General features: G+C 46.2%; 2 protein-coding genes across 2 annotated transcripts in view; one reads left to right on the top strand and one right to left on the bottom strand.

Moving 5' to 3' along the window:
* The first annotated feature begins 48,646 nt into the window (after positions 1-48,646).
* COL11A2 (collagen type XI alpha 2 chain) lies at positions 48,647-190,008 on the top strand. The gene is made up of 67 exons (XM_083160208.1): positions 48,647-48,775; positions 62,104-62,221; positions 124,701-124,868; positions 124,964-125,174; positions 125,557-125,719; positions 128,333-128,464; positions 130,543-130,656; positions 136,621-136,767; positions 137,231-137,419; positions 138,500-138,559; positions 139,181-139,222; positions 141,369-141,431; positions 141,520-141,594; positions 141,947-142,033; positions 142,122-142,178; positions 143,498-143,551; positions 144,461-144,514; positions 144,700-144,753; positions 144,838-144,891; positions 148,110-148,163; positions 148,260-148,304; positions 150,728-150,781; positions 150,867-150,911; positions 151,028-151,126; positions 151,211-151,264; positions 153,723-153,767; positions 156,091-156,144; positions 156,376-156,420; positions 156,540-156,593; positions 157,452-157,559; positions 157,649-157,702; positions 157,791-157,844; positions 158,142-158,186; positions 158,298-158,351; positions 160,274-160,318; positions 160,894-160,947; positions 162,323-162,376; positions 162,519-162,572; positions 162,842-162,949; positions 163,115-163,204; positions 165,224-165,277; positions 165,620-165,727; positions 169,792-169,899; positions 170,456-170,509; positions 172,303-172,356; positions 173,298-173,405; positions 174,709-174,762; positions 174,851-174,904; positions 175,600-175,653; positions 175,839-175,892; positions 175,984-176,091; positions 176,623-176,676; positions 177,669-177,722; positions 179,518-179,571; positions 180,985-181,038; positions 181,171-181,278; positions 182,817-182,870; positions 182,961-183,014; positions 183,891-183,998; positions 184,104-184,157; positions 184,783-184,818; positions 185,944-185,997; positions 186,496-186,745; positions 187,547-187,659; positions 187,742-187,810; positions 188,116-188,349; positions 189,131-190,008. Exons 4-67 carry the CDS (start codon positions 124,990-124,992, stop codon positions 189,275-189,277), a joined length of 5,106 nt encoding a protein of 1,701 aa, XP_083016334.1. The 5' UTR covers positions 48,647-48,775; positions 62,104-62,221; positions 124,701-124,868; positions 124,964-124,989; the 3' UTR covers positions 189,278-190,008.
* Positions 190,009-263,465: 73,457 nt separating this feature from the next.
* The window catches only part of LOC146036286 (SMH class II histocompatibility antigen, beta-1 chain), a 96,365-nt gene continuing 71,472 nt past the window's right edge, over positions 263,466-288,358 (bottom strand). Inside the window, exons 2-5 of the mRNA XM_083160207.1 lie at positions 285,949-286,233; positions 270,728-270,841; positions 269,580-269,612; positions 263,466-267,016 (exon numbers count right to left, since the gene is read on the bottom strand). Coding sequence (XP_083016333.1) covers positions 267,000-267,016; positions 269,580-269,612; positions 270,728-270,841; positions 285,949-286,207 — 423 coding nt within the window. The 5' untranslated portion in view covers positions 286,208-286,233 and the 3' untranslated portion in view covers positions 263,466-266,999. The remainder of the gene's footprint in view (positions 267,017-269,579; positions 269,613-270,727; positions 270,842-285,948; positions 286,234-288,358) is intronic.

Below are 288,358 nucleotides of genomic sequence, written 5' to 3'. Positions count from 1 at the left end.
AATGAAAAAAAAAATTTTTTCATTTTCACTGCCCAGTTGTACCACAATTGGTGAAACCCCCGGGGGGTTTGAAATGTACACTATACCCCTAGATGAATTCCCTGAAGGGTGTAGTTTGCAAAATGGGGTCACTTGTGGGGGGGTTCCTAACTTTTAGCATTTTATGGTGCCTAGAAACCTACATGGTGCCTAAAAAATAATCTCATAAAAAGGAGGCTCCAAAATCAAGTAGGTGCTCCTTCTATTATGAAGCCTGTGGTTTGGTCAACGTGCACACTAGGGCCACATATAGGATATTTATGAAAACAAAAGAATTGGGGGAATCAATTTTTAGTCACATTTCTCTAGTAAAATGTACTGTGTTCCTTAGAAAAATGTATTAAAATTGCAAATCTGCAAAAAAAATGAAATTTTGAAATTTCACCTACACTTTGTTTTAATTCCTGTGAAACACCTAAAGGGTTAACAAACTTCCAAAATGCTGTTTTGAATACTGTGAGGGGTGCAGTTTTTGAAATGGCATCATTTATGGGGGTGTCTCACATACAAGTCCCTCAAAGTCACATCAGAACTGAACTGGTCCCTAAAAAAATCAGTGTTTGAAATTTTCTTGAAAATTTGAGAATTTGCTATTCATATTGTAAGCCTCCTAGTGTCCAAAAAAATGAAAATGAGGTTGAAATAATGATGGCAACATAAAGTATACATATGGTCTATGTTAGTTATTAACTATTTTGAGTGGTAAGATTATTTGTCTCACAAGCAGAAAATTTAACATTTTGCAAATCGCAAAATTTTCCATTTTTTTCCGACATTTTGGTATTTTTCACAAAAAAACACAGACTGTATCGACGAAAATTTACCACTAACTTGAAGTACAATGTGTCACGAAAAAACAATCTCAAAATCACTGGGATAAGTAAAAGCAAAAAAAAGTTATCCCCACTTAAGTGATACATGTCAGATTTGAAAAAAAGGGCTGTCAGGAACGCAAAAACTGGCTCTGTCAGGAAGGGGTTAATGTAGGGAAGAGCATCAAAGCATTGCCGTTCTCTGGGATCAGTTTTCTTATGCCCCCTCACATAAGGAAATGCACCTTATGTCCTTATTGCAGTGGTTCCCAAACTGTGTGCCTAGGCACCCTGGGGTGCCTCAGGACACTTGCAGGGGTGCCTTGGGTTGGTGGACCAAGATCAATTCATATTATTTATGGACAATGTACCAGGCAAAACCAGTGCTGGTGGCTGCCAATCATAATATATGTGGACAAACAGAAGCAAATCCTGTCCCTCACCAGATAACTGTGACATAGGGGGTTATTCTGGTTGGTGCGGTGGGACCGTACGCGGTCGGATCGGTTTTTTTTTCATCTGCGCATGCATAGCTTTCGCAATGCGCATGTGCGGCGACCTCACACCGCTCACGGACGGGTCTCTCCGTGCGAAAAAACCTGTCCGCAAGAGCACGGTCATTGTGGGCGGCATGTGGGCGGTTTTATGGGAGCGGCCGGAATTATGAGGAAAACTGGCGTAAACATGGGCGTACACGGGGGTGTGCACACAAAATGCACGGTGCCACAACTGCCTCGATCGGAAAACGCGTCGTGCATTTTGGCACAAAAACAGGCGGATGCCAAAGAGTGCTCAAGACCACCCCTAGAGATACCGCATGACAGCGGAAGCCTGGGTCTGCTAATTAACACTGATGACTAGTCAAACACATACACCTGAATGTAATAAGCAATGCTGCAGCCTATTAAGTCCAAACCATTATTTCACTACCTGCAAGCCACACACAGCCCTCAAACACATTGGAAGCTTATCTTTCTTCTCAACATGTAAATGTTGGTTTAATTGTAGGTAAGATTCATTCTAAGACCTGCTTATATATGTCAAGGTAGTTAGTTTATAACCATCTACACCCATTCAGAAAGTGTTTTTGTATACTTTAAAAAGCAGGACACTCAATTCACAGAAGTCGACGTGTCAACTTTTTCACTGTAGCACAAACATACCAGTTTTTTATTAGTAAAAAGACACATAAACCACGTCTGAGAGCAACAAGGATGTTTTTGGACTCAATTTCTACTTGCAATGGTGGAGCAATGTCCTAAGGCCATGGCCACTATTTTGCACACAATCTTTATATTTTTGGCCAACAACATACATTATGCACTCATATCTGCTATGAACTTCCGTCCGTGCACTGTGGCGTACGCTCAGATATATGGAAGGTGTTGGTGTGGAAACGGACAAGATCCGTCCGTACACGGTTGCGTACGCTCTGATGTACGCCAGGTATCGGTGGCTAAGAGGGAGATCCGTCCGTACACGGTGGCGTACTCTCAAGTGTGCACCACTCCCCATTGTCGGTGTTTGTGACCGTCCGTGTGCGGCTGTTCTGTGGGCGGACTTACGCTCACCGCGAGCGTACAGGAAACGCACGGTGTGACGGACCGTACGCACGTTTCACCGATCTGATCAGAATAAGGCCCATATAAACACAATGCACTTAATTTAATATTTTTTTTCTGAATTTGTCGATAAGAAGCATTTGGCCTCGGGGTGCCTTGAAAATATTTTGATGCTCTAGGGTGCCGTGATTCAAAAAAGTTTGGGAACCACTGCCTTATTGGAAAAATAAGGAGGGGGAAATCTCTTTCTGGCACAGGGCACCACAAACTCTAGTTACGGCACTGGTTGTGAATAATGCATGTACTGGATAGCAATCTGCAGATGCACAGGGAAGCAGAGGATGTTTGCAAATGCTTCAGTCTGGAGACGGTTAGAAGTGTAGAACTGCACAGGAAAACTGCACCCTCCAAGGTATTTTTTATATTTAGGCCTGGAAAAACCTACAATAGATAGGTATATTTAAAGATATGGGTTTTTTTTTGTGGCAGACCTTGCATAAGGACACCTGTGTACCAATTTCAGCCACAAGAGGGCAGAGTAATCACATGGATTGACATTACAGCAGTGGACAGACAAGGAATGAACATATAATGTATACAGTCTAAATAGAGATCTATAGGGTGACATTTAATGAGATGCGATTTTTAGTAAGGTTTCAAAATCACACCTTATCTCATTTTTCAAAATCGCATTTTTTTTAGCTAGAATTCAACTATTTAATGAGATGAGAATTTGCAGCAAACAATGTGATTTAGTCATGAGAATGTGAGATTTTGTGGACATGTGCGAATTTTTTTTTTTTGGGGGGGGGAAATGGTGTCGGGTCCCCCCTCCTGAGCATAACCAGCCCCGGTTTCAAAGAGCCGGTCCTGGTTTAAAATAATCACAGGGCAAACTGAATAGGGGGTCCCCTGGATTGTTTAAAACCGGCACCAGGCTCAAGGGCCGGTCCTGGTTCCAAAAATACAGGGGACAAAATAATTAGGAGTCCCCATTTCAAGAACCAGTACCTGGCCCAACCAGCCAGCAGGGTAATGCCACAGCTGGGGGAAGACTTTTTATACATGTCCCCCCGGCCAAAGCATTTACCCCCTGACTGGTCAGCATGGGCAGGAATCCTGGGGAAGTGGGGACCCCCCTCCCAATGAAGGGTTTCACCTCTCCAGACTTTACCTGCCCAGGCTGAACCTCGGGGCTGTCCCCGATGCCCTTTGGGCTGATAAATGTTTAAAAATAGAAATAACTATTGTGTATTGCCCAGGCTGACCAGTCAGGGGGTGAATGTATAAATGGCCGGGGGGACTTGTATAAAAAGTCTTCCCCCGACTGTGGCATTACCCTGCTGGCTGGCTTGAAATGGGGACCCCTAATCCTTTTGTCCCCCGTATTTTGGGAACCAGGACCGGCCCTTGAGCCTGGTGCTGGTTTTAAAAAATCCAGGGGACCCCTATTCAGTTTGCCCTGTGATTTTTTTGAAACCAGGACCAGCTCTTTGAGCCTGGGGCTTTGTTATGCTCAGGAGGGGGACCCCACGCCGGTTTCATTTTTTTTAGTTTAAGCAATTTTTTGGACAGAGCATGCACAGATTCAACTGGTCTGTGCATGGTCTGTCAAAATCTGGTCTGTTTGTGTGTCAATTTTTGGTAACGTTTTCCTGAAATCACAGCCCATTAAATTAGCAAATTTGCGGCTGATGTGTGATTTTCTAGTGCAATTCACATCTCATTGTTGCCGATTTCGGAAAAAGGTGCGAATTTGGCCACCCATAAAGTAAGTGTGTGTGTGTGTGTGCTTGCAGTAAAAGTATGGCAAGTTACAATAATATTTAATATGGGATCCTTAAGTGCCAATAGGAACTTTCTCAAGATAATTAAAATGTCTCCCAAGTTTACTGAATGGAATTATACCTAAACAAAAAAAAAAAAAAAGTGAAACCTAAAATAATCTGTAATGTCAACTAGCCCCCCCCCCCCCCCCCTACACTAAATTAACTGATAATAAATAGTGGAGATTTGGTTCATGATTGATCAATGCATTTAAGCCTGCAGCCCCTTCACGGGACCCCACTTTTCTGCAGGTCCTAACACTATCGCTCAAAATGGCTACAATACACATAGCTATCACATCAATGTTTGATTCCAGGCATGCTATCTGGTCTGAAACTCACAGCACACTTTGCTTTTATAGGTGAGCAGCTACCAACACACTTGTCACTAATCATCTAGGGAAATGGTTAACATAAGCTATGCACTATAGGTTAAAACAGGGTGCATGAGAGAATGTGACCACAATAAGACTAATTTAAAAAATGTATCTAATAAACAATATATACACTAAACATCGGCACTCACCTTTCCTAGTTTTGGTGTGCCCTATGGCTTGTGACCACATTGTTTAAACAGACATTGTAGGGGCTCTGCACACACCTGGAATCAAGCATTGTTGTGATAGCTATGTGTATTGTAGCCAGTTTGAGCAATAGTGTTAGGACCTGCAGAAAAGTAGGGTCCCGTGAAGGGGGATCAATTCATGAACCAAATCTCCACTATTTTTATTATCAGTTAAATCACATTAGCTATCACATCAATGCTTGATTCCAGGTGTGCAGAGCCCCTACAATGTCTGTTTAAACAATGTGGTCACAAGCCATAGGGCACCCCAAAACTAGGAAAGGTGAGTGCCGATGTTTAGTGTGTATATTGTTTATATATATATATATATATATATATATATATACATATAATTTGCTCCTATTGAGCACACTTCCCAGCAGGGCAGATATATTATATTATAACACGTCCTCATTACCGAGGCGAAGCAGGAAGGGACACCGACAAAATGTATGATCATGTCTGCCAAAGTGGGAAAACTCCCCCCTCCTAAGCAGACAGCGCATCGGTGGTCCCCCCACAACCCAGTGGTGCTCCTGGCTGCAGCCTGATCAGCCTATTGGTTATTCAGGCCCTGCGTGTAGACCTGGTAATTATTAATAATAAAGGTGTTTCCTGGAATGGGTCATATTGGGAGGAATGCTGGGCATAAAATATACAGCTGCCCCCCATCATTACAGGGTCCCAGTGTCCTTGGTAGCAGTAGTCCCCATCATTGCAGGGTCCCAGTGTCCTTGGTATCAGTAGTCCCCCATCATTACAGGGTCCCAGTGTCCTTGGTAGCAGTAGTCCCCATCATTGCAGGGTCCCAGTGTCCTTGGTATCAGTAGTCCCCCATCATTGCAGGGTCCCAGCGTCCTTGGTAGCAGTAGTCCCCCATCATTGCAGAGTCCCTGCGTCCTTGGTAGCAGAAGTCCCCTCATCATTGCAGGGTCCCAGCGTCCTTGGTAGCAGTAGTGCCCCATCATTGCAAGGTCCCAGTGTCCTTGGTATCAGTAGTCCCCCATCATTGCAGGGTCCCAGTGTCCTTGGTATCAGTAGTCCCCCATCATTGCAGGGTCCTAGCGTCTTTGGTAGCAGTAGTCCCCATCATTGCATGGTCCCAGCGTCCTTGGTATCAGTAGTCCCCCATCATTGCAGGGTCCTAGCGTCTTTGGTAGCAGTAGTCCCCATCATTGCATGGCCCCAATGTCCTTGGTATCACTAAACCCCCATCATTGCAGGGTCCCAGTGTCCTTGGTATCAGTAGTCCCCCATCATTGCAGGGTTCCAGCGTCCTTGGTAGCAGTAGTCCCCCATCATTGCAGGGTCCCAGCGTCATTTGTAGCAGTAGTCCCCCATCATTGCAGGGTTCCAGCGTCCTTGGTAGCAGTAGTCCCCATCATTGAAGGGTCCCAGTGTCCTTGGTATCAATAGTCCCCCATCATTGCAGGGTCCCAGTGTCCTTGGTATCAGTAGTCCCCCATCATTGCAGGGTTTCAGCGTCCTTGGTAGCAGTAGTCCTTCATCATTGCAGGGTCCCTGTGTCCTTGGTAGCAGTAGTCCCCATCATTGCAGGGTTCCAGCGTCCTTGGTAGCAGTAGTCCCTCAATATTGCTGGATCCCTGTGTCCTTGGTATCTGTAGCCCCCATCATTGCAGGGTCCCAGTGTCCTTGGTAGCAGTAGTCCCCCATCATTGCAGGGTCCCAGTGTCCTTGGTAGCAATAGTCCCCCATCATTGCAGGGTTTCAGCGTCCTTGGTAGCAGTAGTCCTTCATCATTGCAGGGTCCCAGCGTCCTTGGTATCAGTAGTCCCCCATCATTGCAGGGTTCCAGCGTCCTTGGTAGCAATAGTCCCTCATCATTACAGGGTCCCAGCGTCCTTGGTATCTGTAGCCCCCCATCATTGCAGGGTCCCTGTGTCCTTGGTATCAGTAGTCCCCATCATTGCAGGGTCCCAGTGTCCTTGGTAGCAGTAGTCCCCCATCATTGCAGGGTCCCAGTGTCCTTGGTAGCAGTAGTCCCCCATCATTGCAGGGTCCCTGTGTCCTTGGTAGCAGTAGTCCCCCATCATTGCAGGATCCCAGCGTCATTTGTAGCAGTAGTCCCTCATCATTGCAGGGTCCCAGCATCCTTGGTAGCAGTAGTCCCCCATCATTGCAGGATCCCAGCGTCATTTGTAGCAGTAGTCCCCATCATTGCAGGGTCCCAGTGTCCTTGGTAGCAGTAGTCCCCCATCATTGCAGGGTCCCAGTGTCCTTAGTATCAGTAGTCCCCCATCATTGCAGGGTTCCAGCGTCCTTGGTAGCAGTAGTCCCCCATCATTGCAGGGTTCCAGCGTCCTTGGTAGCAGTAGTCCCCATCATTGCAGGGTCCCAGTGTCCTTGGTAGCAGTAGTCCCCCATCATTGCAGGGTCCCAGTGTCCTTAGTATCAGTAGTCCCCCATCATTGCAGGGTTCCAGCGTCCTTGGTAGCAATAGTCCCCCATCATTGCAGGGTTCCAGCGTCCTTGGTAGCAGTAGTCCCCATCATTGCAGGGTCCCAGTGTCCTTCGTAGCAGTAGTCCCCCATCATTGCAGGGTCCCAGCGTCCTTGGTATCCGTAGTCCCCCATCATAGCAGGGTCCTAGCGTCTTTGGTAGCAGTAGTCCCCATCATTGCATGGTCCCAGTGTCCTTGGTATCAGTAGTCCCCCATCATTGCAGGGTCCCAGTGTCCTTGGTATCAGTAGTCCCCCATCATTGCAGGGTCCCAGCATCCTTGGTATCAGTAGTCCCCCATCATTGCAGGGTTCCAGTGTCCTTGGTAGCAATAGTCCCCCATCATTGCAGGGTTCCAGCGTCCTTGGTAGCAGTAGTCCCCATCATTGCAGGGTCCCAGTGTCCTTGGTAGCAGTAGTCCCCCATCATTGCAGGGTCCCAGCGTCCTTGGTATCCGTAGTCCCCCATCATTGCAGGGTCCTAGCGTCTTTGGTAGCAGTAGTCCCCATCATTGCATGGTCCCAGTGTCCTTGGTATCAGTAGTCCCCCATCATTGCAGGGTCCCAGTGTCCTTGGTATCAGTAGTCCCCCATCATTGCAGAGTCCCAGCGTCCTTGGTATCAGTAGTCCCCCATCATTGCAGTAGTCCCCCATCATTGCAGGGCATACAGTAGTTGCCTACCCTGCTGCATTCTGCAGGAGACTCCCTGAAATAACAGCAATCTCCCTCTCTCCCTAATTAGTCTAGCAACCTCCCTCATGTCACCTAGTCCAGCAGCAGCAGCGTGGCCACAACCCTGTAAATACATTTGCAATGGAATCTGCTGCGCTATATAAGAAACTGTAAATAAATAAATACATGTGCAGGGGGTGCGGGCTGTGTGCCGGCATGCAGGGGGTGCGGGCTGTGTGCCGGCGTGCAGGGGGTGCGGGCTGCGTGCCGTGGTGCGGGCTGTGTGCCGGCGTGCAGGGGGTGCGGGCTGCGTGCCAGCGTGCAGGGGATGTGGGCTGTGTGCCGGCGTGCAGGGAGTGCGGGCTGTGTGCCGGTGTGCAGGGGTGCGGACTGTGTGCAGGGGGTGCGGGCTGTGTGCAGGGGGTGCGGGCTGTGTGACTGAGCAACATGTGCTGGGCAGGAGCCTGTCCTTGCGATGCGCTTAGCCGGAAGCTGGGGGGGTCTGCGCATGTGCGGTTAGCGCTGACCCCCCCTGCCCGCACGGCCCCGGCAGCAGTGCAATCCGGTAGCCCATAGGCTACAATAGGCTATTGCCATCTCAGAATGGCGATAGCCCAGGGGTGCGAAGCCTGTGGGATCAGAGATTCCTGCTGCGGCCCCCCTTTGGTACATTCGGGGAATATTTAATATTTGCGGCTAACACCCAAAAAAGGGTCTTTTGGGGGATTTAGCCCCAAATATTGTTTGAAAAATGTGTCCCTTAGTCCAATAAACCCCTTTTTTCCCCAAGCCTCCTTCTCCATTGGGTATGAGGAACCTTGAATGTCTGCACTGTGGAACTAAGGTGGCACCGCCACACTTGTGGGTCTGGAAAGTGGGTATTAGTGGCAGTGTGGAGTTGGTGGGAGCTGTAGGTTAAAGTGTTTTGCAAGACTGTGACAAGCTGTGGGGTAGATGTATGAAGCAGTGATACGGGAGAAGTGAGCCAGAGGAGGTGTAAATCTCTATCGGAGATTCAGAGGCTGATTCACTCAAGACTGTACTGGGACACTGCTGTAGATGAATGAAGCATCGATAAGGGAGAAGTGGCCCATGGCAACCAATCAGCTGCTCTGTACAGTTTTATATTATTCAAATTATAGATGTCACTTCAGTGCTGATTGGTTGCCATGGGCCACTTCTCCCTTATCGATGCTTCATTCATCTACAGCAGTGTCCCAGTACAGTCTTGAGTGAATCAGCCTCTGAATCTCTGATAGAGATTTACACCTCCCCTCCTCCCCGTACACTGGAATGGTCCTAAAGTACATTGCAATCTTTGCGTTCTTTCTCTGCGTTTGTAGCCTCTTCGCCCCCCCCCCCCCTCGTTATCCTGCCTTCTGAATTTCCTTCCCCGCCTCTTTTTCCATAACAATAATATCTTTCCCATTTTGTCCCCCTTGAGCCGAACGTTCCCTGTATCTGACTCTGGCCGCTGTTATTCCCAGTATACGCTGGAGCGGTCTCACACTGACAATATCTCTCTCTCGCTCAGATTCGTTCTTTCACCCCCCCTCTCTCGTTACACTAATCCCCTCCCCTCCTCTCCGGCTCCACTTTATTCCCCCATACTTCTCATTCCTGCTTTTCCTGCTTCCTCCTCCCCAGGGTCCTGTGTCCGCTCCTGAGGATGTCTTACTCGTGCCCTCCCTCCCTCTTAAACATTATACTAATAAGGTTACTTTAAAAGAGAGAGAGAGAGGGAGAGAGATTCAATAACAACCTAAATATGAAAGAAATGTGTTCATGCGGCCTTGCTGTTATTCCAGCTCTGAAGTTTTACCTAAACAGCCAGCGCAGGGCGCAGGGACGAGTTCTGAATCCCCTCTCTGTGTCCTCGTGCTTTTTATATCTCACCAGACTCAGAAAAAAAAAGGGAATTTTAAATTTTTTTCCCTGGTTCTGTGAATAGCTCCTTGTTCTTTGTGCTACAGAGAGGCAGCGAGAGAGAGGGAGAGAGAGAGGGAGAGAGGGAGAGTGTCTCTCACCTCCTGCTCCTATTACCCCTTCGAGACCCTGCCGTTCTGCACAGCAGAAGTCCACTGCTGGGGAGCGACCCCCGGCCTCCAATGTCACGATGCTTTCTATAAAGCGGTGCGGCCTGGGACACGCACGTACCGCTCTCTCCGAATCGTCCGGGAGGGAGGGCGGAAACAAACTTTGCTTTTATACAGATCACAGTCTTAATGGTTGCGATGCTAATGGGGGAGGGTATAGCGTTAGTCTCCTTCTAGAAAGATTTGTCTTATCTTGGGTATGGGTCATCGTGTCGACCACAGAACGTCGACATGACTTAGGACGATACATCAAATAGGTTGACATGGCTTTGATTGACAGGGTTGGAAGGTCAACACAAGTATTAGCCTAACAATGTCTAGGAGGACAGTCCAGTTTACCGCGTCCCCACATGAAAAATGTCGACCTGCATTAGGTCGACACGACAAAAGGTCCACACAAGCAAACAGTTGACAGGCAAAAGGTCGACATGATAAAGGTCAACATTTTTCACTTTTATTTTTTCATAAAGGGTCTTGTTCATTTTTTACTATCCCAGTGGGCGTGGAGGGGGGTGATATAACAGTGCGCTCGACACCGTGCCTGAAGCATGGCGATCGCAGCGAGCACTATACATGTTATAGTGCGTCGTCATTTTGCTACTAGGGGACAATTTATTAACATTATTTTTACTAAAACCGTCAGCGCTGTAGTGATCCCCGGGGTAGGTGAGTAAGATCAGTGGTGTGGCGCGGGGGTGCGGCACGTGAGGGGGTCACCGGGATAGGGAGAGTGGTGCCGGCGATCCACGTCGGCAGCGGCGTCCCCCGTGTGACACATGATGGGTATTATTTACGAGACCCATCGCAGGGACAGAGCTTTCTCCCATCCTCGCATTACATGATTTGCCAATATTATCACCTCTGTATCCTGCGGATGGTGATAAATCGCCTCCATGGCAATAACAAATGTTTTTTTTTATCGATAACTAGTTTTCTCCTTTGTTTTGCGATGTGTAACGTACCGGTCTTGTGCCCCCTCTATTGTAACAGTTGGGGTCTGCTAAGTGAAAGTTCTGAGACTGGGATCTGTGCTGAATATTGTGACTGGGCACTGGAAGGAAGGGGGGAGATGGAGAAAGTCTGTAAGTAAGAAGGGGGCACTGTGTGTGTGCTCCACATGACTAAGAATCCTAAATATTTAGCAGTCTCTTGGGTCAGTATCGCTCTCTTCAGCCCTCTATAAGCCCTTGTCTCCGGTGCTGCACTCTCTCTCCCTCACTACTTCTCCTACTCTGCCTCCATCCTCGTTCTACGTCTCCTCCTCTCCTGCATTTCCAGGATGTACCGCAAGGTGTTTAGAAACGTACCGCCCTTAAATATCGGACGGCACCAAAACTTCTGTATAACTCTGTGGGGGAAATTTACTAAGATGTGTATTCTACTTCCCATGTGATGTTGCTATAGGCAACCAATCAGATCCTGTCTACTATCTTCTAGAGCAGTGGTTCTCAACCTTGATCCTCAGGACACCCCCAACAGTGCACGTTTTTCCAGGTCTCCTCACAGAATCGCAGGTGAAATAATTAGCTTTTAAAATGTGTCCGTGACATAGGTGCCGATTTATGTTTTTGCTGGTGGGTGCTCAAGCCAAAAATATAGAGGAGTGGCTTCATGGGGAAGGGATTTGGCCACAAAATAATACCAATTTATATTACGGAGCACAGTTGTCTCCAATATTCAAATATGGCAACAGAGTTCCACATCCATAAATGCCCCCACAGTGCAGGTACATAAATGCCCCCACAGTGCAGATACATAAATGCCTCCACAGTGCAGGTACATAAATGCCCCCACAGTGCAGGTACATAAATGCCCCCACAGTGCAGGTACATAAATGCCCCCACAGTGCAGGTACATAAATGCCCCCACAGTGCAGGTACGTAAATGCCCCCACAGTGCAGGTACGTAAATGCCCCCACAGTTCAGGTACGTAAATGCCCCCACAGTGCAGGTACGTAAATGCCTCCACAGTGCAGGTACGTAAATGCCCCCACAGTGCAGGTACATAAATGCCCCCACAGTGCAGGTACATACAGTAGGAGCAAGTTTTATCTTTGCTCCTTTGGGCAGGGCTAGCCATGGCTAATCTATTGTTCTCAACTGCAATACAATACGTATTGCAGCTGAGAACAATAGAATAGCCATGGCTAGCCATGGCCAAAGGAGCAAAGATGAAACTTGCTCCTACTGTAAATGCCCCCACAGTGCAGGTACATAAATGCCCCCACAGTGCAGGTACATAAATGCCCCCACAGTGCAGGTACATAAATGCCCCCACAGTTCAGGTACATAAATGCCCCCACAGTGCAGATACATAAATGCCTCCACAGTGCAGGTACATAAATGCCCCCACAGTGCAGGTACATAAATGCCCCCACAGTGCAGGTACATAAATGCCCCCACAGTGCAGATACATACATGCCCCCACAGTTCAGGTACATAAATGCCCCCACAGTGCAGGTACATAAATGCCCCCACAGTGCAGATACATACATGCCCCCACAGTGCAGGTACATAAATGCCCCCACAGTGCAGGTACATAAATGCCCCCACAGTGCAGGTACATAAATGCCCCCACAGTGCAGGTACATACATGCCCCCACAGTTCAGGTACATAAATGCCCCCACAGTTCAGGTACATAAATGCCCCCACAGTGCAGGTACATAAATGCCCCCACAGTGCAGGTACATAAATGCCCCCACAGTGCAGGTGCATAAATGCCCCCACAGTGCAGATGCATAAATGCCTCCACAGTGCAGGTGCATAAATGCCCCCACAGTGCAGGTACATACATGCCCCCACAGTTCAGGTACATAAATGCCCCCACAGTGCAGGTACATACATGCCCCCACAGTTCAGGTACATAAATGCCCCCACAGTGCAGGTACATAAATGCCCCCACAGTTCAGGTACATAAATGCCCCCACAGTGCAGGTACATACATGCCCCCACAGTTCAGGTACATAAATGCCCCCACAGTGCAGATACATAAATGCCTCCACAGTGCAGGTACTCTGTGGACAGAATACCCTCTTCCCGGCATACTGTTTCCCAGGTGGCAGGTCCGGCGATGTGGGTGCTGCAGCCACAAATTAGCAAGTTAATATGGCGACCCAGCAGCAGGACTTGGGCCTGTGAGTGCTCATCAATTTCCGTGGGTGCTCGGGCCCTTGAGCACCCACAGAATCGGCACCTATGGTCAGTGAATAATGAATGCACCTGTGCACCTGCCGGGTGACCTGGAAACCGTGCACTGTTGGGGGGTACTAGAGGATCAGGGTTGAGAACCACTCAATTCTGATAGGTTGCCATAGCAACATCACATGTGAAGTAGAATACACATCTTAGTAAATCACCAGCTTCTGTCATGTCGATGGCTGTGCAAGATAAATGGCAGTTAGGGGACATTCGGCTGTTGCAAAGCGAGCGGTACTGAATCAGACCATTTATCTCTCTCCAAGTTTTGATAAATTCCCTCTAAAGGCTGTTTTAGACAACTTCATCACTTTGGGCCTTATTCTAGTTCATTCTTTCTGACAAAATCCTTCTTAGATGGACAAAACCATGTGCACTGCAGGTGGGGCAGATGTAACATGTGCAAAGAGAATTAGATTTGGGTGAGTGATTTTGTTTCTGTGCAGGGTAAATACTGGCTGCTTTATTTTTACACTGCAATATAGATCTCACTTTGAATTAAAACCCCACCCAAATCTAATTCTCTCTGCACAGGTTACATCTGCCCCACCTGCAGTGCACATGGTTTTGTCCATCTAAGAAGGATTTTGTCAGAAAGAATGAACTAGAATAACCCCCTTTATCTCTCTCAAACGCTTGAAATATTTCCCACGTAGTGCAGGACATCTCACAATTATCTGTCTGCCTATCGTTTTAGCCAAAGAATAGGGGACTATGTAAAAACCGGACCCGGACCCGGACATTAAAATCTGCAGTCCGGAGCTTGTGGTGTCCGGTCCGGGGGGTGTCTTGTCAGAGGGGGTCCCTGTGATAGCTATCATCAGGGACATGGGGAAGGGGAGATTACAGCCTCCCCGTGTGGTCCGGACCGTCCAGTTTTGGCTACATGCCATACAGGGAGGCTTTATTCTCCCCATCCTCCACTCCCTGGTGACAGACAGCCCCCCCCCCCCCCCCCCGGACAGGACACCCCCGGACAGAACACCCCCCGGACCGGACGCAACAAGCTCCGGACTGCAGATTTTGATGTCTGGTCCGGCGGTCCGGGGTCTTGTCCTGGTCCGGTTTTTACCCGTAACGTCACTACTTTATCTCTCTCCAATGCATAATAAATGTCAGCCATAGCGCAGTACTGTACATCTCACAATGATCTGTCTGCGTATCGTTTCTGGTTGAGGAATACTGTAGGCTTATTTCATACGATAGAGTCTTGTCACCTCCCCCCCCCCCCCCCCTCCATCTCTACATATAGCAGTAGCGCACGCAGGGGGGGTTTCTGAGTACCCAGAAACCCCCCAGGAGTCTAAGGGCCCTTGGCTGAAAGCTGAGGGTCCCCTCTTTCCATGGGTACAAGAATTTAAAAAATCGGCCCTTGGGAACCGGAGATATCTGACGTCAAAGCAGTGGTCCCCATCCAAGCCTGTTAATTGCTCTTCCCAGTCAGATATTTCAGGTTCTGTCTGACTTAGACTTTTTCTAAGGGTATATTCCAAAAGCTAGGAATCTCCCCCTTTGACGGATACTAGCAGCTTGTCTCTACTGTTCCCAAAATCAGAGATATCAGCCTTCCAGCAGCTGGTTACTGCTCCAGCTCCACACACCTGGTATGTAGTTTTATATACTCGTTGGCAGATTGCTCTGCCTCCTGAACTCTGATCCCCTCATCCCCAACACCATTTGGTAGGTGGGATTCTCTAGTTTTTAATTCCATTAAAATCTTAGAAATCTATATCTGGAAACTGGAGATATCTGCAGTCAAGCAAGCTGTCCTCCCACCAGAAAATTATGAATAATAAGCCCACTCCACTATACACCCCTCCTCTGCTTATTAAACATCCTCTACCACCCTGGAAGTTATGTATCAGGGCCCCTTCATTCAGCCCAATGCCCCCTTCTTCCACCTCATCTCTCACCATCTGTGCAGTAAAGGGGTAATTAGTGTAAATTACTGATCCAGGCCCTACATGCTGAGCGGTTGATATAATACCACCCGCAGGACATCAAAGCTTCCCCCACCCCTACCACTGGAGGATCGGTAGGTGCCCCAATACATTGCTATGCCCAGGGGTCTACACTGCTGTTGACGCCCCTATATGTATGTATGTATATATGTGTGTGTGTGTGTGTGTGTGTGTGCATATATATATATATATATTTTTTTTTTTTTGTTATTATAATTATTATTATTATTTATATACATTTGGTCTATCTATAATACTTATCGGCATATACTGGGTCACCTAAGTGTTCATCTCCGTGCTTTGCTCCGCCCCTCTGGAAACCCCCTTCTGAAAATCCTGCGTTTGCCACTGTATAGACATATACATAGCGCTAGTCAGCCTGCAGAAGACCCGCGCGCTGCACTTCCACCAGATAGCCAACACTTGTGTATTCATAGAACCCAGCGAGGAACAAGGGCCTTATAGAGAGAGATCTACTTCGGGAGACTTATGTAAATACACAAGCCGTACGCGTACTGTAATATCAGACCATAGATCACTGTTCCACATTCCATAATTACACTTCATTATTTATTATTGTTTCCGTGTCAGTGTAAGTCCTAGCTGCGGATAACAATGTCTCCTATGTGAATGAGCCTTCTGTGACCCCCCCTCATTAGTGTCAATGCCCATATTTAGGACTTTCCAGCTTACAGAATTATTGCGACTGATGTAACATAGAAGTCAAATACATAAAACTTAATGCGCCCGATTCTGGTTCACTCGCAAGAGCAAATTCTCTCTCTAAAGGACAAAACCGTGTGCACTGCAGGTGGGGCAGATGTAACATGTGCAGAAAGCGTTAGATTTGGGTGAGTTATTTTGTTTCTGTGCAGGGTAAATACTGGCTGCTTTATTTTTACACTAAAATATAGATATCAGTTTGAAGTGAAACCCCACCAAAATGTAACTCTCTGCACAGGTTACATCTGCCCCACCTGCAGTGCAGCATGGTTTTGTCCATTAGAGAGAGAATTTGCTGTTGAGAGTGAACCAGAATCAGGCCCAATATACGGTGTCACTGAAGAAAAAGAAATTGGGGGAGATTTGTTAAACCTCCTACAGATCTAAAGTGGAGGTGTTGGCTGCTGCTACCAATCAGATTCTTGCTGTCATTAATCTTATACACTATATAAAATGGTACCTGAAAGCTGATTGGTTGCAGGTTTCTGTTACCGGCGGCTACAGTGAAGAGACGTCTCATTCAATATCCCCCACTTTAATAGTTTTTCATTATTTAAACAGGGTACAGTCAAAAGGTCAACCACTATCAGTGGCAAGGTCGACGCATGAAAAAAGGCTGACATGTATTAGGTCGACATGCCCAAAAGGTTGACACAAGCAAAAGGTCGACATGCATTTTTCACATTGTGACGGGGCCTCGCTGCGTTCGGCACACTGATATATTCTCCCTCTATGCCCACTGGGATGGTAACGTATGAACAAGTCAGTAAAAAAACGGTGTCACGTCGACCTTTTTCATGTGTCCACCTTTTGACTGTCGACCTAATGATCACATGTCATTTAAATATACACAGCTGTCAGTGGTTCCATCACTGCTATCTGTTGTGTCTTCAGGGCTGTGGGGTGTAGAAGCAGCAGCAGCAGCCTTGCAGTAGCCTCCGCAGAGTAAGCAATGGCTTGTGGGCGCCGACGCCTGTTTTATGCAGATACCATGAGGTCTGGACTGGAATCTGTTGAAAATGTCCCTTGAAAAATGGCCGCCACCTAGGAGGAAACAGATGCTAGAGATCCTACTGGACCTCTAGCATCTGTCAGGGTACCACAGCGGGCATAGTGTTACCCAGAGGTGCCGTGCTGCGTGACACCCCTGGCAACAAGCCTGAAACACCTGGCAACGGACATGAAATCCTGGGCATCTAATCCCTGGCAACGAGCAAGAAACCCCTGCCAATGAGCATGAAATGCCAGACAACAAGCCTGAAACACCTGGCAACGAACATGGGTACTTGTTTCCTAGCAAGGCGCCAGCGATTTTAATTGTATCCATCGGGTCCTAAAAAATGTAACATGTGCAGAGAGAGTTAGTTATTTTGTTTCTGTGCAGGGTAAATACTGGCTGCTTTATTTTTACACTGCAATTTAGATTTAAATTTCAATACACCCCACTCAAATCTAACTCTCTCTGCACGTTACATCTGCCCCACCTGCAGTGCACATGGTTTTGCCCATTTTCCAAATAAATTTGTACTGCGATCAGATCTGAATAAGGGCCCAAATGATTGACATGCATTATTAGGACAGCTGGTACAAAAGGTTGAAAGAAAATGTCAACAGCAGCGGCTAAGGTCAACAGTCTAAAAAGGTTGAAAAGGTTGACATGACAATGGTCAACACACTTTTTTGAAAGTTTTTCGGTGTGTTTGGTAATCTTCTTGAAAATGGCATTCCTCAAGGTTCTGCGCTGGGGCCAATATATTTAATATATTTATTAATTACCTAGGCAATGTTCTAATGAACAAATTGTCCATTTTTGCAGATTACATTAAACTGTGGAAGGTAATAAAATGAGATGAGGATGAGGCCTCTCTGCAGAGTGACGGACATAGACAGGAGGATTGGGCTGCACAATGGAAGATGAGGTGTAATATTGATGAATGTAATGGACCAGAAACAAACATGAAATCTATCAATTAAGTCGGGCAAATGTAGGGGAATTGGTAATAGAGAAGGATTTGGGGGTTCGACAGTAGCCTCAGCCACAGTGCTCAATGTCAAGGATCAGCAGCAAAGGCCAATAAGGTATTAGCATGCATAACAGGGGGCATAGAGGTGAGGGAAGACAGTGTGACCTGCCATTGTATAAATCATTGGTGCGGCCTCATCTAGAATACAGTGTACAGTTCTGGGCACCACTCCAGCCAGGTTAGGGATGTTACATTGGGCTATGAGGAAAGGCTAGCCAGGTTAGGTATGGTTACATTGGGCTACGAGGAAAGGCTAGCCAGGATAGGTGTGGTTACATTGGGCTATGCAGAAAGGCTAGCCAGGTTAGGTGTGGTTACACTGGGCTATGAGGAAAGGCTAGCCAGTATAGGTGTGGTTACATTGGGCTATGAGGAAAGGCTAGCCAGGTTAGGTATGGTTGCATTGGGTTATGAGGAAAGGCTAGCCAGGTTAGGGATGTGAAATTGTGTTATGAGGAGAGGCTAGCCAGGTTAGGTATGGTGACATTGGGCTATGAGGAAAGGCTAGCCAGGTTAGGTATGGTTACATTGGGGTATGAGGAAAGGCTAGCCAGGTTAGGGATGGTTTCATTGGGTTATGGGGAAAGGCTAGCCAGGTTAGGGATGGTTACATTGGGCTATGAGGAAAGGCTAGCCAAGTTAGGGATGGTTACATTGAGTTATGAGGAAAGGCTAGCCAGGTTAGGTATGGTGACATTGGGCTATGAGGAAAGGCTAGCCAGGTTAGGGATGTTTCATTGGGTTATGAGGAAAGGCTAGCCAGGTCAGGGATGGTTACATTGGGCTATGAGGAAAGACTAGACAGGTTAGGTATGGTTACATTGGGCTATGAGGAAAGGCTAGCCAGGTTAGGTACGGTTACATTGGGCTATGAGGAAAGGCTAGCCAGGATAGGTGTGGTTACATTGGGCTATGAGGAAAGGCTAGCCAGGTTAAGTATGGTTACATTGGGCTATGAGGAAAGGCTAGCCAGGTTAGGTATGGTTACATTGGGCTACGAGGAAAGGCTAGGCAGGTTAGGTACGGTTACATTGAGTTATGAGGAAAGGCTAGCCAGGTTAGGTATGGTTACATTGGGTTATGAGGAAAGGCTAGCCAGGTTAGGGATGGTTACATTGGGCTGTGAGGAAAGGCTAGCTAGGTTAGGTACGGTTACATTGAGTTATGAGGAAAGGCTAGACAGGTTAGGTATGGTTACATTGGGCTATGAGGAAAGGCTAGCCAGGCTAGGGATGGTTACATTGGGCTATGCAGAAAGGCTAGCCATGTTAAGTAAGGTTACATTGGGTTATGAGGAAAGGCTAGCCATGTTAAGTATGGTTACACTGAGTTATGAGGAAAGGCTAGACAGGTTAGGTATGGTTACATTGAGTTATGAAGAAAGGCTAGCCAGGTTAGGGATGTGACATTGTGTTATGAGGAGAGGCTAGCCAGGTTAGATATGGTTTCATTGGGTTATGAAGAGAAGCTAGCCAGGTTAGGTGTGATTACATTAGGCTATGAGTAAAGGCTAGCCAGGATTAGGATGGTTACATTGGATTATAAGGAAAGGCTAGCCAGGTTAGGTATGGTGACATTGGGCTATGAGGAAAGGCTAGCCAGGTTAGGTATGGTTGGGGTATGAGGAAAGGCTAGCCAGGTTAGGGATGATTTCATTGGGTTATGGGGAAAGGCTAGCCAGGTTAGGGATGGTTACATTGGGCTATGAGGAAAGGCTAGCCAAGTTAGGGATGGTTACATTGAGTTATGAGGAAAGGCTAGCCACGTTAGGTATGGTGACATTGAGCTATGAGGAAAGGCTAGCCAGGTTAGGGATGGTTTCATTGGATTATGAGGAAAGGCTAGCCAGGTCAGGGATGGTTACATTGGGCTATGAGGAAAGACTAGACAGGTTAGGTATGGTTACATTGGGCTATGAGGAAAGGTTAGCCAGGCTAGGGATGGTAACATTGAGTTATGAGGAAAGGCTAACCAGGTTAGGTATGGTTACATTGGGCTATGAGGAAAGGCTAGCCAGGTTAGGTCTGGTTACATTGGGCTATGAGGAAAGGCTAGCTAGGTTAGGTGTGGTTACATTGGGTTATGAGGAAAGGCTAGCCAGGTTAGGTATGGTGACATTGAGCTATGAGGAAAGGCTAGCCAGGCTAGGTATGGTTACATTGGGCTATGAAGAAAGGCTAGCCAGGCTAGGGATGGTTACATTGGGTTATAAGAAAAGGCCAGCCATGTTAAGTATGGTTACCTTGGGTTATGAGGAAAGGTTAGGGATGTGACATTGTGTTATGAGGAGAGGCTAGCCAGGTTAGATATGGTTTTATTGGGTTATGAAGAGAGGCTAGCCAGGATTAGGATGGTTACATTGGATTATAAGGAAAGGCTAGCCAGGTTAGGTATGGTTACATTGGGGTATGAGGAAAGGCTAGCCAGGTTAGGAATGGTCACATTGAGTAATGAGGAAAGGTAAGCCAGGTTAGGTATGATCACATTGAGTAATGAGGAAAGGCTATTCAGGCTAGGTATGGTTATATTTGGTTATGAGGAAAGGCTAGCCAGGTTAGGGATGGTTACATTGAGTTATGAGAAAAGGCTAGCCAGGTTAGGTATAGTTACATTGGGCTATGAGGAAAGGCTAGCCAGGCTAGGGATGGTTACATTGAGTTATGAGGAAAGGCTAACCAGGTTAGGTATGGTTACATTGGGCTATGAGGAAAGGCTAGGAAGTATGGTTACATTGAGTTATGAGGAAAGGCTAGCCAGGTTAGGTCTGGTTACATTGGGCTATGAGGAAAGGCTAGCTAGGTAAGGTGTGGTTACATTGGGTTATGAGGAAAGGCTAGCCAGGTTAGGTATGGTGACATTGGGCTATGAGGAAAGGCTAGCCAGGCTAGGGATGGTTACATTGGGCTATGAAGAAAGGCTAGCCAGGCTAGGGATGGTTACATTGGGTTATAAGAAAAGGCTAGCCATGTTAAGTATGGTTACATTGGGTTATGAGGAAAGGCTAGCCAGGTTAGATATGGTTTTATTGGGTTATGAAGAGAGGCTAGCCAGGATTAGGATGGTTACATTGGATTATAAGGAAAGGCTAGCCAGGTTAGGTATGGTTACATTGGGGTATGAGGAAAGGCTAGCCAGGTTAGGTATGGTCACATTGAGTAATGAGGAAAGGTAAGCCAGGTTAGGTATGATCACATTGAGTAATGAGGAAAGGTAAGCCAGGTTAGGTATGATCACATTGAGTAATGAGGAAAGGCTAGTCAGGCTAGGTATGGTTATATTTGGTTATGAGGAAAGGCTAGCCAGGTTAGGGATGGTCACAATGGGTTATAACAGGGGTAGGCAATTATTTCAGCTGGGGGGGCACTTAACACTTCCAGTAAATATTCGAGGGACACACTGTGGCAATAAGGACCTAATAAAGAATTAAAACAAAACAAAAAATAAACAATAATAAAACAAATAAAAAATAGCAAAATAAAAAGTATATAATTAAAAATAATAATAAAATAAATATAATTAAGAAAACAAAACAGAAAGAAAAGGGGCAGAGAATAAAGAAGATGCACATGTAATGAAAACTCTGTAATGATAAAACCGTTTACAGCTCTTCCTTGAAGAGTTTCGTAGTCCATGGATAATCTAACATTGGACCTTATTCTGGTTGCGACGGCCAAACGTACGTACGTTCCATATCAGCGTACGTTCCCTGTACGCGGCCGGTGAGCGAAAGTCCACCCACAAAACAGCCGCATACGGACAGACACTAACACCGACAAAGGGGAGTGGCGTACACTTGAGCGTACGCCAACGTACACGGACTGATCACCGCTTAGACTCCAACAACTAGCGTACAACAGAGCGTACGCCACCGTTTACGGCCGTCTCTCGTCCGTCTTCCCACCGACTTCTTGTGGCTATCTGAGCGTACGCCACCGTGCACGGACGGGTCTCTATTGTTTTCAATGGAAAACTCAGCGTATGTCACCGCTCGTGAGAGTGAGCGTACGTCCGTGCACGCTGGCATACCCTTCACATTTTACATCCAGAGTGTAGTAAAATCCAATTCATAGCAGATCAGAAAGTGGTACAGTTATGTATTTTGGGTACTATACAAAGATTGTGTGCAAAATAGTGGCCATGGGCTGAAAACATTGCTGAAACATCCTTTGTAGCTGTTAGATGTGGTTTATGTATTTGTATCATAAATACAAAACATATGTTTGTATTAGAGTGAACACGTTGACACATGTCGACTTGTGTAGATTGAGTGTGCTGCTGTGTAAAGTATATGAAAACACGTAGTGATTGTGTAAAAATGTTTTACAAATACCTACCTTAGCATATATAAGCTGGTCTTAAAATGATTCTTACCTTAAATTAAACCCACCTTTACATGTAGAGAAGTGTATAAAGATATGCTTCCAATGTGTTTGAGTGCTGTGTGTGGCTTGCAGGTAGTGAAATAATGGTTTTGACTTAATAGGCTGCTGCATTGCTTATTACATTCAGGTGTATGTGTTTGAGTAGTAATCAGCGTTAATTAGCAGACCCAGGCGTCCGCTCTCATACGGTATCTCTAGGGGTGGTCTGGAGGTGGCGGTTGGCGGCCGCCTGTTTTGTGTCCGAAATGAACGGTGCTTTCGCCGATCGAGCGGTAGTAGCACCGTACATTTTTGTGCACACCCCCGTGTACGCCCAGTTTCCCTCATTATTTCGGCCGCTCCCCTCAACACGCCCCTATGCCGCCCACAATGACCGTACTCTTGCGGACAGGTTTTTTCGCACGGAAAGACCCGTCATTCAGCGTTGTGGAGTCGTCGCGCCTGCGCATTGCGGAAGGTACGCATGCGCAGATAAAAAAAACCCCCGGAACATACGCTTACGGCCCAGCCGCCCGAACCAGAATAAACCCCACTGTTCCTACCTCTGTGGATCTGTTGGCTACGTGGGTAACTTCGGAAGAGGGCAAGGTGTTGAAGCCGCTTCTCCCTCCACGCTGCCAGGTAAGCTTCGGCATTTGCGGGCGCCCACTGATGATGTCACTCCGCTCGTTCTTCTTGTTTCAGTGGCGGCTGCCCTGTCTTCAAAGCAGGATAGTAGAGTGCGGGAGAGGTACCAGTTGCAGCTTCAACGCACATGAGGAGGGTTACATTGGACTATGAGGAAAGGCTAGCCGGTTTAGGCATGGTTACAGTGGACTATGAGGAAAGGCTAGCCAGGTTAGGCACGGTTACACTGGGCTATGAGGAAAGACTAGTCAGGTTAGGCACGGTTACCCTGGGCTATGAGTAAAGGCTAGCCAGGTCAGGCATGGTTACACTGGGCTATGAGGAAAGGCTAGCCAGGATAGGCATGGTTACACTGGGCTATGAGGAAAGACTAGCCAGGTTAGGCACGGTTACACTGGGCTATGAGGAGAGGCTAGCCAGGTTAGGTGTGGTTACACTGGGCTATGAGGAAAGGCTAGCCAGGTTAGGTGTGGTTACACTGGGCTATGAGGAAAGACTAGCCAGGTTAGGTACGGTTACACTGGGCTATGAGGAAAGGCTAGCCAGGTTAGGTACGGTTACACTGGGCTATGAGGAAAGGCTAGCCAGGTTAGGTACGGTTACACTGGGCTATGAGGAAAGGCTAGCCAGGATAGGCACGGTTACACTGGGCTATGAGGAAAGGCTAGCCAGGTTAGGTGTGGTTACACTGGGCTATGAGAAAAGGCTAGCCAGGTTAAGCACGGTTACACTGGGCTATGAGGAAAGGCTAGCCAGGATAGGCACGGTTACACTGGGCTATGAGGAAAGGCTAGCTAGGATAGGCACAGTTACACTGGGCTATGAGGAAAGGCTTGCCAGGTTAGGTGTGGTTACACTGGGCTATGAGGAAAGGCTAGCCAGGTTAGGCACGGTTACACTGGGCTATGAGGAAAGGCTAGCCAGGTTAGGTATTGTTACATTGGGCTATGAGGAAAGGCTAGCCAGGTTAGGCACGGTTACACTGGGCTATGAGGAAAGGCTAGCCAGGATAGACACGGTTACACTGGGCTATGAGGAAAGGCTAGCCAGGTTAAGTACGGTTACACTGGGCTATGAGGAAAGGCTAGCCAGGTTAGGTGTGGTTACACTGGGCTATGAGGAAAGGCTAGCCAGGTTAGGTGTGGTTACACTGGCCTATGAGGAAAGGCTAGCCAGGTTAGGTGTGGTTACACTGGGCTATGAGGAAAGGCTAGCCAGGTTAGGTACGGTTACACTGGGCTATGAGGAAAGGCTAGCCAGGTTAGGTATGGTTACACTGGGCTATGAGGAAAGGCTAGCAAGGTTAGGTACGGTTACACTGGGCTATGAGGAAAGGCTAGCCAGGTTAGGTGTGGTTACACTGGGCTATGAGGAAAGGCTAGCCAGGTTAGGTACGGTTACACTGGGCTATGAGGAGAGGCTAGCCAGGTTAGGTACGGTTACACTGGGCTATGAGGAGAGGCTAGCCAGGTTAGGGATGGTTACATCAGAATCAGAATCATCTTTATTGGCCAGGTATACTTGCGTATGCTTGGAATTTTTTGTGGTAACAGTGCAGCATCAATCAGGGAACACAAAGGGGGTGGGAAGAGAGGCATAAACATACATCACATACATTTCACATGTATCTAGAAAAGTTCGAGTTAGTATTTGGTATGTTCAATACGGTTTAGTTGGTGGACAGCTATTGGGAAGAAGCCTTTTGTAGTTCTTGTCGTCTTTGCTGGGATGGACCTAAAACGTCTGCCTGACGGAAGGGGTTCAAACAGGTTGTGGCCAGGGTGTAGCTTGTCCGCCAAGATCTTTCCTGCACGCTTATTGACCCTGGCTAGGTATAGTTCTTGGACAGTGGGGAGCTCCGCCCCAATGATCTTTTCTGCCATCCTCACCACTCTTTGCAACTTTTGTCTGTCATTCTCGTTTGCTCCTCCGAACCAGATTGTGATCGAGGAGCAAAGGACAGACTCTACTATGGCAGTGTAGAAGATGAGCAGCAGCTCCTGCGGGATGTTGAATTTCTTGAGTTGCCTCAGGAAGAACAACCGCTGCTGAGCCTTCTTGACAGTTGTAATGATGTTGGGACCCCATTTGAGGTCGCAGGAAATCTTTGTTCCTAGGAATTTGAAGGAGTCGACCCTTGACACTAATTTGTCAGATATTATGAGTGGGTGCATGGCATTTGGTTTTCTTCTGAAGTCCACCACCATCTCCACTGTTTTGAGGGGGTTGAGGTCAAGGTTGTTTCCGCTACACCATTTAGTTAGCCGATCCACCTCCCGTCTGTATGCCGACTCGTTTCCATCCATGATTAGGCCGATAACCGTTGTGTCGTCTGCAAATTTTATAATTTTTACTGACTGTTCTGCTGAGGTGCAGTCGTTTGTGTAGAGGGAGAAGAGCAGGGGGGAGAGGACACATCCTTAAGGGGCACCGGTGCTAATTGTGCATGTGTTTGAAATGAATGCGCCTGCTTTCACCGCCTGTTTCCTTTCAGTCAGGAAGTCAGTGATCAAGGAGCATGTAGGTTCTGGGACTCCTAGTGAATGGAGTTTTGGCTCCAGGATGTGAGGGATGATAGTGTTGAATGCTGAGCTGAAATCAACAAATAGTATCCTTGCATAGGTGCCTGGACTGTCCAGGTGCTGTAGAATGTGGTGCAGCCCTAGGTTGACTGCATCCTCAACACTTCTGTTTGCTCGGTAGGCAAACTGCAGGGGGTCAAGGTGAGCATTTGTAACAACTCTCAGGTGGTTCAGCACCATACGTTCAAGCACTTTCATGACCACCGATGTTAGTGCAATCGGCCTGTAGTCATTGAGGTCTTTCGCAGTTGAGCTCTTGGGAACCGGGACGATAATTGAGGCTTTGAAGCAGGTGGGGACCTTGCACATTTCTAGTGAAGTGTTGAAAATCCTGGTAAAGATAGGGGCGAGCTGTGTTGCACAGGTCTTGAGGGCAGATGGAGACACTCCATCTGGGCCTCCAGCTTTCCTAGGGTTGACCCTCTTGAACATTCCTTCTACCTCTGTTTGGTCCACCTGGAGAGTCTGGGGGTGGCAGTTTTGGAAGGAGGGTGGGCAAGCCATTTTGCCCCGGTCAGGGGTAGGACTGATGCAGGTAGCTTCCTTCTCGAACCTGCAGTAGAAATCGTTCAGCTCGTTCACTAGTTTCTGGTGCATGGTGGAGGGGGTTCGAGAGATCTTGTAGTTGGTTATAGCTTGCATGCCTCTCCAAGCTGACGCGGGGTCGTTGGTTGACAGGTTGTTCGCCAGCTTGTCTGAGAATCTTTTTTTTGCCAGCTTGATTTCCCGTGTTAGGGAGTTCCTGGCCTGTTTGTACATTGGGTTATACAATATAATTAATGGTTATAATCCTGAATATCTTTTTGAGCCGACATGTGCCGACACTAGGGTATGGGGGGAGAATAGAATAGTGCCCGAAGCATGGTGAGCACCATGAGTCCATGTCGACATTCGGGACAAAAAACTAAAACACCCATGACTCTCGACCTTTCCAATGTTCACCTAATGCTTGACCCAGTCGTCCTAAAGCCATGTAGACATTTTTATGTGTCGACTTAAGGCCTGTCAGTGGTTGACCGATCAGCCATATATGGGGACAAACAGAGTGGGAGTCCTCCATATTTTTAAAAGCAGCAGCGGGCCCAAACAGCCAGAAGGCTAATACCACAGCAGGGGGACACTTTTGATATAAGTTCCCCCTGCCAAAGCATTAACCCCTGACTGGTAAGCCCGGTCCTGGCCCCTGGGGAGTGGAGACCACCCCAATAAAGGGCACCCCCTCCAGGTCACCCCCTGAACTGGCTGAAGCCCGGGGCTGTCCCTGGTGCCCCTGGGTGGGGAGTACCGGTCTGAAAGCCATACTGAGTAAAAATAGATTAAGAAACTATTGGGTTAAGCTGTGGAAATACAAGTCCCGGCTGCCTTCCCTGCATGCAGGAACTTGGAGAACCACAAGTCCCAGCATGTGGGGCATTAAAGGGCTCGCTGGTACTTATAGTTCTACAATTTAACCAATAGTCAAATAACACACACAGACACAAAGAAAATTCAAACTTTAATACTACATACATACTAAATTAATTCATACATACTTACCTATAGGTTCAAACGTAGGCCCATCCTCTTCTCCATGGAGAATCCATAGGTGTACATGTGGAAATAAATTATCACCATCCAATCCAGTGTCGATCGCTTCCTCTTCTGTGCATGTAGGCATCCAGGGGTTAAAAAAAACTGGGCCCTCCCCAGTGGCAAACGCAGGATTTTCAGAAGGGGGTTTCCAGAGGGGCGGAGCAAAGCACGGAGATGGACACTTAGGTGACCCAGTATATGCCGGGTCAGTTAAAGTATTATAGATAGACCAAATGTACATAAATAATATTAATAATAAAAAAAATATATATATATATATATATATACATACATACATACATACATACATACAGGGGCGTCAACAGCAGTGTAGACCCCTGCGCATAGCAATGTATTGGGGCCCCTGTCAGGAATGTGCTATGAAGCCCCATCACCCATCTACTGGTAGTGTCCTAGCATAATTATTAAAAGATCTATGTATCAGAATCAGAATCAACTTTATTGGCCATGTGTGCTTGTGCACATTAGGAATTTTTTGTGGATCGTATTACATAACAAGAATACAATAAAACCACTAACAGCACACATTATGTATAACTGACTGACGTACCTGGCATTGTCCTGGTTTAAGCCTTTGAGTTATTAAATTATCAATGAGTTGGATATAACGTTTATCATTTATAAATAATTGGCAGCTCTTCCAACACACCCATGGGGTGGCTGCTGAGTGTCGTTTTTTTTTGTTGTTGGGGTTTCGCCAGTAGCCCTATTCCCCAGTTTTCCTTCAGGTGTAAAAGTTTCCATACACGTTACAATTATTGAATACAGTATTTGTGATACTTACATGGTGCAATATTGTAAAGATGGTTATGTATTTGTGGGATTGTCGGCGCGGCACCCTCCTGGTTGCCAATACCGACATCGCTGTGGCCAACTGCCTGCCATGCCCGCGGTGAGTCCCTGCTGAGGCGTGTGAGGTCTCTGGGGGGACGACTCGGGGGCTTGGCTGTGGTGTTGGTGGATGGCTCATGGATGTCCGTGACGGGGCAGCGTGCGCGGCAGAGTGAGAGACTCCGTGTATGCCCTCCCGTGGCGGGTACTCCGTGCGCTGTCCTACGGCAGTGTTAGGTAGCGGCGTCCATTACCATGACTACCGTGGGTTGAGGCGCGTTGCTATGGCCGTGACGTAGATGGGTGTGAGCCAGATACGTCACTGCTGGGCGCGCGTGTCATCTGCGGTGGGCTGGGAGTGGACTCTGCAGGTAATGAGGTGAGTGTGGCGCCAAATGTTCCTTTTTAAACGCTGTATGATGCATGTATACTTTGTACTATTTGCATTCTCCTGAGAAAGGGGTGTATGCCCCGAAACGGCCCGTCGAGGCAAATAAACAAAGTTTGTTTTTTCATCAAGAAGCTGCAGTGCCGTGTCTGTTCTTGGATTCTCCTGGGACCCTGCTTTGTATATATATACATACATACACATACATACATACATACATACAGGGGCGTCAACAGCAGTGTAGACCCCTGCGCATAGCAATGTATTGGGGCCCCTACCGATCCTCCAGCGGTAGGGGTGGGGGAAGCTTTGATGTCCGGCGGGTGTTAGGGGGTATTATATCAACAGCTCAGCATGTAGGGCCTGGATCAGTAATTTCCACTAATTACCCCTTTACTGCACAGATGGTGGGAGATGGGGTGGGAGAAGGGGTCATTGGGCTGAATGAAGGGGTCCTGATACATAACTTCCAGGGTGGTAGAGGATGTTTAATATGCAGAGGAGGGGTGTATAGTGGAGTGGGCTTATTATTCATAATTTTCTGGTGGGAGGACAGCTTGCTTGACTGCAGATATCTCCAGTTCCTGGAAATAGATTGCTTAAATTTGAATGGAATTATAAACTAGAGAATCCCACCTACCAAATGGTAGTGGGGACTAGGGGGTCAGAGTTCAGGGGGCAGAGCAATCTGCCAACGAATATATAAAACAACATACCAGGTGTGTGGAGCTGGAGCAGTAACCAGCTGCTGGAAGGGTGATATCTCTAGTTCTGGGAACAGTAGAGACAAGCTACTAGTGTCCATCAAAGAGGGAGAATCCCAGATTTTGGAATATATCATCAGAAAAACTCTATGTCAGACAGAACCTGAAATATCTGACTGGAAATTAATTAACAGGCTTGGATGGGGACCACTGTTTTGAAGTCAGATATCTCCGGTTCCCAAGGGCCGATTTTTACAATTCTTATACCCATGGAAAGAGGGGACCCTCAGCTTTCAGCTGAGGGCCCGTAGACTCCTGGGGGGGGTTCTGGGTACTCAGAAACCCCCCCTGCGTGCGCTACTGCTCCCTTAGCCAATCAGCAGTGGGCTCCAGGGGAGCTCTGCGGCTGATTGGCTCTTTGCGGCTCCATAGAGCCCACAAATATAAGTCAGTCTCCACTGGAAAAATCATCCGATGGTCTCCAGTCATCAAATTAACTCTCCTGCTGCGGGCACATGTCTGGGGGTGTGCCTTAGAAACATAGAATGTTTTCCTTTGAAGAAAATTTCCCTCCTGTACTATGTTAAAACCCTTGATATATTTGAAGATTTCTATCATGTCCCCCCTTTCCCTTCTCTGCTCCAAACTATACATGTTAAGATCTTTTAGTCTTTCCTGGTACGTTTTGTGATGTAGGCCATGCACCATTTTAGTTGCTCTTCTTTGTACACTCTCCAATGTTTTTATATCCTTCTGAAGATATGGCCTCCAGAACTGGACACAGTATTCCAGATGAGGCCGTACCAATGATCTTCCTATGTAACACATCCCCTCTCATGGTTTGGAGAGGAAACGGTGGCAGGAGGGGGGGGGGGGGGGGGGGAATTATTTGCCGGGGCGGCATCACAGGGACTTGGTTAGCCAGATTTGTCCTAGTTCTGAATCACAGAGGTAAAATAACCACATGTGTACAGTGTGTTCTGTGTTTGACTAAATAAAATCCCATATAGAAATGTGTAAGGGTAATCAGAGCCCCTCTATATCCGCAGGGACCAGGTCTGAGCCTACATGATGGATCCTCCGGTTCTGTGCCAATCTCTCAGGAAGAACTTCCACATTGCTAGTGGTGGCAGCCAGGCTATCGGTGGTATGTGTCATTCCCAGGGAAGAGTCTGCCACAGCCAGAGAAAGAGCCGCCAGGAATCTTGTGCAAGCTGCCAGAGGAACAGACGGAGTCCAGGCCATGCCTAGAATAACAGCCATTACAGCTCCGGGAGCTGGGAGCGTCCAGTGTCTGCTGCTTGTCCTGTCTCGTTGCCATTGTTCCAGGTTTTTGCTACTGCTGCTACCTCATCCGTATTGTCTTTTCGTAGCCGAAAGTCAATCGAGGTCAATCCGTGTCTTTGATGTTTAAAGGGTTCCCTGTGATTCAAGAACTGTCAGAAAGTTTCGGTACTTCTTTACTTTCACGGCGCCACTAGAAATCGCGGGCATCGCGGCCATTGAATGCACTAAAAATCGGGTGCGACGCGATGCCCGCGATTTCCCATAGGGACCAATGTTAAATTTCTCAATTGACCCGATTTTACTGTTGAATGCCTCAATTGACTCGATTTTTCCATAGGAAACAATGTTAAATGTCCCACAGAGGCCAAATAGCCACCCTGAAGTGTGAAATGGCCCCCACAATTGTTAACGCCACCCCACGATCAACGTCAACCCGAAGCGTGGCGAGCGCAGCGAGCCCGCGAGGGGCGGCGGTACGCGTCCTACGACCTTTTCCTACCCCCACTATCCACGTCGGCGTGGAGTTGAGAATAGAATAGTGTGGCAAGCGCAGCGAGCCACCGAGCCCAAAGCGTGGCTAGCGGACGCGGATACCTTCACAGGTAAACGCGTCCCTTCACAGGTATCCTCGTCCCCTCGCGGGGCTCGCTGCGCTCGCCACGCTTCGGGCTCGGTGGCTCGCTGCGCTCGCCACACTATTCTATTCTCAACTCCACGCCGACGTGGATAGTGGGGGTATGAAAAGGTCGTTGGACGCGTACCGCTGCGCTCGCCACGCTTCGGGTTGACGTTGAACGTGGGGTGGCGTTAACAATTGTGGGGGCCATTTCACACTTCAGGGTGGCTATTTGGCCTCTGTGGGCCATTTAACATTGTTTCCTATGGAAAAATCGTGTCAATTGAGGCATTCAACAGTAAAATCGGATCAATTGAGAAATTTAACATTGTTCCCTATGGGAAATCGCGGGCATCGCGTCACACCCGATTTTTTAGTGCATTCAATGCCCGCGATGACCGCGATATCCTATCTGTCCTATTTAGTGGCGCCGTGAAAGTAAAGAAGTACCAAAGTTTCTGCTACATGTGTGAGTAACCGGCCTAGTACTGCGCTACACCACGCCCAGAGACATTCATGGTCATCTGGTCACCTAGGTTACAGCAAAGATATTTCCTCCCATTGCTGTGTCTACCCCTCCCCTTCACCACTTACCATTGCATTTACCGGAGCTTATTGTCCAAGGACTACACCCCCTTTTACATTGCACTTATCTATAGAGGGGAAGGATTTATTTGAGTACATTGACCAATTACCCCTAGACCTAAGGGGGTGATTCAGCATGGCTGGGAATGGGCTGAATTCGGCCCCGTTCTGATGGTGGGGGGGTCTGCAGATGTGCGTATTTGCACATGTGCAGACTCCTATGTGAACGCCTTCAGCGAGTTTCACACTGGCCGGGGCCTTCACTCACTGATGGGCAGGGGACGGGCAGGGGGAGGTCGCTGGGTCCAGAAAAACAGTGGGCGCACCCATAGAAACACTGGGTGGGGCTGTCATATATGTGTCATATATATGTCAGATATGACGGATCTGACTGATATGACCGATGTGACCGATCTGACTGATGTGACTGATCTGACCGATCTGACTGATCTGACCGATCTGACTGATCTGACCGATCTGACCGATCTGACCGATCTGACCGATATGACCGATCTGACTGATCTGACTGATATGACCGATGTGACCGATCTGACCGATCTGACTGATCTGACTGATCTGACCGATATGACCGATCTGACTGATATGACCGATCTGACTGATCTGACTGATATGTCCGATCTGTCCGATCTGACTGATCTGACTGATCTGACTGATCTGACCGATCTGACTGATCTGACCGATCTAACTGATCTGACCGATCTGACCGATGTGACCGATCTGACCGATCTGACCGATCTGACCGATCTGACCGATCTGACCGATCTGACTGATCTGACTGATCTGACCGATATGACCGATCTGACTGATATGACCGATGTGACCGATCTGACTGATCTGACTGATCTGACTGATCTGACCGATATGACCGATATGACCGATCTGACTGATATGACCGATCTGACTGATCTGACTGATCTGACTGATATGTCCGATCTGTCCGATCTGTCCGATCTGACTGATCTGACTGATCTGAATGATGTGACTGATCCATGCAGGCTGCAGCCAAATACGCCTGGAAAATAAGGAGTATTTTCCAGTTGTATTTCTGCTGAATTACCGACCAAATTCCAGCAGTACGGCGGTGATTTATTAATAAAGACGATTACGGCTGATCCCGTGTGCGAAGGGGTACAACCAGGATCAGCCAAAAATATGAATAGAGAATACAGCACATTTCCAGGTTTGTATTTACGGTGCTGTGATGGCCCTGACGTCAGTGTCCCACCGTCCCAATGCCCGGACAATGCCTGTGTTTTTGCTGGCTTTGTGCGCATGTGCGGTTAACCGATAATCGGTCAGACAGTAAATTTTAAGACCAAGCACCCTATAGTACAGCCCCCCTAGCACCCTATAGTACAGCCATCAGATAAATTGTATGGTACAAGTGTGTGCAGTAGATAATTGCATGCGATTTGTCACGGGTTGATACATTGCATGCAAGTACAGAATCTGATGTGCAGGACTCCCAGGGAAATCTGATGCAATTTCCAGCATCAGATAAATTGCCCTAGTGTATGGTCACCTTAAGATTGAGCATAATTTTTGTTGGCCCACCTTCCACGACCAGGTGACCTCATCAGGAGGGCCTCTAACATTCATATGGTTCAAGAGGGGGTTAAAGTGTGTGTGTGTGTGGGGGGGGGGGGGACTGAGTTCCACCACCTCTAATGTTAGGGGGAACAAGTTCCCTCTCCACCACAACCCTGCTCAGTAAATCAAATAGCAAAGCCCAGCAGCTTCCTTTTCTTGCATGGCATATGTGATGTCAGGCCATCACAAGGTGCTATTGCTGTGGGCATTATGTGTAAGGAGCACTACTATGTGGATGAATGTGAATCAGGGGCACTACATGTGGTGTAATGTGAATGATATTTTTCTACTGTGTGTAGTAATTTAAATTGGGGGTTACTATTGTGTACCACTGTCCCTGTTCGCCTAGAGGGGTGGGGAAATCAGTGTCAGTGTCATCACCTCTCCAGGGCCACTTTAAGCCCTGGATTCATGTCCAGAGCACGGGATCCCCTCAAGCTAGCACAACCCAACTGCTCCAAGACATCACACCAAATAGAAGCAGCAGTGTAAACTACAAGAGTCAAATAATATTGAAGACTACACTGACATTGTCATTTACAGCAACTGCCCAGATTCAATGTCACCATTATTTCCTACACTCCAGACGCTGCCTGTCCTACATGTCATGTGGATTCCTCTGACTAAGGCTGTCTCCGTCCTCAGTAATGAAGCATTTTATGGGGCTTAGTCAGCTGTACATGAGATACTTTGTATTCTCTCATCCACAGAACGTATTATTAGTAACCTAGTCTTACATTTGTAAATAGCATCTTAAATGCTGCTTTCAGTAACCTGGTCTACAACATGTGATAGTGCAAGTCATCGGATGTCACCATTTGTGTGACCAATTTTATTTCTCCCTCTGGAGGGACTGGGGATTTCTCATGGTGCATTGTGGGTTACTATAGAACCGTTACAGACATCGTGGAGATTGCGCTCTGCGGCGACATCACTGCGTGTAAATAGCACAGCGCCGATCACGTCTCTTACACGCTAGATGGAATACACACAATAGGAGATGGTTTAAAAATAGTATTGGGTGTAATCCGAGGCAGCGCCCAGCCAGACAGCATCTGCAAATCCTAATAAAATCCTAGAACGCTGTAAAAGAAGGGGGATGGATGTACCAGAAAGGAACATATTTATAAAACTCCGTATGCCATTGCGTGGAGCACAGCTTTAATAAGGGGAAAAGTTTGGGCCATCTGTCTTAAGAAGAGACAGCCCCTAACTGTCACACTACAGACTGTACTTAAAAATGACAGTTGGGAGCTGGTTGGTTGATACTTTGGGGTCTCTTTCCTAAGCCCTGGAAAAAGATAAAGGATATGTGGTCATTAGGGTAGACAATGTCTGATTGGCTGGTTGTTTATCACTCTCCTCTTTATCACTTTTTGAAGCTTGATACATCTGGCCCCAAGGCTTAGTACACAGACCCGGCTTTCCCAATCTTGGCCCTCAAGGCACACTAACAGTGCAGATTAGTGGCATTAGAGGTTGGGAATGCCTGTTATAGGCCCTTTAGAGATGTAGTGGTTTGTGGCCCTTTAGAGATGTAGTGGTTCTGCGCTCCTATCCCGGCTGCCTATCCGTTGTCACTAAGGTCACCCTCTGACCTTATGGTTAGTGAAATGGGTACGAAGTAGGTGTGACAAAAGAATGTAGGCGCCAATGGATATTAAAGTTGACAAAAATTTAATTAGACTTAAAAAACATGAGATATAAAACATTTAAAATGGTGGAATAAAAGATCTTCTTACCCCTTAGGGTATTTGGAGCCAGCAAGGATGGAATAAGACAGGATGCAGTCCGGAATGTGCACCCTGATTGTGGCTCCAAATACCTATGCACCGGGGATGGGTCCTGGGTCAAGTTTGTCTGATACCAGTCACTGCCGACGCGTTTCGAGCATCTAGGTGCTCTTCTTCCTGGGTGCCCATCGGCAGTGACTGGTATCCCACAAACTTGACCCAGGACCCATCCCCGGTGCATGTGGGTGAGCTCCACCCACATGCTATTCTTCCAACATACTTCTCTATGGACTTAAGAGATGTAAGGAGACAACTAAGGACTGCATGTAACACTGCTGCCTTTCCTTACCCGAGGAGCGGGAGATCAATGCCGGACCGGCACTGGTGATCACTCCTGGGCAGGGCTGATTTCACACCGGTGCCTGCAGTCACATTCAACTTTTAGCCAGCTATCTCCATAGCAAGTCTTTTACATGTGAATATACTCAGAAATACATTTTAAAATATACTCTGCACATATGATTTTATACATTGCCGATTGATTGCTGTAACATTTTTATATATGTTTAGCGAAAATATATATTTTGTGATATATGTGCCTTGATTGGTTATTGGACATCATTTAGACCCGATCGCTGGTCTGCGAATTCCAAGCCCGAACGATTATCAAATGAATGCACATGTACACGGGGCCCCTGCGGAGAAATCCAGCATCTTATTTTCTTTGTGGGCCGTCCCCAAGGTGTTTGACAGGTGGCCAACATTTGGGGCCGGCCCCAGGCCTTTTCATGGGAGTGTCAGGAAATAATCCAGGTGTAAACATCAGTTTTCAGGGAGGGCTCTGAAGTCAGCTCCGCCCCCGATCTGCCTGTTCCACCTCGGTAATCTGGCATTTTCCCCTAACAATTGTTGTAACTGGTGGAGCGGATTATGATCCATAACCACAGTAAAATCCTTCCCATATAGACACGGTTGCAGTCCACACTATTGCCATGCATTATGTTTCTATAGTGGAGTAAGCCACTTATTCATCCACCAATTTCTGACAGAGATATATGATGGGTTGCTCTTTACTATCCTTCACCATTTGGCTTAGCACAGCCCCCAACCAGAGTCCTGGTGCATTGGTCTGCATCGAGAAGCAGCTAGTACTGGGGCCTAGATCAATATTGTCTATAACATGGTAGAATATGTTTTACAGTCAGGAGTCCATACTATCTATGTATAGAATAACAGTTTGGTCAGGTTAGTTAGGGGTTTGGCAATAATAATGAGGGATGAACTTCTGGTAATGTCCAGCGATCACAGGAATGATTGTACTTGCTTCTGATTAAAGGATTTGTGCTATTGTGATATGGCAGTGATTTTCAACCTTTTTGCGGCACACTAAATAAGATTTGAAAATTGCCAAGGCACACCATGAGATCCCCACAGGGCAAAACACATTGGCCCCCACAGGAAAAAAAACAACCTATTGGCCTCCATATAAAAAAAAATCACACTGGTCCCCACAGGTAACAAACATAAAATACATTGGCCCTTTACATGAAAAGAAGAGACCAGTAAATAACAGTTGAACTGGTGGTGGCTGTAATCTGGTTTGGGCATCTCTAGCTCTGCGGGCACACTTGAGAACAGCTCAAGGCACAATAGTGTACCACGGCACAGTGGTTGAAAAGCACTGTGAAATGGCCTCTATTTTGGCTGCCTTAGGCCCAATTTATCCCCCCATCCTGATGTCCCAGGTATTGTTCCTTTGCCATCCCCATTTATTGGCACAGATAGTCAGTCCGGCCTGTGTTATACATCATCTGTTACATGAACAAGGGTTTCACTCTAGGTCTGACTGAAAATGACAAAATAGTCTTGATTTTCTTCTAACAGGGTATCTTCCACTCTCTGGAAAGTAGCAGGAGCAGGGCCCGTGGCCATACATTCATACATGGCCCGTGGCCATACATTCAAACAGGCCCAATTGAGTGGTGAAGGTTGACCGTTCTTGTGTCTGTTTGATAAAGGGTATTTGCCAATACCATTTGCTCAAGTCTAGGATGAACATAGACTGAGCTGCCCTAATCAGCTTAGGAACTCGTGCGTAGGGTAAGCATGCATCATGGTCACCTCATTAAGCCTTCAAGAGTCCTGGTGGTACTTTCATTCACCAACACTACTTCAGCTGCGCAGGGACTCTATGGCACGATAACTCCTAAGGCCAACATTTTGTCAGTCTCTTTTCTCACTTGGTTCAGGGCAGAAGGCGTCATCCTTTATGCCAACTGCCTGATGGGCCTCACCTTTCCAGTGTCTACATGGTGAGTGGTCAGGTGAGTACAGTCTGGCCTTAAGGTGAACTGGACTCAATCACTTTCTTATACCCTCTACTTCTCCTGCTTTTGGAATGAATCTGTTGTCCCAACTTTACCATTGATCTCTTAAGTGGCTTCTAACAGATCTGGCAGGAGATCTAATGCTGGGTTCTCCATAGGCAGGCAGCATATTACCATCACCTTTATTTCAATCTTCATACTAGCTTAATTAGCTACATAGGTAGCCAACCTGTAGATAGGAGTTGCTGCAGGGTCTCCTCCCAGTTCCTCACATCAAACTGGATATATGTTTGAGGGCACCATTAAATCTCTCACAAAATCCATTTCTTTGTTAGTGATAGGGGGTGGTATGAGATGAAAAGGTCTAACCTTTAGTCTTCCCATAGAGTCTGCTGGAGCTCTTGTGATTTGTGTCCCCTAACCAGGTCCAAAATGTAGGCCATATGCTCTGCATCTATAGAGGGCAGAGGTACAGCCACAAGATCTCTGGTAGCAAAATGCACCAGGGCCAGGATAAACTTCTTCCCTGAGACTAGGGATGGTTAATGGGTCCACTTGGTCAGTAGTGACTTGAGCGAATAGTTCCTGGATGACTGGAAATAGATGGAAATGTGCTTTCAGTGGTGGCTTCCCTATCCATTGATTGGTGCTACAGTAGGCATTATACCGCTTTACATTCTGTGAAACCTAGGGACAGAAAGTGTTATGGGCTGTGTTTGAAAAATTACAGGTAGGAGCTGATTGGTTGGAGGTTTATCACTCTCCATTTTATAATTTTTCAAGGCTTACGATTCTGTAGTTACCTGGAACTTGACCATCAGAGGTCCCTTCCCAGTCTTTTACACCCCTCACTGTCTAGTATGCTTCCAGTGCTTTCCCAGTCAGATTAAGACCCAGGTATATGGACCAATCCTCCTCTTCTATATCAGGGACACCCATCAGATTCTTTAATACCTGTATGTGAGTGTGAGTGTCACAATATCCATCTCCGTTTAGACTAGAATATCTTGTTTGCAGCTTTGTTTGCTTCTCCACCCAGATGACTTCCTGTTCTTCCCTTGCCATGGCATTCTGAATTCAGAATACTGCCTGGATCATTCCAGCTCTCTCTTGGGGGAGTGGCTCTGTACCCTGATGCTCCCAGCCAATCATGTAGCACAGCTTCTGTGCATTTAGTCCGAGACTAATTTTTTGGTAACCAAACATAGATTTTAGCCCTGTGGATATTGTTGGTGGAGGTACAATGTGTGACACAAACAAAAGTTTAGGGCATGGCCACAAAAGTTTAGGGCATGGCCACATAATACTATGAATTTGCATTACACCACACAGTAGTGCCTCTTAGACACACCAAGCCAACTAGAGCCCCTAAGACACACTGGGCCAGATAGAGCCCTTCAACACACTGCACCATCTATAGCCCCATAGACACACTGCATCAACTAGAGCCCCTTAGACACACTGCGCCAGCTAGAGACACGTAGAGACACTGCGCCAACTAGAGCCCCTTAGACACACTGCACCATTACACATTGTACATTACACATATTATTCCACACAACAAGATGCCCATTACACATTATTCCACACACAATGATGCCCATTACATATTATGCCACATAAGTGCCGCTTGCTTACATGCTCAATGCCAGAGGCTTCATGGCAAAGAGTGGTGGGCTGCCCGGCTGTAATTAGAGCTGGTCAGTGGCTACTTGAAATATCTCGCTGGCTTGCGAGACAATCAGAGCTCGTGGTCCAGCACTCAATCAGGAGTAGCAGTGGTGGCTCCTGATTGGCCGCCAGACCGTGAGCTCCTATTGACTTGGCTTGTCCCCGTTACCGCTTGAATGGAGAATGGTTGGGTAGTGTATCTGGCGCTTCATTCAGACCTTTTCACTAGGCTGCAAAGGTAAACACTGCCCTGCCAAATGCTCGCAATGGGATGTGTATGCTAACATGGTTTTTTTTTAACATTCGATGGTCGATCTATTGATTTTTCACCCGTTAGCTAATAGAAGTCAGTCTAGACTGACTTTTATTATGGCCGCAACTCGTCAAATTCAGGGTGGGCGCTAACATCATGTGATGTCAGCCACCTGTCCCAAGCGGGCATCTGCAGGGATATGAATGGCCCGGCGAGTGTGACACTTGCCGATGCTGTTCGCCCTCGGGGTTAGCACATGCGAATATGTGCAAATCCCAACCATCGTAGACTGGGCCTAATTCGGCCCGCTACGAGCAGGTCTGAATCAGACCCTTAGTGACAGTCCAGGCCAATTATTATGAGTTAGAAACTCTTCTAAATTATTAGTTATTTTGTTTAAAACTAATCTTCTATTTGTCTTTTTTAAATAAAATAAGATAAGATCAGTGCAATTTTCTTAATTTGAACAATCATTAAATTTCCCATCTATCTTTTTATTAGCATTTCACATTGATACGAGCTATCATATAGGTTTCTTGATGAAGTTGATGCATTTTTGCAAAATAGCGCCACCTAGTTGCCTAATTATGATGAAAAGTTACAGATTACCCTGCATACAGTTATCATGCAATGACCTTGAGTAACGTATCTGTTGGACATGGGTCTAGCTTCGCTTTATTCAGCGTATACTGGTGTCACAGTGACTGTCTTTGTACTGTCCCTTTAAGGATCAGGAACGTAGCTGAAGAAGATAAATGTGTCTGCGTTACAGTGAGCAGCGTTGAAATGGGCTTTCACATGGCTGTCTGGTACAGGATGCTTTGGTTATAGCGGGCCTGTCATCACTGCACAAAACCACAATATGAAAGAGCTAAACGTGCCGGGACGCAGAGATTAACTACTTGTGTGCCTGGTGCATTCCTCGGTGTGTACCCTGGTCCTGCTTCGTGGAACTGCTCCGTATGCTAGGAGTGTGTGGCTGTAGGTAGTGAATCAGAGTCACACGCTGCTGCGACCACTTTACCCTTTTCCGTACTTGCGCCTGCGACTATACCCTAATGCTAGAATTAACCCTTCTCCTGGTGTACGCGCATTACTGAATATACAAAGACTGGGATGCCCACTTAGATCCTCTATAGGTGCTGTAGGTGGATGTAGATGCCACCACATGGTGGTGATTATTACACAACAGATTACTAGCGCCTAGTAAGGGCCCAATTCAGACCCTTTCGCAGGGCTGCAAAATCGCAGCCCCACCTATTATGAAAAGACAGCGGTAGGCTGTGTGCATGGGCGGGGTCCCTTTGCGGATGGACCATTGCGAAGGCCAACCTTTGCTGGCCACTTACAAGGTGATTGACAGGAGCCAGGCGATTGGGGGTATAATGCCGGTGTTTTACGCCCATTGGCCCCCACCACTCTCTATGAATTTATGCAGTGTGACTGAGGACAACATCTATTTACAGGAGGAATGTCCAGCACCTTACAGAGCGCTGGGCATACCACCACAGTGATGAACGCAGACCCAGCATTTCCCATGGGGACACACTACTAGGCACATCCATATAGTGCATTGCTGGAAATAAAAAAAACCTTTATTATCACTTTACTTGCATGAGAGTTACCGGTGGCAATAGCAGGGAGGCCTATTCCCCTAGGATCTTTGTGGTGCACAGAGCACTGGGGTCCAGGGGCCACACACAGGGGCGACAAGTCAGCCAGGTACCGGTAAAATGGCGGAGGTGTGACCAACAGATGGGGCCTCTGTGAGGGAGCGTAGTCACGCCCCCTTTAAAAAAAAGAAACAAGAGGGAGAGAAAGAGGACAGGCTGCCACTCTCTCTCTCCCCAGCTCAGCACATGGCATTAAGCAGTGTGTGGTAAGCTGGAGAGAGAGGCTGTGCTGCGGTGGCAGCCTGTCATCTCTCTCCCGACTGCCCGACTCCCTGCAATGGGAGGGGAGAGGGGGGTAAAAAGTATCCGCCCCGGTAAAAAGTATCCGACCCCTAAACCCCCCCCCCTTCTTGACGTCACTGGTCACACACACTGCACCCATGTTTTCAATGCTTACTCTCCGTAGTCCAGCAACGGTGGCAACATAGCTGCAGAGAAGAAAAACTGTACAAAAATCACTGGTAAAATGGCCACCGGGCTACCACTGGGAAAATGGCCACCTCCTGGACAGTACTAGGCTCTCCTATTGCCCCAAGTGCCCAGAGTCTATTGCCGTGTGCTAGAAAGGAGCGGGCCCTGAAGGAAATGTTCCATGTAACAGGCCGTGTTCAGAATCCCCTGTGTGGTATATATCTCATACTCCTGTGCCGGTGGCCCCTATTTATACAGACATTAGTGCTGAATAATATAAGCTATCTATAGGCACAGGATCAGACAGTACTAATTTATGTGGTTTATAGAATGACTGCCTGAGCCAGACTCTGTAATTCAGTGACCGCATCGCTTCTTAACATGAATATGATGTTATTACGGGGGAGGGAACCACAAGTAGAGAATCCGCATTTTATTGTCAGATTTACTTCTGCTTTGATGTGTTTCTCTGACATAATGACCTGAGGGAGGTGACAGTGACGGCGGTGACGGCTGGTAGTGGGGATAATTTGTCCACAGGACAGAGACTTCCTCCAATCACAGAAAGCTGCTGCCTCTTCCTCCAAAACAACTGTACGACATGGTAACACAACGCAGGAGCTTGCACCCTGTCCTGTAATTTAAGATGCTCAGAATAGCATAAACCCCAGGATTCCAGGAGGACGACGCTGGACCATAATTACCAGGAGATGGACCTGTGGCTTCCACTAGTGCTGCATAATAGCAGTGTTATATATGGTTCCAAACCGGAAGCTTGTGTGTGTGTGTGTGTGTGTGTGTGTGTGTGTGTGTGTGTGTGTGTATATATATATATATATATATATATATAATATACAGAAAATGATTCAAAGGTCGGCGCCGATTCAGACGTGGTCCATATTCAGGATCTTCCAATGATTCTGCAAATTCAGAAAGAAACCCTTAAAGAACCATAAGGGTTTCTACCAGTGACCCCTTTAGCAGTGCGGACACGGGCCAAAATAGCCGGGGAAGGAGACATTGCAGGAGGGGAGTTCAGTGGAGACGTATCCAGGGCTCGCAAGCCACCAATCAACAAGAAGTAATATTTCATCTTTCATCCACTCCTCTAACAAAAATTTAAACAGATGTTTTACGGAGAGGCCTAACGTTTGTACCAACAACCCGCAATTGATCCATTCCTGTGGAAAACTGAAACCTATAAACTCAATAGACAACTCAAATTACAAGAGTTCTATGGGGTTAATGACAGAATTGCATCGGGTGATCATTTACCTCCAGAATTATTGAAATTGGCACCCAGGTCAAAGTTTGGTCCTCCATCAACAACCGCATCCATTAAGTCGTTTGTGAGATTTGTGGAATCTTCTATTGATCCATTGGACGATATGATTACCTCACGACGTTCTAATCTCAATAAAGATGAATTCGCTGCACTTAAATCACTTGGCGCCAGGCGTGATATAGTAACTCGAGCTGCCGACAAAGGCTTGGAACAGCCCCCTGGCAGATCCATCATCTCTGCCAGGGGGTCTATTTTTCAGCCTGTTTCAGCATATTTAGCTATACATATTTACAACCTGTATGCAAGGATCACCCTATACCCTTAAAGATACTACAGCACTGGCTTTGAATTCTATTTCTGAGATTCCTCCTGATCGTTTGCTGTGTAGCATAGATGTTAATGCTCTATACACCAGCATACCCCATGAGGAGGGGATAGCTGCTACTCCTCATTTGATCACTGGTAACCCGACGTACAATGGCCCTGAGGTGGGCTTTTTTGTGACCTTCTAGAGATGATTCTCACTAGAAAATATTTTTATTATGACGGACAATTCTATTTACAATTAACGGGGTGTGCGATGGGGTCCTCACTGGCCCCATCGTATGCTAATGCTTATATGATGGCGTTTGAGAAGAACATATTTTTCGCAGATAAAATGGTTAGTGACAACATTGTATATTACGCCAGATATATCAATGATATGATTTTGATTGGAGGGGCACAGAGGAGGTGCACCATGGGGTCATTGAACATCAATACACCAGTGATAGCCTAATTAAGCTCACCTGTACTCATTCCGATAGCTCCAACGATTTTTTTGGATGTCCGTATTTCCTTAACCGATGGTTGTCTCAGCACTCCTCTATTTGTTAAACCTACGGACAGAAACATGCTTCTGTCCCCAGCCAGCTTTCATCCCTCTTCTGTGGCCAAAGGGTTACCTTATTCCCAAATGCTGCGGGTTAGGCGTATGTGCAGCAATAATGATGAGCTCCTTAGACAACGTGATGATATGATCGATACATTTTTTGTGAGAGTATACGATCATCAGGAATTGGGAGCCACCAAAAATAAAGTTTTTGCTATACCCAGATCTAAAACTTTGAGGAATAAAAACAGAAACAAGAAAAAGAACGACAATCGTATATTTTGGCCCAATAGGTTTAATACTGGAAGCAGGCTTGCTCATACGGCAGTACAATCATATTGGCCAATCATTTCATCCGACAAGGATTTGCTGTGTCTATCTAACAAAAAAAATTATTCCAGGGGCCGTAATCTTCGCGACTTCCTGGTCCATAACGATGTTACTAGTTTTGAAAAGCAATGTCACCACTTTTTTAGGTACTCCCAAAATTGGGTTTGTAAAATGTACAGGATGCATATGTGGACAGGTGACTGCATCAAACATCCGTTTAATAACAAGTTTTTTTGCACCAAACATAGGTTAACCTGTTTGACTAAATTTGTCATATACGTAATAGTTTGCCCTTGCGGCAAGTATTACGTTGGCAAAACTGATGGTTCTTTTAAAGTATGCATGGCGCAACACAGGCAAGCCATTCGGGCGGTGCTCAAGGGCAGCAGTGAACAGCCCGTGGCACGGCATTATGCCGTAATGGGGCATTCACCTACTGCCTTAAAGCGCATCATTGTAGATCATATACCGCCACTGAGTAGAGGTGGGAACAGGTCAAGAATGTTAGTACAGCGGGAGGTGCAATGGATTAGATGCATTGAGTCTGGTTGGTCTGAAAACTGAAACGTTATACTAATGTAACTGTGTGGAGTCAGTTACATGGATAGGATGAAGCGAGTGCCGCCCATCTGTTTTATTTTTGGATGGCATCACATAAGGTGAACTTTTAGGAATTTTTTGTGTAGCCCTATCTGACTCATGATAGTACATTGCTGCCGGACCCAGGCTGGTCAATAACAAAGCAGGAAAACTCGGAGGTGGTACAGCCGGAGGAGAGAGAGGACCCTTTCCTCTTCCCTCATATTGTCTCTCATCTTCTCCTATAGTGCTGTCACCATTCTGCTGGGGGTCTGAAGCCCCAGCGAGTGATAACTAGAAGAGACTGGGGAGAAGGATGGCATGCCTTCCTACAATGGATTTCTTTAGGTCTAGGTTTCCACAGTAGCTCATGTATGCTTTGATCCATTGTGTTGGACAGGGGGAGATGCTTACTGTACCTCCTGATTTTGTGCATTCACCAGTATGGTGGACTGGGTGAAAGGCCCTAATTTACCAAACATGTATATAACACATCTTACTTTGACAGGAAAGGCGGCCCCTCTCAGATCAGAGCCTCATAGCAGCTGCACCCCCTGCACCTATGGTACTTAAGGAAGGTGGGCCCCTCTCAGCTCTACAGTAGCGCAGGAAGGGGGGGGGGGGTTCTGAGTACCCAGAAAACCCCCCAGGAGTCTAAGGACCCTAGGCTGAAAGCTGAAAATTTCCATGGGTACAAGAATTTTAAAAATCGGCCCTTGGGAACCAGAGATATCTGACTTCAAAATAGGGGTCCTCATCCAAGCCTGTTAATTGCTCTTCCCTGTCAGATATTTCAGGTTCTGTCTGACTTAGAGTTTCTAAGGTTATTTTCCAAAAGCTGGGACTATCCCCCTTTGATTGACACTAGTAGCTTGTCTCTACTGTTCCCAGAACCAGAGATATCAGCCTTCGAGCAGCTGGTTACTGCTCCAGCTCCACACACCTGGTATGTAGTTTTATATCCTTGTTGGCTGATTGCTCTGCCTCCTGAACTCTGATTCCCTAATAGCATTTGTTAAGTGGGATTCTCTAGTTTTTAATTCCATTAAAATCTAAGAAATCTATTTCCAGGAACTGGAGATATCTGCAGTCAAGCAAGCTGTCCTCCCCCCAGAAAATTATGAATAATAAGCCCACTTCACTATACACCCCTCCTCTGCATATTAAACATCCTGTACAGCCCTGGAAGTTATGTATCAAGGCCCCTTCATTCAGCCCAATGCCCCTTCTCCCACCCCATCTCCCACCATCTGTGCAGTAAAGGGGTAATTAGTGGAAATTACTGATCCAGGCCCTACATGCTGAGCGATTGATTTAATAACCCCTACCACCCACGGGACATCAAAGCTTCCCCCACCCCTACCGCTGGAGGTAGGGGCCCCAATACATTTCTATGCCCAGGGGTCTACGCTGCTGTTATATATATATATATATATATATATATATATATATATATGTGTGTGTGTGTGTGTGTGTGTGTGTGTGTATATATATATATATATATATATATAATTATTATTTATATACATTTGGTCTATCTATAATACTTTAACTGACTCGGCATATACTGGGTCACCTAAGTGTCCATCTCCGTGCTTTGCTCCGCCCCTCTGGAAACCCCCTTCTGAAAATCCTGCGTTTGCCCCTGCTCTAGGCCCCCTTAGCATCTGCCCCCCTATACCTATGGTAGTTACGCCCTTGCTGATCTCTCTTTCCCCCACTCTCAACCCTCCATCTCTCTCTCTTTATCCTCAGTCTCCCTCTAACTTTCTCTTTCTCCTCCTCCCTTTCTCTTCATCTCTCATGTTCCCTCTCTCTTCTCCCTCTATCCACCCCTTTCTCTCCCCCTTTCTCTCTCCCTATCTCTCTGCTTCTACCCATTACCCACTGCCTCTCCCCGTCACCCTCTACATCACATGCTACCGCCTTCTCCTTGCGTCACCTAAATTCTCCCCCTGTCACCCATTCCAGGCATAACCTACTGCGTCTTCCTGTAACCATCAGACTCTCCATGTCACCCACTGCCTCTCCCTCTCAACCACTGCCTCTCCATCTCATACTATCTTTCCCAGTCACCCACTGCATCACCCACTGCTTCTACCTGTATCACTCCATCAACTTCTCTCTCCTGTCACCTCTGCCTCTCCAAGGCATCATCCTTGTTGGGAGGCCAAGCAGTCTCCAATTATTCACAGTGTTCAAATCTCCTGAACTGTTCATAAGAGTTCTTCATCTTATTTCTTCGCAATTCCTCTGGTGAATATCACATGAGAAAGCACTACATACGTTCATCCACTTTTAACCCCACTCTCTAGATCAGAAGACCAATCCTCCAACCCCGCGGGGCCGACATTGCATGATTGTGTGCACGATGTATACAAATCTGCATTCAATCCATCATACAATCCCCCAAGATTGTATGTTTGGGTACCATGTCTTTCAGGTGTATGGTGGCCTTAGAGTGGGATTAACCCCTTCAGTGGTAGTTTTTTTTTTTTTAGGGAGCGCTCCCCACTGGGTGAGTTTTTTCTGGGGAGCGCTCCCTAAAAAACCCCCACCGCTCTGTCCCCAGATCCGGGCAGCGCCGCTGAACTGTGCATCAGCCGCTGCCCGGCCCTGTGCCCCGTCCTTTAATGTGGCAGCCAGGCTTGTCATAAGCCGGTGCCGCAGTCTGTAATACAACGGCTGGGGGGTGGCGGGGTGAGGCGGAGGCGCGGCGGAGGAGAGGGAGCTGAGTTCAGCAATTAACTCAGCAGCACTGCCTGGCGCTAATCACTGGCAATCCAGAGAATTTTCCGTGCTTGCCAGTCTTGGCATTAAGGCATAGCCAGGAAAATTCTCGGGATTACCAGCGAAGGGGTTAAAGGTGGCCATACATCAGAAAGACTGGTCTTACAATCATGATTGTGTCTAATTTCCCCTCAAATTCCCGGCAGTCCTTGGTAGTTTCTGGACACACAATGTACTCACAATCTGTCATACAATCCGTCATACAATCCATCTGCTGCATGATTGTATGATTGAAGCTTTATTTAAATAGGGGGCTGGATCAAAAGGATAGATGTACCAAAATCCATTTTTTTATTTTTTATTTTTACAGGTTGCCAGCAACTACCAATCTGAACACATTTGCTGTGTTATGATGTTATTAAATAGCCCGAATGCAGCAATCCTCTGAAAACTGTTTTCAGAGTGGTGACAGAATTGTGCAAAAGGACATCCAGCACTCTCTTCCGCCGCCCGCCCGCCTGCCACTTGGATACCTCTGTAGCTCCCAGCGTATTCACTGCCATGGGCCCCACGGAAGCTGCACCGCTCTTCTCTGCTAGTCAGGGAGGGAGTGTCACATGACTCTGGTTGTATGAGCCATCTAAAGCCAGATTGCATGTGCTTAGAAACACATGCAATCTGCTCCCAATCCCAACTGATCTGACATGCAGCACATCAGATCAGAGGACCAATCCTCCAATCTCCCGGGCCGGCATTGTATGATTGTGTGCACACAATCTGCGTGGTCTTCCTCTGCGGTGCCTTCTCCTCCGATCCCATACTTGCCTACTTTTGATTTCACCTCTCCGGGAGAAGCCCAGAGAGGCAACACATCAGGGGGGCGGGGGCAGGGCTGACATCACTTGGCCCCGCCCCCAATGGTGAAAACCGCTGTGATCTGTAGGCCGCGGTGAGGGGGCGGGGCTTAAATGACACGAAATGCAGCGATCGCGTCATTTAAGCCCCGCTCCCTCACCGCGGACCCACGATTTATGGAAATTAAACCAGCGGGCAAAGGGGGAGCGGGGGCTATCACTAGAAAGCGGGAGACTTGCCAACCTTCCCGGGGGGCCGGGAGAAGGACCCGATTTTCGGGTGGCTCCCGGCCATTCCGGGAGGGTAGGCAAGCCTGTCCTATCCTCTGTCGTCCACTGCAGTTCCCCTGGGTCTCCTTAGGCCAGGCATGTCCAAACTGTGGCACTCCAGCTGTTGTGAAACTACACATCCCAGCATGCCTTGCCATAGTTTTAGCATTCCCTTATAGCCAACCTGTGGCAAGGCATCATGGGACGTGTGGTTTCACAACAGCTGGAGGACCATAGTTTGGACATGCCTGCCTTAGGCTGTTCTATCCTGAGGTCTGCTGGTGCTCTAGTCAGTCCTCCGCCCTGGCACTGCTGCCTCCCTTCTACAAAGGCTCCACATCAGGTGATCTGTACAGGCAGGCACTGCTGCAGGCAGCTCTCCCTCTCAGGACAGGGGTCCTAAAAATAAGTAGAGTAGGGCAAATTATTTGGGTGGCTAGTGTGATGGAGTTGTAGACAGTACACTGTTTGCTTATCCATACATATAAAAGGCTAAATACGCCTCAGCTTTTGAGGTGAAGTACCACCAGTGACCACTGGAGGCCACTCAATGGACCAAATTACTCCTTAACAGAAAGTGAAACCAACATAATGATGTTTTAAACTTCCTGGATATGGAGTGAGCTGCGAGGACAGTGATTGGAGGTAGGAACAAATAGGGGCTAATTAGTATTCAGCAATAAAATGCTGGGACAAGGGACATTACTTATTATAGAAGAGCACTGTGTAATTTAAACCACAAGACTAGACTATGCTGTTATGACAGTGTGGCAGATGTATTAAGCCTGGTGAAGAGATAAAGTGGTGATAAAATGGAAGGAGATATCGCATCAGCCAATCAACTATGTTTAAAAAAATGACATTTGGGAGTTGATTGGCTGGTGGTTATCTCCTTCCATTTGAACTCCACTTTATCTATTCACCACCAGGCTTAATATCTCTGCCCCATTATTGATAGTAATGGAATCCTAATTAAGACTCACTTGCTTACTGGGAGGTTTCGAAAAGTGGGTCACCCTCCCAGCCCCCCAAAAAGGCAGTCAAGTACCCTGCATCCTCCCTGAACCACCTTTAATGCTAAAATTGTGTCATTTAGCAGCTAGTACCACCGTCCCATCTCAGGAGACCCACAAATTGCAGCATTTGGCTGGAAAGAGGGTGGGGCTTAATGACATCAGCATCTGTCCTGCCCCCCCCCCCCCCCCGAACTGCACATCAGTGTCTGCTCGCCTGGCTTCACCCTGAGAGGAAACCTAAATAGTAGGTAATTATGCATTAAGGTTTACGTCATTCTAGAAGTGTTTGTGAAGGGAAGAGTTAGCACCAGTGGCGGTTCTTACCTATGGGTAAGCCCCCCCCCCCAGGTAATATCTGCCACTGTAGTGAAGCTACAGTAGATGCAATCTGTGAGACTGCACTGGCTTCACTGTGACTGGCAGTGACTTCCTATTGGAAGTCTGACCTGCCAACCACCAAGGCAGTCCCATTGCCTCCCTCCGGGACGCCTCTCTATGGGCTGCTGAGCAGCAGCCCATAAAATCCGAGGTCTACGCATGCGCAGTGCCTACGTCGGTACTGCTCTCGCGCTTGTCCCGATGTCTGTCATCTGTATTGTACATGTGCTGGGACCATGATTTCCCTTCTATTTGCTGTTGCCATAGCAGCCAATGGAAGCTGGCTGCATACAGACGTTGGTACTGCGCATGCGCCAGTCCTGGCGCCTGTCATCCCTAATACAGGAGCCAGGAATGCTATAGAAATGTAGTTGAAGATTAAGACGCTGTGGAAAGTCATGGCTGACCAAGAAATAACCCAAACTACAAAGAGGTGGAGAGGACACATGGGAAGCCCTGAAAACAACCTATGAATATAGCGTCTTAAGGCCCATACACACTGGGCAATTTTGAGCTGAAAGCAGCTCACTTTTACAGTCTGAGCTGATTTCAGCTCAAAAGCCGCCCAAAGTGTTTAGCCGGGTGAGCAGTAGTGAGTGCTGATCAGTGGCGGATCTAGACTTCTCTTCTATGGGGGGCGGTTTACTGTTTAAACTTGACCCTCCCCCTCCAGTCCTCCCATTTTAAGACTCCCCCCCCAAATAATAATAATAATAATAATAATAAAAAAATCAATAATAAATGTAAAAGAAAAAAAACCTGCATGGGAGTTCTGCGTTGCAAACACACCGTATGTGCAGCCGGACACACCATCAGCCGGACAATGCACACACACAAGGGAGCTCCAGGCTGTGGCTGCTCCTGCTCATCAGGGGACTTCATCCTGAAACCAGGCACACAACGGGCACACACCCACCGTGTGCCCGCCGGGCAGTGCAGCAGACACAGCCCACCCCACACTGTCTGTGAGCAATCAGGGTGGCAAACCACCTAATTTACAGCCCACCAGCCAATAGGATGGCCGGATGGGGAGAGAAAGCCCCGCTATATCAGCTACTGGATGAGAGAGGCGGCGTCATCATCTCCCCATCATCACTACAATCATTACTTAGTAGGTGCGGGTGCAGATGCGGCCAGCAGCAGTGAGGAGTATACCCCTCGCCCCCCGCAGTGATTCCACTGGCCATGGGGGGGACGGACCGGCGGTAATCTGTTAGTGTGAGCCATATTCCGCCCAGTGATTTTCTGCATCATTGCTGTGCATACACGCTGGGCATACAGCAGGCGCGCATTTTACAGGACTAAACTAAATGAATGTAGGGATAGGAATACATTGATGACAATGTCCATCACCCAGCACTTGGCATCCGACTGAATCAAAGTAAACAATGAAGCAATGCTTTGTTGATGTTGCAAAATCTGACCCCAGAATTCCATTTTCTGGTAGTGGCATAGGGGTCAAATGCCACTGTATTAACTATGGACATCCAGCAATTAAATCCTGCTACTCTTTTCCTTTGCTAGTCGTTCGCATGGTGATTGACAGGAAGCTGGCTTTTGGGGGTGGTAACTAGCTGTTTAATGGGAGTGCCAAGAAAACCATGACTGAAGAAACGCAGGTGGGCCTAGGGAAAACTCAGGCGTGCCCAAGCTTGTGTGATGTCAGTGGCATTCATCCTACAGGCGTTAGCGGGAACCCTGGAAACAGTACACAGCCAGCAGCCAGACACAGAGGGACCCGATTCCTGACCGCACACTACTCCTCCGCTACCGGAGACAGTACACAGCCAGCGGCCAGACACAGAGGGACCCGATTCCTGACCGCACACTACTCCTCCGCTACCGGAGACAGTACACAGCCAGCGGCCAGACACAGAGAGACCTGATTCCTGACCGCACACTGCTCCTCCACTCCTGGAGACAGTACACAGCCAGCGGCCAGACACAGAGGGACCCGATTCCTGACCGCACACTACTCCTCCGCTACCGGAGACAGTACACAGCCAGCAGCCAGACACAGAGGGACCCGATTCCTGACCGCACACTACTCCTCCGCTACCGGAGACAGTACACAGCCAGCGGCCAGACAAAGAGGGACCCGATTCCTGACCGCACACTACTCCTCCGCTACCGGAGACAGCACACAGCCAGCGGGAAGATACAGAGGGACCCGATTCCTGACCGCTCACTACTCCTCCACTACCGGAGACAGTACACAGCCAGCGGGAAGATACAGAGGGACCCGATTCCTGACCGCACACTACTCCTCCGCTACCGGAGACAGTACACAGCCAGCAGCCAGACACAGAAGGACCCGATTCCTGACAGCACACTACCAGAGACAGTACACAGCCAGCGGCCAGACACAGAGGGACCCGATTCCTGACCGCACACTACTCCTCCGCTACCGGAGACAGTACACAGCCAGCGGCCAGACACAGAGAGACCTGATTCCTGACCGCACACTGCTCCTCCACTCCTGGAGACAGTACACAGCCAGCGGCCAGACACAGAGGGACCCGATTCCTGACCGCACACTACTCCTCCGCTACCTGAGACAGTACACAGCCAGCGGCCAGACACAGAGAGACCTGATTCCTGACCGCACACTGCTCCTCCACTACCGGAGACAGTACACAGCCAGCAGCCAGACACTGAGGGGCCCGATTCCTGACCGCACACTACTCCTCTGCTACCGGAGACAGTACACAGCCAGCGGTCAGACACAGAGGGACCCAATTCCTGACCGCACACTACTCCTCCACTACCAGAGACAGTACACAGCCAGCGGCCAGACACAGAGAGACCCCATTCCTGACAGCACACTACTCCTCTGCTACCGGAGACAGTACACAGTCAGCGGTCAGACACAGAGGGACCCGATTCCTGACCACACACTACTCCTCCGCTACCAGAGACAGTACACAGCCAGCTGCCAGACACAGAGGGACCCGATTCCTGACCGCACACTACTCCTCCACTACCGGAGACAGTACACAGCCAGCGGCCAGACACAGAGGGACCCGATTCCTGACCGCACAATACTCCTCCGCTAACGGAGACAGTACACAGCCAGCGGCCAGACACAGAGGGACCCGATTCCTGACCGCACACTACTCCTCCGCTACCGGAGACAGTACACAGCCAGCAGCCAGACACAGAGGGACCCAATTCCTGACCGCACACTACTCCTCCGCTACCGGAGACAGTACACAGCCAGCGGCCAGACACAGAGGGACCCGATTCCTGACCGCACACTACTCCTCCGCTACCGGAGACAGTACACAGCCAGCGGCCAGACACAGAGGGACCCGATTCCTGACCGCACACTACTCCTCCGCTACTGGAGACAGTACACAGCCAGCAGCCAGACACAGAGGGACCCGATTCCTGACCGCACACTACTCCTCCCCTACTGGAGAAAGTACACAGTAAGCGGCCGGACACAGAGGGACCTGATTCCTGACCGCACACTACTCCTCGACTACTGGAGACAGCACACAGCCAGAGGCCAGACACAGAGGGGCCCGATTCCTGACCGCACACTACTCCTCCGCTACCGGAGACAGTACACAGCCAGCAGCCAGACACAGAGGGACCCGATTCCTGACCGCACACTACTCCTCCCCTACTGGAGACAGTACACAGTAAGCGGCCGGACACAGAGGGACCCGATTCCTGACCACACACTACTCCTCCGCTACCGGAGACAGTACACAGCCAGCGGCCAGACACAGAGGGACCCGATTCCTGACCGCACACTACTCCTCCGCTACAGGAGACAGTACACAGCCAGCAGCCAGACACAGAGGGACCCGATTCCTGACCGCACACTACTCCTCCCCTACTGGAGACAGTACACAATAAGCGGCCGGACACAGAGGGACCCGATTCCTGACCGCACACTACTCCTCCACCACCGGAGACAGTACACAGCCAGAGGCCAGACACAGAGGGACCCGAATTCCTGACCGCACACTACTCCTCCACTACCAGAGACAGTACACAGCCAGTGACCAGACACAGAGAGACCCCATTCCTGACCGCACACTACTCCTCTGCTACCGGAGACAGTACACAGCCAGCGGTCAGACACAGAGGGACCCGATTCCTGACCACACACTACTCCTCCGCTACCGGAGACAGTACACAGCCAGCAGCCAGACACAGAGGGACCCGATTCCTGACCGCACACTACTCCTCCGCTACCGGAGACAGTACACAGCCAGCGGCCAGACACAGAGGGACCCGATTCCTGACCGCACACTACTCCTCCGCTACCGGAGACAGTACACAGCCAGCGGCCAGACACAGAGGGACCCGATTCCTGACCGCACACTACTCCTCCGCTACCGGAGACAGTACACAGCCAGCAGCCAGACACAGAGGGACCCGATTCCTGACTGCACACTACTCCTCCGCTACCGGAGACAGTACACAGCCAGCGGCCAGACACAGAGGGACCCGATTCCTGACCGCACACTACTCCTCCGCTACCGGAGACAGTACACAGCCAGCAGCCAGACACAGAGGGACCCGATTCCTGACCGCACACTACTCCTCCCCTACTGGAGAAAGTACACAGTAAGCGGACGGACACAGAGAGACCTGATTCCTGACCGCACACTACTCCTCGACTACTGGAGACAGCACACAGCCAGAGGCCAGACACAGAGGGGCCCGATTCCTGACCGCACACTACTCCTCCGCTACCGGAGACAGTACACAGCCAGCAGCCAGACACAGAGGGACCCGATTCCTGACCGCACACTACTCCTCCACTACTGGAGACAGTACACAGTAAGCGGCCGGACACAGAGGGACCCGATTCCTGACCACACACTACTCCTCCGCTACCGGAGACAGTACACAGCCAGCGGCCAGACACAGAGGGACCCGATTCCTGACCGCACACTACTCCTCCGCTACCGGAGACAGTACACAGCCAGCAGTCAGACACAGAGGGACCCGATTCCTGACCGCGCACTACTCCTCCCCTACCGGAGACAGTACACAATAAGCGGCCGGACACAGAGGGACCCGATTCCTGACCGCACATTACTCCTCCACCACCGGAGACAGTACACAGCCAGCGGCCAGACACAGAGGGACCCGAATTCCTGACCGCACACTACTCCTCTGCTACCGGAGACAGTACACAGCCAGAGGCCAGACATAGAGGGACCCGATTCCTGACCACACACTACTCCTCCGCTACCGGAGACAGCACACAGCCAGCAGCCAGACACAGAGGGACCCGATTCCTGACCGCACACTACTCCTCCACTACTGGAGACAGCACACAGCCAGCGGCCAGACACAGAGCTACCCGATTCCTGACCACACACTACTCCTCCGCTACCGGAGACAGTACACAGCCAGCGGCCAGACACAGAGGGACCCGATTCCTGACCGCACACTACTCCTCCGCTACCGGAGACAGTACACAGCCAGACACAGAGGGACCCGATTCCTGACCGCACACTTCTCCTCCCCTACTGGAGACAGTACACAATAAGCGGCCGGACACAGAGGGACCCGATTCCTGACCGCACATTACTCCTCCACCACCGGAGACAGTACACAGCCAGCGGCCAGACACAGAGGGACCCGAATTCCTGACCGCACACTACTCCTCTGCTACCGGAGACAGTACACAGCCAGAGGCCAGACATAGAGGGACCCGATTCCTGACCACACACTACTCCTCCGCTACCGGAGACAGCACACAGCCAGCAGCCAGACACAGAGGGACCCGATTCCTGACCGCACACTACTCCTCCACTACTGGAGACAGCACACAGCCAGCGGCCAGACACAGAGCTACCCGATTCCTGACCACACACTACTCCTCCGCTACCGGAGACAGTACACAGCCAGCGGCCAGACACAGAGGGACCCGATTCCTGACCGCACACTACTCCTCCACTACCGGAGACAGTACACAGCCAGCGGCCAGACACAGAGGGGCACGATTCCTGACCGCACACTACTCCTCCGCTACCGGAGACAGTACACAGCCAGAGGCCAGACACAGAGGGACCAGATTCCTGACCGCACCCTACTCCTCCACTACCGGAGACGGGACACAGCCAGCGGCTAGACACAGAGGGACCAGATTCCTGACCGCACCCTACTCCTCCGCTACCAGAGACAGTACACAGCCAGCGGCCAGACACAGAGGGACCAGATTCCTGACCGCACCCTACTCCTCCGCTACCAGAGACAGTACACAGCCAGCGGCCAGACACAGAGGGACCCGATTCCTGACCGCACACTACTCCTCCGCTACCGGAGACAGTACACAGCCAGCAGCCAGACACAGAGGGACCCAATTCCTGACCGCACACTACTCCTCCGCTACCGGAGACAGTACACAGCCAGCGGCCAGACACAGAGGGACCCGATTCCTGACCGCACACTACTCCTCCGCTACCGGAGACAGTACACAGCCAGCGGCCAGACACAGAGGGACCCGATTCCTGACCGCACACTACTCCTCCGCTACTGGAGACAGTACACAGCCAGCAGCCAGACACAGAGGGACCCGATTCCTGACCGCACACTACTCCTCCGCTACCGGAGACAGTACACAGCCAGCGGCCAGACACAGAGGGACCCGATTCCTGACCGCACACTACTCCTCGACTACTGGAGACAGCACACAGCCAGAGGCCAGACACAGAGGGGCCCGATTCCTGACCGCACACTACTCCTCGACTACTGGAGACAGCACACAGCCAGAGGCCAGACACAGAGGGGCCCGATTCCTGACCGCACACTACTCCTCCGCTACCGGAGACAGTACACAGCCAGCAGCCAGACACAGAGGGACCCGATTCCTGACCGCACACTACTCCTCCCCTACTGGAGACAGTACACAGTAAGCGGCCGGACACAGAGGGACCCGATTCCTGACCACACACTACTCCTCCCCTACTGGAGACAGTACACAGCCAGCGGCCAGACACAGAGGGACCCGATTCCTGACCGCACACTACTCCTCCGCTACAGGAGACAGTACACAGCCAGCAGCCAGACACAGAGGGACCCGATTCCTGACCGCACACTACTCCTCCCCTACTGGAGACAGTACACAATAAGCGGCCGGACACAGAGGGACCCGATTCCTGACCGCACACTACTCCTCCACCACCGGAGACAGTACACAGCCAGAGGCCAGACACAGAGGGACCCGAATTCCTGACCGCACACTACTCCTCCACTACCAGAGACAGTACACAGCCAGCGGCCAGACACAGAGAGACCCCATTCCTGACCGCACACTACTCCTCTGCTACCGGAGACAGTACACAGCCAGCGGTCAGACACAGAGGGACCCGATTCCTGACCACACACTACTCCTCCGCTACCGGAGACAGTACACAGCCAGCAGCCAGACACAGAGGGACCCGATTCCTGACCGCACACTACTCCTCCGCTACCGGAGACAGTACACAGCCAGCGGCCAGACACAGAGGGACCCGATTCCTGAACGCACACTACTCCTCCGCTACCGGAGACAGTACACAGCCAGCGGCCAGACACAGAGGGACCCGATTCCTGACCGCACACTACTCCTCCGCTACCGGAGACAGTACACAGCCAGCAGCCAGACACAGAGGGACCCGATTCCTGACTGCACACTACTCCTCCGCTACCGGAGACAGTACACAGCCAGCGGCCAGACACAGAGGGACCCGATTCCTGACCGCACACTACTCCTCCGCTACCGGAGACAGTACACAGCCAGCAGCCAGACACAGAGGGACCCGATTCCTGACCGCACACTACTCCTCCCCTACTGGAGAAAGTACACAGTAAGCGGACGGACACAGAGAGACCTGATTCCTGACCGCACACTACTCCTCGACTACTGGAGACAGCACACAGCCAGAGGCCAGACACAGAGGGGCCCGATTCCTGACCGCACACTACTCCTCCGCTACCGGAGACAGTACACAGCCAGCAGCCAGACACAGAGGGACCCGATTCCTGACCGCACACTACTCCTCCCCTACTGGAGACAGTACACAGTAAGCGGCCGGACACAGAGGGACCCGATTCCTGACCACACACTACTCCTCCGCTACCGGAGACAGTACACAGCCAGCGGCCAGACACAGAGGGACCCGATTCCTGACCGCACACTACTCCTCCGCTACCGGAGACAGTACACAGCCAGCAGTCAGACACAGAGGGACCCGATTCCTGACCGCGCACTACTCCTCCCCTACCGGAGACAGTACACAATAAGCGGCCGGACACAGAGGGACCCGATTCCTGACCGCACATTACTCCTCCACCACCGGAGACAGTACACAGCCAGCGGCCAGACACAGAGGGACCCGAATTCCTGACCGCACACTACTCTTCTGCTACCGGAGACAGTACACAGCCAGAGGCCAGACATAGAGGGACCCGATTCCTGACCACACACTACTCCTCCGCTACCGGAGACAGCACACAGCCAGCAGCCAGACACAGAGGGACCCGATTCCTGACCGCACACTACTCCTCCACTACTGGAGACAGCACACAGCCAGCGGCCAGACACAGAGCTACCCGATTCCTGACCACACACTACTCCTCCGCTACCGGAGACAGTACACAGCCAGCGGCCAGACACAGAGGGACCCGATTCCTGACCGCACACTACTCCTCCGCTACCGGAGACAGTACACAGCCAGACACAGAGGGACCCGATTCCTGACCGCACACTTCTCCTCCCCTACTGGAGACAGTACACAATAAGCGGCCGGACACAGAGGGACCCGATTCCTGACCGCACATTACTCCTCCACCACCGGAGACAGTACACAGCCAGCGGCCAGACACAGAGGGACCCGAATTCCTGACCGCACACTACTCCTCCACTACTGGAGACAGCACACAGCCAGCGGCCAGACACAGAGCTACCCGATTCCTGACCACACACTACTCCTCCGCTACCGGAGACAGTACACAGCCAGCGGCCAGACACAGAGGGACCCGATTCCTGACCGCACACTACTCCTCCACTACCGGAGACAGTACACAGCCAGCGGCCAGACACAGAGGGGCACGATTCCTGACCGCACACTACTCCTCTGCTACCGGAGACAGTACACAGCCAGAGGCCAGACACAGAGGGACCAGATTCCTGACCGCACCCTACTCCTCCACTACCGGAGACGGGACACAGCCAGCGGCTAGACACAGAGGGACCAGATTCCTGACCGCACCCTACTCCTCCGCTACCAGAGACAGTACACAGCCAGCGGCCAGACACAGAGGGACCAGATTCCTGACCGCACCCTACTCCTCCGCTACCAGAGACAGTACACAGCCAGCGGCCAGACACAGAGGGACCCGATTCCTGACCACACACTACTCCTCCGCTACCGGAGACAGTACACAGCCAGCGGCCAGACACAGAGGGACCCGATTCCTGACCACACCCTACTCCTCCGCTACCAGAGACAGTACACAGCCAGCGGCCAGACACAGAGGGACCCGATTCCTGACCACACACTACTCCTCCACTACCAGAGACAGTACACAGCCAGCGGCCAGACACAGAGGGACCCGATTCCTGACCGCACACTACTCCTCCACTACCAGAGACAGTACACAGCCAGCAGCCAGACACAGAGGGACCCGATTCCTGACCGCACACTACTCCTCCACTACTGGAGACAGCACACAGCCAGCGGCCAGACACAGAGCTACCCGATTCCTGACCACACACTACTCCTCCGCTACCAGAGACAGTACACAGCCAGCGGCCAGACACAGAGGGACCCGATTCCTGACCGCACACTACTCCTCCACTACCGGAGACAGTACACAGCCAGCGGCCAGACACAGAGGGGCACGATTCCTGACCGCACACTACTCCTCTGCTACCGGAGACAGTACACAGCCAGAGGCCAGACACAGAGGGACCAGATTCCTGACCGCACCCTACTCCTCCACTACCGGAGACGGGACACAGCCAGCGGCTAGACACAGAGGGACCAGATTCCTGACCGCACCCTACTCCTCCGCTACCAGAGACAGTACACAGCCAGCGGCCAGACACAGAGGGACCAGATTCCTGACCGCACCCTACTCCTCCGCTACCAGAGACAGTACACAGCCAGCGGCCAGACACAGAGGGACCCGATTCCTGACCACACACTACTCCTCCGCTAACGGAGACAGTACACAGCCAGCGGCCAGACACAGAGGGACCCGATTCCTGACCACACACTACTCCTCTGCTACCGGAGACAGTACACAGCCAGCGGCCAGACACAGAGGGACCAGATTCCTGACTGCACCCTACTCCTCCGCTACCAGAGACAGTACACAGCCAGCGGCCAGACACAGAGGGACCCGATTCCTGACCGCACACTACTCCTCCGCTACCGGAGACAGCACACAGCCAGCGGCCAGACAAAGAGGGACCAGATTCCTGACTGCACCCTACTCCTCCACTACTCTTTAATATAAGGCTATGCATGAGGTCACACATACCACTCAATTCCACTCCACTCATAAGTACTGTAGATATTTCAAATTAAGAGGAGGGGTACTCATAAATGAAAAGCCTAATCAAAGGGCACAGGGGAGAAAAAAGGTTGGGAACCGCTGCTTTAGCAGATTAGTGGAAGCCGTGGACTTAAAGCCCCCATACACCAGAATGAGATTGTTCCTAAGCGTACAATCTTGAGGGGCTGTAAGAATGATTGTATGCAGATTGTGTGCACATCGTGTGCACACAATCGTGCAATGCTCGGTCCCGCGGGTCAAATGGTTGGTCCTCTATTCAGAACTGCTGCACGTCTGATCAGTCGTGATTGTGACCAGAATGCATGTGCTTTTAATCACATGCATTTGGTCGATCGACAGGTCCACCACCTTCCCTGCACTCCTCAGCCCACCGCCACCTTTTCGTGCACTCCTCCACCTCAGAGGAGACAGACGCTAGAGATCACATTTGACCTCTAGCGTCTGACAGGGAGCACATCGCTATGTGCTCCTGGCACTTTCGGGTAATGCTGCATCTCTGTGCTCGCTGTCAGATGCTAGAGGTCAAATATTACCTCTAGCGTCTGTCTCCTCTGAGGCTCCAAGACCCTTTGGCAACGAGCATTAACCCCTGGCAATGAGCATTAAACCCTAGCAATTAGCATTAACCTTTGGAAATGAGCACTGACCCCTTTGCAACGAGCATTAAACCCTGGCAATGAGCATTAACCCCTGGCAATGAGCATTACCCTTAGGTAAAGAGCACTGACCCCTTGGCAATGAGCATTAACCCTTGGCAACAAGCACTGACCCCTTGGCAATGAGCATTAACTTTTGGAAATGAGCACTGACCCCTTGGCAACGAGCATTAAACCCAGGCAATGAGCATTAACCCCTGGCAATGAGCATTAACCTTAGGTAATGAGCACTGACCCCTTGGCAACGAGCACTGACCCCTTGTCAATTAACATTAATGCCTGGCAATGAGCATTAACCCTTGGAAACAAGCACTGACCCCGTTGCAATGAGCATTAGGTTGTATGCAGCATCTGTATTGTAAAATGGATTGTGTGCACATTGTGTGACCAAAAAATAACAATTCTGCCAGAGTGTTGAAGGGAAATTTGTACACAATCATGATTGTGAGCTTGTCTTTTGGATCTACTTTTACTCAGATGGAAAAAACTGTTTGATGGATCGTTTTTTTGCGAATGGATCTGCAAATTCATCTCTATTAGTGATGGGGAGCAAAGGGAAAAATGTTTAATAATGACATGTACAATTAGGGCCAATCCCGGGGCATTTTTTCAATCTCAGAATTGGGATAAAAAAATGCTCAATCCCAGGGATTGGCATCCGTAATTTACAAAAAACTCCCCACCCCCAAAGCCGCTGCGCCGCACCGCACATCACTTACCAGTGCGGCGGCTGGAGCGGAGCAGGAGGCAGGGGTGTACGGCTTAGCTGGGATGCCTCTGAAAGCGGGCGGCCTGGTGCGCGATGCTCAAGGGGATGGCGGAAGTGGGTGGACGGCAGTGATGCGGCCTGCACAACATGACCTCTGACCGCCACGCTGCGCAGAGCCGCAGGCCGGGCATCGGGAACAGCCGGGCAGTGTTTGAGCAGGTGCTCAGATGCTGCCCAGCATTAGACTGCGCATGCATAGTCTAATCCTGAAATCCGGAAATGGATACTCCAATACCGGGATTGAAATCCCGGCAGTTTTGGGGCCAAATACCTATATGGGGGTAAATGACCTATTTTTATGATTTAAGTATATTTTGGATTTTTAAGGTTGGAAATAGTTTTAAATATGTGTATTTGTTGCACATGTGCTGTATTTGAGTACTTACTATTGATTTACAATTGCCGAATACAACTCACCCAAAAAAACTAGCTGATTCTCATTGCCTATTCTCTACTGTGTTAGAAACTATTGTGTTGAAATGCTATATTCCTTTTTGTGCTGCAGTCTCCTGTCATACAGTATGTACAGTGATCATTCTTTTCATCAGGCAGTAACCTGCCCTTACCAACGTTCTCCTATTCCCCTTTATTATATCTACTTGATTGTTCTATTTACAGAGGCTGCCGGATTATGTCACATTACTGTGTGTATGGGTCTTTCCTCTCTGCTACAGTCTGAAGTGGGCATCAACTGCGGAGACATTGCCAAAGAGGAAGGAAGATCCCCTGGTGTAAGGTACCCTCTACACCTATCCTATCTGTGCCCACTACAACCGCTAGGGTACCATACTTGAACCCTGTGCCACTACCTATATATTGCAGGATTCCGGTCTGTCTGTTCTCATCCACCATTTAAGTGATGTTTAGCTGCCATAGTTACCCTAAAAAAGTTTGTGATTGTCGAGCGGGGCATTTAAACAAGTGGTGGCTGTTATACCTGGTGCATTCGCAGGTGCACCTGAACTCCGCCAGTTGGACTGAGCCTGGGCAGGACGCACTCTCCCTGAGATAATGACCCCTGCTCTGGACACAGACTACCATTTGCAGCTCATATATACGTGTCAATATGTGGGCCTGGCAAACACACAAAAAAAACCTCATTAATTGCAAATATTAGTTTCGGACTGTCCTGATAAATACAATTATAGGCTGGGGATTGTCTTTGGGGGGGAGAACGTAGATCCTTGTTATGTCTACAGGAGGAATAGTGAGGAATTTCACACAGTGCTGTGCTGCCAAGGGAGGGAGAGGGCCGGGGTAAGGTGTGCATTACAGCTATGGATGGAGGGGACCCAGCCGGGGAGAGGGCCGGGGTAAGGTGTGCATTACAGCTATGGATGGAGGGGACCCAGGCAGGGAGAGCGCCGGGGTAAGGTGTGCATTACAGCTATGGATGGAGGGGACCCAGCCGGGGAGAGGGCCGGGGTAAGGTGTGCATTACAGCCATGGATGGAGGGGACCCAGACGGGGAGAGGGCCGGGGTAAGGTGTGCATTACAGCCATGGATGGAGGGGACCCAGCCGGGGAGAGGGCCGGGGTAAGGTGTGCATTACAGCCATGGATGGAGGGGACCCAGACGGGGAGAGGGCCGGGGTAAGGTGTGCATTACAGCCATGGATGGAGGGGACCCAGGGGGGGCTGGAAAAGAAGTGAAGGAGAATGGGGGATAAATGGAAGCAAAGGGGGAATAGAAGAGACTGTCCGATGGGAGGAGAGGGGAGAGACAGAGAAAAGTGACAGCTGAGAGAGAGAGAGGTGTGATGGGGATTGGAATGGTGGATGCAGATTTTCTGGACACCTGGGAGAGGGAAATGGATATTATGAATTAGTGACAATCAGAGAATGTAAGAGCGGAGGTCCATATGTGACAGTGGGTGTGTTTAATGGAAGGGAGCTCACACAGGGTCTCACCTCAGTCACCCCCCTCTCCTCCTCCCCTCCCAGCGCTGGGCAGCCCTCCCCTCTCCTCCCCAGGCTGCCTGCACATGGTGTAAGTAGAGAGTTTTCAGCAGTAGCTGCAGCCTGTCCTCTGCTCTCCTGTCCTGTCCTGTCCTGCTCCCTGTGTACCTCGCTCCTGCTGATCCTGCGGGCCTCCTCCTCTTCCCCTCCCTTCCCCGTACCTGGGCATCATGCCCCAGCCTCAGCGGCAGCCCAGGAGATGCAGGGTCCCCGGGGTGCCCCCTCTCTGCAGCCTGGCGCTGCTTCTCTTCTGGCAGCTGGTGAGGATCCAGGCAGCAGGTAAGACTGGCATGCTTCATGCCATTTTGGGGGACAGGCAGTGTCGGGGAGACCATTGGGCGGTAGGGTGCGGGAATGCTTAGGGAACTGCCAGTTTAGGCATAATGCAAAAAGTTTGAGCGCCCAGTTGGGTGCAGAATTGTGCATGCTGAACTGTTACCTTAATGGAGTCTTTCTGCTCATTGATCACCTATGGGCACTCTGGAGTGGTCATTGACTCCTCGCTGTGCCCACTGCACAGTGCCCACAGCTGAACCTCATAGAGATGGAGATGATTTGGACCTGGGACCTGACGTGACTTTGGAATATTTTGGAAGACAAAAAATGTGCTGTCAAAATACTCCACAGTGACAGAGAACTGCCTGGCATGACACAGAGCCGTCCCAGGCAGACAGGGAGCTGGGATGTCACGTCATATGAATGAAGTGACAGTTCTGCAACCGAAACCTGGTAATAGAATCGAGGAGAAGCTCTGTGGTAGAACGTGTAAAAATAGCAGGTGCAACGTGAGAGGAGACTGTCACAGTAGTGGTTTTATTCTTGTATAGTGTAACGTAGTGCCCAGGACGTCCCTATACCTGCCGAGGGGTACGTCACTGCTCTTATAGGTGCTGTCATATTCTCTGACAAAGTGCTTTTGGGAAAGACAGAACAGTTAATGGTGGGGAGCGGATGGGTTCCATAGCGGCTGGTGTCCCATGGGTGTAAAGTCCTGAAAGGGTGATGTACAAAACCAGTAGGTGCAGATGTCCCTGGGAACAGCACCCAAAGGAGACGGTGCTCACCAGGATGCCACGGGGTCCCTCAGTCTCCCGCAGGTCACCACACTCACCCTTAGGATATTTAGGGATGTATGCTGGATTATAGGACAAGCAGGAACCACCTGCTGTGGTTGTAGCACATTCCTGTTGGTTTTGGTTTGGATGCTGTCCGCTCTTTGCCTGCATGGTGTATACTTAGCTGCATTTATATATAAACTCGCCGCTACTGTATCTTCCTATTGTGGCTTCTGACATTTTTAACCGGTTCCTTGTCCCAAAGGTGTTTTTGGATTCTGCAAATGCTATTAACAAGTATTGCTAATGACATATTGCCTGACGTGTACCCCAGGGATCAGATTTGTGTGTCAGGTATACAAGTATGTGTAGTGCCATAGTACGGGGGTCTAGGGTGTGTATATTGCCAGACTATTTGTGTAGGGGATAAAAGGACCCGTCACGTCAAACCATCTGCTACTGTAATTGGTGATGTCATTGTCATCTGCACATGTCACCGTGGACTCTGAGGTGACACCTAACATTCCACACGCACACACAGAATGCTGCACGGATACAGTGTGCACGTGATGTGTCACTACCTTGTATTCCCACTATGAAATGTGTAACTGGGTATAGACACAGGATAGCGCAGGCATACCTCCCACCCCTGCCCCAGCCCTGTGCACAGTGTATGTATAGATGCAGTGTTTGTGCTGTGTGCGGTGTGCAGGGGAAGCAGGCACACAGGGAGCCCAGGTGGAGGTTACAATTAGGGATGTGAGCTATGGCCCCCTGTACCACCCTCAGCGAGGCTCATAGCTCAGAGCAACTGGTGCATGCAAGAGGCAGGTCTGCTAGACATATTACCACGCTGGCCACTGCAGTTTGACCCTTAGGATTGGCGATGGGGGGCCATAACCTTTCAATAAAGGGGGTGGGGTGATAATGCTGCAACAGATGGGCGTGTACAACCCACAGGTAAACCCACCTTCATAAACACCTTGAAGGGGCTGTTAGTCCAGGGGTTAGCAGAATAGCATTTTCTTATTGTAAGGGGTTAACCATTCCCCAAATCTTTCATCATAGAAGGGGGTTAACAATCCCAAAGTACCTCCCACAAAAGCAACTTGTCACGTCTTAGAATCTTAGGGGTAAATTTACCAAGATGGGAGTTCTACTGAAGATGGGACGTTGCCAATAGCAACCAATTATATTCTACTTTTTTAAGCACCTTCTAGGAGATGATAGAATCTGATTGGTAGATTTAAGTTAAGATTAACAGGAAAGGGTTCAAAAAAGGTTTAATTAATGAATTAGGTTTTTATTTTATTCGAGCTGAATTTTTTTTTAACAGTTCATTTCTTTAGTGATGTTATTATATTGGTTTTAGTTAATTACTATACATGATATATTCCAATGTATATTTCTTATCAAATATATGTCTTTATTATAACAGATATATAAAAAAAATAAAATAATTCATTTGGGCAAAGTATTTTATTGAAATTTATGGGTCAAAAATTGCTTTTCTGGACTTTTCCCCTGACGTCTCCTCTCCAAGACGAACATTAAGGACATTTGATTGTTTAACCAGCCAGAATATTCTTTTTCTCTCTCTTTCTTTCTTCTTGTCGGTTTGTTTTTAATGAGCTCAGCACTGGCTGATGGAACAAGAACACTTTTTTATAGAGGGCTCAGAAATTTCCATGAAGGAAGACTGAGATTTGAGTAGCGGGAATCTATAAAAAAGGTGTTGGCGAGCGAAGGCAGCGAAGGAGACTTCTCGTCTTGCCCTGGAATCTGCAGGAATTGTTCATTAACCGGCAGAAGTTGACTGAGAACCCAAACCCACATAAAATATCGCCATTTCCCTGAGTAAAGGGACAGTCTGTGTGTTGGAGGCAGAGAGGTTATGCATCAGGACAAAGGTCCTCTATAAGGGAATGCTGCAAGTCAGTGACTACAGTTGGGAAGGGAAATCTCCAGGAATACAAGTGACTGGGCCCTGGATGTAGGGAACAAGAGTGGTCCAAACCACAACCTTGCTAAGTGATGCTGTAACAGTGTTGAAGTCATTAGTCTTGGGCAAGAGCCAAGATGAGGGAACATTTGAGTCTGGTTCCAGAACCTAGATAAGCAGAGGTCAGTCTAGGACAGGGTATCACTAGATGTCAAAGTGCCACCCAGGACTGCCTAAGGGTGACTTTGGTGAATAGGAGAGGTGGTAGAGATTTCTCTAAGTATCAGTCCATACTGATTTAGGTCTCCGTTTCTCATAACATTTGTCAAATAAAAACATATAAACAGTTCTCAGTAATCCATGCACTCCCGGTGCTCCCTGGGCCCCAGGAAAGAGCCCAGGTTTCATAATGGATGATCCAGGCCTCCTAAGAATAGGAGGCCTCCACAGATCTTCTTGAAGAGCATTTACAAGGTATATGGACCATTCCATATAGGTGTCTGCTCTATGTGGATGATGTTGGGTTTGTTTCAAGGAATTTTTAAAAAAAACTTTTTTTCCTAAAAATATTTCTGTACATGGAATAAACTATTTTGGGGTTTCAAAGTTTCCAGCTATTGGAAATTGCTTCTGATCAACCAGAAAGGATGTGATGTCTCCGTGTTGCCAGGGTGGGGTAGACAGATTTACTGTGTCTAACTTCTGGTCTCTGTCCCTTGTGCGATTTCACAGTGTTCTAGTGAATGCGCCCTTCTGTCCTCATTCCTCTACCTGCTCTGTCAGTGCCAGGGGAGGAGGAGGCCCGCTGAATAGTTTGGAAGAGGTGTCAGCTATGTCAGTGAGAGACAGCAGGGGTGCTGAGAGCGGAGGATGAAAGCCGAGCCTGTTAGGAGTCAGTGAGGAATCTGGGCGCTCTTGTTGCACGAGAGAGAGAGAGAGAGAGAGAGAAGGAGCAATGTGTCAATCACCAGTGTCCTACACTACAGAGTAACCCACAGTACCCACCACCCTGTAGACTGCTGTTATTACACAGAACTGTACTATAGGGGGCGATCTGTACATGCTGAAATAGGAGGAGTTCAATATATACATTGACTGTCAATCTCTCTGCAAATTGTGATCTGTGTCTCAGAGCTGCCACCACCATAACTCATGCTAAGTGCGAATCAGACGTGCGCAGACTTACACCATCAGCCGCTTGTATGCGCCATCGCTACTACCTGCACCTCTGAATCAGGCCTGTAGTATGGTGTAATAATTATAGGGACAGATTGCTCTAATATATGGTATAATAGAAGGAGTGACTGTATAGGTGTATATTATATGGATGTATAGGACACGATTGGGTGGCAGCATTTGCTGGACAGACCCGGCTGGGTGGTTGGAAGAGATAGTTTTGGGTGGATTTTGATTTGGACCTGATTTAATGCTGAGAGGAATAGATAAGAAGGAACCATTGTGTCCTGCCCACACTCTGTCAAACCTCTGCCCACCTCTAGCCAAAGCCATGCTTATTTCTGTGGAGCAGCACCCATTTCCAGCAGGCCAGGTTCCAACTGTTGGGAGGTATGGTTATTTGGTGTCATAGGAGTTGTCATAGATTTATCAGGCATAATGGAGTAATAGGGAGGGGCATAATAGAGTTAAAAGGAGGGGCTTAATGGAGTTATAGGGAGCGGTATAATAGAGTCACAGGGAGGGGCATAATATAGTTATAGGGAGGGGCATATGGAGTCATAGGGAGGGGCATAATGGAGTTATAGAGAGGGGTATTATGGAGTTATAGGGAGGGGCATAATGGAGTCACAGGGAGGGGCATAATGGAGTTATAGGGAGGAGCATTTTGGAGCCATAGGGAGGGGTATATTGAGTCCTATAATGAGGGGTATAATGAGCCCTAATTGAGTCATAGGGAGGGGTATAATTGAGTCATAGGGAGGGGTATAATGGAGCCATATGGAGTTATATGAGGCATTGTAGGATTAAGTTATAATAAATAAGCAGAGGAGTTATGGAGGTTTATGAAGCAATATGGAGAGGAAATATATAGTGGTTACAGGAAGAGTTATATGTGCTTGTGTAGATCTAAGTGGTTTAGGTAAAGGTCATATGGAGTGATTGCAGGAGCTTTTTTATTCATAAGCAGGAGTTGAGTAGTTGTTGAAGCGATAGGGAATGACAGAAGTTGAAAGGGCTGACTATGTAGAACAGAGGTGTCACAAGGGGGTGCGGGCAACTTCTGTGTGTCACCCAGGGAGTGACACCAAAATGCCGGCTCCTCCGCAGTGACAGGAGCTGGGTGCTGCAATGTGACATTAATGTGAGCACTTGGCTTCTGTCACTGAGAAGGAGCCGGCAGTTCTGGAATAATATCCAAGGAAACTCACACGCCCACGGACAGGTATGGGTTCTTCTGCATCCAAATACGCAATGCACAGGTGGCCATATTCAGATGGACATTCTAGGCAGTGACTGATGGTGTGACTGATGGTGTGACTGATGGTGTGACTGATGGTGTGACTATGATAATGGATTGGGAGTGTGGCACTGGACAGTGATGTCACAGTCAGCGTCAACACTGCCAAGAGGAGAACAAGCTGCCACATGGGACGAGTGATATAAAATGTTGACACTGTATCAATATGAGACCATTAATTGGCCTTAAGCTTAATTGGGCTGGTGGCTTCACCGGGAATGCTGAAAATGCTTAAAATGCATTTTGCATAAATGGGCGTGTTTACCGTTAACGGCAAATCAGACACAGGCAGATTTATCAAAGAAATAAAGTATGACCAATCAGTCTCCACTGTCATTTTTCAAACACAGCCTGTAACAGGCTGATTGGTTTATTCATTGTCACTATAGGGCCCATTTATCAAGCAATATTTGCGGCTAAATCCCCGAAAACACACACGTTTTCGGGGGTTAACCGCAAATATTAAGTATCACCTAAATGTATCACAGGGGACCACAGCAGGAATCTCCGATCCCTGCTGCGATCCCCCCCTGCAGCGCCACCGGCCGCATCCCCCATAGGTTTCTATGGGGGATGCGAAGCTGCCCGATGTATCAACATCGGGCAGCCCGGCATCGCAGCCCTGGGCTATCGCCATTCTAATGTGGCGATAGCCCGTTGTAGTCTATGGCTACATATCGCACTGCCCGAGCGGCAGCGCGGTCAGCGGGGTCGCGCGTGCGGGGGGGGGGGGTCAGCGCATAACCGCCCTGTCCCTGCGCCCTGGCAGATAATACATTTGGGCGAAATGATTGCATTTTACAATGCGATCCTGAGCGGTAATATTCCGCCCAGATGTGGCCCCTATATGACCAGTTACACATGGGGAAATACTAAATTCCTCATATTTCATGTATAGGGCCATTTCTCATTAGGGGCTTGATATGGCCTTATATTCAGCAACTCTAGGTTTTTGGAGTGTATGGCCCGCTTTATAGCGGTGGGAGCATCGTGCGCAGTTTCCCGAACATCGGAAAATGTGCATATGCGGCCCCTGCTAAATTGGCCCCTATATGTGACAAAAAAAGCCATCTTCAAATGCAGCTGGTTCTCGGAGCCCCTATGAGAAGGAATTAGGGAAACAAAGAGGGATCCAAGAGGATCCCTCTCCTACGTCCATATAATCTGTCCAGCGGCGCTACTGGTATGTCACACCTGCGCAGAAGCCGTAACGGGGTGTGAAGTAACGCTTTCCTGACTGTGGGGACAGCTGCTTTTTGGGACAGCTGCTCAGGGGATAAGACGTACCCCTCACTGGAACTTGCGGCAAGTTGGATACTACATCATCCTGGGCTCTTCATCCGCCCGGCGATAGACAGACCCCTCAGTGTGATGTTATATACTGCAATTGGAAGAGCCACATATGAGTTATAGGTGTAGCAGTTATAACCAGCAGTGGGACTAATAGAAACTGACGGCTGTAGCATTGGGAGGCATTAGACATTCCTAGCAATAATAGCTGAGGTCAGGAACACATGATGTCTGTGTTTTTATTTCACTTTATGACAGACTGTTTGTAACCCGATAGATTGCTCTGCTCTTTAAATTAATGGGGGAGATGTGCAATGCGAAACGTCACTTAGGAAATGGCTGTGGGTGTGATCTGGGCTCAGAGGTTCCTTTCACACAAAAACATAATGTGGAGATTATACTCCGTGGTGGCTCTCCTGCGGGATTCGCCCGCAGAGACTTAATGCAAGACGCCTGTTCCCCGCATTCCCATATATACAGTACATAAAGTACCTCAGATTTGGCCAAACCACCCTCAGTACCCAGGCTTCTCCTCACAGCCCTGCCTGTGCTGTGAGCTGAGAGCTAGAGTAGGTGACAAGATGGAGGCAGCCTTTTTGTGTGATGAACCAACATTTCTCAGAACCGACAGATAGAGAATTCGCCCATAGCAACCAGTGAGCTTCTAGCTATCATATGTCAGGTAGATACTATAAAATGATAGCTGCCATGACATTGAAAGCCCCCATCTTGTGAGGCTACCCAATATTTATAATGAGACGGTAACCTATGATGTAAAAAAGATCTAGTGGCCATGCCCACAAAATGGCCGCCGCACTGTTGTCTTGATCTTTAGACAGGATTCATCTTGCTCACCTCACTTTTAATTTTATATATTTGTAATTTGCATATTGTTTTAAAGATCAAAGCCTAGAGAGAGAAAGTGGAGAGATCAAGTGCCAACTTCTTACAGATTTTGGGCCAGATGCACTAAGCTTCAAAAGTGATAAAATGGTGATAAAGTGATAAAATGGAGAGTGATAGCCAATAACAATTCTTTGACAGCCAGCCAATCACAGACTGTGTTTGAGAAATGTCAGGCAGGAACTGATTGGTTAGTTGTTTTTCACTTTCCACTTGATCACTTTTGAATCTAAGTGCATCTGGCCCTATGACAGAAGCTGATTGGTCGATACTTTATCTCTGTCCGTTTTATCTCTTGCAAAGATTCGGTACATCTCCCCCAGAATCAAGTAGGGCTTACATGAATCGTGTATCATATGATACAGAGTCTATTAATGTAAACAGATCTGTGATTTCATTTGCCCCCTACTGAACCTTTTATCTATTCTCAAAAACAATAGGTGGGCCAAAAGGTGTGGACACCAGTCTCAGTGGTGTATTTATAATGGGTGCAGTTTGTGTGGTGCACACGGGCCCCCAAGTACCAGGAGGGCCCACTGCCCACATCACACATGCTGCAGAAATCGCCGGAAAAATGGACTCAGACTCTGTAGCAGGCCTGCCGGCAGAGAAGAGGGGTCCTAGGTGGTGATGGCTGCACACAGGCCTCCCCTTCTTAAAACGCCCCAGACCAGACTTACTTGTAAATTAGTGCACAGATAGGTTTCACTACCAGTGTGAACCCTGCATAGGATCTCTAGCACTTAGCTGTGCTCAGATGGTGGGGACACAGGCCACTATAGTACTCACTTGATGCAAGCAATGTGATTCAAAATGGCTCCACTGTGGTTCACTGCTGCACGATAATGGAGACTGGCTACATAGGGCTCACAGGTATTTTCACAACTGCAGCCCCCCAATTACTCTCATTCCTTTCTGGCGACACTGGCCTGTTTACCTGCCAATCATGTCTGTCCTACAATAATACCTGAAATCCTGTGGGACCAGATAGAAACGTGGGAGTGCCGTCAGTGGAATGCTATTCCCTGACCGGGGAGAAGTCTGAATGCGTCAAAAAGCAATTCACAGACCAATTCCGTGTCACATAACCGCACATGCTAAAACCATATGGATCTCATTCCGGAGACACACACGGCTACTGTTTTCCTTAGAATTTTCCACACACTGGCATTCAATGGCGTCTGGCCCCATAGACAGATGTTTCAGGAAGGGATCTTTAATAAATTAGCGACAGGAATGTGGCACAGAACAATGCTGGTTTTAACAGTAAATAATTATAAGCGTTCGGGGGTCCCTGGCTGTCCCCACCCTTGATCCCCTTAAACGGCCTCTTTGAAATGGAAATATATTGAATTTTCTTAGCCTAAGTTACTGTGAGCGTTAAGGGCATCCTCTGTCTGAGGCTGAGGGAAATGTTTTCACAGAGAGGCCATTGTGTGACTGGAGGTACAGTGCTCCCTTCTCCTGTTTATGGAACAGCTTCAGTTTGGGTGAAGCTGGGGGCCTGCAGCGAAGGGAGCGAGGGAGGTAAATATTTGGTTTGGTTTTAGAAAGTATGTGTCAGAAGTCAGAAGACGGTCCTCAGAATTTGCCCTGTCTCTACCTAATAGTGTGAGTTATTCATTGAGTGTGATTGACCAGATGCCCTTAATACACACTGAGGGGGTGATGCAGAGGTGGACGCGAGCCCCTCTGTCCATACCTGGCCCCTATTTATCATTTTAGAGGAGATGTATCAATTATTTGAGAACGATAACCTGGAGTAGTTGCCCATAGCAACTGATAAGCTTCATGAGGGAAATATACTAAGTTGGAAGTTCCATTCCACATGGGATATTGCTATGGGCAACCAGTCAGATACTGGGCCAGATGCACTAAGCTTCAAAAGTGATAAAATGGAGAGTGATAACCAACCAATCAGCTCCTACCTGACATTCTTCAAACACAGTCTGTGACATGGCAGGCAGGAGCTGATTGGTTGGCTGTTTATCACTCTCCATTTTAGCACTTTTGAAGCTTAGTGCATCTGGTCCAGTATCTATTATGTTCTAGAAGGTGCTAAATAAACAAAAAGTCGATTCTCATTGGTTGCCCACAGCAACATCCCATATGAAATTAGTCTCCCATCTTAGTAAATTCCCCCATCATGCCTTTTCTTATTTATAAAACAGTTAGAACTGACTGGTTGCTAGGGGCAACCTCTCTACTTTATCTCCTTCCAAGGGTTGGTACATTTCCCTCTTTATTAGTCACCTTTACTACTAATACTTTATAAGCAGCCCCATAAGCCTGTGTCACATGTCAGTCAGCAACACACACTGTCACTCTTTTCCCAGAGTGCATTGCGCCTGATGCGATGGGTGGCTGGGCGTCATGGTTACAATCTGTGACAATTGGCACTGGAAGGCTATTGGCCATACTCATTACTACTGCTACGTCCACCGCTCGGCGGGGCGGTGCTTACCTGTTCGCTGAACAGGTCTGAATCAGGCCCCAAGTACCCTACCAACCAACCAGTGATAACTGTCATTTTTACAAGCTGGGTTTGAAAGAAATAGTTAAGAGCTGAGCCGTTGATACTTTATCCCTCTCCGCTTTATCTCTCCGAAAAGGTCAGAGCCACTTGAGTAGACACTTTAGTAAATAGACACTTATGAATTGGGATTCCTGTATTTAGAATTAGGGGGTGCGAGCTTGGTGCATGTGGGCGGGGACTAGCGATCGGCTGAGGGTTACGGTTAGGATTAATCCGCCATACAGTTGGCCTCGGTGGACGTGATGAAAGCGTAGCGACAACAGTTCATGTTACTTTTCAAACACAAAGAAATCTTTATTTGATGCTTATAAAAACGGAATTGTGGCTGCGTGTGAGTATAGCAAATCCTCTCGTGTCCAATCAATGACTCCTGTTATTAGGTATATTTATCATATAAATATGGGGTTATTACAGGCAGGAACTGCAGCTATGGGCACTGTATATCACCGGGTTATACATTCTCTATGCCACCCACCTGGACTCCGGTAATGATATTCCCATGGTAAATCTAATGTAATGTGTTCAGTCTTACCAAGCAATATGTGTATGAGATTTATAATCTCACCTTGGATGGGGTTACCCGTATAAGAGACCTTTTATATTATATCCAGTCTAATGCTGTACTAGAGTCTTCTGCGTATGCGCAGGTCTCCTGGAAAATGGCGCGGGGGACAATTTCCCTGGGCTTTCCCAACTGAACACCTTGCATCCATTATAGATACGCCGCTGCAGCTTTGGCTTCCTACACTATTATCATACTTTTCATACATCCAGCGGGGTTATGGGTCATAGGGTCGACAGCACAAAAGTTGACATGCATTGCGTCGACCACTAAAAGTCATGTCTGGAGGTCAACATGGGGTTAGGTCGACAGGGTAATTAGGTTGACACATGCATTAGGTTTGAAATGTCTAAGGTCCACAATCAAAAGGACGACATGGGGTTTTTGACTTTTTTTGGCCCGAATGTCGACATGGACATTGTAACGTAGCACCGCGTCCCAATCGCATGGCTCGCTGCGCTCACCATGCTTCGGGCACACTATTTTATTCCCCCTCCACGCCCTAGTGCAGTGGTTCTCAAACTTTTTTGAATCACGGCACCTCAGAGCATCAAAATATTTTCAAGGCACCCCTAGGCCAAATGCGTCTTATCGAGAAATTCAGAAAAAAAAAAATTAAATTATGTGCATTGTGTTTATATGTCACAGTTATGTGGTGAGGGACAGGATTTGCTTCACATATATTATGATTGGCAGCCACCAGCACTGGTTTTGCCTGGTACATTGACCATAAATAGTATGAATTGATACTGGTCCACCAACCCAAGGCACCCCTGCAAGTGCCCTGAGGCACCCCAGGGTGCCTAGGCACACAGTTTGGGAACCACTGCCCTAGTGGATGGTAGGACATGAAATACCGCCTGTCGGCATATGGCTCAAAAAAAGTTGAAAAACTCCATGTCGACCTTTTGACTGTTGACCTTGGCTATGTCAACCTAATGCATGTTTCGACCTAATGACCCTGTTGACTTAACTTCATGTTGAACTTCAGACATGTTGACCTTGATGCATGTTGACTTTAGAGCTGTCTACCTAACGACCGTATACCATCCTTTGAGGGAGCAGCAAGAGAGAGTGGGCGGCGCTTTCTGATGTCATTCATGGCATTGTGCAGACATGTTGAACTCTTGCTCCTCCCCCTTCCAGGAGATCTTGGATGAGGGCTGCTGGGATGCTGACTGGGTGACAGGTCCAGGGTGACAGTGTGGGGGATGTGATGGTGTAATTTGCTTTATAATGGTGTTGTCTCATTCTGCAAATGGGCACATTTTGTGGCATCGCACACTGGGGGTTTAATGATGCAAATTGCTTCGCCACGCCCCTTATCTCGTCCAAAATGGCTGCTTGTGGTTGGGCCACCATAGAAGGGTGACCTGACCTGATTGGCCGATGACAAGTGCCCACAGAATGTGCAAAGCACTAGGGGAGTCCCAGTTATTCTGGCTCCTCTGCTCTATAGTCATTTTGAGTTGGCCATTTATGGTAATCCGTACTCCAACCTACCGGAATGGCTGGTAGGCTCCTGGAAATCAGGTCCGCCTCCTGGTCCCCCGGAAAGGTGGACATGTCCCCCGCAACAGCAGAAGCCTCCCAAAACCCCCGGTGGGGGGTCCGTGGGGACAAGATGACACAAATGCGTCATTGTAGCCCCACCCCTTACTATGCAATGCCTGTAATACCGGCATTAACCAGCGGGGGGCATAGCCACGATGATGTATATGCAATGGCCACGCCCCTTGTGTGTTTATACTAATAGCCCTGCCTCCAGCTCCACCCCCTTTTGCGGCACATCCACCGGCCCTGCCCCCTACCTCCTAGAGCTGGCCACCCTCTCCCAGAGGGTAGTCGGCCACCCTGTGGTAAGCACACACAGGACACTGTGTGGCACAGTGTCCCCTCGCGTGGCTTGCTATGCTTGCCATGCTTCAGGCACGGTACCTCGCTGCGCTCGGCACACTATTTTATTCTCCCACCACGCCCTAGTGGATGGTAGGGCATGAAATACCGCCTGTCGGCACATGTCGGCTCCCATGTTGACCTTTTGTCTGGCAACCTTGCCCATGTCGATCTAATGCTTGTGTCGACCTAATGACCCCGTCGACCTAACCCATGTCGACCTTCGGTCATGTCGACCTTCCTGCATGTCCACCTTCAGTCATGTCGACCTTCATGCATGTCGACTTGGTGGTTTCGATCTAATGCTTGTAGACCCAGTGACCGTATCCCCTGTCCTCTATGGTCTGTATCAGCGTCAGGCCTGGATGCGTCACGCCAGACGCAAAACAAACGTGCTCTAGGTGAGTCCAGGTCTCTGCACCCAAATACTATCACTAATGAATGAATGTTTATCCGAGTTATTACTGGCTGCTGCTATTATTTACTGACACTTGGCAGCCATGACTCTGTCTGTTCTTTCCTTCCAAGCCAGAGAATTTTTATTATACTTATTATTTTTCCGTCTTCTTTCCGTGCGTTCATTTTCTGCCTCTGATGTGAGTTTTCTGTCCTCTGACAGTCAGCGGTCCCTCTGCCTCGTATAATACACTGCACCCCCCCCCCCCCCACCACCACCTTCCTCAGGTTAAATGTAAGCCTCTCTGGTAATCCTAACACTGCCTAATACTACTACTGTCCCACAGCGCGACTAATACTTTCTGCTGACCATACACAGTCTTTGGCCTCTATGAGGTGAAGTACTACCACTGACCAGTAGAGGCCCCTCGATGGACCAAATGACTCCTTTGGGTGCTATGCTAACAGAAAGTGAAAGCATTTTTTGCAGGGACACTGATCTGTTTCATTCTTGCTGGATATGGAGAGAGGGAGCTCTGAATACAGAGGTTGGAGGTAGGAGCAGATAGGACCTGGTGGTGGAGAGTTGTGGATTAAAAAGGGTCACAGCTTAAAGTGAACGTAAAAACGGTCACAGCTCAAAGTTAAAGTAAAACTGTCACAGCTCAAAGTGAAAGTACATTGCAGATGCCGTCATTGTGACAGGCTTTTAACTAAGGTTGACACCGGAGCATACAGGGCCCCAATTAGTGTAATGTGTCCCCTTGCATGGCTCACTGCGCTCCCCATTTATTGTTCCTAATTGGAGTGCACATGGATGGTAAAGCATCACAAGGTGCAGAAAAATGGAAAAATCATGAAAAACTCACGTAGATGGCGTAACTAGAAAATGAGCACCCCTGCCAGAAAATGTCAGAAACCCCCCAACCTCGTCTCACCCCTCCACTTGTCTGCGGTACCGGTGCTAGAAAAATGACCCTCACAAAATGTCCGCCCCCTTAAAGCAGACAATTTTCATGGATGCTAGAGGAGGCCGCCTTCTCTAGCATCCTCAATAACTGTCTGCTGTAAGGGGGTGGCCATTTTGTGAAGGACATTTTTCATTAGCAGCTGGAGGAGCACCGGGCCGCAAACAAGTAGTCCCAGCAGCGGTGCAGTGATAGCCACTGCAGACCTCTGGCGCCCACACTTATGCAGCAACTTCGTGCCACTGCGGGGTCTATGTGGCTATTGTTACCCCACTGGATACCCGCATTCCAATTTATCCTATTCCTTCCTCTGCAGCCAGCCCGGAGCTGTGTCCGTGAGAGCAGAACGTGCTACTTCTACCCCCTCTTCTTCGGATCTTTCCATCTGTTTTGGGTTTTCTCTCAGTGAGAGTGATTTTCCAGAAGTGGCTGTTTATGCAGCCAGTGACGGACGTGTGTATATATTGTGCGGACTGTATATATATCTATTATTACTGTCATTTGAGCTGCCACTTGTTCGGAGTCTCTATTTATCTCACCCTGTCTAATCTGAAGTGCTGAAGGCACAGCAGAAATACTGCACGTGTCTGTGTATAGCCTGTATATGTGCTATAGAATACAGGGGTCTATGTACTAAGCCTTGGAGAGTGATAAGGTGGAATGAGATAAAGTACCAACCATTCAGCTCCTACTGTAACTGCCAATTTTCAATCGCAGTCTGTAACATGGCAGGTAGGAGCTGATTGGCGGGTTATTTCTAAAACTTTATCTCTCTCCAGTGCTTAGTAAATAGACCTTACAGATGCATAATAGTACTCTGTACCTTCTTCAGGGCTGTAACTGGGGGGAATCCTTCATACCCATGATGGATAATAGTGCTCTGCCCCTTGGGTGCTGGATGATGGCCCAACAGTCGGGATTCCGAAGGTCAGTATCCCAACATCAGAATCCTGACTGTTCAAATGCCTGACAGACAGGATCCTGACTGACAGGGGCTATTCGCCCTCTTGAGTTTCCAGGACCCCACAGAGGGAGAATATAACCTGTAGTGAGCCTGCAAGGTTGGATGTTAGTGCTCTGCCCTTCTTACCCATGATGGATGTTAGTGCTCTGCTCCTTCTTACCCATGATGGATGTTAGTGCTCTGCTCCTTCTTACCCATAATGGATGTTAGTGCTCTGCTCCTTCTAACCCATGATGGATGTTAGTGCTCTGTAACGTTTTATCCATGATGGATGTTAGTGCTCTGCTCCTTCTTACCCATAATGGATGTTAGTGCTCTGCTCCTTCTTACCCATAATGGATGTTAGTGCTCTGCTCCTTCTTACCCATGATGGATGTTAGTGCTCTGCTCCTTCTTACCCATGATGGATGTTAGTGCTCTGCTCCTTCTTACCCATAATGGATGTTAGTGCTCTGCTCCTTCTAACCCATGATGGATGTTAGTGCTCTGTAACGTTTTATCCATGATGGATGTTAGTGCTCTGCTCCTTCTTACCCATAATGGATGTTAGTGCTCTGCTCCTTCTTACCCATAATGGATGTTAGTGCTCTGCTCCTTCTTACCCATGATGGATGTTAGTGCTCTGCTCCTTCTTACCCATGATGGATATTAGTGCTTTGCTCCTTTTTACCCATGATGGATATTAGTGCTCTGCTCCTTCTCACTCATGTTAGATGTTAGTGCTCTGTCCATTCTTACCCAGGATGGATATTAATTATCTGTTCCTTCTTATCCATGATGAATGTTAGTGCTCTGTATCTTCTTACCTATGATGGATATTAGTTCTCTGCACCTTCTTACCCATGATGAATATTAGTGCCTTGTCCCTTCTTACCCGTGATGGATATTAGTGCTCTGCACCTTCTTACCCATGATGGATATTAGTGTTCTACACCTTCTTACCCATGATGGATGTTAGTGCTTTGTCCCTTCTTACCCATGATGAATATTAGTGCTCTGCTCCTGCTTTCCCATGTTGGGTGTTAGTGCACTGTAACTTTTTACCCATGATGGATATTAGTGCTCAGCCCCTTCCTACCCATTATGGATGTTAGTGCTCTGTATCTTCTTACCCATGAGGGATGTTAGTACTCTGCTCCTTCTTACCCATGATGGATGTTAATGCTCTCTAACTTCTTACCCATGATGGATGTTAGTGCTCTGTCCCTTCTTACCCATTATGGATATTAGTGCTGTATACCTTGTTACCCATGATGGATGTTAGTGCTCTGCTCCTTCTTACCCATGATGGATGTTAGTGCTCTGTATCTTCTTACCCATGATGGATGTTAGTACTCTGCTCCTTCTTACCCATGATGGATGTTAATGCTCTGTAACTTCTTACCCAGGAAGGATGTTAGTGCTCTGCTCATTCTTACCCATGATGGATGTTAGTGCTCTGTCCCTTCTTACCCATTATGGATATTAGTGCTGTATACCTTGTTACCCATGATGGATGTTAGTGCTCTGTATCTTATTACCCATGATGGATGTTATTGCTATGCTCCTTCTTACCCAGGGCTGGGCAATTGCGGCCCTCTAGATGCTGATGAACTACACATCCCAGGATGCTTTGCATTAGTTTTGCTATGTGGCCATGCTGAAACTGATGCAAGGCATGCTGGGATGTGTAGTTCATCAACATCTGGAGGGCCGCAATTGCCCAGCCCTGTTCTTACCCATGATGGATGTTAGTGCTCTATACCTTGTTACCCATGGTGGATGTTAGTGCTCTATATCTTGTTACCCATGATGGATGTTAGTGCTCTATACCTTGTTACCCATGATGGATGTTAGTGCTCTATACCTTGTTACCCATGGTGGATGTTAGTGCTCTATATCTTGTTACGCATGGTGGATATTAGTGCTCTATACCTTGTTACCCATGTGGATATTAGTGCTCTATACCTTGTTACCCATGTGGATGTTAGTGCTCTATATCTTGTTACCCATGATGGATGTTAGTGCTCTATACCTTGTAACCCATGGTAGATATTAGTGCTCTATACCTTGTTACCCATGTGGATGTTAGTGCTCTATACCTTGTTACCCATGATGGATGTTAGTGCTCTATACCTTGTAACCCATGGTGGATGTTAGTGCTCTATATCTTGTTACGCATGGTGGATATTAGTGCTCTATACCTTGTTACCCATGTGGATATTAGTGGTATATTGTCATCTTCTTAGAAACAAAGTGGGTATCATTTTCCACTTTCCAAAAATATCATGGTATGTCGACAATGACACAAAAACCTGAAAAAGACACCTCAACCCTTTTCCATTTTGGCCTTTCCCATGTGGACACTTTGCTTGCGTTGACATTTTGACCATGTCAACCTTTTTGAGACGTAAACCTATTGCCTGTCGACCAATAGTGGGCGACCTATTGATTGTTGACCAAACCATCCCCACCCCAATATGACTTAGCTTGTCCATTATGGTTCCCTCTGCGTATAGTCCTGAGCAGTAATTGGGAACAGTATAAGTGTCCCACCTACTGCTCTGACTTTGCAGCTCCTGCTGGGGATCCCCCCTCATTGCTTCCTCCCAGACACTTTTTCAATTACAGTCTAGTTGTGTCTCGCTGTGCCCGGCACATCCCCGGATCATTTGCTGCTGTACTCATTCCAAATGAGAACCAAATGGTGACTGAGACATAACGCCCTAAGTTTCCCTCCTGTCCCATAAACCCAGACAGACTCCTGCCCGGCGCTCACAGTTTCCCACTGACGTACAGACTCCCTGTAAACAGCAGCAGGTGTCACGCAGAGGAGAGGGAGGAGAGACGGATGGTGCCGGTCTACAGAATGGGGACTGAATGCATTAATCATTATAAAATGCCGCACCCTCCCAGTATATACATTACACAGATCACATATGCTGAATACTAGAACAAAGTGCCACCATACTGTAGGCAGGGCCGTCTTTCCCATTGGGCTTAATGGGCAGTTGCCCAGGGGCCCGAGGATAGTAGGGGCCCACCACAATGGAGAAGATGGCACTGTCCTAGGGAAAGGCGGCAGGCGGTGTGTAGCGGGGATCCTGGCAGCGGGCGAAGTGTGCAGGGGACCCGGGCAGCGGGCGGCGTGTGCAGGAGACCCGGGCAGCGGGCGGCGTGTGCAGGGGACCCGGGCAGCAGCGTGTGGCAGGGTCCGTCCAGGAAGCGGAGACCTTGATGTAGTGCTGTCTGCCGCCGGCCAGGAAGCGCTGCTGTTCTGATTTTGAAAAGACTGGCCATATGCTGATTGGCCGGAAGCTCAGCCAATCAGCGCCCAGCCATTCTTTCCAAAATCTGCAGCGCTTCCCGCACGGCGGCAAAAAGCACTACATCAAGGTCTGAGTTGCCACTTCCTGGACGGACCTTTCCACCCACCGCTGCCCGGATCCCCGCCACCCGCTGCTGCTGCACATAGGTGAGGGGAGGGGGGTTGGGAGGGGAGGGGGGTTGTGAGGGGAGGGGGGCCCTCAAATAATTTTGCCCAGGGGCCATTATATTCTTAAAACGGCCCTGACTGTAGGGTATGTAGGTTGTTTGCATACCTACCAAGTACCAACATGACCCATACCAGGAGGGGCACATTGCTCTGCTTCTGGACTTTTCTCTTAAGGCGTACAAGGGATTATGTTGGTTGCCTTGTGTTGTTACCTTTACCTTAATGCCTAGAAATAATTCACGCGGACACCTTATCTAAAAATAAGACTCAGACAACCATGGCATAAGTTTAAAATGGTCAAGTTATTTATTTAGGTGGTATGACCCTTGTTAGTCTATCAAAGGGATGGCCAAGACAGCACTTGAGACCAGCACCAGTCAGAGGTGTATGCCAATGGCAGCGACTGCATCGCTCCAATCTAACAAACACACCCCTTACGTAAGGTACAGCCTGCACCGTGACGGCTCCCCGCCCCCTCTAAGGTAGGGCGCGGACACCTCAAGGAAGTGCCCACCGTCCCCGCTCAATTCGGGACTCGCCCACCGTCCTGGCAAGGGGGGGTTATGACCACCTGACACCTCACCCGACTGCTGGTCGAGAGCGCCTTCTCGCCGATTTTTAAACTAAAATTAAATTTACCAAATGTTTGGACAGCCCGAAGGCAATGAGCACCAGAGAGAAGAAGAAAAAAGAAGGGAAGGGAGGGTGGGGATCCGGATTCCAAGAGGTAGTTCCTGCCCCAGAGCTGGACCCTAAATACCCTGCTTAAGCTGCCTCCCCTTTTGGTGCTGATTGGCCCAGCTACCCCACATGCTAACCTGCCTGTGAATCATCACACTGCTCTGTGCTGCATTGCATCTGCAGTTAACCCCCAAATCCCCGGGCTCTTAACTACACTCTGGCCTATGCTGCCCTCGTTTTTCCTAATTAGCGTTTCTCTTAACCATATTTTTATTCCATCCAAGCAACTAGGCGGATGGTTGGAGGAAAGTTGGTCTGATGTGTGGCCAGCATTAGTACATCTGGCCCAATGTATGATTGCCATCACCTGTTTTCAACAGGTTTTCTAATAAGGAAGGTGTTTTACCACAGGTGATGGCAATCATACATTAAGAGGGAAGTCCAGGAGCAGAACATTGTGTCCCTCCTGCAGAGGATCATGTTGGGAGGTATGTGTTTGAGATAGCAAGGGTTACAGGGACTAAGTAAAAACCTGACCCGGACAATCACCCGGAACGCCGGACCGGACATCAAAGTCTGCATTCCGGAGCTTGTAGTGCATACCCTCCAACATGACCCATTGCATTCGGTACACAATGCTCTGCTCCTGGACTTCCCTGGTAATGTATGATTGCCATCACCTGAGTTGAATCACCCTTCTCATCGATTACCTAGTTCCACACAAGTGATGGCAATCATACATTACCAGTGAGGTTCAGGAGCAGAGCATTGTGTATCGAATGCAATGGGTCATGTTGGAGGGTATGGTAGTGTCTGGGGGGGATGCCTGTGATAGCTCACCAGGGACTTGGGGCAGGGGAAATTACAGCCTCCCCGTGTGGTCCGGACCGTTCCGGCCCATACAGGGAGGCTTTATTCTCCCCCTCCTCCTCTCCCTGGTGACAGACGTCACAGCACCCCCACCGGACAGGACACCCCCGGACCAGACAGTACAAGCTCCAGAATGCAGACTTTGATGTCCGGTCCGGCATCCGGTTTTTACCCATACCCGGGTTACTTTCAGGGGGTTGTGGTATATTGGGTCAACAATGTCTAGGGTGACCATTAGTGGCAACAGTGACTAGGTTGATACCTAAAAATGGTTGACACATCAGAGGTCGACATTGATAGCATGTCAACACAGGCTTAAGGTGGACATGGTCATGGTTCTTGGTGTATATGTCGACATAGACACCATATAGGTGTACCGCATCCCCTTGTGTGGATGGGGTCTGAATTAGGCCCATGGTCGGGCCCCCAGGTGTCGCATATTCACACAGTACTGTCTAGCAAGAACAATAATTTATTTATTACCAGGTATTTGTATAGCGCACACATATTCCGCAGCGCTGTACGGAGAATATCAGTCCCTGCCCCAGTATAGTCCCTACCACATGTCCACGCACACACAGACATTCTAGGGTGTCCAGCATATGGTCAATGGCACTGATTGGACTGCAATTATACTTCTATGGTTTATGAATGTGTGGTCACCTAGGGATAGATCTATGTGCTGCTGCTGCTGCTGCACATAGCAACCAATCAGATTCTGTCATCATTGTATTGGTGCAAGAGAGAAGTGATTGCTGGTTGCCACTTTCCATTTTGAAATTTTTATTAAATGTAACCCCAAGACAAACACTGACAGGCAAAGACTTCACAAAGAGGGTGCAGGCCGCACCCAAGTGTCACCCTTCCAGGGGGTGACACCAAAGTGCCAGCTCCTCCACAGTGACAGGAGTCAGGTGCTGCAGTTTGACATTATCCTGCAGCACCTGATCCTGTCAATAAGAAGGAGCAGGCACTGCATTTATTAGTCCCCATGGCAGCCCAGCATCTCCTGGGATGATGTAATTTGGGGCTTCCTGCTAGACCACACCCCCCATAGTGACTGCAGCTACGCCCCTTTTTGTGAGCCACGCCCATTTCTCAGCTGCACATGAAGGTATAAAACCATTTTCTGTACCCTTGGGCTGCCAGTTACACAGATGACGGACAGTATATGCACCTTTCTCCTGGGACTTACATACACATAATAAAACAGAGCTTAAAAGTAACACAAGAGGTATATCTGAGTGATGGCCATAGAAGCCATTCTGTGATTACTTTATGTACTGTATACAGTGGCATAAAGACCACTGGGGTAGTCTATGTGGCACTGGCTGCTTAGGAACCCAGCAGCAGTGGGGAGGGGGCAATGCTGGTGGAGGGATGTTTAGTTCAGCATTTACCTGCAGCAGAGTCTCAGTCTGTGTGTGGGCTTCCTACTCCATGAATGGGAAGAGGAAATTCCTCTTGACCTCAGGCAGCGGTCAGTCTCCTAGGATTACAAGTATCTGTTGTCTGCCTGGGCCGTCTTGTGGGGCCTGTATATAGAGTGTAGAAGAAAGATGTGTGTGTGTCCTATCTGCGCACTATTGTATTCTATGGTAAACACTAATAGTGTCTCATTGGCTCCATAGTGGTCTCATCTTCTGTTTAGTCTGTCCTCCCACCACTGGTGGTCTCAGCCTAGCCCGTGAGTCTCCCACACATTCCAGGAGAGCAGTATCTATGTCCAGTTCACATCTGTATGTCCACATTTAGCTTATGGGAACTGGTATGTAAAACCAGGGGGGGCGAAGGGTGGGACATAGCAGGTCCACAGGGAAATGTGGAAAGAGAACAAGTGTCGCTTCCAAGTCCAACCAACTAAGATTAGAGACACTCTCTATGGAATGGACATCGATAAATCCATCATCGATGGTCTCAACTGATGGTGCCAATCGGTGGTTTACATTGATGGGATGAAGCCATTGCTAAAAATTAAAAACCATCAATGTTAGAGTATGTAACACAGTGGGTTGCCCTATTAGGCGTTAGCTAGCCAATCTAGGATGGGATTGGACTTTTCCGGTCACGTTAGGGGTGGAGCCAAGCTCCATGGTCCCTGCATCGTAGGTTTAAAAAAATCACCAGGCTTTCTACCATCGATGGAGGAGAATGTTGGGGGCGGGGGGGTCCAACATGGAGATCCTACGTGCGGCAGAAATAATCTCTTGGTCCGATCCGATGTTCATGGGACTGCGTATTGCATTGGATCGGACATCAGACACATGCTATTTGGGACGATTTCAACCAATTTCTCAGACCAATCCACCAGAATTGGGTGAATTTGGGACCAAATCGTATAGTGTATGGGGGCCCTCTGCACATGCTTCATCTGCCCCACCTGTAGTGCAGCATGGTTTTGGCCATTTTGGGAACAAATTTGTCCTACAATCAAGTCTGGCCACACACTACTCCTCCGCTACTCCTTAATATAAGGACACACATAACGCTCACTTCCACTCCACTCATAAGTACTGTGGATATTTCACATTGAGAGGAGGGGGAACCCAGAAATGAAAAGCTTAGTCAAGGGGTACGGGAGAGAAAAAAGGTTGTGAACCGCTGGCTAATACCCCTTTCAGACATAACAGCAAATCAGGGGTGAAGCAGTTTTACCCGGTAATTTGTGTAGTCTGAAAGGGTCTACCCGAGTCTTAAGTCCTGGGTCACCAACCCTGCTTTCTACCAGGGTCGTCATCCCAGGATTTGTGACCCGGGTAGACCCTTTCACACTACATAAATAACCCGTGTTTTCAGTTTCAGTTTTTAACCCAGTCATTTTCTGCTACTGTATGTGTGAAAGGGGGTCAGACTGCACCCGGTAAAATGCACTCAAAATATATCCCCCAATGGTGCCTGTGTTGTGTGGAAATGCCAAGTCTCCTTTTATTTAATTGCCCCATTTCCTCCAGATACATTTTGCTCCTTAAAATATTTTGTTTTCTGCCACATTTTGTAACAGGATGGGCTGAGTATATTGTTATTTACTCATGAACGTCCAATGAGGATAACCATCCGTGACTGCACAATGCGTATCCCAGCATGCAGCAGCGGCAGCTAATCTCACAAAGATGTTCTTAAGTAGACAGGAAATACAGTATCCAGTTAGTGGGAAAGGGGGCGGGAGCCAGGACGGGGGGGGCATATATGCTGCATGTACAGAGGTCACAGGGCATCCGTATCCCATATCCTTCAGCCAATACTTATGCCTTAGTTTATTACCATAACCTTATAATAACAATAACTAGCTTCAACCAGTCAAAGGTCGCTGGGTGGAACATTTGACTCATTTTCACCCCTTTAGCACTCAAATTTTCCAAAAAATACTGGCTTAGTGGGTGGCGCAAAATAACTGTCACAGTTTCCAGACCGCATGGTTTAGGTCACCAGTCAGGTGCACAAAGCGAGTTCACCAACTGTCACATTTTCCAGAGCACAATAGTGATACAAATGGGGCCGCTCTCATTGTGGCTGCCGGCGCGCCATCTGCAGGTTTCTGATGGATGGCGATCCGGCGGATGGGGTGTGGACGTACGAGCATCTCACACATCCATTGCCGAGAATGGTGCACGCGAGCACCTAGACGTGTGTGCGCCCTACTCTGGTGGAGGGCACAGGATGGCAGACGGCGGTACGGGACGTGGACGTGTGAGCATCTCACACATCCATTGCCGAGAATGGGGCACGCGAGCACCTAGACGTGTGTGCGCCCTACTCTGGCGGAGGGCACAGGATGGCAGACGGCGGTAGTCGCGATGGGAGCCTCTCAGATGAGAGCGGCCCCATCTGTACATGGAAGGCAGACGTTTTGTCACGTAACTCCAATTACAACACCAATATCATTCTGCAGATGACTTTGATATATGATGTGCCCTGCTCAGGTAATTGGGTAAATGATGTTCCCTGCAAAAAGACTTGGCACAATGGCACACTGTGCCCAGCAGTAAGGCGTATGATGTAATAGACGGCGACTTGCGGGCATTAGGGAGATACCAGTGAGTCTGCCTGATGTTTTGTGGCAGTTGTTTAAACCAGTGGTTCTCAACCCTGGCCAGAGAGAGTTAGATTTGGGTGAGTTATTTTGCTCAGTGACCATATCCCCGGCGATAATGGCTGAAATCGTCCCGTGTGTATGGGGCTTAATAGGTGTCTATTTGGTATTAGGTCGACACCACTAAAGTCGACATGCATTGGGTAGACCACTGAAGGCTGACATGGGCCAAGGTCGACACCTGAAAAGATTGACTTGGGCTTAGGTCAACAGGTCATTAGGTTGACACAAGCAAAGGTCGACATGAGGTTTTTCACTTTTTATGACGCGACAGGCGGTATTTCATGCCCTACCATCCACTAGGGTGTGGCGGGAGACTAAAATAGTGTGCCTCGCATGGCAGGGAGCCTTGCAAGAGGATGCGGTGCACCGATACGCAGGGCCGCCGAGAGGTATGCCGGGCCCCGGTAAAATGTCGGGGGTGTGGCCTAATCACGGGAGGCGTGGCCACCTCCCGCGATTAGGCCAAGCCCTCAAAATGTTTCAGAGGGTGTGTGAAAAAACACTCTAAAGTCGAAGGGGGAGTGTTATTGTCCCCCCCCCCCCCCCCCTTCAGCCGCAGCAGCAGCAGCACACACACCTACAGCACCTGTGCTAACAGCAGGCTCAGCATTAGCTCTCACACTGTCACGGAGACGCTCATGCTGAGCCTGCTGTCAGCACAGCACATGCTGTAGAGATGTGTGCTGCTTCTACTGCCCGGGAGGGACGGAGAGGGAAGGGGGGGGGGGGGGGGGGCGGAGGGGGGGCACCAGGGCCCTTGCGGGGTCCCTCCTGCAAGCCCGGGCCCGGGTAATTAATACCCCCTCCCTCTCAGCAGCACTGAGTTGACATTCGGGACAAAAAAGTGAAAAACCCCATGTCGACCTTTTGATTGTGGACCTTGCCCATGTTGACCTAATGCCTGTGTTAACCTAATGACCTGTCGACCTAAGCCCATGTCGACTTTTTCAGGTGTTGACCTTGGCCCAAGTTGACCTTCAGTAGTTGACCCAATGCATGTTGACCTTAGTGCTGTCAACCCAATGACCCATACCCGTCTATTTAATCATCTCTGGAGTGAGATAAAGTACCAGCCAATCAGCTCCTGACATTTTTCAAGCGCAGCCTGTAACACTTGGTACTTTATCTCTCTCTCTCTATCTCGCTGTTCCACAGCAGCTGTCTATCCTCTGTAGGCAGAGCCCAGGCTTACTGTGTCTCTGGATAGCAGGGAATGCTGGGATTTGTGCTTCACTAACATCTGACATCTGATTGGTAGATTTGCTGGGATTTCTAGTCCTACAGCAGCTGCCGATGGACTTGAGTCTGATCACAGGTAGACTAAAGCACTGGCTGATAGGGAGTGCTGGGACCAGGGGCAGAACTCTGGGAGGCAATGGAGTCATCTGCCGCCGGGCTCCTGCTCCCAAGGGGCACCTCTCCTCCCCTGCTAGTTTCAAAAACTAATAAAACAGTTAATTGAAAGCCATTGATATCCCTTCTGTAACTGATTTCTGAAATATATATGTGTTCTTTCTCTCTCTCTCTCTCTCCCAATATATATGTGTGTGTGTATAAAACACATATATTTCAGAACAGACACATACACTATTATATTATATAAGGTTGGGGGGGGGGGGGGGGGCACCAATATATATTTTGCCTCCGGGCAACTGTGACAAACTTACGCCACTGGCTGGGACTTGTGGTTCCATAAGAGTTGATGCCTCGGTATATAATATATATAAGGGCAGATGGTTAGTGAGGAGCAGGGAGGTTATGAGTAGACGTCTGTACATTGGAGGGAAGAGGAGAGAGACAGTGTTGGTGCCAGGTACATGGCTGGCACAGTCTGTGTGCATCCATCCTCCCTCTCCCCCATCCCTCTCTTCCTCTCCTCCTTTCCCTCTGTCTCTTGCTCCCACTTGGATTGAGGTATGTGGAGGGTAATGAGTTTTCCTCTCTGGCTCCTGGTTGGAAGTCCTGCAGACTGTGAAGGAGTCGTGTTACTGGAGTCTGCCATTCACATCAGCTCCCTTCATTATGCTGCCCCCTCCTCCTTCCCCAGCTCCCTTCTCTCCCTCCCGGTGTCTGTGTGCCCCTATTCCCCAGCTCTATCCCTCCCTATCTCTATATACCCCTCATACCCCAGCTCCGTCTATCCCTCTCTTTTTATACCCCCTCATACCCCAGCTCTGTCTATCCCTCTCTTTATATACCCCTCTATGCCCCAGCTCCGTCTATCCCTGTCTGTATATACCCCACCTATGCCCCAGCTCCGTCTATCCCTCTCTCTATATACCCCTCTATTCCCCAGCTCCGTCTATCCCTGTCTCTATATACCCCTCTATGCCCCAGCTCCATCTATCCCTGTCTCTATATACCCCTCTATGCCCCAGCTCCATCTATCCCTCTCTCTATATACCCCTCATTCCCCAGCTCCATCTATCCCTGTCTCTATATACCCCTCATACCCCAGCTCCGTCTATCCCTCTCTCTATATACCCCTCATTCCCCAGCTCCATCTATCCCTGTCTCTATATACCCCTCATTCCCTAGCTCCATCTATCCCTGTGTCTATATACCCCTCATTCCCCAGCTCCGTCTATCCCTCTCTCTATATACCCCTCATTCCCCAGCTCCATCTATCCCTGTCTCTATATACCCCTCATAACCCCAGCTCCGTCTATCCCTCTCTCTATATACCCCTCATTCCCCAGCTCCATCTATCCCTGTCTCTATATACCCCTCATTCCCTAGCTCCATCTATCCCTGTGTCTATATACCCCTCATTCCCCAGCTCCGTCTATCCCTCTCTCTATATACCCCTCTATGCCCCAGCTCTGTCTATCCCTGTCTCTATATACCCCTCTATTCCCCAGCTCCATCTATCCCTATCTCTATATACCCCACCTATGCCCCAGCTCCGTCTATCCCTCTCTCTATATACCCCTCTATTCCCCAGCTCCATCTATCCCTCTCTCTATATACCCCTCTATGCCCCAGCTCCATCTATCCCTGTCTCTATATACCCCTCTATGCCCCAGCTCCATCTATCCCTCTCTCTATATACCCCTCATTCCCTAGCTCCATCTATCCCTGTCTCTATATACCCCTCATACCCCAGCTCCGTCTGTCCCTCTATCTATATACCCCTCATTCCCCAGCTCCATCTATCCCTGTCTCTATATACCCCTCATTCCCTAGCTCAATCTATCCCTGTGTCTATATACCCCTCATTCCCCAGCTCCGTCTATCCCTCTCTCTATATACCCCACCTATGCCCCAGCTCCGTCTATCCCTGTCTCTATACCCCTCATTCCCAAACTCCATCTATCCCTGTCTCTATATACCCCTCTATTCCCCAGCTCCGTCTATCCCTGTCTCTATATACCCCTCTATTCCCCAGCTCCATCTATCCCTCTCTCTATATACCCCTCTATTCCCCAGCTCCATCTATCCCTGTCTCTATATACCCCTCATTCCCCAGCTCCATCTATCCCAGTCTCTATATACCCCTCTATTCCCCAGCTCCATCTATCCCTCTCTCTATATACCCCTCTATTCCCCAGCTCCTTCTATCCCTCTCTCTATATACCCCTCTATTCCCCAGCTCCTTCTATCCCTCTCTCTATATACCCCTCTATGCCCCAGCTCCGTCTATCCCTCTCTCTATATACCCCTCATTCCCCAGCTCCATCTATCCCTCTCTCTATATACCCCTCTATTCCCCAGCTCCTTCTATCCCTCTCTCTATATACCCCTCTATTCCCCAGCTCCTTCTATCCCTCTCTCTATATACCCCTCTATGCCCCAGCTCCGTCTATCCCTCTCTCTATATACCCCTCATTCCCCAGCTCCATCTATCCCTCTCTCTATATACCCCTCTATTCCCCAGTTCCCTTCATTATGCTGCCCCCTCCCTCCTTCCCCCTCTCTCTGGGACTATACTGTGCTCTGCCAATGTCCCTGGAGCTGTACCCCCTCTCTCTGGCACTGTACCGCTCTCTCTGGAGCTGTACCCCCTCTCTCTGGCACTGTACCCCTCTCTCTGGGGCTGTACCCCTCTCTGGCACTGTACCCCTCTCTGGCACTGTACCCTGCTCTCTGGCACTGTACCCCTCTCTCTGGGGCTGTACCCCTCTCTCTGGGGCTGTACCCCTCTCTGGCACTGTACCCCTCTCTCTGGGGCTGTACCCCTCTCTGGCACTGTACCCCGCTCTCTGGCACTGTACCCCTCTCTGGCACTGTACCCCGCTCTCTGGGGCTGTACCCCTCTCTGGCACTGTACCCCTCTCTCTGGGGCTGTACCCCCCTCTCTGGGGCTGTACCCCTCTCTCTGCCACTGTACCCCTCTCTCTGGGGCTGTACCCCCCTCTCTGGCACTGTACCCCTCTCTCTGGGGCTGTACCCCCCTCTCTGGCACTGTACCCCTCTCTCTGGCACTGTACCCCACTCTCTGGCACTGTACCCCTCTCTGGCACTGTACCCCACTCTCTGGCACTGTACCCCGCTCTCTGGCACTGTACCCCTCTCTCTGGCACTGTACCCCGCTCTCTGGCACTGTACCCCTCTCTGGGGCTGTACCCCCTCTCTCTGGGGCTGTACCCCTCTCTGGCACTGTACCCCCCTCTCTGGGGCTGTACCCCTCTCTGGCACTGTACCCCTCTCTGGGGCTGTACCTCCTCTCTCTGGGGCTGTACCCCTCTCTGGCACTGTACCCCCCCCCTGGCACTGTACCCCCCCCCTCTCTGGCACTGTACCCCGCTCTCTGGGGCTGTACCCACCTCTTTGGCACTGTACCCCCCCCCCCCTCTCTGGCACTGTACCCCGCTCCCTGGGGCTGTAGTACCCCCCTCTCTGGCACTGTACCCCACTCTCTGGGGCAGTACCCCCCCTCTCTGGCACTGTACCCCTCTCTCTGGCACTGTACCCCGCTCTCCGGAGCGTTATGGAGATGTATAATGTAGGTATATGGCTGATCAGTAAGCTATGAAGGGTTCGGGTCATACGGTCGACACTATGAGGGTCTACATACATTAGGTCAACCACTATATTGTCGGCAGGGCTTCGGTCGACACACAAAATAGGTCAACATGGCTAAGGTCGACAGGGTCGGGAGGTCACACAGGCATTGGACGACAATGGGAGGGTCGACAGTCAAAAGGTCGACATGAGTTTTTCAAGTTTTTACCAAAACAGGCGGCATGTCATGCCCTACCATCCACTAGGGGGCGGTGGGAGAATATACCAGTGTGCTGGCTGTAGCATGGCGAGCGCAGCGAGGGGATCCGGCGGTGCACTTATGATTTGTGTCCATGTCGACTTACTTTACATATTTTTAACGAAAAAAAAAAATGAAAAGGTACTTGTTTCCTATCTGGGCGCCCACTAAGTTAATTGCGCACCATGCTATTCTCCGTAGAGAAATCGGATCGCATCGCATCGTACACATACACGATATTGAACGATGCGATGCGATGCGATGCGATCCGATTCGATTTTCCATAGGAAACAATGTTAAATGGCTCAATTTAGCCAAATTATCATAGGAACAATAGTAAATGGGCCAAAAACACCCCTGAACATTGAAATGTCCCCCCAAAAGTAGTTGACGCCACCCCGCCATCAACGTGAACCCGAAGCGTGGCGAGCGCAGCGAGCCCGCGAGGGGCGGCGGTACGCGTCCTCCGACCTTTTCATGCCCTACTATCCACGTCGGCGTGGAGTGAGAATAGAATAGTGTGGCGAGCGCAGCGAGCCACCGAGCCCGAAGCGTGGCGAGCGCAGCGAGCCCCGCGAGGGGACGCGGATACCTTCACAGGTAAACGCGTCCCTTCGCGGGCTTCCCAGGTGTCCGCGTCGCCCACGAGGGGACGCGTATAACTGTGAAGGTATCCGCGTCCCCTCGCGGGGCTCGCTGCGCTCGCCACGCTTCGGGCTCGGTGGCTCGCTGCGCTCGCCACACTATTCTATTCTCACTCCACGCCGACGTGGATAGTAGGGCATGAAAAGGTCGGAGGACGCGTACCGCCGCCCCTCGCGGGCTCGCTGCGCTCGCCACGCTTCGGGTTCACGTTGATGGCGGGGTGGCGTAAACTACTTTTGGGGGGACATTTCAATGTTCAGGGGTGTTTTTGGCCCATTTACTATTGTTCCTATGAGAATTTGGCTAAATTGAGCCATTTCACATTGTTTCCTATGGGAAATCGAATCGGATCGCATCGCATCGCATCGTTCAATATCGTGTGTGTGTACGATGCGATGCAATCCGATTTCATTACGGTGCCGTACGTAGAAAACCTGGGCGCCCAGATAGGAAACAAGTACCAATGAAAAACTTATGTCGACCTTTTAACTGTTGACCTTCCTATTGTCAAGCTAATGCCTGTGTCGGCCTTCCGACCCTGCCGACCTTAGCCATGTCGACCTATTTTGTGTGTCGACCGAAGCCTTTAGTGGTCGACCTAATGTATGTCGACATTCATAGTGTCGACCGTATGACCCGTACCCTTCGTACTTTCCTGATCAGCCATAAAACTACATTAAACATCTCCGTAATGTGTATTCTATAAGTGACACCGCGCTGTAATATAGCCACGCCCCCTCTCACACAGTAGCCACACCCCTCTCACACAGTAGCCACGCCCCCTCTCACATTAGCACAGTGGTTCCCAGAACTTCCGCTCAAGGGTATCGGCACTTATGTCACAGCCCCCCTGGGCCACACGTTTATCATTCAGGTATTTAGAAACAGATGTAATTCATACAATGTGTTTATCAGTGAGATACGGCCACTTTCCATCTGATTCTGAGCTTCTGGAACATACAGCGGACGATTATCGATACACTGCGCATGTGTAAGGTTTACCGGGGGGCCATCTGCTTCCCTCCTCCATCTTACCCCTCCTCCAGGCTGATGCGGCCACTGGGGGGGGGGGCTGCGGCCTCGTACTTTCCCCGGGGGCCTCAGCCACATCATTGCCGTGGGCTGCAGTCGCATCCTCCGTCCTCCTGACCTCACCGCCTGCCGCTCTCACTGGCGCTCCTCCTCACACTTTCTCTGCTTCCCCTTCTTCTCCGGGGGGCCGGGGATGGGAGCTGGGAGCTCCATGATGACGATGATCCATTTACGATGGGTTTTGGACATTTTTATAGGACTGTGAATAGATTTGTAGCGGTACACGTCCATACGCACAGCGAACACATTCATTCACAAGGTGGGATTTCACTCTAGCGAGACAGTGGCTTAACTGAACGCTGGCTGCTGCAAATTTGGCGGCTGTGCATTCAGACCTGAATCAGGCCCTTAGTGGCTCCCAGGAACCTCGGCAGCCCTGCACTCAGCAGCTTGTGCAGGGGAGAGAGGCTGCAGCATGGTGACAGCTAAGAACATACTTGTCTACTTTTATTTCCACCTCTCTGGGAGAAGCCCAGAGATGCAACATGTCGGGGGGGGGGGGGAACAAGGATGACATCACTCGGCCCCGCCCAAATGCTTCAAAACGCCGTGATTTGTGGGCCGTGGAGAGGGGGTGGGGACAAGGCTGACATCACTTGGCATTGCGGCTTAAATGGCGCAAAATTTACATTTTCTAATGCTGACTTTTGTCATATATATCAACCATTTGGGGTTGACCTAGACCGGTGGTTCCCAAACTGTGTGCCGTGGCACCCTGGGGTTTCTCGGGACACTTGCAGGGGTGCATTGGATTGGTGGTCCAGATCCAATTCAAATTATGGTCAATTAATTAGGCAAATCCAGAGATGTTGGCTGCCAGTATTGTCCCTCACCACATAACTGAACCTAAGGATGACATATAAACACAATTTTGTGAAAGGAAGTTTTGGCCTGGGGTGCCGTGAAAATAATTCTGATAGGGCACGTGATTCAAAACTGTTTGGGAACCCCTGACCTAGACCTGTTCTACCACACCCACGTGAGGCCAAGGATATAGGGGCACATTTATCAATAAGCGGAATATTACCGCCCAGGATCGCATTGTAAAATGCGATATTAGCGCTGGGATGGATCATCCCCTGCTCACAGGCACAGGGCCCTTCCCTCCGATGCGCTCAGCTGGAAGCCGGGGTGTCTGCATATGCAGGTTAGCACTGCCCCCCCCCCACTAACCGCACTGCCCCAGCGGCAGTGCGGTGTGTAGCCCGTAGGCTACAATGGGCCATCGCCATCTCAGAATGGCGGTAGCCTGAGGATGCGATGCTGCCTGATGTTGATACAGCGCCCAGCTTCTCATCCCCCATAGAAACTTATGGGGATGCGGCCGGCAGCGGTGCAGGAGGGATCACAGCAGGGTTCAGTGATTCCTGCTGCGGTCCGTCCTACATACATTCCAGTGATACTTAATGTTTGCGGCTAACCCCTTAAAATGGGTGTTTTTGGGGATTTAGCCGTAAATATATTATGATAAATGGTCCCATAATATGCATTCATATACAGATGGTGTATTGGTTATTTGTCAGTGGGTCAATAGATAGACCAATATCGCTGGGATTGGTGCTGTGCAGCGGGACATACAATGTATATATACTCTGTATATATAACATACTCAGGGGACGGTCTGCAGGATACAGCGCTGTATATACACAGACACAGGGGAGGGTGTGTGAGGGACAGCTCTGTATATGTGCACAGATGGGTACAGGGAGGGGCGTACTCAGGGCTCTGCTCAATGGATAGAACAGACGGCTCTGGCATTTTGACTGTGAAATATTTCCAGTTGCCAATTTCCATTCTCTCAGCCCCATCGCTTCCAGACACCTGTGAGCCCCCGAAGTCTCTGTGTGCTGGGGAGAAACGCTACTGTGTCTCTGCAATCATACTTATATTTATCATGTGTCTATATACAGTATCATGTGTATATGTATAATGGGTATATGTATCATGTGTATATTGTATGTATCATGTGTATATGTATCATACGTATATGTATCATGTGTATCTGTATCATGTGTATATGTATCATGTGTCTATATACAGTATCCTGTGTATATGTATCATGTGTATATGTATCCTGTGTATAAGTATCATGTGTATATGTATCATGTGTATATGTATCATGTGTCTATATACAGTATCCTGTGTATATGTATCATGTGTATATGTATCATGTGTCTATATACAGTATCCTGTGTATATGTATCATGTGTATATGTATCCTGTGTATAAGTATCATGTGTATCTGTATCATGTGTATATGTATCATGTGTCTATATACAGTATCCTGTGTATATGTATCATGTGTATATGTATCCTGTGTATAAGTATCATGTGTATATGTATCATGTGTATATGTATCATGTGTCTATATACAGTATCCTGTGTATATGTATCATGTGTATATGTATCATGTGTCTATATACAGTATCCTGTGTATATGTATCATGTGTATTTTGTATGTATCATGTGCATATGTATCATGTGTCTATATAAAGTACCATGTGTATATGTATCTTAATCATGTGTATATGTATCATGTGTCACTCTATATACAGTATCATGTGTATATGTATCATGTTTATATGTATCATGTGTATATTATGTATCATGTGTCTATATATAGTACTGTATCATGTGTATATCATATTTGCCTACTTTTGAAAACTAATTTCAGGGAGATTATAGTTGGCACGAGAATTTTGCACAGCGCCCCATTGAGGGGGCGTGTCAGACACCACCCAAAGGGCATGTCTAGTTCCATATAAGGAGAGACTGTGAAAAGAGATTGTGAATGTGGCACCTAGAAGCGTAGGTGTGTACTGCTACATTTGAGAGAAATCTTTTAAAATTACTTAGATCCAAAAGTAGATGAGCCCCAAAGCAGTTAGTAAGAGCTACTGGGAAATGGTGCTGATAATTCAATGTAAATATCTGTCTCTATTTCTGTTTTTACCCCAAAAATGTAACAGTGTAATGTGGGAAAGGTGAAATGAGGGAGATTGGTAGACCAATGAGGGAGAGAGGGAGATTGCTTCTATTTCAGTGAGTCTCCTGCAGAATGCAGGAGGGTAGGCAAGTATGGTGTATATGTATCATATGTATATGTATCATGTGTCACTCTATATACAGTATCATGTGTATATGTATCATGTGTCACTCTATATACAGTATCATGTGTATATGTATCATACGTATATGTATCATGTGTATATGTATCATGTGTAAATGTATCATGTGTATATTATGTATCATGTGTCTATATATAGTACTGTATCATGTGTATATGTATCATATGTATATGTATCATGTGTGTCTCTTTGTAAGGCTTTGCAACTGTCTTTTTACAGATCTCTGTGTCTTTCTGCAAATCACTGGCGGATGTACTAACACTGAGTACACATTATACACTATACAATTTGCTCCGTTAGTGATATTTAACAGTATCATCTAAGCTGTCAGATCTACCGCACACATGCTGATGTCTCTCCCGCTGAACATGCAGTCGCTGATGATATAGTCAGAGATTGCGCTGGGGTGTCGTTAATGACCTGCAGGAGCTTACACACTACGCAATATATCGTCAACGATATCGTTACCGTGAATATCTTATATGACGTATTGTCTAGTGTGTACGCACTTAATGCCTTGGGGAGAGATAAAGTACCAGCCAGTCAGTTTTACAAATGCAGCCTGTACCATGGCAGTTAGAAGCTGATTGTCTGGTACTTGGGGCCTGATTCAGACCCAATTGCAGGGCTGCAATTTCGCAGCATGCCATGGTACTCTGAGCCAGTAACATTGCTGCAATGGTGGAGGCACCTGATGCAGCTCTTAGCTGTGGGACACATTGCTCTCTTCCCTTTTGTCCACATGATGTCACTTTGGGCCGCGATGCACCATCCATGATAAAGTGACAACATAACATTCCATGTGACTGGTGTATGGACCTGGCTCTGCTCTCAGATAGTCGCTGTCTCTGCACCACATGCAGTTCTGCTTCTCGGATACCTATCCATACTAAGCCACACATTGCCTCACAAGCAGGGGCAGATTTAGGGATGAGGGCGCCCCTAGGCACAACAATAATGTTTACTAAGTAGGACAGTTTATAGGGGCAGTATCTGCATGTCCTATCCATTTACACTCTATTTAAGATGGAATATAGTACAGTACAGTGGATATTTTGCAGTTATTGGTACATTTTGGGCTGACCGTACTATCACAGGCATCCAAGTGCCGCCCCCAAACATGTGCCGCCCCTAGGCCGGTGCCTCACGTGCCTAATGGGAAATTCAGCTCTGCTCACAAGTAAACCCTTGGGCCTACATTAAGACTAATGGTGGTCTGCAAGCCAATCTTGTAGTCTAGCACAGGCTCTCTGACTGCACCACATTCCTCCTCTTGGACTTATTGGCAGTTCAGCTCATTTGTTCCATGAGAGGATCTCTGCAATACTGTATCCCGCCACCTTTCCAGCAAGTACATGCTTATCGCCATATGGATTTCATGCATTTTTGGATATAAGTTTATTTTATTATTGGCAGAGGCAGATCTGTGCTGGGGCCCCCTCCCCTCCTCTGTAGCCAGAAGACTGTGCCATAATCTACTGTGCATGAGTTCCCTACTGTGCATGAGATCCCTACTGTGTATGAAATCGCTACTGTGCATGAGATCCCTACTGTGCATGAGTTCCCTACTGTGTATGAGTTCCCTACTGTGCATGAGTTCCCTACTGTGCATGAGATCCCTACTGTGTATGAGATCGCTACTGTGCATGAGATCCCTACTGTGTATGAGTTCCCTACTGTGTATGAGTTCCCTACTGTGCATGAGTTCCCTACTGTGCATGAGATCCCTACTGTGTATGAGATCGCTACTGTGCATGAGATCCCTACTGTGCATAAGTTCCCTACTGTGTATGAGTTCCCTACTGTGCATGAGATCGCTACTGTGCATGAGATCCCTACTGTGCATGAGTTCCCTACTGTGCATGAGTTCCCTACTGTGTATGAGATCCCTACTGTGTATGAGTTCCCTACTGTGCATGAATTCCCTACTGTGTATGAGTTCCCTACTGGGCATGAGTTCCCTACTGTGCATGAGTTCCCTACTGTGCATGAGTTCCCTACTGTGCATGAGTTCCCTACTGTGTATGAGTTCCCTACTGTGTATGAGTTCCCTACTGTGCATGAATTCCCTACTGTGCATGAGTTCCCTACTGTGCATGAGATCCCTACTGTGCATGAGATCCCTACTGTGCATGAGCTCCCTACTGTGCATGAGTTCCCTACTGTGCGTGAGATCCCTACTGTGCGTGAGTTCCCTACTGTGCATGAGTTCCCTACTGTGTATGAGTTCCCTACTGTGCATGAGTTCCCTACTGTGCATGAGATCCCTACTGTGCATGAGTTCCCTACTGTGCGTGAGTTCCCTACTGTGCGTGAGATCCCTACTGTGCGTGAGATCCCTACTGTGCGTGAGTTCCCTACTGTGCGTGAGTTCCCTACTGTGCATGAGTTCCCTACTGTGCATGAGTTCCCTACTGTGTATGAGTTCCCTACTGTGCATGAGTTCCCTACTGTGCATGAGTTCCCTACTGTGCATGAGATCCCTACTGTGCATGAGTTCCCTACTGTGCATGAGATCTCTACTGTGTATGAGATCCCTACTGTGCGTGAGTTCCCTACTGTGCGTGAGTTCTCTACTGTGCGTGAGTTCCCTACTGTGCGTGAGTTCCCTACTGTGCGAGAGTTCCCTACTGTGCATGAGTTCCCTACTGTGCATGAGATCCCTACTGTGCATGAGTTCCCTACTGTGCATGAGTTCCCTACTGTGCATGAGATCCCTACTGTGCATGAGATCCCTACTGTGCATGAATTCCCTACTGTGTATGAGTTCCCTACTGTGCACGAGTTCCCTACTGTGCACGAGTTCCCTACTGTGTATGAGTTCCCTACTGTGTATGAGATCCCTACTGTGCATGAGTTCCCTACTGTGCGTGAGTTCCCTACTGTGCGTGAGTTCCCTACTGTGCATGAGTTCCCTACTGTGCATGAGTTCCCTACTGTGTATGAGTTCCCTACTGGGCATGAGTTCCCTACTGTGTATGAGTTCCCTACTGTGCATGAGTTCTCTACTGTGCATGAGTTCCCTACTGTGCGTGAGTTCCCTACTGTGCGTGAGTTCCCTACTGTGCATGAGTTCCCTACTGTGCATGAGTTCCCTACTGTGCATGAGTTCCCTACTGTGTATGAGTTCCCTACTGTGCATGAGTTCCCTACTGTGCATGAGATCCCTACTGTGCATGAGTTCCCTACTGTGCATGAGTTCCCTACTATGCATGAGTTCCCTACTGTGCATGAGATCCCTACTGTGCGTGAGTTCCCTACTGTGCGTGAGTTCCCTACTGTGTGTGAGATCCCTACTGTGTATGAGTTCTCTACTGTGTATGAGTTCTCTACTGTGCATGAGATCCCTACTGTGCCTGTGTCATATGCTAAGAAGATGGCTGCGCGCCATTTGTCTGGTGGTTTTACAAATCTGCGGCTGCTGATGCTGGACTCTGGAAACTAATGGGATACTGTCACTAGGTCTACAAGCATTAGGTCGACACCACTAGGTCGACATGCATTAATGTCGACATGACTGAAGGTCAACATGGGTTAGGTCGACATGGGGTTTTTCATATCTTTTTTTGAGCCGACATGTGCCGACGGGCGGTGTTTCATGCCCTACCATCCACTAGGGCGTGGTGGGAGAATAAAATAGTTTGCCGAGCGTAGTCAACTGTGTCGAAATTCGGGACAAATCAAAAGTGAAAACCCCAGTCGACCTTTTGACTGTTGACCTTACCCTTGACCTTCTCCATATTGACTTAATGCTTGTGTCGACCTAATGACCTGCGACCTAACCCATGTTGACCTTCAATCATGTCGACCTTCCTGCGTGTCGACCGTCGTAATATCGACATTAATGCATGTTGACCTAATGATTGTCGACCTAGTTGCTGTCTACCCAATGATCCATACCCAAACTAATATAGAAGAGGTGTGGGCCCCACTGGACGCAGGGGCCCATGTTTACTAAACACACTGTACCCAATATATATATATATATATATATATATATATATATATATATATATATATATATATATGTGCAAGTTTAGCCGGCACTCAGCTCCAATGCTCTGTTACTGGCCCCGTGCCTTCAGTAACCGGCGCAGCCTCAGCTGACCGGACAATACATTCACCAACTGGACTGCGGCACTTGGGACTTGCTACAGGAAAATAACCACACGTAGCCTCTCAGGCAGGGCCGGATTTGTGCCTAGGCCTGTGAGGCACCGGCCTCAGGGCGGCACCAATTAAGGGCGGCAGGCAGGCTGACATTCTGTTAAATAGGAGCATGGCAGAGCGGGTGAGCAGCGGCGAGTGACGAGCGCCGCTGGCGCAGACATGAATTATCAAATGTAGGCGGCAGTACCGCTCGTTACCTGCCACTGCGCACCCACTCTGCCATGCACATTACATCACCGCTTAGCAGCTGGGTCCGACGGTCCCCCTGCGTGTCCAGAAATGGCTTAGGCTCACTGCTGCCGGCACCCGCCCATTGGCTATTCCACACACACAGTCTATTGGCTGCTGTGTATCCAGCAGCTGAGCGGTGCGCATATCCTCCCTGCACTCAGTCAGTCACAGTGTGAGAAAGACTGACGGAGACACTGTGCTGCTAATCACTGGACTAATATGTGCCTCCCTCCATCTGGGTCCTCCATACAGTGAGCAGTCCAGAGTGCTTAAAAAAATATTGAGGTGGGCTACAGTTAAATTTTTATGAAATATATAAATAACAATGTATATACATATATGATTACATTAAAATAGGGGGGGGGGGGGACGACAAAAATGTTGTGCCTAGGGGCGGCCTGACCCCTAAATTCGCCCCTGCTCTCAGGGACGTTTACATGTAAGCTGTTTTTTGATAAAAGCCGTCCTGCGGCTGAAACGTCCCTGAGAGGCTACGTGTGGTTATTTTCCTGTAGCAAGTCCCAAGTGCCGCAGTCCAGTTGGTGAATATATATATATATATATATATATCCAGGGGCGGATCCAGGATAAAATGACAGGGGGGGCACCATGATAAAAAAGGGTTTGGGTGGGGGAGGGGCGGTGTTAGTGGTGCCAGTGTACATGCTAAGAGAGCGGCAGGAAAGGGTGGGAATGGAATTAAAAATAGGCCCTGGCATTTAAAGTATGCAGGGCCCACCATGGCGACAAAAGTGAATGATGTAGTTGTGCGCGCGCCAAAGGCGCGCTCCAGAAAAGGGTGTGGCCACTCAACAGGGGGCGTGTCAACACCATATACAACTTCTACACATTATGCAACAAAATACTAGACCCCATTATACTTGCCCCTTACACATGATGCCAAATGGAATGAGCCAAAATTGACATCATGCCACATGGATTGAGCCAAAATTCAAATAATGCCACATGGATTGTGTCAAAATTCACATAATGCCACATGGATTGAGCCAAAATTTACATAATAACACACACGGATTGAGCCAAAATTCACATAATGCCAAATGGATTGTGTCAAAATTCACATAATGCCACACGGATTGAGCCAAATGCATAAAATGCCATACGGATTGTGTCAAAATTCACATAATAACACACACGGATTGAGCCAAAATTCACATAAAGCCACACGGATTGAGCCAAAAATCACATAATGCCACATGGATTGAGCCAAAATTCACATAATGCCACACGGATTGAGCCAGAATTCACATAATGCCACACAGATTAAGCCAAAATTCCCAATACACTTCATAAACAGGGACATTGTCCACCAAAGGCGCGCATTAAACATTTACACCATAATGTCCATTACACGTTAAGTTACACGCCATTATGTCCATTATGTATTATGCCAAACACCATAATGCCTATTAAAAATTATGCTACATAAGTGCTGCTTCTCTACAAGCTCATTGCCAAGGGTTCCATGCTCATTGCCAGAGGTTCCATGCTCGTTGCCATGTGGGATTACATGCTCATTGCCAAGGGGGAATACATGCTCGTGGTAAATGGGGGACAGCCGCCGCCAGGCAGAAGTGATAGCCACTGACAGTGGCAGAGCCTGGCTGTATTCAGAGCACTGCAGGTCCCGGCTATTTGAAATAATACCCCTTTCACACCAGAAAATGCATTCCCAGGTTGGCCCCTTTTACACCAGCCTAGTCCCTGCATTTTCTGGTGTGAGGGGGAGAGAAAACCACCCCTCCCCCCTTTAACCAGTTATCTCATTTAACCGGCTATATCTTCGGAACCAACTGACCCATTTACATGAGACAAGTATCATATTGAAGAACTTTTGAGTGGGCTTTGAATGATTTTGGTCCAGTGAAACTGGAACGTTTGGTTCCAGAGTAATCTGCCCTCAAAATCATGAACAGCCATGAAATTACATTTCAAAAATAAAAAAATCGGATTACACGCAATATCTCTGGAACCGATTGACCGATTTGTACCAGCCTGGTATCATATTGAAGGCCCAGCGATTTGGAAGTGAATGCTATCAACCACAAGCTTCTGTGATGCCAGAACGGGAACTGGCAGCCGTCGGAACCGGGTGGGGGTCGGAATTGACGGGTCCCATATTATCCTATGGGGAAAAAACGTTACAGGTTTGCCAGGCGATATCTCTGGTTCCCAGGAGGCTAGAGACACAGGGAAGGGCTCGTTGGAAAGCCCTGGTCCTCAGCTACAAAATAAATGACAGGGGGGGCACGTGCCCGGGTGCCCCCCCCCTGAATCCGCCACTGTATATATATAGACAATGTCCGGCGGCACTCAGGAACTTGAAAGAAGGACACAGCCTCAGGCTTAAGAGCGCCTGAGGCTGTGTCCTTCTTTCAAGTTCCTGAGTGCCGCCGGACATTGTCTATTTGTGGGGACCGAGTGCTCCTAATTGCGGAGGGCAACAGGACCAGGATTGTGTTTATAGCGAGTGCCATTATCCATTTGGACTATATATATATATATATATATATATATATATATATATATATATATATATATATTTTGTGTGGGTGTCCGGCACTCCCCGCTCTTATCACACAATGCTGCTGCCCGGGTGCCTTCCCAGTGGTATGGTGTCCACAAATATCCTCTTCAAAAAACGGCGTCACTCCGGGGCTTTACTTGTAGCAATCAGGTGAAGTTTATTACTTCCACGGTCTACGCCATTTCGGGTGTTTAACCCTTCGTCAGGACCATAGGAAATCACAACAAAATAGTGTAATATATATATATATGTAGATTGTGGCTCATTCTCAAGATGGCCCTTTCTGTATGAACGTTGAATACTTACAGTGCTTTGCACTTTTTTGCATGCCTTTTATTGGTGTAAATTGTATATTTTATATTTGTTGTATTATATATTATTTATATTTTACTATTAAGTGATGTATTGCTACTACAGTATTTGTCTGTATGAATATTGTTGTGCATTGTTGGTAACATATCCCCATTACTATTAGTAATGTTGTTATTCACAGCTCTAGCATTTTCTGGCATTTTCTATACGTTGAATCTCTTTATCATGCTACAGACACGCCCACATCTGGCTAGCCACTCCCACTTCATATACCAGGAACGCTCCCCGTAATCTCCTCTCTCTGCATCCACATTTGCTCAGTGACTCCTGGTGGTAACCATCGGGCACGCATGCACTGTATTCCTGCATCACTGGCTTTCTGTAGTGATTTTACTACTAAGATGGGAGTTCTATTGAAAATGGGATGTTGCTATGGGCAACCAATCAGTTTATATCTATTATCTTTTAGAAGGTGATAAATAAATAAGAAATAGATTTGGAATGGTTGCTATGGGCGACATTCCATCCCATCAATAGAACTTCCATCTTAGTAAATAAACTCCTATGTGTCTCGACAGTGCACTGCAAAAGTGTTTCTCTCTGCTGTACAGCACTGCTATGTGCCTCTCTACATGTCACTGCAATAATCATTCTCTGCTGTACATCACTGCTATGTGCCTCTCTACATGTCACTGCAATAATCATTCTCTGCTGTACAGCACTGCTATGTGTCTCTACAGTGCACTGCAACAATCATTCTCTGCTGTACATCACTGCTATGTGTCTCTACAGTGCACTGCAACAATCATTCTCTGCTGCACATCACTGCTATGTGTCTCTACAGTGCACTGCAACAATCATTCTCTGCTGTACATCACTGCTATGTGTCTCTACAGTGCACTGCAACAATCATTCTCTGCTGTACATCACTGTTATGTGCCTCTACAGCGCACTGCAACAATCATTCTCTGCTGTACATCACTGCTATGTGTCTCTACAGTGCACTACAACAATCATTCTCTGCTGTACATCACTGCTATGTGTCTCTACAGTGCACTGCAACAATCATTCTCTGCTGTACATCACTGTTATGTGCCTCTACAGCGCACTGCAACAATCATTCTCTGCTGTACATCACTGCTATGTGTCTCGCTACAGTGCACTGTAACAATCATTATCTGCTGTACATCACTGTTATGTGCCTCTACAGTGCACTGCAACAATCATTCTCTGCTGTACATTACTGCTATGTGCCTCTCTACGGTGCACTGCAACAATCATTCTCTGCCGTACATCACTGCTATGTGTCTCTACAGTGCACTGCAACTATCATTCTCTGCTGCACATCACTGCTATGTGCCTCTACAGCGCACTGTTACAATCATTCTCTGGTGTACATCACTGCTATGTGTCTCTCTAAATCGCACTGCAACAATCATTCTCTGCTGTACATCACTGCTATGTGCCTCTACAGTGCCCTGCAACAATCATTCTCTGCTGTACATCACTGCTATGTGTCTCTCTAAATCGCACTGCAACAATCATTCTCTGCTGTACATCAGTGCTATGTGTCTCTCTACAGTGCACTGCAACAATCATTCTCTGCTGTACATCACTGCTATGTGTCTATCTACAGTGCACTGCAACAATCGTTCTCTGCTGTACATCACTGCTATGTGTCTCTCCACAGTGCCCTGCAACAATCGTTCTCTGCTGTACATCACTGCTATGTGTCTCTCTACAGAGCACTGCAACAATCATTTTCTGCTGTACATCACTGCTATGTGCCTCTACGGTGCACTGCAACAATCATTCGTTGCTGTACATCACTGCTATGTGTCTCTATAGCGCACTACAACAATAATTCTCTGTTGTACATCACTGCTACGTGTCTCTACAGTGCACTGCAACATTCATTCTATGCTGTACAGCACTGTTATTTGCCTCTACAGTGCACTGCATGCAACAATCATTATCTGGTGTACATCACTGCTATGTGCCTCTACAGTGCACTGTAACATTCATTTTCTGCTGTACAGCACTGTTATTTGCCTCTACAGTGCACTGTAACAATCGTTCTCTGCTGTACATCACTGCTATGTGCCTCTACAGCACACTGCAACTCATTCTCTGCTGTACATCACTGTTATGTGCCTCTCTAGACTACACTGCAACAAACATTTTCTGCTGTACATCACTGCTATGTGCCTCTCTACAGTGCACTGCTACAATCATTCTCTGCTGTACATCACTGCTATGCGCCTCTACAGTGTACTGCATGCAACAATCATTCTCTGCTGTACATCACTGCTATGTGCCTCTACAGTGCGCTGCAACATTCATTCTCTGCTGTACAGCACTGTTATTTGCCTCTACAGTGCACTGCAAAAAAAATTCTATGCTGTACAGCACTGCTATGTGTCTCTCATCAGTGCACTGCAACAATCATTCTCTGCTGTACATCACTGCTATGTGTCTCTCTAAATCGCACTGCAACAATCATTCTCTGCTGTACATCACTGCTATGTGTCTCTCTACAGTGCACTGCAACAATCATTCTCTGCTGTACATCACTGCTATGTGTCTCTCTAAATCGCACTGCAACAATCATTCTCTGCTGTACATCACTGCTATGTGTCTCTCTACAGTGCACTGCAACAATCATTCTCTGCTGTACATCACTGCTATGTGTCTCTCTACAGTGCACTGCAAAAATCGTTCTCTGCTGTACATCACTGCTATGTGTCTCTCTACAGTGCACTGCAACAATCGTTCTCTGCTGTACATCACTGCTATGTGTCTCCACAGTGCCATGCAACAATCGTTCTCTGCTGTACATCACTGCTATGTGTCTCCACAGTGCCATGCAACAATCAGTCTCTGCTGTACATCACTGCTATGTGTTTCTCTACAGTGCACTGCAACAATCATTCTCTGCTGTAAATCACTGCTATGTGCCTCTCTACATTTCACTGCAACAATCATTTTCTGCTGTACATCACTGCTATGTGCCTCTCTACAGTGCACTGCAACAATCATTCTCTGCTGTACATCACTGCTATGTGCCTCTACGGTACACTGCAACAATCATTCGTTGCTGTACATCACTGCTATGTGTCTCTATAGCGCACTACAACAATCATTCTCTGTTGTACATCACTGCTACGTGTCTCTACAGTGCACTGCAACATTCATTCTATGCTGTACAGCACTGTTATTTGCCTCTACAGTGCACTGCATGCAACAATCATTATCTGGTGTACATCACTGCTATGTGCCTCTACAGTGCACTGCAACATTCATTTTCTGCTGTACAGCACTGTTATTTGCCTCTACAGTGCACTGTAACAATCGTTCTCTGCTGTACATCACTGTTATGTGCCTCTACAGCACACTGCAACTCATTCTCTGCTGTATATTACTGGTATATGCCTCTCTAGACTGCACTGCAACAAACATTCTCTGCTGTACATCACTGCTATGTGCCTCTCTACAGTGCACTGCTACAATCATTCTCTGCTGTACATCACTGCTATGCGCCTCTACAGTGTACTGCATGCAACAATCATTCTCTGCTGTACATCACTGCTATGTGCCTCTACAGTGCGCTGCAACATTTATTCTCTGCTGTACAGCACTGTTATTTGCCTCTACAGTGCACTGCAACAAACATTCTATGCTGTACAGCACTGCTATGTTTCTCTCATCAGTGCACTGCAACAATCATTCTCTGCTGTACATCACTGCTATGTGTCTATCTACAGTGCACTGCAACAATCGTTCTCTGCTGTACATCACTGCTATGTGTCTCTCTACAGTGCACTGCAACAATCGTTCTCTGCTGTACATCACTGCTATGTGTCTCTCTACAGTGCACTGCAACAATCATTTTCTGCTGTACATCACTGCTATGTGCCTCTCTACAGTGCACTGCAACAATCATTCTCTGCTGTACATCACTGCTATGTGTCTCTACAGTGCACTGCAACAATCTTTCTCTGCTGTAAATCACTGCTATGTGCCTCTCTACATTTCACTGCAACAATCATTTTCTGCTGTACATCACTGCTATGTGACTCTCTACAGTGCACTGCAACAATCGTTCTCTGCTGTAAATCACTGCTATGTGCCTCTCTACATTTCACTGCAACAATCATTTTCTGCTGTACATCACTGCTATGTGCCTCTCTACAGTGCACTGCAACAATCGTTCTCTGCTGTAAATCACTGCTATGTGCCTCTCTACATTTCACTGCAACAATCATTTTCTGCTGTACATCACTGCTATGTGCCTCTCTACAGTGCACTGCAACAATCATTCTCTGCTCTACATCACTGCTATGTGTCTCTACAGTGCCCTGCAACAATCATTCTCTGTTGTACATCACTGCTATGTGTCTCTCTACAGTGCACTGCAACAATCGATCTCTGCTGTACATCACTGCTATGTGTCCCTACAGTGCCATGCAACAATCAGTCTCTGCTGTACATCACTGCTATGTGTCTCTCTACAGTGCACTGCGACAATCATTCTCTGCTGTAAATCACTGCTATGTGCCTCTCTACATTTCACTGCAACAATCGTTTTTTTTTGCTGTACATCACTGCTATGTGCCTCTCTACAGTGCACTGCAACAATCATTCTCTGCTGTACATCACTGCTATGTGACTCTACGGTGCACTGCAACAATCATTCGTTGCTGTACATCACTGCTATGTGTCTCTATAGCGCACTACAACAATCATTCTCTGTTGTACATCACTGCTACGTGTCTCTACAGTGCACTGCAACATTCATTCTATGCTGTACAGCACTGTTATTTGCCTCTACAGTGCACTGTAACAATCGTTCTCTGCTGTACATCACTGCTATGTGCCTCTACAGTGCCCTGCAACAATCGTTCTCTGCTGTACATCACTGCTATGTGTCTCTCTACAGTGCACTGCAACAATCATTCTCTGCTGTAAATCACTGCTATGTGCCTCTCTACATTTCACTGCAACAATCATTTTCTGCTGTACATCACTGCTATGTGCCTCTACAGTGCACTGCAACATTCATTTTCTGCTGTACAGCACTGTTATTTGCCGCTACAGTGCACTGTAACAATCGTTCTCTGCTGTACATCACTGCTATGTGTCTCTCTACAGTGCACTGCAAGAATCATTCTCTGCTGTAAATCACTGCTATGTGCCTCTCTACATTTCACTGCAACAATAATTTTCTGCTGTACATCACTGCTATGTGCCTCTCTACAGTGCACTGCAACAATCATTCTCTGCTGTACATCACTGCTATGTGTCTCTATAGCGCACTACAACAATCATTATCTGCTGTACATCACTGCTATGTGTCTCTATAGCGCACTACAACAATCATTCTCTGTTGTACATCACTGCTACGTGTCTCTACAGTGCACTGCAACATTCATTCAATGCTGTACAGCACTGTTATTTGCCTCTACAGTGCACTGCATGCAACAATCATTATCTGGTGTACATCACTGCTATGTGCCTCTACAGTGCACTGCAACATTCATTTTCTGCTGTACAACACTGTTATTTGCCTCTACAGTGCACTGTAACAATCGTTCTCTGCTGTACATCACTGCTATGTGCCTCTACAGCACACTGCAACTCATTCTCTGCTGTACATCACTGTTATGTGCCTCTCTAGACTGCACTGCAACAAACATTCTCTGCTGTTCATCACTGCTTTGTGCCTCTCTACAGTGCACTGCTACAATCATTCTCTGCTGTACATCACTGCTATGCGCCTCTACAGTGTACTGCATGCAACAATCATTCTCTGCTGTACATCACTGCTATGTGCCTCTACAGTGCACTGCAACATTCATTCTCTGCTGTACAGCACTGTTATTTGCCTCTACAGTGCACTGCAACAAACATTCTATGCTGTACAGCACTGCTATGTGTCTCTCATCAGTGCACTGCAACAATCATTCTCTGCTGTACATCACTGCTATGTGTCTCTCTAAATCGCACTGCAACAGTCATTCTCTGCTGTACATCAGTGCTATGTGTCTCTCTACAGTGCACTGCAACAATCATTCTCTGCTGTACATCACTGCTATGTGTCTATCTACAGTGCACTGCAACAATCGTTCTCTGCTGTACATCACTGCTATGTGTCTCTCTACAGTGCACTGCAACAATCGTTCTCTGCTGTACATCACTGCTATGTGCCTCTCTACATTTCACTGCAACAATCATTCCCTGCTGCACATCACTGCTTTGTGGCTCTACAGTGCCCTGCAACAATCGTTCTCTGCTGTACATCACTGCTATGTGTCTCTCTACAGTGCACTGCAACACTCATTCTCTGCTGTACATCACTGCTATGTATCTCCACAGTGCCATGCAACAATCAGTCTCTGCTGTACATCACTGCTATGTGTCTCTCTACAGTGCACTGCAACAATAATTTTCTGCTGTAAATCCCTGCTATGTGCCTCTCTACATTTCACTACAACAATCATTTTCTGCTGTACATCACTGCTATGTGCCTCTCTACAGTGCACTGCAACAATCATTATCTGCTGTACATCACTGCTTTGTGCCTCTACGGTGCACTGCAACAATCATTCATTGCTGTACATCACTACTATGTGTCTCTATAGCGCACTACAACAATCATTCTCTGTTGTACATAACTGCTACGTGTCTCTACAGTGCACTGCAACATTCATTCTATGCTGTACAGCACTGTTATTTGCCTCTACAGTGCACTGCATGCAACAATCATTATCTGGTGTACATCACTGCTATGTGCCTCTACAGCACACTGCAACTCATTCTCTGCTGTACATAACTGTTATGTGCCTCTCTAGACTGCACTGCAACAAACATTCTCTGCTGTACATCACTGCTATGTGCCTCTCTACAGTGCACTGCTACAATCATTCTCTGCTGTACATCACTGCTATGCGCCTCTACAGTGTACTGCATGCAACAATCATTCTCTGCTGTACATCACTGCTATGTGCCTCTACAGTGCGCTGCAACATTCATTCTCTGCTGTACAGCACTGTTATTTGCCTCTACAGTGCACTGCAACAAACATTCTATGCTGTACAGCACTGCTATGTGTCTCTCATCAGTGCACTGCAACAATCATTCTCTGCTGTACATAACTGCTATGTGCCTCTCTACATTGCACTGCGACAATAATTTCCTGTTGTACATCACTGCTATGTCTATCTACAGTGCACTGCAACAATCATTCTCTGCAGTACATCACTGCTATGTGCCTCTATGGCACACTGCAACAATCATTGTCTGCTGTAAATCACTGCTATGTTTCTCTCTACAGTGCACCGCAACAATCATTCTCTGCTGTACATCACTGTTATGTGCCTCTCTACATTTCACTGCAACAATCATTTTCTGCTGTACATCACTGCTATGTGTCTCTACAGTACACTGCAACAATCATTATCTGCTGTACATTACTGTTATGTGTCTCTCTACAGTGCACTGCAACAATCATTCTCTGCTGTACATCACTGCTATGTACCTCTACATCGCACTGCAACAATCATTCTCTGCTGTACATCACTGCTATGTGTCTCGCTACAGTGCACTATAACAATCATTGTCTGCTGTACATCACTGTTATGTGCCTCTACAGTGCACTGCAACAATCATTCTCTGCTGTACATCACTGCTATGTACCTCTCTACAGGGCACTGCAACAATATTTCTCTTTGCTGTACATCACTGCTATGTGTGCTATGTGCCTCTCTACATCACAGTGCAACAATGTTTATCTCTTCTGTACTTCACTGCTATCTGCCTCTCTACAGGGCACTGCAACAATATTTCTCTTTGCTGTACATCACTGCTATGTGTGCTATGTGCCTCTCTACATCACAGTGCAATAACCATTCTCTGCTGTACATCACTGCTATGTGCCTCTCTAAATTGCACTGCAACATGTTTTCTCTCTGCTGTACATCACTGCTATCTGCCTATCTATGGTGCACTGCAACAATGTTTCTCTCTACTATACATCACTGCTATGTGTCTCTCTACATCGCAGTGCAACACGGTTTCTCTCTTCTCTACATCGCTGCTATCTGCCTCTCTAGAGTGCACTGCAACAATGTTTCTATCTGCTGTACATCACTGCTATGTGCCTCTCTACATTGCACTGCAACAATGGTTACCTCTGCTGTACATCACTGCTATGTGCCTCTATACAGTGCACTGCAACAACCATTCTCTACTGTACATCACTGCTATCTGCCTCTCTACAGTGCACTGGAACAATGTTTCTCTCTGCTGTACATCACTGCTTTCTGTCTCTCTACATCGCACTGCAACAACCATTCTCTGCTGTCCGTCACTACTATGTGCCTCTCTACAGTGCACTGGAACAATGTTTCTCTCTGCTGTACATCACTGCTATGTGCCTCTCTACAACGCCCTGCAACAATCGTTCTCTGCTGTACATCACTGCTATGTGCCTCTCTACAGTGCACTGCAACAATCGTTCTCTGCTGTACATCACTGCTATGTGCCTCTCTACATTTCACTGCAACAATCATTCCCTGCTGCACATCACTGCTTTGTGGCTCTACAGTGCCCTGCAACAATCGTTCTCTGCTGTACATCACTGCTATGTGTCTCTCTACAGTGCACTGCAACACTCATTCTCTGCTGTACATCACTGCTATGTATCTCCACAGTGCCATGCAACAATCAGTCTCTGCTGTACATCACTGCTATGTGTCTCTCTACAGTGCACTGCAACAATAATTTTCTGCTGTAAATCCCTGCTATGTGCCTCTCTACATTTCACTACAACAATCATTTTCTGCTGTACATCACTGCTATGTGCCTCTCTACAGTGCACTGCAACAATCATTATCTGCTGTACATCACTGCTTTGTGCCTCTACGGTGCACTGCAACAATCATTCATTGCTGTACATCACTACTATGTGTCTCTATAGCGCACTACAACAATCATTCTCTGTTGTACATAACTGCTACGTGTCTCTACAGTGCACTGCAACATTCATTCTATGCTGTACAGCACTGTTATTTGCCTCTACAGTGCACTGCATGCAACAATCATTATCTGGTGTACATCACTGCTATGTGCCTCTACAGCACACTGCAACTCATTCTCTGCTGTACATAACTGTTATGTGCCTCTCTAGACTGCACTGCAACAAACATTCTCTGCTGTACATCACTGCTATGTGCCTCTCTACAGTGCACTGCTACAATCATTCTCTGCTGTACATCACTGCTATGCGCCTCTACAGTGTACTGCATGCAACAATCATTCTCTGCTGTACATCACTGCTATGTGCCTCTACAGTGCGCTGCAACATTCATTCTCTGCTGTACAGCACTGTTATTTGCCTCTACAGTGCACTGCAACAAACATTCTATGCTGTACAGCACTGCTATGTGTCTCTCATCAGTGCACTGCAACAATCATTCTCTGCTGTACATAACTGCTATGTGCCTCTCTACATTGCACTGCGACAATAATTTCCTGTTGTACATCACTGCTATGTCTATCTACAGTGCACTGCAACAATCATTCTCTGCAGTACATCACTGCTATGTGCCTCTATGGCACACTGCAACAATCATTGTCTGCTGTAAATCACTGCTATGTTTCTCTCTACAGTGCACCGCAACAATCATTCTCTGCTGTACATCACTGTTATGTGCCTCTCTACATTTCACTGCAACAATCATTTTCTGCTGTACATCACTGCTATGTGTCTCTACAGTACACTGCAACAATCATTATCTGCTGTACATTACTGTTATGTGTCTCTCTACAGTGCACTGCAACAATCATTCTCTGCTGTACATCACTGCTATGTACCTCTACATCGCACTGCAACAATCATTCTCTGCTGTACATCACTGCTATGTGTCTCGCTACAGTGCACTATAACAATCATTGTCTGCTGTACATCACTGTTATGTGCCTCTACAGTGCACTGCAACAATCATTCTCTGCTGTACATCACTGCTATGTACCTCTCTACAGGGCACTGCAACAATATTTCTCTTTGCTGTACATCACTGCTATGTGTGCTATGTGCCTCTCTACATCACAGTGCAACAATGTTTATCTCTTCTGTACTTCACTGCTATCTGCCTCTCTACAGGGCACTGCAACAATATTTCTCTTTGCTGTACATCACTGCTATGTGTGCTATGTGCCTCTCTACATCACAGTGCAATAACCATTCTCTGCTGTACATCACTGCTATGTGCCTCTCTAAATTGCACTGCAACATGTTTTCTCTCTGCTGTACATCACTGCTATCTGCCTATCTATGGTGCACTGCAACAATGTTTCTCTCTACTATACATCACTGCTATGTGTCTCTCTACATCGCAGTGCAACACGGTTTCTCTCTTCTCTACATCGCTGCTATCTGCCTCTCTAGAGTGCACTGCAACAATGTTTCTATCTGCTGTACATCACTGCTATGTGCCTCTCTACATTGCACTGCAACAATGGTTACCTCTGCTGTACATCACTGCTATGTGCCTCTATACAGTGCACTGCAACAACCATTCTCTACTGTACATCACTGCTATCTGCCTCTCTACAGTGCACTGGAACAATGTTTCTCTCTGCTGTACATCACTGCTTTCTGTCTCTCTACATCGCACTGCAACAACCATTCTCTGCTGTCCGTCACTACTATGTGCCTCTCTACAGTGCACTGGAACAATGTTTCTCTCTGCTGTACATCACTGCTATGTGCCTCTCTACAACGCCCTGCAACAATCGTTCTCTGCTGTACATCACTGCTATGTGCCTCTCTACAGTGCACTGCAACAATCGTTCTCTGCTGTACATCACTGCTATGTGCCTCTCTACATTTCACTGCAACAATCATTCCCTGCTGCACATCACTGCTTTGTGGCTCTACAGTGCCCTGCAACAATCGTTCTCTGCTGTACATCACTGCTATGTGTCTCTCTACAGTGCACTGCAACACTCATTCTCTGCTGTACATCACTGCTATGTATCTCCACAGTGCCATGCAACAATCAGTCTCTGCTGTACATCACTGCTATGTGTCTCTCTACAGTGCACTGCAACAATAATTTTCTGCTGTAAATCCCTGCTATGTGCCTCTCTACATTTCACTACAACAATCATTTTCTGCTGTACATCACTGCTATGTGCCTCTCTACAGTGCACTGCAACAATCATTATCTGCTGTACATCACTGCTTTGTGCCTCTACGGTGCACTGCAACAATCATTCATTGCTGTACATCACTACTATGTGTCTCTATAGCGCACTACAACAATCATTCTCTGTTGTACATAACTGCTACGTGTCTCTACAGTGCACTGCAACATTCATTCTATGCTGTACAGCACTGTTATTTGCCTCTACAGTGCACTGCATGCAACAATCATTATCTGGTGTACATCACTGCTATGTGCCTCTACAGCACACTGCAACTCATTCTCTGCTGTACATAACTGTTATGTGCCTCTCTAGACTGCACTGCAACAAACATTCTCTGCTGTACATCACTGCTATGTGCCTCTCTACAGTGCACTGCTACAATCATTCTCTGCTGTACATCACTGCTATGCGCCTCTACAGTGTACTGCATGCAACAATCATTCTCTGCTGTACATCACTGCTATGTGCCTCTACAGTGCGCTGCAACATTCATTCTCTGCTGTACAGCACTGTTATTTGCCTCTACAGTGCACTGCAACAAACATTCTATGCTGTACAGCACTGCTATGTGTCTCTCATCAGTGCACTGCAACAATCATTCTCTGCTGTACATAACTGCTATGTGCCTCTCTACATTGCACTGCGACAATAATTTCCTGTTGTACATCACTGCTATGTCTATCTACAGTGCACTGCAACAATCATTCTCTGCAGTACATCAGTGCTATGTGCCTCTATGGCACACTGCAACAATCATTGTCTGCTGTAAATCACTGCTATGTTTCTCTCTACAGTGCACCGCAACAATCATTCTCTGCTGTACATCACTGTTATGTGCCTCTCTACATTTCACTGCAACAATCATTTTCTGCTGTACATCACTGCTATGTGTCTCTACAGTACACTGCAACAATCATTATCTGCTGTACATTACTGTTATGTGTCTCTCTACAGTGCACTGCAACAATCATTCTCTGCTGTACATCACTGCTATGTACCTCTACATCGCACTGCAACAATCATTCTCTGCTGTACATCACTGCTATGTGTCTCGCTACAGTGCACTATAACAATCATTGTCTGCTGTACATCACTGTTATGTGCCTCTACAGTGCACTGCAACAATCATTCTCTGCTGTACATCACTGCTATGTACCTCTCTACAGGGCACTGCAACAATATTTCTCTTTGCTGTACATCACTGCTATGTGTGCTATGTGCCTCTCTACATCACAGTGCAACAATGTTTATCTCTTCTGTACTTCACTGCTATCTGCCTCTCTACAGGGCACTGCAACAATATTTCTCTTTGCTGTACATCACTGCTATGTGTGCTATGTGCCTCTCTACATCACAGTGCAATAACCATTCTCTGCTGTACATCACTGCTATGTGCCTCTCTAAATTGCACTGCAACATGTTTTCTCTCTGCTGTACATCACTGCTATCTGCCTATCTATGGTGCACTGCAACAATGTTTCTCTCTACTATACATCACTGCTATGTGTCTCTCTACATCGCAGTGCAACACGGTTTCTCTCTTCTCTACATCGCTGCTATCTGCCTCTCTAGAGTGCACTGCAACAATGTTTCTATCTGCTGTACATCACTGCTATGTGCCTCTCTACATTGCACTGCAACAATGGTTACCTCTGCTGTACATCACTGCTATGTGCCTCTATACAGTGCACTGCAACAACCATTCTCTACTGTACATCACTGCTATCTGCCTCTCTACAGTGCACTGGAACAATGTTTCTCTCTGCTGTACATCACTGCTTTCTGTCTCTCTACATCGCACTGCAACAACCATTCTCTGCTGTCCGTCACTACTATGTGCCTCTCTACAGTGCACTGGAACAATGTTTCTCTCTGCTGTACATCACTGCTATGTGCCTCTCTACAACGCCCTGCAACAATCGTTCTCTGCTGTACATCACTGCTATGTGCCTCTCTACAGTGCACTGGAACAATGTTTCTCTCTGCTGTACATCACTGCTATGTGCCTCCCAATATCGCTCTGCAACAATCAATAGATAAATGGGTTAGCTGCCAGCACCTGTTATCTTATTCCCGTTAGTAGTCCATTATTCTGTTCACCCACTCAGGATTTATTAACCCTTTCCTCTCCAGGGGGCTGTATTTACTAATGAATGGGGTTATAGAAGTGGTGATGTTGCCCATAGCAACTAATCAGATTCCAGCTGTTATCTTCTAGAAGGTTCTAGATAAATGTAGAATCTGATTGTTTGCTATGGGCATTAATCTATTCCACGTAAATCTATTAATCAAGTCACCCATTAACCTCCCAACACACAGCACCTATTAGTCCATTCCCCCTGGCACCCATAAATCCCCCCTCTGCACCCATTAACCTCCCAATAGACCACCTATTAGTCCATTACCCCTGGCACCCATTAATTTCCTAATACTCCGCACCTTTTAGTCCAATTCTCCAGCACCCATCGACCCCCCCCTGCACCCATTGACCTCAAAACATATGGCACCTATGGGTCCATTTCCCCCAGCACCCATTAACCCCTGTCTATGCACCCATTCACCTCCCAACACATAGTATCTATTAGTCCATTCACCCCCCAGCACTCACAGGGGCAGATTTAAGAATCTCTCTGCTGTGCTGTTTGTTACTTCATTTCTCCCTGCAGTGCTATCATTAACTACGTGTCTCTCTGCAGTGCTGTCTGTAACTACATGTGTCTCTGCAGTGCTGTTTGTAACTATGTGTGTCTCTGCAGTGCTGTCTCTAACTTCGTGTCTCTGCAGTGTTGTCTGTAACTATGTGTCTCTGCTGTAGTGTCTGTAATGAAGTATCTCTCTGCAATGCTGTCTGTAGCTATGTGTGTCTCTGCAGTGCTGTCTGTAGCTATGTGTGTCTCTGCAATGCTGGCTCTAACTGCGCGTCTCTCTGCAGAGCTGTCTTTAGCTATGTGTGTTTTTGCAGTGCTGCCTCTAACTGGGTGTCTCTCTGCAGTGCTGTCTGTCGCTACTCGTCTATCTGCAGTGCCATCTGTAACTATGTGTGTCTCTCTGCAGTGCCATCTGTAACTATGTGTGTCTCTGTCTGCAGTGATGTCTGTAACGATGTTTCTCTCTGCAGTGCCATCTGTAGCTATTTGTGTCTCTGCAGTGCCGTCTGTAACTATGTGTGTCTCTGCAGTGCTTGTGTAATTATGTGTGTCTCTGCAGTGATGTATGTAACTACGTGTCTTTCTACAGTGCCATCTGTAACTACATGTCTCTCTGCAGTGCTGTCTGTAGCTATGTGTGTTTTTGCAGTGCTGTCTCTAATTGGGTGTCTCTGCAGTGCTGTCTGTAGCTATGTGTGTTTTTGCAGTGCTGTCTCTAACTGGGTGTCTCTCTGCAGTGCTGTCTGTAGCTACTCATCTCTCTGCAGTGCCGTCTGTAACTATGTGTGTCTCTGCAGTGCTGTCTGTAGCTATGTGTGTCTCTGCAGTGCTGTCTGTAACTATGTGTGTCTCCACAGTGCTGTCTGTAACTATGTCTGTCTCTACAGTGCCGTCTGTAACTACGTGTCTCTCTGCAGTGCTGTCTGTAACTATGTGTCTCTCTGCAGTGCCGTCTGTAGCTATGTGTGTCTCTCTGCAGTGCCGTCTGTAACTATGTGTCTCTGCAGTGCTGTCTGTAGCTATGTGTCTCTCTGCAGTGCAGTCTGTAACTGTGTGTCTCTGCAGTGCTGTCTGTAACTATGTGTCTCTCTGCAGTGCTGTCTGTAACTATGTGTGTCTCTGCAGTGCCGTAAGCGCTGGCCATACCTCTGTTGTCATAGGCGTGTGCACATTGAGTGTTAGGGGTGCACAGGCACCCCCTCATGCTGTGCCCACCCTTATGAACACCTCTGCTGCTAGCAATACCAGCAATACCTTTTGCCAAAGACTTTGCTTTTTAGAACTGTATTCTATAAAAGAAGCGCCCATGAATCATTTATGTGTGTTTGCATTGTTATTGCGCTAGACCAGTGTTATATCACTACATACCTGCATCATCCATATATGTATTTGACTTTATTTGCATGCACTGTTACACAGAGTAATTAGAAGATAGGCAGGAGATTATGGTGTGGCTGAGAGACGTTGTATATTGTAGCCAGTGCCAATAGATTACGGTAGACATGCCTGATTGGTGGTGCTAGTAACGCCCCCAATAGGTGGTGCTACGCAGGGCAGAGGGCGTGGTCATAGGTAAAGGGGGCGTGGCCTCAACTGTTCTATTACATATCATACCAATTTCTTTAAGTGTCAGTCAGTCCCGACTCCCGCCAGCTGTGCAGGATCTTGCCAGAAGATTGGCCGCTGTTAGTCCCCGCTGCCTGTCGCCGGGTTCCCCATGCTGTTGCACATTTGGCCGCCCGCTGGTGACATCACGCCACCCACTCTTTCAACCCAGCGGCGGCTTGCGCTGTAACAGCGGTGTGCGCTGTTAGGAGAGAAATCCGTTTGGCTGCTTGGCCACACAGTACAGTACACTGTGACTTGTCTCCCCCAACAGCACAGCAGTCTCCACCTGAGCAGGGGGAGGTGGGGCTGCTATGTACCTTCGCCGTGCACCCTGGGAGATGTAGTTTTGGCCGGCGGCTCCCCCACGCTCCCTGGGGAGCAGTCGGCAGTGTTATAAACTACATCTCCCAGAGTCCCTCAGTCAGCCAGAGCTGCTGTTTAAAAAAACGGTACAATCGGTACAGTTTATTTTAGCTGGTACAGACCGTTAAAAAACGGTACTGTACCGGCAAAAACGGTACAGTTGGAGGGTATGTGACTACAGGGGAAATTCAATTACAATTTGCTGAAAGGAGTCACTTGGGAAATTCACCAAGCACTGCTGCACTTTATGGTGGCGGGGATCTCGCTCACAAGTGCTCATTGTCCAGAAGACAGCGAGCACTTTTAGGCAAATCTGGCTGCAGTAATGGCTGATTTGTCACTAATTGAATTCCCTCGCATGTGTTTGCAATATTCCACATGAAGGGGGGAATTCAATTACACATGAAGGATGTAAGTTGCCATTGTAGCAGTGTTGAAACGCCATGAACAGCACCTTATTCTAGTTGACTCGGATGAATGCGTATTTCGGACGGGCACTGAGTGTTCTTAGCTCCGCCTACCGTACTGATCACTCACACTGTCCGACTGCGGTAAGATGCCGAGCGAATGGACCGCATGTGGATGTTTCATGTGAACACCTCCCACATCTGTGTGAACCTCCCCCATTTTCCGATGGTCGCTGACCATCGAATGATGGACCGAGCGGTCAGGCAGCACCGAGTGCTCCAGACTACTCTGACATGTTTCCTTATGAAAGCAGGGATATGGGCGGGCAGCTGGTATCCCCCCCCCCATACGTGCGTTATGGCCGGATTACCATCCCTTCACGCCCCTCTCCACCCCCTGCTCGGAGGGTTTGACCGATCGTTTTCTGCACGGAACTCACTCCGTGTTCGGACGTGCAAGGCGTTCACACATGCGCACAAAACGCTTCTGCACATGCTCAAACACCAAACATCGGCTGTCCGACCGCACACGCAGCCGTCCGACTCAATCAGAATAAGGGCCCATATCTCACACCCCTTGTGGCCCCCACTTTTGTAGGATAGGGCTCCAAACAAATTTGCATGAGTTCATGCTGCTCCAAAGTATATAACCCGTGGGTTCTAGAACTTCACCTGCAATTGGATTCCCCCTGTTTCCATCTGTAGTGCACATCAAGCACGCTTCATTCTCTTCAACTATGTGTCTCCCTAGTGCCTGGCAACTATTTGACTGTCTACAACTACAGTACTGTATATATATGTAAGCAGGGCTGGCACTGCCCACTCAGTAGATGATGTAAAGCAGGGAGGGGCTGGGCTGGAGAGGCTTTCTTCCCAATCTGCTACCCTGCTGCTGCTGCTGCTATGCCAGTCAAGCTGTAATACAGGCAGCGATGCTGGCAGAATGAAGCACTGCTCAATGTCTATCCGGCACCCTCTTCCCTTTCTCCTTACTCTCCTCCTTACTGCACCTGTGGCATAAGCACTGGTAGCTTGAAGTAGTGGGTGGGTTTGGGTGTTTAAGTACGCATTCACCCCTCTATCCCCACCCCTTCTGTGGACAATTGTGTAAGGGGCACTTCTATTGTGGTCAATATGTGTAAGGGGCACTACTACTGTGGGAAGGAGTACTACTACTGTGGGCATTATGTGTAAAGGGCACTACTACTCTGGGCATTATGTGTAAAGGGCACTAGTACTCTGGTCATTATGTGTAGCACTACTATTGTGGGCATTATGTGTGGCACTTCTAATGTGGGCATACTACTGCTGTTGGGTTTATGTGTAAGGGACAATACTGTAGGCATTATGTGTGGCACTACTGCTGCATGCATTATGTGTAAGGGACACTACTGTGGGCATTCTGCGTGGAACTATTACTGTGGGCATTATGTGTAAGGGGCACTACTCTGGGCATTATGTGTAAGGGGCACTAGTACTGTGGTCATTACATGTAGCACTACTACTGTGGGCATTATATATAAAGGACATTACTGCTGTGTGTTATGTGTAAGGGGCAATACTGTAGGCATTATGTGTGGCACTACTACTGCATGCATTATGTGTAAGGGGCATTACTGTGGGCATTCTGTGTGGACTTATTTGTAAGGGGCACTACTAATGTGGGCATTTTATATAAAATACACTACTTCTGTGGGCATTATGTGTAAAGGGCATTACTGTAGGCATTCTGTGTGGCATTATTAGTAAGGGGGCTCTACTAATATTGAAATTATGTGTGGCACTAATACTGTTTTATCTATTATGTTTGGCACTACTACAGTGGTTATGTTTAAGGTGCACTACTACTCAGAACATTATGTGTGGAAGTGCTACTGTGTGCTACTATGTTTAAGGGGTACTACTACTGTGGACATTATGTGTGGCACTACTGCTGTGGATGTTATGTGTAAGAGGCACTACTACTGAGGACGTTATGTATATAGGGGGTTAATATTGTAGGCAGTATGTGTGGCACTCCTTGTGAGGCCAAAACCACTTTTTGCAGCATGTGATAAAGGTATCACATGCAATGTAATGTGAGTAAGATTGTGCTATTGCGTGGTGTAATTTGAATTGGGGGTACTATTGTGTGAACATGCCCCTTCATTGTAAGACCACACTCCTTTTTTGCAATGCTGTGGGCAATATGTGCAAGGGACACTACTACTGTAGGCATTATGTGTAAGGGGCATTATATGTGGCACTACCACTGTGGATGTTATCTGTAAGGGGTATGACTACTATGGTCATTATGTGTGGCACTATTTATGCAGAAGTTACTGTAGATGTTATGTGCATAAGAGGCACTACTGTAGGCATTGTGTATAAGTGGCACTACTGTGTAGCATAATGTGAATAAGATACACTACTATGGGGTGTAATATGAATCAGGTGCACTACGTGTGGTGTAATGTGAATAAGATTGTGCTGCTGTGTGGTGTTATTTGAATTGGATGTACTAATGTCTGGCCATGCACCTTCCTTGTAAGATCACATTCTTTTTTTTGCAATGCTTTGGGCATTATGTGTAAGGGGCACTAATACTGTGAGAGCTATGTGTAAGGAGCAATACTGTGGGAATTATGTGTTACACTAGCACTGTGGGCATTATGTGTAAGGGGCACTAATACTGTGAGAGCTATGTGTAAGGAGCACTACTGTGGGAATTATGTGTTACACTAGCACTGTGGGCATTATGTGTAAGGGGCACTACCACTATGTGCATTATGTGTAAGGGGCACTACCACTATGTGCATTATGTGTAAGGGGCACTACCACTATGTGCATTATGTGTAAGGGGCACTACCACTGTGGGTGTTCTGTGTAAGAGGCACTACTACTGTGGACATTATATGTGGCAATAGTTCTGACATCAGCTGCCCGCCCCCCGTACCCACGTCACCGGCCCATTTGAATTGGAATGCCTAACATTTTCATGGGAATGCCCATGAAACGCTGGTCATTCCCATGGGCTGTGCCCCCCCCCCCCGCCGCTGCCCCATGCCCACCACCCGCACTGCCAGGTGCCCGCTCGCACTCAGCATCTGCACATGCGCAGAAATGCACCTGCGCATGCATAGACGTAAAAAAACGGCCCCCCATGCGAACACACAGGGGACCAATTAAATTAGAATAACCCCCATAGTGCTGTTGTGCTGTGTGTGGTTTAATACTATTACCCAGAGAGTCCATGTATTTATTTATTTATTACCAGTTTCATATATACTGTAGCGCACACATATTCCGCATTGGTTTACATTGGTTTACTCCGCACAGTTAGAGCCATGGTGGGAATCAGACCCAATGCTAACCATTACACCGTATTATACTATTACCCATAGAGAATGACTCAAAAGATTGAGTTCTTTATATCTTTTCCCTTTCTGTAGGTATTACACCACGTATGTGTCTTTTCCATTCATATCTTGCTGTTCACCACCGCATTTTGTAATTTTAGAATTTAGCCAAAGACACATCTTTACACCCCTGTACTGCTGTTCCTCCCTCAGATGATAACCTCATGTGTAACCTCTTCCCATAGCTGACCCCATCGATGTATTAAAGGGCCTTCAATTGAACACACAACCTGAAGGTGTAAAGAAGACCTTTAGCCTGTGCCCCTCCCGTCGTTCTTCCACCGGTGGAGATGTTGCCTACAAGATATCCAAGCAAGCCCAGATCAGCGCCCCAACGCGGCAGCTCTTTCCAGGTACCTGCCACATTCTTTGGAGGGTGGGATGAGTGTGTGTGTGTGGGGGGGGGGGGGGCACTTGGAAGCAGAACTAACACTCTGTCATCATGCAGGTAAATTCCCAGAGGACTTTTCTATCATGGCACTGGTCCGGGCAAAGAGTGGAATCCAGGCTTTCCTCCTGTCCATATACAACGAGCAGGGAGTCCAGCAGCTTGGAGTAGAGTTGGGACGTTCTCCTGTATTTCTGTATGAAGATCAGAGTGGGAGACCAGCTCCTGAGGACTATCCAATATTCAGCGGGGTCAATCTGGCCGATGGAAAGTCAGTAAATATTGCTATTGCTATGATGCCTTCACCCCAAAATCAAATCCTCATTTAGGTGCTGATTCTGAGTCGGGAGCAAGTCAAAAAAAGGAACTTTGCAAATACATTTATTGTCTTTGGATGCCGGGTAAATACTGGCTGCTTCTGCATGTAGCCCACAATTGCTGCACAGATAGATCCTTGCGCTGTAGATTTCAGCTTGGACGCGCTCCTCCCAAATCTGAATCTCTCTGCAAATGTTACATCTGTGCAACCGGTTCTTTTTTTGCTTTCTCCCACCAAAGTGTGAGCCCCTTACTGCCCCCATGTCTTCTACCATTGCTAACGTCCACCATTGCCCCAACCTACCCTTTACCCAACATCCTCTCTTCCCAATCAGGGTGCATCGAATCGCTCTGAGTGTGCAGAAGAAGACAGTGACCTTAATCCTGGACTGTAAGAAGAAGATCACAAAGCCACTACCCCGCGGAAACAAGCCCATTGTGGACACGAAAGGAATCACTGTATTTGGAACACGAATTCTGGATGAGGAATCATTTGAGGTAAGAAGCAAGTGATGTCATCTGCAGCCGGGCCTGTGATAGATCCATAGATCTGCATACTTAATAGAGTGACCCTCGCGGTTACAAACAATATGGGGAAATGTATGAAGCCTTCTACAGAGGACCGGTGGGGAAGTTCTCGATAGCTCCTATCTAGCAGCTATCAAGAGTATAGGAAAAGACTCTTCACTTCTCCACTTTTCCATTCTTTAGCATGCTTGGTGACGCTCACCTTTATGTGCATAACAGTTATTTTATAATACATAGCACTGCTCTGAGTATTAGTCCTTCCTACTTCTACTACTACATCACCTTATATGACCTTAATAACAACACATTTGCTATGGAATTATTTGCCCACCAGAGGGAGCTGTTGCAGACATGAAATTCTTTATCTTGACAGTTCTGACCGAATGTAGCTTGGAGGGACCGCAAAAGATATCTCTATGGGGGCCTCAAAGCTGTCAGATTTACTGAGCTCCTGAACAAGAACTCTATAATTATTTGAAAAACTAAACAAGGTTTTACTACCCTAACTGATCTAAGGGGGGAATTCAACTAGTCGCGCCAGTAGCTGTCACTACTAGGCAATTCAATTGTTGCACCATTCAGGCGCAAACAGCTGCTGGCACTGGCATCCCCCCTTCTCCTTGTGGTAGGGAGCAGGAATGTGCAGAATTGACCAGTTTGGGAGGCCAGTATGCTTTATACGTAGCTAAACCCTGCACGGAGCTTGATCAGCCAGATAAAAACCCAATAGAATTGTGCGCCCTCGAATTCCCATCACATTGTAGACACAAACAATACATTGTCCACTATGAGCCCTAATCACGGGAAGGCTTTTAAACCTTTATGGAAGGGGTATCAAACTAAAATTCATCGGGGGCCGCATCAGCAGTTTGGTCACCCTCAAAGGGCCGGTTGCATCTGTAGGACTATGTGTCCACTCTTTATTATCATAAATTATTGTCACTGCATTCAATTATTGTATACTCAGCAGTAGCATTTCCCTCCTGCTATTGCTGTGAACTGCAGTGCATTAGGGCACACGCTGCCTGCACAGGGGGGCAGCACTCAGTCTTAGGGCATATGTCCTGCTTATTATCATGGGACACAGCAATTAATGATGGGCTGCAATGTGCCAGTGCACACACACACACATAGGCAGAGAGTTTGACACTTACCCGCTCAGCTGCGTCCACACCAGTTTGAGCTGCTCCACCACCAAGGACACAGCTGCGCTCTCACACAGGCGCATTTCCCCCTCCCTCCTGTGAGTAGCGCTCCTCGCACTATCTATCCAGGAGTGGGGGGCAGCGTGCTCCCGGTCACTGTGCAGGCACACTCAGCAGTAAGTGACCTGGAGCGCACAGCAGCAGCAGCGCCATTCACCACGATGGACCTGCTCTTTCCTCTCTCTGGCTCCTATACAGCAGGTGGGAGTGGAGGAGGGGTTGACGACCGGCGGCACTGCGCTAGAGGGCAGACGTTCTCTGGCTTGTAGGCTGCCGCGCATGCGCTGAAGAGGCGGCTTTCTTGTTAAAAAAAAAAAATCGAGAATAAAAGGTGAAGGCTGCGCGGGCCACATGAAGAGGTCTGGCGGGCTGGATTTGGCCCGCGGGCCTTGTGTTTGACACCCCTGCTTTATGGTGAGCTGCATCAATCCATAGGGGCCGGTTTATCAATTATCGCATTTACATTGCGATCTGGGTGAAATATTACCGGCCAGGATTGCATTGTAAAATGCGATATTAGCGCTGGGATGTATCATCCCACAAGCGCAGGGACAGGAGCCCATCCCTGCGATGCGCTCAGCCGGAAGCCGGGGGGTCTGCGCATGCGTGGTTAGCGCTGACCCCCGCCGACCCCGCTGACCGCACTTCCCCGGCAGCAATGCGATCAGTAGCCCATAGGCTACAATGGGCTATCACCATCTCAGAATGGCGATAGCCCAGGGATGCGAAGCTGGGATCCCGATGTTAATACGCATCCCCCATAGAAACCTATGGGGGGATGTGGCCGGCGGCGATGCAGTGGGATCGCTGCAGGGATTTGAGATTCCTGCTGCAGTCTCCCTTTGGTACATTCGGGGGATACTTAATATTTGTGGCTAACCGTTTTCGGGGATTTAGCCGCAAATATTGTTTGATAAATGTGGTCCATAGAGAGATAAAATGGAGAAGTTGCCGTAGCAATTAATCTGCTTTTAACTCTCATTTTTTTCCTGTCATTATCCATAATTTCCGCTAGAGGGAGCAATGATCATACTGTTGCTTATGATGACTGTGATAATGATAGTTTGAATTGCACTAGTTGTAAAGAACTCATTTTACCACAAGAGGGCGCTCCTACTTATTGACATATTGAGAACATGCAAAGACACAGGTCTTTTTGCTATCTCAATGATGATTTCAACTATAATATAGCACAATCATTACTTTCTTTTGATGACCAAATTTACTGTTCTAACCTCTTTAAATATAAATAAAAGCATGTAATTTTGCCTTTCGTTCCACTGTCATTCATTTAGTTTTGTTCTGAAATGTGCAATGTAATTTAAATATATCAATTATACTTCCTGTTGTGTAATGACTTTCTCTTGTATTTCCCAAGGGTGAAATCCAACAACTACTTGTAGCAAATAATGCACAGGCAGCTTACGACTACTGTGAACACTACAGTCCGAACTGCGACTCTGCCCAGCTCAACACACCCCAAGCGCAGGACCCTAACACCAGGCAAGATGTAAGTATGGGAAGTCTCTGGGCTGTTGGGGGTACTTTCCTTCATTTAGTGGAACCCATTATTTGCCCCCAAGGCCTCTGTCATGCGTTCATCCTGTTGATGGAAACCTCTGGAACATCTCATTGCTGCACACGCAGAGCTGTCCTCGTTGACACAAAAGTTTAAGGCTGTTGCCACTTTCAGATAACTTGTAGGTTCAAAAATTAACTTTTACAACTTTATCTCAATTAGTTATGCTTGACTTGGACCCATTTTCTGCATTAAATATGATTGTTCCAGCAGAGCAATTCTTTGTCATATCCAAAGGAAGATACAAAGGTATTTTGTAAAAGTTGCTTTGGAGAAATGACAACTTGATATACTGAAGACACTTGAAGGTAGAATACTTATACAAGTATCAATTAAAGGAAAATAGTGGAAATGGTTAAAAGAAGCACCGTCTTTACCTAAGAGGGTAATTAATAAACTGTAAAACGTCAATACGAATGACTTACTTTAATCCCTTCTTCGGACGCACAAAGAGCATAAGATTAGTTTGGGATATAATTTTTGGTGAAGCACCATTAATTATTTGCATGCTTAACCCTTTGAGTGTTAGCGATGTTCAAAATATCGGCTAAAAATGCCATTTACGTTTGTTATATAAATTCAAATAAAAAATGTTATGTAAAAAAAAAAAAGATTATATTTCCTCTGTAAGTTAAACATTACTGGTCATAGGTTTGCCATGCAATTTCCACACCTATTTTGGCAAATTCACTTGGCACTTAAAGGGTTAATGTAAGGGTTGTTCACCCAATTGTATTTCCTCCCCAGATTCACATTCATACACATTTTGGTCTGTTTTCATATACACTGGAAGGGTGTGGCACAGGGGTCCGACAGTCGGGATCCCGACAGTCATTAGCTCAACGTCGGGATCCCCACTGGCTGTGCTCGCCACGCTGGGCTCGGTGGCACGCTACGCGAGCCACCTATTCTATTCTCCCTCTATGGGGGTCGTGGACCCCATGAGGGAAAATAGCCGACGGCCGTCGGGAACCCGGCTGTCGGTGTTTTGACAGTCGGGATCCCGACGTCGTGTAAATGCCTGTCAGGATCCCGACTGTCTGAACCCTGTCCGGCAACCCACTGGAAAAGGAGTGTACGCAATTTTGTAGGGCTCAGAGATCCCTGTGGTTCTATCGTTGATGCCTGACCAGGATTTGTATGTGAACAAGCCCTCCTGTATAATCTCTGCATACTCCACCCTATATTAATCAGTAATTGCATAAAAAATAACAGTTTTACTCCCTGCTTATCCCTACCATTACCCCCCAATTATCAGCCCCGAAATTCTCTTTTTGGCATATGGTAAATTGACTGTGTTATTAGATTTAGTAGAATGTAATGCCCGCTTTTTGAGGTTGGCGCTGTAACGAGCAGGAGCCCTCGTCCTCTACATTCAATCTGAATGTTGCGAACATAATTGGAAAACTCCATAAAAATGTTACTATTCTACATGTGTGACATTTTACAGACGTGAATGAACAAAAGGTTATCTGTAAAGTGAAATATGTGTGTGCCACATCAGTGACTTTTCAGAAGAAATAAATAGAGGCAAGAGAAGACTTGGGCTCCTTGTTGTGTTCCACCGCTACAACACTCAATGGGGGGGGGGGGCTATTTAATCCCAGTCGAATTTCCTGGCCTGGCAAACAATTCGGCAATTAGTATTAAATCACAGGCGTCTTTGCCTGTTTTTTAGTCTATTTTTGCTGATGCCGTTTCACTTTTCCTTTTGGTGAATCGGGATAGGCAAAACGGCCGCAAGAAAGGGTAGAAAACGGCAGAGAATTTGCCAAGATACATGAATTTGTGGTAATTTGCCGATCCACGTGGTTTTCACCGATGCTGTATTTTTTGCAAAACAAAAAATCAGCACTGGGATTGAATAGGGCAAGTCGAATTTGCCCCAAAAAATGGGAAATCCGCCCGGGATTAAATACCCCCCAATCTCTTCTAATAATGATTCAGAGCTGCATCTGTTTCCCCTACTCCCTATGCTAACACTCTCTCCCCCTCCTGAAACAATGTAGTATGCAGAGGAAGAGGTGGATTATTACGAGTATCCATACTATTATGACAATAAGGAGGAAGGGACGCCTGCCCCGCCTACTGCAAGTGCCCCTCAAGGGGGCGCAGTTGAGCAGGTAACGGAGGATGTGTTCGTTTGTGCATCCTGGTGTCATGTTTCGCTCCATCTCATTCCATCCGGCATGTGTATAACTGATAACTGGGGGCTGCCCAGCCAGGAATGTGGGTCAGGATTACAAAAGTGTTCCATGTTCTAGAAACAGGCCATAATGAATATTAGGGCAAAACAAGTTCCCATCACCCATCACCATTTATTCCAGTCAGCAGCAGATACCTGTTGAATGTAATATTTCTGTGTTTGTGAGCTGTGCTGTTCTGTAGCCATCATGTGTTTTATTTGCGCATTGTGTGTTTATGTCATGTTGTACCTAAATGTTCTATATGTCGTTGTTTTTATTTATATCAAGCTTCATATCTCATTTCAAAGTGTTCTTCCATTATTCATTTACATTTCTGCATGTATGTTTTTATTTGGTGTTATTCATTTATTAATACTTTAAGGTGTGCCCAATTGAAAAGGAGACTACGGTTGTATGTAAAGAATATTTTAATTAAAGAATATTTAATTACAGTTCTGTGCAACGTTACAACTACACATAATTGCCATTGATGCACTGATCCCAGCGCATAGGAAGGGAGTGGATGGCTTAAGTGTAGGGACTCCTGGGTTGCTGATGGATTCAATTTTCCACGGTGTCCTGCACGTTTTTGTCACAGGTGAACCGTTGACCTTTCAGTGATTTTTTAAGGGGTCAAATATATGGGAGTCACATGAGGAGATGTCAGGGCTGTATGGAAGAGTTTTAGGATCTTATTGTGGCCTAGCATTGTCCTGGAGCAGCGCTATCCCTTTCGAGAGCTTGCATCTGCGCTTGTTTTTGCTGGAACACCGCCTTGATCCTGCGATAAATTTCTGCGCAAATAAATTGGATAACAGATCTGTGCGCTAAACTGGCGGAATCCATCTGACTGCGCAAAATGACTTTCCATGAATATAGAAACCGAGGCAAAGCCATTCACTACACATGCGCAACTTCAAAATGCGCCTCGCCATCTATTGGCAATCGTATTAACCCACTGCGATTAGACAATGCCGCTACAGCAAAGTTCTCCTTTTCACTTAGGCACACCTTATATTTACCTTTATCTGATTTCAAATTTCATCTCCTCATTTATAATTACATATATACGCTTTAGGATTGCACATTGTATCTTGGAACCCATCTTGGAACATCCTATTGATGTTCAAATTTCATGTTACATCTTTTTTTATTATTATTATTCATATCCCATCATTCATTAATATTCATATTTTGTGTTAGTTCGATTATTAAAATGTATACCCCTACATATTAATATTCACATTTAATGATACATTTATAATCCCCTCATTTATTTCATTTCACATTTCATATTAATCTTCCTATTTCCTCATTTATGTATTCTTGTGTTTTGTGTTTTGCATGTATTTCTGTTTAGTTATATAACATTCACATTTTCTTTTTCCGTATTTTTTAGTATTTCGATTTCTTGTTTCCTAATTTGTCAATATTCACAATTCATGGTTTCATCAGCTTCTTCCTGTTCTGTTTCTTCTCCATCTCCTCCTTCCCTCCTCCTCATTTTCAGTCTGCTCATATTGAAATACTCTTTTCCTGTTTCTTAATTTATTTCTATGGTTACACATAAATCTCATTAACTAATATTCATATTCCTGTATCCACTTACTTTAAAAAATAAAATAATAATAATATTCTCATTTTATGCATTAACAAAAATGTCCACATATTACCATTTATTTATTTTTCCATGTACTGTTTTCACATTTTTCTCCTGAATTATTAAAATCCACATTTTCTTATCCCCATTAATCTCCTCAATTATTAATATTAATGTTTCAGTAATTCATAACAAACTCTTTTTTTATATATATATTTCCATTGCATGTATTCACATAACTCTCCTCAGTATGCTTATTTCTGGTCCAATGATAATAATAGATTCTGACTAAAAATGCATAACCTCATTTATAAATATTCACATTGAAATTTGCAAATTGTATCCGGGATTTTTTTTAAACTAATATTCCAACTCATGTTCCCATTTTTATCATTATTCATTCCCCCTAATTTATTAATGTTTACATTGTGTTCTACCAATATATTAATATTCACATTTAATTTTACCCTATTAATAGTCATGTCACCTCATTTTTTTAAAATTCACATTTCATATTACAGTAATCATCTTGATTCTTCATTTATGTATTCAAATATTGGGGTAAGTGTGAGTTTTTAGTGAGAGATGTTGCAACCAATAGGAATGTAGCTATTATCCTTTAGAACAGGCATGTCCAAACTGTGTCCCTCCAGCTGAAACTACACATTACAGCATGCCTTGCCATATTTTTCTAATAGCAAAACTGTGGCAAGGCATGCTGGGATGTGTAGTTTCACAACAGCTGGAGGGATGCAGGTTGGACATGCCTGCTTTAGAAGGTGTTAATTAAATGATAAATAGAATCTAATTGATTGCAATGGGCAACATCTATCACTTAATTACCCCAACTAAATTTACCCCGTCATATCTATTTCATGTATACCTCTATTTCCTAATATTCACATTTTCTGTTTCTTTTTTAGTAATATTTACATTTCATGTTTTGTTATATTTCCTACGCTGATATAAAAATATATTTTTGATTTTCTTTTACATTTCATTTATTAAAATTTATATTTCTGCACCAACATACATTTCTTCATATTCCATTTCATGTATTTATTTAAGTAGCCTGATTTAGTAATATCCCTATTTCCTTTATCTTCATTCATTTCAATTATTAATATTCATATTTCCTTTTTTTTTTTTCAAATGAATATCATGGGGGAAATTTAATAGGATGAGAGATTCAGAAAGTGAGCGATTTTGTAAGAAATCTCCAGTTTTTTTAAAGCTGCAATCATTTATACTGTAAACCAGTTTAATTTTGAAGTGTAAATAATTTCCACTTTTAAAAAAACCTGGAGATGTCATCACAAATCTCTCACTTTCTGAATCTAGTGCAATTATAAATTGTATTCTGTTTCCACATATTTCTCTTTATTTAATAAAACATCTTGTTTTCACATGTTTTAATATTCATATTTTCTCCTGCTTTATTAATATTGGTATTTTCTGTTTATGCATACTAAAATCTAATTTTCCTAATTCTTAATTTATTCCCTTATGGCTACATAAATCTATTATATTAGTATTTATATTTCCCGTATCCACATACGTTTCCTAATTTATTATTATACAAATTTCATGACTTCAGTTATATTTCATCATTTCTTAATATTCATATTTATATTACCCATATACATTTTCTCATTTATTACAATTTAAAATTTTCACTGAAATTTCCTCAATTGCTTTCCACATTAATCTCCACTTTTGTTAATATTTCTGTTATCTCGTTCCATGTAATCCTATTTATTAACATTAATATTTCTTATATCCATAGAAATCTCATTTATTAATATTCTTGTTTCCTCCACATTTCACATATAAATATTTATTTTCTGTTCTATATAACATTCATCATATACATATACATATATTAACATTCAAAAATGTCTGTATCCAAATGCATCTTTCTTAATATTCCTGTTTCATGGTTCCACCTGAAATTAATTACATTTTAATAATACAGTTTCTTCCATATGCATCTCTTTATTAATACTCACATTAACTTTTTTATACCTGTATCTCCTACTGTATATAATGTTTATTCTTACAGAATTTTTCCTACTGTATCAACATTCATAAGCCTTTGTTCCAGAGTTATATTTCATTTGTGTGTGTGTGTATATATATATGTATATATATATATATATATATATATATATATATATATATATATATACTATACTATACTATAAGAGAGTATATTATAAGCAGTATTTTGGTTTATTAATACCCAACTTGAAATATTTCTCAGCCATGTTTCATATTCACACCCATGATGCATTTTCATTGTATGTTTTAACTTTCATTTTTGTCTATATCTTTTTGTATATCGTGTGTGTGTGTGTCCAAGCATTTATTTATATGTTGAATTATATCTCTTTATTTTAATTTTTTTTGTTCGAATTTTTTTTTCTAGAGCTCAATTTACTAGACTCTCCAGACCTTAGATCACATTTATTATGGGTTTGGAGGTTCTTCAGACTACTTTGTAAACTTTGAATTGGTGGGAAATATGGATAAAACAAATATTTTTCAAAATCCCAATGTCACACAATGTGACACAGTTTTAAGTAAATTGAGACTAGAAAATTCCTTAATTTTTCTAGAGTTATTTATATTTTAGATTTGTTTTCATCAAGCTCAATTTATCTTAGCTTCTTTGAGGTCACATTTATTGTTCTATAGTATCAGCAGAGTGTTGCTTACTCTACTCATGTAGTGTCAGTAGGATTCCTTGTATCAATTGTTTGGATGGGACAGAGAGTATTCCCCTTACGTTTCCTTGCTGGGCGACACCTAGTTCTTGCATCCTTGGAACATCATCTGTTCATCATGTGTTTTATTCATGACTGTTTCTTTCTCTCTCTCTTTCTCTCCAATCCATTATTTTGTCTGTGTGCCACATGTCCTTCATTGTCACTACTTGCCCTGAAAACCCCCATGTCATTCTTACTATCATATCTGCCATGACAACTGGCAGAAAAACAAAGCCAAAAAAAACAAGGCACCATCCAAGTCGAAGCCAAAAGTGCCTCCTCCGGCCAAGAGTACCGGCAAGCCGAAAAACGGTGTTGTGGGCAAGGCCCCTGCCAAGCGAAACACGGCAAAGGCCCCTGCCAAGCGAAACACGGCAAAGGCCCCCGCCAAGCGAAACACGGCAAAAGCCCCTGCCAAGCAAAATGCCGCAAAGGCCCCTGCCAAGCAAAACGCCGCAAAGGCCCCTGCCAAGCAAAACACCGCAAAGGCCCCTGCCAAGCAAAACACAGCAAAGGCCCCTGCCAAGCGAAACACCCCTGTGAAAAATTCTGTGGGCAAAGCCCAACCCAAGAAAAAAACGACTGGCGCCAAGAGGAGGAACGTGGGGAATGGTTACCAGCAGGTAGAGCAAAAAACAAAGTATGCAGATCTCAGGGGCATGATCTGACATACCTGACACCCTCCCCCCCCTCAACGCTCCCATTATCCCTGTACATTTTGTTTGAAGGGATATGGGTGGTCTACGTGGAGTTGTTATTGATATTTGCTTGTCTTTGTTTTGCAATGTGTCTTTCTAGTAGTATCCTGCTCCATGCTTGCTGCTCCAAGCTTGGAGCTCATTCATTGTTTCCAATGCAAAAGGAGAGGCCTCTGATCATAAGCAGAAAACACCCTTGTACCAGGTCTTTAATTTAAACCTACAGTACATTTAGAAAAAAGTTATAACTACAGCATAGACATATATATTTGTAAAACAACCCTAAAGGTCAGGTTCTTGTTGATTAGTTGCATTGTGTCTTAGACCGTTAGCAATTCTCGTGATGTTCTGTTTCATCAGAGGCCTCTCTTTTGCTGTTTTTGTAACTGTTGTGTTACATTGAGTACATGAATGAATGCATCAGCCACTTTCCACCCATTCATGGATGGGCAATCATCACATGAAGACATTCACCATGGCATTCATTATCAGACGCACCCTATCTTGCTAAGTGAGCTGATAATGACCTGTCTGAGTGAATTTGTGATGGGAAAGAAACTTTGTTCTCCTCAAACAAGAGGAATAAGTTGATAACATACTAATGCTTGCAATTTTTTTTTCTTCTTCCCTTCTCTCCCTTCACCTCCCTCCTAAATATGAACCTTTCCCTTATTATTTTCCTGTTCTTTGCCCTGGATGTTTTTGTTATATCTTCCTGACCTTTCTTGGTATATCTTCCTGGCATCCTTCTTTCCCAATATCCTTCATCACTTTTTCTTCATGCTTCTCTCATCCTATGCATTCTTCAACTTCCTTATCCACTGTGGTTACCAAGGACCCTTCCCTTACTTCTGAACTGATCATGACCCCTGAGCCCACTCTGTTAGAACAGAGCCCCGATTACACTGCACCACCACAAGAAGAGGAGGTTTATGAGTTTTGGGAGGAGGAACCCACCAAGGCAGTACCACAATTGCCGCAGGTAACCACTGGCTTCCCCACAAAAAAGACCACACAGTTTTAATTGGCCACCACAGATATATCAGAATCTTAGGTCTTGTCCTTAAAATGGCAAGTATTTAAAGCTACTCAAAGAATATTTTTTTTTAATCTTAGGCCTTCATATTCTTTTGGTTCCCTGTCCCATCCTTCATTCATATTTCATAAGTCCTGTCTCCATTTAGATATTTGTAGATATTACATCACCACGTCAGAAGTGGCACATGGCTAACATCTATGGGTTTGCGATTTCTGTGCCCTAGTCTTCAGGTTAGAGGTAGATTCAAAGGGTCCTGACTAGGATTTAAAATGACACTCACTCCCATCCTTCTCAAGACTTGGCCCACTTATACTTCTAGATCTTTGTTCAGTGCCTTTTGATTCTATATTTTCCTCCTATAGCTCTCTCCTTTGTTTTATTCTTACTTTATTTGCCCCTCTGGAAGGAAAAGGAACAAGATCCTTCTACAACTGTGAAAGGTAGTGATGCTTTCATAGAGGAATATGTGACTGGTGAGGAGGAAAATCCAACAGTCGGACTGGACTATGAGTATGTGTACAAGGATTATCATGAGGGTTCCGAGAGCTCACACCTGGGTCCAGTCCTCTCTGCAGAGACTCCTGAGAGTGGAGGTGTAAGTCTCACGTCATAGGGTCACTTTACTCTGAGAACTCCTGGTTCTAAGAACTTTGTGTGAGACTTTCCCCCAAACGTCTGTCCTCCTTCTCTAGTTCTTGAGTCCTTGTTATTTCCTGCGTGTTCATTTGACTTCCTTTGTTTTCCTCATCATCGTTATTCTTTTGTCCAGTCAATTTGTTACTACTCCTGCTTGCTCCTTTTCACCCACCCCATGTGACATTTCATGTTTTGTCTGCAACCTTTCTACGTCGTTGACTGCTTTTTTGTTGCAGTATATGTGTCTGCTTGTCTTCATTCCCCTTGTATGTTGGAGTTTCCTCTAAACTGGACTCTTGCCCTTATGTCAACTTTCTCCTGTTCTCAATCTACTCTTAAATTCTGATCATAACTTCGTTGTTGTTCAGACACAGTTTATGAGGTCACTACGACATCATGTTCTGCTACCGGGCATCAGAAGCGGAACGATCCAGTTGGCGTCTTGGGTGACCAAGGATGTATAAAAGCTCTGCCACCTTGGTCATTGGGACTCATCAAGGATTGATTCTGACTCTCGCTAATGGCATCATAGAAATCCCAATATGCTATGGAATGGGATTTATGATACCACTACAGTGTATTTCAGCACCTGAAGCATTGCAACTTCGCTGATGAAGTATTACATTGACAACTTTTACTCCTGAACCCCGATATTATCGGGGGTCACAGTAGAAAGTTATACCGCATGTAATGCCTTCACAAATATGCTTGTTTACCCGCATTGCATCATCTGTATACATGCTTATTTAATAGTGGTACTTTTACAGAAATTGAATTTGGGCAATAGCTATTATGATAAGGTTTGTAGTTAGTTATTGTCTACATGGCCTGCCATAGTAAAGAGTTGATGTTGTGATTAAATAATATTAAAGAGTGAAATGCGCTGCAGATTAATACAATTTTTAGATGTGCGTTGGGTATGTGAGTCACAGGTATGGAGATATTTGTCATTTAAAGGGCATAGTAGAAATAGAGATCCTTAAAGTCTGAGTGATACTAAATAATTGCGTCTTTGTGGTTATATGTGTGCAACCCTCAGGCTATCAGCGGACCCCGGGGGCTGAAAGGAGATAAAGGAGATCCTGCAGCTTTGGAGGCGGTAAGTAGGGTCTATTATTATATAATATTTTACAGCAGATAATAACATAGCACCACAGTGCACAGGTGTGCCTCTCTTGGTGTGCAGTGTGTGTCTTCCGTGCAGGATAGGGCAATGTCAGGTCAAGAACGAGCTAAACTGAACCGATCATTGTGTATAGGGTGCACACTGATCAGATGACCACTCAGAGGATCAGAGAGTTTATCTGGCCTGCAGAGAGATCTGCACAGTGTGTACCAGGCCTTATACTATTAAGTAAGACAATTCAATTACCAATAAAGGAATTAATTGCAGACTGAATCATTTGATTTATTTTCTTGGTTCCAAGGTTGTTTTGCTCATTACAATTTAGCAGTTTTCCTATGAGTGTTACAATAATTTAGTGCAGTGTTTCTCAAATGCAAACCCCAAGTACCCCAGACAGGTCCTGTGTTGAGGATTTTTGTCTGTGTAAGCAGGTGGGGTTATTACTGACTCAGCAAAATAGATGAACTCACCTCTGCATGGTTGATGAACTCTGCAGAACATGGCCTGTTGGTGGTATTTGAGGAGTGGAGTTGAGAACCACTGATTCAATGGAGTACTTCTATTCTCATGCCATGACTATTTTGTCTTTACCAGGGTATGGTGGTTGAAGGTCCTCCAGGGAAAGAAGGACCCGCGGTACGTATGATTCTCCCATGTCTTTTTAAACAAAAACATCCACTTTTTGGGAAAGGTTACCTACTCAGACTAAGCCCATCTACGTGGCTTTGTGTATCTGAAAAAAAAATCAATGAATAGTAAAAATGTCAATGACCAACTTAATCTAACCCGAGCTGTGCAGAACGTGGGGGGGAGATATCCAAGTCTCCATGCGCTCCAACTATTAGTTTGCCCCATTGTGGTACTGTAGAATAGATAGCCCAACTTTGTTATTGTTCCAGTAAGTACCAGATAAAATGGACAGTATTGGTGGTTACAGAATGCTTGCTTTCTGAAGGATCTGGTGACACTTCGCAACTGGAAATTCTGCAAGTTAAAACCAAGCCGTGATGGAGGCAAAATTATATTTTCTTTGGATTAATATGTTCTTGATGCCAGTTCATAAATGTTTCCTGGTTGGTTGGTTGATTGGCTACGTATGGAATAATGGTTTTCAGCAATTAATTTGGATTGTCTGCCAGAGAGCTCATCATAGAAGGTTTTCCAAAGTGACGACTTTTAGACAAACGCTTAACCAGGTCTACAGCAGGAAAACTGTGGACGCTCTGAAAATTGTTTCTGACCATTAGTGTTCTGTAGAGATCTGTAATAATTATGCCATCTAAGATTAAAGCACACATCAATAATGTATTGAGTATTGATCATACACTGCATATATTTAATTGATTTGTGGCAATCATTGGTAATAGAAAGTAAGTCTAGTTGAGACTGTCAGGACAAAAGGGGCTCCCATCAATTTAATTGGACATAAATGGCATCAGCAATATGTAAATAGTTCACGTTTCAACATAATTAGGGTACAATTGTAAGTATTTGTCACATGATTACGGAACTCAGCAGTTTGTGATGAGTACATTCTATGCCGTCCTTCTGTTAAACTACTGCAACCAAAAATGAGAAAAATCATATCTTGAAATTATTAAGCAAAGTGTCGTGATCTATCTAGAATAGCCAAACCCTTATCTACTGTAGTACTGTAAGTGTATAGTGAGGTAGTCACAGAAGATCCATGTCGAACTACAGATGAAGCCATCCTCATCTGTCCCTTTAATAGGATTAAGTGAGCCAGAGCTGTCAAACTTTATCCTCCGCTAATCCCCTGATCTATTGTTCTATTTATTGTATTGCAACTAAGAACAATAGATGATAATAAGCCTTGGTGAGCCATGGCTCACCAGAGAAGGCTAGTTGAGGAAGGCTCCATCTGTAGGGCAGGAAGGGCATGCCGAGGAAATATGCAACCATAGTCCTGTGCAGTATAAAGTAACATATGTATAATGTATTAAACAAGTGCACAGTCTGGAACCTGATCCAGAGAGGAGGAGGAGGGGGTCCCTGGAAGTGGGGCCCATCAGGGATTTCCCCTGTACCACTGTGGACCAGTCCAACCCTGCAGCTGATTACCCAGGTGTTATAGTGGATGTATTGTTACACTATTACTGATTAGTATGCCCCGGGAATTTGTTTTTCCCATTGTTATCATCTATATATGTGTAGTGTCTGTGTGTCTCTGAAACACTGCCATCTGTTAGTAGCGAGTGAAACTACATCTCTTTCTCTCACACAGAGGCAATCACAAGGTAGCAGACTAGCTTTCAAAGCATTTGCTTCACGCGGGCCTACTAGGACTGTATATACTGTATGTGTAATAATTAAGAAACATCTGCAAAAATGCAACAAGTTTACAGGGAACTTTGAAAGTTCATGTACAAAGCTTTGGGTTACAAAATGCTGGTGCTTCGGATTATGTGTATGCCCAATATTTAAAAGGGCAATGCCATTTATTACAAGTACAACATTGCTCTTTTAACTGTCGGGTATAAACACGATCATAAGTGTCGGGATTTACAACACGATGCTTCATAAACAAACCCCTTTGTGTCTTTATAGACAAGTACAGGAACCCACCATCTCCCATCCCGTATAAAACACAAATATTCATGATTGCAGAAACAAATGCTGTACAGTATGTTGTATATATAGGGAGTTACAGTAATCCAGATGGGAAATAACATGGCAATGTAAAAAGTATAACATAACGGAAATGCGGAGAGAGTTGGAGAAAGAGAGCTTTTTATGACATATTCTGTCCTGTTTTTCCTAGGGTCTGCCCGGTCCACCTGGTACACATGGACATCCTGGAGTGGTCGGAGATCCTGGAGAGAGGGTAAGAAAACATTCTGAATTAGCTTTTTTAATCTCTTTATAACAGAACATTAATTCCTTTCTAATACCCTCTACCTGTTATATTTTAGGGCCCTCCAGGCAGACCAGGCCTTTCTGGAGCTAATGGATTGCCAGGACAGCCCGGTAGCTCGGTCATGCTTCCGGTAAATCTTTACCTTGTTAAAAACAGTATTAGGAAAATTTGAAATTTGGAAATCTAGAAAACACTGCCCAGTTATACTATAATAAATATAATATAATATGTTATAAAACCTTGAGTATGAAGTTATAAGTTAATATGAACTCTCCACTGTTGTGTCCTGATTGCAGTTTCTTATAAAACATTGTCCTCGCACATCTGGCATTTATCTCTCATAAATAGAATATAAGAGCAAAGAAGAAATCTTTCACATAAGTTTAATAAATCTAGAAGATTAGATATTATTATTATAGTAAACTTTTTCTGAAGACTTGCACCTACAGTACTAACTTGTGTTTCTCCACCACCCCCTGTAGTTCCGGTTTGGAGCCAGTGGTGGGGATAAGGGGCCTGTGGTTTCTGCACAGGAAGCTCAGGCGGCGGCCATTTTACAACAGGCCAGGGTGAGTCTCATACATGTCAAGGGTGGTTTTTCAATTCCTTTTTCCAAGGTCACCTTGCATCATCCCTCATCTAACTTTCTCTTTGTAGTTGGCTCTACGCGGGGCTGCTGGACCAATGGGCTACACTGGACGATCCGGACCTTTGGTGAGTGGCATGTACTGTATATGTAAAAATACACAGAATTAAGGATTAAATGCTCATTTATCAAGACTTTGGTGGCAGTTCTCTGTGTGTAATGTGCTGATAAAGTAACAAGGAATGGGCAGAGCCAGAATAACATGGGTGGTTACGGAAGGGAGGGATTGTACGGAAGGGTCCAACGGTAGACCCCACAGAACATGACCCATAATCTAGCTCATTACGTTCTATTCACAAATGTTAATTTGAAGAAGGGATATTAAAATGCTGTAACATATAGAACATGAAGTTACCATAGTTTATAAATGTGTAACATTATAGAATAATACAAAAGTAATATATGGTGATGTACAATGATACTATTATGATTGAAATGTTAAAATAATATCCAATAGTCATGTTATTATTATTACTACTACTAATAATAATAATAGTAGTAATAATAATTATAATAAAATATAATAATATATTGCATTAATTAATAGTTCAATACGAGCTCACCTGTATAATACTGGTATTATTATTATTATTATTATTATTATTATTATTATTTTCATTTCATAATTAGTTATTTATTACATTTTTATTGTATTTAAAGAATGACTGCAATTATTATTATTATTATTATTATTAATAATACGATCCATGATAAATGGGCCTCATAGTTATTTATTACATTTTAATTGTATTCAAAGAATGATTGAATTTATTATTATTATTGTTATTATTATTATTATTTACATTTAATTAAATAATACATTAATTAAGAGGGATCTGATAGGTCATATTTTTACACTGGCATCATAATTATTCTTAATAATTATTAATAGTGGTATTCTGCTGTTCAACCTCCACAGTGAGCTGCCATTGCTAAGGATTCAGAATACATGACTGTATATTGTGCTACTTGCCCAATCAGAACGTTTATAGCGTTGCGTCAGATCTCTCCTCTAGCGCTCAGTTGACCAGCAGCAGCCTCACATATTGTAATCAGTAAAATGTCCATATCCTAGAAATAAGATTCCACAACACTAGTGTGCGTAATGGGGGAAGGTGAAAACCCACTATTGCCAGTTTATTTATACTTTATAGTTTATACTTTATTCAGATTAAGAATATAACAGAAATCTAAGAGCCAGCAATTATATATATATTATATGTTAAGTTATCCCAGGTAAAATAATAGCTATTGCAGAATCCTCATTATAGATACTTCACACAGGACTTTATACCAGCTGATCCTGGAGGAACCACAGATTACACAATAGTCTGCATTGCATTACTGTGTTGTGGGTCTGTGATAATAGAGTTACTTGTAATTTCAGGGACCACCTGGAAGCCCGGGAATCAAGGGAGAAGCAGGAGATCTTGGTCCTCAGGTAATTATACACTTTGGCAACACACACACACACTCATCTGCTCATGCCTAGCCAAGTATATACACACACATTAATATATTCAAACATAGCTCACACATTGAGTACATGTATGTTTGGGTCTTTTGAAAGGGTTCCAGTTCTTTAATGATAGTCGCTGTCAGTGGGACGTCCAGTAAGGTTAGATTGTACAGATGGTTAGATTGTACAGATGGACTGTAATACTAGAGGAGAACTAGACTGAACAGTTATACATAGTGGTGATAATGATATTGAAATTGGTCCATTGGTTTGCAAAATTGATTGTAAAACCGAAGTCAGACTCGCTCCTCCTGTTTATTCAAACTTAGTTTTCCGACATTCAAACGGGTATTTTCTTGGGTACACAACAGGCTATCAGACAGTACACACGTTTCTCAACTGTGCCACAACAACCCTAATAACACGTTGGATCTATGAAATGTAATATTGTTTCATACACAGTTGTGTTTCGCAGCATTTTATGTGTGGCTGTGTATGTGGCCACAGGCAGCAGCTCTTATTCCTGGGCTGTCAGCTTCCTACCATATGGATTGGATAGTAGGTGGATAGCTCCATATTGTAATATTCTGACTTAAGGTCCAGCGATAGAAACCTTGTAACGTCCTACTGCCGAGTTTAGGCTTGTTCTACTGCCCTGATTTACTATACAATGTAGGTATATGTAGTCATACTGGGGAGCACGGTTAACGTAGTGGATAACAAAATTGCCTCACACCACACCACTTTCCACCAAGTCAATATCTACCATAGCCTAGTATACACCTGTATAAGCGCTACCATGCCAGACAGAGATGAATGACCTGCAGAATCAGAAATTACATGCTAGTTGTACATATCGTCAAGATAACATATATTTCTGGCCTGCTCTAGGGCTTAAGAGGACCACAAGGGTTGTCCGGGCCTTCAGGAAAATCAGGGAGAAGAGTAAGTATTGTTTCCCCTAATACTTTTCTCTCCATCATCATTTATATCTTCATTAACGGTGAAGCCAATCCATGCACTGAGAACCAGTCACATGGCTGAGTCCACAATGTCTGTTTGTTTTCCTTATGTCACTATTTCCCTCTGCCTACTCCCATCTATCCTCTGATGCCTTCTCTCTGTTTCAGGGTCGCCCAGGTGCTGATGGAGCTCGTGGTCTGCCTGGTGAATTTGGTTCCAAGGTAAATATTTCGCTTTTTACCCCGAAGACACCTTGCTTAGATTACCAGATCCCAAAGTCTTAACGAACTGTGTTTCCTTAATAGGGTGACCGGGGCTTTGATGGACTTCCTGGATTACCGGGAGAGAAGGGTCACCGGGTGAGTAGAGAGAAATAACTATATTTTTCTGCTTAATCCTAATGTAAATGTTACAGGTACCACCTGTAAGGTAGAGCTGTATTCCCAAGCCAGGGTGCAAGGGGAATAGTAGCTTCTTTCTCCCCATAGGAGGGATGTGAGATAATGTTGTCTCTCACCTTTGTGGTGGATGATGGACTTCCATGAATCTGATGGTTAAATTCTAAAACACTGCAAGCTCACTGTGTAAGATGTACAATGCCTATTCTTGTATGACCTTTTCAGTCTTTCAGTGACTCTGAACCATCCTTAAACAGCAATAAAAGTCCACAACATGAAATCATTACTACTCTACTTAAAGTAGAGGTGGTGGCCAAACCAGTCCTCAAGATCTACCATCAGTCCACCTTTTCCAGACCACCTAGCTGCTGCACAGATGTAGTCGTTACTAACTGTCACATTTCCCAGATCACCTAGCTGGTGCACAGATGTAGTCATTACTAACTGTCACATTCCCCAGATCACCTAGCTGGTGCACATGTGCAGTCAGTACTAACTGTCACATTTCCCAGACTCCCTAGCTGGTGTGCAGCTGTAGTCATTACTAACTGTCACATTTTCAAACCTACTGCAATCATTCTACGATAGATCCACAGTTTGCCTGAGACACATGAACTGTTGGTAGAACTTGAGGACAGGTTTGGCAACCTCTGACATAAAGAATTCTGATGTGTACAGAATGTTAGCAATTATGTGGCTCCTCCTCTTATCCATGGCAACTGATGGAAGATAGAGAAGCGTCGCCCTACATTACAGTGTTAATTTGAGAATATATCTGCAAAATCTTAGATAACTGTGTAGAAAAGTCAATTGTAGTAAAAGAAGGAACCACTGGTATGGACAAAGCTGCTGTATAGGGAGTGTGTAAGTCTCCCGAGTATGTAGAACAAAGGAACAAAAATATATATAACCCAAGAACTGTATATATATATATATATATATATATATATACACATATATATATATATATATATTTGTTTGTTACTGTGTAGAAAAGTAGCTGTTTGCAAGCCAAGCTATCAGAAACATTCATATTTTGGGCCTGATTCTGATTTTCTCAGCAAGTTATGAACATCGCAGCTTACCGAGCACCTGAAACGCAGCCACCGCCGAATACCCCCCCCCCTTGACACCGATTCCCCTCAGTACCATGCAAGGAGATATTTAATTAAAACACATCCCCTCGCATGCCTCCGCTGCAGAAAAAACATTCGATGGTCACCGACCATCGAATGATTTGCCCTGCCTTCGCAAATAAAGGTCAGTATCAACTGACTTTTTTTTGCATGCAGCTTGACGAAGACGGGGTGTGCGGCCGACATCCTGTGATGTCAGCCGTCCACCCCCGGTAGGCACCGGTCCGCCCGCGTACCCATGGGAACACAGCGTTTTATGGGTGTTCCCATGGGCGAGCCTCATTCCTGCTTGCCGCCCGCCGTGGCCCACCCTGATCCTTGCAAGCGGCTCGGTGACTATGTAAAGCATAATAGACTGCATGCGCAGTCCCCTAAACATCGGGACGTGCCGATATCGCTATATAGCGAGACAACAACAATTAACCCCGTAATACAGTCAGCTTAGCAAAATAAAAACATTGGGCTTGATGTAATAAGCAGTGAGGAAAGTGAAGAAGTGGACTAGTAGAGAAGATCCCAGAGCAACCAATCAGCTTCTACATAACATTTTTAAATGCACTTCATAAATGCTTCCTGGTAGCCAGTTGGTTGCTATGGGCAACTTCTTCACTGGTCCACTGGTACTCTTCTCACTGCTGAAATTGTATGATTGGTTGTTCTGAGTGACATCATATGCAGCTAAACTGCCCCCTGTTACTGGATCTCTTCATTTTTACACATATACAGTAACATAAAATTAGACTTATGGTACGTGAGGCTACAGCTTCCATAGCTGTTATTGAAACACCCATCTAACATGATTGTGATCCTTTACACCCTTGTTTGGAAATAAGAAGACTTTGTCATAACATTCTGTGCATGTTTTCTTCATGGACGGAGATGTATTTTGGGTTTCCGTCTTCCGTTAGGAACAACGCCAATGACTGCCCGTCACCTCCCAGTCATTATAGAAATGACAATATACCCTCTCATACTGAAGACGACCTGAGATACTGAACTCCAGTCGGAGCTGGGACTTTAGCTATACTCCCTCCTATCATGCCACTCACTCCTATCACCCCATGATGTCATCTCCAAGTGCTCCTGAGCTAGCCAATCAGCAGCCTTTTAGGCTTGACTCTAGTCATCAATGACCCATGTCTGCCTTTTACAGTGCAGTCGATCCAGGTCGGACACGGGAATAACCCTGGTCACGTCCTGGGTCACACAGGCTTGCCCCACAATAACCTGGGTTCTGAGATCTGTGTGAACGGTTATCAGAATCTTAGTGGTTGGTACGTTATCTCTCTTGAGGCTTTAGTAAATCTCCCTCAAGGTACCAACCAATTTAGTTGATAAATGACAGAAATGATGGAGCTCCAGCTCCAGGCCACCACATACAGCATGGTGATGACCAGTGTCACAGTCGGCCATAAATCATATGTATCAAACTTGTGTTTTTAGTTCTCTCACAAAATGATGTATTTAGAGACACATTGGGACTGATAGTGTGAGGGATATACACATCCACTGGACACCCACACGGCAATGTCCACACCCACACGGCAATGCCCACACACACATCACTGCTCACACAGTTCCTCCCCTTCTCAGTATAGGCCCTTGAACATTTCCAGCCCCAGGCTTACGTTGCCCTTAATCCAACCCCGTTGATGCATCTGGCAATTCTTTGTTGATTGAGGGAACTGTGAATGTGTCCACATTACATTGGTAGAACCAAAGATCAAGTTTGAAACCCAAAATCATGAGACTTGCAGTATAATCATCCTCTCGTACAGTCATCTAATGGTTTTGCCAAAACCCTACATGATCGTAGAATATCTGCGATCACCAAGAACACTATGTGGATATAAGCTGAAAAATCAAAACTTACCTACTGTTAAGGATTTCGCATTATGCTGATTTGTTCCATTTTCTAAATAAGCTATATAGTATGTGGCATATACAGTATATATATATATATATATATATATATATATATATATATTCTGGAATTTGACGCTGTGCTATGGTTCATTGATTATAAGTATTTTGTTTTCTCAGGGGGATACTGGTGCTCAGGGTCCTTTGGGGTCAATAGGAGAAGACGGAGAGAGGGTGAGTATGAGATGTTGGATGTAGGTTCCCTTTGCATGACACAGAGTCCCATATTGACAGACCAGTAGCAGAGACTCTTCTTTTCATATCTCTTAGGGAGGCGATGGAGACGTTGGACCACGTGGACTCCCTGGTGAACCAGTAAGAAACTTAATTATGTCTTAGGGTGTGTTTGTGTCCTTCAGCTCATCTAATGTGTGTGTGTGTTTGTGTGTGTTTGTGGGGGGGGGGGGGGGTCGGAAGTGTTTCCATTTTTTTGGGAGGATTTACGCAGTTGAGGATTAATGTTTTACTAACTTTTAGGATAAATAACTCTAACTAAGGGGCTACATCTTAAATAATCTGCATTATTTACTAATCCCAGTGGACGCTTGGTTGAGCGCCACAAACTGTAGATCTCTGGTTTTCAAACTCAGTCCTCAGGACCTCACTGGCCACACAGGTCATGTTTTCCAGGTCATCCGGCAGGAGTACTGTGTATTACCAACTGTCACATTTTAAAAATCCACTGATGAATCTTTTAAACACGAACTGTGTGGGGTCCTGAGGACCAGTTAATCATATACTGCATATAATATTCTCTCTCCGGAGTCAAGTCATGTCTGCCTTTCCATAGGGTAGTGCAACAACAAATAATGTCACCCTCCTGTCCTATGTATGGTTAACCATTATTCCCTGCCCCTAAAACTAAAGACCTATCAGCCCTAGGGTTAGGGTTCAGTTACTGCTATATTTATTTTCTATTGATTACAGTAAATGAAGGATGCTGTTGCAATTTTACCAGGCTGCAGTATCTTCTAGATACCTCTAGATGTGGCTACGTATTGCATATTGTCTAGTGTGTACCACTACAGTATATCGTTAATGATGCATGCTCCCGAGGTTGTTAATGTCCCCTCCCCCCCAGGTGAAAATGGGACCTAAAAGTGGTCTTGGAATTTTTTTGTGGAATTTTTTAGAAGTGGCTTTGCGTGGGCGGCAACAAATCAAATGTAGGTGGAACTAACACCAAAAGAGGCGGGATTAATACATCACTATACCTCTGTTGAAGCCATGGGTTTCAATATGTTTGGTAGTCTAGTGGCCACCAGACCTATAAGCTTCTATGAAATATCCCCACCCTTCCCCCAAGTGGAGCCCAGAATACCCAATAAATAGTTACATCCCGTGTACTAATTAAGTCACCTGTGCTCAAGCATGGATATCACTAAAACTCGCACTGTGTGCCTTGAGGGATCGATGTTGGGAATACCTGGTTGATACCCATGTAAGATACCTCCCGGTCATCACAACAATGAGAATATAATAATAGCTTCCTATGAAAGTTCACTTATGTTTATACTAGTTACAATCCCCGTCAAATGATGGAACAAAATAACAGTAATGTCAGCTCTGTTAAGCTCCATCTAGTGGCCGCCGGGGAGCAAACCACTTGAATTCCCCCCTCTCCCCATAGAGGTGAGGACCAGAGTTAGCCATTTATTGTATAGGATAATAGGATATGTTACACGCAACATAAGTTATGATGGGCGGCTGTGGAAAGCATTACCTGCAGTATTTTACAATAGTTTTGTGAATATACAGCTGGGGATATATATTATATAGGTCCCATATACACAAGGGTGTGATAAAAATAACAACCCGCTGCTATATACTGTAATTTTTTTTCTTAACCGTTCTAAAATGTAATCCAATATTATAAGGGTGTAATTGCATTTTACTAATTGGGGAGCTGACATCTTGGTCGTCATACAGTATGAAGTCTGACAACACTTTTTATCATTTTTAATTAAAAGGAAATGAACTAGGTTCCAGGTTGAACTAGATGGACGCAAGTCTTTTTTCAGCCTTACCTACTATGTAACTATGTAACTATGAAATAGTGTTAAGTTTCTCCATCGATTTCTTGCCTGTGTCGTTGGTAGAATCTTAAATCTTTGTCAAAGAAAATGTAAGAAAACTACACAAATTGTCAGACTTTGTTCCCCAGCCTACCTCTTTCTGTGAGGGGTTATGCCTCGTATAACTACAGGGCCTAAATAAAGGTTCCAGGTGCCCTAGGCCTTGTAATACTGCTAAACACACATGTGTTGGTGCTTAGGGACTCGCCAGTCATACTGCCCATGTGCATGTAACGCAGGGTATACAACTGGCATGTAGGATCCACTGCTTGTGGCGTGTGAAGGAGACTTTGGCTTTAGGCTGCCCGGTTGGTGCTGTAGCACAATGTACATAAAGTAATGGTTCCATCAGTAAGTTACATTGGCACAGCCATCTGGCACTCACCTTAATAACGTTACGACCCACAGTACATTGGGACGGGTGATCGCAAACAAGCATGGAATAAATTTGGCATCATTTTATTCCTCTGCCGTTACCTGCAAGGCCCTCCCCCCCAGTCCTGGCGCCTGAGTATGCCGGGTCGGGTCCCTTCTTATGGTGTGGGTAGCCCACTGGAGAACTCTACATGACCACACAAAGGTTTTCCGTGTTCCCATAATACAGATTGTAGCCTCTGGGCAATGTGTTATATGGTGAATGTTTGTCTCTTCATGTCTTCCTAGGGAGTCAGGGGACTGCTCGGACCTAAAGGACCTCCCGGTATTCCTGGCCCTCCTGTGAGTATCCGCCATGTGCTTTATGGTTTGTGCACCAGTGAGTAGGGCGCTGAACCGTGTAACACCACTCTCTATGTCTCTACAGGGAGTAAGAGGTATGGACGGACAAGTAGGACCAAAGGGAAACCTGGTAAGGAAATGTTTCCACCGTACATTTATTATAAGTGATGAAGTCTGTTCTAGGACCTATCATTTGTCCATATAGATGTATACATCAGTAGTGTTATCTCTGTCTCTCCAATTCAGGGCCCACAGGGTGAGCCTGGCCCCCCAGGACAGCAAGGAACTCCTGGGACTCAGGGTCTTTCTGGGCCACAGGGGCCTAACGGACCACCAGGAGAGAAGGTAGGAATTTGTGGATATGGGTAGAAAAAGCACAAGGTTATGTTTTTAAGGAACAATGCCTTACGCATATCTGTCCACCCACAGGGACCCAATGGCAAACCTGGACTTCCCGGCATCCCCGGCTCTGACGGACCCCCTGTAAGTACAATCTGGCCATGTCACTTGTTAATGTTTCAGTATGTATATATTCTTGTCTGTCTAATGCATTGTTTGTCTTCCTACTGTAACTCTGTTCATCTCCTCCTTATAATACCAATAAGAGTACTGACCTCACCAAGGCTGCACACACACCTTCCTCTACACAGTGCTGATATATACAGTAGCTTTTATACAGACACTATAATAATGAAGGTATGATGTCATCAAACAATGGGCATGTCATGATCATGGGGTGCACTGTAAACAAAATGGCTCGTACTCGGGTGCTTGCCATTACTAAATGCCACTAATTATGCCAGCGTGCCAGAGTTCCAGAAAGCCATGGATCAGTGGGCAATTGTTATAGGAAACAAATATTCTAGTGTGCCCTTGTTCTACAAAACTATGGCTCAGTGTCTTTTGTTCTTGGAATCCCTATTTTGATGGGCCATTGTTTATAGCAGGCATGTCAAACTTGCGGCCCTCCAGCTCCATGTGGCAGTGGACCATAGTCTGTAGGGATCCATGTGGCATTGGGCCATTGTTTGTAGGAATCCATGTGGCAGTGGGCTATTGTTTGAAGGAATTCATGTGGATTGGGGTATTTTTTGTAGGAATCCATGAGGCAATGAGCCATTGTTTGAAGGAATCCATGTGGCAATGGGCCATTGTTTGTAGGAATCCATGTGGCATTGGCCCATTATTTGTAGGATTCCATGTGGCATTGGGCAATTGTTTGAAGGAATCCATGTGGCATTGGCCCATTATTTGTAGGATTCCATGTGGCATTGGGCAATTGTTTGAAGGAATCCATGTGGCAGTGGGCCAGTGTTTGAAGGATTCCATGTGGCAGTGGGCCATTTTTTTTAGGAAGCCATGTGCCAATGGGCCATTGTTGAAGGGATCCATGTGGCAATGGGCTATTGTTTGTAGGAATCCATGTGGCAGTGGGCCATTGTTTGACGGAATCCATGTGGCATTGGGCCATTTTTTGTAGGAATCCATGTGGCAGTCGGCCATTGTTTGAAGGAATCCATGTGGCATTGGGCCATTGTTTGTAGGATCCATGTGGCAGTGGGCCATTGTTTGTAGGATCCATGTGGCAATGGGCCATTGTTTGAAGGAATCCATGTGGCAATGGGCCATTGTTTAAAGGAATCCATGTGGCATTGGTCCATTATTTGTAGGAATCCATGTGGCATTGGGCAGTTGTTTGTAGGAATCCATGTGGCATTGGGTCATTGTTTGAAGGAATCCATGTGGCATTGGCCCATTATTTGTAGTAATCCATGTGGCAGTGGCCATTGTTTGAAGGAATCCATGTGGCATTGGGCAATTGTTTGAAGGAATCCATGTGGCAGTGGGCCGTTGTTTGAAGGATTCCATGTGGCAATGGGACATTTTTTGAAGGAATCCATGTGGCAGTGGGCCATTGTTTGAAGGAATCCATGTGGCAATGGGCCCCTGTTTGTAGGAATCCATTTGGTATTGGGCCATTGTTTGAATGAATCCATGTGGCATTGAGCCATTTTTTGTAGGAATCCATGTGGCATTGGGCCATTGTTTCTATAAATCTATAATGCAAGGGGCCATTTGAAAAAATACATGTAGCAGCGGGCCGTTATTTCTAAGAATCCATGTGGCATTGGCCCATTATTTGTAGGAATCCATGTGGCAGTGGGCCATTGTTGAAGGAATCCATGTGGCAATGGGCCATTGTTGAAGGAATCCATGTGGCAATGGGCCATTGTTTCTATAAATCTATATTGCAAGGGGCCATTTGAAAAAAAATACATGTAGCAGTAGCTGCTTCTGTGTTTGTATCTGTTGGCGGAGTTGTGGATTTTTGTGAATGCTAGTTTAAGCCTTCCCATTGTGCACTAGCCCGTGGTGGAGATTGTAAGCCCTGAGATGCCCATTTTATGCACCCCTATATGCAGTAGTAGTGCCCCTGGTTTTGGGAAAGTCCACTGATCATGCACCATAATGACCATTACCGACACTTGCACCAGTCTCTGACAGGTGCACTTTCTCCATCTGACTAAAGCCTCTGTGGCAGTCGCTAGGCCCCGCTTCCACTAATAACACACCAACAACACACTGTACATGCCCACATTTATAACAAAGAGTCACTCTTGTGATTCGCAGGTATGAATGAATGTCAAATGTAGCTCTCAGACATTGTCTGCCAGTCAGGAGTTGATTGGCTGGTGATAAAGTACCAGGCACTTTATCACTTCTCCTCCCTTATCACTGCTTCCTACATCTACCCCAAAGTTCTTGTAGACTGATACAATATAGACGTTACATACAAGTACATACAGAAACAAATAGGGCTGTACAGGTAACAGTCTCAGGTGATATAGGGCTGGCTGATAGTGTGTTGGTTGGAGAACCCACAGGGGACACATTGTTTCAATATCCTATTATTACAAAGCTTCTTATTTTTTTCTCTTAGGGCCATCCTGGCAAAGAGGGTCCTGGAGGCACCAAAGGCAACCAGGTGAGTCCTGTATCTTCTCCTATTAGCCTCATGTAGATCACCTGGCCAATCAGGTTGGTCAATCAAAACAATTTCGTCCACTTTATTGTTCAACTCAATTACGACTGTCATACCTGGAGTAACAAGGAATCTAAGCCCTATACAAGTTGTTTATCATGTTCTGTGGAATTTATACTGTAGTCAGACTCTTCCTTCATGCTCAGAACATTCCTCCATCATTATCATACATCATTCTTCAGTGAAATGTAACCCTACAGTAACATAATCATATGTTCTTCATAACTGTGGTTCACTCAGAGGCCCTTGTTGGTCATTGCAAGATTAAGTAGTTCGATCTGTCCATTTGAAGCCCAAATACTGCTTCATTCGTTCCTTGACACATTGAATGGAGAACTGTGGATGAACTGGGATTTGCAGGCAAAGCAACAACAACAACAAAAAAGTAATTTTGTGTCAGGGACAAACCATGACTTGTTATGCAAGGGGAGCAAATACATTTATATTAATTCTGTGCCGGGTAAATACTGGCTGCTTTTGCATGTAGCCCAGCAGTGGGAGCCACACCAACCACCAGTGAGTCAGTTTGGAATGGCAGTTGTTGTGCCTCCATAGGCGTGCGCAGCACATGTTATTAGGGGGTGCACCGTCAAAGGGGTGTGTCTAGCACCACATCTTGGGCATGTATAACACCGCCCATTGGGTGTGTCTAACAGCACCAATCAGGCGTGTCTACCATCATCTATTGGTACTCGCTACAATATAAAATGGCTCTCAGTATAATATTACATGCATATAAAGTAAAAAACATAGATGGATGATATGTAGTGATATGACAATGGTCTGTTACAAGTAACAATGCAACACACACATAATTGATTGATGGGCGCTTCTTTCAATGGAATACAGTTCTAAAAAGCAAAAGTCTTTGGTAAAAGGTATTGCTGGTAGGGAGGTGTTCATAAGGGTGGGAACAGCATTAGGGGGTGCCTGTGCACCCATAAGACTCAATGTGTGCACACCTATGTGTGCCTCCCCTATTTAAATTTTGAGCTGTGCTGTTAGACAGCTTTATTCTTACACTGCAATTTAGATTTTAGTTTGGACACCCCTCTACCCAAATCTAGCTCTCTATGCATATCTGCCCCTCCTGCAATGTAACATGGTATTGCCCAGTTCGAGTAGGACCTCTAGCATCAATATCCTCCTAGACATTTTCAGAGGGACATTTTCAGCAGATTTCCATGTGGACACTGGCGTAACTATAGCTCCGCAGCCCCCGCGGTGGCGGGGAGGCGCAGAGCAAGTTTGGGCGCCGGGGGTCTGCGGGGCTATAGTTACCCGCTGCCGTCTGCGGTACTTGCCTGCCTGCCTGCCGTGCTGTGTGACTGCTGTCACAGTCCCGTCTCTCCTAGCGCTGGCTCCTGCTTCTATAATGAAAACGGACACTTAGAAAATGGCTGCCCCCATACTGCAGACAGTTTTCTGTCTGCAGTATGGGGGCAGCCATTTTCTAAGAGTCACGTTTCATTATTAGCAGCAGGAGCCAGCGCTACGGGACCGGGCATACAGGTACCGCAGCCAGCAGCGGGTATAGGCATGGGGGGGGGGGGGGGGGGGGGCCTGCCGAGGGGAGGGGGCGAATTTTTTTTAGCGGCGGGGGGGCGCATAAAAAGTAGCTACGCCACTGCATGTGGATGGACAGACCACATGGAATCTGCATAACACAGGGGCCCCCAAGCCACGGCTTAGTCTGTGAGGCTATTGCTACACCCCATAGAGCAAAGACTATTTCCTTCTGTAATAATGAACCATAAAAAGACCCAATACTAATTATAAAACAACAGCCAAAAGTTTACTACAGCAATACATTATTCCGTGATCTGCAAGATGTTACTCAGCAACTAACCGTCCAATCTGTCGTTCACCTAAAGAGAACTTTATCTACTATACTGGCCCCAAGTCCATGAAAAGTGGCCCCTTGAGCAACCAAACACATTAGCAATTACCTCTCACAAAGCAGGAGTGCAGTGTAATCAGACTGTCGTCTGCTACTAGTAGTGGTCTCGTCCTAGTGGAACCATCTCACCTCCGGTATTTCCCCTCCCAGCAGAATGACCGCTCGTCTCCTCAGTCCATCACCCCAGTTGGACCATGTGTGGAATCATGGTGCTAATGGACCGTCCCTCACATGTGCTCATTACAGGGTTATAACCAATCCAACCTACAAAGTCCCAATCTATCCAGTCCCTATAACCAATGGCACTATGGTGTCACACATTGTCATTCTGCATTTACCAACTGACCCTGTTCTCTATTTATTTAGGGTCCGCTTGGTCCACAAGGTCAGATCGGTTATCCTGGGCCAAGAGGCGCGAAGGTACCTTATATTGTTATCTCTGTGTGTGTCGGACGGTTGACTAACAACCCCCTCTCTTTGTATACTGGTTATATGACGCTGCCCAGAATTACATTGCTTTGTGTTTATTTGCTAATTGTACGTTTGGTGAAACATCTTTATATTATGTATTATATTATTGAAGATAAGCTGTTATGTTCCATTGTTCATCCATCACCCATCCCCCTCATCGATATTCTTTTATTATTGTAGGGAGTTGATGGAATCCGGGGTCTACAAGGACATAAGGGAGAGAAGGTAAGAGGAAGATATTGTTTTTGCTCTATATTTATCCCTTTCCCAATTCGCCTTCCCAAATATCGGACCTCTCAGGTCACCATGCCGCTCACTCTATGACCATCATTGCTGTCTTTCAGGGCGAGGATGGTTTCCCGGGACTGAAAGGAGATTTCGGTATAAAGGGTGATAAGGTGAGTAGACACACGCATTGCAATTATAATGTCTCTATACCGGTTCACGCTGTTCATTAAGCTTCATCACCAGTTACAGACAGCATCTGGTTACACTGGTCCTGGATAGGGTTTATCTAAATCAGCAGTTCTCAAACTGTGGGTCCCGAGCATCCCAGCATAAGGTCTCGACTCCATGTTGCTGACCATCAGTCTGATGACTTCTCTGAATTGTCTGTTACCTCAGACTCCCCCCATCATTTTGTGCCACCACAATGCTGCCATGTATGTGCCATCTGCTTACCACACGTGTGTGGTGACCATTCTGTGGTGACTTGCTGGGATCTTCCAAAAAATTGTATTGTCTGATGGGGTTCTAAGCAAAAAGGTTAGGGTGCCCCTGCTCTAGATAATGGGAATATCTACTTGATGAACATAAGCACGGACAAATATTATGGGAGGGCAGAATGTAAACTAATTGGCAGCCATATTGTCTCCCAATGCTTAGATTTCTTTTTTTTTTTTTTATGTTATTCGTTTTTTTCACTTTATTTTGTATCTTTTATTTTCGGCATCTTTAACATGTAATTCTGGTTGATGTTTTAAAAAGGCAATCATTTAAAAAGGCGAGACCATGCAGATTTAGTCTTTAAATGATAGCTCTTTTAAAACATCAGCCAGACTACTCGCCGACGGTCACAATTTGGGCTAAATTTACATTTACCCCTAAAACGTACTTTATGGCGACACTTTAGATATTACATTAGCGTTGTCTAGTGTTTCTCTATAACGATTTGTAAAATGTTCCCCAAGTCTGCACAAGGTCAGTGTCTTCCATGCAAACTACTTACTGATATTTCTCAATTTGCCTCTGTACAGGGAGAAATCGGCCTTCCAGGGTCAAGGGGAGAGGATGGCTCTGAGGGTCCGAAAGGAAGATCCGGCCCCAATGGTGACCCTGGCCCGCTTGGATTGCTGGGTGAGAAGGTGAGATGTGGCGGTGTCTGGTGCGTGTTCTCATCTATACACGTATAGCGTGAGACCGTTATTTGACTCTTACCTCTTGTGTCTTCCAGGGCAAGCTGGGAGTTCCGGGCCTGCCTGGTTATCCCGGGCGACAGGGCACGAAGGTGAAGAAGGGTTCTAGTGTAACACAATGGGTATATCCAGCGCCTGCCTCTACGCACTGGCTAACTAGACTGTCTTATATCGTTACAGGGATCACTCGGCTTCCCAGGATTCGCAGGGGCCAACGGAGAGAAGGGAGCGCGGGTATGGGACTTATTACCTACTAATATACTACAATGCATCCTGGTTATTCCAGAGGCAGCTATAGCTCTGTGTTTTGGAACAACAGGAAAATGAATGATGCTACTTTGGATTGAGAATGTCACAGAGGTCACATAGCTTTATAGCCGGCTGATGATAGACTATTGGGATAATTATAACTCAGTTTATCATACTGTGACCAATGGCAGAATATTAATTGGATATATTGTCATCTTTTAAATTTTTGCCAGGTGATTGATCAATAACTTTATTACAGTATGTTTCTGTTTTCCTTCTTAGGGTCTATCTGGAAAATCAGGTCCGAGAGGAGAGAGGGGGCCCTCGGTGAGTGCTCGCTGCTACCCCCCACCCCGTAACACCTGTTTCAGCTTACTTTATACACACAGCGCTGTGCACTGTACTTTATATGATTACAACTCATTTCTATTTTTGCAGGGGCCAAGAGGTCAAAGAGGACCCAGAGGAGCCACCGGGAAATCAGGGCCTAAGGTATGTGTGTGAGTGTATGTATGTGTGTGCATGTGTGTGTATGTACAAGTATTTATGTACTGTATTGTGGGTATGCTTTAGCTTGTAATATGTAGCAATATGTAGTATCTATCTATCTATCTATCTATCTTTCTGTTATTATTATAATTTATTTATATGGTGCCACAAGGGTTCTGCCTAACAGAATATATAAACACATAAGCATAAACAAGAAAACAACGACAATGTAGGACACGTACATGGTAAACAAAGATGGATCAGGGGCGAGGACACTGAAATAATTATTAGGGTGGCTGATGCCTAGGTTTAGGTGCCGTTGAAAAAAAGTAAATAAGTAAAAATTAGAATAGGAGAAGAAACACGACTTGAGGAGAGAGGGCCCTGCTCCCGAGAGCTTACATTCTAAAAGGGAGGGGCTCTTCTGTACTAAACTTCAATAAAAATGATTGAATTAATAAATAAAAATAAAAGGGAGAAGCAGATAGGCAGGGGTGACACATAAGGGGTAGAAGGGAGCATGGAACAGGGGGTTAGGATTGGAAATGGATAGGTTAAATGAAGAAGTGGGTCTTGAGAGCCCATTTAAAGTTTTGTAGGGAGGTGGACAGTCTGTTAGGCAGGGGTAGAGAATTCCAGAGATAAGGAACACAATGGCCAAAATCTTGGAGGCAGGAATGGGAGGGAGTGACCCGTTGGCAGGAGAGATGGCGTGCATTTGTGGAGCGGAGAGGGCGGGTGGGAATGTAAAAAGAGACAAGGTCAGATATGTAGGTGGGAGAGGAATGGGTGATGGCTTTGTAAGTGAGTGTGAGGAGCCTGACTATTCTGAAGGTAGAGGGGAGCCAGTGTAGGGTTTGTGAGAGAGGGGAGGTGGACATAGTACGTTTGGAGGATAAGATGAGCCGGGCAGCGGCATTGAGGATAGATTGGAGTGGAGAGAAGTGTTTGTCAAGGAAAGGAGGAGATTACAGTAGTCCAATCTGGAGATGACCAGTGAGTGGATTAGGGTCTCTGTAGAATCCTGGGTGAGATAAGGTCTGGATCCAGGAAATATTTTTGAGATGGAAATGGCAGGACTGCAAGAGGTTGGAATGCGTCAATGGCCTCAATGTTACATTTAGTGATGGCTGCCTTGGGAGATATAGATGGGGAAGCAGAGAGATAAGTAAAAAAGAGAGCTGGTGATGGTCAAAGAAGGGGGATGGGAAATTGGAGAGGTCAGAAATATCATGGTGCGTGAGGACAAGATCAATGCCGGGATGTACTAAGGCAGAAATGCAGTTAAAACACAGTTTTTAGGGGTTTTCCCCATATTTTTGAAAGTACTAAAGTCTCGCCGCTAGGGCTCCAATGCGGAGGGTAATGCCAGCTAAAGCATAGCATATGTTAGTACTTATGAAATTGACATTGTAGTGATGAGCGGCAGGATGTACCTCAAGTGGTTGGTACATCCCGCCCCAAGTGATTTCCCACTCACTAGACAGGGAGAGGAGGTCCACTGGCAGAGACCAAGTGAAGATGTAAAGTTAAGGCATTTGGAGGCAGAGGATTATGTGGGGATATCGATAGGGATGTTGGATAATGGAGGCTATGTCTGAACAGAGGAAGTGATTGAGCCAGGAAGCAAAGTGATCAAGGAATTTGGTGTGAATGCCAGGGGGATGGTAAATCACAATTACTCAGAGGGGAACATATTGGAACAGGCCTATGGCATGGACCTCAGCTAATGTTCTAAGGGGCAGATCTCCAATTCTAATGTCAGCAATCAGACAGTATTATCTGTGCGCGAGTCTGGGGGTGATTATTGTCAGTGTATGTAATATGTGTGTTATGTACCACTGAGATGTACATCCAACATACAGTACATGGGATAAGTACACGGGATAAGAACACGTCCACTCATTGTTTGTTTCTGTCCTCAGGGTACTTCAGGCGGAGATGGTCCATCAGGGCCGCTGGGAGAGAGAGTAAGTCCAGCACAATGCACCATCCTCTATCATGATCCTCTATCAGAACTGTCTGATCCATTCTCCATGTTACTATTCTCTGAATGTCTCTACATCTTTTTTTTTATTTGAAATGCACATTGAATGCTACCAATTCCAGTCATTCCCAATTCCTCATTCCTCCTCTGCCCTCCCTCACCTTGTATAATTGCATACAGTTTGAGTCTCCCAAATGCGGGATCAGACGTATTTTGCATATCGAGTTTTTTTCCCGTAGTTTGGAATATCTGCTCACAGTAATGTGATAACTAAGTCATGGGATCCAGGTCTATACCCGAAATGTATTTATGTATCATATACATCTTATACACCAGCAGGAAGATCATTTTAATAATTTGTGCATGAAACATAGTTTGTGTTCACTATCAGAAAGCAAAAGTGTAACTATCTCAATCACGCTGAAACATTTTGAATTTCTGAATATATTGGATATCGGAATTTTGGATATGGGAGACTCAACCTGACTTCATCTATGGCTTTTCAGACATCTTTCCTGTATTCTTATCACATTCCTTCAATTCTTCTTTTTTTTGTAGGGTCTTCCAGGACCACAAGGCACCAATGGCTTCCCAGGACCCAAGGGACCCCCTGTAAGTACACTCACATGGTCTTATGTTTGAGAAGTGGTTAGGCTTTAAATCGCTAATGCAAATGGCGGGTGGATTAAAAAGACACACAGCGCTGCAAACTTCGCATCGGTGCGTGTCAACCAGAATAAGGTCCTAAATGTTACTGTCGGGTGCAACTGGACCAGTGATTATATACGCCTGGATTTATAATAAAATATTTACCAGCTTTATATTGGTCAATAAAATCTTAATTTATAGTCTAAAATAATTCATGCATGTAATTCTATTGTCTTACGCATAACACGTTTCATTTTTTACTGACTGATTCATCAGGTTCTAATAAAATTAATGAGAAAATGTTGAAAAGACAGAAATTAAAATGTATAAAGTAGAATGAAAAAATAATAAAAGAAGGTAACAAGGGATAACTAAAAATTGAGTTTCAATAAGGTTAATATTACAAAGACAAATTATCTTAAACCTCCAATCCACCTGTGCTCAAGCATGAGAAGAACATAAAAATGCCACACAGTTAGGGCCACACACCTTGGTTCTGCGCGACAGTAATGCTAACCACTACGTCAAATGTGCTGCAACATATTTTAAAGCAGGAATCCCACAGGGAAAGTTTTCATTTTGAAATAGCAAGTTAAATACTTTATACTCATGAACCTGATAGTATTTTTTAATTACCTATCCTTCCACAAATCAATATCTCCTTTTCAAAAACTCTTGATGAGGTAATAAAGGACGGTCATACTGAAATTTGGTTTCGGTAATAGAAGACTGTGTACATTTTATGTGATCACAGAGGAGGGATGGGCTGCAATTAAATTAGAGCTCCCAGTGGCATTACAAAGGCTCTCTGCTCACAAGCTCATGTGCCGTTTGACTGTTGTTGCCATGGCAGTTACATAACACTACAATAATCATTTAAAAGCAATCTGAAGAAACAGACCAAGGAAAAGAAAAATGTCCAAACTGATTGTAATAGCTTTCGCAGTAGTCGGTGTTTGAAAATAAACACCTGATGCTTTCATTGGATTGCTGCTTTACGTATCTTAGTAACCCATCTTATCTCATTATACAACCACTAATCACTATAAATAACTATACTCAACAAGTAACAATCACAATTAAATACTTAAATAGTACTTTAGTTCCCATCCATCAAATCGTGGTCAATCACATCAACCCAGTAATTGGCTGCTTGTCTCAGTCTACTATTTTATGTGGAACTACAGTTCACATAATGGCCAGTCAGCCCCGACACCATCACAAGTGATTTTGGTAATGAAGGACGGTCATACTGAAATTTTGTTTCGGTTATAGAAGACCTGTCCAGACTATGCTGCTATATAACGATAATTGTTGTCATTCTCTCATCCTTCCGTAGGGCCCCCCTGGTAAAGATGGAATCCCAGGACATCCCGGACAGAGAGGAGAAGTGGTGAGTCCAGAAGGGTATTTCAGAGATGGTTACAATAACCATTAGCAGTACTATACTACAGAACAAGTTCTGCGCAGTATCTCATTATATAGCGAGCACTGTAAGTACAGTAGTATTACCCAGTCTCTCCTCTTCTTTGTAGGGTTTCCAAGGCAAAGTGGGAACTACAGGGCCACCAGGTGTTGTTGGACCACAGGTAATGTACATACTTAAATATACATAGTGCTTAATCATTTGCATTTTCAATGTTAATTGGTTTACATCCTGCTTTTTTTGTATAGTAAAGCACTTAAATTGCCAATAAAATATATTAAAATAAAATATTTATTGTGTAATTCCTAAGGTCGCCATGTATAATGGCTGAGAATTTGATATACATTAAAACAATGACATCCTTAACTGCAGCTGTTTCTAATGTCTTACAATCATAGTATATAATATAGGACACATGTTTTCTCTACATAGGGTGCCCAAGGGGAGTCTGGTCCTATGGGAGAGAGAGGTCACCCTGGCCCCCCAGGACCACCGGGAGAGCAGGGCTTGTCTGGCGCATCTGGAAAAGAAGGCACCAAGGTGAGCCAATTATGTGTCTCTGCTTCCAGCCCCATTAATGAATGTATCTACTGGATGTATATTATCTTTCCTCGTATCTATCTCCTGTACACCTGTTCCCTTACCCTCCTCACTTGCCCATTTTCCAATATTCCTGTTTCCAATCATTGCTCTGTTATTCCATAGGGAGATCCCGGGACTGTTGGCGTTCCTGGGAAAGATGGCCCAGCCGGCTTAAGAGGATTCCCTGGTGAAAGAGGCCTGCCCGGTACACCAGTGAGTAAATTACCACTGCACTGGCCGTGACACAATAAATCAACTGTTTTGATATACATCATCTGGACGGCTCTGAGACCCATACATCATCAGGATGACTAGTAGAAGCATACATCATCTGGATGACTGGCAGACACATACATCATATAGATTACTCATAGAAACCTATACAAGCTGGATGACTGGTATACATAATCTGGATGGATAGACTTTTGCACATATGTTTGAGGACCATCAGACACATCATCAAAGTAGTCACCAGACATGTACTGTAGATCATCTGACATACTAGCAGACACCGACATCACCTGCAAAATCATTAACCATTATCTGGATGACTAGTAGACACATACATCATCTGGATGACTGGTACATACATACATACATACATACATCATATAGATGAGTGGTAGACACATACATCATCTGGATGACTGGTAGACACATACATCATCTGGATGACTGGTAGACACATACATCATCTGGATGACTGGTAGACACATACATCCTCCGAATGACTGGTAGTCACATACATCATCTGGATGACTCGTAGACGCATACATCCTCCGAATGACTGGTAGTCACATACATCGTCTGGATGACTGGTAGACACATACATCATCTGGATGACTGGTAGACACATACATCATCTGGATGACTGGTAGACATATCCATCGTCTGGATGACTGGTAGACGCATACATCATCTGGATGACTGGTAGACACATACATCATCCGAATGACTGGTAGACACATACATCATCTGGATGACTGGTAGACACAAACATCATCTGGATCACAGGTAGACACATACATCATCTGGATGACAGGTAGACACATACATCATCTGGATGACAGGTAGACACATATACATAATCCGAATGACTAGTAGACACATACATCATCTGGATGACTAGTAGACACAAACATCATCTGGATCACAGGTAGACACATACATCATCTGGATGACAGGTAGACACATACATCATCTGGATGACAGGTAGACACATATACATAATCCGAATGACCAGTAGACACATACATCATCCGAATGACCAGTAGACACATACGTAATCTTGATGACTGGTATAAATAATGTGGAAGAATAGACTTTGCACATATGGGTTTGAGGACCATCAGACACATTATCACAGTGGTCATCAGAGACATATTGTAGATCATCTGAGAGATTAGCAGACACAGACATCACCTGGATAACTAAGTTACATCACCTGGGTGACTGGGAGACACCTAAATCATCTGGATTTCAAGTATAAACATACATCATGTGAATGACTGGCCGACACATACATCATCTGGACAACTAGTAGACACATACTCTAAATCATCAGGATGACTGGAAGGCACATGCACCCTCTGAATGACTAGTGTATACATACATCATGTGGATGACTGGTAGACACCTATATCATGTGGATTACTGGTAGACACATATAATATCTGGATGACTGGTAGATACATACATCACCTAGATGACCAGACACATACATCATCTGGATGACAAGTAGAAACATACATCATGGGAATGACTGGCAGACACATACATCATCTGGATGACTGGTAGACATATCCATCATCTGGGATGACTCGAGGACACATATATCATATAGATGACTAGTAGACACATACTTCACCTGGATGAATGGTAGACACATATATATTATGTGAATGACTGGTAGACACATACAATACATACATCGTCTGGATGACTGGTACACACATACATCATCTGGATGACTGGTAGAAACCTACATCGCCTGGATGACTGGTAGAAACATACATCGTCTGGATGACTGGTAGAAACATACATCGTCTGGATGACTGGTAGACACATACATCTTCTGGATGACTGGTAGGATGCAGGGGCGTAAGTACATCAGGAACAGGAGCCTGCACTTAATTTTATTCACATTATATTTCCTTCACCTTGTGTCCTCTTGTATGTCCGGCATTCTGGTCCATTATGTAAACTCATTCAGTATTTCTCTTTTCTACCTAGGGTGGTCCAGGTCTGAAGGGTAATGAGGGTCCAGCTGGTCCCCCTGGCCCAGCGGTAAGTTTGTACATGTTATTTCCTTTCATTTTCTGCAAACAGTATGCTGCAAATTCTACCAGGGCCATAATTCTGACCAGCCATGTAGATGTATTATGCCGGTGCCTACTGTAAGGGGAATACCCTGTCTTTGGCCCATTATTATGTATAGTATGAGTGGGTCCCTCACTGTGGTCCAGCTGTTCTGGAATGAATACAGCCTATACTTCTGACTTGGATTGTATGAGATGATACAGCACTGATCTGATATTCTGAATGTTCTGTGCCTATTGCCCTCTGTGAGGTATAAACTGTTTGTATTCCTGCGCTTTGAGCTAACTTACCACTGCTTGTATCCTACAGGGATCTCCAGGAGAACGAGGAGGACCAGGCCAAGGTGGACCCATCGGGCCTCCTGGGAGACCAGGACCCCAGGGTCCAGCAGGCTCATCCGGAGAAAAGGGTGTGCCAGTATGTATAAATCTGGGTGGGCATGCAGTCCAAATAGCTGTATATGAGTGTGATAAATGATATCTGTCCATATAATAATGCCCATATAGACTTTATGGGACATAATGTAAAACAAATCGGGTCATACAGTCATAGTATAAGGCAGAAAAGGAGCAGCCGGTGGCTCATATAATGGGGAAAAAATAAGTAATCTGTAGGGTGAGACATATGTCAACTGTAGGGTGAGAAATAAGGAAGTGGAACATATGGGAGTTATAATAGTGAGATGTAACCGGGTCACTAATGGATGAGATGGTGATATGTGTGTAGAACATGGTTAGACAGGAACACTAAAGAAAGAGAGAATTACAGGTAAGGGAGAGACACTAATGACAGAAAGAGAACATTACAGTTAAGGGTAAGAGCGAGCTGCTAATGACAGAAAGAGTGCATTTACAGGGAAGAGTTGGGGAGAGACACTAATAACAGCATTGCAGTGAGGGGTAAGGGAGAGACACTAATGACAGAGCATTGCAGGGAGGAGTAAGGGATAGAGAGACTAATGACAGAGAATTTCTGGGAGAATTAAGGGGGGGGGGGGGAAACTAATGACAAAGCATTGCAGGGAGGGATAAGGGAGAGCCACTAATGACAGAGAGCATTACAGTTAAGGGTATGGGATAGACACTAATAACAGCATTGCAGTGAGGGGTAAGGGAGAGACACTAATGACAGAGCATTGCAGGGAGGTTTAAGGGGGAGAGAGAATATTAACAGAGCATTGCAGGGAGGTTTAAGGGGGAGAGAGAATATTAACAGAGCATTGCAGGGAGGGGTAAGGGGGAGACACTTATGACAGTGCATTACAGGTAAGGGTACAGGAGAGACACTAATGACAGCATTGCAGGGAGGGTAAGGGAGATAAAGTAATGACAGGGCATTGCAGGGAGGGATAAGAGAGAGACACTTTTGACAGAACATTACAGGTAATGGTACGGGAGAGACACTAATGACAAAGCATTGCAGGGAGGGATAAGGGAGATACACTAATGACAGAGCATTGCAGTTAGGGGTAAGGGAGATACACTAATGACAGGACATTGCAGGGAGAGGTTAGGGAGATAAACTAATGACAGAGCATTGCTGGAAGGAGAAAGGGAGATAAACTAATGACAGAGCATTGCAGGATGGGGTAAGGGAGAGACAATAATAACAGAGCAGTGCAGGAAGAGGTAAGGGAGGGATAGTAATGACAGCATTGTAGGGAGGGGTAAGGAAGATACACTAATGACAGAGCATTGCAGAAAGTGGTAAGAGACATAAACTAATGACAGAGCATTGCAGGGAGGGGTAAGGGAGAGACACTAATGACAGCATTACAGGGAGGGGTAAGGGAGAGACACTAATGACAGATCAGTGCAGGATGGGGTAAGGGAGAGGCATTAATGACAGCATTGTAGGAGGAGTAAGGGAGAGACATTAATGACAGCATTGCAGGGAGGGGTAAGGGAGAGACACTAATGACAGATCAGTGCAGGATGGGGTAAGGGAGAGGCATTAATTACAGCATTGTAGGAGGAGTAGGGGGGAGACCAGGGCCGGCGCTACCCACTCAGCAGCTCCTGCAAAGCAGGGAGGCGCCATGCTGAAAAGGCGCTGTCTCCCTCCCTGCTCTGCTAAAGATGCCTCATCCCTCACTGTCACTGCCTCCTGCACTCCTGCACACCGCCCGCAGCGCCTGTCTGACAGCTGGCGGCAGTATGGAGAGGCTGAGCAGCTCCCTGCACCGCGCACACACTGTCCTCCTCCTGTGACCTGTCCCCTCTTCCTCACAGACACTGGTGCTGAGGCATGTAGCTCTGTCTGTGAATGCCTGGATGACATGTCATGTCTGGATCCGCCCCCTACCCATTGCTACCTGCGCCTGTCAGCTGTCAATCAAATGATGAACAGGCAGCAGCGCCGCCTCCCCTTCCTTCCCTCTTCTCAGTGTGCTGTGCCAGTGCCACTGCCAGTCCTCAACACTCCGCCACCTCTATCTCCTCCCCTCTTGCATGCCATGCGATGCGATCTAGCCCATAACATATGCGATTCTCTTAGCGTGTATGGGCATCTTTAGTGCCTACAACATTTTGTGGACACAGCACTGAGATGCTGTATGCATACATGTACATGCACCCGAGATCCTCCATAGGATCGCATGTTGCATACACTCTCACAATCGGGCTGCAACGGCAATGTGAAAGGGCGCAAAATGTATGGTTTGCAGGAGGGCGCCGGACACCCTAGCACCGGCCCTGGTGGAGACATTAATGACAGAGCATTACAGGGAGGGGCAAGGGAGAGACACTAATGACAGAGTATTACAGGATGGATTAAGGAATACAGTAACGACAGAGGATTGCAGGGGAGGAGTACAGGAGAGATACTAATGATAGAGGATTTCAGAGAGGGGTAAAGCAGATACACTATAGAGAGAATTGCTGGGAGGCATAAGTGGGAGGTACTAATGAGAGAGTGTTACAAAGAACTGAGAGAGCCACTAGAGAGAGAGAGGATTACATGGTGGAATAATGGAGAGACACTAATGAAAGAGAGCACTGTAGGGAAGGGTAAGGGAGACACTGAAATGAGATAACTATAGGTAAGGGTCAGAGAGAGACTAATGACAGTGGATTGTGGGGAGGGGTAAGGGACACATTTACTAGAGAGAAAGAATGTAGAGAAAGAGGATATGTGAAAAAGGAGGAGGGAGAGGCTATGGGGTATACTTACAAAAGGTTGATTTTGGTTAATATTGGTCATTTTTTGGATTATTATTATCATTTTTATTAATAATAATAATAATTATTATTATTTTTTAAGTTTCTCCAATGTTGATACATTTAAAATTGATGGTAATAGATGTTGGGCTTCCTGGGCTAAACACACACATTTAATGACAGATTAATTAGTATAATAATTTTAAAAAGTTATCAAATGTGTGGTCTAGCCATGGAAGCCCAACATTGATTAAAATCGTCAACAGCGCCTTAAAATTGACCAACTTTGACCGTTAGTACATACAGTATACCCTCATATCTTGGATTCCCCTCAGGGGATACAGCCCTTTTTATTTTAGTACGATTCCATAAATGAAATGTTTTGAAGCATCTACTATATCAGCGGTTCTCAAACTGTGGGTCCTGACCCCCAAGTGGGTCCCGACCTTCTCAGTATGGGGTTGCAACTATTCAAAAATCTGTTGAATTGTTTATTTTACACTCTTCCCATCATGTTATGCCTCCACAATGCTGCCATGCAGGTGCTCTCTGATGACTACACATGTTATGTTTCTGAAATCCCGTAATTATTTTTATTGTCTGATGGGGTCCCAGAGCAAAATAGTTTGAGGACCCCTGTACAGGTTGAGTATCCCTTATCCAAAATGCTCGGGACCAGGAGAATTTTGGATAACGGATTATTCCGTATTTCGGAATATTTAAATATTTCAATGATGTATTTTGAAGTTTCTTGCATTTATGCTGTATAAACACATAATATACACACAAATATATTTTATTACCACATAAAATACACACAAATATATTTTATTTGTTCAAAAAACAAGGTTTCAAAACGTGAAACAAAATGTGTGTACTATCTCAGCACTGAATTTGAATGCCAAGCAATCATTGTCTTGCACATATATAGTGCCAGTTACATATCATGTCCCCAGTGATGCTGTTACAAATGGGACAGTGAGTTTTTAGCAAAAAAAAAAATTTTTTTTCACTTTCTGAAATGTCTGGTTTTCGGAATAATTCGGATAACGGATATTCGGATACGGGATACTCGACCTGTACTATATGTATCAGTCTGTGTCTTTTGCATTGTATAGGATGTTTCTAAAGTTATATATAAGGGTATTTATATTTTATTTGTATTTGCACAATTGTGCTTTGGCACTGCGTGGCCAGGAGACATCTGACACAACTGCTATAAGGCTTACCATGAAGGTCACTGCGTCAGTCCTGTGCATGGCGGAAAACCCTGTTAATCTTGTTTCTCCTGTAGCGTAACACCCTCTCCATGTTTTATTCTAGGGAGAGAAAGGTCCGATTGGCCCCGCAGGTAGAGATGGAGTGCAGGGGCCTGTGGGTCTTCCTGGACCAGCTGGTCCTAATGGCGTCTCTGGAGAAGATGGAGACAAGGTACAGTACCGGTGTCCTGTGTTTGGTTGGGACACTCAAGTGCACATCTCACTGGTGGCAGCTAATATATATATATATATATATATATATATATATAATCTAATAGATCACTAGGACCTACCAACATCATTGAGGCATGAGGTGCAAAGTGCCTCAGTGAGATCAGTAGTTCCTGGTGATTTGATAGGCTGCCGTCTGATATCATTGCTTATATCTTAACCGTTTCAAGCCCAACGTTTAGTCAGGCTCAACAGCCCTAGCGCTAGTAGCAGATCCAGTGGTTAGCCACTTTCAAATAAGAACATTAACATCAGTCAACATTCAATGTAGACAATTTTTGAATAATAAAAAAAATAATTACAATTAATTTCAAAAACATTTAAACCAGACTGTTTGAATTTTTTGCAAAAAAATAAATAAAATTGGACTGCAAAAGGTTAATGACACACGGCAACCATTTTATGTTATTTATTCTTTGTGTCACTGTCTTTGTCCAGAGAGTGTAGATGGTTCATTACGTCTTATGTATGTGCTGTAACACATTCTCATTTCCCAGGGTGAAGTCGGGGAACATGGACAGAAAGGAGGAAAAGGCAACAAAGGGGAACATGTGAGTACTCGTGCTGTTACGTTACCATTGCAGGTTGTATACATTTGTTGGTACTTATATCTAAGTGTACTTATTGGTTACTGATGCCAACAATGAGGCCACATGACTGGGTGGGGTAGGAATAATGCGGGGGCAGGTGGGATGCACCCAGCCAGGGCCGGCTCTACCATTAGGCAGCTTTAGGCAGCTGCCTAGGGCACCAGGATCGGGGGTGGGGGGGGGGGGGTGGGGGGGGGCGCCACCAAGTCTATTAAGGATGTCTATGAGGATCCTTGTTGTACTTAATGCAGTTTTTTTAATTCCAATTTTTTGGGAGCCTCCCTGCCATTCCAGAATGTTTGTCAAGTATGCCTTAAGGGGTTGGAAAGTGGGTATTGGTGGCAATATGGGGGAGAGGGGAGTGCAGTAAGTTGAAGTTTTGCTTAGGGTACTGTGAAGCCAGTGGCGAAACTATAGCCACCGCAGCCAACGCTGAGGTGGGGAGGTGCTGAAAAGGTGTGGGCGCCGGGGGTCTGTGGGGCTATTGGTACCCACTGCCGTCTGTCCCTGCCGCCGGGCTTCTGTCTGCGGGTCCCAGCTCTCTTGGCTCCTGCTGCTAATAGAGAGTGACACTCAGAAAATGGCTTCCATCGTAATGCAGACAGTTTTTGATGAGGCGGTGGGGGTGGGGGTGTTTGTTTGTTAACCCTACCGGGGGTTGGGGGGCAGGGGGATGCAAATTTAATAGTTACGCCACTGCACCCAGCACAAAGTGTTTCTTATCTTTATCCACAAAGAAATGACATTATATTAAATAGGAACGATTTACTTGTTTTCTTCTATTTTTGCATTACATTTGCATCTAACTCTTCTTATGAACTCACCATCGGGTCTCCTTATGCATACATATAACAAAACTTTAACCTTTATCAACTTAAACCTTGAATCTTAACACTTAAAATAAGACACGGACACAAGTGCTGGCGTTTCAAAATTGAATGTCAAATTTATTGATTGACAACTATGATCTGACTATATATAGTGGCGGCACTAAAGAACGGTCAGGGGAAAGGGGTAACATCACCACACACGATTCATACACCGCTGGTAAACAATTCTCCGTTCACAACCCATCACCCATCCAGGAGCATGGGCTAATGACACATCGATCTACATACTACTGCATATAAACAAGGACCGTTCTTTACCGAGAATAGGATAATAGGGATGGGAGGGAGGGGGAAAACTTCACAAAGAGGCAGATCACCTGACTCCCTGTGCTCTCATAGCCTGCCAACTCCTCCCCTGTTCATTGATTGGCTATTCCCTACCGCATCAGATCTCACTGTACTAACATGTTAATTAAAGTGATAGCATCAAAGAACCCTTCAGGGGTTTATGTCTCCTCCGTGCTTAATCAGCCATCGGTTCTCTTTGTATGAGGGATTCAGTATCTGTGATGCATCTAATACAGACCTAAAATTCCTTATGATAACTCCTGCACTGAGGAGTCCTATGGAGGGGGAAACAGGCTGCCTAAGGAAATAACTTATTTTAGTAAGACAGAAATATATAGAAGGTGGCAAAATTCTACAGGGATGGTAGAATGGTCGGTGCTTCCGCATCTAATCACATTCTAATGAAGAAATAGATTAGCATTAACTCTGGTCACAAACTGTATTAATGTATATTATAAACATGATTTATGGGTCATTAGAATCATTTACTTACATATTGGGTTCTAGAGATGTATTAACAATAATCTCTGTTTTCTCCAATGAGTTAATAACTTCCATATATCCTTGTTTCATTAGGGTCCTCCTGGTCCACCCGGTCCCGTCGGCCCTGTTGGACAGCCCGGTACTGCGGTGAGTAACATATAAGATTAAAGGTTTCATAAAAAATTATACACATATTGGGGGAAATTTACTAAAGGAAATTTGTAAAAAATAGGTGTATTGGTATCCAGAAATACACTTATTTTTGACATTTACTATCCCGAAAATACGGCAATTCATATTCGTATTGATAGCACATCAATACGAATATGAATTGCCGTATTTTCGGGATAGTAAATGTCAAAAATAAGTGTATTTCTGGATACCAATACAACTATTTTTTACAAATTTCCTTTAGTAAATTTCCCCCATTATATACAGTAAATACATTTCTTTATCATGTGCACATCAATCAAAAGTTAGAATATGTCATTACGTCATTATATTATTAACTAGTTACCGACCTGTCAAAACGTCGGAACAGCATAAAAGTAATGTCCGCGCAATAATTGACGTGCTCCATCGGTTGCCATCTAGTGACCACCGTTGCGCAAAACACTTGAATCCCCAGAATAGAGGTGAGGAGCAGCCTTTTCTGATATAAGACCAGATGGTATGTCACTTTTAGTCCTCAGACATAAGTATACATATAATTGCAATTCCACCTCTGGCGTTCTCATAAATAATGAGAAATAGAAGATAGAGAAGCACCACCCTTTAAAAAAAAAAAGGGGATGGCTCATTTCTCCGAGGGATTGAACAGACAGTATGCTGGCCTTCTTACCATAAACACATCAGTTATTACTGATTACTTTTTACATATATTAATCAGCAGTAGAATAGACCAATATCATGAAATATTAATGTAATAAAGTGTCTTTAGTTCCTCATTAACACAAACAGCAATCACCTGTACATATCACGTCAGATTTACTTACTGACAAAGCCATATTATGTCCCTAGGTGTCCGTTAGCTTACACGTCATAGGTACAGGTTTCTATTTTATTAAACACCATTTCCCTCCATTTAGGGTGCCGATGGAGAGCCCGGTGCACGTGGTCAGCAAGGAATATTTGGGGCAAAGGGAGATGAAGGTACACGAGGATTCCCAGGTTCTCCAGGACCCATCGGACTACAGGTGAGATGTGAGGGGCTACCTCAGTGTAGGCAGTGGCTAGAGATGGTTTATTTGCCTGATTCAGGATTTGCCCATTTCTCCAGCCATTTGTGTTCCATACAATATACCCAGCCTTACTAAATAATCATTAGAGCAAGACATCTACGGGACTCCCCTTCATTATCAGTCAGTCACAGTAATTTCCCCACGTTGGCTGCTTGGGATTGGTTGGTGGGAAGTAGCGTAATGAGGGATCCTGCCTCTGATTATTTTTCTTTGGTCGCTCATTGTGTGCGGTTGTGTTATATATTATGTAGACTTTTCCATCTTCCGTCTTCTACGTATTTGGCCTGTGATAGAACAATAAAAGAAGTATATATTTTGTTTTTGTAATTTAAACACTCAAAATGTATTTGAAAATTGATTTTGTATGTTTCATTTTAGACTGTTTATGTCTAATGGGCAGGGATGTCAAGGACTCTCTATAGTAGGTTTTCTCTTCCATTGGCCAGATATTGTTCTTCCTAAAGCCTAGATGGGCTGATTTTATGGCCTTTCACTCTCCAATAGAGACAGGACCACCCTTAAAAAGCGCAGGCCTCAGTACCTTCTGCCAATGTTGTATCAGGACATGTTGGACCCTCTTGTGGGTGTGGCTATGACATTTCCAGCATTCCTATTGGTGCACTGATTGATCCCTGTACGGGCCAGCCCGATGCACCTTCACATTATAGCATGTTGACCCCACACGTGTGATCTCTGTTATAGTGGAAATCAACCCATGTTGTGATTTATTTGGCCATATGGCTTCCATTCATTTTTTGACCATTTTCATTTATTATACGTCACTTTAAAAGTGGAGCGTGTGTATTGTATTACGGGGTCTTCTCACCTCTAGTATATGGTCTGTGGCATTGTAAAAATCAATTCTCACTAAATGTTGCAGATATTTGATATTAAATACATTAATATCATATTAAAAGGTCTTCAAATATTTTACATCTACAGCTCCAAATAAGCCCAGATGCGTCAATAAGTACCCACATGACATATTATTACTCTGTCTGACATATAAAGTAGTCCGAGGCCATTATCTGCCAATGTACAGGGCACATGGGCAATTTTCTTGTGTGGCCTCAATGCGCCAGCCAGGAGTTTAGCCCAATAATGATATAGCCCAGCTACTGAGGACACCTCCACCCCTGCTGTACTTAGGTATGCTAAGCTGTGTTATATCCCTACACATCAGATATGGTTATAAGGATGACCCTACAGTGCATTAGCTGTGGTTGGTGCATTCATTACCTATACTTCTCTGTTGCAGGGATTACCAGGTCCATCTGGAGAGAAAGGAGAGACGGGTGACGTTGGTCCTATGGTGAGTGTGGGAGAAGATGCACGATGTTATGTGTTTATGGGTTTCGGGTGTATATACTTATCATACAGTTACCTTTTTCTCTATGCAGGGTCCACCAGGACCTCCTGGACCACGTGGTCCTGCCGGACCTTCTGGAGCTGACGTGAGTTATTGTTGGTTGTATTCTTTCCTTCCCAATCATGTCTTTAGCGATCTCACCCATATATACAGAACAATAGCGCTAATTACTATGCCGACCGTCAGTACCGGATTGGAGCATGACTTGCCCACTGGGGGACTGCAGTGATAGGGCCCCATACTTAGGGGTGTGGTCAACCTCCATAGGGGGTGTGGTCAGCCTCTACAGAGGTATTGCCAACCATTAGAAAGTGCATGGTCCGGGCCCCTTTATAAATACTGGTAGAGCTGGTGCATGCAGGATAATGTTCCACATTGATAACAGCAATGCACTATAGAAAATACATTATAGCCTTGTGCAGTATAATGTTACACATGTATAGTGTATAGTGCACAGGCTGGAACCTGATTCCTAGAATAAGCCCTCAGGAAGTGGGCTCCGCTGGGTGGTTTCCCTGTACAGTTTTGCAGCATACGCACCATGGTCTTACTGGTCACTTTACCTTGTTAACTGGTGCACTCCTGTGATTTATTTATACTGGTAGTTGGTAAATATGCAGATGGTTGGTAGCCAATGTTCTCTTCTAAAGTCACATGATTCATTACAATTAATGAGTCCTCAGTAAGAAAGTCTTTATCCAATAGCAGGTCACTGCGCTTACCTGTCACCACCCCTGACTGTGTCCTCCCATCTCATTCTGCTTTTATGACTTTCTGCAGGGCCCACAAGGTCCTCCCGGTGGAGTAGGAAACTTGGGACCTCCAGGAGAGAAGGTAAGACTAATCAATACAAATAATAACAAAATAAGCAGATTAAATATGTTTGTTCTAGTTGTAATTGAGTACTACCCAAAAATACTACAAACATTACGTTTGGAGACGTCAGAGATTTTTTTATATTTAGAGATCTTATATATGGCAAAACCATTTATTATCTTTGTACCTATTACTTGTTATAGGGAGAACCCGGAGAGTCAGGAGTTCCCGGCGTCCAAGGAGAAGTTGGGCCTAAGGTGAGTTACTCCGGAATCAGGCGGACTAATCTGTGATATGGACAGAGATGCAGAAGACCACCTCACAGACTGCAATTATATTACCCATTAGGGACCACGTGGAGACAGGGGAGAAAAGGGAGAGTCTGGGCAAGCAGGAGATGCTGGACCTCCGGGAGGAAAAGGACCTACTGGTGATGATGGACCTAAAGGAAACCCAGTAAGTATAGGTTCTGCATAGGTTGTCCATTCTCAGGAGCTATATAAAGCCAACGTACTCCGACATTCCAATAGGGAAAATATAGGAAACGGTACAAACATTGGAGAACTTATTTGCAGAACCAGGATTGCCTAGGTTTATTTAGATATTAAGGCCTTTTTATTCAGAAACCCTTATTACATGGACCCTGGAATAGACCAGGTACATGCTGTATAGTAATCACGTGAGCCTGGTGGGTAACAGGTAACACAGCGTATACACAAGTCCAGCTGTCTGGCTTTCCCCTTTCCCTTGGTCTTATGTAATATATCTGTACCTAGCATTAGCCCATGTACTTTCTTCATATACCGGCTGTAACCCACATACATTAATGTACATATATCTGCAGCTATCAGTGACATACTTCTAATAAATGAGCGGGGAACATATATCACCAAAGTTAAATTTTTGCATTTCAGATCCTAAACAAATTCCCTTTTATTATATCTCCAAAATGTGCAGCATCACCTCCTAATTCTCCTTATCTTTTAGGGTCCAGTTGGCTTCCCTGGAGACCCCGGCCCCCCAGGAGAGATGGGACCCAGAGTAAGTACTGAACCACGGGGAAAGGCTTATAGAGCTGGGAGACCTTGTTTAACCGTTGTCGCCGTATATTATTACACCTGATTGGGTGTAGACAGGGAATGTTGTAGTTACCTGATTGGACAGCCTAACATCAGGACTGATTCATGTTTGGATGGGGTGGCACAGCTGCAAGAAGCAGAGGTGCACTTCTGTGTCATCAAAATGTAGGCGATAGACTCCACCTGTTAGCAGGAAATAGAGGCCTCCTACGCCTGAGAATGCAGCCTCGGATCACCACCGTGACCATCAGTCGTGATGCGCAGTGGTTTCAGGCACCGGCCTGCCTGTGTAAACTGGAGCTTACGTGGGTTGACCGTAGTATCCGGACACTCGGGTCCAGAAAGTCTGTATCCAATGGCGCAGACCCTGGACCCATCACGCCTTCAGAACATGGGTTGACACCCCCCTCCCGTTTTGAAGAATGGTGCAGGCTCTGCCACCCAAATATTTGACATGCTGCGGCTGATGGGGGCTGAGAGGGGTATCCCAAGACCCGTTCAGCACCTGCACAGTCCCCCAAACATTGTATTTGTTTGCGGACCCTCTGTATGTCGGTTACTCCCCCGCAATTTATTAGGTATCATCTCAGTTCACATTGTTGTGGATTAGTTTGTATAAATGTCTAGCAATGGGCAGGTATCAGTCTATGACATTGGGGGAGAAGTATAAAAACTTAAGAGAGAGAGAGAGATAAAGGCTGCCCACATCAACCAATTAGCTTCTACTAGTCTGGGTGTGTGTGGTATGATTGGGAGATGATCAATGAGAATTGTTAATGACTATGTAGCCAATCAGTTTCTTCTGGGATTACACCAGGAGGAAAGTCCGTATTCTGTACACCACAAGCAATTGTCTTTATATACATTTGGGTGATTTATTTATGGTGTAATTAGGCCATGTTGCACATGAATACATCAATGCATAGTGACTGATGTCCACCTTTATCCTCACAGGGACAAGATGGAGCAAAGGGTGAGAGAGGAGAGGATGGAGAGCAAGGAGAGGCGGTGAGTGCCACAGAGTACTACAGTGGCATCTGTATGTGTCATCTAATCTATATAACAGCCTTCCCCTCCCTAATTATCATTTATATGTCACTAACATATTCCACAGAGTTGTACAGTCACACCAGGCCCTACCAGAGGAGGCATTAGGGCCTATTGCGTATGGACCATGGGAGCCAACACCGTTATAAGCTCCATGCACAAAACACTGTTGGTGGAACTGAACACAATGCACTCAGGGACAGCAGTGCTAACCACTGTGCCGCTATGCTGCTAATAAAACCACCTTCCCCTCTTCCTGCACCTATTCTAGAATAGACACTGTCACTGAAGTGGTTTCCTGACACCTAAGACCTACCCACCAACATTGTAATCAATAGTGGTACTATCTATGGTGGTTGTTCTGATAAAGTGTAATTACTGTCCACAGCCACAGAGTCTGGGCAACAGTGGCCGCACAGAACATCCACCAGGGAAAGGTGTTGAACGCTATAATGCTCCGCTCCGTGTCCTAGTTGGAGGAGCAGCTATAACTTTGATTTCCTTTTCAAGTAGAAACCTAAAAACACATTTTGGGTCACATGAATGCTGCCATATTATTACAATTGACCTGTCGTGTCATCCTCACACTGAGAAGGCATCACATTTTTCGGCTGAACCACTATGCAATTTGCAGAAACCAGTGGCATCACTGAGGCATTAATGGTTAACCTCGATGGCATGACAGTCTATGATGGCCTCCCCGGCTTTACCATTCAATGGGCTACTGACCAATCAAAGATGAGGGTGGGGCTTCAAGGGTGCTTCAGGGGGTGGAGCTAGTCTTCTTGTTCCGACACCTTTGAGAAGATAAAAACAGATGTTTCTGTATCAAAGATGGTGGGAAACATTTAGTTCTTCCCCACTGATGCTAAAGAACATGCTACATTGGGCACAGAGTAGACTATAGATGATTTTGAAACAGATGGGCGATGACCATCCCTATTTCTTCATAAGTCCCAATTGGGCCAACATGCAGACTATTTGGTTGTGCCTAGATTCTCCCCTCCTTCCCCCGATCTGCCTTTAAAATCCATCTTAAAGGAGCCACAAAAGCACTTTACATCCAACTCAACATGACCGCCTCTGTCCGCCATCAAGTATGGAGCATGTAAACTGGCCTCGCGCTCACTGCAGTACTCACATTTCCATAGTTTCCCCTCATTTCCAAGGAAATTATATTGACTGACGCAATTATTCCTATACTTGTCTGCATGACTACTGTTACATTATCTTCCTAATATTGTTACACTATCTGGCTTATGACTAAAGATTGGTCACTCTCCAGATGAACATACACTTCCTAAATACGCAAAACGTGATCTCAATACTTGTATTTACTAATAGCAATGTATTTTATTAGTGTTTTTGCAAAATCACAATATAATTTGTATGATCACTATAATTTATCACCATTATTTTGCATATGTTGTATATTTTTTTTAGAATCCAAAACCGGGCTCGTTTTTCATTTCACATTAATACACCATTTTTAATGACCCAGTCAGAGCCACCTGTATTATTTATTCTTCATTCCACAGGAGACAAAGAGCGACGCTGGGGTGTAGGTTTAGAGTAGCCTGGCAACGTGTTAAACCTTTTGCCACCCGCAGCCCAGGCTCCTCCTCCTCCTATACCCCGCCTCCACCCTAGGCAGCCATTTCTCGTTTGGTGCTGCCACCTGTATTATTTATTCCTCCATGTACTGTTCTGGTTTGTGGCTTGTCATCTCATGGTCATTTTTTTTCTTCTCTACTAGGGATCCCCTGGTCCTACTGGTGAGAACGGTCCCCCAGGGCCACTGGGAAAACGAGTAAGTGCATTTATGCAATTTCATGAATAACGGTTTTTATAAAAACTCTCCCCAGTATCTATGTTATCTACATTACAGCATAACATGTACTGAATGTTTCAGCTTCGCTTACACTGAGATTCATCAGTACAATCATACAGAAGATTAAATTGCCCACAGTTACAGTAGGAGCCAGTTTCATCTTTGGTCCTTTGGCCATGGCTCACCATGGCTAGCCATGGCTATTCTATTGTTCTCAGCTGCAATACAATACATAGAACAATAGAGTAGGGGATTAGCAGAGTAATCCAATTACTCACTTAATCCTATTATGGACATAGATGGAAGTGGCTCCCACTGTATATACCGCAAGTGAAAACCGGAGTTAGCCTTGGGCTTAAACATCCGTGGCAATTCAATTAGCCCCCTCCAACTTTTCCCAATAGGCCCAATAACTTAATGGCGTTCACATACAGAATCGATGAACAGTTCACAAATTTGTGCATTAACCCCTTTTCAGCACACATTAACCCCCTACTTATCTGGGATTTTGTTTTCACTTGCCCAGATCCCAGATGACTCCTGGCTTTGGGGCTAATTGAATAGCCCACATTAATTTATTGCAGCTAATTGAATCCCCCCATTGCCATAGAGAAGGTGCTATAACTAACATGGAACAGTTAGAATTTATACTTAATCTGGACATACACAATACAATTATCTGGGTAATACGCCCAAAATTGGTGCATTGCTCAGACAATTGAGTGTATGTGTTATGTTGATCTAAAAATATTGATCGGTCGGGCATATGGATTTTCCACCATGTCTGTCAGATGCAATATTTTCGAATGCCCCTTTCACACTTACAAAAATATCCCGGGTTTTTGCACATGAACGCGCATCAACCCGGGATTTAGCTCAGTGTGAAAGGGTCTTGGATGAATATCCCGTGTTCAGCATTCCGGGATTTCTACCCAGGTCCTGACCTGGGTAGAACCCGGAATCGACACGGGATGCGGTCAGTGTGAACGGGTATTCCGGGTCAGCGTGACCCAGATCCCGTTCACTGCAGTGAAAATGCACCGCAGGGAGGTGCTGACACCTCCCAGCACCGCCCCGGCCAAGCCTCCACATGACGACACCCACCCGACTTTATTCCGGGTTGGGTGGCCAGTGTGAAAAGGTACATTCCCGAGTAGTGTCCCGGGAAGCATCTGGGAACACATTCCCGGGTATGACCCGGGTGTGCGAATGTGAAAGGGGTATAAGTTGATAGTCAGCCGCAATGATTAGTGTATGCGCTGCCGACAGACACTTCACATGTTCCATCAAATGGGAAGGAACAGGGAAAGGTCTCCGCTCATCACTGTTGCTTCTCAGTCTGTCCTTCCTGTCTCATTCTCTCTGACATCTCACCATCTGTCTTTCTCACAGGGTCCTGCTGGACCTGCTGGTCCTGAAGGCCGACATGGAGAAAAGGGAGCCAAGGTAAACCCTGCAGCATTTAACTCCAGGATTTAGCATGATATACCTGGGATGCTGCACTTGGAGCAATCAATTGTCTTCGTTATACAGTATTTATTGTAGCCTCTATCATAACTACTATCCTATTGGTTTCAGGGAGAATCTGGTGCTACGGGTGCACCAGGAAAGACAGGTGCTATCGGACCTCAGGGTACCCAAGGAAAACAAGGCTCTGACGGACTGAGAGGCATCCCTGGAGCTGTGGTAAGTACTGAACAGAGGTAATATTAGGAGTGGCACATAGTGTATTACCACACATCCGCCAGTCCGGACTCAGGATGGTCACACACGGGGGTGCCCTAATGATAGACTTGACCAATATTGACTGGTTAGTGTCCAAGTTGTGGCCCAGACACACAGGTCTGGTTGTTCTGTGAACACCTGGATCATATGAGACCTCGGCACAGTCTGGCTGCTGGGGACTACTGTATTGCCAATATGGTATAGATAGCAGTGTTTCGGAGACTCACGGACACTAGACATATATATAGATGATAATGTATTCATTTTCATGGTATAGTTAAGCATAGACTCTTGTACAGTATTGCCCATAGCCAGGGGCTGATCGGGATGGAAAATGTATACAATCAGCCCTAATGGGGGTGGGCTCTGTTGATGAGGGTGGAGTCTGGCAAGGGGGAGGGGAGGTCTCTCCTCATAGAGTCTAGTTTATGAGTTGGATGTAGAGTAATCTGCAAAAATAAAACTGTCTGCACACCATCTGGCCTATCAGTCTGTGCGCCATCTGGCCTATCAGTCTGCACACCATCTGGCCTATCAGTCTGCACACCATCTGGCCTATCAGTCTGTGTGCCATCTGGCCTATCAGTCTGCACACCATCTGGCCTATCAGTCTGCACACCATCTGGCCTATCAGTCTGCACACCATCTGGCCTATCAGTCTGCACGCCATCTGGCCTATCAGTCTGCACGCCATCTGGCCTATCAGTCTGCGTGCCATCTGGCCAATCAGTCTGCACACCATCTGGCCTATCAGTCTGCGGGCCATCTGGCCTATCAGTCTGCGCGCCATCTGGCCTATCAGTCTGTGTGCCATCTGGCCTATCAGTCTGCGCGCCATCTGGCCTATCAGTCTGTGTGCCATCTGGCCTATCAGTCTGTGTGCCATCTGGCCTATCAGTCTGTGTGCCATCTGGCCTATCAGTCTGTGTGCCATCTGGCCTATCAGTCTGTGGGCCATCTGGCCTATCAGTCTGCACACCATCTGGCCTATCAGTCTGTGTGCCATCTGGCCTATCAGTCTGTGTGCCATCTGGCCTATCAGTCTGTGCTTCATCTGGCCTATCAGTCTGCACACCATCTGGCCTATCAGTCTGTGCGCCATCTGGCCTATCAGTCTGTGCGTCATCTGGCCTATCAGTCTGCACACCATCTGGCCTATCAGTCTGTGCGCCATCTGGCCTATCAGTCTGCACACCATCTGGCCTATCAGTCTGTGCACCATCTGGCCTATCAGTCTGTGTGTCATCTGGCCTATCAGTCTGCACACCATCTGGCCTATCAGTCTGTACACCATCTGGCCTATCAGTCTGTGCGCCATCTGGCCTATCAGTCTGTGCGCCATCTGGCCTATCAGTCTGTGTGCCATCTGGCCTATCAGTCTTTGAGTCGAGTGACAGGATCACATTCAAATTAATTTGAATTGGATAATTGCAGGTCCTAGTTCTATGCATCTTATACAGTACATGTGTTTTCTCTTTATCTTATTTAAATTTCTTTAGGGTGAACAAGGGCGACCTGGAGCCACAGGCCAAGCTGGACCCCCAGGACCTGTGGTAAGTAAGATGGATGTCTGTGGAGACAAATATTATCTCTGTGAATAGAGAATGTATATGAGACTATGTATTAAACTGTCTGTTCTATAGGGCCCTCCAGGATTGCCAGGACTTAAGGGAGATGCTGGATCCAAAGGAGAGAAGGTGAGAAACTCCAGTGATCTAATCTACGGCGGCATAAACAGTATCTCTTATATATTTAGCCAGATCTGTCACTCATCCCCTGTGTGTATAACATTCCCGCCCAGCGTTATACACAAACCCGCCCCCCCCTAGGGAAAAGACCAGTGTTATACACACCACCCCCTTGACTTCACCTCCCCCCACCCAGGGCTACAGTACACGCTCCCACCATCCACCATGGTGTAGGTGAGCGGAACCCCCCCTCCCGCGATTTGCGGGCCCCCACAAATGTCACTGTACCCTCCACACTATCAATGTACATCTTACTCTGTAACCGCTTTTTAAATAAACAAAACAATACACACCCCCTTCCAAATCATATGCTCTGTATTTAACACATTTCACCTACTCAAGTTGCAATACAGGCATCTTTCATACAATTCTAACCATATTTCTCACAATACAAACGTTCACAAATTAAGGGGGCGCAGCCCCTTACGACGGTGTGAAGAGCGCCCGTAGGGTGCGATGAATCACCTACTGTCATATATTATGCTTCCATGTCCACTGTGAGTTATATGGATATTAGAAGTCACCAATGTCTGTGTATTATTTTTATTGTAATGGACAATGACATCAGAACTCACTGATTTTATGTTATAATGTTGTCATAACTAACGGTCTGTAGAGATACTTGCGGTAGTTTATACATGTTTACATTAGAGCTGTTTTATATTCACATTACATAGTAAATTCAGGTTCTAATGTCAAATATACTAATTGTTGTGCTTAGCACCAGTGAACCTGTTATTATCCAGCTCTTGTTTATAAGAGACTAATATGTCATCTGGTATATGTACCGCACACAGGAGTAACTTTCTTCTGTCCATTATCCAGGGTCACCCCGGACTTATCGGTCTCATCGGGCCTACTGGAGAACAGGGTGAGAAGGGAGACCGAGGCCTGCCGGGACCAAATGGCTCAGCGGGACAGAAAGGAGAGACTGTGAGTAGTGGGTCATTTACGGGGCCTTTTTATTATACTATTAGTGACCGAGTGAAAATTACATCCCAATGCGTTGTGTTCACCGTCTCTCTCTTCCTCCTATAGGGTATTTCTGGTGTCACAGGTCCTATTGGTCCAGGTGGATCTCCCGGTGTCCCGGTATGTTCCTTGTTCTCTCCGTCTCCAATACTGTCACTCTCTGAATAATTTTATCCCGATTTTCATCTCCTTCTGTTCCCATAATCTTCCTCATTGTGGGCATCTAATGTCTCGGCCAAGCGATGGATCTAGATGTTAATTACCTTAAGAAACTAAAGATCTAAACACCACAGTTGGTCTATTGTAGAATTACCAAGAACAGTGATGGATGAACATGATCAATATAAATATAACCGTAACGTCCATGTCACCATGTGCAAAAGTGGTTCAGTATAGAGCTACTTGGAAACGCACAGGGAAACGCGTTTTATTACACGGGATTTATCATTCCTATTACACACATTTTCAGAATTCTTAACAAACCTGAAAAGCTTGGTGCAAATAGACATTATTGGGTCCAAAGAACCATGAGATGGGCACCTTCAAATGTGCCATGTGGGCAAGTGGGTGAAATTGCTAGATACAGAAGCACTGTGGGTCTACACATGTGGGTTGTAAATTGTTCTTAGTGAGTTGTAGTGAAGACACTTACTTCGCACAGTCATGACTACAGTAAACGTGGATTAGTAATATTTGTTGTTTATTTCTATTATCTGAACATTTTTTTCCCCGTTTCTTTCTTTAGGGGCCACCAGGACCTAAGGGAGCCAAAGGAGCCACAGTAAGTAAGCTGACTCTCTCCCCAGTGAGAACAGTGCATATGTTACACCTTGTACCGCTCCCGTTTTCTGCTCAGTGCACCATCTTGTAGGACAGAAGACAACTCACCTTTCCATTCTGTGATCATCATTAGACTGTAGGCCCTTGGCTCCTCTATAGTCACAGTGCACCTGCCGTACTGAATATACATAGTAGAGGAAGACATTGTACAGTCTGAACCAATGAGCATAAAGCAGCCTGTGACACAACTAGTGCCAGAGTATCAATATGGCTGCTATGAGGCTGCAGGTACATGGGGCCCAACAGTGCTGCTCCATAGGCCATGAAGGCCACCACGCTGGTCTACTGAGCATCTCTCAGGGCTGGCCCAGTGAAGTCCTCTCCTGTAGATCCATGTCCAAAAGCCTAATGGTGGCTTTGCTGTTTGTACAGAGATTGTCCCACCCCTGTCCACAGGTCATACACATTATTAGGAATCACTGATAGTGCTGTATGAGAGATTTTATACTATGGGCCAATAAAAATCAGCTCATTTGACCATCGGATTAATGCAACCCGACAATCAGGTAATGGTCATAGTACAGAGCAAACGCTTCAGGGCAAATCAATGGCCCCTTCCTCTGCCTTAGAACATTTGCTCTTTGAGATGATGATTACCGGTTTGTCTGGTTGCAGTGACCTCGTCCTTTATTATTGGTAAATATCAAGTTGTGAGAAAAGAAGACCTTGCTGGAGAGCAGTGCCCCCCCAGAAAGAAGACTCCAGTGAGGTCCCTGCTACACCAGACTTTTCAAAGTTTTTATTTTGCCACTGAATCTCAATAGATAATAATCTGAACCCTTACACTAGTATGCTGAGCAGAGACAGTAAAATATCCCCACTAACAGTACCTCACCACTGCAGAGTACGTGCACAGTACCTTGTACACACTTGGCCAACAGGTACATATTACAATATATAAGGACCATAAGCATTCACTTTATTCCCCAAGTTTCCAGGGTGTAGGAGGGCAGTGGTTGACTTCCACTTTTTGTGTACCATATGCACCTAGACTATCTGTTCCCATAGTCACATTGCTGCCTACTGTCCAAGCCTGTTATCTCACCCATCTCTCCTTGCCATGTAGGGTCAAGCTGGAACCAAGGGACAGAAGGGAGTACAAGGTCAGGCTGGTCCCCCGGTGAGTAATGAACATCCTTTTGTATAGCAAGTGTATGAAATGTGTGTCTTAATAGCATAACTCAGTGTAAATATATAACTCAGTGATTAGCTGTGTTTTCTGGAGATGGTTGATGGCATATGGGAGATATGTAGATGGTCCATAGTTCATTAACCGTATAGACATTGGCCTATGATGATTCAGCCGCGATTTCCTTCTACATAACAACCCGGGCTGTATCCATTTCCTCCTGGTGTGGCTGGTTCTATGGGCTAATGACACCAGTAAGAGCCACACCTCCACATTGTGTGTATATATATATATATATATATATATATATATATAGTGACTGTACACATGAGTGGGAGGGTGTCCTGGAAGAAACTCCACCCATCCCTAAGTGTCAGCCACAATTGCTAACCGCGAGAGGCCTATGGGGGCATCCTGCCCTTTATATTTTGCTTTTGTACAGAGTATAATAGGTTCAGCGCATAATTATACTCCATGTCTTGTACCCAGGGACCCCCAGGGGAAGTCATCCAGCCGCTGCCCTTCCAGATGCCCAAGAAAAACAAACGTTCCATCGATGCCAGTCAGTTCATGGCAGACGAGACCACTGGAGATTATGCAGATGGTATGGAGGAAATCTATGGATCACTTAATGCTCTGAAGAAGGATATTGAGCTGATGAGGACACCCCTGGGCACAAAGGAACACCCTGCTCGGACATGCCAGGACCTGCGACTGTGCCACCCTGAGCTTCCCGATGGTAAATAACCGCCTGCTGCTCTTATAGGAACAATGTGATCTCATTAACTAGACAGAATGAAATTGTATCCTTGCTGCAATATTTCAACTTTTTAGTTAGTATTTTACCAAATTTATGAGCAGTTATTTATTAAGAGCCGTCATATTATGCAGAACATTTCAGAAAACTGGAGTATCCTGAGGAAGTCCAAGAAAACAGATGTATCAAATCTTGGAGAGCGATAAAGTGCATAAGTTACCCATAGCAACCATTCAGCTTTTGTCATTTTACAGGCTTTGCTAGATAAATGACAGAAGCTGATTGGTTGCTCTGGGTAACAAAAGAGTCAAAGCGTCTCTCCCTATGTGTTGTAAAGGATTTTAGGCTGTTGAGCCTAGGATATTATACATGGGAAAATTTGCTCCCTACTGTAAATTATATGGATACTAGAAGTCACAGATGCGTTTTGGGAAGATATAACAGCAAACGACTGTAGGCCCAGCTCAAAGTAACTTCTATTTTCCATAATTAATGACAGTAGGGAATATGTTTTTCTTATCAGAGATCACTACTTGTTGCTTATAAAAATATTATATCCAGGAGTTTATATTAAATGTATTCTGTGCATAATACTGGAGTAGAATTTCTCTGTCTTTTTTTTTAACTAAAATTATTTTGCCCTTCGGAATATAATATACAGTAGCGCCTTGCTGTGATCAAGTCACAAAACTCATTCTGTTACATTTCCTCCTCCAATGACTTGTGTGAAGATACCATTCAGATCATGTGATTGAAGGTTTGCCGGTTACTCTCTTCTCTCAGGTGAATACTGGATCGATCCAAACCAGGGCTGCACTCGAGACTCCTTCAAAGTCTTCTGCAACTTCACAGCAGGCGGGGAGTCTTGCGTCTTCCCTAGCAAGAGCATTGAGAAGGTGAGGAGGGGGATTCAGTGGTTACACTTGGGTAGACAGAATGCAAGACTGGTTCTGTAACTCTCCTAATTGTGTCACGTAGGTTAAGATGTCTCCCTGGAGCTCTGAAAAGAAAGAAACCTGGTACAGCAAGTTCCGGAGTGGTAGGAAGGTAAGGGCAGAAGACCGGGTGAGGGGGCAACTCAGTATAGCTATGGTAATATAAATTTTGGCTCAAAGTTGGTGGATACCTTGATACCAATGGACTTACACTTCAAGGTGACTGAGCTAAGTCAACGATTTAGATGTTCCTTGCATCTACTTTGTCCTTTTATTATCTTTTGTGTCTTCAGTAATTATAATTCATGTTACCATGCAGTCTAAACTCTTAAATTCTGTTTTGAGGATCCCAACTGTCTTTCTCCAGTAGCTTATTTCTGTAGCTAACTCATATCGTCATTCCTCTCTTTCCGTCAGTTCTCTTACGTGGACTCGGACAATAACCCCGTTGGCGTGGTTCAGCTGACCTTCCTCCGCCTTCTGAGTGTCTCTGCCCATCAAAACTTCACGTATCACTGCCACCGCTCCGCTGGCTGGCACCTGGCCTCAGCCGACAGCTACCAAAAGGCATTGCACTTCATGGGCTCCAACGAAGAGGACCTCTCCTTCCACACAAGCCCTTACATCAAGGCTCTCAGTGATGGCTGTGCGGTGAGTGGGGGGAACAGAATGAGGGTCTTACGCAGGAATTATATATAAAATAATATGTAGACAGGCTGCTAATTTGCTATTTAATTCACATTGGAGATGGTGTGTTGTCCAACAGCAGCCACACAATTGATTTATTGCCTGAGCTGGTCACAAGCACGAGTGGCCAAAGTGAACAGGGTTGAATGTTCGGCATGGAGGCTGATCAACCGGGGGTTTGATTGAAGGGGAATATATCAGTTGGCAGAGAGCAGATGAGCGCACACACAGGCAGATGGGGGGGGGGGGGGGTGGTGTCATCGGTTTGGTAAGAAATCCTTGCAGTCAGGAGATTGACAGCCCTAACCCTCCCCTTAGGGCCTAACCTCAACCCCAGTACTTACCTAATGCATCCATATGGATCATCTGCACTAATGTATTTCAAATTATTCTTGGGCATCTCTTGGGCCACAGACATGGAGGTGTCAGGCCACTTTGCCAACATATAACTAGCAATATCTCTTTGTTAACTTTTATTTGTTACTGTGACTGCAATTGCCAGCCTTATAGTAGGTGGTAACATGTAAGGGGCTGATGGAGAGTTGAAACCTTTGTCTGGAAATTTTACAGAAATAGGGGAAGGGCAGAAAAAATCATCAAGGGGGTACAGCAGATATAGAATGAATAGATTAAAGACCACCGATGGGTCCAGCACAATACATTTATCTACAGGCAAGCATATACAGTAGCATATATATATTGCTATGAAAAATCTACATTTCAGTCCTTTCTTTCCTCCCAGCAGATGAGGAAGGGTACAGACAAGACGGTGCTAGAAGTCCACACCCCACGCGTGGAGCAGCTTCCCTTGACGGACGCTATGTTTATGGACTTTGGAGAGACCAACCAGAAATTTGGCTTTGAAGTGGGACCTGTATGTTTTCTGGGCTGAGGCAATTTGTTTTCAAAAATAGAGACATCCCCCCACCCACTTGTATCCCCTTCTGAAAGAAAAAAGGCAAATTCCTTCCCCCTCTATTCCTGTACACCAGTATTCAAGAAGCTCAGCTGATGAGGAGCAGAAAGCAAGCCCCTCCCATGAGGAGGAACAAGAGACCAAAAAAAGACCCCCGTTCAAAACGTGACCATGACCTACATAAAGTTGGGTGGATATTCTGATGACCAAAGAAAGATTTTATCATAGACTTTTTAGCTAGAATTATTTCAGGCTTTTTTGTTTTTTAATAAAAAATATAAAAAAACACCATTCCCTTGCAGAAAAAATAAAATGGTGTAAACATCCCGCGTCCTACAAAAATTCACATCCAGGACACTGCAAGACACTTTTTGTCACACATGCAGAGCTGTCTCTTTCCTTATGTTTTCTTTCCAGTTCTCATTTCTCCGATATTTAAAGAGAACAAGTGCAGATGCCTAAACGGGACTTATTTTTTTCTTCTGTGGATAAATGAAAGTTTTAAATATTATTTAAAAAAAAATAATAAAATTGTGATCAATTTTCCTTTCACCCCTGCACACAAAACATGGGGAACATGCTAATGAAAAAAAAAAAAAAACAGATGTCCTGTACAGATGAGAAACTAAATCTGTGAACCAGTTTTCACTATGGTGCTTGGAGTAAAAGATTATTTTTGACCAACATGATAAAAAAACAAAAACCCTCGCAGGTGCTCAGAGTATTACTGTGTAATGTTTGTAAGTATTTTTTGTATTGTAATATATAATCTATAATTTTGCTGCTTTTTATTTTTATTTGTTTTTTTTCCCCCTTTGTCCTAATTCTTTCGCATGTCCATACTGTAGTTTACTAGCCGGTACTGTATCTCCACTTCCTGCCCGGTCTTTCCACTTCCTGTAGGCCTCTACCCAATGTGTCCCCTGCCAAGTTCTTCTTCAGCCTGATCTACAATATGTCTACTACTTCCTCCTCTTTTATTTAAATAAATGATGTGCAAACGGTGAAATCCACAGAGGAATAAAATTGCAGGATGGGTGCATTTATTAACAGGGCTGTCACACAGAAATGATCATGGGACCACACTTGCAGGACACACAATTTACAATGTTGTGCAAACTCCACTGACTATCAATTTACACATAAATTGCAGTGTTTCCTTTAGTTCATCATGATTAACTTGTGTGTTTGCATTTGAATATAATAATTACCAAAAAATGACTTAAGCTGGCAACATTAATTGCTGTGGTTCATTGACAATTAGTAGTATTATTCATCATAACTTTAATGTTCAACGTTTCGTTATGGTCTACTATTAAAATGAATGGCGCTGGTGTGACAAAACATTATATATATATATATATATATATATATATATATATATGTATAGCAGTTGTAAGTTGGCACCCTTTTTTAGACCTATAGTGATTGGGTCTATCTAGCCTTTCGACAAATTTCAAAGCAATAAAAGTAAAGTCCAATTGGACTTTACTTTTATTGCCTTAAAATTTGTCGAAAGGCTAGATAGAACCAAACTAAAGGTCTAAAAAAGGGCGCCAACTTATAACTGCTATCCACATTCTCCTTTTCCCCATCCAACAGGGGTCTTTGTAAGTCCGGCAGCCCAGACATAGTAATTACTAAAGTCGGTGGCGCGAAACAAGAGTCTGTTCCCTATATATATATATATATCACAGTCCAGGTGGCGGCACTCTTCAATAAACACACAGGATAGCAGGAATACTCTACGTTTCGAACTTTAATCGTTCTTCATCAGGAGATCTCCTGATGAAGAGTGCCGCCACCTGGACTGTGTTGTATATCCCTGAGGGGATTTGGAAGGCACCTACACTTGAGCATTTACTGAGGACGTGCTGCTCCATTATGCTGGTATATATATATATATATATATATATATATATATATATATAGAACAGGAAAAATAGGAGAGGGCGCTTCATGGTGCATTAAAAGAGTTTAATAGGATCCAACAATAAAACTTATGATCCACAGTAAAAGCAATCGCTCGTACCAGATGAATAATCACTGTGGGCTGGTTACCACAAGGCATATAACATTAACCACACAGGCAATATCAGCTCACTGTTCACTGGCAGGCAGGTGGAGGCTCCTGGACACTATACCTCACACACGCTGGATTGTGCTGGACGTAGTAGGAGGACCACGGAGACACCGACACGGGCTTGGAGCGGAGAAACAGCGAGGAAGGGCAGAGAGTCACAAGCCACGCCCTGACGCGTTTCGTCACTGGGACTTCGTCAGGGCGTGGCTTGTGACTCTCTGCCCGTCCTCGCTGTTTCTCCGCTCCAAGCCCGTGTCGGTGTCTCCGTGGTCCTCCTACTACGTCCAGCGCAATCCAGCGTGTGTGAGGTATAGTGTCCAGGAGCCTCCACCTGCCTGCCGGTGAACAGTGAGCTGATATTGCCTGTGTGGTTAATGTTATATGCCTTGTGGTAACCAGCCCACAGTGATTATTCATCTGGTACGAGCGATTGCTTTTACTGCGGATCATAAGTTTTATTGTTGGATCCTATTAAACTCTTTTAATGCACCATGAAGCGCCCTCTCCTATTTTTCCTGTTCTAGATCTACTTTTGCCCTTGTGAGCCCTGGGTATCCGTGTATTCACGAGTTGAGGAGCTGCAGTCCCGATATATGGACTTTGGTGGACTTTTTAATCCTTGTTGTCAGCACATAAGGATTTATCAGCTGGTTTTGTCATCGCATCAGCGCTCAAACCAACACATCTTTTCCAAATATATATATATATATATATATATATATTAGAAAAATAAGTGTGAGCGCTCCATAGTGCAATAACATAAAGATGCTTTATTCTTTAAAAGATGGTTATTCCAGTAAAAGGCAGGTATAAAATGACATACCACAGCAGGCGGTTATAACCACCGCAAGACAATCGCATGTACACCAGTAAATGTTGGAGCGGTTACACTCATGCTTCCCCGCTTCTAGACACATCAGATGGGCAGACTGCAATGCCAGGCCACGCCCCTAACGCATTTCGTAGTCACGTACTTCGTCAGAGGGGCCCAGGTTATATTAATGCTCTAACATCCGCGCCCCCCATCGCCGGCTACCACAGACCTAATTATCGCATATGCGATAATTATGGCAAAGGACAGCTCTTGCGTTGAGCTGTCCTTTGCGATCTTGCCAGTGATGTGCTGCGGGTCCTGGCGGCTCCCCCCTCCCTCCATTCTCCTCCTCCCTGCACCCGGAAGAGGATACAGTGCAGGGAGGAGGTCACAGGTCCAGGCAGCACAGTGATGTGCTGCCTGGACACAGCAGGTGAGGGGGGGGGGGGTGTCGGCGCAAGGCGGCGGGGGTCCATTTGGGGCGGCGTGGGTGCATTAAGAAGCCATAGGCTTCTATGAAGTATCAAAAATGGAAGGAGAGGGAAAGTGGACTCTTGTTGTGGGGCACTCTTTGAAATATGAAAATTATTTAAAACTTAGCTTTTATTCAAATAAAATAAGGTTTCTAGGACTTATACACTAGTGTGTGCCCAACATACAAACAAAACAGACAAAAAAACAGTTAGCGATTGCAGTGAGCTTCAAATTCATATGCTATGCAATGTGGTAGAAAGTTCCTGTGTAATAGAGTAATTGTATGCTATTCAATTTAAGACAATATGAGTTCATACACTAGGGAACAATATTATAAAGATGTGCCTAGTTGAGCCAGTGGCTACCTTGGCTTGACCAGGAATCGTTTGAAGGGAAATGGTATGATTCGAGGGTAATATTCCCTTAATTAGACTGCTATATGTAAAAGGCACTTGGACAGGTATACTTATGCGGTACAGTCAAGCAATGTTTGTGTACAGGGAAAAAGATTCATAGTTAATGCTGGCAATAAGTTGCACCAATGGGCCGGTTAACAGTGATTTTCTGACTGATTGGTCTATGCAATAGGTTGCTTCAATTTGCGCTATACACTGAGAGATTGTACCAATTTGATATCTAGTGCAGCCAGTAGTACAATTCTTATAGTTAAACACAGATAAATGGTGTTCTATAATAATGTGACACCAGTACATATAGAACATTCAAGTATTTAGAAAAATTGCTCAGGTAGCAGTTCTGAGCTATTGGACAAGTGGTTGCACCGGTAAATACTGTGCAGTCAAAAACGGACAGTTTGTAGCCTCAATTAACGCTGTATAATCAGCCATGGTAATGGGTTACAACAAATACCAATGTCAAATAAGATAAATACAGATAAATGGTGCTCTATAATGATGTGTCTTAGAGATTTGTTCTGCTAATAGTTCAGAAATATTCAGCGTTGCAACAATATACATAGAACATTCAAATACTTGAATGTTCTATGTATATTGGTGCACTGCTGAATATTTCTGAACTATTAGCAGAACAAATCTCTAAAGGAGCCCACACACGCACCGATGCCGGCGGTGCGATGCTATGCGATGGGGTGAGCGCTCCCGCGGCACCTCATCGCACAGTACAAAAAGTATGTGCTGCACATACTTTTTGTACTAGCTTTTTCTAGCATAGCATCGCATCGCATGCACAAGGCATACGATGCGATGCTATGTGTGCTAGTTAAGCCCACAACGCACGCCGGGAACAGTGCGTGTGTGGGCACCTTAAGATACATCATTATAGAGCACCATTTATCTGTATTTATCTTATTTGACATTGGCATTTGTTGTAACCCATTACCCTGGCTGATTATACAGTGTTAATTGAGGCTACAAACTGTCCGTTTTTGACTGCACAGTATTTACCGATGCAACCACTTGTCCAATAGCTCAGAACTTTTTACATATAGCAGTCTAATTAAGGGAATATTACCCTCGAATCATACCATTTCCCTTCAAACGATTCCTAGTCAAGGTAGCCACTGGCTCAACTAGGCACATCTTTATAATATTGTTCCCTAGTGTATGAACTCATATTGTCTTAAATTGAATAGCATACAATTACCCTATTACACAGGAACTTTCTACCGCATTGCATAGCATATGAATTTGAAGCTCACTGCAATCGCTAACTGTTTTTTGTCTGTTTTGTTTGTATGTTGGGCACACACTAGTGTATAAGTCCTAGAAACCTTATTTTATTTGAATAAAATCTAATAAAATCTAAGTTTTAAATAATTGTCATATTTCAAAGAGTGCCCCACAACAAGAGTCCACTTTCCCTCTCCTTCCATTTTTGCAACTTTAAACGGACTCAGGGGAACACCACCAACACTTTTAGACATCTTCCCCGCTTTTGGGGTTCACAAGCGTCTACCACAGTTGGTACCAGGCTACTCAGGCCGAAACCCACCGATAGGGTGAAATAGGTCTCACTTGACCCATTTTCACATGAGGTGGGCATAACCTTGTGCGGTTCCCAAACCCTCACCCCCAGCATTTCTATGAAGTATCGCCAGCTTTTGCTGGAGATACCCGCCGCAGCGAAAACCCGCCGTACGGGTATTGCTGCATATCAAAATGCAGTAAAAACCCCGATAACGGGGTTTTTACCGCATTCCTGCTTTAGAGAATATCCCCCTATCTCTTTAAAAACTAAGTTCGTACATCAAACTTGTTTCATATGTTTTCGAAATCCCACGTCCCAATCTAGGCAATTACACATACTGAGAAGCAGGCAGCGCATGCTGCCCAGCAGTAGAGTATAATGTAACGGTGTCATGTGCACCTCTATAGAGACAGAGGGGTCGATTTACTGAAAAGGGAGTTCTATTTCAGATGGGGTGTTGCTTTGGGCAATCAGATTCTACTTCTTTAACACCTTCTAGAAGATAATAGATAGAATCTGATTGGTTACTATGGGCAACATCCCATCTTCAATAGAACTCCTACAGTATCTTAGTAAACTTACTCCAGACTCCACTGAGAACTTCTGTAACCCAACACTATTCTCAGTACTGTAATATCAGCAAACTGAAGCATGATATGATAAGCGAATGAAGACCTTATAGATTAGGGCAATCTGGGTCTCGGTGCTCACTGGACCCTACATGAGAACCTAGATGTCTTAACGGATGATTCGACATGGAAATAGTTGACACATGAAAAGGCTGACATGAGTTCTTAGTTTTGTAGATTTAATCACGTGGGGCGAGATGTAATGCTACCCGAGTTTGGTGGGCGTGTGGGATGCCCACCGAATTTGGCCATTTTTTTAAAGGGGGAATCGTTTAAAAGGCATGTTTTTGCCACATAGATGATTGTCCCTTTAGAAAACCGTCTGAGTTTGGAGGGCATCCAGCACGGCCACAAAACTCAGGTGGCATTAAAGATGGAGCCACGCTCATTAGAACGGGTCCTGGTGCACAATACTGCGCGAATGAGGCACGTGTGGGTGAGATACTCGCAAATCCTATTTGCGGCAATGGTCCTTGTGCGTCCCTGTCCCAGCGAATGGCGCTATAGAGGACCGTGGACCCCTCTGTACATCTCACCTGTGGACTTTGCTTGCCATGCTTTACCTTTCCCAATTGGGATGAAAAGGTTGAAAAAAAGTCTCATGTTGACCTTTTCATGTGACAACGACTTCTATGTCGGCCTTTTTGTCTATGTTGACCACATGGTATTGACCTGTTGACCGGATGGATAGCTCTTACAGTTGTAGATGCACCGTGGAGTTAATGGAATCTCAGAGGGCAGGTCTGTGACACTTTTCAGTGCACCGCATTGTTCCTTTATACCATGGAGTCTACCAGCTGAGGCGTCAGGAGATAGGTGACTGTACCCACATAATCACCTTCTGTCACAGTAAGGGCACATGCTGTTACTAGGGGCAACAGTGAGGGACCTGGCATTGCCTGATTCTCTGGTTCGCAACAACGTAGACAATGGAGGTCATTCTAATTCATCCTCACCATTGCGAATTAACAACAGTGAGCGTTGTGGATGTAGTGCGCATGTGCAAGCCATCTGTGCGAGCGGACGTGGCGTCTTTATAGTCACCGCCCATTCACACGGATCAGTGCAGGCGCGTGGCCGCAGACTGGAGTCGCACCCATGGGAACACCCAGCGTTTCATGGGTGTTCCGATGAAAATACTGGGCATTCCCATAGTAATTCGCCCATGATGCGCGCACCGGGGGGCGGCAGCTGGCGTCACCGGACTCTTCCCGTACCAAGGCACCGTATATCTAAGTCACCAGTGACACTTGACTTAGATTTGCGAACGTCTTAGACTTAATTTACATAGTTGGACATGTATCCCTTATCATACACTGTGGGGGAAATTTACTAAGATGAGAGTCCCATTTTTACATGGGATGTTGCTATGGGCAACCACTCGTATTCTATCTATAATCTTCTAGAAGGTGCTAAATAAATAAGAAGTAGCTTCTGACTGGTTGCCCATAGCGACATCCCATGTGGAATAGAACTCCCATCTTAGTAAATTTCCCGCATTGTGTGCAACCAGCGAAGCTTAATATGTACTATAAAAGCTTAAAATGTATTGGGAATCCTATGAAAGAGATGTATCAAACATTCTAGAAGTGGAGGTTACCCATAGCAACCAATCAGCTTATAAAATAATAGCTAGCATCTAGTTAGTTGCGAAGGGCAACTTATCGACATGTCCTGTATAGAAGGTTTTATACATCTCCCTATATATGTGGAATATAGACAACATCCTACGTGACTGGGACTTCACCTTCCAAATAAGAAATCATGGGCAACTTCATCCACAGTCAGAGGAAGGAAACGGATGTCGGCAACTCTGCCACATTAAAATGTAAGAACATAGGCAAATACAGGGGGTGGGAGGAGTTCAAGTTGCACAGAACCCCCCCCCCCCCCCACAGACTGGCCAGTAGTCACTAGATGCAGTATAAGGGCAGATTGGAGCTGCCAATTCACCAGAAAGAGGAGCTGGTAAGTGGTTACCGTGACCATTGGGTCTGACAGACTGTATTACATATACTGCACTTTGGGGCAAACTATAGCTTGATTCATACAGAAATAATCATGTATCCTTCATGGGCTGGCGCCAATCACTCTACATCAAACATTTGGACCCCCTCCACAAATCCTGTGTGTGACACAAAGAAGACCCTGCACTTGATGTGTACACACTGGTAACATAGAAGAACCAGATATATCTTCGCCTCCCTATATCTTGTGCTGTCTGGATTCTAAATTAAAGGTTCTATTGGCTGAATTCTAAAGATATATTAATAACAAATATTTGATTTTTGTATATTCTCTATATAATATAATGATCCCAATAAAAAAAACACATTTCACTGTGAAAACACCCAATTTCAGTGAAACCTGGGTGTTTTCAGCCGCTGGAGCACCCTTTTGCTAAAACAGGGCTGCCTTCAGGGATTTTGCTTTGCCTGCCTAATTGGATAGTTCCTGGCCCTACATTTACTGATCGCAGGTAATTGGATACCACCCATAGGGCCTGATTTCTGATCTGCAAAGGACTGCAAGTAGATAGCCACTACCCAGACAGAAAGGAATTCCGCACCATGTAAAATTGTGTGAATTGCAAATGCATCGCTATTTACCCACAAATCCATACGCAATTCACGAACCATTGTGACTGAAGCTGATGTCACAAACTCTCCTTGAAAATGTCTTAGCCTGCCTGTATTCTTCTGACACTCCCAGAAAACAGCCGGTTACCACCCCCAAATGCCGACTTCTGTCATTCAACCTGCAGGGTGATTGTGATTAAGATCCATATCCTCCTTCTGTTGTTATTTTCCCCTGTGCATGTTTTATGGTTACGGTAGGCATGTGCAATCACTCCATCATCGCTCGATCTTGGAATTTGCACATCAGCGATCAACTCTGAATAACCCCCATAGTTTTGAGTCATAGTGAGTGTGGTTGGGTAAGTAAGTGTGTGTATTTGGGAGAGGTGACACAAAGACATTTTATCATGTAGAACTGGCTAATCTGTACACTGCGATAACCAGATATCAGTGGTATTCCAATTTAGCACATGTAAAGCAAACTGAGAAAGATGTGAGTACTGTAATGTTATTAGACATAACACAAAGACAGTCTGTAATGTGATGCGTTATGTTATACATAAATGAGGACGCATAGAGCAGCATCTCAGGTAAAAAAAAACAATGAAGTAGCTAGATAATGAATTATAGCCAATTACCATTGCCTATAGCAGTGTCAGCCAGTCTGCTGCAATACCGCCCCCTAGCTGTTACTGAGGAGATCACGGTGTGCAGCAGCAACATGGTGCTACAGTATAAACTCACCATCGGGTATCCCCTTGGTCCCACCTGCTGTTGATACCATTAATTATCTAACTTATATAACCTTATCTTAACAACTTATCCTAAAATAAAGACACGACACAAGTGCTGGCGTTTCAAAAACAGAATGTCAAATTTATTTGACAAATTAAACTAAACTAAGACTATGAATGGTGGCGGCACCAAAGAACGGTCATTATAGGAAGGAGGGGGTTAAAGATCACTAAGTCATACATACAACGCTGGATGACCACTCTCCCTGGTCAACCACCAGGCCTGGTGGTGACGGCCATCCCCCGGGCAGAAGCGTGGCCCATGACAATCGTTGTCGAGGGAGAGTGTACCCCACTACCTACACACATACAGAGTTCTTAAAGCATGACCGTTCTTTACCGCCGCCGAAGAGGAAAAGAAAAACAGGGAAGGGTGGGTGGGGCTTCTTGGACAGGGGCAGATCACTCTAACAGCGTGATCCTTCCTACCCTGCTTGGACCCTCCCCCCTGTCCTGATAGGCCTTGTGCCCATCCTCATCAACATAGTCATGTGACCAACAGCATAGTGTACCTTATGAGAACCCTTAGTGGTTTATGTCCCTTCAGGCTTAATCAGCCCTCTGTGTTTCTTATAGCTGTCCCACTCGCACTAGGTATTAATCTGACAGGAACAAGGTCACAAACTCTTAAGGTGCCCATACACGTTACAATTATTGTATACAATATTGTATACAATATCGCATCTCATCCGATCTGGGTTTTGCGATGACATCAAATGAGATGAGATCTACACAACATTTTGGTTGGTAAGCTGCTCAATCAGAGGTGTGTCATTCAGGTGCCAAAAGGGAGGGGTAATTCTGTCTAGGAAAAAAAACATTTTGTATCCCAATTGCACACTGAATGAGAAAATAACTACATATTGATCAGATAATGCAGAGATGTTGGTTGCATATATCTGCAGATATAGGGCTAAGCCCCCAGGCCGTGCGTCAAGGCCTCTCTGCCACTGGGGGTCCCTAATACTGGGTATGGGTCTGGGGTGTGGGCCCCCAATATGCCGACACAGGCTGAGTACTCCAGGGCAGCACACAAATGAAAATTAGTAAGGGTTAATAAGAAGCACATAAGTGCTATGTAGGGAAGTGAAGGTGGGATTAAAATACAAAATATATACAATGTGATAGGAAAAATAAGAGTTAATAAAGTGTTAGGGTGTGCCGACCTGGAGCAGACCAGCCCTACCAACACAGGGGGAACCACATTCCCAAACCCATCCCATAAGCAATAACATATATGTCTGGGCTTAATAGCCCAGTGTAAGGCCACATGATAATGGCTTATAACGTCTGAGAGCCAGCTTACCTGGAGATACCCCTGGCTTCTCCAATGGCACTCAGGTGTCAGCAATCCCTCCTAATGCTGACCCATCTATGCCTCTCAACTGCACAACATTTTGGTTGGTAAGCTGCTCAATCAGAGGTGTGTCATTCAGGTGCCAAAAGGGAGGGGTAATTCTGTCTAGGAAAAAAAACATTTTGTATCCCAATTGCACACTGAATGAGAAAATAACTACATATTGATCAGATAATGCAGAGATGTTGGTTGCATATATCTGCAGATATAGGGCTAAGCCCCCAGGCCGTGCGTCAAGGCCTCTCTCCCCCAGTGGCAGAGAGGCCTTGACGCACGGCCTGGGGGCTTAGCCCTATATCTGCAGATATATGCAACCAACATCTCTGCATTATCTGATCAATATGTAGTTATTTTCTCATTCAGTGTGCAATTGGGATACAAAATGTTTTTTTTCCTAGACAGAATTACCCCTCCCTTTTGGCACCTGAATGACACACCTCTGATTGAGCAGCTTACCAACCAAAATGTTGTGCAGTTGAGAGGCATAGATGGGTCAGCATTAGGAGGGATTGCTGACACCTGAGTGCCATTGGAGAAGCCAGGGGTATCTCCAGGTAAGCTGGCTCTCAGACGTTATAAGCCATTATCATGTGGCCTTACACTGGGCTATTAAGCCCAGACATATATGTTATTGCTTATGGGATGGGTTTGGGAATGTGGTTCCCCCTGTGTTGGTAGGGCTGGTCTGCTCCAGGTCGGCACACCCTAACACTTTATTAACTCTTATTTTTCCTATCACATTGTATATATTTTGTATTTTAATCCCACCTTCACTTCCCTACATAGCACTTATGTGCTTCTTATTAACCCTTACTAATTTTCATTTGTGTGCTGCCCTGGAGTACTCAGCCTGTGTCGGCATATTGGGGGCCCACACCCTAGACCCATACCCAGTATTAGGGACCCCCAGTGGCAGAGAGGCCTTGACGCACGGCCTGGGGGCTTAGCCCTATATCTGCAGATATATGCAACCAACATCTCTGCATTATCTGATCAATATGTAGTTATTTTCTCATTCAGTGTGCAATTGGGATACAAAATGTTTTTTTTCCTAGACAGAATTACCCCTCCCTTTTGGCACCTGAATGACACACCTCTGATTGAGCAGCTTACCAACCAAAATGTTGTGCAGTTGAGAGGCATAGATGGGTCAGCATTAGGAGGGATTGCTGACACCTGAGTGCCATTGGAGAAGCCAGGGGTATCTCCAGGTAAGCTGGCTCTCAGACGTTATAAGCCATTATCATGTGGCCTTACACTGGGCTATTAAGCCCAGACATATATGTTATTGCTTATGGGATGGGTTTGGGAATGTGGTTCCCCCTGTGTTGGTAGGGCTGGTCTGCTCCAGGTCGGCACACCCTAACACTTTATTAACTCTTATTTTTCCTATCACATTGTATATATTTTGTATTTTAATCCCACCTTCACTTCCCTACATAGCACTTATGTGCTTCTTATTAACCCTTACTAATTTTCATTTGTGTGCTGCCCTGGAGTACTCAGCCTGTGTCGGCATATTGGGGGCCCACACCCCAGACCCATACCCAGTATTAGGGACCCCCAGTGGCAGAGAGGCCTTGACGCACGGCCTGGGGGCTTAGCCCTATATCTGCAGATATATGCAACCAACATCTCTGCATTATCTGATCAATATGTAGTTATTTTCTCATTCAGTGTGCAATTGGGATACAAAATGTTTTTTTTCTGAGATGAGATCTAGTACAAAAAGTACGTGCTGCACATACTTTTTGTACTAGATCTCATCTCATCTGATGTCATCGCAAAACCCAGATCGGATGAGATGCGATATTGTATACAATATTGTATACAATAATTGTAACGTGTATGGGCACCTTAACATCACACATTACAGCTCCTCCGCCTGCTCTCTCCTGCCGCCATATTTACTGCATTCCACACGCACAGAAACAGACTCTGGCAGTCTGACTATGCACTGCAGCTGCTTCCGGGTAGCGGCTCCTCCCTCCCGCCTTCCCAGAATGCTGTACGGGCGTAATGCCCAGGAGCGGCCGCGAGGGAGGGAAAGAAAAGGTAGTTCCCGTCTTCCCGTGCAGCCATAGGAGATGGTGCGCGGCCGCAGTTACCACAACACCCCCCCCCCCCCACAAGCTCCCCCACAAGCTTCCGGTGTGAGTGCTCCTGGCTGCAGCCTACCTGCCTGAGCTCCCGCCCCTGAGGACAGCCATCATCCAGGGCCAGGCAGCCCCAGAGCCCGGCAACAACAGCAGCAGCAGCCCAGCAAGGTACATACTCTAGCTGTGTCTTATATTGTACATTATATATCCCTGTGTGTGTACAGTACAAATATAGGGATCAGGCTCGGACTGGCCTGGCGGGGCACCGGGAGATTCCCCGGTGGGCCCCATTCAATCGTAACCCCTCCCACTTTTCAAAGGGGGAGGGGCCGCCTGCCGTCTGCTGCTGTGGCCGGGCAGAACTTGAAGCTACTGATGTACAGTACAGTACCTCTACGCGGTCGCGCGGCATGTTGTGGGTGGCGCTGAGGCGCAGAGCGGGCTGAGCCTGCCCTGCGGTGATTGACAGCAGGGTCACGTCACAGCAGGCGGCAGCTGCTGCCGCTCGCTGGGCTGGGCATCATCGGCGGACGGCGCCGGCGGAGTAGCGCACAGACAGTGCGTCACGTGACTGCGTGTTGACGTCACACGCCGGCCGACGCCACGCCGCCCAGCCCCCAGACGTCCACACTCCGCAGCCGCCCCGCCCGCATCATCAAGTCAGGTCACAGGACAGCTGAGCGACGGCTCAGCTGTCCAGTGGTTTAAGAAGATGCAGCCTGCTGGGCCTGCGGCTCAGGGATTGGCTGAAGCTGAGCGCGCAGGCTGCAGGGAAGGAGGCGGGATTCTGGTGCCTCAGCACTGAAATGGAAAACCCGCCCGCATGGTCACCGGCTGCAGGATAACACTCTGGGGCTGCGGGGGTAGATGTCCTGGCTGGTGGCGAGGAAGCTGCTTTTGGACCCCCTCTGCAAACTGGTAGGTAACCATGTGCTGCATTAACTTTTTTTTTTTTTATATTCTTTTTTTGTGTGTGTGTGTGTGTGTGTGTGTGTGTGGGGGGGGGGGGGGGGGGAGGACCTATGTGCCATACTATCTGGGTAGAGAGGATCTATGGGATATATTATATGTGGGGGTACATCTGTGCGGTATTATGAGTGGGGGGACCTATGTAATGTACTATATGGGGGGGGGGGGGTCTATGTGCTGTACTATTTGAGTGGGAGGACCTATGTGCTGTATTATATGTGGGGGGACCTACGTGCTGTACTAATATCTGTTTGACCTATGTAAAGTATTATATGTGGGGGTTCATACTGTATGTGCGGTATTATGAGTGGGGGGGCCTATGTAATGTATCTAGGGTGGCCAATTGCGGGATCCCGGGATTTGGCCCCCAAAACGCCTGGATTTCAATCCCGGGATTGGAGTTTCCAATCCCGGGATTTCGGGATTAGACTGCGCATGCGCGCAGTCTAATGCCGGGCAGCGTCTGAGCATCGCAGCACTGTGTGCAGCGTGACCTCTCAGCGTGAGATGAGGTCACGCTGTGCAGGCAGAGGTCGCGCCCGGCATTGTAATGCCGCGCCGCCCAGCCAGCGTGCCCACCCGCCCAGCACAAGCGTCCACCGAGCCAGCCTGCGTGCCCACCCGCTCACCCAGCCAGCATGCCAGCGGCATGGACGACCAGACCCCCACCAGGCAACCATCAAATGTAAGAAATTACATTGTAATTACTGGGGCAGTAATTGTGGGGCAGTCTTTTTATTAGGAAAGCCAATCCCGGGATTGAGCATTTTTCAATCCCGAATCCCGGGATTGAAAAAATGCCCCAGGATTGGCTTCCCTAAATGTATCATATATAGTGTTCCCGCTAGGCTTCTTTCACAGGGCGCTGCGCCCTGCCCCTTTGAAAGCCACCGACTTTCGCCCTGCCCGGCTTTTGCCGCCCTGCGCCCTGCACAGTAAATATCTGCCGCTGACAAAGTAAGGTCTGTGGGTCCCTGGGAGGCAGGTGGTACCTGGGCAGCAGGGTCCGGGCATGGGGGTGCCTGCGGCGTATAGACCATCTCGGCGAGGTCCCTATGGTGTATGGACAATCAGTGGCGGGGTCCCTACGGCATATGGGAACTAGTTCAGTTCCCATCCACCGCAGGGACGCCGCCGTTGATTGTCCATACGCTGCAGGGAACTCAAGCCCGCCTGCGCTTCCTGGACCCCGCTTCCCAGGTTACCACCTGCCTCCCAGGGACCCACAGACCTTAATTTGTCAGGGGACCCTTCCCAAACCCCCCTTGCACCTATTCATGTGCCACGTGAATCTGAGCTGTGCACTGCTGCCGGCAGCAGTGTTCAGTCACAGGTTTCACAAGCAATGCACCCAGCACTGCGGTCCCACCACCCCCCTCCTCTGCCCCGGCATCTGAGCTGCACAAGCAGCTGGGTACAGGGCAGCTGAACAAGTAAAGTGCCCAGCACGGCGCCGCAGTCCCGTCCCCCCTCCTCTCCTGCTGCGGGCAGGCTGCACAAGCAGCGTACCCAGTGCTGGGGTCCGCCACCCCCCTCCTCTGCCGTGGCATCTGAACTGTGCACAGGCAGCTGGGTACCGGGCTGCTGAACAAGTAAAGTGCCCAGCACCGGAGTCCCGTCTTCCTCCTCTCCTGCTGCGGGCGGCTGGGTACAGTCACAGGCTGCACAAGCAGCGCTCCCAGTGCTGTGGTCCCGCTTCCCTTCCTCCTTTGGCCCAAGTTCTGAGCTTTACTCTGAAGCAGGCAGCTGGGTACAGGCTCAACTAGCAAAGTGCCCAGCGTCTCTGTACACCTCAGCGGGCAGCAAAGGTGCAAGATGAAGAAGGTGCCCAGTGTGTGTAGTATGTATGAATGAGGGTGGCAGTGTGTAGTATGTATGTATGTATGTATGACGGCGTCAGTGTGTGGAGTTTGTATAAATGACGGTGGCAGTGTGTATAGTATGAATGAGGGCGACAGTGTGTGTAGTATGTATGAATGAGAGCGGCAGTGAGTGTAGTATGTATGAATGAGAGCGTCAGTGTGTGTAGTATGTATGAATGAGAGCGGCAGTGGGTGTAGTATGTATGTATGAATGAGGGCGACAGTGTGTGTAGTATGTATGAATGAGAACAACAGTGTGTGTAGTATGTATGAATGAGAACAACAGTGTGTGTAGTATGTATGAATGAGAGCGACAGTGTGTGTAGTATGTATGAATGAGAGCGACAGTGTGTGTAGTATGTATGAATGAGAGCGGCAGTGAGTGTAGTATGTATGAATGAGAGCGGCAGTGTGTGTAGTATGTATGAATGAGAGCGGCAGTGGGTGTAGTATGTATGAATGAATGAGGGCGACAGTATGTATGTATGAATGAGGGCGACAGTGTGTGTAGTATGTATGAATGAGAGCGGCAGTGTGTGTAGTATGTATGAATGAGAACGACAGTGTGTGTAGTATGTATGAATGAGAACGACAGTGTGTGTAGTATGTATGAATGAGCGCGTCAGTGAGTGTAGTATGTATGAATGAGAGAGGCAGTGGGTGTAGTATGTATGTATGAATGAGGGCGACAGTGTGTGTAGGATGTATGAATGAGGGTGGCAGTGTGTGTAGTATGTATGTATGTATGTATGACGGCGTCAGTGTGTGTAGTTTGTATAAATGACGGCGGCAGTGTGTGTAGTATGTATGAATGAGGGCGGCATTGTGTGGAGTATGTATAAATGATGGTGGCAGTGTGTGTAGAATGGATGAATGAGGCCGGCAGTGTGTGGAGTATGAATGAATGAGAGCGGCAGTGGGTGTAGTATGTATGAATGTAGAAGATGCTGGTACCTGGTAGAAGATGCTGCTATCTGGGTCCTAGGGGAGAGGGAATGTAAAATGAAGGTAGATTCTACCTACATTTTACATTTTAATTTGATTTGATTTGATTGCTCTGCATCGGATTAAACATTCCAAAGTGCACTAGTGGAGGGGGGGCCTTTACACTTGAAAAAAGACCCCCTCCCACCTCATAACATTTTGCATCATTCAGTGAGGAGCATACAGCGAGGAGCCCTAGAAGACAGAAGGAGAAGAAAAGAGAAGAAAGACAGAAGGAGAAGAAAAGAGAAAGACAGAAGGAGAAGAAAGAAGACCAAGAACATGGTAAGTAAAAGAAAGATCATTATCTTGGCAGACAGTGGTTGTTTTAGGGTAGGGCAGTGCACCAACACCTGTCATTAAACACTAGTGAAAAACATAATAATGTGTATGGGTGGAGGCAGAAGCAGCCTGATCTATGTCCCACACAGGGACGTAACTATCTGTGTGCCAGTTGTGCCTTGCCCACAGTGCATTTGCACTGTATAATGGACTCATTATACATAGGCCACACACCGTGATGCCCATTATACATTTGCCACACACAATGATGCTCAATATACATATGTGGCTCTCTCTGTGTCCTCATTGTCACTCTCTGTCTGCTGTCACTCTCTCTGTCCTTGCCGGGGACATAGCCAGCAGCTCAGAGCCACTAGCCATGCCCCACAGCGCCAAAAATGGGGGCGTGGTCTCATTGAAATAGGCCACACCCCATATTGATAGGCCACGCCCCCAAAAAACCGGGCGCGCCTACGGCGCGCAACACGCCCCTTGGTGGGCCCCTGTGAGTGATTTCCCTGGTGGGCCCTTCATGCCCCAGTCCGACACTGATAGGGATATACTAAAAGGATGATCACAAAAAGGGATGATCAGGATGATTGCCTGCAGTTCCAGTTCACACCTCTAGATGTCACTATTTTTTTTTTTACTTTAACAGAATATAGAAAATACAGAAATCACATTAAGCTTTTCAATGATATTTATAGTTAAAAAAAGTTACAGGATTTATGTAGCATCTTTTCTAATTACATGGGGTGATCACGTTTTTATCGCAGATAATTACACCTGGGACAGTTTTCTTTGCGTTTCCAGGGGGATGATGGCTATTTATTTTATATTTACGTGGGATGATCACGTCTTTATCGCAGATAATTATACCTGGGACGGTTTTGAATGTGTTTCCAGTGGGATGATGGCTATATCTTTTCTATTTACGTGGGATGATCACGTTTTCATCGCAGATAATTACACCTGGGACAGTTTTCAATGCGTTTCCAGGGGGATGATGGCTATTTATTTTATACTAGGTGATTCATCGCGCCCTACGGGCGCTCTTCACACCGTCGTAAGGGGCTGCGCCCCCTTAATTTGTGAACGTTTGTATATGAGAAATATGGTTAGAATTGTATGAAAGATGGCCTGTATTGCAACTTAGGTGTCCGCGAATCGCGGGAGGGGGGGTCGCGGAGGGTGCCGCGAATTGCAGGAGGGGGGGTTGTGGGGGGGTGGATGCTGCGCATCGCGGGAGGGATTGCAGAGAATCGCGGGAGGGGGGTCGCGGGGTGGGTTGCCGCAAATCGCGGGAGGGGGGTTACGGGGGCGGGGGTTGCGGTGAATCATGGTAGGGGGGGTCGCGGGGGGTGTGCCGTGAATCACGGGAGGGGGGGTCACGGGGTGGGGTGCCGAGAATCGCGGGGGGGTGTGTGTGTGCCGTGAATCGCGGGAGTGGGGGTTGTGGGGGGGGGGTGGGGGGGGGGTGTGACGCGAATCGCCACAAGAAAAAATCAACACAGAAAGGTCAACACATGTAAATGTTGACATAAGTGTGGCACTTCATTGGTGTCCATGTCGACACATGAGAATAAATATGAAAACATTCAAAAAATTAAAAAAAAAAACTTCAAAAACTCATGTCAACCTTTTTCATTGTCGACCATAGCCATGTCAGTGTTTTCCATGTGCAATTTAATTCTGGAGCTGCCGCGAATCGCGGGGGGGGGTGCCGCGAATTGCGGGAGGGGGGGTCGCGGGGGTGGGTGCCGCGAATCGCGGGAGGGGGGGTTACGGGGCGGGGGTTGCGGCGAATCATGGGAGGGGGGTCGCGGGGGTGTGCCGTGAATCACGGGAGGGGTGGTCACGGGGTGGGGTGCCGAGAATCGCGGGGGAGGTGTGTGTGTGCCGTGAATCACGGGAGTGGGGGTTGTGGGGGGGGTGGGTGGGGTGGGGGGGGGGGGTGTGACGCGAATCGCCACAAGAAAAAAATCAACACAGAAAGGTCAACACATGTAAATGTTGACATAAGTGTGGCACTTCATTGGTGTCCATGTCGACACATGAGAATGAATATGAAAATATTCAAAAAATGACAAAAAACTTCAAAAACTCATGTCAACCTTTTTCATTGTCGACCATAGCCATGTCAGTGTTTTCCATGTGCAATTTAATTCTGGAGCTGCCGCGAATCACGGGGGGTGCCGCGAATTGCGGGAGGGGGGGGGGTCGCGGGGTTGGGTGCCGCGAATCGCGGGAGGGCGGGGTTCACAGGGGTTCCGGTGGGGGTTTGCCGCGAATTGCGGGAGGTGGGGGGTCACGGGGGGTGCCGCGAATCGCGGGATAGGGGGTTGCGGGGGGTGTGACGCGAATCGCCACAAGAAAAAATCAACACAGAAAGGTCAACACATGTAAATGTTGACATAAGTGTGCCACTTTATTGGTGTCCATGTTGACACATGACAATGAATATGAAAACATTCAAAAAATGAAATAAATCTTCAAAAACTCATGTCAACCTTTTTCATTGTCGACCATAGCCATGTCAGTGTTTTCCATGTGCAATTTAATTCTGGAGCTGCCGCGAATCACGGGGGGGTGCCGCGAATTGCGGGAGGGGGGGGTTGCGGGGGGTGGGTGCCGCGAATCGTGGGAGAGCGGGGTTCATGGGGGTTCCGGTGGGGGGTTGCCGCGAATTGCGGGAGGGGGGGGGGGGTGCCGCGAATCGCCGGAGGGGGGGTTGCGGGGGGTGTGACGCGAATCGCCACAAGAAAAAAATCAACACAGAAAGGTCAACACATGTAAATGTTGACATAAGTGTGGCACTTCATTGGTGTCCATGTCGACACATGAGAATGAATATGAAAATATTCAAAAAATGACAAAAAAACTTCAAAAACTCATGTCAACCTTTTTCATTGTCGACCATAGCCATGTCAGTGTTTTCCATGTGCAATTTAATTCTGGAGCTGCCGCGAATCACGGGGGGGTGCCGCGAATTGCGGGAGGGGGGGTCGCGGGGGTGGGTGCTGTGAATCGCGGGAGGGCGGGGTTCACAGGGGTTCCGGTGGGGGGTTGCCGCGAATTGCGGGAGGTGGGGGGTCACGGGGGGTGCCGCGAATCGCGGGAGGGGGGTTGCGGGGGGGGGGGTGATGCGAATCGCCACAAGAAAAAATCAACACAGAAAGGTCAACACATGTAAATGTTGACATAAGTGTGCCACTTCATTGGTGTCAATGTCGACACATGACAATGAATATAAAAAAATTAAAAATAAATCTTCAAAAACTCATGTCAACCTTTTTCATTGTCGACCATAGCCATGTCAGTGTTTTCCATGTGCAATTTAATTCTGGGGTGCTGCGAATTGCGGGAGGGGGGGGGTGCCGCGAATCGCGGGAGGGGGGTCGCAGGGGGGTGCCGCCAATCGTGCAAGGGGGGGGTCGCGGGGGGTTCTTTTTGCCGCGAATCGCGGGAGGGAGGTCGCGGGGGGGGTGTTTTTTCCGCGATTCGCGGGAGGGGGGGGTCGCGGGGTGGTGGTTATGCCGCGAATTGCGGAAGGGGTCGTGGGGGGGTTCTTTTTGCAGCGAATCGCGGGAGGGGGGGTCGCGGGGGTGTTTTTGCTGCGAATCGCGGTAGGGGGGGTCGCGGGGGAGCGGGTGTTTTTGCCGCGAATCGCGGGAGGGGGGGCGTGCGGGGGGGGAGGTTTTGCCGCAAATCGCGGGAGGGGGGTGCTCACCTGGTGGCTGTGGAGTAGCAGTGCTGGGCAACATGGGAAGGCAGTGGGTGTCTGGCACTGTCTGTGGGCTCACTGGGCTGGTTCTCTGTCACATACCTCCCAACATGACCCTCTCCAGGAGGGACACAATGTTCTGTTTCTAGACTTCCCCTTAATGTATGGTTGCCATCAGCTGTTTTAAACAGGTTAATTTCTCAGAAAGGTGTTCAGCACAGAGGAAGGCAATCACACATTAAGAGGAAAGTCCAGGAACAGAGCGTTATAGACACAGACACCCACTTTGAGTGACAGATGTAGCCAAATATATAGGAGATTTACGTGGGATGATCACGTCTTTATCGCAGATAATTACACCTGGGACAGTTTTCTTTGCGTTTCCAGGGGGATTATGGCTATATCTTTTCTATTTATGTGGGATGATCACGTTTTTATCGCAGATAATTACACCTGGGACCGTTTTCAATGCGTTTCCAGGGGGATGATGGCTATATCTTTTCTATTTATGTGGGATGATCAGCTTTTTATCGCAGATAATTACACCTGGGACAGTTTTCAATGCGTTTCCATGGGGATTATGGCTATATCTTTTCTATTTACGTGGGATGATCACAATTTCATCGCAGATAATTACACCTGGGACAGTTTTGAATGCGTTTCCAGGGGGATGTTGGCTATATCTTTTCTATTTATGTGGGATGATCACGTTTTTATCGCAGATAATTATACCTGGGACGGTTTTGAATGTGTTTCCAGGGGGATGGTGGCTATATCTTTTCTATTTACGTGGGATGATCACAATTTCATCGCAGATAATTACACCTGGGACAGTTTTGAATGCGTTTCCATGGGGATTATGGCTATATCTTTTCTATTTATGTGGGATGATCACAATTTCATCGCAGATAATTACACCTGGGACAGTTTTCTTTGCGTTTCCAGGGGGATTATGGCTATATCTTTTCTATTTATGTGGGATGATCAGCTTTTTATCGCAGATAATTATACCTGGGACAGTTTTCAAAGCATTTCCATGGGGATTATGGCTATATCTTTTCTATTTACGTGGGATGATCACAATTTCATCGCAGATAATTACACCTGGGACAGTTTTGAATGCGTTTCCAGGGGGATGATGGCTATATCTTTTCTATTTATGTGGGATGATCACAATTTCATCGCAGATAATTACACCTGGGACAGTTTTCTTTGCGTTTCCAGGGGGATGATGGCTATATCTTTTCTATTTACGTGGGATGATCAGCTTTTTATCGCAGGTAATTATACCTGGGATGGTTTTGAATGTGTTTCCAGGGGGATGGTGTCTATATCTTTTCTATTTACGTGGGATGATCACGTTTTTATCGCAGATAATTACACCTGGGACCGTTTTCAATGCGTTTCCAGGGGGATGATGGCTATATCTTTTCTATTTACGTGGGATGATCACAATTTCATCGCAGATAATTACAGCTGGGACAGTTTTGAATGCGTTTCCAGGGGGATGATGGCTATATCTTTTCTATTTACGTGGGATGATCAGCTTTTTATCGCAGGTAATTATACCTGGGATGGTTTTGAATGTGTTTCCAGGGGGATGGTGGCTATATCTTTTCTATTTACGTGGGATGATCACAATTTCATCGCAGATAATTACACCTGGGACAGTTTTGAATGCGTTTCCAGGGGGATGATGGCTATATCTTTTCTATTTATGTGGGATGATCAGCTTTTTATCGCAGATAATTACACCTGGGACAGTTTTCAATGCGTTTCCATGGGGATTATGGCTATATCTTTTCTATTTACGTGGGATGATCACAATTTCATCGCAGATAATTACACCTGGGACAGTTTTGAATGCGTTTCCAGGGGGATGATGGCTATATCTTTTCTATTTATGTGGGATGATCACAATTTCATCGCAGATAATTACACCTGGGACAGTTTTCTTTGCGTTTCCAGGGGGATTATGGCTATATCTTTTCTATTTACGTGGGATGATCACAATTTCATCGCAGATAATTACAGCTGGGACAGTTTTAAATGCGTTTCCAGGGGGATGATGGCTATATCTTTTCTATTTACGTGGGATGATCAGCTTTTTTAATTGTGTAATTATCTGCGATGAAATTGTGATCATCCCACGTAAATAGAAAAGATATAGCCATAATCCCCCTGGAAACGCAAAGAAAACTGTCCCAGGTGTAATTATCTGCGATGAAATTGTGATCATCCCACATAAATAGAAAAGATATAGCCAACATCCCCCTGGAAACACATTCAAAACCATCCCAGGTATAATTACCTGCGATAAAAAGCTGATCATCCCACGTAAATAGAAAAGATATAGCCATCATCCCCCTGGAAACGCATTTAAAACTGTCCCAGCTGTAATTATCTGCGATGAAATTGTGATCATCCCACGTAAATAGAAAAGATATAGCCGGTCCGTTTCCGCCCCCCATGGGAGCAGCAGCACTGTGCTGAGCTCCGTCTCTGCCCCAGCCTGCCAGCCCCGACACGCCGCCCCACAGCCGCCTCGCCACCCCAGCTGCCGCCTGGAGGGTCCCGCAGACTCCCCACTGCCACCAATGCACAGATACCTGGCGCAGGGAAGATCGCAGGAGCAGCGCCAGCACTCTGTTCCGCCGCGCGCCACATCCAAGATGGCCGCCGCCGGCGCACAGGGGACCAGTCAGCCTCGCCAAGCAGCCCTACAACTACAGAAAACTGTCAGCTCCCACCCAGAGGGACCCGCAGACCCCCCGCTGCCACTAATGAAAAAACAACTCACTCAGGGGAGCCCACAGACTCAGCTCCAGCCCTCCATTCCGCCGCGCGCCACATCCAAGATGGCCGCCGGTGCACCACAAGTCACACAGCAGATGCATGCTGTGACAGCACCAGCACAGCCCCAAGTAAGTGGCAGGGAGAACACTTTTACACCTCTCACCCAACCTGAGCTATTCACCCCCCCCTCATCTTCATCTCAGGGTCCTGCACTCTCTTATGCAGATATAGTCAGAGCCATACAAGACACTATTAACCCCATCCTGGATGCTCATGCTGCTAAGCTGCAGCAGTCAGTCCAAGACATAAAGTCACAGCTTAAACAGATCTCCAAAAGGGTGACCACCAATGAGACTCACATGGGGGAAGCCTTTCAGGACATTTCTGCCCTAAAATCTTCCACTGAGCTGCTTCAGAAATCCTCATATGCCATGCAAAGCAAACTGGACGACCTGAAAAATCGTTCCAGGAGGAACAACCTCCGCATCATTGGGCTCCCAGAAACACTTAAAGGCCCTGACTTATATGCCTTTCTCCTGACAACCCTCCCCGACTTATTAAATGTAGCTGACGCCTGTACAGGCATGATAATTGAGAGAGCACACAGGCTCGGCCCTGCCCGTGATGGCCGTACCAACAGACCTCGTGCTGTGATATTTAAGTGCCTTAACTTTCAGCACAAAGAGGCCCTGTGGTTTGCATTTAGACAGAACCGATCCCTACAATGGAATGGAAACAAACTTCTGATATTTCAGGACTTTTCCGCAGAGGTCACGAGAGCGAGAAAAGAATTCTCGCCACTTTGCACCAGGCTAGTAAAAGACCAAGTGAAGTTTGCCCTACTTTACCCCGCCAAGCTGCGTCTATTCTCAGGAAACTCTTTCACAGAATTCAGCACAGTACAGGATGCAGAGGCTTATTTACTTGACCAAGCTCAGGCTACCTTTTCCCCGGCGGGCCCTGATAACATGCAGGAGGACCCGGATTTGTAACTCTGGACGGACATCACTTATTTCTCACCACACTTATGTGTGGCAGATGCCCTGATACCTTTCTCCTTGCAGCGATACTTACCTATACGGCCATGCGGCCCTGCTGGACGTTCTCACACGCCCTGATACTCTCTGGATTCCGGGCCATAACCATAATCCGTTGCTAAAAGTTTGATTCAAGTTTGATATGCTGCATTGATCCTTGTTTGCTATGGCGCTTAGTTGATTACTAAGAATTGAATTTACTGTTTGGCGTGTTTTGAATGTTTACCCCGGTGCCCGGGAGGGGGATGGGGATCTGTATTGGTACCCCGCCCCCCCCCCCCCTCCACGTTGGCCCCGAAAAGTTAATATATATATATATATAAGGCTGGGGCGAGCCTAATGCTATATGTTTGTGACTTGCTTCCCCCCAGGGGATGCGGTACCCAGCAGTCGCTTCTGCTGCTGGGACTCCGGAGGTCTTTCTTTGTATTTACTACTATACGTTCTATGTGGGATGCTGGGGCGTCGGGGTTGGTCCACCTTACTCACTCAATGTTTGCTTTTTTCCAGTATAATGGTTGTGGTGGCCCTGCTCCCGGCCCCCCGGATTCTCCCATTCCCCCTGCTTACCCCTTGTCTCCCCCTCGTGTTTTTTCCCCTTGTCAGAGTTATATGTGTCACGAAGATTGTTAATCTCATTTGGAGGCACTGTATTTTATTGCTTGTTATTGTTGAGAAGAAGGAAATCTACCAATCACCACTGTTCCATGGAATGCTATGGCTGAACTAAAGATAGTAACCTTGAATGTGGGTGGCTTCCATGTCCCTTCTAAACGGAAAAAAACCCTGCTATATCTCCGCAAACTGCAGGCGGAGATAGTATTTCTGCAGGAGACACACCTAACCCCTCAGGAGACTCTAAAATTAAACACCATGGGATGGGCGCTGCTGGCGGCGTCTCCCTATAATTCAAAATCTAGAGGGGTCGCTATTTTAACCAATAAAAACTCCCCAACGCAAATTCATAATACCATCACTGACCCAGAGGGTAGATGGGTACTCGTGGACGCCACCATACATTCAACGAGTCACAATGTGTAATGTATATGCCCCTAATGTATTTTCCAAAGTATTTTTTAGGAACCTGGTTACACTGCTGACGCCTTATTTAGACACCACAATCGTATTAGCAGGAGATTTCAACGTCGTGGCCTCCAATGTACTAGATAGGGACTCTGTGATCAGCTCTAGACGACCACCCCCCAGGCATGGTATCCAGTACCTGATGTCCAGCCTACATCTTACTGATGTTTGGAGAGCCCTCAACCCAGTGGAGCGTGAGTTCACATGCCTGTCTGCAGCCCACGGTACACTATCCCGCATAGATTATATTTTGCTCTCAACGCAGGCTTTTCCCCGGGTCCAGGATGCGGGGATTGAGACAATTACTGTGTCCGATCATGCCGCATGCTGGACCTCCCTGCGCTCCACTCAGGATAGAGGCTCCTATATAAACTGGAGGTTTCCTAGTCACTTAGCCAACTCAACCAAATTTAGATCCCTGCTTGAGTCCACTTGGATGGATTACAAGCATAACAATGTAACCGCATCAACTGACTCACCCCTCATGTATTGGCAAGCGTCTAAACCAGTGTTGCGGGGCACAATAATCTCCTATACCTCCCATCTCCGTAAGGAAAGAACTACACACTACTTGGAAGCACAGACCGCATTGACGGTGGCCTATCAGAACTACAAAACCTCACCTACTACCCCAAACAAATAAGCGTTTACCCAAGCCAAAACTATTTTTGATGCCCTTCTGACTAAACTCGAAAACAGATTGTCCTTCCAAACCCAAAGTAAATGCCATAGATTTGGTGGTAAATCTAACAGACTAATGTCCAACCTCCTGCAAGGCCAACACCCCCCCACCACGATCACCTCCCTGAGAGATGATGCTGGTACTCTCCTCCATAGAGGACGAGACATATCGGCCATACTCCATAGGTTTTATTCTAAACTATATGCCACTGCGCCCGTAGATCAGGATCACAAAACCACCTTCTGGGCCACGACTAAACTTCCCACCTTGGATGCCGAACGTGCTACTTCACTAATGGCCGAAATCACTGAAGAGGAGGTGACTGGGGCGATTGGCCACCTCAAACCAGGAAAGGCACCAGGCCCTGATGGTTTGACGGGTGAATACTATAAATTACTAGCCCCCAAACTGATCACCCCACTAACAACTATGTTTAACTCCCTCCTCAAAGGTACCCCCCAGCCCCCCTATTTTAACTCTGCACTCCTTAAGCTTATCCTGAAACCGGGCCGAGATCCTACCCAGCCCTCATCCTATCGGCCTATATCACTCCTAAATACTGACTACAAAATTTACACTAAAATTCTTGCTGACAGACTTAAACTACTTCTCCCGGCAATTGTCCATAAAGATCAAACAGGCTTCATATGGGGCAGACACTCTGTTTTGAATGTCAGAAAACTCCTCACAGTTATGCAATGGCATCACTCATTAAGAACCCCCCCACCACAGGCTATTCTCTCCCTAGACGCCGAAAAGGCCTTTGACATGGTCTCCTGGGACCATATCATCACCACACTCAGAAACTTCCAAATCCCAGAACCCTTTATTACTGCAATCATGAACCTCTACTCACAGTCTACCTCCCAAATCCTGGCCAACAGTTATCTGTCCCCCCCCTTTAGCCTTCTACGAGGCACACGCCAGGGCTGTCCTCTCTCCCCGTTACTTTTCGCCCTAGCACTAGAACCCTTAGCCGTAAAGCTGAGAGCCACTCCTTCGGTCTCGGGGATTAAAATAAGAGACAAAGAGGTCAAGCTGAGTATGTTTGCGGATGACATGCTCCTCTTCCTGTCAAACCCCCCCGAATCAGTCCCAGAGGCCATGACACTCATAGATCATTTTGGATCTTTTTCAGGGTTCAGGGTTAACTATGAAAAATCTCGTATCCTTCCCCTGGCCTGGCCCTCATCATACTCTGACTCTTTCCCTACGCTACGACAATTCGCTATCTGTACCTCACCAATGAAATACCTGGGCATTATGATTCCCCTACACCTTGACTCACTATACAACGTTAATTTTAAGCCTGTAATACAGACCATCTCGAAATTATTGGAAAGATGGCAGACTCTCCCTCTGTCCCTTTATGGACGTGTCACTGTGATAAAAAGTGTGATTTTTCCTAAACTATCCTACCTCCTACAAATGCTACCCCTAGCTCTCACTAAATTGGATCTCTCCCGCTATAACTCAATGGTCACCAAATTTATTTGGTCAGGAAAAAAACCAAGAATGCCCCTGGCCAGACTTTTTCTCCCCAAGGCAGAGGGAGGCTTTAGCTTACCCCAAGCCCAAAACTTCTCACAAGCTGCCCTTTTCCGATATGCTACAGATTGGCTCCTAAACAGATCTCTATACACTAACGAAAGCCTAGAACGCGCCTTTTTCCATCCATATGCCCCGTCGACCTTACTTCATACCCCACGCATTAAACTTCCCAAGGATATAAGGGATAATCTCCTCTTCAGGGAAACCTATAAAATGTGGATTACTATCCACAAACGTTTCAATAGAAATCCAACTAATACTCCCCATGCTACCTTCTGGGGCAACCCAACTTTTAGCCCGGGACTAGATAACCCCCTGTTTTTGGAGTGGCGTCAGAAGGGCATCTCAGCTATCTGCAATGTCTTTGATCCAGGAGGAACGATTCTTTCTTTCACAGATCTTGCGGATAAATTCCAACTACCTCGGTCCCAATTCTTCATGTACCTACAAGCACGTCACTATGCTCAATCTTTACCTCCTCCTTTTGCCTCCACAATCACCTCAGACCCTATCCTAACATTGCTAGCCCCACATAATATTTTGGGATACAAGATTAGAAACCTATACCAGTCCTTGATAATGCTCCCAAGGGAAAAACTCCTACAAGCATTGGACTCCAAATGGCAAATTGATATCCCTTCCCTCCCTCCGACCCAATCATTGCTAAAGAAACTACCTACTACTCTCAAGCACCTACAATCTGCTTCCCTTCAGGAGACCCACCTAAAATTCCTCAATAGAGCCTATATATCACAGCAACAGAGGAGCCACTTTGTTCCTGGAGATCTGGGCCTGTGCCCAAAATGCAAAATAACCGGCGCCACTTTTTTCCATAATTTTTGGGAATGTGGTAAGATCAGGACTTTTTGGAGGAAGGTGATGGGTTTCCTGAATGCCTTATTTTCCTTGCAGCTCACATACGATCCCCTCCCCATACTTTTCCTCAACTTCAAGAATTGGAACCTTGGACCCCAAAAAAAAAAGCTACTCTCACTCCTCACCTTGATATTGGTCCAGGCTAAAAAATTAATTTTGACCCATTGGATCCATAAGTCGACTCCGTCACTCATGGAGTTGAAAAACTCACTTATTAAAATAATGTTTTATGAACGACAGGCATCACTCTGTGATATAGAAAAGGGTGTAATACAAGGGTGTAATACGCTTCTATGCTAAGTGGGACTTCTACATTCAGTCACTTGATCCCACACTACAGTCATCCATTCAAAAGATCTTCGAAAGCACCACTTGGTTTATGCTACGCCAGATTACGTAGAATTAATATATTACTGAAGGTATCTCCCAGTGAGTGCTGTATTGTCCCCCCGTCTGTCATCTACCCCCCCCCTCCCACCTTCCCCCCTTTTTCCTTTTGATGCTATTCTTTCATTTTTTACTTTCCAAATATGTTTGTTATTGGTTTTACTATATCGCTACAGTGGGAGTCAGAAAATGACAGACTCTGCTGTGACCTAAGATCTTGAAGTGGGCTATTATACCAGATTTAGATATAATTCTCACTACACATTCTTCCCCCTTTACTCCATCTGTAATCGGTCCCGATACCTCACAACTGGTGGGAACAGCATACCCCTGAGTCCCCTTTTTTACTCAGGACCAGTGGGCTCAGGTCAAGAGAAACTGTCTCTGACGAATATTATTTCATTTTTGCCACCTTCTCTGATGGCATTGATTAGTAGCTATACTCAAATCCTATGTTGATATATACCTGTGATGTTTCAAACTGTGAAATGTAAGATGGTCCAGATTAGGATTATGTTTAATAACTACAATTGACTCCTCTCTGTGCGATAATGTACTCTTTATTTGTTATGTCTGTTACATTATTGAAAAATGTTCAAATAAAATGTCTTTAAAAAAAAAAAAAGAAAAGATATAGCCATAATCCCCCTGGAAACGCAAAGAAAACTGTCCCAGGTGTAATTATCTGCGATGAAATTGTGATCATCCCACATAAATAGAAAAGATATAGCCATCATCCCCCTGGAAACGCATTCAAAACTGTCCCAGGTGTAATTATCTGCGATGAAATTGTGATCATCCCACGTAAATAGAAAAGATATAGCCATAATCCCCATGGAAACGCATTGAAAACTGTCCCAGGTGTAATTATCTGCGATAAAAAGCTGATCATCCCACATAAATAGAAAAGATATAGCCATCATCCCCCTGGAAACGCAAAGAAAACTGTCCCAGGTGTAATTATCTGCGATGAAATTGTGATCATCCCACATAAATAGAAAAGATATAGCCATCATCCCCCTGGAAACGCATTGAAAACGGTCCCAGGTGTAATTATCTGCGATAAAAACGTGATCATCCCACGTAAATAGAAAAGATATAGACACCATCCCCCTGGAAACACATTCAAAACCATCCCAGGTATAATTACCTGCGATAAAAAGCTGATCATCCCACGTAAATAGAAAAGATATAGCCATCATCCCCCTGGAAACGCATTCAAAACTGTCCCAGGTGTAATTATCTGCGATGAAATTGTGATCATCCCACGTAAATAGAAAATATATAGCCATAATCCCCATGGAAACGCATTGAAAACTGTCCCAGGTGTAATTATCTGCGATAAAAAGCTGATCATCCCACATAAATAGAAAAGATATAGCCATCATCCCCCTGGAAACGCATTGAAAACGGTCCCAGGTGTAATTATCTGCGATAAAAACGTGATCATCCCACGTAAATAGAAAAGATATAGCCACCATCCCCCTGGAAACACATTCAAAACCATCCCAGGTATAATTACCTGCGATAAAAAGCTGATCATCCCACGTAAATAGAAAAGATATAGCCATCATCCCCCTGGAAACGCATTCAAAACTGTCCCAGGTGTAATTATCTGCGATGAAATTGTGATCATCCCACGTAAATAGAAAAGATATAGCCATAATCCCCATGGAAATGCATAGATAACTGTCCCTGGTGTAATTATCTGCGATAAAAAGGTGATCATCCCACGTAAATAGAAAAGATATAGCCACCATCCCCCTGGAAACACATTCAAAACCATCCCAGGTATAATTACCTGCGATAAAAAGCTGATCATCCCACGTAAATAGAAAAGATATAGCCATCATCCCCCTGGAAACGCATTTAAAACTGTCCCAGCTGTAATTATCTGCGATGAAATTGTGATCATCCCACATAAATAGAAAAGATATAGCCATCATCCCCCTGGAAACGCAAAGAAAACTGTCCCAGGTGTAATTATCTGCGATGAAATTGTGATCATCCCACATAAATAGAAAAGATATAGCCATCATCCCCCTGGAAACGCAAAGAAAACTGTCCCAGGTGTAATTATCTGCGATGAAATTGTGATCATCCCATGTAAATAGAAAAGATATAGCCATAATCCCCATGGAAACGCATTCAAAACTGTCCCAGGTGTAATTATCTGCGATGAAATTGTGATCATCCCACGTAAATAGAAAAGATATAGCCATAATCCCCATGGAAACGCATTGAAAACTGTCCCAGGTGTAATTATCTGCGATAAAAAGCTGATCATCCCACGTAAATAGAAAAGATATAGCCATCATCCCCCTGGAAACGCAAAGAAAACGATCCCAGGTGTAATTATCTGCGATAAAAACGTGATCATCCCACGTAAATAGAAAAGATATAGCCACCATCCCCCTGGAAACACATTCAAAACCGTCCCAGGTATAATTATCTGCGATAAAAACCTGATCATCCCAAATAAAATAGCAAAGATATAGCCATCATCCCCCTGGAAATGCTTTGAAAACTGTCCCAGGTATAATTATCTGCGATAAAATGCTGATCATCCCACGTAAATAGAAAAGATATAGCCATCATCCCCCTGGAAACGCATTGAAAACTGTCCCATGTGTAATTATCTGCGATAAAAAGCTGATCATCCCACGTAAATAGAAAAGATATAGCCATAATCCCCATGGAAACGCATTGAAAACTGTCCCAGGTGTAATTATCTGCGATAAAAAGCTGATCATCCCACATAAATAGAAAAGATATAGCCATCATCCCCCTGGAAACGCAAAGAAAACGGTCCCAGGTGTAATTATCTGCGATAAAAACGTGATCATCCCACGTAAATAGAAAAGATATAGCCACCATCCCCCTGGAAACACATTCAAAACCGTCCCAGGTATAATTATCTGCGATAAAAACCTGATCATCCCACATAAATAGAAAAGATATAGCCATAATCCCCCTGGAAACGCAAAGAAAACTGTCCCAGGTGTAATTATCTGCGATGAAATTGTGATCATCCCACGTAAATAGAAAAGATATAGCCATAATCCCCATGGAAACGCATTGAAAACTGTCCCAGGTGTAATTATCTGCGATAAAAAGCTGATGATCCCACATAAATAGAAAAGATATAGCCATCATCCCCCTGGAAACGCATTGAAAACGGTCCCAGGTGTAATTATCTGCGATAAAAACGTGATCATCCCACGTAAATAGAAAAGATATAGACACCATCCCCCTGGAAACACATTCAAAACCATCCCAGGTATAATTACCTGCGATAAAAAGCTGATCATCCCACGTAAATAGAAAAGATATAGCCATCATCCCACTGGAAACGCAAAGAAAACTGTCCCAGGTGTAATTATCTGCGATGAAATTGTGATCATCCCACATAAATAGAAAAGATATAGCCATCATCCCCCTGGAAACGCAAAGAAAACTGTCCCAGGTATAATTATCTGCGATAAAAAAATGATCATCCCACATAAATAGAAAAGATATAGCCATAATCCCCCTGGAAACGCAAAGAAAACTGTCCCAGGTGTAATTATCTGCGATGAAATTGTGATCATCCCACATAAATAGAAAAGATATAGCCATCATCCCCCTGGAAACGCATTCAAAACTGTCCCAGGTGTAATTATCTGCGATGAAATTGTGATCATCCCACGTAAATAGAAAAGATATAGCCATAATCCCCATGGAAACGCATTGAAAACTGTCCCAGGTGTAATTATCTGCGATAAAAAGCTGATCATCCCACATAAATAGAAAAGATATAGCCATCATCCCCCTGGAAACGCATTGAAAACGGTCCCAGGTGTAATTATCTGCGATAAAAACGTGATCATCCCACATAAATAGAAAAGATATAGACACCATCCCCCTTGAAACACATTCAAAACCATCCCAGGTATAATTACCTGCGATAAAAAGCTGATCATCCCACGTAAATAGAAAAGATATAGCCATCATCCCCCTGGAAACGCATTCAAAACTGTCCCAGGTGTAATTATCTGCGATGAAATTGTGATCATCCCATGTAAATAGAAAAGATATAGCCATAATCCCCATGGAAACGCATTGAAAACTGTCCCAGGTATAATTATCTGCGATAAAAAGCTGATCATCCCACATAAATAGAAAAGATATAGCCATAATCCCCCTGGAAACGCAAAGAAAACTGTCCCAGGTGTAATTATCTGCGATGAAATTGTGATCATCCCATGTAAATAGAAAAGATATAGCCATCATCCCCCTGGAAACGCATTGAAAACGGCCCCAGGTGTAATTATCTGCGATAAAAACGTGATCATCCCACGTAAATAGAAAAGATATAGCCACCATCCCCCTGGAAACACATTCAAAACCATCCCAGGTATAATTACCTGCGATAAAAAGCTGATCATCCCACGTAAATAGAAAAGATATAGCCAACATCCCCCTGGAAACGCATTCAAAACTGTCCCAGGTGTAATTATCTGCGATGAAATTGTGATCATCCCACGTAAATAGAAAAGATATAGCCATCATCCCCCTGGAAACGCATTCAAAACTGTCCCAGGTGTAATTATCTGCGATGAAATTGTGATCATCCCACATAAATAGAAAAGATATAGCCATCATCCCCCTGGAAACGCATTGAAAACGGCCCCAGGTGTAATTATCTGCGATAAAAACGTGATCATCCCACGTAAATAGAAAAGATATAGCTGTGATATATGTATGCATACATTAAATTGCCTATTTGAATTAGACTGGCCCCTGTTAAAAGGTAAATACCCCTCCAGGATGTAGGGAATGGACTATCCCAGCCAAATTGTGCTTTTTGCACTTTGTTAAATAAAGTTGCAGGTCAGAGAAAAAAACCAGGAAGTTGCTGGGCTCATGTGAGGAGAGGGAGTGAAGATGCACAGCACTGATGGTCAGACTGAGCACACAAAAGTTTGTGTGAATGGACACTCATGTAAGTTTGTGTGAATGGACACTTTAAGAAGCTGGGCAAACGGAATTCATCTTTAAGTGACTCTCTCCCAAATCTAACCAGCCACACCAAGAAAGACTGTCATGTTAAAAGACTGTATAGAATAACTCCAGAACTGCTCAGTGGCAGGGGGTGAAAGTATCATTGGCCCCTGTGATTACAGCTTATAGAAGAGACAGCTACAGCAAGTTAACCAATATCATATTGCATTGGTTTGTTTTTAACCTCTTAAAGTTGGATCCTCTTGAACAAAGGACTGCTGCAGGAAAGACATTTATTATCTCACTAAGTATGTCCAAAACCCAGTGGATTACAAATACAGTATTCAGTACAAGTATATAGTCCAAAGCAGGAACTGAACCTTTGGGATCTCTGTGATAGACTCTAGACTTTTAAGGGGTGATTGAACTTTCCTCTCCAAGGATTCTATAAGGACTAACAGTGATATCATCTCAGGCGCAGGTTGCCTTATACTGCGCAAATAAAGTGTTAACCCTTTTTGAACCACGCTGAGTCTCCTGCCTCCAATACTCTGTGACATAGAAGAAGCAGCACCCTCCAAGTGGCCATACCGGTAAGAGAACACAACCAATGTACACCTGTGGTTATCACATTTGGCGTCACGAACAGGATACGTACACTAAAAGCGGAGAAACCCCAACCCAGCATCATTCAAGATGTCGCAAGAAGAAGCTCAAGGAAACCCGCAAGCCATATGGGGCACGGGCCAAGGAGATACATCTGGAGGAAGCAGCTCTACTGCATGGATACCGGCGATGATTAACATGCCATACTACTTCGGAGCACCGTGGCTCCCCACCTTTGCAGGAGAGACTAGATCGTCAGAACCCAGCGGATTCCGCGACTTCAGGGACCAGATGGAGATCCTATTTAATGTACACAGGCTGAATGAAAAACAGAAGATCGAAATCCTAACGGCGCAGTTGAAGGGGTTCGCCAAGAGAGAAGTAAAATCATGGCCAGCAGATCAGAAAGAATCAGCGACAGCGATATTGAACAAATTGGCAACGATCTTCGACGCTAAGACGCTATCAGAACTGAAGACGCAATTTTACGCACGGAAGCAACAACCACAGGAGACTTTACGAGAATTTGCAGTAGAACTGCATGAGGCACTACAAGCCATCAAGGAGTGCGCCCCTACCGAAGCCGTAGAAGAGAATGAGACACTTACGAACCAGTTCCTGGATGGGATATATGATGAAAACACGAAGGGTCAACTCAAGATGCTACACCGACAGGAGGCACCCATAGGCTTTGCCAAATTCAAGGAACTGGCGGTCAAGGTTTTTGGGGACAAGCCTAGAAAAGGGAAAGTGGCTTTGAATCCTGAAGTAGCTGTTTGGCAGCAATCCCAAGCCACCACTGCGAAGGACCCGATTGCAGAAATGAAAGAACAGATCGCTGACTTGACCCAAGGGATGACCGACCTCTGCCGAGAACTGAGAGCCCTGAAAGAAACCCCTTCCCAACAGAGATCATGGAGGACGGAAAGAGAACCCCGGTACAGTAATGACGGGAGGAATATTCCGTGGAACTCTCGTCGCCTCCCATCGGATCGGTTTGACGAACAGGGAAGGCCGATATGCAGGCGATGCCAGAAAAGCGGGCACATTAAGAGAGACTGTAGACAACCCGAACATTTAAACGAAGAACTCCCGAGGTCCAGGGCCAACCGTCGGGAGAACCTTCAGCAATAGGTCCTGCACCCCAAGAATGGCTACCAAAGTATGTCGGGCAATGTCCTGTGATCAAGATTGAAATCAACGGAGTCACCATACCAGCCTTGTTAGATACTGGATCCCAGGTCACCACTGTTCAATGGGTTGAATTTGCTAAGCACTGGAAAAAAGAAGAAATCCTGGCACCGCCGCCGGCGGGGCTGAACCTGTTAGCCAGCAACGGGCAGAATATTGACTGCTGTGGATATTGGGAGGCCGGGATCAAAATAGGACATGCTCAACTGCCCAAACAAGGGTGTCTGATTACGACCTTCGAAGATAAATGGCTACCGCCCGTAATAATCGGAATGAACGTCCTAAGAAATTGCCCTGAAGAACTAATCTCAACACTGACACAAGAACTGTTCAACCGACCTCAGACTGTGAGACGAATCATGCAATATACCATCTATGACCAGAAAAGCCAGGCGGGGAAGAGAGTGTTGGCTACGCAGGTACGAGGAACCGTCAAGTGGTTTAATGTCCGGAAGAGGTATGGCTTCATCAACAGGAGTGACACAAAAGATGACGTCTTTGTCCATCAGACGGCCATAAAGAGAAACAACCCACGGAAGTTGCTGTGCAGTGTTGGAAATGGCGAGATGGTGGAATTTGATGTGGTGGAAGGAGAAAAGGGTGCCGAAGCAGCCAATGTGACTGGCCCCGGCGGTGTACCGGTTAAAGGAAGCCGGTTTGCTCCCAACAGACATCGGTTCCGCAGACTGTCCTACCATCCAGAAGTAGAGGATGCTGCAGAATCTGGTGGAGAAGGCATAAGTGCGAACCAAGCGAGTGAAGGGGAGAGAGTGGAGGAAGCGTTCCCTCAGCAGAGACCTGTCCAGTGCAGAAGTCCACCGCCATTCTTCCACCGACGACATTGTGGTAGGGGGAACAGAGCAGCGAATCAGGAGCTTAACACCCTCCCTGAGGGGACAGAAGTTATACAGACTGATGGGGTGAATAAGCATCGGCTTGAACTGGCCGAGAAAGTAGTGGAAGAAAGGATGGAGACAGCCCACCACCGACAAGGGACAAGTTATGGCCAGGATGCGAATGCCGCATCGTTCCGAGTGGGAGACCGAGTTTGGAAGATGGATAACCAACGGAGTAACGAGTTAGATCCCTTCTGGGAATCTGTACCCTACGTGATTGTCCACCTGCTTGCTACAGACACTGGGGTGTATGGGATAAGAAGAGATGGAGATGACCACCAAGTTCTCAAGATGGTACACAGAAACCAACTCGAGCTTTGCCGGGGCAGAATGAGTCTGGAGGATGGGGTACGAGACCGTACAGAAGAAGACGCAATACCACAAGTCACCTACCATCTTCTGCACGACCCAGCATACTTCCAACGCCTTGTGGGAGTACTCCAACAGCACGGTATGAAGTTGCCGCAGAGAAGAGGAGAGGCCGAGGAAGAGGGGGTAGAACAGACGTCCGGCAGAGCTGTCCAGAGTATCAGAGTGGTCAAACCCCTCCGATTTAGAGAGTAATTGTAATGCTTGATGTACAATGTAAACTTATGGTCAAAGTATGTGTTATAATATCTTCCAGAAATACTGCGTTAATGTTTGATTATGTACATTTTGTATTGATATAAGAGAGAGACATGCAAAGTTGCATGAGGACATGCAAAATTTCAGAAGGGAAGAATGTGATATATGTATGCATACATTAAATTGCCTATTTGAATTAGACTGGCCCCTGTTAAAAGGTAAATACCCCTCCAGGATGTAGGGAATGGACTATCCCAGCCAAATTGTGCTTTTTGCACTTTGTTAAATAAAGTTGCAGGTCAGAGAAAAAAACCAGGAAGTTGCTGGGCTCATGTGAGGAGAGGGAGTGAAGATGCACAGCACTGATGGTCAGACTGAGCACACAAAAGTTTGTGTGAATGGACACTCATGTAAGTTTGTGTGAATGGACACTTTAAGAAGCTGGGCAAACGGAATTCATCTTTAAGTGACTCTCTCCCAAATCTAACCAGCCACACCAAGAAAGACTGTCATGTTAAAAGACTGTATAGAATAACTCCAGAACTGCTCAGTGGCAGGGGGTGAAAGTATCATTGGCCCCTGTGATTACAGCTTATAGAAGAGACAGCTACAGCAAGTTAACCAATATCATATTGCATTGGTTTGTTTTTAACCTCTTAAAGTTGGATCCTCTTGAACAAAGGACTGCTGCAGGAAAGACATTTATTATCTCACTAAGTATGTCCAAAACCCAGTGGATTACAAATACAGTATTCAGTACAAGTATATAGTCCAAAGCAGGAACTGAACCTTTGGGATCTCTGTGATAGACTCTAGACTTTTAAGGGGTGATTGAACTTTCCTCTCCAAGGATTCTATAAGGACTAACAGTGATATCATCTCAGGCGCAGGTTGCCTTATACTGCGCAAATAAAGTGTTAACCCTTTTTGAACCACGCTGAGTCTCCTGCCTCCAATACTCTGTGACATAGAAGAAGCAGCACCCTCCAAGTGGCCATACCGGTAAGAGAACACAACCAATGTACACCTGTGGTTATCACATAGCCACCATCCCCCTGGAAACACATTCAAAACCATCCCAGGTATAATTACCTGCGATAAAAAGCTGATCATCCCACGTAAATAGAAAAGATATAGCCATCATCCCCCTGGAAACGCATTTAAAACTGTCCCAGCTGTAATTATCTGCGATGAAATTGTGATCATCCCACGTAAATAGAAAAGATATAGCCATAATCCCCCTGGAAACGCAAAGAAAACTGTCCCAGGTGTAATTATCTGCGATGAAATTGTGATCATCCCACATAAATAGAAAAGATATAGCCACCATCCCCCTGGAAACACATTCAAAACTGTCCCAGGTGTAATTATCTGCGATGAAATTGTGATCATCCCACGTAAATAGAAAAGATATAGCCATAATCCCCATGGAAACGCATTGAAAACTGTCCCAGGTGTAATTATCTGCGATAAAAAGCTGATCATCCCACATAAATAGAAAAGATATAGCCATCATCCCCCTGGAAACGCATTGAAAACGGTCCCAGGTGTAATTATCTGCGATAAAAACGTGATCATCCCACGTAAATAGAAAAGATATAGCCACCATCCCCCTGGAAACACATTCAAAACCATCCCAGGTATAATTACCTGCGATAAAAAGCTGATCATCCCACGTAAATAGAAAAGATATAGCCATCATCCCCCTGGAAACGCATTCAAAACTGTCCCAGGTGTAATTATCTGTGATGAAATTGTGATCATCCCACGTAAATAGAAAAGATATAGCCATAATCCCCATGGAAACGCAAAGAAAACGGTCCCAGGTGTAATTATCTGCGATAAAATTGTGATCATCCCACGTAAATATAAAATAAATAGCCATCATCACCCTGGAAACGCAAAGAAAACTGTCCCAGGTGTAATTATCTGCGATGAAAATGTGATCATCCCACTTAAATAGAAAAGATATAGCTATCATCCCCATGGAAACGCATAGATGACTGTCCCAGGTTTAATTATCTGCGATAAAAAGATGATCATCCCACGTAAATAAAAAAGATATAGCCATCATCCCACTGCTAACACATAGAAAACAGTCCCAGGTATAATTACCTGTGAAAAAAACATGATCATCCCATTTAAATAGAAAATATATAGCATCATTCCACTGGAAATAAACAATATAGGTGTATGGACTATTTCTCCTATTTGAAGATTTGTCTCCATTATCACTGGGATATTGCTTTTGGGTCATTCCATGACAATGTCCTTTTTATGTAACACATGCTCAAAACATATATATTTCACATGGTCTTTTTAGTCAAATGTAACATTTGTTACCATGGAATGACCCTTTTGATAATTTTTTAGCACTTGTATGAGCCTCAATTTATGTTTATATATAGGTTTTTGTGAGTATGAGTAGTCGCCGGATTGGATCTGTGCTGCTTCAGAATGTGGTACCACAGGATTATTCATCATTGTTTTTAGTCATAACTTCTTACCAAAGCTTATAGCAGCAGAAAGAATTTAGGGTTCGCTGGTTGTTTACTATATTAAGGTATAGGAGCCAGTCCCTGCAATGTGATCACGTTACTTTCTGATTCGGGGGCTGCCATGCTATTGTATAATCATCAGCCAAGGCATGTGTGAGCTGCTATTCCCGGGGAGGGATCCTACGGTCCTCTCTCCTGAGAAACTAGTCCATGGGCTAATGCCTATGGGTGCATACCCTCCAACATATGAAGAGCAAAAATCGGTTGAAATTCGGGAAGGGGGCATGGCTGCTGGCAAAGGGGGCGTGTTCATGTCCAAAGGGGGCATGGCCACATCCCCTTACCTATACTTACAATGGGCAGTTGGAGACCAAACAAAGGTACAGGCCATAAAAACTGGTACTGTACCTGCCAAAAAGGTACAGTTGGAGGGTATGTGGGTGGAAGATTTGCATCCCGTAGCTTCATAAATGAGGCATTGTAGACTATGGGGCTGCATTTGTGGTCATAAATTGAGCATCAAATCCTGGTGGTACTTAATATTTGCGGGTAAACACTGAAAACACCTGTTTTGGGGGATATCCCACAAATCTTTGATGCTAAATATCCACTTAGTGACAGAAAAGGGCAGGGCCGCTGACGGGCGTGCCCTGGGTACAGCTGTCCCAGGCCCCGGCCTCTGGAGCGGCCCAGGCAGCTGCCCACAGCCCCCCCCCCGACACAGCCTCCCCCACCCGGCCCTGGCGGCCAGGTACGCATAATACACAGTGCAGCCTGCAGAGTGCTGAGCCTAGGACACAGAGGGGCTCGGAGCTCTGCAGGCTGCACTGTGCAGTGTGCGCTCCGGACCTGACCCTGGAGACTGAAGGAGCCGGAGGATGTTGCCGCGACATGATGTTATGTAATGGGGACAGGGTAGGGGGAGGCGGGGTGCTGGCAGGCGGGGGTGGGCACACATGGGGGGGTTGGGCGCTGGGGGCCTGGACTGTAGGTCAGTCCCGGCCCCAACATTTCTAGTGGCGGCCCTGGAAAGGGGAGAGAAGCATGGAGCCTGCCGGGAATAGATCCCTCTCTGGGGATCCTCTCCCAATTCCATCTGACCATAGTGTGAGGTAATTACTGCAGTTTGCTGACTCCATGAAAATGGAATCAGCGCTGCCGAGCCGTTGTTTGGCTATAGCAGGCGATGAGGGAAATGTAGTTCTATTTCAGAAGTGGTGTTGCTATGGGCAACCAATCAGATACTAGCTATTATCTTTTAGAAGGTGCAAAATAAAGAAGTAGATTCTGATTGGTTGCCGATAGCAACATCCCATGTGAAATAGAACTCCCATCTAAATTTCCCCCGATAGCTACAGCCAATTGCTCAGTAGCAGCAGCACTAACAGCCATTTTAACAGGATTTAAGACAAATAAATGATTTGATGGTTATTGGGCCCCTGCTGGGGACATTCTACAATTTAAATATACATATTCTCACAGAGTGCAACTAAGCTGATCATCCACTCATTGGTCATCTCACGGCTTGACTACTGTAATGCTCTTCTCACCGGCCTCGCTCAATCCCAACTGGCTCCTCTCCAATCTGTCCTCAATGCTGCAGCCAGGCTTATCTTCCTCTCCCGCCGCTCTAACTCTGCTACTCCCCTTCAACAAAATCTGCACTGGCTTCCATTCCCCTACAGAATCCTCTTCAAACACCTCACACTCACATACAGGGCCATCTCTAATTCCATTGCTCCATATATCTCTAACCTCATCTCCATTCATACACCCTCCCGCCCTCTACGGTCAGCTGACGACTGTCGTCTCTCCTCCACCCTGATCACTGCTTCCCATGCTAGAGTACAGGACTTTGCCCGTGCTGCACCCCTTCAGTGGAACGCACTCCCTCCCTCCATTAGACTCTCCCTGACCTTGCAAAGCTTCAAACGGGCACTGAAAACTCACCTATTCATCAAAGCGTACCCTTCCACTGCATAAAACAGCTGGTTCTCCGACCCCTTGCCTGTATACATCCTGCTATCTAGCCACCGCCCAATTGCAAAAAAAAGACAAAAAACTGAAAAACTTTTATCTGTGTAAACACATCCGTACCTGACTTCCCTTCTGTCAACCACTAGATGGGGGCAAACAGTTATGAAATCCCAATAAAAGGTGTTTTCTCCATGTTAGCTGTGTGATATAGAAATGAGAAATACAGTACAGGTTGACTATCCCGTATCCAAAATGCTCGGGACCAGGAGAATTTTGGATAACGGATTATTCGTATTTCGGAATATTTTAATATTTCAATGATGTATTTTGAAGTATCTTGCATGTATGCTGTATAAACACATAAAATACACACAAATATATTTTATTACCACATAAAATACAGACAAATATATTTTATTTGTTCAAAAAACAAGGTTTCAAAACATGAAACAAAATTTGTGTACTATCTCAGATATTGAATTTGAATGCCAAGCAATCATTTTCTTGCACATATATAGTGCCAGTTACATATCATGTCACCAGTATTGCTGTTACAAATGTCCCCAGTGAGTTTTTAGCAAAAAAAATATTTTTTTTTCACTTTCTGGAATGTATGGTTTTTGGAATAATTCGGATAACGGATACTCGGATACGGGATACTCAACCTGTATTACAATCTGTGGACTGGATAACTAAAAGAGCAAATTATATATTCTCTAAGTTGTGTAATGTGATTATTTTTGCATAGTTTGTTTTATCTACACTCCAATTTATAAGAGACACCTGTATACATGCACGATGTGCAAATATCTAATCAGCCAATCATGTGGTAGCAACGCCATGCAGAAATGCATGCAGACATGAACAAGAGGTTCGGTTGTTGTTCAATTCAAACACCAATATGGGAAAGAAATGTGACATAGAGGTGACATTATACTTGGAATGATTGTTGGTGCCTGATGGGGTGGTGGGATTATCTCAGAAGCTGCTGATCTTGTGGGAGTTCCTCACACAGCGATTATTGCAGTGTACAAAGAGGGGTGCGCAGGACACAGCCCCCTGTTAGACGCAGTTCTGTGGGGGAAATCTACTGAGGGAGATCAGAGGAGAAGATTCAGATGGAACCTATTTAGGATGGGACCAGACCCTACATGAATCCTTCTAGCACATGTAGCACTAATAATGATGCGTCTGACTGCAACACTTGGAAAACTCACGTCAACCTTATTCATGTGGACCATAAGCTTGTGTCACCTTGTTTCACTGTCAACCATGTCATGGTGTTAACCTAGTCACTGTCCATTAGTGGTTGACCTAGTGGCTGTTGACCTAGACATTGCCTACCCGGGTTTTGTATAACTCTCCGACAGTCGGGATTCCAATGGTCGTTTCTCCAACATCAGAATCCCAACTGTCACAGGCCGGTAGGGGGACAAGCGCATTCACAGCCCTTTGTGGGCTCCTATTTTATTCTCCCTCTATGGGGGTCGTGGTCCCCCACAATGTAAAATAGCCCCTGTAAGTTGGGATTGTGACTGTTGGGCTCATGACAGTGTCGGAGAATCGACCGTCGGAATCCCAACTGTCGGTGAGTCATCCGGCACCTGTCTACCCAATGCCCGCATACCCATTATTCATTGGTAGAACTGGTCAGGATGGTTTTTGATGCAGCAACTAAAAGCCACTTACACACATGGTGGTGAGGACTGAGATCCTCCAGCACAGGGCATGTACAGTAGCTGCGAAGGAACAAATTCATAATGTTATCCCATAGGAATTGTCCTCAGTTTGTATGGATGGTAAATGTCCCAGAGGTGTATTATTGGGCTGTTTCTTATGCTGCTTAGCTTGGGCTCACAACTATTGAGTGGATTCAGATTTTTGGAGATGACTATAATAAAGTAAAACAACAGTTATGGTGATGGCAAATACCCCACTGAGGAAAACTATCCCTAAAATTATTTGTATCATTATTTTTACTATATTTTTTGTACAAATCTGGGCTTAATGTGCACTGCATACTGTATATGTCACACACGCACCAGGGGACCAGGAACGTTACCTATTTTAGTTATATGTTGGATTGCATGAAGCTGGTGTTTGAATGTTTCTGTTATCTGTTGTCCATAGTAACGATGACATGGGGTTTATGTAACAGGGTGCGAGTTGTGGGAAGTAGTGAAATTATGGAGATCTATTGTGAAGATTTAAAGTAGCATTCATTTACATACATAAACCCCATGAAATGCACACATATCAATGTTATATTGCAATTATTATACTGTGTGTGGCGCAAGTGACTGCTCGTGAGTATAATTATTGGTGTTTAATCTTTCACCATATGTAGTTAGTCCTGTGTATGCACAAAATCTTAAAGCAAAAGATAATTTCATTAATATGATAGAAAATGAGCCCAGTTGCCCCAGGACAAGGCTTTGTGCCGTATCTATGGGCCCCTGCACTTGGCCCAGACTGCTGCAGTGGTGCACACTACCATCACCATCCTCCACTCCTCTGACCTGCTGCCTGGCTGCACATTTCCAGTTTCACCTTGCCCCGGATGCCATTCAGTCTGCGCCTGCTTCTGAATCCCTGCTCCTGCCCGCGGCCCTCCGGATCCTTTCCTGGCTGATCCGCAGTGTGAGGTGCTGGACCCTCTCAGATCAGGCTGGACTGGTTCCTGGGTGACTGTGGTTCCATCAGGGCTGGATTAAGGGCATCATGGGCTTGGAGCAGGAAATGTTCATGGGCCTATTTATAAGATGCGGAGGAGGTGAGGCAAATGCCATACAGGCATGTAGAACCGATACACTATATACCCCAATGTGTCCCAAAATATATAAAGATAAAACATGCATAAATGTGTGAAACAGAAATGTAATTTAACCATATGGCCACTGGGGTCTGTCTGCTGATCATCCTGCTGTCATGATGGTGGGCCTATTTATATGTGGTGGCCTGGTGCTGCAGCTCCATCTGCCCCATTGCTAAATCAGGCCCTGGGTTCCATGATGTCCACAACACTGTCTGGTTTTCATGCAATTCATATTACACATGTCTACTCATATATGACTTAGGTTCTTGTATATCTTATGCTACACACGGTGACCAATGTCACCTAGTACGCCTGTCAGTGGGAGGAAAATACATGATGGTTATGTTAGGAACATGGGCTATGGCTTCCCAACTTGTGTCTTCTGCTCTAAGGATATCTATTCCACCCAGGGTAGCCTATGTAGCGCGCCCAAAATGGCTGCCTCGGCTAGTACCTTTCGTTAATGGGGTATGCAGCCCGTCAAATGTACAGTATTACCTTAAATGGTTGTGCCATCCCTGCATTATACTTATTGTGCCCATTATGTTTATTGTTATTTTGTTTTGGTTGTTTTACATTTGTTAAGCGATGTAGAGTTATTATTACATTTGTATGCCTGCTAAGTGTGAGGACAGGGTTAGTGAGCACTCAGACTAGGATGTAGAGGTGCAAACATGTGGTTACTTTATCATACAATACACATCCTAAAATAATTATATTTCTTTAAAAATTATTTCAATTTTATAAATTATAATGAAGCCATATCAGTTATACTATCATACCTCCCAACATTTAGAGAGTTGGAGTCAGGACCCTCTTGCATGGCTGCTGCCACGCACTCCCAAAAAGAGGCATGTCCTCACTAAAAAGAGTGTGGATTCGTGGGAATGCCTCAACCACGCCCCATTTTCATCAATGTAAAAGCATGGCCAGTGCTCTGTGAGCTGCTGGTCACACCCCCAGTCAAGAGTGAAACTACCATAGGTGCAAGGGGTGCAGCTGCTATGGGGCCCAGAGCTGAAGGGGACCATCTTTGCTGTGTAGTAATATGTTTTACATACATTTATCACCACCAGTTGCTATATAGGGGGCCGTTACAAACTTTTGCTATGGGGCCCACGAATATATAGGTACGCCTCTGCCCCCAGTCCTCCTGTCTCCAATGAAATAGACGTGGTGAGTGACAGGACATCTTCCAACTTCACCAACCTCACTACAGGACACTGCTGCCCTTGGGTGGGACAGCAGGACTGTCCTGAGAAAAACGTGACAGTTGGGAGGTATGAATACTTAACATATTTATTGTAGTTCTGTACCCGCTGCCACAATCTTTTCATTGGCCCTTATTCAGATCTGATCGCAGTACACATTTGTTCTCAAAATGGGCAAAACAATGTGCGCTGCAGGTGGGGCAGTTGTAACATGTGCAGAGAGAGTTAGATTTGGGTGGGGTGTGTTGAAACTGAAATCTAAATTGCCGTGTAAGAATAAAGCAGCCAGTATTTACCCTGCACAGAAACAAAATAACTCACACAAATCTAACTCTCTCTGCACATGTTACATCTGCCCCACCTGCAGTGCAAATGGTTTTGCCCATTTTGAGAACAAATTTGTACCGCGATCAGATCTGAATAAGGGCCATTGTCCGTTTAGGGTTAAATTCACAGATATACATACAACTGTTGTGTGTGCCAGTCTCTGATGGGGCGGCTGTGCAGGGAACCAATTTCTGTAAAAAATATAGCAAACATAACTTGCACCTGGGTGATTTATGGATGTATAAGTTACTAGCCTGTCAAAATGATGGCTTAGTCCCTATCTGCTCCTATCTCCAATCTCTGTCTTCCCTTTCTACATATCCATCAAGTTTGAAACAGATCATTTTGCTTTCACTTTCTGTTAAGGAGTAATTTGGTCTGTTGAGTGGCCTCTAGTGGTCACTGGCGGTACTTCACCTCAAAACGGTGAGGAGCATTTAGCCTTTTATAAATGTATCTATGATATGAGCTACAGTGGCGGGGAAATACAGATCCAGTAGTGAGTAACGGTGGGTGCCTCCAGGAGTGTGAGGCAGAGTGCCCGCACCCTGACACACCGGCTCCTGCAAGGAGAGAGCTATCCTTCCCTTCCATGTCGCATGACTCGGGCGCCAGATGTGACTGAGGCGAGGCATAGTAAATGTGTCCCCAGCCAATGGCACGCAGAGCAGGGGGTGCCGGAGCCACATCCACATAGACAGGAAGGTACCGCAGGCAGCAGCAGAGCACGGACTGGAGCCTTGAGAGACAGCTGCCACCGGGGGTGTCTCAGGGTGCAAGGCGAGCAGGACGTACTGTAAGTGCGGGGGCTGTGTTTGGCTAGATTAATTTTTTTAAAATGACATGTGTGTCATGTATGTATGTGTGACTGGTGAGTTGTGTATGTGTGTGTGATGTGCTATGTATATGTGTGCAATATGGGATCCTCCCAAGTCAATTCTGCATTTGGCCCTTACATTTTATATTACTTATGTATTTTTTATTTTATTATTTTAATTTTTGTGGGTTTTTTTCTCCATTTTTAAAAATGTATTTTATTTAATAATATTATTGTGTGTGTGTGTGTGTGTGTGTGTGTGTGTGTGTGTGGGGGGGGGGGGGGGGGTTGTGTGCGCATATGGGTTGTCTGATATGAAGTAACGCCCCTGGCCAGGTAGCTGGTGTCATCCAGCCCACGCAACAAGCATGTAACCCCTGCAACTAGCATGTAACCCCTGTCAATGAGCATGTAACCCCTGGCGATGTGAAAGAAACCCCTTGGGGGACTTTTTTGGCTGGGGGACACAAAAATTAAAGTTACGCCACTGATGAGCTATATATACAGTGCAGAGCAGAGACTGACAATGATTGCTCCACTATTTCTGCAGAACACATACTGTAACATCAGCAGTTGTGCAATAAGAGGCAGCTGCACTCTGCAGACTGTGGTAATGGGAAAGGAAGGTGTTTTCTGATGTGGAAAGTCCCAGGATATAAATAATAAAGCAAACTTCCTTAATAACCATGCACCCTAATTATGTGGTAAAACAACGTCCTGCATTATATCAGCCAATGACGAGCTTAATATTGTGCATAGTCATCAGTTGCTGGGTAACAGGTTCTCTCACATTGCATGCTGTAAGCCTTGGTGTAGTTCCACTACCTGCAGAAAGGGGGAGACAGTGTACAAACAGAAGCTGATTTAAACAGAAAGTGTGTTGTAAATAATTGTCTCTCCTGCGCTTCAGAGCTATTACTGTCTGTGTATAAACACAGTATCGCATTCCCAGCCACGCTGCTGAGAGGGACTCAGAACGCTGTTATGTTGTCATGTGTTGCTTGCTTCAATATTAAAACTAAACAAACAACTTAAAAACTTTATTTAACTTCTTCCTTCCTGGAGGCATCTTATGCCTTTATGATCAAATACATGTTGGGTTATTATAGCAGTGCTGGATGAAGGCCCGCGATGGCCCCCTCCAAATAAAATGACCCCTTAACTTTTTTTTTATTTTTTTTATTAATCTTGCAGGGGTACAAAATACAAAAAGGTAATAATCATCCAACAAAATCGCAATTAGTGGAGTAAGATAACAGACATACAAGATATATCCCGTCCAAATACAACTTGGAGTATCCTACTAAACCATATCCCTTTGAGCAAGACTTACTTTAATCCAATATAAAGTGGGGAAAAGTCACAGGAAAAGGAAAGAAAGTGGGGGACATAAGAGGGGGAGGGAAAGGGCGGGAACATATGAGGGGCGCCTCAATACTGCATACAATGTAGTTATGAAAGGATAAAAAGAAATCTATTCACGTTAATAGGTCACTCACCAGTGGAGCGTGGAGGGGAGGAGAGGGCTGTCTTGTCTATAGTATCTCTACTGGAGTACGTATAGGCCTTGGTCTTCTCTGTACTCGCTCCACTTAAACCATTTAATATGTATAGACGAAGCAGAGGGTGAGTATCTGACTTTGGCTGTTTCAAATAGGAAATGTTTGTGTACCTTATTGGCGATGTGTTGTATTGAAGGGATTACCGGGGACTTCCAATGTTGGCCTATGGCCGCCTTGGTTGAGATTAGGATGTGTCTAAGGAGATACAGATCTCCTCCGGCTAACTGGGAGTTGTGGTGTAATAACGCCACTATCGGGTCAGGTGGTATGGGTATTTTTAAAACATCCCCTATCAGGGAGAATACGTCAGACCAGAGTCGGCGCAACATCGGGCACTCTCAGAAGATGTGGTACACTGTGCCAACGCCTCCGCAGTTCCTCCAGCAAAATCTGGAAACGGAAGGCCAGATGTTATGTAGCCTCTGAGGGGTGAAGTATGCCCTGTGACATAATTTATAGGACATTTCTGAGTGTTGCAGGCATTTGGACATTTTAAAACCAGACAAGGATATATAATCCCATTCCTCCTCCGTGAAAGTGGTGGATAGGTCTAATTCCCATTTAGTGTGGGCCGGTATTTTCCCCTTTTAGACCTAAGTATTTGATATTCATACCATTTAGATATCCCTCCTTTGTGATACTGGGAGGTCAGTCTGGAAAAGATAAATCTAGGAAAGGTAGGCACCGCAGATGGAGTTTTAAAGGAAGCAGATAGCCAGTGTTGTATCTGGAGAAATTTGTAAAAATCTTGCTTAGGGACGGCATATTGCGTCTGTAGAGTAGAGAACTGCACGAGGGTGCCCTCTGGGACCAGCTGTCTCAGGGACGTAATGCCAACATTGATCCAGGAGTCTAAGTGCAGGTCAGGAATGAGATTAGCGATATAATTTATTAGTAAGTCAGGCCCTGGTAGGGAAATAGTGTCATCTCCTGAAATAGTTTTATGATATACGGAGATCGTTGCCCTAATCGCCTCCCCTGGGCCAGACCAGGTCGGGGCTGCATGTGAAGGAAGCCATAAAAGGTCGGTGAGATGGAAGCTAGGCAGATAGGAATGTTCCTTAACAACCCAAGGTTTGGGGGTGATAGGCTCGAACCAGTGTCTGGCCTGACTAAGCAGGCATGCTCTCTGGTAGTTATCAATATCGGGGTAAGCCACACCGCCAGAGCTTTTAGGGAGTGTAAGGGTCTTCTTGGATATCCGGGGCCTAGCTCCCTTCCATATATACTTGGAGAACAAAGTATTAAATTTAGACATAATAGATTTAGGGGGAATCCTAGGGATAGCTCTAAAAATATACATGAGTTTAGGTAGCATGACCATCTTAGAAGCCGCAATACGGCCCATCCAAGAGATCTCATGCAATGACCACTCCAATATAAGTTTTTCAAAAGAATTAAGTAACGGCTTGAAGTTGCAGTCAGATATGTCATTGTCTCTGGTCACATGCACCCAGGGCCGGTGCAAGGGTTTGTGGCACCCTAGGCAAAACTTCTGTGCGCCTCTTCAGCGTCCATGTCCCCCCCCCCCCCCCTTGGTCACGAGCGCTCTGCTGGCTCACCTCGCAATGCCGTTGGGCAGCTTGAGGGCGGGTTGAGGCAGGTAGCCAGGGTCGCCGTTGATCTCCTTTCCCTGGCCTCCTCCTCCGCTTCTTCCCCTTCCTCAGTCAGGTCCTCCCCACAGTGGTAGAAGGCAGAAGGACTCCCCGGGCTGCCGATATCCTCCGGCCCAACCATTTGCTGCGCCCAGCCACTCTCATCCCAAAGCAGCTGCTGACAGGCTGGCCCCGGGGGCAGTGCAGCAGGTGCCGCCTGGTCCCGGTGATGTGCTCCTTGGTGAGGGTGGCTACAACCCGTTGCACAATTGTCTCCCCAGCCAGGACCCATTACATTGAATGGTTGGGCTGAAAAGGCGCCCTCCAGTGGCCGGCGCCCTAGGCAGCTGCCTAAAGCTGCCTAGTGGTAGCGCCGGCCCTGCATGCACCCCCAGATATTTAATGGACCTAGTCTGCCAGGCATACCGGTATCTGTCTTTTAGTAGCGCAGTAACCGTTGAGGGTACATTTTAGGGGAGGGCCTCTGTCTTGGAGTTGTTTAGTTTGTAATATGAAATGTTAGAATATTCTCCCAACACTGTATGGAGGGCAGGAAGGAAGAGAAATCTCGGGGTTCAAGAGACATAAGAGTATGTCATCAGCAAAGAGACATATTTTATGAGGTATTCCTCCAACAACTGGTCCACTAATCTCGCAAGTCGATCTAATCTTTTCAGCCAGAGGCTCTATGGCTAAAGCAAAGATAAGCGGTGAGAGGGGGCACCCCTGTCTAGTTCCGTTAGATATATTAAAGCTAGAGGAGAGACAACCATTCACAAACACCCTCGCGGAAGGACAGGAGTATAGCGCTAAAATGGAGTCCAGAAATCTACCCCCAAAGCCAAAATGCAGCAAAACAGATTTAAGATATCCCATGTGCAACCTATCAAATGCCTTCTCTGCGTCCAGAGAAAGCAGCAACAAGGGTTGCCTGTGCGAGTCACAACTCTCTAAAATATTAAGCACTCTGGGCGTGTTGTCCGGGGCCTGCCTGCCTGCCCGGGACGAATTCCACCTGGGGTGGGGTCCTGGGGTGCACACCAATTGAGAGGTGCGACCCTGCGGAGACCTTTCAGTAGTACTGCATACAAAGTCAAAGGTGCAGGTGCACAAATTAAACTCCCAATTTCAAAATTTTTGCAATAAAATTTTGCATTTTTAGCGAGGTTCTTCGCTTAGTTATGGCCATAAGTAACGGCTTGCCCACCGCGACCAGGTGACCTCATTAGTCGGGCAAGTCCCTAACATTTTGCGGGGTACAAATCTAGGGCCCAGGGCACCCCAAAAATGGTGCAGCTGAGTGACCCCAGGGCAACACAAGACTGAAAGAAATATATAGTGAAACAAAGTGAGGATAGGTTAGTGGGAGAGGCTGCTAAAAGATAGCAGGGGTAAGTAAGTGAGAGGTAAAAAAATGAGAGATAAAGTAGTGAGAGGTGAAGTAGTGAGAAGTAAAGGTTAGAAATGAATTACATTGAAATAAAACACACAATAGGGATGAAAGTGAAAATGAAAATAAGTGTTAATTTGTGTTGCTCCTGAGGCCAAACAGCCACACCAGTCCAGGGGGGCCCACAACCCAGAAATGCACCCCCCCATCTGATAATCCATTAAACATTTGTGCAGGTCTCACCTTGCTCTGCATGCAGTCTAAGAAATGTCAGGAACCTAATTAAAACCAATATATAGGACAGGTGGGCGTGGGTGCTACCACCAGGCGCAGAAGGGGTCTCTGGCCTTCTAATGTGTATGGAAATACACGGCATTAGATATACAGGGGTGGGGTCCTGCGGTGCACACCAATTGAGAGGTGCGACCCTGCGGAGACCTTTCAGTAGTACTGCATACAAAGTCAAAGGTGCAGGTGCACAAATTAAACTCCCAATTTCAAAATTTTTGCAATAAAATTTTTTTTTTTTTTTATTTATTTTTTTTTATTGCAAAAATTTTGAAATTGGGAGTTTAATTTGTGCACCTGCACCTTTGACTTTGTATGCAGTACTACTGAAAGGTCTCCGCAGGGTCGCACCTCTCAATTGGTGTGCACCCCAGGACCCCACCCCTGTATATCTAATGCCGTGTATTTCCATACACATTAGAAGGCCAGAGACCCCTTCTGCGCCTGGTGGTAGCACCCACGCCCACCTGTCCTATATATTGGTTTTAATTAGGTTCCTGACATTTCTTAGACTGCATGCAGAGCAAGGTGAGACCTGCACAAATGTTTACTGGATTATCAGATGGGGGGGTGCATTTCTGGGTTGTGGGGCCCCCTGGACTGGTGTGGCTGTTTGGCCTCAGGAGCAACACAAATTAACACTTATTTTCATTTTCACTTTCATCCCTATTGTGTGTTTTATTTCAATGTAATTCATTTCTAACCTTTACTTCTCACTACTTCACCTCTCACTACTTTATCTCTCATTTTTTTACCTCTCACTTACTTACCCCTGCTATCTTTTAGCAGCCTCTCCCACTAACCTATCCTCACTTTGTTTCACTATATATTTCTTTCAGTCTTGTGTTGCCCTGGGGTCACTCAGCTGCACCATTTTTGGGGTGCCCTGGGCCCTAGATTTGTACCCCGCAAAATGTTAGGGACTTGCCCGACTAATGAGGTCACCTGGTCGCGGTGGGCAAGCCGTTACTTATGGCCATAACTAAGCGAAGAACCTCGCTAAAAATGCAAAATTTTATTGCAAAAATTTTGAAATTGGGAGTTTAATTTGTGCACCTGCACCTTTGACTTTGTATGCAGTACTACTGAAAGGTCTCCGCAGGGTCGCACCTCTCAATTGGTGTGCACCCCAGGACCCCACCCCTGTATATCTAATGCCGTGTATTTCCATACACATTAGAAGGCCAGAGACCCCTTCTGCGCCTGGTGGTAGCACCCACGCCCACCTGTCCTATATATTGGTTTTAATTAGGTTCCTGACATTTCTTAGACTGCATGCAGAGCAAGGTGAGACCTGCACAAATGTTTACTGGATTATCAGATGGGGGGGTGCATTTCTGGGTTGTGGGGCCCCCTGGACTGGTGTGGCTGTTTGGCCTCAGGAGCAACACAAATTAACACTTATTTTCATTTTCACTTTCATCCCTATTGTGTGTTTTATTTCAATGTAATTCATTTCTCACCTTTACTTCTCACTACTTCACCTCTCACTACTTTATCTCTCATTTTTTTACCTCTCACTTACTTACCCCTGCTATCTTTTAGCAGCCTCTCCCACTAACCTATCCTCACTTTGTTTCACTATATATTTCTTTCAGTCTTGTGTTGCCCTGGGGTCACTCAGCTGCACCATTTTTGGGGTGCCCTGGGCCCTAGATTTGTACCCCGCAAAATGTTAGGGACTTGCCCGACTAATGAGGTCACCTGGTCGCGGTGGGCAAGCCGTTACTTATGGCCATAACTAAGCGAAGAACCTCGCTAAAAATGCAAAATTTTATTGCAAAAATTTTGAAATTGGGAGTTTAATTTGTGCACCTGCACCTTTGACTTTGTATGCAGTACTACTGAAAGGTCTCCGCAGGGTCGCACCTCTCAATTGGTGTGCACCCCAGGACCCCACCCCTGTATATCTAATGCCGTGTATTTCCATACACATTAGAAGGCCAGAGACCCCTTCTGCGCCTGGTGGTAGCACCCACGCCCACCTGTCCTATATATTGGTTTTAATTAGGTTCCTGACATTTCTTAGACTGCATGCAGAGCAAGGTGAGACCTGCACAAATGTTTAATGGATTATAAGATGGGGGGGTGCATTTCTGGGTTGTGGGCCCCCCTGGACTGGTGTGGCTGTTTGGCCTCAGGAGCAACACAAATTAACACTTATTTTCACTTTCATCCCTATTGTGTGTGTTATTTCAATGTAATTCATTTCTAACCTTTACTTCTCACTACTTCACCTCTCACTACTTTATCTCTCATTTTTTTACCTCTCACTTACTTACCCCTGCTATCTTTTAGCAGCCTCTCCCACTAACCTATCCTCACTTTGTTTCACTATATATTTCTTTCAGTCTTGTGTTGCCCTGGGGTCACTCAGCTGCACCATTTTTGGGGTGCCCTGGGCCCTAGATTTGTACCCCGCAAAATGTTAGGGACTTGCCCGACTAATGAGGTCACCTGGTCGCGGTGGGCAAGCCGTTACTTATGGCCATAACTAAGCGAAGAACCTCGCTAAAAATGCAAAATTTTATTGCAAAAATTTTGAAATTGGGAGTTTAATTTGTGCACCTGCACCTTTGACTTTGTATGCAGTACTACTGAAAGGTCTCCGCAGGGTCGCACCTCTCAATTGGTGTGCACCCCAGGACCCCACCCCTGTATATCTAATGCCGTGTATTTCCATACACATTAGAAGGCCAGAGACCCCTTCTGCGCCTGGTGGTAGCACCCACGCCCACCTGTCCTATATATTGGTTTTAATTAGGTTCCTGACATTTCTTAGACTGCATGCAGAGCAAGGTGAGACCTGCACAAATGTTTAATGGATTATCAGATGGGGGGTGCATTTCTGGGTTGTGGGCCCCCCTGGACTGGTGTGGCTGTTTGGCCTCAGGAGCAACACAAATTAACACTTATTTTCATTTTCACTTTCATCCCTATTGTGTGTGTTATTTCAATGTAATTCATTTCTAACCTTTACTTCTCACTACTTCACCTCTCACTACTTTATCTCTCATTTTTTTACCTCTCACTTACTTACCCCTGCTATCTTTTAGCAGCCTCTCCCACTAACCTATCCTCACTTTGTTTCACTATATATTTCTTTCAGTCTTGTGTTGCCCTGGGGTCACTCAGCTGCACCATTTTTGGGGTGCCCTGGGCCCTAGATTTGTACCCCGCAAAATGTTAGGGACTTGCCCGACTAATGAGGTCACCTGGTCGCGGTGGGCAAGCCGTTACTTATGGCCATAACTAAGCGAAGAACCTCGCTAAAAATGCAAAATTTTATTGCAAAAATTTTGAAATTGGGAGTTTAATTTGTGCACCTGCGACTTTGTATGCAGTACTACTGAAAGGTCTCCGCAGGGTCGCACCTCTCAATTGGTGTGCACCCCAGGACCCCACCCCTGTATATCTAATGCCGTGTATTTCCATACACATTAGAAGGCCAGAGACCCCTTCTGTGCCTGGTGGTAGCACCCATGCCCACCTGTCCTATATATTGGTTTTAATTAGGTTCCTGACATTTCTTAGACTGCATGCAGAGCAAGGTGAGACCTGCACAAATGTTTAATGGATTATCAGATGGGGGGGTGCATTTCTGGGTTGTGGGCCCCCCTGGACTGGTGTGGCTGTTTGGCCTCAGGAGCAACACAAATTAACACTTATTTTCATTTTCACTTTCATCCCTATTGTGTGTTTTATTTCAATGTAATTCATTTCTAACCTTTACTTCACCTCTCACTACTTTATCTCTCATTTTTTTACCTCTCACTTACTTACCCCTGCTATCTTTTAGCAGCCTCTCCCACTAACCTATCCTCACTTTGTTTCACTATATATTTCTTTCAGTCTTGTGTTGCCCTGGGGTCACTCAGCTGCACCATTTTTGGGGTGCCCTGGGCCCTAGATTTGTACCCCGCAAAATGTTAGGGACTTGCCCGACTAATGAGGTCACCTGGTCGCGGTGGGCAAGCCGTTACTTATGGCCATAACTAAGCGAAGAACCTCGCTAAAAATGCAAAATTTTATTGCAAAAATTTTGAAATTGGGAGTTTAATTTGTGCACCTGCACCTTTGACTTTGTATGCAGTACGAATTCCACCTGGTCAGCCGCGACAAGTGATGGGAGTAGAGGTGAAAACCGGTTAGGTCAGTGTTCAGTAATGCAATGGGACAGTAATTCTGGACCGATGTAGGGGGTTTGCCCGGTTTGGGGATTGCCACAAACCGAGCCTCAAGCATTTCTTTCGGGAAGGATTTGGAATCTGAGATTTTCATTGAAGACCCTCAATAAAATAGGTGCTATCTCTGACATGGCATTTATAGAAGTTAGAGAGGTAGCCATCAGGGCCAGGGGCTTTGTCCCGTGGCAAGGCATCGATGGCCGCCTCAACCTCAGATATGGACCAGGGGGCGCACAGGGACTGGCAGGCCCCAGGCTCCAACTTCAAGAGAGCGATGTCGCGCAAAAAGGCGTCAATATCGGCAGAGACAGGTTGAGGGGTATGGGCATCAGCAGTTAGGTTATATAGCTGGGAGTAGTATTCTGCGAAGGTGTTTGCTATTTGGAAGGGGTCAACAACCCTAGTGCTGCGAGAATCATGCAAGAGTAACTCTCGCCCTAGCTCTCAGCCCTCTCAATTTCCTGGCTAAGAGTCGACCCGCCCTATTCCTAATGGCATAAAAATGTTGATTAAGTCTAGCAATTTTCCGCTGAACCTCTTGCAGAGAAAATGCATTAACCTTATCCCTAGCCGCCAGAAGAAGTCTGTGTAAAGAACTATCAAGGGGGTCCGCCTTATGGGCAGACTCCAATCTAATCATCTCTGTTTCAGCCAGAAGGAGCTCCCTCGCTTGTGCCCTCTTCAATCTAGCAGCTGCTTGAATTGCCGAGCCTCGGACTACCGCCTTAAGGGAGCACCAATGGGTGAACACATCAGTATCCTCCGGTTGGTTTGTGGATACGAATAAGGAGAGGGAGTCTTGGATGGAACGACGGAATTCCATGTGAGACAGAGCATGGTTACCCAGTCTCCATGGGCCTGGAGCAACTCTACGGGAGCTCTGGTCCCAGGAGAGTAGTAAAGGGGAATGGTCAGACCAGGTCATAGGCAGTATGGTGACTGTACGGAGGGAGGCCAACGTCCACTTATCAGTTAATGCCAAGTCAATCCTAGAATACGACTGATGTGGGTGGGAAAAAAAGGTATAGTCTCGGTGTGTGGGGTGTTTAGCTCGCCAGGCATCATGGAGGTCATATTCACCCATGATCTGTCGAAATCTAGGGGAGTGATCAACCGCATGGGGACAGCCAAGCCTACCTGGGCGTGATCTGTCAACAGTAGGATCAGGAGCTATATTGAAATCCCCAAGGATGAAGAGGGCTCCCCTAGCGTGCCTCTGCACTAGTGCACAGAGTTTCCTGCAAAAAGGTACCTGTCTAGTGTTAGGAGCATAGCAGGACACTATAGTAACCTCGGCGTTGTCCAGAGTGCCTACCAATATAATATATCTTCCCTCCGGGTCAGAGTGTTGAGAGGAGACCGAAAAAGAACAATTAGCGGAGATCAGCACAGCCACCCCTGCCCTTTTCAAGGGGCCATTAGCGGTGTAACACTGGGGGAATCTGTTATCAAAAATTTTTGGAGGTGCTGACTGTTTAAAATGAGTCTCCTGGACAGCCACTATTTGAGCATTGAGTCTGTGGAATGAGGCCAAAGCCATTTTACGTTTTTGGGGAGAATTCAACCCTTTCACATTCAATGATAAAATATTAACCATTATTCAAAAATGAGAGATACATAATACAACAAGGCCATAAAACCCTTAGTGAGAGCATACATAAATTGAGGCAAGGGGGACAAGGAGGGAAAGACAAACCAGACATGTAGAGTGTGGAAAGGGAATGGGAGAAGAAAAGGACAGCGACTCCGAGAAGAGTCGAAGTGAGGCGCCGAAATAGAATCGCCTCACCCGGTGTACCACCCCCGCAGCCTTCAAGATAACAAAGAAGTAACAGAGCACCGGGCAAAATAAGTGGTGATACCAGTGGGGCATAGGGCTGCAAATATAATATAAAACACAAAGGTAAAAAAAAAACAACCTTGTAACTAAAACATTTTAGTCGCATTTAGGCGGGTTCCTACTAGCCAGGATATCAGAGTAAAGTGCCCCGAGCATACCCCCCGAACACCATTTGTAGGCTACTGTTATTGCCCACGTCAGCTAGATATCCGCAGATTGCCGAGTATCTAATAACTAATGAGATGGTGCACCTGTACACGCCCAGGGGTGTCTAGCAGTAGGAACAGAATGGCATAAATTATAACTATTCAGCCGACCAATGAGTGAGAATAAAAGCGGAACATAATACACATAAACTAACTAATTGTAGCATAGCAGTCCTCAGAACATTAATAGCCAGGTGCATCACAGACAGTACTTGGAAAAGGGCAAAAAAGAAAACCCCAAAAAAACAGTCATCTATAAATGCACACCGTAAGGATACAAAGAAGGCATGAGTTCTCCCGCTTAGGAGACGCTACTCCGCCGCCGACCAGTCCTGCTGAAGACGACGGACGGTAGAAGCGTCCAGTTGGGAACCAGACAGGTTCCATTTTTGCAAAAGTTTCATACCCTCCTCTACCGAGGAGATAGAAACGGTAGACCCTTTATGCATAATCAGGAGGCGGGTTGGAAAACCCCATCTGTAAAGGATATTCGCCTTCCGCAGAGCTGTAGTAACAGGTTGGAGAGAGCGTCGCTTGGCAAGGGTTGCCGGTGACAGATCTCCAAACAGCTGGTAGGATTCTAGTGCAGCAGAAGTCTCCGAGGTAGGTTTAGCAGCCTTCAGCAGCGCCTCCTTGATGTGGAAGAATTGCACCCGCATAAGGACGTCTCTAGGCACTCCGTCCGGTGCGGACCTAGCTTTCGGGAGTCTGTGGATCCGGTCCAGAAACAGGTCTGAGGGTGAGGCAGAGGGCAGGAGTTTCTTAAATATGTTCTTGACAAAATCATGAAGGCTACTGTTAGAGATGATGTCAGGAATGCCGCGTAGTTTAAGGTTATTTCTGCGTGACCGATCCTCCAGGTCCGCTAGCTTGTCACGCATAGCTGCCACCTCCCCCTCTAGAGCAGCGTGCGACTCAACCAAGTCGTTATGTGAACCAACCACTTCCCCCATTTTAGATTCTAGGGCATCTGTTCGTTCGCCCAGGTCATCTATGGAGCGCTGGCATGACTGCAGCGAGGTGCGAATTTCTGCAGTCACTTCATCTTTAACCTGCGTCAGCAGCATCTTCAGCGTGCCCACCGTCAGAGCCTCATCGTCTGGAATTTCCGTCCGAATCGGGGACCCCAGCGGAGGGGATGGGGCAGGAGAAGCTATACTAGAAGGTGGAGGAGGAGCCGCGGTCGATGACTGGGAACGGCTAGCAGTAGAAGATTTGGGTGATGGCTTGAAGAAAGCCACCTACGAGACCGCTTTAGATACTTTGCTCCTCCGTTAAGGCATGTTGATGAAGAGATATCACTCGAATCAGGGCGGAATTCGGTGACCTAACGGCGTGAAGGGTCACCAGTAGATATTACACAAATACTTCCATATAGTGAGAACAAAAGGTCACAAGGTCATAGTGGGCCTTCAGGCTGCGGGGTGGGGAGAGAGCCGTTAATGCATCGGGAAGCCAAACATAGTGGCCAGGCAGGTGGGTGCTTCGCTACGATCAGCTAGAAATGGGGGGGATGCAGGCTGTGTGATGCAGGATTGCTGCCCCCCTCTCGTCTCGTCTGGGGGGACAGCTAGATCCCAGTGAACAATGTCAGTTACCTAATAAGTAAACCAACAGAGGGATGTTCACAGCCCCTGTGGTACAGAATAGGGGTTATGCTGTGTGATGAATAACTTCCCCTGATGTCACTCCTTCTGAGGGGAAGAGGGCATCTTAGGCAGGGCAGGCTGGCAGCAGCACCAGCCACTCCAATCCCACTGCAAGGGGGAAGGTACCTGAGCGATTTCGCCCCGCAGGGCTTCAGCCGGCAGCAGGAGCAGCAGATAGAAGACCCCCAGGAGGCAGCACAGCCGCGGGTCCCGGCTTCCTCCCTCAGCCATGATGTTCTCTGGCGGGTCCTCCCGTGCCCGGGAGAGTGGTCGGGTCGTCAGAAGTGGTAGGCACCTCCGGGCAGAGCGGCGCCAGGCGATGACACGGATGCGTCCGGGATCCGGAGCCCGACAGGCGGCCCGCCCAGCAACTCCAGTCCCCGGCTTCAATATCGCGGTAGGCCTCAACCCGCGGCGTCCAGATAAATGGTCACCCGGCTCCGAGGCTTGTACCGCTAGGTTCAGGGGCGCAGAGCGGATCCCGTGGTGGCTATTTCACCGCCACCAGCGTCCAGTTAACCCCTATTTTGATTCAGCAGATGCGGGAGCCGATCCAAGGTGCGTCCAGCAGGCTTAATGTCCAGGCCACGCCCCCTCGACCCCTTAACTCTTATCCATTATGGCTGCAGTGGCCCCTATATGCCACACAGTGGACTCCCAGGTGACCCCTCCCCAATGCCCACTGAGTACTTACCTCCCAGTCAACTTACTGAGCAGAATGGCTTCTGAGTCTGTTCAATATGATGTGTGTGTGTGTGTGCATGCGCGTGTTCACCTAGTAACAGGAAAAGAGCCATAAGTAGACATTTTGGGCATTGCTCTGCTCACACAGCAGGAGGGCCGAGCACACAGGGGGGACACTTGCGGTGATAGCTACACTGTTTAGCATTACACACATATACCAAGGAGTGGTTGCGGATGGTACACCCATAGGGCAAATGTGCTTTGTGCAAATCACTGTCTGCACCCCCCTAGTTACAGCCACTGTCATTATATGATAGGGAGGAATAGGGATAGAACAGATTTGGATACATAAGTTATCCCCGGATGTATGTGAAACAATCCTCTTCTCAGGCTATTATAACCTATAGTCTTAAAGTGCTCATACACTTATATGATTGGGCTGAGAAAAGTGTCAAATTGTATGTGCATATCCTCCGATTCCAACCCAGTGCGCGGTCCCACGTGCATTGGATCGGAGCCGGAGTTTGCAAGGGCTGCACTCATTTTTTGCATCCCGCAGCCCTTGTTGGTATTGCATATAATACATTATATATATATATATATATATATATATATATATATATATATATATATATATATATATATATATATATATATATATATATATATATATATATATATATATATACATACACATTAGGGATGGCCATCGACCATCGATGATTTGAAATCATTGATGGTTCATATACTTTTGCCATCGATGGGGGAGAACCAGATGGTTTCCCTCCATCGATGGAACAGCAAAACGATGTTTTGCTTTTTTTTTTTATTCCAAAGTGCCGGGACACGGAGCATAGCTCCGCCCCGATACCTGTGAAGCCACGCCCCCGTGTTTTGATTGGCCCACAGGCCAATCAATCAAACACAATGGATATGTAAAAATATCGACGTACGTTCCGCTATCGCTTCATCAGGGCGATAGCGGAACGTACGTCGGTGCACAGTCTGTGTGTGTGGCGTCTTCCGTAGCACTGCCTCCATGTGAGGGCTGACATTGAGTTTATACCCAGCGTCTTAATACAAATGCTCTTTTAAGAGCAAACTAATGTATCTCGAGCGCCTACATAATGCTGACATTCTGACAGTCTACCACTTGTCAGAAGTAGCACAGTGTATCACTGAGCCTAAAGATATATGTGAAGTGGGAAGCCGTATAGTCCGATCACGCAGTACCAGTACTAATAGAGAAAGCAGCTCTGCTGCGGACAAACCACTCTATCTAATTACAGTGTGTAAACTATTTATGTAATAGATCCTAAGAGTGTGCACAACAGATCTGTATCAGAATAATAGTTTGTGAATTAATGGTGATTTAATACCAATTATGCCTGTGTACACACCAGGAGATTGTGAAATTGCAAGGAAAATCTGACCAATCATTTTTTCACGCAAAAAATCTAAAGGCACACGGTTGCCAGTATATGTTATTAATGCACCAAGCACACTGACCTGGCTTTTCCCTAACCAACTATAATAGAGGCTATATCAGTGAGACATTGAAAGCACTGTGCCCTAAAGATTTATGTAAAAGGGAAAGCTGCACAGTCATATCACGCTGTATCAGTATTGACAGAGAAAGCAGCGCGGTACTTATGTATTATCTGGACTCCCATGTTAAATGCACCCCATTTTTTCATACCCCTACTATCCAACTACGCATGGAGTTGATTTTATATAGTGTGGCGAGCGCAGCGAGCCACCGTGCCCGAAGCGTGGTGAGCGCAGCGAGCCCCGCGAGGGGACGCGGTCTCATAAGAAAAACGGGAGTCCAGATATTACATAAGTACCAGCAGCGCTACTGCAGACAAATCACTCTATTAATTACAGTGTGTAAACAGATCATAATAATGTGCATAACAGATGTGTATCAGAATAATAGGTTGTGAACTAATGGTAATTTAATACCAATTATACCTGTGTACACACCAGGAGGTTTTGATATTGCAAGTAAAATCTGATCATTTTTTTCACGCAAAACATATATAAAAAATCTAAGGGCACATGGTTGCCAATATATGTTATCAATGCACCAAGCACACTGAACTGGCTATTCCCTAACCTATTGTAATAAAGGTTATATCAGTGAGACATTCAAAGCACTGTGCTCTTATATGGGATGCGGTCATTCGTCAGAATGCATTTAGGTCTACAGTCATTAGGTCGACCCCACTAGGTCGACTGGCAGGAAGGTCGACCTGACTTAAGGTCGACATGGGCCAAGGTCGACATGACTTAAGGTCGAATTTGCATAAAGGTCGACATGAGGAAGGTCGACTGGTCATAAGGTCGACATGGGTTTTTCACTGTTTTTTGAGCCGACATGTGCCGACAGGCGGTATTTCATGCCCTACCATCCACTAGGGCGTGGTGGGAGAATAAAATAGTGTGCCGAGCGCAGCGAGGCACCGTGCCCGAAGCATCGCGAGCGAAGCGAGCGATGCGAGGGTCCGATTCTCATTGCCAACTGTGTCCATGTCGACTGTGTCGACATTCGGATCAAAAAACAGTGAAAAACCCATGTCGACCTTATGACCAGTCGACCTTCCTCATGTCGACCTTTATGCAAATTCGACCTTAAGTCATGTCGACCTTGGCCCATGTCGACCTTAAGTCAGGTCGACCTTCCTGCCAGTCGACCAAGTGGGGTCGACCTAATGACTGTAGACCTAGAATCATTCTGACGAATGATCCCAACCCATATTGGAAGACACACAGGAAATGTATCCAATGTACTAAAATTGTATCAAACACCTGACTACAAAGTGGCAATTTGCTCTTTGAGCAACAACTAGCAGACATTTAAGGGCAGAGATCATTTTGAATTTGTATCCAGTACAAAGGCTGAGAAGCATCAATTGTTAAAAAAGGAAAAATCTCTGGATACTCACAAAAAGACACGGGCCACTCTAAAATTAAGATTGGCTATATTAAGTGCAGGAAGCACACACACACAGCTTTTTAATCTTTGGTGTTTTTTCACGTAGATGTTCGTATGTGTGTTTTTATACTCCGCAATTTTAACTAAATACCAATAAAGGTTACTTTTTAGGATTGTTTAAAATTCCTTAAGGTGCACTACTAAGCGACAAGCTTTTCTTTTCTTTATAAATATGGTACATGGTATCTTCTACAGTCGGGTGGGGACCAGCTCACGTCTACATAGACAATCTTTAGGTGGACACCAAAAGGTCAACCGGCATAAGGTTGTAATTGACAAAAGGTCGACAGGCACAAGGTTGACTTTGAGAAAAGGTCGACATGGAAAAGGTCAACATTAAAAAAAGGTCAACATGCATTTTTTTTTTTTTTTTGTTAAATCTGTTTATTGAGTCGAATTCACAGTATGACAACAAGTAAAATTCCACGTATAGTATGAAGGTATTCTCATCTTAGTTGACATACGGTAACACTATGTTAACGGATACAATGACAAACAATTTTCAATATTTACGGGGCCATTCTCCGCAAGGGCCAAGTAACCCTAAGACAATATAACTGTAGATTCACGTGACCCGCCTTCTAGAAGGAGGGGGCTATCGCAAAAAGTTGTACACAGTCAAAAAATTGGTTAAACATGGGGTGTGATTTGAGGTGGGGAGGGGACGGCGCAAGGGAGGAAACATGAGGAAAGAGGTGGAGGAAAGAAAGGAGGGGGGGGGGATGAGGATGTTTACATTCTTACATATAGACATATAGCAGACTACATCAAGCCGACATCATTTTGCATTAGTTCCTAAAAGTTGTCTATGTAGGAACCATTCGGTGGTCTCAAACGCAGAGAATATCTGGGATTGTGTGGATTGAGGCAAAGCATCAATAAACATCCCCCACTTTTTGTAGAATTTGTTCACGCCTGATTCTGCTGTGGCCATGGCAGATTTTCTGTCAAAGTACATTATTTGCAGCGTTTTGGCTTGTACTTCGGATAGGGTGGGGGAGGAGGGGGATATCCAATGGGATAGTATGACCTTTTTTGCAATAGTGACAATAACAGTTAGAACTGGTGTTAGGATTAGTTTTCTAGTGTCAAGATCCCAGTTGTCAAAATTGGCACATAAGCAAGCTATTGGATCCGGGATAACCTGAATATTAAATTGGGCGGAGAGGTAAGCCAACACTTTGTTCCAGAAACGTCTGATCTTCTGGCAGCCCCAGAAGCAGTGATAAAAGTCAGCTTTGGATATGTGGCATTTAGGACATTCTCCAGATACTGATGGAACAAAGTGGGCCAGACGTGCTGGGGATATGTATGCCCTGTAGATGGTCTTAAAATGGACCTCTTGCAGGTATGACGAGTTAAGTATTTTCATTGTGGTGTTGAATCTGGAGCTAAGGATGGAGGGTGATGTTAAAGAGGGGATATCGGATTCCCAGGAAGTTTTAAGTTTGTCCCATTGAGCTTGGCTCGAAATATCGGTAAGGAGATAGTAAAGGGGTCTAGTTTTATAAGGAGAGGTTTCAGAATTAGTTATAATTCTCTGGATGGGGTCAGTTAATAACCAGTTGGCAATTGGTGTTCTGTGAGGTTGAAGTCTCAACAGGTAGTGTCTGGTTTGAAGGTACATGAAGAAGTGTTTTTGAGGGAGCCGGTATTCCTGACTGAGCTGCAGGAATGACTTAATTTGACCGCCAGGGTCAAATATCTGCGATGCATCTTGGAGGCCTTTGTCTTTCCAGGTGTAGAACCGTGTGTTGGAAAGGGAGGGCGGAAAAGCTGGGTTGCCCCAAATGGGAACTCTAATGGTGGAAAGGGGGTTTCTGTGAAATATACGGTTAACATGGCGCCAGGCATAGTATACATCCTTAAAGAGGATGTTTGATTTGACATGTCCAGGGATAGATTGTGGTGGAGAATGTAAGAGTCCAGCTGGAGAGAACGGGTGGAATAGGGCATTATCTATGTTTATATCAGTGTAGGAGGACTGATTAGTCAGCCAATCAGAGACACATCGGAACAGGGTAGCCAGGTTATAGGCCATGAAATCCGGGACACCTATGCCCCCAAATTGTCTGGGCTTCGAAATTTTTGCTAGAGCCAGCCTAGGCCTAGAATTTTTCCACAAAAACTTGTTCAGGATCTTATTAATAGCGCCCAAGTCAGTGGGTGTTAATTTCAGGGGGAGTTTCTGCATGATGTAGAAAATCTTTGGGAATATAATGCTTTGTATGACTGCAGTGCGGCCCAGTAATGAAATCGGTAAGAGTTGCCATCCCTCAAGCATAGTTGTAACTTTGGATATGACCGGTTTGAAGTTGATGGTATAGAGTGTGGAGAGGTTTGAGGGTATAAGGACACCTAGGTACTTTATATGGGATTTGGCAATGGACAGAGGGAGTGAGGAGAGATATTCTAATGTGCTAGTGTTTGGAGGGGTAAGGAGGAGTAGTTCCGATTTGTCTAGGTTGATGCGGTAGCCTGATTGGGAACCAAATGAGTCTATGAGTCTCAGTATTTCAGGAATAGAAGAGGACGGATTGGTTGCAAAAAGCAACATGTCGTCTGCAAACAAAGACAATTTAATTTCCATTGAGCCAATGTTGATCCCAGTGAACAGAGAGGAGGAACGAAGGGCCACAGCCAAGGGCTCCAACGCCACAGCAAAAAGGAGTGGAGAGAGAGGACATCCCTGACGCGTTCCTTTTTCGATGACAAAGGGATCAGACATTAGGCCGTTACATGCAATCCTAGTTTGTGGGAGATGATACAGGCAGCGGATGATGCGGAGAAAGCCCCCCGGGAAGCCGAAGCCTAGAAGGGTGTTGTGTAAATGCTTCCAGTCTACCAGATCGAAGGCCTTCTCCGCATCAAGGGCCATTAATAATGGGTTGGTGTCGTGGGGTAAGGAAGGGGAGACAGATATTGCGCTTAGTGCTTTGCGCACATTGAGTTCTGAGTGCCGACCCCAGATAAATCCTGTTTGGTCTGGGTGTATGATGCTGGGGAGGAGTGTCTTGAGCCTATCCGCTATGATTTTAGTGTACAGCTTGTAGTCTAAGTTCAGTAGGGATATTGGGCGGTAGGATGAGGGGAGAGTGAGGTCTCTGCCCGGCTTTGGGAGAACCCTGAGCGTGGCCAAGTTAAAATGGGGTGGAGGTTCCTCAGATGTCTAAATGGATTGGAAAAAGGAAGTAAGAATAGGGGATATTTCAGAAGTCAATATTTTGTAATAGTCACCGCTTAGACCATCTGGTCCTGGAGCTTTTTCTCTCTTTAATTGGCCTATTGCTTTCTCTACCTCAGAATGAGTAACAGGAGCCATTAAAGTACTAGCATCAGTTTCTGATATCTGGGGCAGGGACAAAGAGCTCCAGAAGGATTGTGGGATTGGTGGAAGAGTCAGCTGGGGTGTGTGTTGGGGTAGGGGGCCTGTGTAGAGTTTAGTGTAGAAAAGGCGTAAAAGCTCAGCAGTTTCAGCATTATTTGTTGAAAGTTTGCCTAGGTGATTCCTCAGTGGTTGAACTACCGTGGGTTGTCTAGTGCCCTGTAGCAGATTTGTGAGTAATTTCCCCGTTTTATTCCCCAGCTTGTGGAATCTATAGTTCATGGAAAACAAGTGTCTATCTCCCATCATCTGCAGATAGTCCTCATAGTTCAGTTTGGCCGTTTGATAGGCCAGTTTGTTTTGGCCAGATGGCTGACTCTTGTATCTCTGAAAGGCCGACGTCAGTGCCCCCTGGTGTGTCAAGTAAGTGGAGGTGTATTGTTTATTTAGATTGGCGACATAAGATATAATTTCTCCCCTAATTACTGCTTTGGATGTCATCCAGAAAAGGGTCGGGTTCTGCTCCAGGTGGGCTTGATTGTCAATTTTAAAAGACTCCCATTTCGAGCGTAAATGTGTCTGGAATTTGCGGGATTTGGCTAAGTAAGCCGGAAATTTCCAGCTGCGGGATTCCGGGGATTTAGGGGAAATACCGATAGTGGCAGAGACCAAGGCATGGTCTGATAACACCATCGGGTCTATGGCAACGTTGCTAACCATGGGTAGCAGAGAAGGAGATAATAGGATGTAATCTATTCTGGATAGAGTGGCGTGGGCTGCCGACAAACACGTGTATTCCCTTTCCGTTGGGTTAAGAGCCCTCCAGATATCAAGCACTTGTAGAGATTCTGAAAAGGCGGGGATGCCATATCGAGGGGGTTTTGAGGGGGTGGGTGTGGTTTTGGACCTGTCCAGGGTTGATGAAGAGATCATGTTAAAGTCCCCACATATTATTAAGGGCTCAGAGAGTTTAAGAGAAAGCTTGGCTTGTATGTTTTGTAGAAATGATTTAGAGTAAACATTTGGGGCATAAACATTGCATAGGACAAAAGATTTGGTTTGAATTGTTACCGTTAGAATTAGATAACGCCCTTCAGGGTCAGTCAATGACTCCTTAACCTCATGAGGAATACCGGCTCTAATCAGTGTGACTACGCCTCTAGCTTTAGAGTTATAGGGGCTTGATCCTAGTACCTTCCATCCTAGCATGTTGAGTTTAGTGATTTCAGAGGGGACTAGATGGAACTCCTGCAAGAAAACCAGTTGGATACCTTTCTTATTCAGGTGTTTAGCCGGGGAATTGAAGCCACCAATGTTCCATGAGGCTATCTTCAGGTCAAATATGTAAACAGCTTCGGCATTCTCGGGCGAGACATAATCTGCAACAATACATCATTAATCACGGGAAAAGCAGGGGAGGGAGAGGGGGGGAAGGGAGAGAAGACAAACAAGAGTGGGACCTGAGAACAATTGCGAAGAAGTCGCTTGGTTTGCAGGTCACTTAGTACCATTAGGCTAGCATAGCAAATACAGATGATGAGGTGGCAAGTGACCAACTTCCGGGGGGTGCTCGATGGCGACCAGCGCCAATACAGAAGTAAAATGAATGAGAGAAAGGGCATGTTGTAATGGGCCTGGCTATAGGGCACCGTTAGAACCCGAAGACCTGGCCAACTTAAAGAAATAAGCATATAACAGTAACAAACAACCCTAATTCAAGCACTGTTAGGAACAATTAACTGATACACGTTAAACAGTAATACTGAAATTGAAATAGAGCAGACGCATATATCAGCATAAAGCAGTGAGAACATAACCATAACGTAGATGTAGACTTATCAATTGGGGCCAAACGCCGCTGACGTCATTTCAATACAGTCATGGTGAGAAACGTCTGAAACCTAATGCCATAAGATAGGCACGCTTGGAGAATGTTTACATGCGTTGCAGTTCTGTGATTATCATAAGTCTCATGACAATGTCCGTATGAGGCTCTAAGACAGGCTGCGGTCGCTTCAAGAGTGAGGGGGAGATCCAGATGGGGGTGTAAGAGTGGCTGCCCGAGTGCAAAGCTCGGTGGTTCTGGCGTCGGGGGAACTCCAATCAAGTGCCCGCTGTGGGTGGTGGGGCCTGGTCGCTTATATCCTGATTGCGGTCAGATCGCATGTTGCGAACATAGGCCTCAGCGTCTCTGGGGGCCAGGAAGTCTTTATGGGAGGTTCCCTCGTAAATGCGTAACCTGGCTGGGTAGAGTAATCCAAATTTGTGGCCCTCAGTCGCGAGTTGGGAGCAAACAGGGGAAAATGCTTTCCGGGCCTTAGTCAGCTCCATGGAAAAGTCCTGGAAAATTAACAGCTTGTTTCCCTCCCATTGAATGTCCTTAATTCTTCTGGATGCTGTCCAGAACAATTGTTTATGCAGATAGTTCATGCATCTGAACAAGGTTACACGTGGCCTCGGCTTGTTGGGGGTAGGGACAGGACCCACTCTATGTGCCCGCTCTATGACTAGATCTGTGCACTCGGGGGCTATTCCCAGTAATGTTGGGAGTGTATTCCTCACAAAGTGTGATAAGGCAGGGCCCTTGATAGATTCAGGGAGACCGACAAGTCTTATATTATTTCTCCTGGATCTGTTCTCTATCTCGTCCAGCTTATTCCAAATGTGATAATTGTCAGATGTCAGAGATTTTACAGTCTGTGTGAGACCAGAGACCTCATGTGACACTGCACCTATCTGGTTTTCCGCTCTGTCAACCCTCTGTGATAGGGCATGTAATTGTGTGGTGATATCCTGCACAGCCCTGGATAACAGAGGCTCCATAGTGCTTTTAATCGCAGTCACAATGTCTCCATACGTTACCGGGCTCTCAGGGGAACGGAGGTCATGCAGCGTGGGGTCCCGCATCTCTACTGCTGATTTCTTGTGTGCCGGGGTGAGGAGGGGGGAGCCGCTACCAGCCGCCATGTTGGCGTCCGCGCGGCGTTTCTCCTGACGCGGCGGGAGCGCTGTGCCGGGTGATGCGGTTGGCGCTGAGCGATCCATTCCTCTCCCTGGGTGTCAGGGGGTTGATTGCAGGCTGTTGTGGAGGCTTGGGCGGCCTTTAAAAGGGTTTGGCAGGTCGGGTTCCACGGAGCTCCGGCGCCAGCTACCTCACTCCATGAACCCGGAACCGGAAGTCCTCCAACATGCATTTTATACAGTTTGTTTTCACCTGTGCATATAGACTCCCAAAGAGTGTACTGCTAGCCAGGCTCCGTGCCAGGTGGGCACACCGTACCGATCCCAAATGGAGTCTGTGAATGGTAAAGCTTAGGAAAGTGCCAAAAAATGGAAACAATTTGTGAAAAACGGATGTCATCATTTTTGTGTGTCAACCATTGCCATGTGGCCTTTTGCTTGTGTCAACCTTTTGTCAATGATGACCTTTTGTTAAGGTGAACATTGTGCATGTTGGCTTTTTGGTGTTGACCTATTGACTAATCTGTGAGCCATCCGGAACGCTCATGACAGTATTTGTATAATGCTAACTCTTACGTCCCCTGGAAACCTCTAATATATAATTGTTAATAGAGGGAACTTGTTTGTTCTGGTGTGCAGGGATCTCACATTCACATAACCAGGATTTGGGATATTAAATACAGAGGGGGAGATATACTAAGCCTTGGAGAGTGATAAAGTGGAAAAAGATAAAGTACCAGCCAATCATCTCCTAACTGCCATGTTACAGGGGGCTGAAGGTTAGGTGGCAGGTCGGAGGGTTAGGCAGAAGGGGGGTTAGGTTTAGGCAGAGGGATACAGGGTTAAGCTAGATGGGTGGTTTAGGGTTAGGCTGTGGGAAGGGAGGGTTGGGGGAGTAGGAGGAAGGTCAGATTACTTACTCCTGTCCTGAGGTTAAAAAATGAAACCAGTCATGGATCAGTCAGTAGAAGAGCAGGAGCTGCCCAGTGCTAGAGCTGCGGCTGCTGCCAGTCATAGTACTTGTCTACTAAAGTTGATACTACTATGGGGAAAAACCATAACTAGGGCACTACTGTGGGGCACAACCCTAACTAGGGCACTACTATTAGGGATAGCAGTAACGCATACTTACTCACTCTCCCAGATGTTGCAGGAGACTGCAGAAGAGTGGCTACCTGTCCTGCATCCTGCCCACCTCCAGTTAAATTAGTCCCCAAATTCCCCAGCTGCCCCCTTCCCTGGAATATTCTGGAGAGTAGTATAAAAAGATGGAAAGTATGCAGTAACTAAGGCGCTGCTATGGGGCACAAAATGGAAAAATGATGAGTGTTGTCTCTGTAAAAGCACTTCAGTGGGGGCCCCTTCCAGCTAATAATATGGGGCACATAGAGCTCTGTGTACAAATATAGATGGCATACTGCTGGGGTAGCCAACCCTAGTCCTCGAGAGCTACCAACAGTGCATGTTTTGCAGGTCTCCTCACAGAATCACAAGTGAGCTAATTAGCTCCATCTGTGTATCTTTTAAAATGTGTCAGTGATTAATGAGTGCAGCTGTGCAGCAGCTAGGTTGTCTGGAAAATGTAAACTGTTGGTAGCTCTCGAGGGTTAGGGTTGGCTACCACTGGCATACTGTAAGCAGTAGTTATAAACAGTGGCATGCTAAGTTTATTAATGTTTGCCAAATACTTGGCTGAGTACAGTGGCAGAACTTGTGATTGGTTGGCCCAGGTGCAAAAATATTGTTTGGACCCCTCTCAACTCTAGTACCCTTGTTCACAATACTCTACACAGCAGTGGGTGACAGGGAGAGGCAGAGGTTGAAAGCGTACTGCAGGGAGAGGTTGACATTTAGAAGAAGACCGTGTCAACAAAAGGCAAGTGGAGGCAGAGGGTGACAGCAGCAGGAAGGGGGATGTGATGGGAAGCAGTGGGTTACAGGGAGAGTGTCACGATCCTGACTTCCAAGTGTCTCACAGGCTTGTTTGTATCCATGCTGCTGCTGCATCACATTCCTGCCTGATTATGCACCTGTGGGAATTCCTGGCTGCTGCAGTACACAGAGGCTAACTGTCCCCTCCCATATCTTAACTCCCTCCCTAGTACCTCAACCCATTCTCTAAAAATCTTTAAAAAAACAACCATTTTGATGTCGACCTTTTGTACCTGTCAAATTAATCCACATCAACCATGTGGTCTCAACCTTGACATGTTGATCTTTCATTGGGATACCCTCATAAGGACGGTGTTGAGACAGCACCCCCATAATGGATAAAAGAGAAGTGTATTGGGCCACATCCAAAATGATTGTTTAAAATCTTTTATTAGCTGTTTTAGCAAACACCATAATAAGGTTATAAAACCCCCCATAAGTCAGTATGTAGAAAAACAATTCCATTTAAACCAGGGCTGGGCAACACCGGCCCTCCAGATGTTGATGAACTACACATCCCAGCATGCCTTGCATCCGTTTCAGCATGGCCACATAGCAAAACTAATGCAAAGCATCCTGGGATGTGTAGTTCACAAACATCTGGAGGGCCGGTGTTGCCCAGCCCTGATTTAAACATTCCCCAGTTTATAGGGACAAGCAACCATACAAGGATCACAGGCTTAGAGGGTGGGTATGAAGCCCTCCTTATCATACCCGGGACTGTCAAGTATAGAAAAGTAGATTTCCCCATAGATGTTTAAAATCCATCCTGGTACAGTATTTGGGGGTCCCAAAATAATAGCAAAAGTGCCAACATGTTTCAGACATTAAAATGTCCTTTTAGTGCACTGCAGTAACAGATTAGAGGGAGCTCTCCCATAGGAGAGTGGGATTATTCTGAGTATCCACATACAGATAATCATGTGTCCTTATTGTGTTGAAATCACATAAAAAACTAATTAAAATTAAGTTATTAGTCTGGCTTTTCCACTTTACTGGAATATCTCCTCACTACAGTGTTTTTTCCCCCTAAAGCAGTGGTTCCCAACCCTGGTCCTCAAGTACCCCCAACAGTGCATGTTTTGCAGGTCTCCACACAGAATCACAAGTGCTATAATTAGCTCCACCTGTGGATCTTTTCAAATGTGCCTGAATAATGAGTGCACCTCCCGGGTGACCTGGAAAACATGCACTGTTGGGGGTACTTGAGGACCAGGGTTGGGAACCACTGCCCTAAAGGGTAGCAGTTAGAAGACTCAAACCTGGCCTTCCCATCAAGTAGACACACATTTATAAATATACTGCATATAAATATATATATTTAATTATTTGCTGATTTAAGCTGTTTTTTTCTGACAGATGTTTTTCCTCAAAGGACACAGGCCATGTCTGGTTGTTTGAGACCAAACCAGTCAAATGTTTTTAGTGGTAACTATGTCCACATGAGAAATACCAGACAGTGGGGCAGATGTATTAAACCTGGAGAAGAGATAAACTGGAGACAAAGTGGAAGAATGAACCAGCCAATCAGCTCCCAACTATCATATTCAAACACAACTGATTGGCTGGTGCTTTATCTCCTTCACTTTATATCCAGTTTATCTCTTCTCCAGGCTTAATACATCTGCCTGCCCCTGTTTTAGTTCTTGCCTTTTAATCCCGGTGCAATATTATTCACTTTGTATATATAATCTATATAATCTATGTTCACATTGTAAAGAGGCAACAGTGCCCCTTGTTGTAATCCATGTACTATTTCTTATACTCATAATTGAGGCAAGGGTTAAATTATTTGTTGAAGTACTTTTCTGGGAATCCACCCATCTGGGTATCCTTGAACTTCTCCCACCTGAAACAGATACTGATTCTCTATTTATTTTTAGAAACATCTGTAATCATAGAATTAATGTGTCGAAAGCAAGCATCATTGTTTCCAAGGTGACAGAGGTCAAAAGCCTAATTATACAATCAAGGTTCTGTATATCTTCCAATCTTCAGTTGGCTTAATGAAGGTCAGGTGCTGTGGCTGATTTCAACTAGGGGCTGCAGCCGCCACTGTAAGATTTCCACCTTTATGGACTGCCAAGCAGTTACATGACCTCCCATGGAAAGCTCTCTATACTCATAATATGCTAGATAGGAAAGTTTTTCCTGCCCCTGCACTGCCAGTCTGTACTGCAATAATAGCAATCTCTTTCCATGCAACTCCCCTGCTATCATTGCAGCACTTACCGCATACTTACATACCCTCTCATAAGGGCCAGGATGCTCCTGAAAATGAGGTGGCTGTCCCTGCCTCCTGGACTCCCCAGACCGCCTCCTTGGTCGCCCATTTACAAAGCACAAGTGGGTGGACTCAATGAAAAGATGCACGCTGAATTGTGTCATTGTAGCCCTGCCCCCTTTATACAATTGGGGGCTGTATTGGGCTGTATGCAGAGCCACAATGGCCCAATAACGGGAACACGCACCCAATCAGCCCGTCTTCCCTCTAGCCACGCCCTCTATACACCGAACAGGCATAAAAGTCAGTAATTCCTGATACAATCCCATGAAGACGGTCAGCTTGTTAATGTGTGTGCACATGGGGTTTAACCAGGTTAGTGCAGCCCTGCAATAATGACAGTGCACCAAAGAATATCACACAGAATCAATAAGACAGGTTTATTTTTTAGTTTTATAAGAAACAGGCAAGCGACAGATTTATTCACTTATTATCAATCACCATCAATCATATAGAATTAGTTTACATGAAGCAAAGTTATTGGCGATTATTATGTGACTTCACGCCCTCCCATGACTTATAAGGACAGAGTGTTTGTCTTCTTAAGACTTACACCAGAAAGTAGAAGTACATAGGTATACCAGCATCTATTCTGACCGCAGATCATCCATATGTATCTTGTTGCAAGATTATTATTCTGCTATTATTAAGTGATCCACACGTAATGTGCTTCAGGCTGGGTACATCCTGGAGTGACTTGTCCTCTGCCGTCACGCCAACTAAGTGACCAATTGGGTAAGTACGCAGATTTACCAATCAACCACTCTGGCTTCACATCACAGCTGGATGGGCATTTGAATTTGTCCGCCCAGCTGTGACATCAGCCGCAGCAGCCACTGTGTCAGTGGTGGGCTGACCGCCTGCACACACAGCCAGGTACACCAATATACAGTAGCTGCTGATCTATCGGGAACCAGCTGTGCTGCAGGTCAGATGCGATAGGTCTGTGAATTACATTGTTCAGACATATGGGGTGTACATAACCGCTGACCCACTTGCAGTATATTGGACAATATATTGCCCAGTGTGTACCCAGCTTTAGGCATCCTAACATATATAGCAGTGCAGGGGTTAAACAAAAGCAATATACAGATCTTAAAAGTGTATTTTGGTCAATCACCTAATGCAGTTGTTTTTAGATTGCACCAAGTTCCTGAGAATGCAGTGAATGCATGTACTGTGTGCTAGTGACATTGAGGCATGAAATACCCCAAGCCTCTTTGGGGTCACATTATTTCATTACACAACATGGCTGCCAGGACTGTGACAAACACTGCTTATACCCCTTTCAGACATACTACCCGGGATTTTAGACCCGGTTCAAACCCAGGTTTTTAAAAATCCCGGGTCCATTGCAGGTGCGCAGGACCCGGGATTTTAGAGGACTAAAATCCCGGGTAGAGCCTTTCAGACATACCCTAGTCCCGGGATTGTGCGCGTGCACGTGAAAAATCCCGGGATTTTGCCGTATGTCTGAAAGGGGTATTATTAAGGCACTACAGTTTTAAGCTGAAATGATGTTACTTTTGAGAACTCGTCTTAACAGATATGATAAACTGACAGTGAGGGCTGGCATCTATCAGCCGGGGAAGTGGGGTCGGTGGTAGGTGTTACAGTGAGACAGAAGAAACTTTAGATTTATAATAAGTGATTATCGCACGACCTGTTGGAAAATTAACATGTTTTCAGCATCACCAAAACTGACATGGGACCTTATTCCCCTTTGGGAAATGCAAGGGTACTTATTCAGGTCCCTTGCATTTCCCATGCAAATCAACCAGTGACGCAGGTGACATCCCCTGAGAGTCAATTAGATATACGTGCACCTTCACCATCATTTGCCGGGTGGGGTTGGGAAGGCGAATTCGCAGTCTTGCGAGTCAACCAGAATAACCACCATTGTGTAAGGAACAGGATTTGGTTTGGCCCAATTTGGTGGTGTTTTGAATGTATTTGAAGTCTGACCTCCTATATTCTGCGTTTCAAGTCTTGAATGATGATAGGTCCAAACATTCCCATCATCATGACTCCTCCTCCTACTATACAGCACCAAAAAAAAATGGCATTGTATAGCGGTGGTCAGAGCTCGGATGATACGAGTCAGTGTGAAGCAAGTCATCGGGAAGCCCTTGTCCCATCCCCCTTGTGCGCTGTAAGAGGCAGCTGAGGGGGATTCAAGAGACCAACCTTCCGGCCCTTTACGGGGGAGTTGGGAGGGCCACCTAATTTTTGGAGCCTCCCTGATAATTGGGATCACTTTCTCAATGTGACAACAAGAACTATAAACCATACAAAGGACCAGGTATAGAAAGCTTATATAAAAAAGTGGATATACAGGATATAAACATAAGGCACTTGGAAATTTAGTTTTTTGGAGAACTAGATACAAAATATCTGCAAACAGTGATTAACAAAACACAAATGTCTCATGTCGCTGTCAGCTGTATATAACAGTTATATCCTGACTCTTCTTACGGGTGTGGGTTGTCAGGTCTACAACAACTAGGTCGACAAGCTTTGGGTCGACACCACTAGGTCGACAGGCAGCAAGGTTGACATGGGTCTAGGTAGACCTAATGACCGTTATCCCTTTCTTACAGAGTTTATATAGGAGATGCCAATTGCCACATTGGTTTTAGTTATGGCATTAATACAATCATACATTTATAATTAGGCTCATTGAATGTGAATGTTATTCCCGGTCTGATTCCGGTTTGTTAGCAAAGCAAAAAAGCACACAATGGGGCAAAATTATGCTGCACTGCAGGTGGGGCAGATGTAACATGTGCAGAGAGTTAAGCCCCATGCACAGTACCTGATCCTGGACACGGCCGACATACTTAAGATATCGGCTGCCGGTTGCCGAATTTAGTGTAACCACTGAATGATATCAGTAAATGATATCATTCCGTGACATCACAGTACATGCTGGTCATTGGCTATATAGCTAAATTGACCTGCATGTTCAGTAGATGAGAGGGGTCGTTATTGAGGTGCAGGAGCACACATCTTTAAGGATAGTGAACATATACACTAAACAATGATTTAAAAGATATCGTTCAGATATCGCTCAGAAAGGGCCTTCTTCTTCTAAAATCGCTTCTGAGCGATATATATTTTTTAAATTATCCTCTAATGTGTATGGGGTTTAGAGTTGGGTGCGAGGTGGTCACCCCTGGCGCTATGTGTCCACCACACTGGATCCCCTGCTCGGGTGTGGTACAGGAGTCCGACAGTCGGGATTCCGACAGTCATTAGCCCGACCCAGACGGTGCTCGCCACGCTGCGGGCACAGTGGCTGGCTACGTGAGCCACCTATTCTATTCTCCCTCTATGGGGGTTGTGGACCCAAACGAGTTAAAATAGCCGACGGCCGTCGGGAGCCCGGCTGTCGGTGTTTTGACAGTCGGAATCCCGACGTCGGGTAAATGCCTGTTGGGATCCCAACTGTCGGGACCCTGTCCGGCACCCCCCTGCTCAGCTAAAAAAGTGCAGTGGATCCATATTTCACTTTAAAGTTCCGCAGGTGAGCTGAGAGTCCAGATGGGGAGGTCTGCTGCTGTAACCAGACTGCTCATGGGCCAGAAGCCCCCCGTCCCAACTAGTACAATACTTCTTATTCTATTTATAAGACTGCAAGATCCTTGGTAACATCACGTGTCAAAATTATGTATAATACAGTGCATTTCATTTTATTTATCGTTACTAGCGCAAAAATTATTTACAACACGCAGTTTGCTATATTGTAGAGCTGTAGCTGTATTCCAGGCTTCGTTTTGAAGATCTAGGTCATTGTGGTCTTCAAAAGTGGCTGCTTGCAAATTTTGCAAAGTATAGATGGAAAAAAACAAAGAAAAAAAGGAGCAAAAGTTGTAATTTTCTTCTTCAGATGTTCTCAGGTTATTGGTCTATGAAATCTAAAGGAATAAAGAGAAAATCTTCATTTAGCCTCTGGCCTTGTTTGCTGCTAATATTTAAATGTATATATACATATAGAACAACAGGGTTGCAATCAGGGAGGTACTCTGAAGAGAGGAGAGGGCCCGGCCAGCTCTCTTATAAACTGCCATCAGCGCCTCTCACTCCCCGCCGCCGCCAGACCTGCATTCTCTAATATGCAGGACACATAGCGGAGACAGACACAAGAGGTGCACCTACACCTCTAGCATCTAACAGGAGGGGAGCATAGAGCACCCAGTACTTCCCAGAAGTGCGAAGTCCAGGAGCGCTGACATGCAGCACGCACCCCCTGTCAATGAGCAAGTAACTCACCCTGGGCAACAAGCAAGTAACTCTCCCTGGCAATGAGCATGTATTCCCCCATGGCAACAAGCATGTAACTCCCCCTGGGCAACAAGTGTGTAACTTCCACTGGGCAACGAGCATGTAAGTCATCCTGGGAAACAAGCATGTAACTCCCCCTGGGCAACGAGCAAGAAACTCCCCCTGGGCATCTAGCAAGAAACGCCCCCTTGAAATTAGCATTTAATTCCCCCCCCCCCCCCCCCCCCCCCCATGGGCAACGAGTATGGCTGACTATTTTTTCAGTCTCGGGCCCTATAATTTCTGATGGCAGCCCTGTAGAACAGTCACAGTCATATAGAACAGGTGACTGCTAATGTCAGTAAGGGACAGCATACTGACGCACTTTATAGACAAGTTAGTAGCCCAGAAAAATGACAGAACATCATAACATATAAAAAGTAAGCACACTTTCAGTATGAAGTGTTTTAATTGTAGATGTCCAGTAAATGTATACCTATAATTTGATATATATACTAGATTAGGGGTTCTCAAACTATTTTGCTCTAGGACCCTGTCAGTCAATAAACAAGACCCCAGCAAGGACCCAATACAGGAGCCCAGTAAGTTACCACAGAATGGGTAACCTACTGGGGTCCAGTGTTGAGCTCCTTTCGGAATCCCTACCCTGAATGTGTCTTTAAATACATTCATGCAAATGTTAAAGTTTATATTGAGGATAGTAGGAAGAGGTAGTGGGAGACTTGGCAGGCAGTGAATGACAGGGGGAGGCAGAGGGTGGCAGTGGGAGAGAAGTTAAGGAAACAACTAGCAGGGAGATGCAGAGGCTGACTTGGGGGAGGTAGGCGGTGACAGTAGGAGGCAGGGAGTGACATGGGATGGCAGAAAGTGACTAAGGAGAGGCAGTAGATGATTAGAGTGACCAGGGTAGTAGAGGGTGTCAGGGGTGATGGCAGAGGGAGGCAAAGTGTAACAGGAGATGCAGAGGGTGACTAGGGAGAAGCATAGGATGATGGGGAGACAGAGGGTGGCATTGGGAAACAGTGGGTGATAATGCTGGCAGTGGTTAATGGGGTGGCAGTAGATGGGAGGGAGATGCCAAGGGTGGCAGTGGGAGAGAGGTTTATGCAGTGGCAGGAATGGCAAAGGGTGACAGGGAAGGTAGAGGCTGATTAGGGAGAGGCAGTGGGTGGCACGGGAGGCATAGGTTGGCAGGGGGATGGCAGTAGTTAACATGGGATTGCAGAGAGTGGCAGGAAGGGAGTGGGTAATGGAAGTGGCAAGGGGTAATGGGAATAGCAGAGGGAGGCATTGGCTAGCAGAGGGTGACTAGGAAGAGGCACTGGTTGATTAAGTAATGATTTTACTCCTCTTCCTGACCACCTACTACACTGTGTGCTTCTTTGTCTCCCCCCCCCCCCCATCGACAGACATCAGTCTGTACACCAGGCATGTCCAAACTGTGGCCCACTAGCTGTTGTGAATCTACACAGCCCAGCATGCCTTGCCATAGTTTTAGCATTCCCTAATAGCAAAACTGTGACAAGGCATGTTGGGACTTGTAGTTTCACAACAGCTGGAAGGCCACAGTTTGGACATGCCTGCTGTACTTAATGTTCTCCTCTTGCCCCCTAATGCTCCCCTGCTGCTGCTTCCTTGACCCCCATCCCTGTGGTGCCCACAGATGACCCCCCCCCCCATGCTGCACTTACTAACAAGATGTTCTTCGCTGAGAGCTGGCTTTGAGTATAACTGCAGGCCGCTGATGTTTCATTTGCAAGTTCCTACAGCTCAGAATCCCCAGGTCACGGGTGCATCCTTGCTGCCAGCCATGTGACCCCTATAGATATCTGCATGTAGATGAGAGATCCCAGAGTTCAGCCTGCTGGTGGCTGGGACAGGAGACGCAGAGCACTGGAGTGGGAGCAGAGCTGCCTGAAGACTCCTCAGATATCTTAAGCCAGTTATGCAAGGAGTCTGAAGTAACAGACTATTCATCTGATTTCTCAGACTTCTTGGACCATTGATGGTCAGCAACATGGAGTTGTGACCCCATGCTGAAATAGTCCCAACCCACTTTGTAGTCAGGGTCCCCAGTTTGGGAACCACTGTATTACAGAGTTCTACCTAGTCTGCATATTATCACTGTCAAACAATAATAAAGTTTTGTTCTTTCATTCACAGCTACATTTTTATACAAAACAAACAAAAACTTACATTCGGCCTGTGGTCCACGGAATGATGTTTGGACTAAAAAAAGAAAAAAAAATGATAACTGAGTTATGAAAAGCATAAGTGTTTCTCATTAGGGCAACAGGATTTTACATTACCATTGTCCTACCACGCTGCAATGGCTTCACTTCTTTATGGTGTGTGTGGTCCAAGCCCTCCCCTTCAGCCTTCTGTGAACTACTTCACTGGCTCTACATCCACCTCCGAGTACAATCCATACTGCTCACCCTCACATACAGTATGAAGCTACAACAATCCCACCTCCATCACCAACCTCCTTTCTAATCACCCGCCATCCACCCCCTCTGCTCCTCCAATGACCAATCAAGTGTTGCCCAACTGGTCTGGAACTCACCACTTCTCCCTATTAGAGCATCTTCCAGTATCCACACATCCATATGCAGGGGTTAAAGTGAGGGGGAACGGGGTGAAACTGAGTTCCACCTATAATGGTAGGGTTAACTGAGTGCCACCTCTACCACAGTCCTGAACAGTAATTCCAACAGAAAACCCTGTCCCACCAGCTTCTTCTTCTGGCACGATGTATGTAATGTAAAGTTAAGAGACGATTGTGCTACTGTGTGGTAGGGCACTGGTCTAGGCTCCATCTAATGGGGGTGGGACGGGGGGCGGTGTTAGGGGAACGGAGTTCCACCACCTCTCCAGGACCACTTTAAGCCCTGTCCATATGAACACTGAAGTCTCATGGCTTCATAAAAGCAGCCCTCATAACTATTACTATACCCCTCTGACCTACTCTCTTCTGGTTTTACATTGCTCTCTTTAGACTATAAGCCTATCACAGGCAAGGCTCTCTTTCCATGCTTTCAACTCCTAGCACTATCCCTGTCGCCTCTGTACCAGTCCCCATCCTAGACCAAGGACCCCTATCCCATGTGCCTGCTCACTGGTTCATTGACTGATCTGCTTCCAACTGCTCCATGAAGTGGATCATAATTACTTGCTTTCACTAGCCAGAATGAGTCTTTCTACCTTACCCTCCACTTCCCCCCCAGTTACTGTACATTTTGCTTCTTTTTATTTTTTTTTATATATGTATTAACGTTACTTTATATTTTTTTACCCTGTAGCACATGGTAGATACCCTGAATCACTGTATAATGCATAATTACCTTTTCGACCTCGAATGTATATAACCAGACCAACAATGATGAACACTGTTCCCAGAACAATTCCAACAATTCCAGTCACCTGCTTGTTTCTGGCGGAATCGGACATCCCTGGCTCTAAATCAGGAGGAAAGCGGAGTAAAAGAATAATTCATGATGGGAAAAATCCAGCAAACACTTTTATTGGACTGGGAGATGCTAAAAAATAACGTCATGTACATAACTTTTCATTTAGAACTACAAGTGCCAGTGATGCTGTTAGAAACTGAATGCTGGGCACACACGGGAAGATATATCATTCGTATAATATCCCGGCCATCGGCTTCATGTTTACACCTGATATATCATTCATACAGATGTAGCCTGTCTCATCTTTGCAGGTGCTTGCAAATCTAGCGGCCGGCTACCGCCAGGGGTGTGCACACACAAGATGTTCACGCATCCCGTGGAAACGGAGCTTGGCGGGGGTCCCCGCTGCCTCCCCCGCCTTCGCCACCGGTCCCCCTCCCGCCCCGACCCCCTCGAACTGGGCAGGGCCTCCCTGAAGCGGAGATGGGCAGGGAGACGCTGCCCAGCCACCGTGATACTGGGACACGCGTCTCTATCGCCGGCGCTTGCCAGTGAAAGGGATCTGACGAGCACCTACATCTGTAGACTGTTATTTAGACATGATCATTGTTGTGTGAATTCGCACCGATTATCGATCAATTGCGCATACATTCGAAACACATGCACCAGGCCAGAGAGCGACAATCCCACGATTAGTCTTATCGCAAGCTGTTCACAAGTTGATGGACAGGAAGATGCCAATTGTGGGTGTCTACCACCTTTTTTCTGTGAGTGGCAGGAAAAAACGCAGATGTTCCCAAGTGGTTTCAGGGAGAGCCTGTTGGCCTTTTTGTATCACACACACTTGTGGAGGATCAGGGTTACACAGACTGCGCACCAGTAAATCATTCCATTGTGAGTGAGTTGAGCACGGATTTGCAGCTGGCCGCTTGCAAACTTGCACAGGGTGGGTTTTTCCTCTGTCTGGACAGTGGTTATCTTATAGCCTAAATAACTCCCATAGACCTATTGCGTTGGCTGTGCAGCCTGGCAGATTCAATATCTTAAGGTGTGTACATATGGGCGATAGCTGTGCTATTCGATCCCGATCGGATCAAATCGCACGGCAAGCCAAAAGACATGCATGCAATCTCTTATATATTTAGCCAGATCTGTCACTCATCCCCTGTGTATATAACGTTCCCGCCCAGCAGGATACACAAACCCACCCCCCCTAGGGAAAAGACCAGTGTTCTATGTGTATAACGTTCCCGCCCAGCGTTATACACAAACCCGCCCCCCCTCCAGGGCCGGATTAACAATGGGCCTGATGGAGCTACAGCTCCAGGCCCACTCTCCAAATAGGTCCATTTTGTAGCTGAGGGCCAGGGCTTTCCAAGGAGCCCAGCCCCGCATCGCTGGCCCCCCGGGAACCAGAGATACCGCCAGGCAAAGCTGGAACGTTTTTCTTATAAGATAACATCCGACCCCCACCCAGTTCCAACGGCATCACAGAAGCTCAAGGGCCTTCAATCTGATACCAGGCAGGTCCATATGGGTTCATTGGTTCTAGAGAGATTGCGGGTAAACCGATTTTTTTCATTTCTGAAATGTAATTTCATGGCTGTTCATTAGGGAAGCCAATCCCGGGGCATTTTTTCAATCCCGGGATTCGGGATTGAAAAATGCTCAATCCCGGGATTCCCGGGATCCCCGGATTGGCTTTCCTAATAAAAAAAACACCCTGGCCGCCCGCATTTTCTTACTTTTGCGGCCGGGTTGCTGGGTGGGTGGGCAGTTTCATACTGCCGGGACCCCGGGTTGCTGTTTGCTGGCTAGGTGGGCGGGCTGGAGTGCGCCTTCATAGTGCCGGGAGCCATGGGGGAGCGGGACTGCGGACTCTGCAGAGTCGCTTGCTGCCTTGCTGTGGGCGGGCGTGATCTCTGCCTGCCTTCCTGTACAGCGTGACCTCTGATGTCACGCTGAGAGGTCACGCTGCGCAGTGCTCTCCGGCTATGGGAGAAGCCGGGCAGCGTCTGAGCGATGCTCAGACGCTGCCCGGCATTAGACTGCGCATGCGCAGTCTAATCCCGAAATCCCGGGATTGGAATCTCCAATCCCGGGATTGAAATCCCGGTGTTTTGGGGGCCAAATCCCGGGATCCCGCCGATCCCGATCCCGGGATTGGCCACCCTACTGTTCATGTTGTTTGAGGACAGATTTTTCTGGAACCCAACGGCCCAGTTTCACAGGACCAAAATCATTTGAAAATCATTCGAAGCCCACATGTACATGGGTCAGTTGGTTCTGAAGATATAGCTGGTTGTTCAAAACGGGGGGGGGGGGGGGGGGGGGGTTGTTTTCTCTTCTCATACCAGAAAATGCAGGGACTAGGCTCGTGTAAAAGGGGCCAGCCCGGGTAAGTCCCTGCATTTTTTGGTGTGAAGGGGGTATTATTTCAAAAACTCAGGACCTGCATTGTTTTGCATACAGCCGGTCAGCTCCCTGTTCTCTGCTTGGCTGTCAATGGCTGTCATTTCTGCCCGGCGGCGGCTGTCCCCCAGTTACCGCAATCATGTATTCCCCCTTGGCAATGAGCATGCAATCCCACATGGCAATGAGCATGGAACTCCTGGCATTGAGCATGGAACCCCTGGCAATGAGCATATAGGTAAGCAGCACTTATGTAGCACAATTTCTAATAGGCATTATGGTGTTTGGCATAATACGTAATGGACATTATGGTGTGTGGCTTAATATGTAATGGCCATTATTGTGTAATTTTTTATGCACGCCTTTGGCACGCAATGCCCCTGTTTATGAAGCATATTGTGCATTATTGTTCAATCTGGTATAGTGTGTATTTTGGCTCAATCCATGTGGCAAAATGTGAATTTTGCCTTAATCTGTGTGGCATAATGTGAATTTTGCCTTAATCTGTGTGCCATAGTGTGAATTTTGGCAAAGTCCGTGTAAATTTTTTGCTCATTCCATGTGGCATAATGTGTAAGAGGCAAGTTGTCACATTTCGTGAAGCACCAGCTGGAGTGTAACGGAGGCTGGGTGCTTTAAAATAAGGTTGTTGCATTAACGACAGAAGGGAGTGAAGCAATGAGATGAAGTAAAACCTTATTTGGTACTTATGTACTAACTGGGCTGCCGATTTTGAAATCGGGTCCATCGCATCGCATCCGACCATATCGCATGCGATGCGATGACCCGATTTTTCCATAGGATTCAATGTTAAAATGGACTGAGTCCATTTTAACATGGAATTCAATGGGAAAAGGGGTCCTTTTCATACCCCTACTATCCAAGTGGGCATGGAGTTGGATATAAACCTGTGGCGAGCATAGCGAGCCACCGAGCCCGAAGCGTGGCGAGCGTAGCGTGCCCCGCGAGGGGACACAGAATACCGTCCCCTCGCCACGCTTCGGGCTCGGTGGCTCACTACGCTCGCCACAGGTTTATATCCGACTCCATGCCCACTTGGATAGTAGGGGTATGAAAAGGACCCCTTTTCCCATTGAATTCCATGTTAAAATGGACTCAGTCCATTTTAACATTGAATCCTATGGAAAAATCGGGTCATCGCATCGCATGCGATATGGTCGTATGCGATGCGATGCAATATCGCATCGCATCTGATTGTATGCCTTAAGTTAAGGCATACAATCAAAAAATCGGCAGCCCAGATAATACATAAGTACCCCTTATTTAATGAAGATACTGCGGCAGGTTCCGTGGTACACAGGTATTAGAGTGAGACGATCAGCAGGAGTAGAAGATTACTTCACCGGAGGCGCAGGAACTGTAGAGAATGGTACAGACAGCGAGGAGTGAACAATGATGTATATGGATGGACATCATTGTACTGACTGCCGGCAAGTCAGTATTTGAAGGGTGAGCTGTGCGGCGATTGGATGGCTGTTTGACAGCACTAGGTGGAGCCGCGCAGTATAGGATGATGAATCCCAAAAGATGGCCGCCGCCAGCGGAGGCGACAGAAACCAGCTGGCGGGGATTGTGCGCACATGTGCTGCTGCCAGTGATTCAAGCCAGAGACCAGACCAAACACAGACCTGTCATGGCGGCTCATATCTCACGCCAACCAGACCCTGCATGGCACCGGAGTACACGCCACCACTGTCACCTGGTGGTGACAGTGCAAGAGTATGCACACCACCAGCATAAGGAACAGGAGCTGAGGTGAGCGCTGTGGCAGGAGACACACTGATATAAGTCTTAGGGCTAGGCACAGCACAGGGGAACTGGGTAGCAGCCATTGTGGTCGTGACAGCACCCTCCCTTTTACGAGTGGCCCCAGGACACTCTTTGGGCTTGGTTGGGAATTTCCTATGAAAGTCTCTTATCATTCTGGGAGCATGTACCTCAGAAGCATTGGTCCAGGACCTCTCCTCTGGCCTGTAGCCTTTCCAGTCGATTAAGTACTGTAATCGTTTGTACCGGATGCGAGAGTTCAGAATGCGGGCCACTTCATATTCGACGCCCCTGTGAGTAAAAACTACTAAAATACTTTTGTGAAGCTTTGGTCAATGATTTCCTTACTTTCCTCCAATGTTGTCGAAGTTGCTGGAGGGTTAAAGCTACCGCTGGCACAGATGTTGAAGGTAGCCGCTGGAAATCAGGAACCCTAGGATGGAAGCCATAGTTAATAAAGAAAGGAGTGGAAGAAGACGAATGGTACTGATTGTTATGCCCAAATTCGGCCCGTGGTAACACCTCAACCCAGTCATCTTGGGAGAAGGAAACATGCAAACGAAGAAAAGTCTCTACATCCTGGTTGACTCTCTCCGTCTGGCCATTAGACTGCGGATGGTAGGCTGTACTAAAATTAAGCTGAATTTTAAGAACTTTACATAAAGCTCGCCAGAATTTTGCAATGAATTGTACACCTCGATCAGACACAATTTCTTCAGGTAGCCCATGGGTTCTGAAGATCTCTTTGATAAAAAGGTTGGCTAACTTCGGAGCTGAAGGTAAACCCCGTAGTGGTATGAAGTGAGCCATCTTAGAAAATCTGTCTATGACGACCCATATGGTGGTATAACCATCGGATGATGGAAGGTCGGTAATAAAGTCCATTGACAAGTGAGTCCAAGGCCCTTTTGGAATGGAAAGTGGCCTCAATGGACCTGCTGGAGCTAAATTGGAAGATTTATGTTGGGCACAATGAGGGCAGGAAGCAATGTATTCCTGAACATCTTTCTTTAGAGCAGGCCACTAATACCGTCGAGAAAGGAATTTGTAGGTCTTCTGGATCCCTGGGTGACCGGAGAACTTGGAATCATGGGCCCAACGCAGAATCTGCTTCCTTGAGCTAGGCTTAACAAAGGTTTTACCTTGAGGAACTGGCACTTGCACAGTTGTTGCAGCAAAAGCGAGAGGATCAATAATTGGACTTCCTTCATAGGATTTAGACTCCTCCTCAGTTTCCCACAACCTAGACAGAGCATCTGCCTTACGATTCTTCGCCCCAGGAGAAAAAGACAATTTGAAATTAAATCTAGAAAAGAACAATGCCCTATGAACGAGGATTAAGACATTGAGCATTTTTTAAATAAAGCAAATTCTTGTGATCAGTAATAACATTGATAACATGAATTGCCCCCTCGAGTAGATACCGCCACTCCTCCAAGGCCATTTTTATAGCTAACAGTTCTTGGTCCCCTATGGCATAGTTCTGTTCAGCCGGGGAGAATTTCTTAGAGAAGAAACCACATGGATGCAACTGTCCGTCAGTCTTAGTCTGGGAAAGCACCGCTCCCACGCCGATGGCAGAGGCGTCGACCTCCAGAGTGAAGGGCAGACTGAAATCTGGTTGAGCCAGAACTGGTGCAGAAATGAATTTTTCTTTGAGAAGCAAGAAGGCATTAGAAGCCTCAGTAACCCATTTGGAGGGTTTGGCATCTTTGCGGGTAAGGGCAGTTATTGGAGCAACAATAGTAGAAAAGCCTTTGATGAATTTTCTATAATAATTTGCAAATCCGAGGAACCTTTGGACCCCTCGGAGGGTATGAGGACGAGGCCACGACTGGATTGCTTCCACTTTAGCTGGATCCATTTCCAGACCGGAGCCAGGTACAATGTGCCCTAAGAAGGGTATGGATGAGACCTCAAAAATAAATTTTTCCAGTTTACAGAAAAGGAAGTTCTTTCTGAGGCGAGAGAGTACTTCTTTGACAATTTCTCGATGTTTTTGAAGATTGTTGGCAAATATCAAGATATCGTCAAGGTAGACTACCACATGTTTGTACAGAAGATCACGGAACAGTTCGTTCATGTAAGACTGAAAAACCGCTGGGGCATTACTTAGACCAAAAGGCATGACAAGATATTCATAGTGTCCATCTCTTGTATTAAAAGCAGTCTTCCACTCATCTCCCTCACGAATGCGAATGAGATTGTAAGCTCCGCGGAGATCTAACTTTGAAAAGATGGTTGCCCCTTTGATTCTATCAAAAAGTTCTGTGATGAGTGGCAGCGGGTAACGATTTTTTATGGTAATTTAATTTAAACCTCGATAGTCAATGCAAGGCCGTAACCCTCCATCCTTTTTTTTGACAAAAAAGAAACCAGCACCGGCAGGCGAAGATGAGGGGCGGGTGAACCCTTTGGCTAGATTTTCTTCGATATAATCGGACATAGCTTGAGTCTCAAGCAATGACAAAGGGTAAGTGTGACCCCGAGGAGGATTTTTCCCTGGTATCAGCTCGATAGAGTAGTCCCACGGACGATGAGGAGGTAATTTGTCGGTAGCCTTTTTACAAAATACATCGGAAAAGTCTTGATATGGGGTAGGTAACCCTTCTGGAATCTGAAGGGAGACTTGACGTGTAGGTGCCATAGATTTGAGACATGATTTGGTACAGGTGGCACCCCAAGTTTGAACCTGGGACGTAACCCAATTGATACTGGGATTATGGGTACGTAGCCAGGGGAGACCCAAAACTATTGGGTAGGAGGATTTGGGAATGACAAAGAACTGTATTTTTTCAACATGTAGTCCAATTTGCAGAGTTAATGGTTGAGTTTTTAAAGTGACAGTCTCTCCTAATATATGACTCCCATTGACAGTGGTAAGGTACACTGGGCGCTGAAGGGGGGTGGTAGGTAGACGCCAACGTTTGACAACATCAGTGGTGATGAAACTTTCTGCTGCTCCTGAGTCGAGAAGAGCTGGCAACTGGCTGAACTCATGTTTAACTTGTAAAGAAACTTGCAGAATACAGTCTTTGTTATTTGGAGAGGTGATAACAACCCCTAACCTGCCCTCTCTCTTACAAGTTAGGTTCTGGCGTTTCCCGGCTTCTTAGGACAGGAATCGACAGCATGCTGGGGATCAGCACAATAAAGAAAAAGGCGTGCGTCATGATGACGTTTATGCTCAGCTGGAGTCAATTTTAAGCATGTTGACCTGCATTGGTTCCTCCGCTGGTAATGAAGTAGATTTAGATGCTTGAAAAGCTGAACTAGGAGTGACTCGATTTCTCTCTTGATTTCTCTCTCTGAGTCTCAGGTAAATTTTAGTGTAGAGAGAGATCAGATCTTCTAGTCTGGAAGGCAGATCTCTTGCCGCAAGTTCATCTTTAATTTTATCCTTAGAGTCCATTCATCAAGTCCGCAAGAAAGGCCTCTTCATTCCAGGCTAATTCAGCTGCCAGGATTTTTAACTGAATTAGATATTGACCTACTGTCCTAGAACCTTAACGTAGGTGTAGAATTTCCATTGCAGCTGAACTGAGTCGACCTGGTTCGTAGAAGATGATTTTAAATGTGGAGATAAAATGAGCATAATCTGCTAGAAGGGGATCTGCTTTTTCCCACAGGGGGGATGCCCAATTAAGAGCAGAGCCAGTAAGGAGGGACATCACATAAGCTACCTTGGTTCGCTCAGTAGGAAAATATGAAGACTGAAGCTCAAAATTAATTTCACATTGGTTAATGAAACCTCTACAGTTTTTTGGATTGCCATCAAACTTAGTTGGAGTAGGAAGTTGTAGATGAGCAGTGACTCCTGTCGTTGGGGACTAGGCGATGGCGCCGGTGTAACTATTGACCCTTGGCCCTTTTGCAAAGTTGTTTGAAGAGTGTCCAGTCTTTTTATCAGGCCCTGGAGGGCATGAATGACTTGCTCCTGAGTGGCCTCCTGTTGATCCAGGCGAGCCGCCAGTTGTTGTACTGGAGCAGTTACTCGCTCCTGACTAGATGCTGGATCCATGGAGTCAGTACAAACTGTCATGTTTCGTGAAGCACCAGCTGGAGTGTAGCGGAGGCTGGGTGCTTTGATATAAGGTTGTTGCATTAACGACAGAAGGGAATGAAGCAATGAGATGAAGTAAAACCTTATTTAATGAAGATACTGCGATACAGGTTGTAAATAGTGGCACAATAATAATACTGTAATTTCTGGTATGATAAAAGTCAATAATATACAATTCTTGCAGAAGTTGAAGATGCTTGGTAATTGGGTATTTGAAGAAATATTGGAGGATGGGTTGAAGAATTGGATGATTGGATTTAGGGTTAGATGATTGGATGAAGAATTGGATGATTGGATGAAGACTTGAATGATTGGATGAAGATTGGATGATTATAATAATAATTGGATGGTTGAATGAAGATTGAATGATTGGAAGAATAATTGGATGGTTGGATGAAGATTGGATGATTGAGTAAAGAATTGGAGAATTGAATGAGGATATGATGATGAAGTCTGAATGACCTTGCTGAATAGGATCGTGGCTGCAGAACCAGAAGTAACTGTGGAGAATAACTGTCAGGAGTGAGGAGAAAGATAATACCCCTTTGGGGGGCTAACATTGTCCAGTCTGTTTAGGCGGCAGCAGGTTCCGTGGTACACAGGTATAGCAGTGAGACGATCAGCAGGAATGGAGGATGACTTCACCGGAGGCGCAGGAACTGTAGAGAATGGTACAGACAGCCAGGAGTGAACAATGATGTATATGGATGGACATCATTGTACTGACTGCCGGTCTTGCCCGGCAAGTCAGTATTTGAAGGGTGAGCTGTGCGGCGATTGGATGGCTGTTTGACAGCACTAGGTGGAGCCGCGCAGTATAGACTGATGGATCCCAAAAGATGGCCGCCGCCAGCGGAGGCGACAGAAACCAGCCGGCGGGGATTGTGCGCACATGCGCTGCTGCCGGCGATTCCAGCCAGAGACCAGACCAAACACAAACCTGTCATGGAGGCTCATATCTCACGCCACCCAGACCCTGCATGGCACCAGAGTACACGCCACCACTGTCACCTGGTGGTGACAGTGCGAGAGTATGCACACCACCAGCATAAGGAACAGGAGCTGAGGTGAGCGCTGTGGCAGGAGACACGCTGATATAAGTCTTAGGGCTAGGCACAGCACAGGGGAACTGGGTAGCAGCCATTGTGGTTGTGACACAAGTACAAAGAAAGGTGGACACTAGTACACAAATATGCGCTTAAAAGAGCAGCAGGTGTAAAAACAGTAAAATGGTGTCCCCACACCAAAAAAGTGACAATATGCAAAGGGTTCTGTGTTCCTATGAAACACAGATGATAACTGTTTTCTTCACTAGCGCTACAAAAGAGGAAAAGGACATTCCCTGGTATGTGAAGGGCGTCTCCTCTTCTCCGTTATTCAGATAGACTCGTGTAGTTATTATCACCACGTGAGGGGTACAAGGAAGAAATACCGTACGCCCCTGTTAGGGAGGGAACGGCTCCTCTTCTCCGTAACTGGATAGCAGCTGGGGATTCCTATATCTGCTAGGGATCTTTCCTAAATGTGATGAACTCCAACACAACCAATTTCATAGGTGGAAATGGGAGAGAAGTAGGACATAGTGTAATACTGATAAGGGAAGTTTTATTTCACACAGCATAAAACACAGATAAAAAGGCAGGTAATAGATAAAACATGGGGTGTTTAAAAAGAGAGACCCCCGGAGTCAAGACTGGTTACCGGAGTGGATGGAGAACTGGGATGGATTACAGTTCTCATAAGCGCTTAGGTAAAACAGTTCCGGATACTGTCCCACAGAAGGCAAACAGGTCCGGCCACACAGTCTCCAACAGCAGGGGTGCACAGGTCCAACGCGTTTCAACCCTGTTCCGGGGTCTTTATCAAGTGTTTTATGCTGTGTGAAATAAAACTTCCCTTACACTATGTCCTACTTCTCTCCCATTTCCACCTATGAAATTGGTTGTGTTGGAGTTCATCACATTTAGGAAAGATCCCTAGCAGATATAGGAATCCCCAGCTGCTATCCAGTTACGGAGAAGAGGAGCCGTTCCCTCCCTAACAGGGGCGTACGGTATTTCTTCCTTGTACCCCTCACGTGGTGATAATAACTACACGAGTCTATCTGAATAACGGAGAAGAGGAGACGCCCTTCACATACCAGGGAATGTCCTTTTCCTCTTTTGTAGCGCTAGTGAAGAAAACAGTTATCATCTGTGTTTCATAGGAACACAGAACCCTTTGCATAGTGACACAAGTACAGTTTAATGGGGTTACAATTGTGTTGCATGATTTGAGATTGTAAGCTTGCAGCAGGGCTCTCCTACCTCCATGTCTGTCTGTTGTTACCCAGTTTGTTTTATCACTGTCTACTATTGTAAAGCGCAACAGAATCTGCTGCGCTATATAAGAAACTGTAAATAAATAAATAAATATAGGGGTATATGGTGTGGTAAACTTAGGTGACCACATAAAAGGTGCTGAAATGTTGTCTACCAAGTTTTGGCTTTCAGTATTTTTTTTATGACTGGAGTGCCGCCTCTTCCCACAAGTATCTTAGGACATCTGCATCCTGCGGGTGCACCTTTGGAGGGCACCCTCCAGTATATCTCCCTGCATTTTTCCTATGCCAGCCCCCTGCTTTTTCCAGGCATATATAATTAGTTGAAAGTACAGTATGTTATTATTCTCATCCTTGCTGGCGGGTCGCCAGAACGTACGCGCTGGCGCCACGCCAGCGAGGAGACTGAGACGTGCATGCGTCTCACGCGCACGCGCGTCTCAGTCTCCGTCGCTAGCGCGGCGGAAACCCTGTCCGTCTCTGCCTCAGGGAGACGGGGGGGGGGGTTAGGGGGGGGTTAGGGGGGGTGCGGGCAGGCGGCGGGGACCCGGGGAACGTATGGAAGCGCCGTCGGAAGAGGACGCGCGCCTCTCGTGCGCGCGCGTCCCCTTCTCACCATCGCCATGGCGCTGGCGGGGGATGGCGGCTGGCGACGCCAGTGCCATCCCCTGCAAAGATGGGACCTGACCCATCTGTATTTACACCATGAGCAGACCACCCAAACAGAACACTGGTCACCCCCCCCCCACATTATTAGATGCTGGCCACAACCCCTATTATTGCGCATAATAGGCCCTTGATCATTTTCAGCTCCAGGCCCATTTATACCTTAATCTGGCACTGCCCCTAAGAAAAAGACCAGTGTTCTACTCACCCCACCCCCTTGACATCACCTCCCCCGCCCAGTCAGGGCTACAGTACACGCCCACCATCCACCATTTCTCCACAGCCACCATCCACCATTACTCCCGCACCCCCCCCAGACACCCGCGACCCCCTCACGCGATTCGTGGGACCCCGCGACCTCCCGCGATTCGCGGGCCCTCCGCAACTCCCCCGCGATTCGCGGGCCCCCCCGCGACCCCCCCTCCCGTAATTTGCGGAACCCCCCCGCCCCCCTCCCGTGATTCGTGGGACCTCTGCGACCCCCCCTCCCGCGAATCGCGGGCCCCCCCCGCGACCCCCCCTCCCGCGATTCACGGCACCCCTGCACCCCCCCTCCTGCGATTTGCGGTGCCCCCTCCCACGATTTGCGGACCCAAGCCCCCTCCTGCAATTCACGGCACCCCCCGCGGACCCCCTCCTGTGATTTGCTGCCCCCCCGCAATCCCCCCTCCCGTGATTCGCGGGCCCCCCGCAATTCACGGGCCACCCGCGCCCCCCCTCCCACGATTCGCCACACCCCCCTCCCGCGATTTGCGAACCCCAGCCCCCTCCCGCGATTCACGGCACCCCCCTCCTGCGATTTGCAGAACCCCGCGACCCCCACTCCCGTGATTCGTGCCCCCCCTCACACGCGATTTGCGGACCTCTGCCCCCTCCCGTGATTCACGGCACTCCCACGCCCCCCTCCCGCGATTCACCCCCCCTCCCACGATTTGCAGATCCCCTCCCATGACCCCCCTCCCGCGATTCATAACCCACCCAGCACCCCCCTCCCGTGATTCGCGGACCCCCGCAAACCCCCACTGCGCCCCCCCTCCCACAATTCATTGCACCTCCCGCGATTCACAGACCCCCACAACCCCCCATCTCGCAATTCACTGACCCCCACAACCCCCCTCCCGCAATTTGCGGACTCCCCTTCCCGCGATTCAACCCCCCCCGCGCCCCCTCCCGCGATTTGCGGATCCCCGTCCCGCTAATCGCAGAACCCTGCACCCCCCTCCCGCAATTTGCAGACCCCCTTCTGGCAATCCCCCCCCAGCGGACCCCCGCGACCCCGCTCCTGCATTTCACATACCCCCGTGAGAATGGGGGATCCTGTACTGCCACAAGCAGGTGCTGCCCCTAGGAGGGAAATCCGGCCCTAGCTGCCGCCCTGCAGGTTCCCCCACTGCCAGAAGTGTCCCCACGGTCCTCTGCACCAGCGCCACAACTTTTATCAATGTCTTGCCCACATACCACTATTATACAGCCTCCTGCTCTCATGCACGCTCACTCCCTCCCAGTGGGAGGAGACGCTCACCCACTGCCGGGAGCTGCATACTGTCCCCCACCCTCCTCCAGTTCTAGAGATGCCCATCGACCATCAATGATTTCAAATCATCGATGGTTTATTGCCGATGTTGAATACTTTTGCCATCGATGTGGGAGGACCAGATGGTTTCCCTACATCGATGGCAAAGGAGAACCGATCAAGTTTCAAATTTTTTTAAGGTGCAGGGACACGGAGCATAGTTCCGCCCCCCCACACCACCGAGTTCTGATTGACCCACGGCCTATTTAGTCAGATATAATGGATGACCATCGATAGCTACAACAATCGATGGTTATCCAAGTAATATGTTACTACTATCGATGGCAGGGTGCAAAATTGCCATCAATGCCAACCATCGATGGCATCTGCACCAATGCCCATCCCTACTCTGCAACAGGCAAAAACCTTTACTACCCCTCATGCCCACACACCTCTATCACTGCCATGCCTCCTGTTCTCCTGCCCCATAACTTCCGCCAGTGGGGACCCGCTCACCCTGTGTTGCCCACATTCCCCTATCATGCTTTACCACCCAGCCTCCTGCTCTCATGCACCCTAACTCCCACCAAGTAGGAGGAGACACTGACTCAGGGGCACCATGCTGGACCCTCACCCACTGGCAGAACTTGCATAGTGTCCCGCACCCTCCTCGTTAGCCCCCCTTATGCCCACATACCCCTATCACTACCCAGCCTCCTGTTTTCCTGTATCTTGACCTCCGCCAGTGGGGAGCCGCTGACCCAAACACACCCTACTATACTATTGCACACACACACACACACCCCTAAACAATCGCTTTTTAATTAAACAAAACAATACACACCCCCTTCCACATCATATGCTCTCTATTTAACACATTTCACCTATAACTCAAGTTGCAATACAGGCATCTGTCATACAATTCTAACCATATTTCTCACAATACAAACATTCACAAATTAAGGGGGCGCAGCCCCTTACGCCGGTGTGAAGAGCGCGAATAGGGCGGGATGAATCACCTAGTTTTGAATATATAGTACAGATCTGTACTATATAGTCAATGCTTCCCTGTCTGTCTGTCTTCGGTTTTTGCTGTACGGGAGCGTTCATCACCATTGAATCAGGATCGAAAGGTTACAAACCTGTTTGAACCCCATTCGATCTATATGCGATCCCGATTCGATTTTGACTATATAGTCAAAATGGAATGAGAAATTGTACTGTGTGTACTTACACAGCATTCCACAACCAACTGGCCGACCATATGCTGTGGTCACAGGAAGCAGCTAACATGTCATTAACACTGTCCCAATATATTGGTCAGCTAATGGCAAGTGTTGGGAAATATCGACACGGATTGAATACCCCCCATAATCCTCAAAAGTACTTTCTGAAATACTGTATATCTTTTTCCTTTTTCATGTGGAGTTTAACACAGGATGTGATTTTAAAAGACTACCACCAAGGATTCCATCTTAAGAACTTCTTAGATATCACTTGGCCTCCACATAGGAACCTTCTCATTGTTTTTGTACTAGCGCCAATATGTCTGCTGTGACTATTCAAGATCTTCTGGCACAAGTGTTAAAGATACATTGCAAATTGGGTGTCTAACAACCAGCAACACCAATATACCAGAGAAATATACAGGATATATTGACTGTAGGGTTCATGGCCGCATCCCAAACACATGTACCACCCACTAACAATTATATATAAATGCAATTAAAGTAAATATTACAACTTTTATTAATGTTCCTAAGAAAAAAGGTCAGCTGAACTAAAAAGAAAAAGTAAAGTAAAAGTAGAAAGTAAAAATATAAATTATGCTGCAGTCACAAAAGCCCGGCCCCCAATCTCTACTCAGGCTCAACAGCCCTAGCGCTAGTAGCAGATCCAGTGGTCAGCCATTTTAAAATAAGAACATTAACATCGTTCAACATTCAATGTAGTCCATTTTTTAATTAAAAATAAATTACAATTAATTTAAACATTTAACTATTTGGACTGCAAAGGGTTAAAACAAAATTAAAAACCAACTGGTTTGCTATAACTCAAAATCATAATTATATATTTCCAAAAACAGAACAAAAGTTACATATGGGAGAAGATCATCGCCTGGCCGCCAATATTATGATCTTAACACATTTTACTTGCCCTACCCTTTAAAAGAAGGTTCATGTACCACTTTCTTACAGGTCCATTAGACAACCAAAAGCATTAACCTTTGGTGATTCTCGGTCTATGCTTCAGAACAAATATAGGAGTAGTTTGATCTGTTATATTTATGTTGAACATATAATAGTTCCTGAGGCGCTTTCCTTTATAATTACTTAATATCCTCACATTTTTTACTTCCCGTGATTTACTGATAAGTGGAAAATAATACTTACTCCAGGTCACATGATATGGGGACGTCAGGCTGACGTGATGAACCTCACAGGTGTAAATGTCTCCTTTCTGAATTTCTGTCTCCAGGATCACATGGATTTGGAAAGTCCAATCTCCATTGTGAAAGAGATCTGTAGACTGAACTGCAGCGGTCTCCTCCTGCCCATTCCGGTACCATTTCACCGTTATCTCCGATGGGAAGAAATCTAACACATTACACATCAGCATGTGCTGCTCATTATCAGGGTCTTCATGTGGCATTAGAGACACTGTAACCGATGGTTTCTCTGAAACAGAAATAGGTGGTTGTCAATTAGTGCTTAAAACACTGAGGCTATCCTCATGTTGGATGGAATTTGCAGCTAAACCATAAAGGTACGATCATAACAAATGCATTATGCTTAGCTTGCAATGCTGACCATCATAAAATGGGTGCACCAGATTTATGCCAGGAGAGAACAGCAGTGCATGCACCTGGGTCACACACAGGGAGAGGACAGCAGTGCATGCGCCTGGGTCACGTCAGGAGAGTACAGTAGTGTACGCACCTGGGTCACATACCGAGGGAGGACAGTAGTGCGTGCATCTGGTTCATGTCGGAGAGGACAACAGTACATGTGCCTGGGTCATGCTGGGAGAGATCAGTAGTGTACGCACCTGGGTCACACACTGTGAGAGGACAGCAGTGTGTGCGTCTGGTTTATGTCGGAGAGGACAGCAGTGCATGCGGCAGGTTTACGCTGGGATATATATATAGATACACTCCTGAAGAAGTCCAGCAATAATTTTGCTGAGGACGAAACGCATTGAGGGACATTTGGTGGACAGTGACTGACCTCAAGGGTGCTGGCATAGCACACACCAGATAAGCTTTTTATCTTATTTTAATATTGTAAGGGCAACTGTGTTGTCACGTTTATGTGTAATAAAATTATGTGATTGTATTAAACTATTATCTCCTTTTTGCTTTCCTTTTTTTTTTTAAATAAATCATTCATATGAATTGAATCTGGGATACTATGGGAGTACTCGAGGTGGACAATACAGAAGTCTGAGGAAACCCGATTACATCAGCTACATCTGGGATATTGAATACAGGCTTGCTTTACAGTGGTGGGATACCACTAATTTCGGTACGCCTTCACTTTTTGGGGTGTCGACTTCCCATGTGGTGAAGGGTATCAAACTGATAGAAACGTATTACACTAGGAGGCTCTCTCTCTCATTCTTTCTTCGTAGATCCATTTGTAAGTGTTTCTGGACATAAACACATTGGAGAGCAGCAGCCGCCCTACAGAAGACGGATTGTGTTTATAAAGTATTCCTGGGCATAACAGATTCCCAATCAAGAACATTAACCCTGTACATTTAATGGTGACCTCTAGGGGATTAGCTCTAATACCATCTTTATGTTGTATTATATATATATATATATATATATATATATATAAATCCAAATAGCCAGGCACTGCCTCCGTATAGCAGTATTGCGTGGGTGCCTTCACTTTGCAGAAGCAATATACAGCGACAAAAGGTGTGCAGCACTCCAACCACGATCATGAAGAAAATCAGCTTTATTCAACAACGTTTCAATATCACACCTGATGACAATATCGATGTGATATTGAAACGTTGTTGAATAAAGCTGATTTTCTTCATGATCGTGGTTGGAGTGCTGCACACCTTTTGTCGCTATATATATATATTCCATACAGAATCCGACACACCCAAACTGCCAACTGCTACTTACTCCGGTGCCCTCCCAGGGTATACACCCAAATATTGAATCCAGAATTGCTGTCAGAAGCAAGGGCGTCACTCAGAGATTTCAAAGTGCAGGAGTTTATTCAATCATGCAGGTACAATCCGACAATTGTTTCGAGCGTTGGTGCTCGTGCTCAGGGATCCCCGAGGACGAGCACCCACGCTCGAAACAATTGTCAGATTGTACCTGCATGATTGAATAAACTACTGCACTTTGAAATCTCTGAGTGAGGCCCTTGCTTTTGACAGCAATTCTGGATTATATATATATATATATATATATTAGGGCGGAGTGAAGAAACTGAAATTGAGAAATTCAAAATCAGCTAGTGTGGAAAAGTTGTGACTTGACCTGAATAAGAAACGTGCAAAAGCTTTTTGATCTGAGTCAACATCTTCTGTTCTGGCAAGAGGCCTGAAGTTTAACTTTTTTGGTGAAAATGACGAAAACTATGAAGATGCTCCGATCTAGTTAAAATTATGTCAGAACGTCTTAGAGTGGTTTATTAATATACTTTAGCTTAGTAAAAGTGCGTACGAGCTTGTCTTAGTGCAAAGTGAATGACTTTGGCGGGAGAAAAAATCACTGATAATTGACCCATTTTCATGGTTTCAATTGTGAATATGGTGTTTTCTCCGGAACGTGTT

This window comes from Crinia signifera, chromosome 9 (genome assembly GCF_055691185.1).
Source record: "Crinia signifera chromosome 9, ASM5569118v1, whole genome shotgun sequence".
Lineage (NCBI taxonomy): Eukaryota > Metazoa > Chordata > Amphibia > Anura > Myobatrachidae > Crinia > Crinia signifera.
This window is presented reverse-complemented; position numbering and strand designations above follow the sequence as displayed.

Coding starts and splice junctions, on each gene's coding strand:
- COL11A2 (XM_083160208.1), top strand. CDS start 124,990: ATGGCACTGGTCCGGGCAAAGAGTGGAATCCAGGCTTTCCTCCTGTCC. Junction 137,420..138,499: donor AGACTCCTGAGAGTGGAGGT/GTAAGTCTCACG, acceptor TGCAACCCTCAG/GCTATCAGCGGACCCCGGGG. Junction 162,573..162,841: donor CAGGTGTTGTTGGACCACAG/GTAATGTACATA, acceptor TTCTCTACATAG/GGTGCCCAAGGGGAGTCTGG.